The following is a 288,358-nucleotide window of genomic DNA, read 5'->3' as shown; positions in this document are numbered from 1 at the left end:
GGCGCGGCTGGAAACGGGGCTCCGGGCCGACGCTCGGGGTGGGCCTCCTGGGAAGAGGGAGCAGGCCTCTCCTGGGCCCGACCTCTGACCCTAGGAGGGAAGGAAACGTGTCTGCCCGCGATAGGAAGCCTAGGCCTCCGGAGGGGTGGAGGCTGGAGGAGCCTGCGGGGTGGAGGGAAGCGGGTGGGAGAGGAGGGGGCTCCTACCTCTCCTCTCTCAAGGCCGACTCCAAATTCGAGGTCGTCCCGCTTGGGTGCGCACACACGTCCACAAGTAAACAAGACCTGGAGCTACCAGGATGGCGGCCGCTTTGATTCACCCTATCGGTGGCGGCCAGTTTAGTGCTTCGGCCTCCAAATCCGGATTATGACTGAGCCCCGGGCGCCTGGCGGCCGGCGGGGTTAGAGCCGCCTTCGAAGAGTGGCGGCCCAGCGAGCCCGCAGCTCCCCACAGCACCTTCGTGCCACCTGAGCACTCCGGAGCAACACGCGGCCTGGGCACCCACCTCCGCGCCGTGGGAAGGCCGGCCATCTGGCAGCGGGCAGGTGTCTGGGATCTCCGCAGCAATGAGCTCGAAAAGGCTAGGCTTGGAATTCCTGGTTTTCAAGCGTCTTTGCTTACAGGGCTAGGGTTGATGCAGAAAAATATCTAACGCTTGGTTAGCATTTACTATGTGCCAGACACCATGCCAAGCATTTTTACACTCCATAACAGTCCTAGGAACTATTACCCCATTTTACAGAAAAGGAAACAGGAGACAGCAAAGGCTCACAGCCAATGTCAGAGCCCTGACTCAAACCATGCAGTCGCGCTTCAAAACTAGCGCGATGCTTCTTAAAGTTCTGAGGTTCCTGCACCCGTTCAGAACCGTGATGTGAGCTATGAACCCTCTCCCCCAGAAGGATGGAACCGTTTGTCAGTTATTCCATGGGTTTCCCAGACCCCTCTAGGCCCGTCAATGGACCCCTGATTAATAACTTTGGCTTTACAGGTTATACAAGTATTTGGTTTATTTTAACATTTATTTATTTATTTATTTGACTATACCAGGTCTTAGATGTGGCATGCGGGTTCCCGACCAGGGATCGAACCTGGCCTCCCAGCATTGGGAACTCAGAGCCAGAGCCACTGGACCACCAAGGAAGTCCCTTAATTTGTTAATTTTGAACATCAATTAGTAAGGTAACTTTTTCTGTTGTTTTATAAATGAAGATTCCTGAAGCTCAGAGAGGTAAAGTCCCTCGTTCGGGATCACCCAGCTAGTAAATGTGGAATTGGGGTCTCAGATCTTTGATCTCTAGAATCTTCGTGGACACTTCTCCAGTCTCCCCAGAACCTGAGGTTCTCCTTTTCTTTTCCTCTTGCCTCTCCCTTTCTCTACTCTGGGGGGAGGACATGGGGCCAGCCCTTTGGACGGTTTGGTTATTTCTTGGGGCCCCTGAGAGGTGCTGGGCTGGCGGAGGCGCGGCGTCGGGACCTGGTTGCCCTGTGCTTTGGGGGCAGCGCTGCCAGGACGCACGCTCCGGTAAACGGTTTATCTAAAGACAACTTCTGTTTCTCGTTCGCTGTCGGGAGTGCCCTGCAACCAGCAATGAAAAATGCTCCTTTTCCCGAGACTCTGGCGCTGGTGATTTATGTGGGAACCGAAATCACCCTGGGGCCTGGGCTGCTCAGCTGGGCTTAGCAGGGTGGAGGGCTGGGGCGGGCCTGGAAGAAAACCTGGTGCCCTGGCCCCTCCAGCGCCCGCTTTTACGGCGCCTCCTCACCACCCCTACCTCCAGGACATTTTACAGCCGCTCCCCCAGGAAGCTGAGCGCTTTATCGCGGTTAAGTAAACACCATTATCCCAGGTCCATTAACAAGGGGATTTTGGCGTTGTAAATAGAACGCAGGAGGGAGAAGAGCAGCTCCAGAGAACTCGCTTGTAAAACGGTAAAGGGTCTTTAAGATTTATGGCCGCTGATTGGCCCCCCAACCTCCTAAGAAATCCCAGTCTTGACCAAAGCCAGAGGTGGGGCATTCCCCGCTGCCCTAGAAATCCCGCCCTGGGTTGTTAGGACTTTGAGAGTCGGGAGTCCCCAGGACGCGTCTAGCCTGGTCATTAATTTTCTTAAAGTTACAAACCCAAGAATGCCGATCTCTTTCCGGCTGTGGATGCAGAGATAAACTCTGCAGCTCTCCAGGAGCTCTGAGCAGAGAGCATCCAGTGGAGATGGTGCCAGGGGCCAGAATACTTGTTTTCCAGGCTACTGCCTCATTTTTAAACTGGATAGGGCTTTCAGCAGCTACTTAGAAGTCTAGAAAGCACAGGAGACTTGTAATTGGGGAGCATGTCCCAACTTCCTGTGTCCTGAGGTCTCTTTTGGCCAGCTCATATAACCTTGTTTTACTTCTCTTTCCAAAAGGAAATGCCCACCTTGTTTCCTTTTGGGCCAGACTATGTATGTAATCAAGTGAGGATGCTGGTACTGGCACACAGCCCAGCAGACACTCCTGGCTCTCCACCTCTTTGAGTTTCTATTTCTGATGAGTATCTAGTGACCTGTTCCAGGAAGTTTTTACTCATCTAGAGTGTGGTTCTCTTATCCCCTCAAGTCAATATTTATATTGACGAAACAGTAGATTTTGAACTAGGAAATGTGTCTCAGTTTGATGGAGAAAACAAAGGGACAAGTTCTCCAGGCCAAGGGAAGCTTCAGGAGAACCCCACCCCTCCTAACCTTTGCCAAGGTCACTTTCTGGAAGAAGTCCCTGCAGAGAGGCTGCTCCTTCTTCAGCCCTGAGAATTCAGTGGTTCTTGTGAGAGCTTCCACCTGGTGGAAAGGTTGGCTTTGCGGCAGGGGCAATAGAGAAAAAACAGGAAGCAAAAGGATGCTAGAAGTTAGTTTGGCCCTTTGGCATAATTAGCTCCATTTAGAGCAGAGACTTTTAACTTTGTTTTTCTTGGCCAAGGACCCCTTTATAATTTTGAGAGTCTGAGGAAGACTATAGACCCCCTGTCAAAATAATATTTTAAATGCATAAAGTTAAATACATATAATAATATTGAAGTATATTTGTCAAAATCTTTTTTTAAAAAATAGGTGTATAATAAAAACAGAAAAAGAGACAGATGTACAGAACAGAGTTTAGACTCTGTGGGAGAAGGTGATGGTGGGATGTTCTGAGAGAATAGCATTGAAGCAAGTATACTATCAAGGATGAAACAGATCACCAGCCCAGGTTGGATGCATGAGACAAGTGTTCAGGGCTGGTGCACTGGGAAGACCCAGAGGGATGGGGTGGAGAGGAAGGCGGGAGGGGGGATCGGGAAGGGGAACACATAAAAATCTATGGCTGATTCATGTCAATGTATGGCAAAAACCACTACAATATTGTAAAGTAATTAGCCTCCAACTAATAAAAAATAAATGGGGAAATAAATAAATAAATAAATTTTAAAATAGGCATATAATAATATAGGTGCTACTTTATTAATTGATTAAATAAAGATGTATTTTCCTCTTTAAGTTTATGGGCCCCCTGAATTCTATCCTCAGCTTGGGGGAGTGGGGGAATTCATAAACTGCCAGGTTATGAACCATTGATCTAGGGTCAAAGTCTAGACCACTTCATCTCAAAAAGTGTTCTCTGTATCACCTGCATCAGAACCTCCTAGGGGTTTGTTAGAAAATTACATCTTCTGGGATGTAATCTGTAGGTGAACCTAGAAAACTTCCTTTAAAAGTATTTTTATTTATTTGGCTGCATTGGGTCTGAGTTGCAGTATGCAGGGTCTTTAGTTGTCACAGTAGGGTCTGGGCTTCCCAGGTGGGTCAGAGGGAAAGAATTCGCCTGCCAAGTAGAAGACGGGGATTGATCTCAGGGTCAGGAAGATCCCCTGGAGAAGGAAATGGCAACCCACTCCAGTATTCTTGCCTTGCAGGACAGAGGGGCCTGGTGGACCGTAGTCCATGGGGTCTCAAAGAGTCAGACATGACTTAGCAACTAAACAACAACAACAACATGTAGGATCTAGTTCCCCAACCAGGGATTGAACCCAGACTCTCTGTGCTGGGAGCAGAGTCTTAGCCACTGGACCACAAGGGAAATCCCAGAAACCTGTATTTTAAACTGAATTCTCTGAGTGCTGTTTTCACACAAAGTGTGAGAATCACTGCATCTGGACTTTCCTGAGTAGCATCAGCACTGTGGTTGGTTGCTTGGATAATGATAGGAAGATCCTTGGAGAGCTGAGGGGTGGAATGGGAAAGCAGTATTACTGCTTCCTTGGAGACTAGCTGGAGGTGGTGCACATGGACTTGGTGGGCACAGTGAGCTGGGCCATGGGAGAACACCAGGAAATTAGTGGCAGGATTGGAATATTTTGAAAAAGGATACCAATATGCTAGCAGAGGATCTGGGAAAACCAGAAATAAACTGGTGCAGTTACTTTGTAGGTTTTAGCAAGCTGCAACCTTACGACTGTATATAAACTTCTCCATCAGCTCTTGCACAGGCTTCCTTTCTGCTTCCAGTGCTCTGAGTTCTGAGCTCCTTTACAGAGTCTCCCCATGTTGGCATCATTGGAGCTTTCACTGGAGCATTCACTCACTCATTCATTCAATGAATTCCATGAACCAGGTCTTGTCCTAGATGCTATGAAAGCTACAGAAATGAGTAAAGAGGTGATCACTACCCTTAAGGTATTTTCTCGCTCTCTCTTGTCACTACTAAATCTTAAACATATTTGATAAGCATTTGACCCAGCCATGATCTGATGTTTGTGTAATCACCAAGGCCATAGAAATCTTACTGGGAGAGAGGAAGAGTTTATAGCATATTGGTTAGTTGGAGACTTGTCTTTTCTATTGATGAGCACAGTTTTAATGTTAAATTGTTGAAAAAAGTGGGGCTTGTTCCAGGTGTAACAAATGTGTAAGAAAAGCCCAACATGACATTTGAGAATAGTTATGAAATTACTGGCCCTGGATCAAGCAAGTTATTACAAATGACAGCATAGAATATACACAACTCTAACTAATACATTGTCGCCTGGCATGAGCTTGAGCTCTAGCAGTACTGTTTGCCTTATTTTGCATTCCCACGCATGTTTCTACCAGGGTCACAGAGCCTATTGTCATAGAGAGCTGGTGGATCAGTGTGCAGAATTCAGAGGATAATAAAAACAAGAAAGTGGAAAGGAAGTAGGGTCTAGATTCGCAAGATTTGGGTTCCAGTTCTGTTTCTGTCACTTCAGAACTCTGTGACTTGGACAAATAAGTTGAGTTTGAATTTTCTCTTTGGCAAAATGGTTATAGCAATGCATATTTCATAAACTTATTGAGGGAGTAAGTTAGATAATGTGTCATAAAAGTGCTTTGTAAACTACAAGTCGCTAGACAGTATAAGTAGTAATTATATGCTTTTGGAGTCAGGCAGACATGGATTCTAGGTGGGTAGATGTCACTTACTTGCCATTTATATAAGTTAACTTTCTGGGCTTAGTTTTCTTACCCTAAAATGAGACTAATAATATCTTTCTCTGAATCATTGTTCTAAGATTTAAATGAAGTCCTGGTATGTAAAAACTGTCCACCACATACGACAAGCTATTCCTAGGTTGTCAGTGTTGGGATGGCAGTGACTGTGTCCTATTTATCTTTATGTCATTAGAACAGGGCTGAGAGTGCTGCACATAGCAGACTCTTAATGTTGGTTGAATGATTGAGGAAGCTTCCTTAATCATGTCACCAAGTGCAGCTTAAACTATGCTTAACAGAGTCCGCATTGGCTAAGCAGAGCTACTTCTGGGTCAATTTCAACACTAATTTTATCCCAGTGGGTCCCCTGCATTCACCTCTCTCCCTTTAGGAATGATGAGGCTCAGGTTCAGTAGCAGCAAATGGCTCCAGCACATGGCTTGGGGAAAATACAGGTTTTTTAATTTAATCAAGAAAACAACCATCAACAAATATTTATTGAGGTAGTACTATGTACCAAGCACTGTTCTAAGTGTTGGAAATTAAGCAATAAACAAGACAGACAAGATTTCTGTCTTCAGTCTCTTCAGCCAAAGAATGAAGCCTGGAGTTTCTGTTTCTTTTCCTGTTTTGTTTTTGAGATGAGTAGATTTCAGAATCTGGAGACTGACGTCCAGGGAACTTGTTGCAGTGACTGAGCTTGAGAAGGTGGTCTCTGAGGAATTCAGTGGCGTTGCAAAGAGTCAGACATGAGTGAGTGACTGAGCACACACACAAAGACATACAAAGGACAGGAGAAAGAAGCAGAAGCCCAAGAATACTGGAGTGGGTAGCCTATCCCTTCTCCAGCAGATCTTCCCGAACCAGGAATCGAACTGGGGTCTCCTGCATTGCAGGTGGATTCTTTATCAACTGAGCTATCAGGGAAGCCCATAATCACACACACTAGTCAATAAAGACACAATTGCAGAAGGAGAAAAAAGAAGAGAGAGAGGGTAGGGGAAAATAGAATCAGTTTTCTATTGCTGTTGCAACAAATTACCGGAAACCGAGCAATATAAAACAACACAAATTTATTGCCTTACTGTTCTCTAAGTTAGAAATCTGACACGGATCTCACTGGGCCAGAATCAAAGTGGTAGCTTTTCTGGAGATTCTGGGGGGAATCCACTTCCTTGCCTTTTCCAGCTTCTAGAGACTGCCCACATTCCTTGGCTAATAGCCCCCTCCCTCTGTCTTCAAAACCAGCAATAACAGACTAAGTCCTTCTTAGTTGCCATCTCACTGATTCCCTCTGACCACACTTGGGAAAAACTTCTGTGTTATTAAGGATTCATGTGATTAGGTTGGGTTCACCTGGTTTATCCAGGAAAATCTCCCCATATCAAGGTTTATACCCATAATCAGTGTGCAACTTTGTCATGTAAGGTAACATATTCATAGGTTCCAGGAGTTACGGCATGGGCATCTTTAGAGACCATTATTCTGTCTATCAGAAAGAGAGAGATAAGAGAGGAGAAAGGAAAGAGAAAGGGATGTGGTGGGCGGGGGCAAGAGTGGAGTGGGGAGAGAAGGAGAAAGGGCTGGAAGGCGGGAAGAAATACTTGCCTGGTGTCCTTCCTGGAAGAATGGACTTCCAGTAGCTGAACAACTAAGAATTAAGAATGCAGCTAAATCCAACATTATCTACTCTTTGCTGCACATTCAGCAGCTGCAGACACAACATTTGACACTTGAAGCCTTATGCCCTCTGTCCTCATCCAGGAATCCCCTGCTACTTGCAGGCTGTGTTTGGGTGTGCAGGAAATCAACTCCCTGTTAACTATGCTTTATCTTTGTCCTATTTCCAGGCTTCCATCTGATGCTAGATGAGTCCCAGGCAAAACTGCAAGAAAGCTGACGTTTGTCTTTGATGCCACACTTGTCTTTACCACTAAACAGACTCCTCTGCTTAAAAGCACATGCAAAAATGTCTGAAAGATTTTTTTTTTCTTTGTAAGATACACACATAGGAAAAGCCTGGAAGAGAGTCTCCAAAATGATAGCATTTATCAGGTGGTAAAATTATGGATTTTTTATTTCCCTCTTAAATACTACCTGTTCTTTTGTATTTATCAATAAAAATGTTAATTCACAAATGCTACCCATTTGGTGGAGAATTCACTTTGCCATATAGAACTGAGAGGTAGACATCAAGATTTATATTTTATATTTTTATTTCTGGGGAGGCAGCTTTGCCCAGAAGTGAGGCATGTGAGACACAGGTAGATCTGGGTTGGAGTCCTAATTCCTCCACATATAAGCTGGTTGACCCTGGGCAATAGACTCAGTGTCTTCAGATGTAAAACAAGGAAACTAAATAACTTTTAACTCATAGTGTTTCTGGAGAATTACATCACAGGGGCACACAAACTACTTTGGCTGGTATCTGGCACACAATGGGCCCTCAGTAAACACAGTTGTTATTTTTAGAGCTCAAACATTCCTTAATTCAACCTTCAAAGCAAATATCAAATCTACTATCAGGGACAGCAGGAGTGGTCATGGACCGGATTTCTGAATATGAACGTGTTTCCATTTGCAAACCTCCAATTTGAGTGAAAACTCATTAGTGACAATTATATAGACAAACAGTATTGGTAATACAGGATGTTAAAGCAAAGAGTAAGAAAAGCAGCCTTTCAAATTTATTTTACATATTACTTAAGGGGCACCTAGTATTTTCCAGGTCCTCTAGAGATGGGTCTCTGTCCCTAAGAATTTATAGTGTACCTGGAAGAAATGAATCTGAGTAGCTATAAAAAAGAGATAGAATAGATAAATACCCTGGAAGGCTAAAGAAGGTGGCTTCTATGGAGGACAGTTAGGGTAACTTTCATGGAGGAGGTGGGATTTGAGCTGGCCCTTGAAGGAGGGTGGGATTTTGACAGGGTGATGTCGGGTGGGAATACTCTCGATCACCCCAAAAGCATTTTTGAAGTCAAGCTTCCACCAGCATTATTACAATGGTTCTTAAAATGATAAATATACAAAGAGTATAGTAATGCAAGATGCTTATTTGTTAAACAGTCTATCAAAATTTAAGCACGGTATCATCTCAATTATGGAAAATGTACAGGAAAAAGATGACAAGAAATACTTAAAAATGTTAACATTTGTTCACGTAGTTATTGAGATTATGGATTTTTCCCCTCTGTACAGTAGTGTGTCTACGTGTACTAAAATATCAAGAAGGCATTATGCAAATACAGTTTTAATAGCAACTGCCATGACGTAAACACTTATGAACTCACTACCCAGTTAAGAAATAAAACATGGCTTTCAGAAGCATTTTGTGCACATATAAGCAAGTAAGCACATACCCTTTTCTCTTCCTTGTTGCTTTTTGCACAGATAGTAGCATTTCGCACCTATCTCCTCACCAAATAGCACTTTCTTGTTGCTCTTGTTTAATATAGCTCTGCGTAGTACTCCATTGCATGGATGAACAAAAATATAATCAACCAATACACTAGTGATGAACCCTTATGTTATTTCATCTCTTTTCTTTCTCTTTTATTTGTTATTGAAGCAAATATTGATTTACTGTCTCTTTTTCTTTTGAAGGATTTATTTCCTAATCTTTTCCCTCACTCTTTAAGATTTTTAGTTTTTATTAAACATTTAGAATTTTAGTAGGTATTTGCCAAGTTGCACACTCAAAAGGTTATAGCAATTTATACTTATATCCATAATTTATAATTTATATCCATCAAGTATATAAAAGTGCCTGTTTTGCATTATTCAGAAGAGTCAAAATATGGAAATTAATATCCATGAGTGGATGAGTGGATACAGAAAATGTGGTATACATGTAACCAATATAGGTTATTCTCAATCTCTGAAATACTCTTCTATCTAGTGGGCTTTGTAGGTTTAGTTTTAAATAACATTTTTGATTATCTAATTATACAAAAGGTAAATGATTGCTAGATAAAATGTATGAAATACAGAAAAGCAAAATAAAACTATTTTAAAAACAACCATAACCCCAACCAGCAATAACCAAGTTACAATTTGGGGGGCATTTATTGGTACTACTATAATCTACATTTCTCTTCTTCTCTTTTTTGATACAAATATGTTAGCATACTAGTATATTGTTTCTTAATTCACTTTTTAAAAAAGTTAATAACATATGATGAACATTTTCTATATTATTACTTCTATAATGTCTTAAACTTATTAAAATTTTTATTATAAAAATTTGAAATGTAAAAGTGGATAGAATATTAGAATATCATAATGAACATCTGTATATATACCACCTAGATTTAAAAATCATTAACATTTTCTCATTTCAGTTCATTTATTTTGTTTTCTCTGCTGAGTATTTTAACATACTTTCTGGCATTCATGACATTTTACCTGACATACATTTTTCTAGATTTTAGTAAAACCACTCTTCCTCAGTTCTCTCCTTAATCTAGTGTTGTTACAAGTGATTTTATATATCTGTATATATATGCACACACATATATAATTATGAGATGTTATGTTTATTTTGTATGTATATTTCATATGTTTATAAAACTACATGATAGAGTTACAACACTTCTCTGAGGCAAATAGTGATATTCGGCAAACTCCTTGTCCTGAGGGACCCAGCACCCTTGTCCTATCTCTAGGGACCTAACAAAACCACTCAAAGTTGCTGGGAACTTGAAAAGAAAACCATATTGAAGAGTATATACATCTTTAATATTTTGCCTTTACATCAACCTTAGCTGTGAGGTAGCTAGGGAAGATATTAATATCCTTACTTTACAGAGCAGAAAGGACTTCCCAGGTAACTTTGTGGTAAAGAGCCCATTTGCCAGTGCAGGAGATGCAGGAGACATATGTTCGATCCCTGCATTGGAAAGATCCCCTGGAGGAGGAAATGGCAACCCACTCCAGTATTCTTGCCTGGAAAATCCCATGGACAGAGAAATCTGGCAAGCTATAGTCCATGGGGTTGCAAAGAGTCAGACACGACAGCACTAGCATGCATTGAGCAGAAAACCAAGATTCCATGAAGTTAAAGATTTGCTTTAGGCCATGCACTGATGAACAGAGATGGGATTCTAATTCATCTTCTTACTTTAAAACCAAATATTCTTCCTCTAGGGAGTTTTGCATCTTAAAAGAGAGCTGTAGGAGAGGGGGATGCTTTATACACAATGATGAATAGGTGGTGTGGGATTCCTGGCTTGGGATCTGGGGAAAGAACTCCCTTTCCCAAGACCAGTCTCTGCTTGTTTTGCCCAGAGTTGGAGGTGCGCATGTGAGGGTCTGCCTTGCGGGAGGAAGCAGTTAAGGGAGATTTTGTAAAGGAAGAACAAAAAGGATTTTGGAATTTTCTGGACACTGGGAAGGAGACATTCCCGTTGGTGAGAATTCCAGGTGCACCGTTAGTGCCAAAGGAATGTTGATTTGGGAGTGGTTGTGTCGACCCTTCAAATCCCACCCTTAGTCATGTCCATCTTGCTTACAAGGAACTTTCCATGACATCTCCCCAGTCTCTCGTAGCCTATCCCTGGGCACTGCACTTTCAGCTGAGGGAGTGGAGACGCCAAGCCTAGCTCTGGTGGTGACCTTATCAAGACTTTTCCATCATACTCTCTGGGTCATCGGAAAAGCTTGCTCATTGTGCAAACCAGCCGGCTTCCAGGGAACTCATCAGCAGGCTGGAACTGGGGTGTGTGTGACCCTCGGCTGCTCCCAGGGCTTTCCCCTTCCTTCGGCCTACCCTTGGTTCACCTCTGGAAACAGACCAGTTCTCCACAATGGCAGCCAGGGTGACAGCAAGGTGTGATGGATGGACAAGGAGCTGCGGAGTGGCAGGGAGCTTGGTCAGGAACCCAAGGCTGTGTTTATGAGAAGGAAGAGGCTGTTTCCTGGAGCAAGCATAATGCAGCTCTAAAAAAGGCAGGGGAAATACATCATGCGAGGGAGCATAACCCTGGGAGGGCCGCTGGGAATCTGAGTACCAGAGAAGCCCAGGCAGGTCAAGGTGCCTCTGACAAGGCCTTTTTTATAGGCCATTTGCGTGAGGGTTTGCTGCTGTTCCCTGCAGAGCTGACAGTCACTCAAGGTCTCTGTGGGGAGCTTGCAGGCTAATCTTAGCTGTTGCTTTCCAGACCTTCTCCACTGGCCCTGCTAATGCATTTAGGAAAGAAATAACAGACTCTATTGTTTTAAAAAACTGAAAAAAAGTGACAATTGTGGCTGTTGATTCTCTCATTGCTGCAAATAGGTTGGGAGTATTAGCTCATAGCCTCCTTCTAAACCCAGAGCGAAAGAAAGTTTCACTGGATTCCTCTGATGGTCAATAGAAGTCTGAAAATGTTTTTTCTCCTGAGAGTATTATAATCTCTGTGTAGCCGTAAGAGTTCTTTTTCCTCGAACTTCCCTGAAGATCCTGCTGGGCCCTGGAGGAGACTTGGGATAGAATGAGCTCTCTCTATTAGTTTCCCATGGCTGCTGTAACAAGCTATAAACCTTGTGGCTTCAAGCAACAGAAATTTATTCCCTTACATTTCTGGAGACCAGAAGTGGAAACTGAGTCCTACAGAGCTAATGCCAAGCTTCTGGTAGGGCTGATTCCTTCTGGAGGCTCCAGAGGAGAATCCATTTCTTGCCTCTTCCAGTTCTGGTAATTGTCAGCATTTCTTGGCTTTTAGCCACTTCCTTCCCTGGTGGCTCAGCTACTAAAGAATCTGCCTGTAATGCCAGAGACCTGAGTTCTATCCCTGGGTTGGGAAGATCCCCTGGAGAATGGAGAGGCTACCCACTCCAGTATTCTGGCTTGAAGAATTCCATGGACTATATAGTCCACAGGGTCACGAAGAGTCAGACACGACAGAGTGACTTTCACTTTTACCTTCAAAGCCAGAATCACAGCATCTTTTCTCTCTGCATCTACTTACTTCTTTCTGCCTCTGTAGTGCAATCTCCCTCTACCTCTCTCTTTTATTTTTTCAATTATTTTTATTGCAGTAAAATGCACTAATATAGTTTATCATCTTAACCATTTTTAAGTGTACAGTTCAGTGGTATTAAATACAATCATAATGTTGTGCAGTCATCACTGCTATCCACCTCCATAGCTCTTTCGTCTATAAAACTTAAATTCTACACTTATTAAACAATAGCCCATTCTTTTCTTCCCCCCAGCCCCTGGAAATCATTGTAACACTTTTTGTCTCTATGGTTTTGTTCACTCCACGTATCTCATATAAGTGGAATCACATAATATTTAGCTTTATGTGACTAGCTTTCTTGGCTGATGTCACTGGCATAATGTCCTCAAAGATCACCCATGTCATAGCATATGTCAGAATTTCCTTCCTTTTTATGGCTGAAGGTATTTAATTGTATGTTTATACCCCATTTTGCTTATCCATTCATCTGTTAATGGACACTTGGGTTCCACATTTTAGCTACTGTGAATAATGCTGTGAACAGATGTGTATAAATATCTCTGCGAGAACTTACTTTCAATTCATTTGCATCTATACCCAGAAGTGGAGTTGCTGGATCATATGGTTAGTTCTATTTATAATTTTTTGAGGAACTGCCACACTTTTCCGCAGCATCTGTACTATTTTACATGCCTTTCCCCAGTTTTCCACATCCTTGTCAACACTTATTCAGTTCAGTTCAGTCGCTCAGTCATATCCGACCCTTTGTAACCCCATGGACTGCAGCACACCAGGCCTCCCTGTCCATCATCAACTCCCAGAGTCCACCCAAACCCATGTCCATTGAGTCAGTGATACCATCCAACCATCTCATCTTCTGTCGTCCCCTTCTCCTCCTGCCCCCAATCCCTCCCAGCAGCAGGGTCTTTTCAAATGAGTCAGCTCTTCGCATCAGGTGGTCAAAGTATTGGAGTTTCAGCTTCAACATCAGTCCTTCCAATGAACACCCAGGACTGATCTCCTTCAGGATGGACTGGTTGGATCTCCTTGCAGTCCAAGGGACTCCCAAGAGTCTTCTCCAACACCACAGTTCAAAAGCATCAATTCTTCAGCACTCAGCTTTCTTTATAGTCCAACTCTCACATCCATACATGACTACTGGAAAAAAAACCATAGCCCTGATTAGATGGACCTTTGTTAACAAAGTAATGTCTCTGCTTTTTAATATGCTGTCTAGGTTGGTCATAACTTTTCTTCCAAGGAGTAAGCGTATACTAACAATCTCTTCAGGAAAATTAGAGATACCAAGGGAACATTTCATGCAAAGATGGGCACAATAAAGGACAGAAATGGTAGGGACCTAACAGAAGCAGAAGATATTAAGAAGAGGTGGCAAGAATACACAGAAGAACTATACAAAAAAGATCTTCATGACTCAGATAATCATGATGGTGTGATCACTCACCTAGAGCCAGGCATCCTGGAATGTGAAGTCAAGTGGGCCTTAGGAAGCATCACTATGAACAAAGCCAGTGGAGGTGATGGAATTCCAGTTGAGCTATTTCAAATCCTGAAAGATGACACTGTGAAAGTGCTGCACTCAATATGCCAGCAAATTTGGAAAACTCAGCAGTGGCCACAGGACTGGAAAAGGTCAGTTTTCATTCCAATCCCAAGGAAAGGCAATACCAAAGAATGCTCAAACTACCACACAATTGTACTCATCTCACACACTAGTGAAGTGATGCTTAAAATTCTCCAAGCCAGGCTTCAGCAATGTGTGAACCATGAACTTCCAGATGTTCAAGCTGGTTTTAGAAAAGGTAGAAGAACCAGAGATCAAATTGCCAACATCTGCTGGATCATCAAAAAAGCAAGAGAGTTCCAGAAAAACATCTATTTCTGCTTTATTGACTATGCCAAAGCCTTTGACTGTGTGGATCACAATAAACTGTGGAAAATTCTTAAAGAGATGGGAATACCAGACCACCTGACCTGCTTCTTGAGAAACCTGCATGCAGGTCAGGAAGCAACAGTTCGAACTGGACATGGAACAACAGACTGGTTCCAAATAGAAAACAGAGTACGTCAAGGCTGTATATTGTCACCCTGCTTATTTAACTTCTATGCAGAGTACATCATGAGAAATGCTGGGCTGGAGGAAGCACAAACTGAAATCAAGATAGCTGGGAGAAATATCAATAACTTCAGATATGCAGATGACACCACCCTTATGGCAGAAAGTGAAGAACTAAAGAGCCTCTTGATGAAAGTGAAAGAGGAGAGTGAAAAAGTTGGCTTAAAGCTCACCAGTCAGAAAACTAAGATCATGGCATCTGGTCCCATCACTTCATAGCAAATAGATGGGGAAACAGTGTCAGACTTTATTTTTGGGGGCTCCAAAATCACTGCAGATGGCGATTGCAGCCATGAAATTAAAAGACGCTTCCTCCTTGGAAGGAAAGTTAGGACCGACCTAGACAGCATATTAAAAAGCAGAGACATAACTTTGTCAACAAAGTTCCGTCTAGTCAAGGCTATGGTTTTTCCAGTGGTCATGTATGGATGTGAGAGTTGGACTATAAAGAAAGCTGAGTGCTGAAGAATTGATGCTTTTGAACTGTGGTGTTGGAGAAGACTCTTGGGAGTCCCTTGGACTGCAAGGAGATCCAACCAGTCCATCCTGAAGGAGATCAGTCCTGGGTGTTCATTGAAAGGACTGATGTTGAAGCTGAAACTCCAATACATTGGTCACCTGATGCAAAGAGCTGACTCATTTGAAAAGACCCTGCTGCTGGGAGGGATTGGGGGCAGGAGGAGAAGGGGATGACAGAGGACGAGATGGTTGGATGGCATCACTGACTCAATGGAGATGGGTTTGGGTGGACTCTGGGAGTTGGTGATGGACAGGGAAGCCTGGTGTGCTGCAGTCCATGGGGTCACAAAGAGTCGGACATGACTGAGCGACGGAACTGAACTGAACTGAACACATATATATGGAATTTAGATAGATGGTAACAATGACCCCATATGCGAGACAGCAAAAAGAGACACAGATGTAAAGAACAGACTTTTGGGCTCTGTGGGAGAAGGTGAGGGTGGGATGATTTGAGAGAATAGCACTGAAACGTGTATATTATCATATATGAAACAGATCGCCAGTCCAGGTTCAATGCATGATACAGGGTGCTCAGGGCTGGTACACTGGGATGGCCCTGAGGAATGGGATGGGGAGGGAGGTGGGAGGGAGGTTCAGGATGGAGAACACATGTACACCCATGTCTGATTCATGTCAGTGTATGGTAAAGTAATTAGTCTCCAATTAAAATAAATAAAATAAAATAAAATAAACTTTTAGGTAAATAAACCCCAACAATTACCTTTTAAAAAAATAAATAAAGGAGTAAGCATCTTTTAATTTCATGGCTACAATCACCATCTGCAGTGATTTTGGGGCTCTCAAAAATAAAGTTTGCCACTGTTTCCCCATCTATTTGCCATGAAGTGATGGGACCAGATGCCATGATCTTAGTTTTTTGAATGTTGAGCTTTAAGCCAACTTTTTCACTCTCCTCTTTCACTTTCATCAAGAAGCTCTTTAGTTCTTCTTCACTTTCTGCCATAAGGGTGGTGTCATCTGCATATCTGAGGTTATTGATACTTCTCCCGGCAATTCTCCCGGCAATCTTGATTCCATTTGTGCTTCCTCCAGCCCAGTGTTTCTCATGATGTACTCTGCAATAAGATAAATAAGCAACACTTGTTACTTTCTGTAATTTTGATAGTAGCCATCTCAATGGGTATGAGTGAGGTGGTGTCTCATAGCTTTGATTAGTGTTTCCCAAATGGTCACTGCAGTTGAGCACCTTTTCATGTATTTGTTGGCCATTTGTATATCTTCTTCACAAAAATGTTTATTCAAGTCCTTTTGAACTGAGTTGGTTTTTTTGTTTTTGTTGAGTTTCTGCTTTCCTCTTACAGAACACTCGTGATTACATTTACGACCCCTTGCATAATCCAGAGTAGTCTCCCCTTTTCAAGATCCTGCAAAATCTCTTTTCTCTTACAGGGTAACATTCACATGTTTCAGAGATTAGGACCTGGATATTTTGGAGGGCTGCAATCCTATAGCTATAAAAACCGATCACACCCTTTAATAATACAGGAATTTATCCAGTATTTAGTGTGTGCTAAGTACTATGCTATGTGCTTTGATTCAGGCATCTTTCTAATTCTTTCACCCTGTGAAGTAGAGACTGCCCTCAACTTGCAGACAATAATGGCTAACACACACTGAATTCTTAGTATGTGCCAAGCTCTCTTCTTGGATTTTAAATGTATTAACTCTTTTCACTCTTACAGCAACCTATGAGGTAGATACTACTATTATCTTTATATTAGTGATGGGGCAACTGAGGCATAGACAGGGTAAGTAATTTGCCTCAGATCTTCCAGTAAAAAGCAAAACTGGAATGTGAACCTAAGCAAATAGTTACTAAACTTTCTGTCAACCCAGCTTTGTTCTTCATAGCAGAAAGTTTACTTGGCTTTGTATTCTCTTTATTCCGCTGAAATAAAGTGGAATAAAGAACTGTGGCCTGAGGGTCACCTAGAAGGTCAATTGGAAAAATGTTAGTTTTTTTTTTTCATTGTCTGGGTATATTCCTTTGCATTCAGTATTGTGTTATATCCACTTTGAAATTAAACATTCTTAGAGGAGTAACATATTGTAATTAATACTTCTGTGTGAATAGGTTTACTGGGTAGTTTTTATAATAGAAAAGCGTGAACTTGGAGGGTTAAGAAAGGGGAAGCTGGGTGGGAGTCTAGGGTGAAAAATCATGAAGGGGACAGAGGAATAATAGGGAATAAAATGACCCAGCTTTTGTCCTGAGAGGAGGAGTTCATGATGAGGACAGAAGGATGGACAGAGGTGGGGAGACAGATAACAAATGAACTGGAGTATTTTGAGCCCATTGAAGTCAAGGTTGCTCCAACTGACCAAAATCAAAGTGTGGAAATGAGTAAATAGTCAGGCATCAGAGCAGGTACTTTACTGGGAAGTAAGGTAGAGAGAACAGATGATAAAAGGGATTCATTTCATCAGATTTTTTTAGCCCAATAAAATCCAGTCCATCACTACAATCTAGTAACTCAAAAGTATTCATTAAGTTCTTACTGTGGGAACTTCCCTGGTGGTCCAGTGGCCAAGAATCCACCTTCCAATTCAGAGGATGCAGGTTTGATCTTTGGTGGGGAAACTAAGATCCCATATGCCACGGGGCAACCAAGCCCACGCAGCAATTACTTAGCTAGAGCGCCATGGAGCCCTTGTGTTGCAACATAAGATCCCGAGTGCCCCAGCTAAGACTAGATGCAGCCAAATAAATAAATATTTTTTTAAAAAAGTTCTTACTGTGTGCTCAGGGCTTTTCAAAGAGCAGCCACTGGAGAGGCTCCCGCCATCATGAATACAAATGTGAGGGAATGCCTGGATTGCAAACTGACCACCTCAGGGCCTAACTCTGGAAGTAATATTTTTGCCAGCAAACCATTTAAAAAGTGAATTAGGATTTAAAGCTTTTTTTTTTCCCCAAAAATTTAACCATGCCCCATCCAGCTCACCAGTTCACATCCTATATTGGCAACTTCTCAACTTACTTCGTTCATTACTAATCCAGACCCTGCAGGCGTGAGTTTGCAACCTTTGGGATAAGGCCTTTTGCCTGCCAAACTTTCAGAATGAAAGCTATTATGCCAAGGAAAACCTTGCTTACAACCACCTAAGTAACTCTAAAAGGGCACATATCTGATGTGTGCTTCATTTGTCCACTAAGTATGGCTTCCCATGTGTCTCTAGTGGTAAAGAACCCACCGGCTAATGCAGGAGACATAAGAGAAGCAAGTTCAGTCCTTGGATTGGGAGAAGGGAATGGCAACCCAGTCCAGTATTCTTGCCTGGGAAATCCCATGGACAGAGGAGCCTGGCAGGCTACAGTCCACGAGGTCGCAAAGAGTTGGACATGACTTAGCAACTAAACAACAAGAACAAGATTAACCTTAGCCTCCATGGGCTGTGTGGCAAAGAAGTTATTTTGGGCCAACACTCATTAGGGGCTGGCAGGGGCTGAAGAATGAATATTATGCTAGATGATTCTGCCAAAAGGGATAGGATGTCAGAGCTAGAAGACAGCTTACTCATTCATTCAACAGTATTGAGTGCTAGCATTCTGTTAGGTGCTGGGGTCACAGCAGTGCAAGACAAAGTCTCTGCCCTCATAAAACTTATGTCTAATCTTGTAGCTACTTGGAAACTGTGTCTGCAGCCCAATGCTTTTATTATGTAGACCAGGAAACCAGGATCAGAGTAGGAAAATAGATTGCGTAGGGTTAGATGGCTTGTTAGTGACAAAACCATGACTGAAAACAAGGTTTGACACTCATTCCCAGAACTTTTCTACTTCCTACCTTCTTCTTAAAGATTTTCTCTGCCTTCATTTTCCACAATGATCCATTCTTCTGCTGAGGAGGATCTTACTGAGGTTACTTCAACTTGACTATCAGTTGAGTTTCCTATCTTAAAGGGTTGAGCAATTTGTTCCTTATTTATAGAGCAACTTCCCTCCTTTATTTCCATATTATGTTCCTTCTTCCCTCTAAGTTACATTCAAAGACTTCACTATCTACTGCAATCATGCTATTCTAAAAATGGGTTAAACTCTTGTTAAAATGGGTCATTTTCACAGAATAGTACATACCATATGATGCCATTTATATGAAATTCTAAAACAAGAAATTCTATTTATATGAAATTCTAGAAGACTATTTGCAACCCTATGGACTGTAGCCAACCAGGCTCCTCTGTCTAGAAGACTGGAGAAAAAAGAAGCATATAGTTACCTTGTGTCAGTGGTGAGAATTTACTGCGAAGAGGCATGACAGAATTTTAAGGGGTGATGGAGATGTTCTCTCTTTAATGTGATCATGGTTGGGACTTCCCTGTGGTTATGACTCCATGCTTCAAATGCAGGCGGTGCCGGTTCAATCCCTGATCAAGGAACTAGGATCCCACATTCTGTGTTGTGCAGTCAAATAAATAAGTAAATATCAGAAAAACAATCAATTAAAAAATATGGTCATCGTCACACAGGTGTGTGCATTTGTCAAACTGTAACGCTTACTCCTTGGAAGGAAAGTTATGATCAACCTAGATAGCATATTAAAAAGCAGAGACATTACTTTGCCAACAAAAGGTCCATCTGGTTAAGGCTATGGTTTTTCCAATGGTTATGTATGGATGTGAGAGTTGAAAGAAAGATGTGAAGAAAGCTGAGTGCCGAAAAATTGATGCTTTTGAACTGTGGTGTTGGAGAAGACTCTTGAGAGTCCCTTGGACTGCAAGGAGATCCAACCAGTTCATCCTGAAGGAGATCAGTCCTGGGTGTTCATCGGAAGGACTGATGCTGAAGCTGAAACTCTAATACTTTGGCCACCTCATGCGAAGAGTTGACTCCTTGGAAAAGACCCTGCTGCTGGGAGGGATTGGGGGCAGGAGGAGAAGGGGGCGACAGAGGATGAGATGGCTGGATCACATCACTGACTCGATGGGCATGAGTTTGAGTAAACTCCGGGAGTTGGTGATGGACAGGGAAGACTTGTGTGCTGTGATTCATGGGGTCACAAAGAGTCGAACAAGACTGAGCGACTGAACTGAACTGAACTGAACCTTAGGATAGATGTGTTTTATTGTCTGTAGATTATGCATCAGTAAAGACAAATTTTGGAAAAGGGAACTTTTTGAAATAAGCTTGTCTCTCTGCAGAGAGGCAGATAGGATCTGCCAGAATAGAGATTTAGGACTTAAAAATGCAGTGACTTAACTAGTATAGGTGATTCTACCCTGGGAGAAAGTGAGACTGGAAAGGTGACTCTGCTCTTTGCTCACTTGGTCTCATTTGCCATATGTGTCCGTCATGGTGTATTCATTTTGCTGCAGCGGGTGTGATCCTGGTATTTCCAGATACTTTAACCGGCTAGGCTGACTTCCAAAAATGTCTATAGAGAGGCGTGTAAGTATGGGCACATCTATTCTATTTTACAGCTGATTTAAGGACTTTCCAAAGCTGAAATTTTATTACACACATGTGATTTTCGCCAAGTCAGGTGAGTTGAAACCTTAACTGTTTTTTAAAAATTATTATTATTTTTGGCCAGAAGTACTATCTTCTAGCAATTTGCCAAATGACCAACACAAAGGGAAAGGGGAGAAGCACCCATTATACATCCTCAGGGCCTTTTAGGAAACATGGAGTTGCTTCTTTGGCTACATACATGTGGATTTATCAAATACAAGAGAGGTGATATTGTTGATGTCAAGGGAATGCGCACTATTCAGAAAGAAATGCCCCACAAGTATTCCCATGGCAAAGTTGGAGTAGTTTACAGTGTGAACCATCATGCTGTTGGCATTGCTGTAAATAAATAAGAACAAGATTCTTACCAAGAGAATTAATGTATGTATTGAACATATTAAGCACTCTAAGTGGAGAAGGCAATGGCAACCCACTCCAGTACTCTTGCCTGTAAAATTCCATGGACGGAGGAGCCTGGTAGGCTGCAGTTCATGGGGTCGCTAAGAGTCGGACATGACTGAGCGACTTCACTTTCACTTTTTACTCTCGAAGGAAATGGCAACCCACTCCAGTGTTCTTGCCTGGAGAATCCCAGGGACAGAGGAGCCTGGTGGGCTGCCGTCTATGCGGTTGCACAGTCGGACACGACTGAAGTGACTTAGCAGCAGCAGCAGCAGCAGTAGCAGCAGCAGCAGCAGCAAGCACTCTAAGAGGCAAGACAGCTTCCAAAAACGTGTGAAGGAAAGTGATCAGAAAAAGAAGGGAGCCAAAGAGAGAGATACCTGGGTTCAACTAGAGCTTCACCCGGAAAAGGACACTTGTAAGAACCAATGAGCTCACATGTGAGCTGCTGGAAACTATTCTCTATGAATTCATTGCATAGTTGGCATTAAAAAAAAAAAAAGAAGATCTTTGTACTGTAAAACAAAACTAAACTAAAAACCTATTTCATGAAAAAAAAAAATCAACTCCACTATTTGTTCTTATCTCTCTTGTGGGTAGAAGGCAGAAACTGAATTTTAGGTTCATCACAGTTTAATCTCCCTCCACTTCGGGTATTGGACTAGAGATTTTCCTGGGATTTTGAACCAGTGTATCAACCTGCCATAAGCCCAGCCTATTCCCTATCTCCAAATATGATGTCTATGAGCATGTGTGAGTGTATGCTTATGGTTGGTGGCCTTGTCTCTTCTATCAACTTGGAATCACCTCCAAACTCCTGAAAGTGAGAAGTTATATTCATTTTTACAATAATACGAGTATATACAATGGTCTCTGTGATTACCTGATAACTTGTGAATGTTTCGTTTTCTCTGCTCAAATTGTAATTGTAATTTAATTTTTAAAGGGCTCAGTGAAAAACACCCAATGGCAAATCTCCCCACAGAAGGACCACAGAGCCAGTGAAAGCATTCCAGTGTAACATTTAGTTCACTGAAGTTACCCAGTCCTTCTCCAGCCTTACACTGTCCTCTGTGTGGTAAACATACTATTTGGGGGAGTGATACATATAGGGCTTAATCCTAACAAAGCATTTGATTTGCTACCACTTGATACAACCCATGATACTTTCACATGCATTATCCTTATTATCAGCCTGGGACATTATTGGACTGATATTATTATCCCCGTTTCATTGATGAAAAGCCAGGGCTCAGAGAGGATATGAGATTTGCCCAAGGTTATACGTGAGTCAGCAGCAGAATTGAAACAGGACCAAGAGCCATGGACAACCAACAAGAATAGAAAACCTGTAGCCTTGTCATAAAAGGATTCATTGGACAAATATAGGAGGAATGCAGTCACAATTTATTAAGTACCTACTATGTGCCAGGCAGTGTGAGAGGTGCTTTATGCGTATCACCTCATTCAAGGTCAAAGAAAATGTGTGGAGTTGTAATTTTGTGTGTGTGTGGGAATGACTATTGTCTCATTTTACAGAAAAGGAAATTACAAGAATATCCCAGAATATTTAAATGACTAAGCCCTAGTTATTCTTAACCTCAACTTCAGTCTCTACTTCTTCTCCTCAGCCTCTAACTTCTCTACCAATCACCATTTTCACTTCATCTTCAACTTCATTCTCAATTTCAACCTCATTCTTAATTTCATCTTCCCTTCCGCATGATCAGGGAGAATCAGTCTCAATAAATGGTTGTTGGTGATAAGGAATTTCATGTTTCCTGAGTAACTCCACCTAGTCTCCAACTTGCCAGCACAATTTCTGACACACTATCTTTCTCACGCCAGTCTGTAAATAATTGTTTTCAGATATTTCTGTGGAATAAGCTTGCGTATTATTTCCTCTGTTAATTTGTAAGCTCCCTCAGGACAGGAATTATGGTTATATTTTGCTCTCTAGACTAAGAAGCTAATGTAGTTATTTTCGGATTGTGGGAAGTTAATATATGTTTTTTCCCAGTGAGGACAATTTCACTCACATTGGGTTCACAGGTTTTCTTCACTGATCATTTTTATTTGCTTTCTGTGTTGGGTCCAAAGATTTATCATTTTTTCTTGTTTTCACACTATATTATTTACTACTATCATTAGATTGTACTCACTGTATTTATTTATTCATTCAACAAATATTATGCTAGATAACAGGAATACAAAAAGAGTTAAGATACAATCACAACTTCAAGTCTTGAAGGATCAACTAAGCTTTTTTCATTTTGAGTACATTTCATTTGTGTTGGCTTTGTGGTTTTGCAATTAGTAACCTGAATAAAAAGAATAGCCATAATTTTATTAAAAAAATTGTTGGATTATTCTTGCAAGGAGAAGAGAGCAGATTTTGAGGTTTTAATATGATTCTTTTCAAATGGTCTTTAGCCATAATATGGCTGAATTTTCTCTTCCATTTGTAATACCTTGCATTTCTCTAGTGTTGAACCAGCTTCTTTGAGTTATTTCCTTTTTACGAGAAAGGACCTTACATTAATTTATTTTATTTTATTTTTTAGGATCTTACATTAATTTAAAGGGGCCTCCAAGAAGTAGTAAGAGGCCAAAGAAACATTAGGAACCACTTTACAAAAAATGAGATACTTTCATGATTCAGAGTCTTTACCCTATAAGGAGATTTATTTATTGTCTTTGGAATACTCTATCCAAAAATAATTGCAAGATGTCCATGGTCAGAGAATAACACAGACTGGAGTCACAAGGATTCTAGCTGGATGGAAGCTAGGTGAAATACAGTGTAGGGACACAGCCTGCCCTTTCTTCTCAGCGTGCTAATTTAGGTTTTGGGGATAGGTCAGTGTGTGAAAGAAAGAAAGATATGAGATTATTTTCCTAGAAACATCTGATTAGGAAGACACTTTGATACATCTTTTAGAAGACATCCAACTAGATAAGCATCATTTTGTTTCTGAGAGCATAAAAAAACAAATTTCAAAGAGCATCCTCCCTACATATTGCAACCATCAATGTAGTTATCTGCTCATATTCTGACTGTCATAGTTTCCATTGTCCAACGTGGTTCACTATGGTGGTTTTGCAGTATAGACAAGAGCAATAAATAGAAGAATGGGGCCTTGGATATATTCTACAGTACAGCGCAGGTAAGAAGTTGGTGAGTGTTTTTCACCCATCACTTTTCTCCTTTCCTACATCTTTATTTTTTTAGGAACTTCATAACCTGAGGATCTTTTATCTCCTTAAACTTACTTTCCATATGGTTTCTCAATCAAAACCCCCTTTCACAGGTTAGGTCAAGTTTCCTTACTTTCATCCCTCCCCCACAGGATATAATCCCTTCCTCAGTTCCTCTTGGGAGGAATGCCTTTTCTGCCTTTCCCAATCCTTTCCTTCCTCCAAGGTCCACTTCAGACCAATGTCCTCCATCAAGTCCTCCCTGACAGCTCCTGCCCGGTTCCCTCTTCCTTCTCTGACCTCCAACGACACAATGGTATGTGATAATAATAGCCTTCATTGGTCCACTGGTTGACAAAGCCCTGCATTCACTTGAGATTTTCACAAGCCTCTGAAGTTGTTAAGAAGAGTTTTCTTGTCCCCTCAGAGAGAGAATGGAAAACTATTCCAAGGCCATATTGCAAATGGCCAAACTGCGATGTCAGCCCAAGTCCTTAAAGTCCAGAGCTTTTCCACTACAGTCTTTTGTTTCTCACTCTTCTGTTAGCCAATAGTGCCTAGTTCAGAGGTGAGAAAAATTAGACTCTGAGAGGGTTATGGTCTCCTTGAGAGCTAGAGAAGGGGGGAATGTCTCTAAAGTACTGCAGAATGAGGACATGAATTCACTTGTTTGTTATGAGAAATTTTTTGAACCAAAGAAAAGAGGTATTTAAAAAAAAACACTAGCAGAGAAAATCTCCCTTCTTTGGCTGGATGACAGTTCGTGCCTGTTCATATCATTATGTCAGACTTAGAATAATGAACAGCAAACGAAGTCTCTTTCCTCACTAGACAAAAGGAAGAACTGGGTGTTTCCCCAGTAGGAGACCCAAATGTGATGACTGAAACATTAGGATTGAGGCTGAGTCACTGGCATTGGGGGAGGTCAGAGCCTTCCCCCACCGAGCTTTCAAAGCTGGTAAAATGTACTTAGGGCTGTGGTTACACACACCTGTTGGCTGCAGCCAGTGCTGGCATTGTTAGTCACTGGAACATGTTTCAGGGGAAATCTCCAGCTGTCTTTAGTTCTTTCAAAATAGATCTCCAGATCAAGGCACTAGTATTTTATGTTTTAATAATTAAAAAAAATAATTTAGGATTCAAAGTAGTTGCAAAATACTACAGAGATTTCCTATATACACTTCACCCAGTTTCCCCGATGATAATATCTTACCTAAACACAGTTGTTTGATTTTAATGTAGTATCTAAGAGCAAACACTTTATTATCTATGATGGATCTGGCTCCCCTGGTGGCTCTGTTGGTAAAGAATCTGCCTATAATGCAGGAGACCTGGGTTTGATCCTTGGGTCGGGAAGATCCCCTGGAGAAGGCAATTCTTGCCAGGAGAATTCCATGGATAGAGGAGTCTGGCGGGTTATAGTCCATGGGGTTGCAGAGTTGGACACGACTGAGCAACTAACACACATACTATGATGTTTCTGATGAGCCAAGTTGGGTGGTTCTCACCAGAAGTCCTTCGTTCGGTGACTATCAGATGACAGCTGAGTCTAGAGTCATCTGAAGGTTTCTTCGCTCATGTGAAGTTGGGCTGGTAAAGCATCTCTCTCCATGTGGCCTTTCCTAGTTCCAGTTTCCTAACATAAGGTCTCAGGGTAATCAGATTTCTGGTGGAAGTAGCTTACTCCAGAGCAATTGTTCCAAGAGGTCTGGGTGGAAGCTTCTTGTAATGTAGTCTTGAAAGTCCCAGAACTTCCCTCCATCACATTCTATCAGTCAAGCAAGTTATTCAGGACAGCCAGATTCAAGGAAAGAGGAATCAGACTCCACATCACAATAGGATAAGTAGCAAAAAATTGACAGCTATCTTTAATCACTGACAACTGCCCTGCAGTTTGGTTATTCCCAAGTGAGTGGACAAGTGCACTAAGGAAGAGCTCATTAGAAGCATTGTTTATGTCATTAGCAGGATAAGTCCTTATGTCTGATTGGCCCTATGAGAATTTTCATCCAGTTATAGGGTCACAACACCAATAGGCAGCATATGCTCAATAAATGTCTGAGAGAACAACTGAATCACCTTCTCCACCCAGACATAGTTAGTGGAAATAAATAGGGAAGCAGTGACTATCTCTGTGGACTTTAGGGTAAACCCTGGAATTAGCCTTCTACTGCTGCAGCTTCCATTCTCCAAATAGGCTAGAATCCATTGTATTTTTTTTCTTGCTGTTTTTGTGTCTGTTACAGAGTAATCCCCCTGGACTAGATAAGGCACTGTGCTAGGTACTACATGGTTTACCAAAATGATTTATGAATGGGTTCTGCTCTCAGGAACATAACAATCCCTCACTACCTTTCTGCTGTCTATTTTCCCACCTCCACGTTAAGCAGGACTGGTGGGGAGGGGAACTGTTTGGGGTGGGGGGCAATTGCCAGGATGGTTGTGATGGTTAAAACAGGTTCAAGTGGTTACTCCATCAGCAGCTTGTCTGTTTGCTTGTTTTAATATTTATTTATTTGACTGCTCCAGGTGTTAGTTGCAGCATGTGGGATCTTCGTTGCGGCATGGTGATTCTTAGTTGTGACCTGTGGGATCTAGTTCCCTGACCAGGGATCATATCCCCCGACCTCCTGCACTGGGAGGGCAGCATCTTAGCCGCTGGACCACCAGAGTAGTCCCAGCAGCTTGCTTCTTGACAGCAGCCTCCAAGGGAAGGAAACATCCTTCTGGTTCTCAGGCTAAGAGCAGGGGATGGGGACTGGCATGCTGGATCTCGCATTTTTTTTCCTCCCCTTTTACTTCTATTACCATATGCAAAATAGATAGCCAACAGGAATTTGCTGTATGGCTCAGGAAACTCAAACAGGGGATCTGTATCAACCTAGAGGGGTGGGATGGGGAGGGAGATAGGAAGGAGGTTCAAAAGGGAGGGGATATATGTATACCTATGGCTGATTCATGTTGAAGTTTGACGGAAAACAACAAAATTCTGTAAAGCAATTACCCTTCAATAAATAAATAAAAATAAATAAATAAAAATTTACCCACGTTCCGTGTCCAGATGTCAAATCATCTGGGGAACAATTCTCTGAGCACGCCTTGTCTGGGCGAAAAGAAAAGCCTTCACCAAGAATGAGGACCATCCAACTTGGGGTGGGTGGACTTAGGTAGGAGCACAACGGGCCAGAAAGGAAGCTGAAGACAGGAGGGAGCTAAGAATGAACCCTGCGCGGCTTGAACTAAGGGAGAGGCGCAAACTGAACAACTCAACCAGTTTGTATATTGAAAATGCTTCCTGTGGTCCTCTTTCTCAGATTAAAGTTCCAGCCCTGGGGTTTGTGGGGAGGAAATTCGGAGGAGAGGAAGTTAGGTGGGAAAATGGGTGTGCCTGACAAAAGCAGAACTGGGTGAAAGGGCGCCACCTGGAGGCCTTTTCTGGTGGCGGGAACAGAAAAGTGGAAACGGGGTGCCCCTGGGAGCGGGGTCTCAGAATCAGAAGAGAGGAAGAAAAAGGTTTTCATCTGAAACTCTCTTATAACTGGAGACAGGATAGTGGCGTCATGGATTGATAGAGCGAGCTGGAAGAGAACTGTGTAGGTCTAAACCCTGAGGAGTGTTATTAAGTGGAAGGGGAGAGGCCGCCTTAAGAAGGAAGATGGAGGAAGGGCGAAGCCGTCAGACAAACCTTAAGGGTTGGGCTTTTGAGAAGCCCCCTTGGCTGCGGTACTGCCAGTTCTCTGGTTGTGCCATGCCTTTTCATACCTCGGGACCTTTGTTCATGCTGTCTTTTCTGCAGGGAGTACCCTCCTCATTCTTGCGTGCGTGCTCAGTTGCTTCTGTTGTGTCTGACTCTTTGCGAGCCTATGGACCGTAGCCCACAGGTTCCCCTGTCCATTGGGTTCTCCAGGCAAGAATATGGAGTGGGTTGCTTAGGCCCTCATCCAGGGGATCTTCCTGACCCGCTAATTGAACTTGCATCTCTTAAGACTTCTGCATTGGCAGGCGGGTTCTTTACCACAGGCACCACTTGGGAGGTCCCTCCCTTCTTCTTGGGCCTGGATAGTATGAGGTTTTCAGATACAGTGGAAGCTTCAGAACCGTAGGGAGTCCTTTCCTGATGGTTCTCAGTTTGAATTAAGGGGCTCCTCTTCTGTGTCCCTGTGACTTGGTGTTCCCTTCGGATGTAAGCTCTATTGAGGGAGACATTGTGTCTGTCTTGCTCGCTGTAACATTCCTAATGCCTAAAACTTGTAAATTCTTAATATATATATCTACTGAATGAAGCACTTCTGTTGCAGCAGTCATCATAGGAATGAAAACTGTATAGACTTCTCTGTCTCTCCCAGCACACTTTTCACTTCCTGAAGGCCATCTTGGTATCCCCAGCACAGTAACTCAGAACCTGGGAAATACAGAATGGTTTATCAGTATTTGCTGAGTGAATATAAGAGGGGGCAGTCTTGGGGTGCATGTATGCTAGCAGCTAGTTAGTGATTCTAAACTCTGGCTCAGGTCTTCCCAGGTGGCACAGTGGTAAAGAACCCACTGGCCAATGCTGGAGACACAGGAGACATGAGTTCGATCCCTGGATCAGGAAGATACGCTGAAGTAGTAAACAGCAACCCACTCAAGTATGCTTGCCTGGGAAATCCCATGGACAGAGGAGCCTAGTGGGCTACAGTCCATGGGGTCGCAAAGAGTCAGACACGACTGAGCAACTGAGCTTACGCACACACAAGCTTTGGTTCACAGGAAGACCATCAGGGGAGCATTAAAAATGCTGCTGCCTAGGCTACACACCAAACCAATCAAAACAGAGTCTCTGGGGGCCAGGTATCCATATTCTTAAAAAGTTACATAGGCAAGTTAATGTTGGGAACCTCTAGGCAAGGCTCTAAGGGAATGTCAGAACCTAAGACATTGGAGAGAACATTCCAGAACAGAATTCCATTCTGCTGGAAGGGAAAGTACTTTAGTTCTCTTCCAAAGCTGTGTAGGTACTGGAGCAAAAGAGAATAAAGAAGGCTAGTGTGTGTGTCGGAGAAGGCAATGGCAACCCACTCCAGTACTCTTGCCTGGAAAATTCCATGGACGGAGGAGCCTGGTAGGCTGCAGTTCATGGGGTCGCTAAGAGTCGGACATGACTGAGCGACTTCCCTTTCACTTTTCACTTTCATACATTGGAGAAGGAAATGGCAACCCACTCCAGTGTTCTTGCCTGGAGAATCCCAGGGATGCCGGAGCCTGGTGGGCTTCTGTCTATGGGGTCGCACAGAGTCGGACAAGACTGATGCAACTTAGCAGCAGCAGCAGCAGCAGCAGTGTGTGTGTTACTCATGTCTGACTCTTTGTGACCCCATGGACTGTAGCCTGCCAGGCTCCTCTGTCCATGAAATTCTCCAGGCAAGAATACTGGAGTGTGCTGCCATTCCTTTCTCCAGGGGATCTTCCTGATCCAGGGATCGAACCTAGGTCTCCTTCAATGCAGGCAGATTCTTTACTGCCTGAGCCATCAGCAAAGTCCAAGGAAAACTAGATTCTATCCTCACACTCAATGGGTTCTCTATACGAGAAGAACTGAGGTAGTCAAATGAGCTTTGCTTTTTTAAGAAATTGGAGCATTTTCAATAATCTTCACCAGAATTCCCAGGGCAAGCAGAATCAGTATTATCTGGGAGCTTATTAGAAATGCAGCCTCTCTAGACCCCACCCTCCCAGACCTACTGAATTAGAATTGGTATTTGCCCAAGATCTCCAGGTGATTCATATGCACACTGAAGTTTGAGAAGGATTGTTCTGAAGTAGTCTTCCCAAAGTGTGGTTGGGGTACCAGCGTCATCTGAGGTAAGGATAGGGTGGGGTTGGGAGAATGTGGTTATCACACGTTAGTTTGCATCAGAATTACCTAAAGAGTTTGATAATCTCATATTGCTGAACAATTCCCATTCCACATGGAAAATGGTAAATCACCTCACCCAGTAGTTCTGGGGTGGAGTATGAGAATATGCACTTCTAACAAGTTCCCAGGTGATGTTGATAGTGCTGGTCCAGGGACCACCTCTTTGGTTTTTACAAATAAGCGTTCTTATGACCATTCATGTACAAGTCTTTGTAAGGACATATGCTTTCATTTCCTTGGAGTAAATAAACATCTAGGAGCAAAATTGTTGGATCATGTGAGAGTTAGGTTTTATTTTTTAAGAAATTACCAAACCATCTTCTAAAGTGGTTGGACCATTTTACATTCCCCTCAACAGTGGACAACAGTTCTAATTTCTCCACATTTTCACCAACCCTTAGTATAACTATTCTAGTAGATATATGGTAGTATTTTAGTGTGGCTTTAATTTGTATTTCCTTAACGTCTAATGAGATTAAGCATCTTTTCCTATGCTTGTTTGTCATCTTTATGTTCTTGTGGTGAAGTGTCACAATTTTTTGCCATTTTCTTATTGTATGGGTTAATTTGTATTATTGGTTTTTTTCTTATTATTAAGTTTTGAGAGTTTTTTATTCTGAATATAAGATTTTTTTTTATCATATATGTGATTTGCAAATATTTCCTTTCAATCACCATTATCTTTTCATTCTCTTGGCAACATCTTTTGAAGAACAGAAGTTTTAAATTTTGATAAAGTCCAATTTATCAATTTGGTTTCATACAGAATGTACTTTTGGGATTGTGTCTAATAAATCTTTACCTAACCCAGAGTCACAAAGGTCTTCTCCTATGTTTTCTTCTATAAATTTTTTTTAGTTAGGTTTTACATTTTTTATAGTTAGGTTTTACATTTAAATCTATGGTCCATTTTTTGTATTAATATTTAGAGATCCATTCTTTTCACTATCATTTATTGAAGACACAATCTACATTTTTCATGTCTGTCAACACTGCTTTGTAGTTTGCAGAATATAGTTATTTTGTATCTGTTGTCACATTTATAGCTAAACATTTTATATCTTTTGACACCCTTATAAATAGTGTTTTTTATTTAATTTTAATTTCTAATTGCAGTATGTAGAAATACCATTAATTTTTGCATGTTGATCTGGTATCTTGCAACCTTGATAAACTTATTAGTTCTAGTAGTCCAGACCATATTGTTGTTGTTCAGTTGCCAAGTTGTGTCCGACTCTTTGCGACCCCATGGACTGCAGCATAGCAGGCTCCTCAGTCCTTCACTATCTCCTGGAGTTTGCTCATATTCGTGTCCATTGAATCAGTGATGCTATCGAACCAGACCACACTGTTGTCCTTCCCATATGCCTGTAAATATCCTGGAATTCTGTTCTAGGATTTTATTAAATCACTTGGGAACAGTTTAACGCTTTTGGGTCTTGTTTTTAAGATTTGTTAGGTAGGATGGGGGCAGTGTTCAGTCCAGGACTAATTAGTTTTTACTACAGAGGCAGTATCCTTCTATGTACTCATACCCCTACCCCCACCCCTGCCCATGCATCTTGAAGTTTTCAAGTCTTGCTGGTGAGAGCAGATACTCTTCTCAGCCCTGTGTGCTAGTCAGTTACCTCTACCCTTTTAACATGATTCTCTGGCCTCAGTTTCCTTTTATCTAAGTGCTGATCAGTCCTCAGCTGAATACTCAAGTGCGAACCTTCTGCAAACCTCCAAGACTTCCTCTTTCTTTGCAGTTCTCTCCTCAGAATTCCAGCTGAGAACTGAGAAGGTGATCTTCTCAGGCTCTCAGCTTTGTATTCTCAGCTCACCAGGTTTACCTGGCTCTGCCTGGGTGCCCTCTCTCTGTGCTATGGCCTGGAAACTCTCTCCAGGCAATAAGCTGGGACAATTATAGTGCTTCCTTCATTTGTTTCAATCTTTCAGGAATCATTATCCTTCTTTGCCTGATATCTTGTGCCTTTCAAACCACTGTTTCAGGCATTTTGTCAATTTGGGGGTGGTTTTCAGGTGGGAGAGGAAATCAGTCCTTAATCTAGGCCAGTAGTTTGCATTTAAAATTTAAAGCGTGCTTTTATCCTAAAAAGTTTTTTTAAAATATATTTTGTGGAATTAAAAATAATTAGCTTATGTATTTCTCAGATAGAACTATGGTTTTCTTCACCTGAAAACTGTTCCTTACCAAGTGAATCGCCCTGTTCTTTAAAAGCAAACTCACTACTCTCTGCAATGTTAGAGCAGAGCCGCATCTGAATATAAACCAAGCTGTGTTAAATCACTCTGTGTGTATTTCACAATGACCGGCAAAACACAACTGTAGTCCTAGGTACAGCCACTTGAACTAGAGCAGCAGCATTAAATCTTCACCTCACTCAAGTATGGCCATTCTGTGGTTTGCTTTTCAGCTGACATGTCAAAGACATTATGAGGAAGAAGATGAAACTCAAAGGTAAGATTTATAAACATACGCTCCCTGCTCTTAGATTAAGTGTCCCTGAAGACTTCAACCTAAAGTGGACCTCTGTAAGTCAGAATCCTGGTCGTGTACACGCTGATGTCTTCTATTTGGATACCAGTGGGAATTGTTAAGTGACTGTGTAAATCTGACGCTAGTGAAGCGCAAGCATTTATTTGAGAATGTTGAACATGGGGAGGTGCAAAACATGGAGCAGTAACAAATGAAAACTGCCTCTAGACAGACGAATGACAGGGATATATTTAGGCATATATTGAAGTATTAAAATTTAAGCACACTATAGAAATACTATAGATTCTGAGGCCTGGATTCAAATCCTATTGGTGACGATTACAGCTGTGTAACTTCGGGAAAGTCACTTTGTGCTGTGCTTAATCCCTTCAGTCATGTCCGACTCTTTGTGACCCTATGGATCGTAGCTGGCCAGACTCCTCTGTCCATGGGATTCTCCAGGCAAGAATCCTGGAGTGGGTTGCCATGCCCTCTTCCAGGGCATCTTCCCAACCTAGGGACTGAACCGGGGGAAGTCATTTTACCCTTCCTTAGTTCCCACAGTACTACCTTATAGGGTTGTTGCAAGACTTAAATGAAATAATATGTGCAAAGCTCTTATAATAGTGCCTGGATACAATGAGCTCAATATAAATATTAGTCATTGGTACCACCATCATCATTTTCTTTTCATGGTGCACAATAGAGAGGTTTATGTTATGACAGAGAGGTTATGTAACAACACTCATGTTAATACATTTTTTAAATCACCGAAGGTAACATTAACACTTCAAGTCTCGGTGATAGAATAATGGGAGATGTATCATTATAGAAATAGGGAGACCAAGGAATGGAAGGCCTTTGGGGGCAAGATGTTGAGTCTGGAACTGAGCATGTGTTGCAGCTGCAGCATCATTCCTGGAGTAGGTAGGCAAAAGAAAGTTGGATAAATAGATGGGAAGCTAAATGGATTTGGGTATCATCCTCAAAGAAATGATAGTTGAAGATGTGGGAATGAATGAGAAGAGAAATATAGACAAAATATTTTTTTTGAGAGTTAAGGACAGAAGATGAGATGAGGAGTTAAGGACAGAACTTCAGAAAATACCTACATTTCAGGATAAGTGCTGAGAAGAAGGTTTAAGAAAAGAGAGAGTGGTCCTAGTGTCCAAGCCTCACCCAGATAAATTCCGTCAGAAGCTCTAGAGGTGAAATTCGTGCGTTAACATTGTCAACACCCTCCCCCGCAAGTCCATGTGCATCCAAGGTTGAAAACCATCATTCTAGAGGCTTATGTGATGCTTAATTGTCTTTAGGGTTGTGAAGGAAAGCAGTTGTTAAGCAATAAAGTCCTAGTTTATTGGATTTAAAAAACAGAAACTCTCACATTCTCATTTTGCTAAGGAACCCGGGGCCCAAAGCAATTAATTAATTGTGTGACCTTAAACAAGAAATTTAATAAATTTCCAATCTTGTGCTTACCCTCATAGCCTTAGACACAAACCCCTCTCATTTGCCGTCTCTCACCCCCTACTCCCCATCCCAGCCCAGGTGCTCTACTACCCTTGCCCTGAGACTCCCCAGGCTGCACAGTCCTTCCAGGGTCTGTGCATTCAGATTTCAGAACGCGTTTCTGACAGCTTAAAGGTTCACCTGATGTCTCTTCAGCACCAGCAGACCAGACCACCCTGTCAGAGGAAAGCCCGTTAAGGGGTTCTCTCAGAACTTTGTGACCCTGGGAAGAAGGTTAATCTCCAGGAGAAAATGGGGTGAGGGGATCCTGTATTTTGAGGTTCTGGAGGTAGAGAAGCTCTGACTTCTAGCACAGCCCCTTCCTTGCTTTTCATGAATTGGCATTGAAGTCTGCGGCTGTGGTGGCAAGGCTGCTAAACCGACACAGCATTTGTGGGAATTCTGTGACTCCAGGAGGCGAAAGGTCAGTTTCTTTTCATTGACAGTATTCTTGCTGCCTGAGGTTTATCTCTGCGGATCTTGACTGGTTTCCAGGGTTAGGCTTCACCTCTATTGTTATCTAAAAACACAGGAACAGCCCTGTTGTTGTGCCAGACTGGGTCAGACATTGGACCCCACTCCCCACGGCACTGTAATTACACCCTCTTGTCACAAATGAAGACCTATGGTCTTTTAAACCAGCTGGAAGAGGATTTTTAAAGATACACAAACCTGCTCATGTTTCTCTCATACATGCATTCATTCATTCAGGCTTGATTTGTACTTCCCCTATCTTTCATTTTTTTTCCTCTGGGCTTCACAAAATTAGCCATGAATATGACCCAGCATTGGAATGCACTCTGGAGCTTGAGGACACGCCTGAAATCCCCTTCAAACACTTGTCTTTCATGCATCCTCATATGCTGAAAAGATGTGCACATGCAACCCCTGAACTCACACATGACTCCACCAGCCCGCAGTCACACTAAAAATGGGTTTGAGTTACACATATACTTGCTTATACCTCAGCTCACCCACTCCCACCTGGATGTTTGTGTACACAGGGCCTGTTCATTCCTAGCAAAGCCAACATCTGTGTTCACGCCCACATAAAAAACACACCTCCAGAAACAAATGGCAACAGAGAAGGGAAACAGGAAAGCTGAAAGAACTGCCCTGCTCCTCCCCTTCTGTCCTGAAGCAAAGCAACCAAGATCTTTCGGGCTCACTTGGTGTGCTGGGCCCCAGTGTAGACTTTTACAACAGGCCCTGATCTGACTCCAAGGCTGAGCGTAGCAATCTCCTCCCCAGCCATGTCAGCTGCATTCCTCCAGCTGTCTCCAGCGTAGTTCTCCCTAAATTCAAACTATTAGCATTTCCTGTTAAAACATTTCTAATAAATAAATGAATATATCATCTTCTTAACCCAAAGCAGGTCTGAAAGCAGCCTAGGAGCTACTCTGAGCTAAGGACGGACATGGACCACCCAGCACCAGCCCTCTGGCTTAAGGCCAGTGCTGCTTTTGTTTGAATTCCTGTATGAGTAACTGCTCCAGTTGACGCCAACCAAGCTCAGTGAAATATTATTTTTAATATTAAATAAATAGATGGTGGGGTGTGTTGATCTTTCCCCCCCTCCCCCCAGTAAACTGTAGCATCACAACATAGAAGCTGGCTCTGATATCCAGATTTACCCAGATAGGAGAAGGAAGGCTGACATTCTCTTTGACCTTCCTCATGGAGCACTTACCCCCCAGGAGACAGAAAAGTCCCAGTTGGTTTTGACAGGACCCTATTTGGAGTCAGCTGGGAATTCAAATACTAACAAAACTTGTATGGGATCACCAGCCACTTTTGTTAATTTTTCTAACTTATCAATTCCTTTCGCTATACAAAAGGCACATGCGCTTTACATAAAAGTCGGAAGGCACAGATAAACAAGAAGCTGCCAAAATACCTACTAAGAGACAATTACTGCTAAATTTTGGTGACTGTTTTTTCTTGCTTTTACATATTTACATGTATGTATAACACTTGGTGAATGTCAGTTTTACAAAAATATACATGGTAATACATATGTTTTTTTAACACAGAATTGATCTTGGGCATCTACTGTGTGTCAGTTAATACTCTCCTAAAACTCTACTTGTAAGGACTACATAAAACCCTATCACATGAATTTGTCACAGTATACTCTACTGGGATCTTGCTGGTGGCTTAGATGTTAAAGAATCTGCTTGCAATGCAGGAGACGCAAGTCCGACCCCAGGGTCTGGAAGATCCCTTGGAGAAGGGAATGGCAACCCACCCCAGTATTTTTGCTTGGAGAATTCTGTAGACAGAAGACCTTGGAGGGCTACAGTCCATGGGGTCACAAAGAGTCAGACACAACTGAGTGACTATAATGATAATGATAGTGTTAATCACTCAATCATTTCCAACTCTTTGGGACCCCATGGACTGTAGCCTGCCAAGCTCCTCTGTCCATGGAATTCTTCAGCAAGAATACTGGAGTGGGTTGCCATTCCTTCTCCAAGGGATCTTCCCAACCCAGGGATCAAACTTGGGTCTCCTTTGCAGGCAGATTCTTTACCATCCGAACCATCTATGCTCAACCAGTCTCCCACTGTTGGATATTAAGGTTGTTTCCAAGTTTTTTTTTCTATTATAAACAACACTCCAGTAAAAATATAAATAAAGTAAAATTCTTGTAGCTAAATCTTTGCTTATATCCTTAGTTATTTTCTTAGGATAAAGTCCCAAAAGTATAATTCTAAGACCTTGGCCACATATTGTCAAATTGTCCTCTAGAAGATTATACCAGCTTACATTGCCACTGGCAAGGAACCAAAATGGTCTCCTGCTTGAACCTCTGCCGTTCTGTATATTATTCTTCAAAAACATTATTTATTTATTCATTTTTGGCTATGCTAGGTCTTTGTAGCTGCGCGGGTTTTTCTGTAGTTGTGAATGGGGGCTTCTCTTGTTGCGGAGCATGGGCTGTAGGGTGCAAAGGCTTCAGTAGTTGCAGCTCATGGGCTCTAGAGCATGGGCTCGGGAGTTGCGGCGCGCAGGCTTAGTTGCTCTGCGGCATGTGGGATCATCCCGGATCAAGGATCGAACCCATGTCTCCTGCATTCGCAGGTAGATTCGTTACCGCTGAACCATCAGGGAAACCCCCAAAACAATGTTTGACAACTTGTTAGACAAATAAAGAAAGAAAAAAAGAAAAGAAAAAAGAACCAGCAGCGAGTTGGTGATGGACAGGGAGGCCTGGCATGCTGCGGTTCATGGGGTCTCAAGGAGTCGGACACAACTGAGTGACTGAACTGAACCTCAAACATTTAACAGGAGAGGTGAGCAATATAGAAGTTTTGCATTTATGAGTCTTTTTTGCAGCATATCTTTTTTTGCCATGCTGGGCAGCAAAGAGTACAGAGAGAAGAGGAGCCCCTGTCAGTGATGACCTTCAGAAAAGTTCAGACAAGTGAGAAGGTGCCTTAACATCAGGTATGAGTGAAGGAAGTCGATGTTCTAAAGCCCAAGGTGAGCCAAGAAGAGAAGTTCTACCACGGGGTTCCCCAAATGTATTCTCAGAGAGATTCATTTATTTGAAGGGAAAAGACACTGAGGTGGAGGAAATTTGGGGAACAGTGGGGTAAACCAGGTTAGACCAGTTTCTTCACAGCAGGATTTCTCAGAACGTATTAAATGCTAATGGGGGTGCTGAAGCTTTAGGGGGAGACATGTTTGCAATTGAACTACAGATCCAGCTTTGCCCTCCACCCCATCTTTCCATCTTTTTAAACTTTCCATAGAATATCTCATGGACCTGGTGTTTGGTGGAACACTCTTTAGGAAATCCAGTCTGATGCCATAGTGAAGAATGGTCTTCACAGGAAAAGCAGAGGATGGCAGCTAGGACAAAAGTGGAGGGATGGGGCAGAGAGAAAGGAGGAGACAAGAAAAAGCAGGAGAATAGAAGGGTAATTGGGGAAAAAAAAAGGATAGGTGAGAAACACAAAGGTGAAGGGAAAGGAGAGAGGAAGGAAAAACTTAAGAGAATGAGGAAAAGGAAGCGGGGAGCAGGAAAGTACTAGAGAGACCCCTAGAGACCCCTAAAACCACCTCTCCATCGCTTTGAGTAGAGACCCAGGGGCCTGTGTCTTCTCTGTGCTCATCTCCCCCACAGCCACCCAACACCAGCATGTTACTCTCCACTGCGGGTTTTCACTGAACTGTGACCCATCTCACAATCCCTTCCTCAATGGCTAATTACTTAAAATGCAAGAACTCATTTGCAAAGGAAGCTCATAACATGGAAATAAACAGTGGGCCCCAAAGAAACTCAGAAAAATAAAACAAGAAATTCCAAAAAATATTTGATTACTGCATCTCTTATTGTTGTTGTGTTGTCTTATAGCATAAAACAAGACCAAAACTAACCAAACATACTCTACTCAGCCAGAAAGTCTGGTCGTCTAAAGAGCAGATGAAGGCAAACTGACAGCTTTTAAGCCCCAACAGGGCTTTTAACGCAAAGGGGCCTGCTTTCAAGCAGACTGAAAGCACCAAAGTAGTAAAATAAATTCCTGAAAGCTTAAATGCTGTGCATGTACACAGTGCTAACCCCCTTAGAATTCTACAACAAAAAGATACTTAACTACTTAATGGGAGCTGTTTGTTATTTTTTTTAAAGTCTCAAGTAACACATACTAAAATAGAAATAAGTATTTTGAAATAAACTCATGGAGTGCTCATCCAAATCTGAAGCCCCTAGAGTTCTCAGAAATATGGGATAAGATTTGAAGTAGTTTGGGCTTCCCCAGTAGCTTCCTGGTGGCTCAGCGGTAAAGAATCTGCCTGCAACACAGGAGACTCGGGTTTGATCCCTGGGTCAAGAAGATCTCCTGGAGTAGGAAATGGCAACCCACTCCAGTATTCTTGCCTGGGAAATCCCATGGACAGAGGAGCCTGGTGGGCTACAGTCCATGGGGTCACAAAACAGTCAGATACAGCTGAGCAACTGAGCAAATTTGAAGCAGTTACATTAAGACTGATAGCAGATTTCATTTGAACAGTGATTCTCACCACTTAATTACCGTGGTTCTTCTGTGTGTGTCTTATTGTTGTTGTTCTCTACAGTTAGTCTCTTATCTTGGTTTTCAGTCCGTTTTTATGTTCACAATTGCTCATGGGCCCAGTGCTGGACTTTCAGGTTGACCAATGACATCCCCAAACTTTCTATGATCTCAATGAATGTAGTGACTAGCATAATGCATGCTGGGTTAGAGAGTGGAGTTGATACTAGTCTATCAAAAAGGAAGGAAACTTGACATGTAGTTAACCTATTTAATTCTTCCACAGATAAGGAGTTAGCCTTTCTTATTATTAAAAATAAGAGACATAAACCAATATTACTGACTTTGTAAGTGCGCCAGAGGATGAAAGTCCTCACATTTGAGATTTTTCTGAAAGCCTTCCAGCTTTCAACATTTGCTGCATATTTTGAGTTGACTCATCTTGAGCCTCTAACCCATGGTGGTCAGTGATTGTACACATGTTCTCACTTTCTGTGCCTATGGCACACATCTCTAATCTATCTCTACCTTCTTTCCCACTGAGTGGTCTCTTAATACAGTGTTCCAAGCAACCAGTGGGTCAGAGCTGGTGCTGAAAATGAAACCAACTTGTCTTTCTTGCTCTACTCTGAATCTGAGGTGATTTGTTCATAAGGCAAGTGGAATACAGGCTCAGGACTCCTCTGAATAGGGAAGCTTGAGATCTCATGTTAAAGATGGAAGATACAAAAATGAGGGGAACCAAGAGACATACAGTCACATGAAAATAAGATCTGACTTTTCTCCCATTCTCTTGAAAGCTGTTTATAAATAACTCCTCCTCATTCTTTTTGTATCCTGTACTCCTCAGCACAACTGCAAGGATTGAACCAAAAGGTATCAGAAAGTTTTGTCCAAGAATGGATTAGTCTGGGCTGGGGAAACTTCCAAAATGGTCTTAGAATAATACTGATAGGGCTACGGGTCAGAATTTCCTGGTCTCCCAAGTCTTTCTCACATTAACCCCTTGGAGCTTGACATCTCTGTGAGAAAGGTGAAAGAGATGTCATCTTTTCTTTTATTCATGAGGAAAGAGAAGCTTAAAGTAGGTGGGGGATTTTGCAAGGTCACGTGGCTGTGAAGGGATGGAATCGGAAAAAGAACCCAGATTTTACAACTGAATCCAACGCTCTTTCTGCAGAAAGTTGTGCTACTCACATTTGGGTGGAAGCAAGCCAAGATAGGTCGGGCAGGGCCAAGAAATCATTTCAAAGACTTGGTTTAGGGAATTCCTTGGCAGTCCAGTGGTTAGGACTCCGCACTTCCACTCCAGGAGGTATGGTTTCAATCCCTGGTCGGGAAAATAAGATCTGGCAAGCCTTGCAGTGTGGAAATAAAAAAGGTATAAAATGTCACTTTTAGGGAAATATTTTGATATAAGCAGAGTAAAGGCACCTTATGAAGTAGAACACAGAATTTGCATGACTTTTTACAATAAAATGTAAGTTTTCAAAAATACTGGCATCCTTTTTCTGGTCATGCCACCAGGCCTTCTGATGGTATGCTTTCATTGTTCGCTGCTGTTCTGGTGGAAATGAATGAGAAGTATTGCTCTTCAACATGCTTTTCTTCACCCTTTCTTTTCTCCTCCTCCTTGTTCTTCTTTGTCATCTTCATTTAACTAGGTCCTGTTGCCACCCTAAGAGCCCCCCAGAGGCAGCTTGTTTGTGAATCGTTTCAGAGGCATGGAGCTGCCATGGCTAGGTTCTGGTGAGGCTCTCTTCCTGGCTTATAGACAGCAGCCTTCTCATCACACACATCCTCACATGTCAGTGAGAGCAGGAGAGTCCTTCTGCTATCTCTTCTTATGAGGGCACTAACCCCACCACAGGTGCTCCAACTTCATGGCCTCTCTGGATGGGTTGATCCAGAGCCTGAACCCTATTATCAAGGACTCTCGTGTCCATAGCATTGTCTTCATACTGAGACTGATGTAGGATGTCTGAGACTCTGTGCTTCCTAATTCACCTACAGTGAACTTGTATTTATAGTTGGAATTAGGCATGGGCCCATTTCCAAGCCAATCACCATGGCCAGTGTGAGGGGCTTTACTGATTCACTTAACTGAATCAAAAGTTCATTTCAGGAGCTGAAGTGTCAGCTCATCCAAATTGTACAGCTATTTCATAATCTGGGAAAGAGAGGAGTAGAGATGATGGGATATGACTATGTTGCCACCTACAATATCCTCTTTAAAGCTATCTACTTTGAACTGTTGACTGTGTTTGCTACAAGGTAAGTTGTAAGTACAATGAACAGTCTGACAGTCCATCTGCCTGTTTATTATGAGCTATCGTGAACATCCTGGGAGAGGGTAATAATGGGATAGACCCTACAGAAAACACAAAGGGAAATGCTGTCAGGCCAATGAACTCTTATGTTGTGGCAACACAAAGGAATTCAGGAAAGGGACAGAAGCCCCTGACCCTGAAACTGCATTTGGGGCTTCACTGGGTCCACATTCTTACCTGCATTCACTCCTTCCTCCAGGTCTGGGAAGAGTCCTCTTCATTCTTCCTCCATCTGAAAATTTCAGTCACTTTCCAAATAGCTTTGGAATATATATAGTTTAAAAGTTGAGAGTCCATTATGCTAAGCAAAATAAGCCAGGCATAAGAGGACAAATATGGTGTAATTATACTTATATGGGGTACCTAAAGTAGTCAAATTCATAGAGACAGAGAGTAGAACAGTGGTTGCCAGGGGCTGGAGGTGAGGCAAACAGGGAGTATTGTTTAATTGGTATAGAGTTTCAGTTTTGCACGATGAAGAGTTCTAGAGATGGATGGTGATGATGGTTGCATAACAATGTCAATGTACTTAATAGGACTGAATTGTATACTTTAAAGTGATTACAATGATCCATGGCTGATTCATGTCAATGTATGGCAAAACCCACTACAATATTGTAAAGTAATTAGCCTCCAACTAATAAAAATAATTGGGAAAAAAAAATAAAGTGATTACAATGGTTTATGTGTATTTTGCCACAACTAAAAAAATGTTGAGAGTCATTTGTGGAATTTCTTTTTTTTAACCTTACTTTCACCAGAACATTTTTTTTTAAACTTCTGTTTGTATTATAAACATCTTACATGAATAGTCAGCAATTTTTTCCCACCTCAAACACTTTTTTTTTAACAGGTAAATTTAGACCTTCTAGTGAGCTACTCTAGATTTTTTTTTTTTTTTAGATTCACAATGTATTTTTTATTTTTTTGTCTAAAATTTTCTTTTTCATTTTTACCCTCCTGATACTGAAGTTTTCTGCAGCTCTTTTTTCCTCTCCCAAATGGAGTATCTTTAGTTAGTTTTAGTGGTTATTAGAGTTACCATTATTTAACATTTTCTTTGGAGGATGAGCAACTGTGTTTCGGGTAGGATTCAGATAAAACCAAATCCTGTCACTAACTAGGGCTGCAGACTGAGTGTCCCATCTTTCACTGGTTCTCAACAGTCACCTCCTCTGCCAGGTCCTTTACAAACAAGATTTCATTGGGTTGTCCCAGCTTCCCTGAGAGGTCTGTATTTTGTCACCATTATACACAGGGACACCCAGAGATGTTCAGTTCAGTCCAGTTCAGTTCAGTCACTCAGTCATGTCCGACTCTTTGCAACCCCATGAACCGCAGCACGCCAGGCCTCCCTGTCCATCACCAACTCCCGGAGTTCACTCAAACCCATGTCCATCAAATCGGTGATGGCATCCAACCATCTCATCCTCTGTCATCCCCTTCTCTTCCTGCCTTCAATCTTTCCCAGCATCAGGGTCTTTTCCAATGAGTCAGCTCTTCACATCAGGTGGCCAAAGTGTTGGAGTTTCAGCTTCAGCATCAGTCCTTCCAAAGAACACCCAGGACTGATCTCCCCTAGGATGGACTGCTTGGATCTCCTTGCAGTTCAAGGGATGCTCTAGAGTCTTCTCCAACACCACAGTTCAAAAGCATCAATTCTTCGGCATTCACCTTTCTTTATAGTCCAATTCTCACATCAGTACATGACCACTGGAAAAACCATAGCCTTAACTAGATGGACTTTTGTTGGCAAAGTAATGTCTCCGCTTTTTAATATGCTATCTAGGTTGGTCATGACTTTCCTTCCAAGGAGTAAGTGTCTTTTAATTTCATGACTGCAATCACCATCTGCAGTGATTTTGGAGCCCAGAAAAATAAAAGTCAACCACTGGTTCCACTGCTTCCCAGTCTATTTGCCATGAAGTGATGGGACCAGATGCCATGATCTTAGTTTTCCGAATGTTGAGCTTTAAGTCAACTTTTTCACTCTACTCTTTCACTTTCATCAAGAGGCTCTTTAGTTCTTCTTCACTTTCTGCCATAAGGGTGGTGTCATCTGCATATCTGAGGTTATTGATATTTCTCCCAGCAATCTTGATTCCAGCCTGTGCTTCTTCCAGCCCAGCATTTCTCATGATGTACTCTGCATAGAAGTTAAATAAGCAGGGTGACAATATACAGTCTTGATGTACTCCTTTTCCTATATGGAACCAGTCTGTTCCATGTCCAGTTCTAACTGTTGCTTCTTGACCTGCATACAGATTTCTCAAGAGGCAGGTCAGGTGGTCTGGTATTCCCATCTCCTTCAGAATTTTCCACAGTTTATTGTGATCCACACAGTCAAAGACTTTGGCATAGTCAATAAAGTAGAAATATATGTTTTTCTGGAACTCTTGCTTTTTCTATGATCCATCGGATGTTTGCAATTTGATCTCTGGTTCCTCTGCCTCTTCCAAAACCAGCTTGAACATCTGGAAGTTCACGGCTCACGTATTGCTGAAGCCTGGCTTGGAGAATTTTAAGCATTACTTTACTAGCATGTGAGACGAGTGCAATTGTGCGGTAGTTTGAGCATTCTTTGGCATTGCCTTTCTTTGGGATTGGAATGAAAACTGACCTTTTCCAGTCCTGTGGCCCCTGCTGAGTTTTCCAAATTTGCTGTTAAGCAACTTAAATGTTCAAAGCTCACAGTTAGCATCCTTGGCTCTAAGCTTTGTAACTTTATTCTTTCCATACTAGAATGCCTCCATCCAGTCTTTTCTTTTATCCCAGGCATTAGAGCATTTTCATACCTGAAATGGGGATTGAAAAAGTTGACTGGAAAGAACTGGTGGTGGAATCTCTGCAGTACAAGAGAAGTCATCACAACTTTCTGACTTGCCTCCCACCATCTCGCTCTCCATCTGCCCAGTTTCTCCTGGTTCCCCTAGTTCTCCAGCTGCCATCACCACACCTAAAGGACACATTGATCCTCACCTTGAGGTAACCTCAGTCAGTCAGTCCAGTCACTCTGTCCTATTTGACTCTTTGCGACCTCATGGACTGCAGCACACCAGGCTTCCCTGTCCATCACCAACTCCCAGAGCTTGCTCAAACTCATGTCCATCGAGTTGGTGATGCCTTCCAATCATCTCATCCTCTGTTGTCCCCTTCTCCTCCTGCCTTCAGTCTCTCCCAGCATCAGGGTCTTTCTCAGTGAGTCAGTTCTTTGCATTAGGTAGCCAAAGTATTGGAGCTTCAGTTTCAGCATCAGTCCTTCCAATGGATATTCAGGACTGATTTCCTTTAGGATTGACTAGTTTGATTTCCTGGCTGTCCAAGGGACTTTCAAGAGTCTTCTCCAACACCACAGTTCAAAAACATCAATTCTTCAGCGCTCAGTTTTCTCTACGGTCCATCTCTCACATCCATACATGACTACTGGGAAAACCATAACTTGACTATATGGCGCTTTGTCGGCCAAGTAACGTCTCTGCTTTTCAATACACTGTCTAGGTTTGTCATAGCTTTTTTTCCCAAGGAGCAAGCATCTTTTAATTTCATGGCTGCAGTCACCATCTGCAGTGATTTTGGAGCCCCAGAAAATAAAGTCTCTCACTGTTTCCATTGCTTCCCCATCTATTTGCCATGAAGTGATGGGACTGGATGCTATGGTCTTAGTTTTTTGAATGTTGAGTTTTAAGTCAGTTTTTTCACTCTCCTCTGTCACTTTCATCTTTCATCAAGAGGCTCTTTAGTTCCTCTTCTTCTTCTGCCATAAGGGTGTTATCATCTGCCTATCTGAGGTTATTGATATTTTTCCCTGCAATCTTGATTCCAGCCTGTGCTTCATCCAGCTCAGCATTTATCATGATGTACTCTGCATATAAGTCAAATAAGTGGGGTGACAATATACAGCCTTGATGTACTCCTTTCCCAATTTGGAATCAGTCCATTGTTCCATGTCTAGATCTAACTGTTGCTTCTTGACCTGCATACAGGTTTCTCAGGAGGCAGATAAGGTAGTCTAGTATTCCCATCTCTTGAAGAATTTTCTAGTTTCTTGTGATCCTCACAGTCAAAGATTTTAGTGTAGTCAATGAAGCGGAAGTAGATGTTTTTCTGTAATTCTCTTGCTTTTTTTGTGATCCAACAGATCTTGGCAATTTGATCTATTGCTGCTCTGCCTTTTCTAAATCCAACTTGAACATCTGGAAGTTCTCGCTTCACGTACTGTTAAAGCCTAGCTTGGAGAATTTTGAGCATTACTTTGCTAGTGAGAATTTTGAGCCAACCTGAGTGGAGGCATATCCCCAGCTTACCTTTTTAAAGCAGAAACAAGGATAGCACTTTTCAGAAATAAAGGAACATTTATGAAGATAAATTGTTATTCATTCGTTATTCATTCGATATAATAAAATGACATGCCTACAGGTGCACTGACAATTCCAAGGCTGACCATAAAAGGCCAAAAAGTGGGCAGTGATCCAATTCCTGGAAATCCCCACCCCTTCTCTAAAGCAGTTGGAATAATCCTTTCACTCATTAACCTTTGAAATTACCCAGTGCATAGGGAAACTGAAAGTGTGTTAGTCACTCAGTCATGTCCGACTCTGCAACCCTGTGGACTATAGCCCACCAGGTTCCTCTGTCCATGAAATTCTCCAGACAAGAATACTGGAGTGGGTATCCATTCCCTTCTCTAGGGAATTCCCTTCCCAACCGAGGGATTGAACCTGGGTCTCCTGCATCGCAGGCAGATTCTTTACCATCTGAGAAACCCCATGTTTTGGGGCCTCTCTCAAGCCTTTTGAGACAGACCACATTCTGTCTATGGAGTGTGTGGTGTATTTCTTTCAGTAAATCTACCTATCACTCTGCCTCTTACTAGGAGGCAATCAGAAAGCTGAGATATAAAATACCTGACCTGCAGTAAGTCCTGAGGCCAGGTGTGCTATTTCAATGAAAAGTAAATGGGTTCAGGTCTTAGCTCATGGGTTCAAGTCCCAATCTGAATTTTGGCTGGGTTTGAATATCATGTGAACTGTGTGGTTTCAAAGTTAAGAGTGTGTTCACACTCTAGCAATGCCCATCACCAACTGGCTATGAGACCTCAGGCTGGCCAAATCAATCCACCCCTCCAAGTCTCATTTCCCTCCTATATAGGGTTTCAGGGAAGATTGAAGAGGTACATACACACAGCATTCAATAACCTCTCCCATAATGTTCTGCTATCAATGAGCCTATGAGTTGGATGTCAATACTCCAGTTTCACAGATGAGGCAGCCTTTGAACCGAGATCTGCTGTGGTCAAGGCCCATGTTCTTTCCATCTCCCCACTGCTGTGACCCTCATGTGAGCAATTGTTCACTGTCTTGCACTGTTACCAAACTGTATCTGAGGAGGCCAAAACAGCCCTAAGTAAACAACTGTTAGAACTGCATGCATGAATGCCTATGTTAGTAAAAGGAGAGGAAATGATTTGAATTTGAGAGACAGAAAAAGCTCTTGTACCAGAGGCTAATAGATTAATTCATTTAGACAGTCAGTTAGTTAATATTTACTGAGTATTCATAAGATACCTGGCCCTATTCATATAGATTGTACAATTTTGGATGCCTGGAGGTAGTGGGTAAGACAAGTTGGGGGGATTGGAAGAATGGGGAAGTTGGCCTAAGAAAATTCTGAATTGTAAATTTTAATATTTCTTATTATTTTCAGATAATTGGAAACCTCAAACTGGGTTAAAAACTATTATTAGAGATAGTAAAGACTGATATTATAGTATGATTTATAATAAATATATTATTAATGTAATAAATACATTAATAGTAACTGTTATGTGAAAACATTTCCGTCCTCTTTCTAGTTCCAAATTTGGTTGCTTGCAAACTTTGCATAATCTCTCAAAACTAGCCATTTTAAATTTCGAATTAGCCAAGTCCAAGTGAAGGATTTTATTGGACTGTTGTTATGGGCAGAAAATACTTGAAAAGAAGACTTCACTTCTTGGATAAGTGGTGCACAGAGTCTTCCAGAAAGCAGGACGTCTTGTCTGGAAGGAGGTTTATGTCATTCATTTAGTTTATGAAAGGGATAAGCAGCACAGGTAGGAACCCCAGAGGTCCCAGGTATGTGTAGTTATTTGAGGGGTAACACCAGCATTGCTGGTGGTTAAGTCAGGATGTGGTTAAGTCTGGATGAATTGATAGAAAGTGGTGAGGAGAAGGAAGAACCCAAGGCCAAGGATCCCTCCATGTGAGCATCTGCAGGTTCAGGCAGGTAGGAGAATGACAGGTTAAAGCAGGTTGGATCACAAGTGACACAGTGAGGAAGGGCTCATGGGAGTGACTCCCAAGCATGAATCCTCAAAATGAGTGTTGAAATGGGAATGGGATGACTCTAGGGACTGCACTCCTCTTGCTGTCATTCTTGACTCATTAAATGGATTCTGACTGGTGCAGAAAGGGGATGAAGGAAGGCAGTCTAATCAGGTGCCCCCAAGAAAATTTGAATCCCAGTCTGTCATAGGCTGAGCTATCTTGGTAAATCATTTAATCTTCAGGCTTCCATTTCCTCATCTGTAAAGTGGGGATGACAACAACAGTACCTTCCTCCCAAGATGCTATGAGGATTAAATAACTTGATGACTGTCACATGTTCAGCATTGTACCCAGCACCTAAGCACCTCGGTGCTCAGTACCAGGCAATGATGATGAATGTTGAACTGGCAGGATCTAGGGCTCCCACTTTTGGTTTGCTAGCTCCTCCAGGGCAGGATCTAAGGTTTTATCTTCAGTGCTCATTAAACTATCTAGTTCACCATCATGATTGTTAATAAAATAACATTCAGCTATTGTGTAACGTGGCTTCTGCTTCCAATGATGACTAATACCTGATACCAAGCAACCTCTCTGTGGACTTGGAACCAAGTCCTCCAGGTTTTTTCTACCAGAAGAAGAGACAGCTGAGCTAAAGCAACACAGTTGTGTTGTCATGTGAGTCATCCCTGCTCCCACTGCTTATCCTTCCATTAGTCCCTGAACCTCAGATCCTAATAAAAGAGCCAGCATAGAAAGAAAAAAGAAAGGAATATGACAGCAGAAGTAGAGAATGGTCCACCTGGAGGGTTGGAAGGCATTTCTGAAGGTTTTCCAGATCAACCACCCCATAGCCGATTAAGTAACAGCGAAGTCCAGAAGGGGACTGAGAGAAGTGACAGGAGGAAGGAAGGGGACCCTCCAAGGAAAGGCAGGTTACAGATGTTAAGGGGGTTCAACAGAAGCTTTGCTTCTAATTCTGATGTTAACAACTGATCTATGCTATGTTGGAACACCAGACCACCTTACCTACCTCCTGAGAAACCTGTATGCAGGTCAAGAAGCAACAGTTAGAACTGGACATGGAACAACAGACTGATTCCAAATTGGGAAAGGAGTACATCAAGGCTGTATATTGTCACCCCGCTTATTTGACTTATATGCAGAGTACATCATGATAAATGCTGAGCTGGATGAAGCACAGGCTGGAATCAAGATTGCAGGGAAAAATATCAATAACTTCAGATAGGTAGATGATACCACCCTTATGGCAGAAGAAGAAGAGGAACTAAAGAGCCTCTTGATGAAAGATGAAAGTGACAGAGGAGAGTGAAAAAACTGACTTAAAACTCAACATTCAAAAAACTAAGACCATAGCATCCAGTCCCATCACTCCATGGCAAATAGATGGGGAAGCAATGGAAACAGTGAGAGACTTTATTTTCTGGGGCTCCAAAATCACTGCAGATGGTAACTGCAGCCATGAAATTAAAAGATGCTTGCTCCTTGGGGAAAAAAAGCTATGACAAACCTAGACAATGTATTGAAAAGCAGAGACGTTACTTGGCCAACAAAGCGCCATATAGTCAAGTTATGGTTTTCCCAGTAGTTGTGTATGGATGTGAGAGTTGGACCGTAGAGAAAACTGAGCGCTGAAGAATTGATGTTTTTGAACTGTGGTGTTGGAGAAGACTCTTGAAAGTCCCTTGGACAGCCAGGAAATCAAACTAGTCAATCCTAAAGGAAATCAGTCCTGAATATCCATTGGAAGGACTGATGCTGAAACTGAAGCTCCAATACTTTGGCCACCTAATGCAAAGAACTGACTCACTGGGAAAGACCCTGATGCTGGGAGAGACTGAAGGCAGGAGGAGAAGGGGACAACAGAGGATGAGATGATTGGAAGGCATCACCAACTCGATGGACATGAGTTTGAGCAAGCTCTGGGAGTTGGTGATGGACAGGGAAGCCTGGTGTGCTGCAGTCCATGAGGTCACAAAGAGTTGCACACAATTGAGGGACTGAACTGAACTGAAGCTATGTTGTAGAGGCAGAGATTCCTGGGGAGTAGACAGGAGGTTTCTTCCCCAGGTTCTGGTTCTCTGCCTGAGGATCTCTTTGCAAAGAGGCATCTAACATCTTCCGTAGATATTCTCATCAGATAACTAGCTTAAATTATATTAGACTTTTTTTCTCAACCCTAATTACTCTTTTCCACTTTTCTTTTGTAGTACTCAATGTATGTTGCTACCTTTCTTTCCTTGCCATCCCTTTCCTTTTTAAAATGTTGCTTCTCTACTTCTTTTTCATTCAAAATATAAACTTTTTTTTAAAAAAGTCCCTTCATTTCCTTCTTTTCTCTCCCACTGCCTCTTCAACGCTCTATCTCCTGCCCTTTGCCCTTCTGTTCTTTCTGATTATTTGTTTCCTTTTCTGTTTTACTTGCCATTTATCTTGCTCTAATGCTGCATATGAGCCTCTATTCATATTCACATCTACATCCTCAGTCCAAGATAATTCCATCTCTTCACAGGGAGGAGAAAACTAGAAAAAAACCCAGAGCTCTGGGTTCTGGCTCTTCTCTTATTGTGTAGCTCTGTTATTCCCTCGTGCTTGATTCTTAGTCTCAGCACTGAAAAGAGAGAATGATGCGAGAATACTGCTCAGCAATGTGCTCCACTAATAATCTTTCAACCAAAGCCTTAGAAGGCACAGCTTCGCTATATAAGGTGCAAGATATTCCAGGCTGATATTGTGCCTTTCAGGACTAGGTAATCTGCTAAAGTCCAGCCTCTGCCACTCTACTGCCCACATTGGGACACTATGTGATTCTGGGATTCACTTTGGAATTACAGAGATTTTGACAGAAAGCTTCTTCAAAGCCAACAGAGTCAATCTAGCCACTTGCCATCTATGTCCCTGAAAAGGGAAACTCACTACTTCTCGAGGCAGCTTAATTCATTCCATAACCAAATAAGAAAACTAGGTTTTTCAAAAAAAGCACATTTATATATTTTGTCTTCATGGCTGTTTGCTTAGCAAACTCTCCTTCCATGAACTATAGTTATTTGTAGTCTTCAGTAACCATAGGTCATTCCCCTCCTATCAAAGTCTTTGCAGGAGAAGGCTTTAGAGTTATCAGAATACTGGATTATTTGTCTTTTTCAATTTTATATATGTGGTGGTAAAAATGTGTTTGTAGTGCATGGATCCATCCTCATCAGCCTCATTGTCATGTATGATAATAATAGCTAATATTTCTATAGAATTACTATGTACCAAGCATTCTGCTTAGCATTTTACATATATTAAATCAAGTAAATGTGATTTCTCTAAACAACTTCTCCTATTTGCTTCCCTATTGGGGAATTTGATGGCCCATCAAGAAAAGAAGGAATCTAGATGTCACCTAGTCCAATCCTCAACTTGTCCCATAAACCCCAGAGAGGATGTAGAGTGTGGCAGTGGTAGGATCTTAAGTACCATCTTAGGTGGTAGTGTGGGACCTCAAGCATCTTACTAAGAACTTCATTGCACATAGCCAAAATCAAGAAAGGTATTGTAGGAACCTGAGATTCTCTTTCATAAGAATTTGCCTTACTTTGCTCTACATGTGGCTAATACTCTGTCACAGGGTGCCCAAATCACCAACCTTACATTGTTATCTTTTAAAGTAAGTCCTTCTTTGAATTTCTTTTAAGGCCATTATATTATCTCTCTCTCCAGAATTTCCTTCCAAGCCACTGAGATTTCTGAATTAGGAACGAAACCATTTCAACTGCTCTTCCATTAACTCCCCTATCAGAACAATTAACAGACACAGTTCAGTTGACCTATTCGAGATCTACCAGGTCTTTCTGCCTGGCTTGTGGAAGGATGTAAGAAGCAGTGGGAGAACAGATATCAGGAGAGGGGAACCCTGGGTAGAACTCGGAGATGGATGGCGTCTTAGCGGGCTTCGTGTGGAACAGAGCACATCTCTGGCAGGAAAGAAGGGAGCTGGATCCCTGGTTATTTGCTTCCATGGAAGTTCACCTGAGTTCTTCTCTGGGATGGAATTGGAAACTCCTGCCCAATATTGATTGTGTACATTTCTTCTCAAGACTCTCTCTATGACCCATCTACCTTTGGAACCATGTTTGGCAGCATCAGTAGAGAAGAAAGATTTAAACTAGAAAGATGGAATTTGTATGGATTTCAGGGTTACACATGGGCTTCCCTGGAGGCTCAGACAGTAAAGAATCTGCCTGCAATGGGGGAGACCTGGCTTTGATCCCTGGGTTGGGGAAGGTTCCCTGGAGGAGGGCATGGCAACCTGCTCCAGTATTCTTGCCTGGAGAATCTCCATGGACAGAGGAGCCTGGTGGGCTACAGTCCATGGGGTCACAAAGAGCTGGGCACAGCTGAGTGACAGCACAGCACACGATCACACACACATCCGTGTGTTTGTTCATTGTACCGCTTAAAACTGTGGGAGCTTGTGTAAGTGACTTAACTCCCTGTCTCCAATTCTTTCCTTGTGACTGATAGCACTGATCTCAAACGCCAATGTGGGTTTCAAACAAGGTAACATGGAATAAGTTTGCATAATGTTAGGTATAGACACTCAGTAAATGTTAGTTTTCTTATCTCTCACTGTGTGTGTGTGTGTGTTTGGAGAGAAGAGGAGGAAGATTTGATGAATATGGATCGGAGAACTGGTCCAGGAATAAAGGATCTATAAGTAGTCAAACACGAAAAGTCAAACACAAAACAGAAAAGAACAGAGGTGAGAAATGGAAAAAATAGTTTAGAAAAATGCTATCAACAGCAAATATTAACTAAACACCTCCTATTTATATGTTTAGGTTCTCTACCAGTTAACCAGTGTATAGGACTAAATGATTTTTTTTTTGGCTGTTAGTTCCCACCCAACTCCCCTACATCTGGAAGCCTCAAGTCCTAACCACTGGACCACCAGGGAAGTCCCAGGGTATTCTTGTCCTCAAAAAGCCTCAGTACTTTTGAGAAGACAAGATTTATTCATTTATAAAAGAGATAATTAAAATACAAAGGACCTGCTACTCTAGGAGTTGAGAGGCAAGATCAGTCTGTGTTTCTAGTTTCTGGAGACTGGACAGCAGTTCATTGGTGCTGTGGGTGGGAGGCAAAGGAAGATGAGAAAATCTTAAAATGATTTCAGTCTGATGACAAAGGCTTGGAACTGTCTTTACACGGGGAGACTGCTGATTTTGTTAAAACTACAGTGGTGCAAATGATCTTGGTATTTTTGTGACAACAGAAAATCCCCAAACAAACCTAAATGGGGCCTGCTGAGGGGGAGGGGTGGGGGTGGGCAGGCTGAAGACGTCCAGTGCATTCTCCTGGTTTCTTTATTCAGTCTGAGAGATGCTGATGCCCCTTGTGGAGTTACTTATCTAGATTCTCTCTAAGCTCCGTTTCTTTCTTTCCCCAGCAGATCCCTGGAGAGATGCCCTTTCAACCTTCCAACTCTGCTAAATGCCTTTTGGGTCCCAGCAGTGCAGCCCATCGGGTGGTTGGATTGACTTACAGCAGACTATTACTGAGGGCTGTTAGGCTTGGTGGAAAGATTTCTAGCCAAATCCTCCAGGTTAGAAGAGAAATGACAGCTCCTCCTCAAAGTATTCCTGTGACAAAGAACAGCAACCACCCTACAAAGGGTTAATACTCCCCCCTCTTTGCCCCCCCACCCAACTTGCTGCCAGAGATCAGCTAATCTGATAATTATGGCAACAAACACAGTTTAGACAAACAAGACCTGACCCTGAGGGTTTGGAATGAAAACATTTACTCTCTCCCTCCCCAGAGAGGCTGTGCCTGGAGCATACACACAGAGAGACACTGGGAAAATACCCTTGTGCAGACGGACAGGGTGAAAACATCTGTGTTCCTGAGCTGCTTAAGAAGATAAAGTTAATGGGGAGAAGGAAGGGGGTGGGGGCGGTGCGGGGAGTGGGGAATGGTCCAGTCGGAGGGTGTGCATGTTTGGAAACATGCACCCAGAAAATATACCCAGAACTGGAGATGTAAGCCAACTGTAACTGATTTTACAACAGAGGCAGAGTGTGAGGAGAGGTACAGAGGAATCTGAGTGATGCAGAATTCCAGTGAAAAACCTGGATTGTGGCTGGAGGGGGAGAAACATCTTAAACTCCCAAAGTAGGACTTCTCCCTGAGAGCTGGAAGGGAAGATTATTCCAAATAGTCCACGATGCTAAGTGAATGTATTAGTAATATCTGCTTGCCAGGAGTGAAGCTCACAATGACTTGGTTGGTCATCCTTTTCTCACCCCGAGTTTTGCTTCTGAGCTGAACACTCCCTTTCCCCCTCGCTGTCTGCCTCAAAACTTGTCGAACTAATAATACTTTCCCCACTTTAGGAATCTAAAATGATGCTTCCTAGAAGAAAATTTTCTGCTTAAACTGGAGATTCTGACCTTGGCTTGCTTTAACCTGGAATTCCAACAGCTTTTCCTTTCTCAACTACCCTCAAGTTTTGCCCCACGTCCCTATGAGCCTAATGTCATCCTAGAGCCAGATGTCATTTCTTTTTTATACGTGTCTAGTGGTGTATCAGCTGGTAAACACGCCTTGTCCCTTAGAGCTCTCCAAAGGATCTCTAGGTATCTGAATCCTTGGAGATTTGCGGATCGTATATATAGATGACACTGAGCTAAAAGGAGCAACTACTGTGATTGATGAAAGGATCAAGGTTTAAAAGGAATTCTGTAAGGTGAAAGATGGCCTAAAATCAATAAGAGAGATGATGCGCCAGGAATGTGAAGCACTGCATTTAGGTTCACTAATCAATTTACAAGTATAGGATGGAAAGACCTGCAAAAGAACAGTTTATGTAAAAAACAAAACACAACAAACAAAACATTTTTTGGTCATTGACTAGTTCAATATGAGATAACAGTGAACCTATCTGAGTGCATGGTAGGTGTTAATAAATTACCATAATCATATTCACATTTTACTGTATTCTAATCTAGGGAAGGGTAGAGCTGAACAAACTTTTTTCTTCCTTTTTTTCCTAAAGTATAACTGTTGGCTGACCAAGTAGAGTCTAAGAGGTTATGCTGATCAATTTTCCTTTGTTTGTGTTTTAATTTAATTTCAGATTCAAGGGCCCAGTGGCAATCTACATAGGATCCACCTTGGAAATCATCATACCTTGTTCAGCTGGTTCCAATTGCCCCTGGATTTTGAATCCCACTTGGGTCCACTTACCTCCTCCTCTATCAATCTGTTGGAGAGTCAGAGAGTCCTCTACTCCTAAAGGAAAGACATGCCTGTGTGTCTGCTCAGTCGTGTCTGACTCTGTGACCCCATGGACTGTGTCCCGCCAGGGTCCTCTGTCCATGGGATTCACCAGGCAAGAATACTGGAGTGGGTTGCCATTTCCTCCTCTAGGGGATCTTTCCAACCTAAGAAAAGATACTTCTTTCCAAATAGTCCAGTCTTCTCACCTCTCCTTACAGACTCCATGGTTGTTTGTCCACTTGTTCATTTATAAATCCATTGACATCACTATGTGCCAGGCACTGTACCAGGAACCAGGATTCACTAGTGTTAAGACCCAGTCCTTGCCTTCATCAGGCTTATGTTCTCAGGGGGGTAAGCAGACCCTAAATAAAAACTAAGAAAATTTCAGATAATAAAAAGATATGAAAATTTGGGACTGCTCTGGCAGTTCAGTGGTTAAGACTCAGTGCTTCCACTGCTGGAGGTATGGGTGAGACCCCAGTTCCTTGCAATGTGGCCAAAAAAAAAGGTCTGAAAATTTACGCTGTACTTGAAAATCCTTGCATCTTCTGCCTAGAATTCTCAGAATGTTACCTTCTGCTTCCTAATCCAGCTCAAGTTCCACCTTCCCTTTGAAGGTAGAGAGTTCTGCCAGCTCTCTCCTCCGATTTTCTGGTGTCCAGGGACTTGTAATACACAATTAACAGTTGCTCTCTAATTGTTTCCCTTACACTAATTTTGCCTTCCAATAGACTGTAGGAGCCAGTAAACTTTGAAGTTAAAGGATATGCCTTCAATTTAAACATATTCAGTCAATCTTTAATAATACACTGTTAAAAAGGAAATGAGAAGCACAGCTCAAACATAACCTGAGGTTTTAAAGCTGATTCCCAGATAACCAGAGAACTTCTTTCAGTGTCTCCGAAATCCTCTAGAATAAGAGAGTAAAATCAAGATGGTAGTTTGTTTATTTGCTGAACTTAACTCTTCCAAAGAGCCCAAGAGTCTGTAAGGAAAGGAGATCTTTAAAACAACAAACATACTTTGAACAGAGTATTAGTAAGATTAGAGAGAACAGCAGGAGAGAAACAGCCAGCAAGCTCAAAAAGGGAAAAAGTTAGGGCAAATTCAGAAAAATGCTCAGTCCAAAATGAAGCCCAGATAACATTCTTTTAGGCACTTCACACTCTCTAAAAGAAAAACAGCCCCAAAACAAAACAGAAATAGTACAAATGACCATCAATAGAGGACTGATTAAAACAATAATGGCACCTTCAGAAGGTGTACAGGTATGTGGAAAGAATAAAGTAGGTAAGACTATATACATGGATGTGAAGAGATGCCACTGTGTAGTTTAAGAAGCAATTCTCAGAATGATACAGATAATATGATTCTTTTCATTAAAAAATTTGTACACATGGAGAATATGCATTTAAGGATATATATACTAAATTCTGGAGAGGGTGTGGAGAAAAGGGAACCTTCTTACACTGTTGGTGGGAATGCAGACTAGTACAGCCACTGTGGAGAACAGTGTGGAGATTCCTTAAAAAACTGGAAATAGAACTGCCATATGACTCAGCAATCCCACTCCTGGGCATACACACCAAGGAAACCAGATCTGAAAGAGACACGTGTACCCCAATGTTCATCGCAGCACTGTTTATAATAGCCAGAACATGGAAGCAATCTAGATGCCCATCAGCAGACGAATGGATAAGAAAGCTGTGGTACATATACACAATGGAATATTACTCAGCCATTAAAAAGAATACATTTGAATCAGTTCTAATGAGATGGATGAAACTGGAGCCCATTATACAGAGTGAAGTAAGCCAGAAAGATAAACATCAATACAGTATACTAACGCATATATATGGAATTTAGAAAGATGGTAACGATGACCCTATATACAAGACAGAAGAAGAGGCACAGATGTATAGAACAGACTTTTGGACTCTATGGGAGAAGGTGAGGGTGGGATCATCTGAGAGAACAGTATTGAAACATATATATTATCAAGTGTGAAACAGATTGCCAGTCCAGGTTGGATGCATGAGACAAGTGCTCAGGGCTGGTGCACTGGGATGACCAGAGGGATGGGACGGGGAGGAAGGTGGGAGGGGGGATCGGGATGGGGAACACATGTAAATCCATGGCTGATTCATGTCAATGTATGGCAAAAACCACTACAATATTGTATAGTAATTAACCTTCAACTAATAGAAATAAATGGGAAAAAAAAGGATATATATATTAAATTGTTAACAATGGTATTTCTGGGAATGGATTATAGACAATGGGTTTGGGGAGACAGGAGGGGATTTTAATAATTTTATAACTTTTATAATTTTCATAACTTTATAACTTCTGAACTGTTGTATGTTCTGCACTTAATTATGAATACCCAGAGTGGTTCCTGGATTTATATATGCCCCTTGTGCCATATGGAAGGACCTCCGAAGAGAATTCCTGAGCATCTGCCAATGGACTGTGCACGGTGATGCTGTAGGGGCATTCTTAGGTAGCACTGGAGTGTGTCCCACCAGAGATGTGGCAGGGCACACAGGAGAGCCACGAGGAGGTGACAAGAGGCATGTTTTGTGTTTGCTTCCTTAATGCAACTCAAGGATGCACTGAACAATTTCCTCGACAAATTTTGTTGTTGTTGTTATATAAATGGACTTGGGAAAAACATGTATAAATAGAATTTTTGCATCACCAGGCAGTAAGGGAAACTACTATTTAAGAAATGTTGAGGTCAAGAATGTGGCTTTGGAGGGACTTCCTTGGTGGTCCAGTTGTTAAGACTCCACTGCAGGGGCCTTGAGTTCCAATCCCTGGTTGAGGAGTAAAGATCCTACATGCTGCATGGTGTAGCCAAGCAGAAGAAATTAAAAAAAAATTTTTTTAAGAATGTGGCTTTGGAATGATGAAGACATTTTGAATTCTAAGTTTGCCACTTACTAGCTTTGTGATCTTGGACAAATTAAATCACCTCTCATTTTCCTTCTCCTTCTTCTGAATCTTTTTGCTGGGTCTCCTCCTTTTCTTTTCAGCCCTGAAATGCTAGTGTTCCCAAGGCTGCTGTCCAAGGCCCTCTTCTCCCTTCCTTGGGTGATATTATCTTCTGATGTCTTCAGTTAATACTACTGTATGCCTATTAACATAAAAGGCAATGAATAAGACCAAATCTCTCTTCTCAGCTTCATGATCTGCCTAATACCTTCTAATGGATCTCCATTTCCCTCATGCTAAAACCCTTTAACATGCATAATATAGTCAGTCTTTCAATATCTTGGGCCAGGTTAGTTTTCCAATCTCATCACTGACACATTCCCTCTTCTCTCTCTGCTCCATTCAGACCAAACCATTTTTAATTTCTTCCACTAACCATGTTATGTGCTCCTTGAACTTTGGACTTTTACAACTATTTGGTCCGCCTGCTGGGCAATGCCAAAGAATGCTCAAACTACCACACAATTTCATTCATCTCACACACTAGTAAAGTAATGCTCAAAATTCTCCAAGCCAGGCTTCAGCAATACGTGAACCGTGAACTTCCAGATGTTCAAACTGGTTTTAGAAAAGGCAGAGGAACTAGAGATCAAATTGCAAACATCCGATGGATCATAGAAAAAGCAAGAGAGTTCCAGAAAAACATCTATTTCTGCTTTATTGACTGTGCCAAAGCCTTCGACTGTGTGGATCACAATAAACTGTGGAAAATTCTGAAAGAGATGGGAATACCAGACCTCCTGACCTACCCCTTGAGAAACCTGTATGCAGGTCAGGAAGCAACAGTTCAAACTGGACATGGAACAACAGACTGGTTCCAAATAAGAAAAGGAGTACGTCAAGGCTGTATATTGTCACCCTGCTTATTTGACTTCTATGCAGAGTACATCATGAGAAATGCTGGGCTGGATGAAGCACAGGCTGGAATCAAGATTGCCAGGAGAAATATCAATAACCTCAGATATGCAGATGACACCACCCTTATGGCAGAAAGTGAAGAAGAACTAAAGAGCCTCTTGATGAAAGTGAAAGAGGAGAGTGAAAAAGTTGGCTTAAAGCTCAACATTTGGAAAACTAAGATCATGGCATCTGGTCCCATCACTTCATGGGAAATAGATGGGGAAACAGTGGAAACAGTGTCAGACTTTATTTTTGGGGGCTCCAAAATCACTGCAGATGGTGATTGCAGCCATGAAATTAAAAGACACTTACTCCTTGGAAGGAAAGTTATGACCAACCTAGATAGCATATTAAAAAGCAGAGACAGTACTTTGCCAACAAAGGTCCCTCTAGTCAAGGCTATGGTTTTTCCAGTGGTCATGTATGGATGTGAGAGTTGGACTGCGAAGAAAGCTGAGTGCCAAAAAATTAATGCTTTTGAACTGTGGTGTTGGAGAAGACTCTTGAGCATCCCTTGAACTGCAAGGAGATCCAAGCAGTCCATGCTAAAGGAGATTAGTCCTGGGTGTTCATTGGAAGGACTGATGCTGAAGCTGAAACTCCAATACTTTGGCCACCTCATGCGAAGAGTTGACTCACTGGAAAAGACCCTGATGCTGGGAGGGATTGGAGGCAGGAGGAGAAGGGGATGACAGAGGATGAGATGACTGGATGGCATCACTGACTCGATGGACATGAGTTTGAGTAAACTCCGGGAGTTGGTGGTGGACAGAGAGGCCTGGCGTGCTGCAGTTCATGGGTTCACAAAGAGTTGGACATGACTGAGCAACTGAACTGAACTGAACTGAACTGAAGTGCTATAGCCTACTGGCCTTGCACCTACCCTGGTGGTTTCCCAGTGCTACACTCTTCACACTGCCTTGAATGACCTGTTGACACATCTGGTTCATCCATCAGATCATGAGCCCAGAAAGCTGGGACCATTTTTGTCTTGTTTGTCACTGTATACTTAGAATGTTATGCCACCAATACTGACACTTGGTAGTCTAATTATAGATATTTGTTAAATAAAACCATATTGTTATTAACATGAGCAAGGTAATATAATGGGTAAGAATTGTGAACAAGGTGATATAATGGGTAAGAATCAAGGTCTGGGTTCAAATTTTAGTTCTACTGCTTCACAGCTGTGCAACTTTTGGTGAGTAATTAACTTGAGTGTGCCTCAGTTTCCTGTTACCTTCTGTGACCCCATCTAAAATGCTTAGAGGAAATGGACTAAATGAAATAATTGTTTTCATTACCAAGCAAGTGCTTAGTAAATATCAGATAATTTAACACTTAGAAAATTCTTAGGACAGTTTCTGTCACATAGTAATAACATAATAAATATTATTTATTATTATTACTATAATTTTGTAATGATAAAAATAATTTCTAGTTTTAAAACTTTAGATTTCTGTGTATAGATTTCACTTAAACCACAGCATATTTGTATTTAGTAAGTTAGGTAGTCTGATATCTTTTCCCCTCTAGGAAGGTATTCGAATGCTCGAGTGGAAAGTTATTGGGAACTGTAAGACAGAAAGGGAGGAGATTCAACTGTGTTTAGTGTTAATAGTGTAGATTTCAGTTTTTCAATACAGTGGTTGGACTTTAATGTTTCTATGGTTGTTGCTTTTGTTCTGATGTCTGTTCTCAAACTTTGGTATGCACTGGCATCACCCAGTAGCTTGTTGAATTATCCATCAACTCTCTCCATTGCTGGTTCTGGTACAGGGCCTGGGTCCATGGACTTTAACAAAGAGCCCCTGGTTCTGATGCAAAATGAGATTTAAGACCCTGTGAGCTAATAAACAGCAATTGGTTAAAATCAACAACTACTATGTTTGGGTGGCAGCTTCAGGCTCAGCAGGACTTTGCTGAAGTTGCCTTCTGGAAAGGACCCTGAGAGATTGATGTCCCAGAGATGCCTCTGCTGCAGGGCTCCATCATTTCCTCCAGGAGACTCCTAAGATGGCTGGCTTCATCTCTAATAGGAACAGCTGCCAAGGAACCGCCCTAGGCTTGTTAGGGAAGGGGAAGAGGAGGTCGCCCAGGAGGTGTGCTCAAGTGCCATTGGAAGCCCTTGTGGAGGCGCTGTCCTATAGCAGCAAGTAACAGCAGTGCTTCTCAAAGCCAGACTCCAGGATCACCTGCATCCAGAATCACCTAGAGAGTTTGTTAAAATACAAGTTCTTTGGTCCTACTCCATACCTACTGACTCAGGATCTGCAATTTAAACAAGCTTCATAGATTTGTCTGAGACAAGTTGTTCAGTCACTCAATCATGTCCAACTCACTGAAACCCTATGGACTGCAGCACGCCAGGTTTCCCTGTCCTTCCCTAACTCCCAGAGCTTGCTCAAACCCATGTCCACTGAGTCAGTGACGCCATCCAACCATCTCATCCTCTGTCGTCCCCTTCTCCTCCTGCCTACAATCTTTCCCAGCATCAGGGTCTTTTCGAATGAGTTGGCTCTTCACATCAGGCGGGCAAAGTAGAGTCAGAGAACTTGAGTTGATCCCAATGCATCCCAGCCTCTGCCATCTGAAGTGGAGAGGTGTTTTTGTTTTGTTTTGTTTCGTCACACTCTCCTTCCCAGCAGACTGCACAGAACCTAAACTGACTTCTCGGATTGTATTTTAAAATTTTATTTACTTATTTATTTTTCATCTGTGCTGAGTCTTCATTGCTGTGCGAGGGCTTTCTCTAGTTGCAATGAATGAGGGCTACTCTTTGTTGTGGTGCACAGACTTTGCATTGCAGTGGCTTCTCTTGTGGGGGGGCAGAGTTTTAAGGCCAGGCTTCAGCAGTTGCAACACATGGCTTCAGAAGTTGCAGCATATGGGCTTCAGAAGTTGCAGCATGTAGGCTCAGCAGCTGTGGCTCGTGGGCTTAGTTCCTCTGTAGCATGTGGGATCTTCTTGAATCAGGGATCAAACTTGTGTCCCCCACACTAAGGCAGATTCTTATCCACTTTGCCACCTTGGAAACCCCAGACTTCTCAGATCTTACATGATCACCAGCCCTCAAAGACCAGGTGGAGGGTGTAACCTCGAAAAGACTTTTGTAAATCAAAGCATAACTTTCTTTGAATTTTTAGATGTTATGGCCTTTTCTGAGGGCAACTCGAGTGGGCATTTGGTTTTCAGGGAGTGTCCGGTTAAAAGGATTTTCTGTAGAGAAATCTCAATTGTGGACCGTGTCTGGATTCCTCCTGTGGGTCCTGCGAGGGCGGCAGGGCCATCCGGGTGCACTTGGCTCTGCTGAGTGAAGCGTTTTGTAGGTGACATCTATTCTCCTTATCTGTCAAAGAGAGATGAACCGGGACTGGGTTGCCGCGGGGGATGTTACCGCCTTGGTTTTCCCATCAAACTCTGTCAGGCTTTGTAACTTGAAGGAATGAAAGCAGGGAGCGGGAGAGGGACAGTTTCTAACGAGCTGTCAGCAGGGCCCCACCAGCTTGCCTCTGCCCTGACTTTGTTCCAATGCTATTAGGGTAAAAATCTTTGAGTTTCTCTCAGAGAAAGAGAAATGGCCCGGGGCTGAGAGGCACCGATTCATAAGTAATTTCCCTCATTATACACTTCCAGTGCTTAATCACCATTTCAAAGAGGAAGAGCCATCACAGTGGACTTTGAAAACATTGCCCAAGTCAGGATGCACTGCCCTTGTGCTGTAGCTTCATCAGTGTGGCCTTCTCAGCTGCCTAAACTGGGGGAGACCTGGCTCTCAGCAAGGCTGAGCTATAGGAGGACTTCTCTCCCTAGTGATTTTTAGGGCTGAGACAAGCCTAAAAATGCTTGTCCCACTCTTACAAAGTGCTTGTGCAGAAATCGCTCCAGAAGTGGGATCTGCTTGCACGGATGAGTTTTCCAAGGAATCAGAGAGGTGGTCTGAGTCAATGCCAAGTGTAACCTTGGATGGGAGGGTATCTGGAAAGTCAGAGCAACCCAATTCCAGTAATCCCAGAGTTGAAAAGCGACAGGTTTAACAGCAAAAACCTCGGTACACTAGCCGTTTTTGTTTGGTGTAGGAATTATAGATTGATTTATTTTTGTCAGTCACTCTACTATTTATTATAAAATTACACACTCAAGATTATAATGTTAAAAAATCATAATTATCTTAAATAATCTGTAATCCAGGATTACAGATGGTATGACAACCAATAGCCCTGGAATGCACTTGGAATATTTACACAAGTAGTGCATGGATACATTCTTGTAAAATATTTAGAAGTTTACACAGCAAAAAGTCCCTTTCCCTCCCATTCCTCTTCCCAGAGGTAACCGCTGTCAACAGTTTGGTAAGTATCCTTCAGTCATCTTTCTAAACATTTATATACATATGTGTGTATATATGCACACTCATCTTTTCGCATAAATGAGATAATATATCACGTATTGTTATGTAACTTAAAAAACCCCGAATAGTGTATATATCTTGGGGATATTTTCATGGCAGTACATATGAGTCTTCCTCATTCATTTTCACATCAGCACAGTATTGTATTTATAATAGGGATGAACCCGTCTTAGGGAATCACTCACTAACTGGTGGGCATCAACATTTTTTCCAGTGTGTTTGCTATTTTAAACTTTTAAAAACAATGTATGCCCAAGCTACACCCAGACCCACTGATTCAGAATCTTTGAGAGTAGGGTGTACATTTTGGATTTTTTTCAGAAAAAAAAAAAAAAAAAAAAAAAAAAAAAAAAAAAACCCTGGAAAATTCTAATGTGAAGCAAGGATTGAGAATCATGATCTATACATTAAATAAAATAGAACTCTAGAGCATTTTATGATAGTACAATTACTATGGAAGCAATCAGAGACTATCAAATAGTCACTGATTATATTTGAATAATTTACTTTGAAAACAGCTTGAGTGAATCAAGTTATCCAGGTGAAAATAAGTTTGATGTTTAATAGATGCATAACATTTTTTATCTTTGGAAATGCTTTCCTTTTTTATCTCAGCATCTTGGATTTGAAGCTGTGAGCAAGGCAGGCCAGGAATGAAACAGTCCAGGAAGCTGATGGGGGTAAAAATGATGCTTCTAAAATTTAATGTGCTTAGTAAAAATCTGGGAATCTTCTAAAAATTCATATTTTGACTTAGTTGGTCAGGGGTGGGGCCTGAGATTGTGTATTTCCAACAAGCACGTGAGTGACACTGATGTTGCTGATCTGAGGACTGTACTCATTATTAGTAAGAACTGGGGTAAAAGGTAGTAACCTACATACAATGGAGAACTCAATTCAACAGAAGAAATTGAGTGTCCTCAAATGAAGGACACTTGGCCTGACGAAGAAAGGGCTGAAAGGAGAAGGGAATACAGGGTGGGGAAGGATGACGGACAAAGAAGTGCTTCCTCTACATTAGCTAAGCAAGGACACCTTTCATCTTGGAATCCCATGCCCTAGACAGGGGCACATCCTGAGTGTGGCACTAAAAGCATTCCAAGACTGTTGGCTGTCGTACCAGCTGTAATCCTGGAGCTTGCCCAATACTAGTTCTTGTCTCTGTAACTTTCCCTTCTGGGGAATCCTGATGGTAGCCCATGGGTCCTGAAGTGCTCATGACACAGCCTTTCACCTCATTTACAACCCGCTCCCTCCCCTGGGAACCAGAGGCCCTAACTCTGAACTTGACTTGTCTCTGCCCATCATTTACTCTCTTGGTCCGTGGTCTTCCAGAGGAGACTTTGTGGCCCAGCACTGGCTGTTATACCCATCAGACATGAAGTAGACACCACAAGTCTCTTGACAATACCCACTCGCTATCTAGGATAATTCTGTCCTCTTTGGGCAATGCCTGTCATCAGTTTTCCTCTCACCCTTTAGAGATTCTTGTTCTGTGTAGAATAAAAACAATAAGCATGTAAGTATGTGTTTCTGATCCTTCCTTTTTCTTGATGTTTGTTTTTTTCTTTAATAAAGATCTGATTCACAATACACTTTTTTACTTGCTTCACACTTCTTAACTGAGTCACAAAGATAATATACTTGTATCTTACTAATAGAAATTAGATTTTTTAAATACTATTTTTGTGTTTTTATTATTTGGAAGAAAAGAGCTAGGAGCACAATGATAAAGATATTATTTTAATGGGCCATTTTCTCTTGAAAATATTGGCCACCAAAACACATTCCAGAAATTCAAGATTAATGTGTGCAAGCTGTAAGGTCTGAGAGGTGCTACTGGGGTGGGAATTAGCAGGGGAGTGCCATCCATACTGGAGGGAACATTCTGAGGGGGAATAAACTGGCCTCAACTAGATGAATTCCTTATTATATGCTTTCAGTTCCTTTTCCATGAAAAGACAAACAGCACTCTGTAATTTTAGTAATTTTATTTGTACATTGCTTTTATTGTCTGTCTTCTCCATTAGATTAGTGAATTCATGAGGATAGGGACTTTGTCTTTTTTTTCACTATGTAATCTCTTTTTGGCCCCGCTAAATGGCTGGTGGTATCTTACTGTTTCCTGACCAGGACTGAACCCAGGCCATGGCAGTGGAAGCACCAAGTCCTGATTACTGGGCTGCCAGGAAATTCCCTCACCATGTTGTCTTTAGAACCTAGTGAAATGCCTGGGACATAGTATTAACAGAAAGTCAATAAGTATTGATACAATGAATAAGTGAATGGAAAAAATAATGAAGAAAAGAAATAGTGGTATTATGAGATGAAGTTAAACTAGGTTAAAACTAAAATTAAAACTAAAAAAAGCTCTCGAATTTACAAAGCTAATAAATGTATTATTGCCTGCCATATTAATAAACAAAGGACTACACTATCATCAGTGACTGGGGCCACAGCATGGGGTGAACTGGTAAACCCTGAGGAAACTCAGGAAAGGACAGAATACCAGTCATCTACCAGCCACTAGACTGCAGCTACTCTCTATGGTGAGCACTGAGAAAACTCAGGATGTGAAAACACAGTATATTGGCCCCAGATAGCTCAGTAGCTATCAAAGGAATGATTTCAATGAGACCAGACTCTTGCATCTTCCTATATAGAAAAGCACTAGATTTCTTAACTTGCAATTTCTATTAGTAGTTTTCTTTAATTAAGAGTAATCTTTTGTTCCTACTACCTGCCCTTTTTTGTGAAACTCCTATATATCCTAGCTCCCTGCTCACCTCTTTGGAGCAGTTCTCTCAGGGTTACTAGAGATGCTGCCTGCCTGGCTTGAAGTCATAAACATTCCCACCGAATGAAATGTAACACTTGACTTTTAGGTTGTGAATGTTTTTTTAGTTGACAAAGCTTAGCTTCGGAAGAAAGATTCCTGATTGGAAAAGTTGGAGACCCATTCCTTCAGTCATGTGGAAGACTGAAACATAGTGTACCCCTTTCAAATAATTTTGATGTTGTTATGCAAATCTTTGTAAGACCTATGCCTCTTCCATTACTAGAGCACAATGTTTCTCTGTTCAGAACTTGGAACTCTTGTATGGAAATTAATATGATGTCAGAAAGCAAATACAGGGACTTCATTACAGAATAAGAACTTCCTGTGGTCTTTTTAAACACAAATAATGTACCAGTAATACATTTAAAATGTTTTTTAAAAATACAATTTAACTTAAGGAGAAATTATCAGATTAATATTAATATTAATATATTAATATATATAATTATAGAACATATAAATAATATATTAATATTATATTATATTATATAATTAATATATAATATAATAATATAATATAATATAATTAATACAATTAGTATCAGATTAATATTTGGTATGCATTAACATAAAATATTCTTTGCTCCCTGGAATAAAAGCACAATATGATATCTAAAATCAGAATATCTCATTCACCCTTTCATTCAATAAAATTTTTTGACACCAGAGGGCACATGGCAGAGTGGAGCAGGGACCCTGAAGATAGACTACCTACATTCCTATACCCACCATCGTATCAGCTCAGTTCAATTCAGTCACTCAGTCATGTCTGACTCTCTGCAACTCCATGGACTCCAGTACACCAGGCCTCCCTGTCCATCACCAACTCCTGGAGCCTACTCAAACTCATGTCCATTGAGTCAGTGATGCCATCCAACCATCTCCTCCTCTGTCATCCTCTTCTCCTCCTGCCTTCAATCTTTTCCAGCATCAGGGTCTTTTCCAATGAGTCAGTTCTTTGTATCAGGTGCCAAAGTACTGGAGTTTCAGCTTCAGAAACTGTCCTTCCAATGAATATTCAGGATTGATTTCCTTTAGGTTTGACTGGTTTGATCTCCTTGTAGTCCCATGGACTCTCAAGAGTCTTCTCCAACACCACAGTTCAAAAGCATCAGTTCTTCGGTGCTCAGCTTTTTTTATAGTCCAATTCTCACATCCATACGTGACTACTGGAAAAACCATAGCTTTGACTAGATGAACCTTTGCTGGCAAAGTAATGTCTCTGCTTTTTAACATGCTGTCTAGGTTTGTCATAACTTTTCTTCCAAGGAGCAAGTGTCTTTTAATTTCATGGCAGTAGTTACCATCTGCAGTGATTTTGGAGCCCCCCAAAATTAAGTCTCTCACTGTTTCCCTTGTTTCCCCACCTATTTGCCATGAAGTGATGGGACCAGATGCCATGATCTTAGTTTTCCGAATGTTGAGTTTTAAGCCAACTTTTTCACTCTCCTTGTTCACTTTCATCAAGAGGCTCTTTAGTTCTTCTTCGCTTTCTGCCATAAGGGTGGTGTCATCTGCATATCTGAGGTTATTGATATTTCTCCCGGCAATCTTGATTCCAGCCTGTGCTTCATCCAGCCCAGCATTTCTCAAGATGCATATAAGTTAAATAAGCAGGGTGACAATATACAGCCTTGACGTACTCCTTTCCCAATTTGGAATCAGTCCATTGTTCCATGTCCAGTTCTAACTGTTGCTTCCTGACCTGCATACAGATTACTCAAGAGGCAGGTCAGGTGGTCTGGTATTCCCATCTCTTTAAGAATTTTCCACAGTTTATTGTGATCCACACAGTCAAAGGCTTTGGCATAGTCAATAAAGCAGAAGTAGATGTTTTTCTGGAACTCTCTTGCTTTTTCAATGATCCAGCAGATGTTGGCAATTTGATCTCTGGTTCCTCTGCCTTTTCTAAAACCAGTTTGAACATCTGGAAGTTCACGGTTCACATATTGCTGAAGCCTGGCTTGGAGAATTTTAAGGATCACTTTACTAGCATGTGAGATGAGTGCAATTGTGTGTGGTAGTTTGAGCATTCTTTGGCATTGCCTTTCTTTGGGATTGGAATGAAAACTGACCTTTTCCAGTCCTGTGGCCACTGCTGAGTTTTCCAAATTTGCTGGCATATTGAGTGCAGCACTTTCACAGCATCATCTTTTAGGATTTGAAATAGCTCAACTGGAATTCCATCACCCTCACTAGCTTTGTTTCAAGTGATGCTTCCTAAGGCCCACTTGACTTCGCTTTCCAGGATGTCTGACTCTAGGTGAGTGATCCCACCATCATAATTATTTGGGTCATGAAGATCTTTTTTGTACAGTTCTTCTGTGTATTCTCACCACATCTTCTTAATATCTTCTGCTCTTTTAGGTCCATAGCATTTCTGTCCTTTATTGTGCCCAGCTTTGCATGAAATGTTCCCTTGGTATCTCTAATTTTATTGAAGAGATTTCTAGTTTTCCCCATTCTATTGTTTCCCTCTATTTCTTTGCATTGATCACTGAGGAAGACTTTCTTATCTCACTGTTGTATGGATGTGCCCTTTTTGGCAAATTGTTCTAGTGCTTTTTGCCTCAATTTGTTAACCCATTAGATGGAATAATAAGACCACCTACTTCAACTGTTTTTGTAATTTAAATGAACTAGTTTTTATTGAGCTCTTAGGACAGTACCTGGAGTATAATAAGCACTATGTGCATGTGTGCTCAATTGCTCAGCAGTGTCTGACTCTTTGCAACCTCATGGACTGTAGCTCACCAACTCCTCTGTCCGTGGGATTCTCCAGGCAAAAATACTGGAGTAGGTTGCCATTTCCTTTCCCAGGGAAATTTTCCTGACTCAGGGATCAAACCTGTGTCTCCTGCATTGCCAGTGGATTCTTTACCCATTGAGAGACCTGGGAAGCCTGTAAGCACTATGCACATGGTTTTAAATAAACAAACTCCTGTAATGTGCCAAGCAGGTATCAAGCACCAACAGGCTCCCAGGAAAGTTGTGAACTAGTATCTACTGAACTCTTGCGATATATCAAGCACTAATCTGTACCAGTTTTGTGTCAATTTTTATGACAATTCTGATGGCGACATCGTCCTCCCTCATTCCTTCAGCCAGTACTTATTGAGTGTCCACTAGATATCAGGAGCTGTTTTCGGTCCTGAGGCACAGCATCTTGGGATTTATGTTTTTAAAAATTATTATTTTACTAACAAATGATTTTCAATAGCACCCTCAATTTCCAGATCAGCTCTAAATTGTAGTGTGTCTCACTAATCTCTATTAAAACATTCTTATAACTTCTTAAGTTTTAAATTACTACATTCCTAGAGCTTTGTAGAACTGTTTTTTCACATGTCTGTTCTACTTAATTATCATTGTTAGAGACTATCTTAATTTTGTACTCTTGTGGAATCACTTTCAAATCTGTCATTTTTCAACAAAAACTTGATTTTTTTAGGTTATAAAACAACATATTTGTTGGAAAGTATGTTATTTTTCTATTGAAGCAATGCTGTAATGCATAGTTGTATATCTCTATGCCTATCTATCTTTGTAAACTTATGTAGAAGTCTTTAGGATAGACTCCTAAGAGGAGAAATTGCTCGGTGAAATGGTATATACATTTTAATTTTGACTGATATTGCCAAAATGCATTCTAAGAAGAGGTTTTTATCTATTGACACTCTCACCAATAGTGCACGAAAATGCCTACACCCCTACACTCTCAACAACATGATTTAACAATATTTATAAATATTTTTATCAGTCTCATAAGCAAAAATGGATAAATTGGTGTGGTTTCAGTTTTATAATGAGGATGATTTTTGGTCCATTTATTGGCTATTTGTACTGATTGCTGATTGATTTCTCTACATCCTCAATTCATTTTTACATTGATACAATGAAGCTCTGAGTATCTAACAGATGTGACTGATAAGCAGGCTGCAAGTATTTTTTCCAAGTCATATTTTAAGTTATGGTATCTATCATCAATTTTTTTCTTTAGGGCCTCTGAGATTATGTCATGATTGGGAGAGTCTATTCCATCCCAGTACTGTTTCAAAAATCTCCACTATCTTCATTATTTTGTTCGTAGTTTAAAATATTTAAATCTCAAAAAATTGCTGCTGTGATAGCAATTATGATTAACAGTAGTACTTAATTTTCAGTCATTAGCAGAAGTCACACATTTTGAAAATCAAATAATAATAAAGTGAGTTTGTTTTAATGTGGTAAGTTTCCTTCATAGAAATGTTTAATTATATGCTAGACATAAATGACTTGTGAAAGCATTTTATAGAGGCGCCTCTCGTTTCTTGCATATATTCCCATGTTTATAGAAAATGACTGAGAAAATGGTTAGGGAGAGACCACGGCAGAACCTCTCTGAGGGGAATGAGTATTTAAAACAGAGTAGAAGTCTTTAGATTACCTTGTTCTTCACATCCCTATCCACAGAGTGAAAATCCTATATTTTCTTCCTGTTTTTGCCCAGTCAACAAAGACGTGCTTTGGAAAGCAGGTGATGTGGAAGCTGGTTATTAAGAATTAATTCTGGGTGAAAAAGTTATAGAGATCTGTCGCACACAATGTGCATGTAGCTAAATCGACTGTATTATACATTTTAAAATGGTTAAGATGGTCAGTTGTACGTTATTTTTTTTTTTACCATAATTAAAGAGTTAATTCTGCATTATAGTGTATGTTTTTAATCAATCAACTAGTATTTGAGTACCTATTACGTATCAAATATCTTGTTGTAGTGGAGGATACTGGGAAATATAATTGGTGATTTCAGTCCTCAAGGAACTAACAAGCTATCAAGTTGGAGAAAACAGTTGAGTAAGAATGAAAATGTACAGTCTCAGGCAGTGTAATGATACCAAAGGAGAGAGACACAAATTCTCATAGGAGTTTTTAAAAAGCAGAAATCTGACTACAGTGATAGAAATGTTAGGTACTTAAATGACTTTCAACGCACTTTAACATATATTTTCCAAATTGACCCTTTTACCAGATCTAGGAGGCATTATCTCCATTTAGCAGATAAGGAAACAATGGCTCAGAGGTTGTAATTTTTCTGAGTTCACATGGCAGAGCTGGGAACTAGATCCAGCATTTTCCAATTCTTACTCCTAGTGGGCTTTTTTTAAGCTGGCACTGAAGATTTACTGCCTGAAAGTTTTGAGGGTTAGAGCAGAATACAAATGTGCTAGGGACACTGTGGTTATGTATTTGTTAGAATTAGGATTATTCTCTCCTCACTGTCATCATGCCAAAGAATATAAAGTAATTTTTATTTATTTACTGGTTATGTTGCATGGCATACAGGGTCTTAATTCTGCTACCAGGGATCAAACCTGGGTCCCCTGCATTGGAAGCTCGGAGTCAACCACCGGACCACCAGGGAAGTCCCTCAAGTAACTTTTAATATAAAGTAAGGAATCTTTTTTTCTTACTATTTACTGCAGAGAGAAACTCAAATCAAACTGCAATTAAATGAGGACTAATGTGCAAATCTGCAGTTTCACCGCTGTGTATACACAGCCGTTTGGCCAACTGCAGTCCATGACAGACATTCCTTACCCATCATGTCTGATATCATTCTTTAAAGTCATAATACATGTGGTACAGTTAAAATCATTCTGATCTGACCCAGGTGTGACAAAAAGGAAAACTAACACATGTAGCAGAATAAAGTTAGTGAATTCGAATTTAAAAGCAGTTCTCAGGGCTAAGACCACATGAGTTACATACATTTTCTTAAACCACATCCTGCTGGTTCAGTGAACTGACTTCTACCCAGAAAGTGCAGAACCTTAGGTCTTTTCATACAATAACCCTATCTGATTGCCCAGGGTCAAGCTACTGTTTATCTTTGCCAGACACAACCCATATCCTGAACAGAACCCATATCCTAAAACCTGTGTTTTTCACCAATTACTTCAGGGCAATACAGGCTCTGACATTCTTTCTACATAATCACCTAAGCAAGAGAAATAGTCTAATCTTTTGTTTTTTAAGTATTAGGTAAAAGTAGCTCAGTGGTAAAGAACCTGCCTGCTAAGGCAGGAGCTGCAGGGGCCGCAGGTTCGATCCCTGGGTCCAGAAGATCCCCTGGAGAAGGGAATGGCTACCCACTCCAGTATTCTTGCTTGGAGAATCCCATGGACAGAAGAGCCTGGCGGGCTACAGTCCATGGGGTTGCAAACAGGCAAACACGACTGAGTGACTGAGCACCACTACAAACGCACACACAGTGGTCAAGAGCTTTGCTTTTTTCATTTTCTTTCTCACGAGTGCTCAACATTTTGCAAAAGAAGGGCCGTGCTGCCCTCTACTGCAGGATGTTGAGATGTTCACAATACACTTCGATATCCGCCTGCCACCCCCACCACAACCCAGCTTTGTGGGATAGAGGAAGACAATCTATTACAATGTTTTACACTATCCCTTTAGGAGGTGTTTAAAAGAAATGTGAAAAACAACAACAACAAACAAAAAAGAAATGTGTTCTTGGAAAATAGATTGAATTTGTTTCCTTCATTATTTCTTTATCTCCCTTCATCTTATACTAAAGCGTAGGACTTTAAGGACATGATCTAACAACAAAAAAAGGACATTACAACTTGGGGGGAGGAAAGCTTAAGACATTGCTCTAGAGGTAAGAGGCTGTGTTTTGGTGCATTTAGGGAGAAACAGAGCAAAGGGAGGAAATTTTATTCTGACTTTAAGGTCTGTGATCTTTTGGTCTCCTTTCATTTGGAGTGTTGTCATTAGCTTTCTGCTAAGGTGATCTTACTAAGGGTCCAGTACAATTCTAAGCATTTTAGAGTCAATTGTTTAATAATATTAAATCATTTAATCTTCACAGCAATCCCATGTGGTAGAATTATTATTATCTCTGTGTTACAGGTAAGGGAACTGAGGTATACAGGGGAGATCTAGTCCCAGAGGCCATGCTTTTAACCATTATACTACACTGCTCCTTTAAGTACAAAAATTATATAACATAACAATTTTTAAATGGTGCTCTAGAACTTAGTTACATTAACAAGTAGATAAAGCACAGCCATACTTTTCAGTTTTATTGATATCTCTGTTATACAAAGGCCGCAGCAGTTTTTAAAACGTTCTGCCCATGTAGGTGCATAGTTTAGGAACTAATATTAGACCTTGTCCACCCCAGGCCTCACTAGACACGCCCTTCTATGAAACAGGAAACAGCAAGAGACCTTCACTTGGTCTAATCCATATGTGCAGGTGGGAAGAGAAGTCATACATAGGGAGGGAGGGATTTCTCTGGTGGTCCAGTGGCTAGGACTCCAAGCCAATGCAGGGGGCTTAGTGTCATCCCTGGTCAGGGAACTAGACCCCATGTGCTGCGATGCAGAGTTCGAATGCCACTGAAGATCCCGTGTGCTGCAGCTACAACCTGGCACAACCAAATAAATACTTTAAAAAGTATGTGAGAGAGAGGAGAGAAGTGAGGGAAGAGATGCAAGGAGATGGTTCCACCAAGACACACCCAGGAAACAAACGAGTTAATTTGAAGAGAGTGGTTGATAAGCGATCACTTTCCTTAGCAAGAGGAATCTCAATACAGTAGGAGGACAGCATCAACCTAGGGCTTCTACACTTATCTTCTCGGCCACAATTTAGACACATGGTGACTACTGAACAAATCTCCTCTTACAGCTTTGATTTTTATTGTTTAGCGCACAACTCAGATTCTAAATATCCTACCCTTTATGACAGCATATGCCCAAACACAACCATTCCAAAGCACTTTTGTGCTTGAGTGCAAAGTGTGATAAACTCCTCTGTCCCCTGACTTGTTGCTAAGTGTAGATCTGGGTATCAGGGGCAAGATTAACTGCAATAAGCAGGTGTAGATTTACTTAGAGGTCCATGCAGGGCCCACTGCTGCCCTGGCCTGCCTCTTACACTATGGGGCAGTGCTGCCTAGCCCTGAAGGCTTCAGATTTCCAAGCGAGTATATTGTTAAAGGGATTCATTCCTGATCAAGTTGTTCCTGTATGGTTCCCACCTCTTCCCTTTCAATTCTTTTAAAGAAAAAAGAAAAAAAGAAAAAGGCAGAAGGGGGATGGTAGGTACAGACGGTCCCTTGAACAGATAATCCTAATGAAGTCAGTAGGCAGGGGGAATACTGCTAGTCTTCCTTCTGACTCTCATTGCCCTTTCCCTGGACTCTTTTCCCTGCCTGCCTATTTGACTGGGCAATGTTTGCCTCTCAAGAATCCTTTAAATTATCCGTTGGCGGGGAGGCAGTCTTAATCCATTCTAAGTGTTAAAATTAGCGATGGCCTGGAAAGCATTTTGTTTACTTCAATACACAGAGTTTGCTTAGAGGGGCAGCCTGCAGGACTCAAGAGAGGAGTACTGAAGTTAATCTCCGAGAAACATATTCACGATGAGACTTGGATTCCACATAATATATAATCTCCTCCCCTAACACCCAGTAATTGTCCCTTTCTAAAACTCAGAACAGATATTATGAAGACATGAAGAAAAACGACTTAAGGTACTTTTTTTACCCCTATCAGCACTGATTTGGTTATGGGGTTGTTTAGGTTGCCAATCAATATTTATTTGGACTTAGCTAAGTTGATAATGTTGAGGTAACCTAGGGTTGTTTTTCCCCCTAGTGAATGACGTAAGGGGTGACCATGATATTGTTGGCCAGTGCTGTGAAGACTGTAATCAAACTTTGGGAAGGCTGGGCTATAAAACATCCCACTCAGCAGTTGCCCTTTGCCTCTGCTTAGGGAAGCACGGGAAGTTCACTGTCATTTCACCTTCGGTGTTGAGCTTGCAATCTTAAAGGAAAGTGTTGTCAATGAAACACTGTGGACAGTTACCTTTAAAATTAGAGGCTAAATTTCTGAAAAGAAGCAAGTGATATAAAGGTTGGCAGCTGTTGCGCAAAGGTCTTCTGGCTTTGTTACTTTGAATGAAAGATTCATTTTGAGATTTGTTACATTATCCAATGAAGGGAGGCTGAAGTATTGCTTTTTTTCTGAAAAACCACAAGTACAGGCTCTTCCACCATTTATTGAATACTTACTAAGGGAGACTAATACAGACTAAGATCTCTAGCCAAGGGTGTGCAGATGTGCAATGATGACAACAGCCAACATTTAGCGAGTGCTTACTATGTGCAACTAAACACTTGATATTTATTAACTCATATAATCCCCACAACAACTCTTAAGGAAAGTACTATTGTCTCCATTTACTGAGCAGGACCCGAGAGGTTAAAATAACTTGCCTAGAGTTGCCCGAGTTGGTAAGTGGTAAGGCTAGATTCTAAACCTAAGTAGTCTGCCTCCAGAGCTGGGTGCTTAACTGGGCGTTTTCTAAAATATTGCCAACAAGATACAGAAGCATAGGAAAGAGAGATGGATTTTAACCAGAGTGAGGGTTAAGGCAAAGCTTTATGGAGGAGGCATTTGCTCTGGATCTTGAAGGTCAACAGGTGAAGAAAGGGGTTGGGGAGGAAGGAACAGCCTGACTAAAAGAAGACACAGTTTGAGTATGGGCCAGCTGACGACAGCAAGATGTGGTTGAGTGCCCGCGTGGGAGAAAAGCTGGAGGAGGAGGCCGCTCCCGGATCCGGAAGGTCCCTGAGGACCAAGCTCTCTCAGTAAGGCAAGGGGAGCAAAAATCTCAAACTATAAGGGTGGCAGAAAGGAATTCCTGGACACTTCTTCTTTTAGTAGGATGGTCCCCTGTCTGAAACCAAGGCAGGCGGCCCACTAATATTTCTCTCCGGGGAAACAGCCGATCAAGACGGTCAAGGTCGTCCACGAGGGCTCCGGGGCTGCACGTCCCGGCCGAGGACTCACGTCCCGCGCGCAGAGGCCGGATTTAGCTGCCAGCCCGAGCCGGCCCAGGCTGGGTCAGGAATGTGCGTACTCCCCGGCCTGGCAGCGAGAACACCAGCTTCGCAGGTACGGGAAGGCCAGTACTTAAGAATTCCCGTCAGCTATCTCTCTGGCCTCTTGGCCCTTGAAGGTCGAGGAGGCCGCCTCCTCTCTACGCATCTTGGCTCCTCCCCTCAGCCCCGGGAGGGCCGAGGAAAAACGGCCTCAGTGATAGGAGCATGCTCTGCCAATCAACCATAGCCCCGCCCCTTCCCAGCCAGCATACGTTGCATTGGTTGCATCATTACCGGCCCTCCGATAAGAGTTTTTCTTTGATTGGCTAATAGCATCCCCGCCTCCTGTCCTTTTTGCGTCAGAAGCTCGCGATTGGTTAACCGCGTTGCCAAGCTCCGGACGCGGCTCGACCATTGGAGGCCGCGGGGCGCCGTCCCCGCCGGCTAGGTGAAGGTGAGAGTCTCCTCCAGTCGCCGCGGTAGGACCGGACCGAGAGGCTCCAGGCGCTAGGTGGAAGCTTTCAGTCAATTCCTGCTTTCTAGCTATGGCGCCTCCATCAATCTTTGCCGAGGTTCCTCAGGCCCAGCCGGTCCTTGTCTTTAAGCTAACTGCTGACTTCCGGGAGGATCCGGACCCCCGCAAGGTCAACCTAGGAGTGGGAGGTAAGGATGCAGTGCCTAAGAGTGTGAGCAACGTGGGAGTGGAGCGGCCTGTGGGCACCGTAGGAGATGCCGAGGTCTATAAAAATAAGCTTGGAGGCGAGGCAAGATCTCTGAGGCTTAGTTCAACCTGCCCCTTGTATATGGAGTCCCTGGAAAAGGGGAATGTATCTGTGTACACACAGAATAGGTGTAGCAGTCAAGACACAAACTCAGGTTTTCTGATTCTACATTGTGTATTCATTGTGTATTACACTGCATTCTTTCTCCTCTTAAGAAATGGGGCAGTCAGGGATTGAAAGGAGAAGGAGAAAAATAAAAAGCCTGATAGGCTTGGAGTCCTGGCTACTGGGGAATGGATAAAGGAGACCTCTTAGCCCTACAGAGCTCTTGTCTGGGTCGGTGAATATTTGAGTGACTACACGGTATCAGTCAGGTACTCTACCAAGCCTTGTTCAGGAAAGACTGAAGCTTGGAGATTAAAATCAGTAGGTGTTAAGTGAAATAATAAAGATCTAAAATGCTTCTGAGACAGGATAATGCTCCCTTGGGATCTGGGAAGAATGTTTGGGCTGTGGGGGGAATGGGTAGAGATGGTGGAAAAGAGAGGAAAGAATGTGGACAGTAGAAGCTTACTTTCCACACATTCTTGTCATCATTTGTTGTGTGTAATTCTTGGACCTTGGACAGCTGAGAGCATTGGGTTCTTTTTTTATTACTACCAAGAAAAAGATTTGGAGTGGAGTGCCTCTGAAGTTCCTTTAACTCTTAATCTTCTCTGATTTTGTTATTTCTGTCAACGTCGTTGGGATGCTTGCAGCCACAGGACACTTACCCAAGGACATGCAAAGCAAGCCAAGGAAAAGAGCACGAGTAGGATCATGTTCTGTGCTAGGGAACAGACAAAGTAGAAGGACTAGAAAATTCAGAAAGAGAAAAGTTGAAGTGTTTTGTAGAAAAGAAGCAGTGGCAAGAAGGAGGTTCAGAATCAGGTGTCCCACAGTGCTGTCTGTTCATAGGATCTGTTAAAGTTTTCACCAGGGAGTATGGGGGAGGGGTGAGGAAAAGGCAGGTAATGGGTACATGGTACATGAAGCAGCAGGTAATGAAGCTGGGTATTGGATACATGGGCATCCATTATATTATTCTCACAACGTTTGTATATGTTTGACATTTTCCATAATAAAGCATAAAAAACCAGTTGTACATAGTTTCACTCACAGAGGGAAAGTGATGCTTTTAGCAGGCAGCAAAGTGGGGGTGATATTGAAAGACCTTGAATTGAATTGGAATGAGCACTATTCAAGCTCTTAATTTAAAACCAATCCAGAACCTCCAAGTATTTCTTCAGAGCTGGGTATAACATGATGAACTAGTATTGATGTTAATCTAAATACATCCTTTTAAAACTTTAGATTTTATTTGCTCGGTTACCTTTGAACTATCCTACAGGCTTTAGGTGAGGATTAAATGCATTTAAAATGCTTAGAACAGTGTCTGGCACCTAAGTAGGAGTTATGTAAGTACTAGCTATTACTGTGGTTTGGCATTTCTTTAGGTGGGTCACATAAAAGATGTTGAGTAAAAATTTTCAGCTCAAGAACTGCAAAATGAAATAACCCTGGTTCAGAAATAAATTGCCCATGCAGAAAATAAGCACCCTGCCAGCTATGGCCAGAAGTGATTGACTCAGAAGCACATTCTGCGGCCCAGATGGGGGTCACTTTGACTGTGAAAGTGCCTTTGTCATGTGAGAACTGAGGAATTCTTTCTCTTTATTACAAGCAAATGATTTATGCAGTTAATCACATTGAGTGCTCAGGATGACTCTGGAGGGTTGTTTATTACCATTACTGTTTTAGAGGTAAGAAAGCTGAAGCTCAGATTGATGAAACATTTTGGCCTAGGTCATAGGCTTTTAAGTGGGGGAGCTGGGATTACAGGCCATGTCAGGTACCTGGGTCTCTGTCCCCTTCTCTATTTTGGGCAGCTTCAGGTGGTCCAGATGGAGCCAGTGCACTGTGGTGAGAAGACTTGGGTACAGGCCTGGGTCTGTAGTCCAGTGATGTGACCTTGGGAGTGTTATTTAACATCCCAGGCGGGACTCCGTCGATTAAGTGAGGAGCCAGAAAGGAATGACCTTCCTCTAAAATACTACTCTGAAGATTCACAAGCATGTTACATGACTGTAGTATAGGATAATAATGTTACTAGTCTAAATAATTACGTGTGAAATGTGACATATAAATGAAAAGTGCTATATAAATGTTATTTTTATTGAACACTGTGACCCATTGTTTTCTTGTGGATGGTAAGTGTTCAGATAAGGGTCTCATTAAAGTATAGTATTGTGAGAAGTCTCTTTATGGCATTCTTATGTCCAAGCTCTGTTTATACACATCCCAAAGTATATCCTTTGTGAAGGAAATGTAATCAATCTCGCTGACTTTGCGGAAGATGCTTTTTTTTTTCTTTCTAAGTTAAGATAAAACCTAATGGAAGTTATCCAGCTCAAGTTCTAGTGATGCTGGGCATTTAAAATAAGCTGCAACTATAATCTCATTAGCTCTTTCCACTTGCAGATAGTTTCCCCAGGAATTTTCTTCTTGCTGTTACTATTTGCATAATTTCCATGTAGTAACAAAGCAGAGCATCATATTTTCCAGTGTTGAATATGAAGCTAAGTTTCAGACAGTAACTTTAAGGGCAGGGGAAATATGCATCTAGCCTGATGCAGCCTGAAGCAAGACATTTCTTCACAGACTCCAGTCCGTTTATCATGTAAACTTTCTTTTGTTCCAGATAAACTGTGCTTGCTTTTATATTTGTTGTTTTTAATGTGGTTTCCTAGCATTTTCAAATAAAATTGTGGGTGAGATGTTCTGTATCAAGGGTTTCTGAGTATCCCCTACCCTTTCCCAGGGACCCTAGTTGGAGAAGGGCCTTAAAGAGGCATATGTTCATGGGCTCTTGGGTGGGAATGGATGAGGGAAGGGGGGGTGATGGTTTGATCACTTAATTTTCCATGTTCTTCTGGAAATTGAGACCTCTGTACTCACCTGCAACCCGTGTGACTCTTTAAGAGCTGGTCGTTGGGGAGAAGGGCAGTGGTGCATGGAGTTGGGGGGTGTGCTGGTAGAAAGACCTCTTGCACAGTCAGTCCCCTGGGGCCTGCTGGCTTCAGGCTTTCCGTGAACATCTCTTGCTCATCAGAAAAAGCACAGGGATCCATGCACTTAATAGTATGGCAGCCTATCCCTTACCGTCCTGTGATCTTGGGGAAACTTCTGGCCTCAGTTTCCAGATCCCTAAAATAGAGATCATGATATTGTTTTGTGAGTTGTTATAAGAATTAAATGACAGTTTTTAAAAAAAGATGAAGTGTTTAGCACAGTGCCCTGTATGTACTAAGTATTCAGTAAGTTCTTGTTATGACTATGGCTTCAGCCACCATCCATGTCTATAATTATAAAATCTTTTTTTCCATCCTGTACTACTTCCCTGAATGCTGGACCCATACTTGCTGCAGTTTGCTGGACGTGTTGTACAGCCACCTCAAATTCAGTGTGTTCAGAACAACACGTGAATTCTACCCTCCCCCCATCTTTTCTTTTCCTCTTCTGCTTACTTGGTTGCCCCCTCTCCCACCTCACTCCCACCAGTCTTTATTCAGACTAGAGAGACTTTGGAGGTTGTTGGTGACACTTTCATCAATTCTACATCTATTTATTTGGTCATTAGGTTCTGTCTTTTCTTTTCCTCATAAGTTTATCGTGAATGTCTTCTCTTTTGTTTATCCCTGCGGCTGCTGCCTTAATTTAGGACATCATTATTTCCTTTGTGGATTATTGCAGAAACCTCCTTACTTAACCATCTATTTCTGTCCTCCTTCCAGTTTGTTTTCCAGTTTGTTGTCACTCAAATGATTCTGTTTAAATGTACGGCTGTCCATGTCACTCACTTAAATGCTTTCAGTGGCTTCCCCAGTGAGACAGTGTTCCTTAGAAGAGGCTCCAAGACTCCTTGAGCCATTCCTTGCTGTTCTTCCATGGATCTTATTTCTGAGCCACAAAAATGCAGATCCTCAAAAACCTCATCTCTCCAAGTCCCTGGGACCGTGCACAAGTGTTCCTCCTGTCTGGAATGCCCCCTTTCCTTGTCTGTCTTTTAAACTCTTATCATCTTTCATACTCTGTCTTTTGTAAAATCTTCCCTGATCACTTACAGGAGAATTAAGGACTCTATGCTGTGTTTCCTGGCGGGAGACCAGACAGTATCTTGTTTTATCTTAGTCACCTCTGTATAGCTGCTTCTAGTCAGTGCCTGGTTCATGGTGGATTCAATGAGTACCTGTCAAACAAATGAGAGAATGAAAGAATGAATGAGAAGCTCATAGGTCCAACAAACAGGAATAAAATCCCTATGGCAGAGCAAGAATAGTGGTTGTTGATAATGCCTCTTCCTCACTGCTCTGATCAACTGAGAGTGACTGCAGGACAGTCAGGACATTCAGTAGGATTATTAGACAAGGCATTGAGAATAAATCTAGAACTGAATCTGGGGGAAACTGGGCAGTGAAGGAAGCAGAGGTGTGAATTGGCCAATTTCTCTTTTGTCACAATATGGACCCAGTGCCTTCCTGCCTCCAGTCATATTACAGGATTTTTTAAAGTTGCACGGAGTATGTTTGTTACTGGTAAGAGCATTCATACGAGGACTTTTTGTTTATTTTTCACATTTTATTTATTTATAATACATGGTTTACAAATGACATAAATATATATAGCATAATTATGTATTAATAGAAATCTTCTAAATATAGATGGGAAACATAATAGAATTAGTTTTTCTATGAACACCCATATTCTTGTACATCTAAATAGTATCCCCTCAGTGCTGTAGTCTGTATATACTGCCACTGCCCAGAGTTTTCTGGAAACCTTCTTTTCCAGAGCATGTTAGACCCACAGAGGAGAACATCTTTTTATAGCTATTCTCCATTCATATTCAGTCCATTCACCCGCCTACTCTGCTGGGCATAATGCAAGTACTGTTTTCAAAGATTAAACTTATGTTCAAAGGATGAAAATATGGGACTATTGAGGATATGCAAAATAATGAGATGTTGCCTCTATAAACAATTCCAAGAGAAGAATTCCAGGAATATTTAGAACAGTGGTAGCATTGTGATCATAGATGGGGTGATCTCTTTCAGGGACAGTGATTACTTGAGAGTAAGTTATTTTGGTATCTCTTTGAAAAACCAGACCAAACCTTGCCTGATAAAGCAGGATTTTTGAACTCGTTGAGAGGGAGTTAGTTTGGTAGGCCAGTGAGTCTCATGTGACTAATATGACTGTATTGTGCATCAGATTCACCTACCCAGAAACTGGTTGTTGATTTGTGGCTGTGTCAGTCTGGAACTCTGTTCACATTTTTATTACTGGCTTGATATGCTTATCAGATTTGCAGATGACACATTCCTGGAGGATAGGGTTAGTGGATGGAATAGAAGACAGACGCAAAATCAAAATATCTTATTAAGTCTTATTTGTTGTCTGACTTTTGATCTAGTAATTTTACATCTAGAAAGTTTTTCTAAGGAAGCCCTCATGAATATGTATAAAGATATAAAAGCATTCATTACCTTGTTTATATTAGCAAATAACCAAAAGTAACACAAATCGTTACTAAATTATATGTAGAAAGGAATATTGTCTAGCCACTAAAATTGTGTTGTATATGGCTCATGTGTATGAAAAATGCCCAATTACTTCTATGCTAAGAGAAATGCAAATTTAAACTACCCTGAGATAGCATTTGCACTCTTAAATTGGCAAATATTCACTCAGTGGCTGAGGATGTGGGGAAGCAGATATTCTTATACACTGATGGTAGAAATGTAAACTGATAAAATCCCTAACCTATGGTAGGAATGTGTGACTCAGACAGTATAAGAATCTGCCTGCAGTGCAGGAGACCCGAGTTTGATTCCTGGGTCAGGAAGATCCCCTGGAGAAGGGGATGACTACCCAGTCCTGTATTCTTGCCTGGAGAATGCCATGGACAGAGGAGCCTGGTGGGCTACAGTTTATGGAGTCGGAAAGACTCAGACACAACTGAGCAACTAACACACTTGGTAGGAAAGTAAACTGCTAAAATCCCCATAAAAAAGCCAAGGTGGCCATATCTATCAAAGCTGCAGATAACACAAAGTATGCTTAAAGGTAACATATTTGCATTTAAAAGGACCATATTCTTTAAACTTTTCATCAGTCGCTGCCAGTTTCTTCCAGTCAGTTGTTTTAACCATATTTGTCATACAACCATGTGTTGTAAATGAAAATCAGTTGAAAGTAGTAAACTAATGTATACCCTCAAAAACAACAACGAAGCTACAAATACACATACTTCTCAACCTACTCTTCCATTTTCAACCCTGCCCCTTAACAACTATATTTACATACATGTAAGATGATGGATGTACAAGGCTCACTGAAGAATTGTTTTCTAATAGCCAAGGATTAGAAACAATTCCAGTGTCCATCAGCAGGAGACTGACTAAACAAATTATGGTGCACTTATCAGTTATGCAGCTCTAAAAAGAATATAGACACAGTACAGAGATTTAGGTAGTTAATGATGATGAAAGAGATTCATAATATACATTTAACAAGTGGAAAAAAGCATGCTGAAAATTCTATATAAAAATGATAATTTATAAAAGAGTATACTCATGTAAAGTTTGGAAGGTTATACATCAAAATTTTTACATTCCTCATCTCTGAGTGCTGGAATTACGTGTTAATTATAATGTTTATTATTTTGTTTCTAGGCTTTTCTAAATTTTCTGCAATCAACATGTGTTGTTCAAAAAACATCAACTACCGTAAAAAGTGATTAGAAAAAAAAAGTCAGGGATTAAGGCTGAGCAGAAATTAAGATAAGAATTATTTTAAAAATGTCAGTTTCACCATCCCTTGCCAAAGTATAGGCTTATTAGAGACCTAAACATTCCAGCAGAAGCAAATTCCTGTCAGGAATCCTGCTCAGAGAGGTCACTGGCTTGGATACAGGCCAAAGCAGCTGTCTTCTCAAGCTGTAATCTCAGAATGATCATAAGGTACTATAGGGAGAAAAAAATCAGTGATAGGGTAACCCAAGGTAGACTGAAAATAATTGTAGCATAGAAGAAATGCTGAGAAATGTGCTTTAATCACTATTAAACGTTATGAAATACATCAGTGCAAATGTGAAGCTAAGGAAGTGAGTGGTAAGAACAGTCAATGTGGTAAACACTGGCTGTTATCAAAAATCAGCAAGAGGACAAAGATGTGTTTAAATTGGATGTTGGATGATTGTGTAACCAGTTTTTGGAATCTTCAGTCACAGAGTGTCTCCTTGCCGTTTGTCCCATTTCTGATCTTTTAGGACCTCCGTCTACTGCCCTGTTTCTCCGTGTTTGTGTTTGCAGGTGAGGCGTTCATCTAAAGTAGCACCGAACCCTTCTCTTGGGGAGATGCAGAAAGAAGGCGGTTGCAGGGCCGGTGGCCCTGGAGACCTGAGTGCCCTAGTAATATTGACATAGCTAGCATTTGTACGGTATTTTTAATTTGCTAAGTGCTTTTGCGTGTACTCTGTCACTCAATCAGGCTCTGTCATATCCCAGTTTTATTTCAGCTTTCTACTTGTTGGAGGTAAGAGCTGTAATTTCCAGAAGGATAGGAATCACATCTGTCCTTCTGCTCATCCAGCACCTAGTCTGGTGCCTGCCGAAAGCAGGCAGTCAGTGAGTGAAAAAACTTTAATTCCCCTCCCAGTTCTGTTTTGATTGGAAGGTGGTAGAACTCCCCCTGTTCACAGTTCCAGACTCTTCCTTGGATGAAGCCTAAGGCTCCTCCGTTGTATGTCTCTTTCTTGTGTCCTAGCTTATCGCACCGATGATAGCCAGCCCTGGGTTTTGCCAGTCGTGAGGAAGGTGGAGCAGAGGATTGCTAACGACAGCAGCATAAACCATGAGTATCTGCCCATCCTGGGCCTGGCAGAGTTCCGAACCTGTGCTTCCCGCCTGGCCCTTGGGGATGACAGCCCAGCTCTGCAAGAGAAGCGGGTGAGTTTTGGGTGAGGATCTGTTTTCTCTTTAGAAGCTGTGAGGGTAAAAAGAGGTTAAAAATTAGGTGTCATGTCTATTGAACTGTCAGTAAGGGTTTAAAGAGTGTGACCTCAGGAACCTGATTGTGCAAGTAGTGTGCTTTTGTATAAAGCATAGTTTCTTTAGTTGTTCACTTTTGCCCAAGAAATGGTCAGATTTCAGCTGTTGGATCTGAAGCAGTCAGTGGGAATACCAAGCCAAGGGAGCTTAATGGAATGATCAAGACATCAGGGTCTGGATCCAGCTCTGCCACTACTTTTGACCAAAGGCAGCCCCTCCAGCCCCTACGACTCATCTATGAGTTAGAGAAAGACTAGTTTATGGTTCATGGTCCCATAAGGAGTATTTGCATAGGGAATCATTTAAGGGACGACTGAACGCCCAAAATTCTGAATTTCAGAATTCTGTATGTATGTGTATTCCATACCTTTTATCAGATTTTCTGAAGGAGCCTGTGGCCCTCCAAAGTCTAAGAGCCACTAGTCTAGATGCTCTCTGAAGATCCTGCCAGTTCTAATATTTGATTCTTCTAGTCTTGATCTCAGCATCTCTCATTTAAGTCCTTCCTGGTACGTAGTCTATGTGTAACTAGAGATACATGGAAGAACACATTTGGCCAGAGGCTGTGTGTGACAGAAAGTAGTGTGATAGATATTATCAGTATTATAGGAATTCAGAGAGAGAGACTGGTAGAGTCTGGAGGTGGGGCTTGAGCTGAACCTTGGGGAATGAGGCCAGGGCTCATTCTGGTTCTGTACTCTGACTCTATTACCTGGGTGGTTTTAAAAGCATGCTGGTGGCAGGGTCCCATACCAAGCCTGTTCGATCCGAATCTTGGACAGTACCACCCTCCTCTGCCCTTTTATTTCCTTTCCCTCCAATTCCCGTCCCCTCAAGGGTATTTTTTAAAAGCTCCTCAATGTGAATCCAAAGGACAGCCAAAGTTGAGAACCACAAAGCACAGAGGAAGAAAAAGGAATATTTGTCTAGAACACTGGGAGTCCAGGGACAAAGGTTGGAGGTAAGCAGGTCTGCTGCTGCTGTTGCTAAGTCACTTCAGTCGTGTCCAACTCTCTGTGACCCCATAGACGGCAGCCCACCAGGCTCCCCCGTCCCTGGGATTCTCCAGGCAAGAACACTGGAGTGGGTTGCCATTTCCTTCTCCAGTGCATGAAAGTGAAAAGTGAAAGTGAAGACTCCTCTGTCCATGGGATTTTCCAGGCAAGAGTGCTGAAGTGGGGTGCCATTGCCTTCTCCGAAGCAGGTCTCGGTTGTAAGAAGACCTACCTGAGTAGAGCTGGGAACATGTTGGCTACATCAGGCAGGCTGATTTGGCAGCCAGGGCAGGGGAAGCCCCTTGAGGGTTTGTGCAGAGGAGTTACCCAATTAAGGGTATTTGAAGAAGATAGACCTGGCTGGAGTGCAGGAGGGGGACGAGCTCAGGTTTTTGCAATAGTCCAGTTAGGTATTGTGCAATTTAAACCAACTGCCCTATTGCTCTGCTGGGCCATTGTCAGCCCATTGGAGCAGCCTTCATGTCTGAAAGGGACCATGTCTTGGGAGTCATTGATTTATTCTCATGCTGTTACCCCCACACCCTGATAAGCACATGGCAGGGTAAAATGAACATTGCACACTCTTAGATATGTCAGGAGACAGGGAGGCTCTGGATGAAGATCTTGGAACTCAGATTAATGATTAGGTAAGTATCAATTAACTTGATGAGGGTTTTATCTGGATTGGTATGAGAGACTGTGAAGGAATACTGATAGAAATAGGATAGAAATGGTAGAGATAATGGTTAGCATTGGGAAGTTGTCCTGAAAATCCAGGGTTTCCACAGGGGAAGAGAGAGAGTCCTGATGAAGTTTGAAAATGGGAACTTTGGTAACTGGGGATGATCTTTTGAGACATTGTTGATAAATTAGTTTTAACTCCCTTGTTAACAAATGAAAAACAGATTCTGTGTTGGCAAGCTTCTTCCTCTAAGACTGTACATTTCTTACATGCTTGTTAACTCTGCTGGCAGATAGACACTTGTTCCCCTGCCCATTGTTCCCTGTTTTCCTCACTTAATACTCAGGGCTGTTGCTGGTGGAACAGAGCCCTTCCTCTTAGTCTAGTTGATCCTGTGTTGTGTTTTTGATCATAGAACAAATTTAAATGGCAGTCTGTAAATATTTGAAGACTTTTACTCTCTTTTTTTTGGTAATGGTTTAGGGTACCCTCTTGGCATCTCCAAAACTCTAGGTACCTATTGATACTGAGTTCTGAGTTCTTCCTCTTGCCCTGCACCTCCCCCAGGTGACTATCTTGTTCAGCCCATTGTCATCCGATTGGATTCTCATAATAGCCTCTGGCCTCTAGTCTCTTCCCCATTCTAGTGTATACACAGTGCAGCTAGAATGATCTTCCTCAGCAAAAAAATAAGCTAATCCTGTCACCTGCTTCCCCTGTCACACACACAGTGTCTCCTCCATTATCTACAGGGTAAAATGCAGAGTCTGCCCTGGGCATGCTGCGTGTTTTGTAGCCAGGCTTCATCCTGTTCTTCCAGTTAGTTACTCTTGCTCCCAGGTCCTGCCTTCCAAAGAACCTGCTGTTTTCTAGACCCACTGGGCCCTGCCATGACTTGGCACTTTTGCCTCAGCTGTTTCCTCTGCTGGTAATGCCTCCTTCACTTCTCAGAATCTCCACTCCCACCTCCAAGTCATTCAAGGCCTGATCAAGGGTCATTTCCATGTTGAATCAGCGCTCTCAGACGGAGCTGGCTGTTCGAGTGCTCTGAGTCATCATAGGATTGCACTGCTGGGAAAATAGCAGTGCTTTCTGGATTTAATGTACGGTTCTGTAAGCCTCTCCCTCCCACAGAGCCTACCTTCTTCCAGGGTAGGAGTGATGGCTTATTTGTCGACCTCACAGATCTTCAGCACTTAGCTTCTAGCCTGGCGCCTCAGAGACCTCAGGTATTTGAGTTCCCTCATTCACTCAGATAACAGATGAGTGCTTACCACTAGGCACTGTTCTAGATGCTGGAGCACAGTGGTGACCAAAACACCCCAAGGTTCTCCACCTGACTTACGGTTTTGTGGGGAGAAACCCAAGACTAAACATAATAAATAGAAGCACAGTATAGTGTATTGAGGATGATAAATGCTGAAAAAAAAAACAGGGCAGGGGAAGGTATATTAGAGGAGTGCTGAGGGTTGGAGTGGAAGTTTAACTAGGGCGGTTGTGGTAGAAATAGAAATAACATTGGAGTCGAAACTTGTAGGAGTTGAGGCGTGAATGAAAGAATGAACCAGAAAACAAGCAGTAGTCATGTCTCTTCTTAGACTGTTTTTCTCAAGATTTCACATTACCATGTCCGTTAACCATTTTGAGGAGCCCTGTTTTCTAGACTCGTCACCGCCTCCTACCGTTTTTCCATCTTCAGATCTTGGAATCCAGACTAAATGTCCAACTTTCATCTCCTACTTGATAAACATTTCAGCTTCTGAAATTACTGGACCCCTGCGGGTAGGAGGTCTTGTGAACCATGAGATGGCATCACGATTTCCTGGCTTGGACCATTGCCTTTTAGAGGTTTGGGGTTTTCTTTGTGGCTCTCACCTTGTTTTTGTTGTTTTTCAGTCACCCAGTCACGTTCCACTTTTTGCGACCCCATGGACTGCAGTGTGCTAGGCCTCCTGGTCCCTCACCATCTCCCAAAGTTTGCCCAAGTTCATGTCCATTGCTTCAGTGATGCCATCCAGCCATCTCATCCTCTGACGCCCTCTTCTTCTGTCCTCAATCTTTCCCAGCATCAGGGACTCTTTCTTCATCTAGTTCAGTCCATGTTTATTTAGTGCCACTTGCCAGATACTGCCCAACTAACTGGGGGCACCCAGATCAACACGTCGTAGCGTTGACTACAAGTGGCTCCTAAACGGCTCTCCTGTTCCTCACAGGGAAGTCATTACATCAGCAAATCGTGACCTTGGACCGGCATTCTAGAGCCAAGCGGGGATTCCTTCCAGCAGCATGGCTAAGTTGGAAGTACAGATTATCTACTGGCATAGTTTTCTGCCAAGTCTTAACTGCATTTCTCTTGTTCTGGATACCCCTGTTTAGCCACTGAGGCCCCGTTGCCTGCTCCCTTTGAAGTTTGCATTTATTTTCTTTGCTATTATGGTTTTTTCCTTCATCCCAAATAGAAGACTTTCTTGGGCTTTAGAGCAATTTGCCAAAAATCAGTTCACAGAATGATCAAATAGACTTATTATTGATTCACCCAAAGTTTATTCCTGCTAGTTGTCAATACAGTTTAGAGCAACTCATGTTTCACTGAATTCATCTACTGTATAATATATTTTTAGAGAGAATGATAATTTCTTGAGGATTTGATATGTCACTGTCATATACCTCATGAATGTCAAGGATTGGTTAATGTTAGTGAAGAGGGTTCATCTCTTGCAAACATTTTTAACCTAGTGCACTAACTTTCTAGGGAAGCCCAGGTGGCTCGTGGTAAAGAACCCACCTGCCAGGCAGGAGACATGGGTTTGATCCCTGGGTCAGGAAGATCCCCTGGAGAAGGAAAATGGCAACCCACTCCAGTATTCTTGCTTGGGAAATCCCATGGACCAGAGGAGCCTGGCAGGCTACAGTCCATGGGGTTGTAAAGAGTCTCACACAGCTTAGCGACTAAACAGCAACAATTGACTTTCTGACTTCTTTCAGTTAGCGAATTTGCTTTCTGGAGTGAGAAAGGAGTTGGAAGCTGAGCACAGAAAATAAAACCTACTCCTGAGAATGTCTTCATTGATATCCATATGCACCTGTCACATATCCTTGGTAACTTAAAACCCTATTCAAGGGAAACCTTGCTCATTTGTATAGGAAATGACATACAAAGTGCTGAGGTGTTTGAAATGTGAAATAAGGAATAAAGTTGACGTTCAACTTAGTTGATGAGAAATCCATGAAAAAAAAATGTACATTTGGGTTACATGACCTTGGTGGCCATTTGCACAAGGAATCCAGGTAGACCACACTGTGAAGGCGAAACCTTTAAAGCACTGGGAAGGTACTGGTGCTCGGGGGCGGGGGTGGAGGCGACTGCTGTGAGGAACCACATCGGATGTGCACTGACCTTTTCCACTCCAGTCCATGGCCTTTGCTTCTTGCAGTGGACGCCGTGCTCCGTTCTTTGTTTCCCTGAATGTCAGTCTCGTTTCTGTTTCATGTTTCAGTGTTCTCTCTCAGATGCTCAAATCTCTGAATAAAAATAGAGCAGTGGGGAGTAAGAGTGACAGTTGGTATCATTGCATGGTTCCAAGCTTAAAGGGGATTTCTGCTCATGATTCAGTATTCATCATGAAGCTGACATGTGGCTGAGTCAAAATTTTTTCAAGTTGTTTTTAGGATGTCTCCATTGGTTCTTATTTTACTGAGCATTTATATCAGAAATAGCTCTGTTTTTCTTTCCTGTTATGATGGTCATTTGGTGATCATTTTCTTTACCTAGCAGTATAACAAACTTTATATTTCTTTTCTCTTTTTTTTGAACATGAGAAAATCAAAGTTTAGTAACACATATACATGGGAGAGGCCTAAGAAAACTGACTCACTCCTATAGTTGTTAATAATCACACATTCAAGGGATAACTCACTTGACCAAGAGGTATTTTTAAATGTATTGTTGGATTCATAGTGTTTATTAATATTTATTTGGGACATTAATATCCATATTCATGAAAGAGAGCTCTCTTTTTTGCTTTGTCATCTTTTAGCATTGGTGTTATGCTAGTTTTTTAAAAAAAGATTTTGGAGGCTTTTTTTCTTTATAAAGATTTGTTTTTTTTCTTTTTTTGTGGAAAATCTCAAACATGTATAAAAGTAGATAAAACATGGTAATGAACAAACCCCCATGGGTCCATCAGCTAGCTTCAACAGTGCTTTATATTTGGTCACCAAAGTGGAATTATTTTACAGCCAATTGCAGACATCTAAATATATTTTTTAATTATTAAAAAATTTCCAACTAACACATGAATAGATTCTCCCGAATACGTGTAACTCTATGGCTGATTCATATCAATGTATGACAAAACCCACTGGAAAAAAAAAATAAGTTACTAAGTTTTTGGTAAAAAAAAAAAAAAAAGAAAAAAGAAAAAACAAACAAACAAACAAACAAAAGACATAGATTAGGCCAAAGTCCCTTTGACCACTATTCCCACATCCTAGCTCCCTCTCCAGAGGTTGTCGCTGTTATTACATTGGTATGTGTACTTCCTTTTCGATAATTTCTTTATGTCATCTTTTTCTCTCTTTTCTTCTTTAGACATTTAAACAACATGTTATTTATGACATTTCTCTAGTTAGAATTGTGAAAGGGCAGGATTAAAGATGTTCAGACAGAACAACAGAAGTAGGGCCTCGTGACTAGATGTAGAGAGAGGCGATCTGGAAATATGCCCAGCTCTGCCACTCACCAGCTATAAATCCTCTGGCAAACCACTTCTCTGAATCAGTTTCCTCATGTATAAATTGGGAGTCTAGAACTTATTTTATAGGGCTATGAGAAGGTCAAATAAGTATGTGTGTGAAGTGAAAGTCGCTCAGTTGTGTCTGACTCTTTGTGACCCCATGAACTATACAGTCCATGGAATTCTCTAGGCCAGAACACTGGGGTGGGTAGCCTTTTCCTTCTCCAGGGGATCTGCTCAACCCAGGGATCGAACCCAGGTCTCCCGAGTTGCAGGTGGATTCTTTACCCACTGAGCCATCAGGGAAGCCCAAGAATACTGGAGTGGGTAGCCTATCCCTTCTCCAGCAGATCTTCTCGACCCAGGAATTGAACTGTGGTCTCCTGCATTGCAGGCTGATTCTTTACCAACTGAGCTATCAGGGAAGCCGATGTGTGTGAAGGCTTTTTGTAAAAGGCAAAATATAAGACTTTAATAATTGCTCAAGTGAGGCCATTCTAAGATGAGGAAGCCTGAGGAGAGAAAGGTCGTGTTTGCATAGCACCTTTGTTCTGTGAGGACATTTCTAAGGATTAGTAAGCCTTCATTATAGCGATGAGAAGGTGCATTGCAGATTGATGTTGATGGCAAGTGCAGAACATATTTTACAGGCTACTGTTGGAGGGCAGTTTTGATCTTGGGATGGGTACAAAGGAATGAGTTTGCCTTGAAGGGCACACTTAATGTGGCTTAGGTATGTCCTCTACCTCTGTGTTCAGAGGGATGCTCCCTTGGGAGTCAGACTTCCAGACTTCCTGGGTGAAGACCTGACCTTTCTGCTCAATAGCTGGTAACTGAGGAAAGCACTTCACTTCTTAGCCTTTGTTGTTGTTCAGTAGATCTGTCATGTCCAACTCTTTCCAACCCCATGGATTGCAGCACACCAGGCTTCCCAGTCCTTCACTATCTCCCAGAGTTTGCCCAAAGTCATGTCCATTGAACCGGTAGTGCCATCCAACCATCTCATCCTCTGTTGTCCCTTTCTCCTCCTGCCCTCAATCTTTCCCAGCATTAGGTTCTTTTCTAATGTGTTGGCTTTTCCCTTCAGGTGGCCAAAGTAGCTTAGCCTTAGTTTTCTTATTTGTAAACATGGGCAAATAATACTTCTGCATGTCTTCATGATATTTTATAGAGATAGCGCATTTAAGGAAGTGCTCTTCATTACGTATTTTCCCTAATGTTATCTGACCTTACCCTTAAATGACCAGCAACCCTGCTGTTTCTCTTTCAGGTAGGAGGTGTGCAGTGCTTGGGGGGAACAGGTGCACTTCGAATCGGAGCTGAGTTCTTAGCGCGCTGGTACAATGGAACAAACAACAAGGACACGCCCGTCTATGTATCCTCACCAACCTGGGGTGAGTCCTGTAGCTATAGTGAGAGGAGAAACAGAGGAACCAGGGGAATTATCCTCATGAGTCTCACTGCTTACACTGAAAATGTAACCTAGCCCTGGATCAACTAACAGTGAGTGGCTTGAGCAGTGGATTATGGTAGTACATGGGTAACCTGATACTTAAGTTCAGATTGGCAATACTTTTTCCCAAGACTCTTGGCAAACTTGTGTTTTAGTGAATGTTGAACCTTCCTGGAGGAGGGAAGTCCGTCTGTGGTAGGATGTAAATCAGTATGACGACAACTGGTTGAACTTGTTCTTGGTTACAGTCATTCCTCTCAATCTTAACCTCTCACCTCTATGTCCCCCAGTGGACGTGGAGCCTGTGAGGGCCCTGGAAGCTGCCTTGTGTCCTTTCCATTTATGCCTCCTGGTGTTTGTAAAACATTTAATGTTTTACCCCTTTGTTTGCAGAGAATCATAACGGTGTCTTTATTGCCGCTGGATTTAAAGACATTCGGTCCTATCACTATTGGGATGCAGCGAAGAGAGGACTAGACCTCCAGGGTTTCCTGAATGATTTGGAGGTGGGTGATTAGAAGAGAAAAAGTGGACAGAATGCCAAGGTTTCATGCAGAGTGGGGGACAGTCTTTGGATCAGTTGATAAGTGAGAGAGTCTGAGACATCCTCCCCAAGCCAGATGCATTTTTTCTGAAATGGCTCGTAAGGAGGGAGTGCCTGTCCTCTGTGCCCCTGACTCTGCCCCACCATGTCCCTGCTGGTCTCAGAGCTGACGTGGCTTCCTTCTCCCCAGAAAGCTCCCGAGTTCTCCATCTTTGTCCTCCATGCCTGTGCGCACAACCCAACTGGGACTGACCCGACTCCGGAGCAGTGGAAGCAGATCGCCTCCGTCATGAAGGTAACTGCCTTTTCAGGGCCACTCTTATATTGGTGTGTATTAGCAGTTGATGTATTTAAAAGAAGCACCTATGTACTGAAGAATTTGGAAAATAGAAAAAAGCCCAAAGAAGAAAGTAAGTATTAACTATAAATTCTATTACCCAAAGAAAGCCACTGATAGCATTCTGGTATGCAGAATGTCAGGCTCTTTTCTTTTTTAATTTTTTTAGTGTAGTTATACATGCTTAAGTATGTCACATCACACATTGATTAAATCAGTTGATGGTTGTTTAGAGCCCAGGTTTCTTATTCTTGTGAACAATATATGTAATAAACCGTTTTATGATTTCTTTGGGGTAACTTTCTACATTGGAATTTCTAGCCCAGGGTATGTGTGTGTGTGTGTGTGTATTCATTAACGTGTTTAAAGAATGCTTCTTGATAAACTACTATGTACCAGGTGCCATGGGGGTACAATAGTGAACAAAGCAGAGGTGGTCCTACCTGCAGAGAGTGTGGCCTCTCTGAGCAGATAGCTGTGCTGATGGGGTGCCTTGGAGGCACATATCCCAGACTTTGGGGAGTGCGTGTGTTTTGGGAGGGCTGATGGTAGCAGAAGAAGACTTCCTGGAAGAAATGGTTTCCCTGTTTAGCCCTGAAGGATGAGGACAGGTTGGGGCTGACAGGGAAGGAAAGTTTCCTACAGAGGGAAGAACACTGTTAAAAGCCCAAGACAGAGGTCTTGGTCTGTTTAAGGAAGATAAAGTAATTCTTGGTATGGGCTAGAGTTCCAGGGGAGGGGGTGAGTGACAGGCCAGGTCCTGTGCTGAAGCCTCAAACTTGATTCTGAGGGTGATGGGGAGCCCCTGGAAACCTTTGATATCCTGGAGTGACGTGATCAGTTGTGCCCTGTTGGCAAAGCAGCATCATGACACTCTCGGACTGTATACTTAAAGAAATGAGCTTTACTGATGTCATTAGATTTGTTGCTTGGTATTTAGGTGAGCAGAGAAACAGACGTAAAGTGGAGTTGGATACAGAAAGGAAAGATGTAGGAGAAACGGACAGAATGAGACGTTCCTTCCAGGCACCAGTTGGGGAAGGAAGGCCGATGTCTGAGGTCGGTCCCAGGAGCATTTCCTGCCCTGACTCGCTTTCCTTCCTCGCAGCGCCGGTTTCTGTTCCCCTTCTTTGACTCGGCCTATCAGGGCTTCGCATCTGGCAACCTGGAGAAAGACGCCTGGGCCATTCGCTATTTTGTGTCTGAAGGGTTCGAGCTCTTCTGTGCCCAGTCCTTCTCCAAGAACTTCGGGCTCTACAGTGAGTGCTCTCCTGCGTTACAGCCCGGCTTCCCTGGCCCCACCCCCACCGGACCCCCAAGACTGATTCCTGACCTTCTTTTCAGATGAGCGCGTGGGGAATCTGACGGTGGTTGCCAAAGAACCAGATAGCATCCTGCGGGTCCTTTCCCAGATGGAGAAGATTGTGCGAATCACATGGTCCAATCCCCCGGCTCAGGGAGCACGGATTGTGGCACGTACCCTGTCTGATCCTGAGCTCTTTAATGAATGGTAAGGGGCTCACGCCCGATGGGTGAGGGGTGGGGATGCAGAACAGAGATTGTCCCATTACATCTTACTGTCTCTTCCTTTTACTTTGGCAGAGGCAGGACAAAATTGCTTGAGCCTCTTTGAGTGTCAGTCATTTCTCTAAAAAAGGGCTGGCTCCTACATGTGTGTGTAACACAGAACGGGGAGTGTAGGAAGGAGGCCTTGGGTGAATGGGAGTTTCCTCTCCTCTCCCGCCTTCCAGGCTTCTTCCTCTTAAAGTCAGGAAATACAGGGAGGGATTTCTGTTAGAATAGAATTAAGTTAGTGCAACAGTTTGGGGGCTCTTCATTCTTATCTAATTTATATGTATTTTATCCTATTTTGAAACAGAGTAATTTTTGTGTAGTAGCTGAATCTGCAATCTCTACTTAATATTAGGCCTGATAAAATATATTATTCTGTCTCAAGCAGCACTATGCTGAAGTGTGAGTTAAAACATAAGTGGTATTACAGCCAGTCTACCCGAGACTAGACTAAACTCCATCAGTGAATATAGTCCTTTCCTTCTGTCTAGTAAGTCTGTCTCTCTGGTCTGCTTATCCACTCATCTAGGCATCAACATACCATAATAGATAGGTTGTGATTCTGTTTTTAGCTTATAGATTAGGTTACATTTCAAAAATTTTTACGTTTTTGTGTGCCATCTCTGCTGTCTTGGGTTGGTATTCATATTGCTGTTCACTCAGGACAGGTAATGTGAAGACAATGGCAGACCGCATTCTGACCATGAGATCTGAGCTCAGGGCGAGATTAGAAGCCCTCAAGACCCCGGGAACCTGGAACCACATCACAGAGCAGATTGGAATGTTCAGCTTCACCGGGTTGAACCGTAAGTGGCCCCACCACCTGGAATGCTCACCGCTGGACACAGCACTCCTCACAGTCTTTCAGGGCTTGGCTCCCTGAGCTGTCGCCCATGTGGTCAGCCATGACTTTGGACTGGAACAAGTTTGATTTTCTCAGTGTGACCCCATCCATCTCCTGGACCCCTGGGGTTTCAGAAGAGCATTGTTGTGGCCCACTGTCCTGACCATAACTCAGATATCTTCATTTTGGTGGGCTCGGGAAGTGGCTCAGGGCTGACTGGGAAGTAATAGGATTTGTACCTTGGAAACTTCATTTATGAAACATCTTTTATAAAGGCTCAAGCACCTTTTGGCTTGTCCTTAATCTTAAGTATAAATATTATGTATGATTTTCCAGGGACTTAATTTCTTAACAGGTCTTTCCTAGTCTCCAAGCATTGCCTAGGCTATAACGTTCTCTCTTTATAAAAAAAGAACTTAGATTTGTAGTTGGAATTAAAAGCCGATTGAAAGTCTAGTTAAAGGCAGCCTTGCATGATCTTGGTCAGCCATCAGTGGAGCACATCAGTGATGGGCCGTCCCGTCTGATGAGAGCAGACGTGTTCATGTAGTAAATTATTCCCAATCACCTCTAGTCAAGCCGCTGTTCATGTGGTGCAGATGTGACCTCGGTGTGGCACTTGTGTCTGAGTGGCTCTAGAGACAGATACGTGCTTTTGGGTAGTACGTGGACTGTCAAAGGTGCTGGGAGGTCCTATAAACAGGACCGTCAGCGCACCTGTGTGAAATGGGCTCAGAAAAAAGCAAAGGTGGTAGAGATTATATATTGTAGACCCACAGAGATACTTTGGGTAAAATGAGGCTACGTAAGAAAGTAAACAGATAGCTTAGTTAACCTTGGGTGTCCTCACCATCCTGGTGTGGGGAACTAGTGCATTGGACTAAGGAAAATCATCCTTATACAATTTTTAAGATATTAAGTGTAATGGAATTGGTAGTAGTAGTAAAATGGAAATGGCTTAGTAGTAAGATTCTGAAAGCTCACAAGGTGGAGATGTCTTCCTATAAAATATCCATATTGTCCTGCTGTCCAGAGTAGGGACTTAGTTTTATTATGGATTGGAAAATGGTGAGAATAAACGTGGGCTTATAACATAAAGCTACATATTTAGAACTTGGCATCATTTACCACCCCCTCCTTTAAAAAGAAAAAGGAGGGGTTGTTTTTGTTCCCAACATTTTATTAGGAAAAATTTTAAACATACAGAAAAGTTGGAGGAATTGTACAGTGAACTCCATGTGCATACTACCTAGTTTTTACAGTTCTCACGTTGCAGAGCTTCCTTTACTACATTTTATCTATCAGAACAGGGGCTTTCATCCTGAAATGATATTTTTAAAATTGTGTTTGTGTATGTTACCCTTTTTTTTAGGGAAGGAGTCCCTAACTTTTACTTGCTTCTCAAGTGTGGTACTCCCCTACCCCACAAAAGTAGAGGAGTTTTGTTTCTGTTTAAAAAAAGAAGGTGGAAGTCCTGTATCCACATCTACCTCTGGGGCATGGGCTTAACAAGTGTGCTCTTTTGGGAGTTACAGTGCCTGCCTTAAAATTCCAGATCCAGAGACTAGCTTTGTAGCCTTGGGAAGGTCATGTAACTTCTATCTGTAAAAGGGGGGTGATAACTGAGCTAATATAAAGTGCTTGGAACACTGCCTGGCACAAAGTGTTTGCTCCTCTGATGATTATGATTTTATTATAATGTTAGTCTGCTTGGGCTGCTGTAGCAAAATGCCATAGACTAGGTGGTTTAAACAACAGAGGTTTATCTCTCACAGTTCTGGAGACTGGGAAATCTGAGCTCAGAGTGCCAGCACCATCAGGTTCTGGTGAGGGTTCTCTTCCCAGCTTGTAAATGGCTGTCTTCTTGCTGTGTCCTCACGTTGGGTGGAGGAGGGAGGGATAGAAGGGGAGAGAGAGAGAGAGCTCATCCGTGAGTAGGCTGTCTGGTCTCCTCTTAGAAGGTCACTGCTCCCATCACACGTGCTTACCCTCATGACCTCATCTAAACCTGCCACTTCCTAATACCATCACATTGGGGGTTAGGGCTTCAACATATGAATAGTCCATAACTATTAATATTATCCTGTTCTCTCAAACTGATGGTGTCTTAAGGGTGCTAATTACTTCAGGGGAAAAAAATCACCTAAAATCCCACTAAATGGCTTTACAATAAATCAAAAAAAGCTCTAGATATTATGAAAGAAAGGAAGTACACAGTCCCTTCCCATTTTGTCCACAAGCATTTCTGCAGACTCAGGGGAAAGCCCTCCTGCATGTGTGTGATTGACAGTTGAGATGCACCAGGCCTGAGAGGTCTCGCAGTTTTCAGCCTGTGAGTTCAGGTACACAACATTTATCCAGTAGCTCTCATCTCAGGGCCTTGTCCAGTGTACTGTGAAAATGAAGTGTCAAAGTGAAGTTGCTCTAGGTGCTCGGAGTTAAGCAAATACAGTTGAAGAAACATAAATGAAGCAATTCTTAACAGTTTTTCATATCAGTGGGTTGGTCTTGTGTCTGTGGGTTTGGTTGGGTTGATGGGCTGTCCCGGTGAATGTAACCTCCAAGGTTTGATGGACAGGTAGTTCCAGATTAAAATTCCCATCAGGAAAAATCATGTTAAGCTTTCTGGGGATTAGAAAGTTAGCTCATGAGAGTAGTTTCCAGAATCTGTTGAGCGTTGCTTCTTGCTCTGTCAAACTAACAAAATAACTCCTATTGTTTTGCTTATCTGTGAAGGGGGAAAGAAGGAAATTGTCACTATGATGGACTCTTTGGACCTTCATTGCTTAAAGGATTCCTTCTGCTCTGATTATATGTCTTTTTTGGTTTTCAACAGCCAAGCAGGTTGAGTATCTGATCAATGAAAAGCACATCTATCTGCTGCCAAGTGGTCGGATCAACATGTGTGGCTTAACCACCAAAAATCTAGAGTACGTGGCCACCTCCATCCATGAAGCAGTCACCAAAATCCAGTGAAGAAACTGCACTCAAACCAGCACCACCAAAGCGGTCCTCTGTTTCATGTGTTCCCCGCCTGCACAGACCTGGTTGTAAACATCACAACTAGATTAGAGACTACTGAGAGACAGAAAAGGCTACTCTGGTGAAGTGGCTTCTGTTTAAACTGGCCCCGCGGGAAGGAACATCTCTTGAAAAGAAATAGGGGCCTGGGATTAGAGCCATTTTGGAGGTCAGAGCAAATTAAGGTTTTTATTTGAGAAGAATAAAAAGGTACTTTGATAATGAAACATAAATGTCTTGCCCCCTCGCTGGAAGCAGGAGTATTGCCCATGTCACTCACGTGCTCCCCATGTGTTGGTTTACTTTGTATCAAGTCAAGTCCCAAAGATGAAGTTGTCTGAAGAGCCAAGTGTGATCGTGGGTGTTGGCTGTGTCATTAAAACTCATCATCTCGACCCAGAGCGTCTGTCTCCCTGCTTTTTCTGCATGGTTGTGTCCCTAGCCCTATGCTTGAATTCTTTAGGGTGATCAAGGTAAGAAATATATTTATATCTCACCCACACATTTCACTGAGATAAAAGTTTCACAGAATAGTATTTACCGTTGCTATGTGTAGTAGATTCTGTTTTCTCTTCTATCATGTTCTATTTCACTAAAGTAATAAAAGTGCTGATTGAGACCCATGGACTTGATTTTGTCATCCTCTGATGGGTTGTAACCCACAATTTAAAATGAATGCTATGGTGGGACTTACCATTTGCCAAGGAAAATACTAAAATGTATTTTTGTGGTCTGCCTCCCTTTGTGAACTCACCATCCCACCACCACCACAGCCTTTTGTCAGTGTCCTTCAGAGGCCAGCCATCGTCTTATATTACATAAGAAACTGAACTTCATGGATTCATAGAAGGGTTGACATCACTCAGGGTGATTCTAAAACACAATCCCTCTTAGTCTTTTGAAATGATTAGAGCCACTTAGACATAGATCATATTTTTCCAGGGAGTCCAAGGGCCTCTCCAGATGATGGTTTAGTAGAATTTCAGCCTTACCTCAAACAAGAGGGCTACTACTTGGCATTTTAAAATATTGAAAAATAACTCTTGTTATGTTAACAGGATCTGCTATGTTATCCGGCTATAAGATCTGTTAACAGGCATCCTTTTTAGGATGCCTTGGGGTTGTTCTAAAATCCTATAGATTTTTAGAATATATTTGCCATGCATATCACTGACAAAGGATTACTATTCTGAATTACAAAGGATTACAATCCAGGATTTTTTATTTTAATTTTTAAAATCCTACATATTAAACATTAAAAGAAAAATACAAATACTGTAGGAAAAAATGAACAAAGGACATGAATGGGTAATTCAGAGGGTACCGGAACTGTGTGCATTAATGAGGGTAAAGCTCACGGATAATTCTGAGTGGATGAAAGGTGAAATGAGATGCCATTTATGAGACCATTTCTTAAAATGTGCCGCATACTGTAGTTGCTTATGAGCATATATGTATGTAGTAAGTTTTAAAATATAGGTAGGAAAGGTATACTTCAATCTCAGGAAAGTGGTTACCAGTGAGGAGAAAGGGAGTAAGACAGTGAGATGCTTCACCTGTAACTAATATTTTCTTTAAAAATTACATATGTAAGGGAAATCTGAGGGGCTTCCCCGGTGGTCCAGTGGCTAAGACTCCACGCTCCCAATGCAGGAGACCTGGGTTCGATCCCTGGTCAGGGAACTGTACCCCATATGCTGTAACTAAGAGTTTGCACGCTGCAAGTAAAAGATCTTGCATGCCACAGCTAAGGTCAAGGGCTCCCTGTGCTACAACTAAGACCTGGTGCAGCCAGATAAATAAAACAATATTTTAAAAACAAAGGTCTGAGGAAAGACTTTTTTGAATATGATTTATTGTCAGGCCCTATTCCAAGCCCTTTATATATATCTATATAGGTTCACTTAATCCTCAATGATAAATCAGTGCAGTGGGCATTAATGTTATCTTCACCATCCACCGAGGAGAAAACAGGCACAGTGAATCAAGTGACTTGCCTGAGACCAGTGTCAGTCACATGACTCACAGGTAATAGGGATCTGAAGCCAGGAAGTCTGGCTCGAGTCCACAAGTTAACCTGTTAACCCTGCTGCCAGGCCTTCCTCTCTGAATCTCCTCCCGCAGGAGGGGTGAGTGCCGAGCAGCTCTCAGGGTCTCCCAGCGTGGCCTGTGACTCGCTCAGTGTCAAGGGCAGAGTAGACTACAGGGCTTTCTCTGTCAGAGTTCAGTCTTTCTGAAGCCTCATCTGAAACTCTTCGCTTAGTGACTCAAAAAGGTACAAGGTGACCACGTTTATCCAGGGCCGCCTCCTTCACTTGCCTCCCTTCCTGAAAATACCTGTCCAGTTTTTCACTCTTCCCTCACAGGAAGAGGGAAGACACTCCTCACCAATTCCTATGTCTCACCAGTTCCTTCAGCATCTACCTGGAATAGGACACCATGTATCTCCTCCTGGTTCTTGATTTGGCAAAGGACACAGCAACCCCTTTGCCTTTGAAGGGCAGAACCACACATCTCTACCCAAGAATCCAGTTATACTAGAAGCAAACTTTCCCTCAGTGCAAGGCAAGAACTCCTCTCCATTCCTCATACCTGACCAGCAGTGGCTGGAAGTCTCATTCAGACAAATCTCATGTCACAATGGAGGATTCTGGAATGAATGGAAGACAGTGGGAAGTCACTGGAATCTGGGACTCTAACATTTACTTAGCACTCAGGCATTATCTTAGTCCTCAGTTCAGTTCAGTCACTCAGTTGTATCTTGACTCTGCAACCCCATGAACTGCAGCACGCCAGGCTTCCCTGTCCATCACCAACTCCCAGAGCTTGCTCAGATTCATGTCCATCGAGTTGGTGATTCCACCCAGCTATCTCATCCTCTGTCATCCCCTTTTCTTCCTGCCTTCAATCTTTCCCAGCATCAGGGTCTTTTCCAATGAGACAGTTCTTCACATCAGGTGGCCAAAGGATTGGAGTTTCAGCTTCAGCATTAGTCCGTCCAATGAATATTCAGAACTGATTTCCTTTAGGATTGACAGGTTGGATCTCCTTATTGTCCAAGGGACTCTCAAGAATCTTCTCCAACACCACAGTTCAAGAGCATCAATTCTTCAGTGCTCAGCTTTTTGGTCCAACTCTCACATCCATACATGACCACTGGAAAAACCATAGCTTTGACTATATATAGACCTTTGTGGGTAATGTCTCTGCTTTTTAATATGCTGTCTAGGTTTGTCATAGCTTTTCTTCCAAGGAGCAAGTGTCTTTTAAATTCAAGTTTGCAGTCACCATCTACAGTGATTTTGGAGCCCAAGAAAATAAAGTCTCTCACTGTTTCTATTGTTTCCTCATCTATTTGCCATGAAGTGATGGGGCCAGATGCCATGATCTTGGTCTGAGCCACCAGGGAAGCATCTTAGTCCTCATGACTACCACAGATAATCCAGAGGTACTTCACACCCACTCCTTATATGAGGCTGAGGCTCAAAGGACTACTGCCAGAGTCATGGGGCTGTCTTAGAATGGGAAGGTTCTGGGCCGGGCGTGGGGTACCCAATGCCTCAGCCTGGGGCTCATTCTGAGGCTTAGCAACCTGCAGGAGCCCCTGGAGCATAGGTACATGGTTGCTGCTGCTAAGTCACTTCAGTCATGTCCGACTCTGTGCGACCCCATAGATGGCAGCCCACCAGGCTCCGCCATCCTTGGGATTCTCCAGGCAAGAACACTATCCTATAAATCTTGTTAAGTCAGCAAGTCAGGAACACTCAATGTTGGGCTGCATCCCACAGGCCTGCAAGCCATGTACTTACCCAGCCTTAAGACAAAAACAATAAAATTTTACAGTCCTTTTTTAATTAAAAAAAAAAAAAAAAACTGGCTGCATTGTGCTGCATGTGGAATCTTAGTTTCTCAACCAGGGATCAAATCTGCACCCCTTGCAGAGGAAGCGTGGATTCTTAATCACTGGACTGCAAGGAAAGTCCCTAAAATGCTACAGTCTTGAGGACTGATCAAGATCTTAGAAGTCATCAGCTGCAGCCTCTCTCTCCCAATGCAAGGGTCTCTTCTGTGTTGTCCCTGGCTCATCACTTTCAACTGGGTTGGGTGGGGGGTTGTGTTCTTTCAATACTTGGGGGAAACATCCCATTTTACTGATGGAGCATTTTCATTAAAGAGGTCTTTTACTTTGATCCAGAATTTGATTGCCATCTACCCTATCCCCTGGCTCCCCTCCTCCCTTCCTTTAAACGACACACACTAAATCTCTGGGTACTTCTGATTGATGACCCTTCAAATATTTGAGAGTAGTCATTGGTATTCCTTGCTTTTGCTTCTCCATGTGAAACTCCACCCTCCATGATGCTTCAGTGTTTCTGCGCAGATTATGGCTTCTATATCCTTCACCACCCGGCTCGTTCCTTGGAGTCCTTCAGTGAACTTGTGTTGGTGCGTGACTGGTCTGGAGGATGCAAATGGATATGACCTCACACTCATCTCTTCATTACCTTTCATTTTATTTTTCTTTCTATCAATGTTTGTTCTCCTTCCTATTTAAAGATGCTTGCCCTTCATAAGGGAATGAGAAAAACTGGAGTCCAGTGATTTCTACCTTCTGTCAATCTATCATTCTTACCAAACATAGCTTTAAACTGACTTCTAGACAGGGGTGATAGGACCTCTAAGATGGCAAAGATTGGTTCATGAGAGCAAAAGAAGGTCTAAAATATTAAAGTGGTTTTGTGGTCTTCCAAAGTAAAACATGTATGACAAAATCTTATTTCTGGGTATCTTAATTTATCAAAATCTTAATTTCTCTTGTTGGGCAGAATTTGAATTGAGTATTTCTCTCTGGGGGGATTGCTAATGAAAAACCAGTTGGAAACACTTCTTTAAGCCAAAGTATACTTACCAAAGTGCTCAAATGTTTTTAGCATATAAAGAAGTCCCAATCTCATGAGAATCTGGCCTTCTTAATTCTCTTGTTACATGTCTATTCCCTGCAGTGTGTTCCTTTTTCCCACTAGTGATCACACGAATGGCCTTGGATAAGTCTGGGAAAAGCTGACCTTAGCCAGCTGCACAAGGTTCTTTACTGCAGGGCTTCTCCGTGCGCCTCTACATGTGGGCACACTCATTTTTTCTCAAAACCACCCTGGGAGGTAGCATGGTCTTTGGCCTGTGTCACAGTTTGTGAAATAGGTTATGAATTGCTCAAGGTTCCATGGCCACGAAGTGGTGAAGACTAGGAGCATGAGTGCTGGGCCAATCCTACCTGTGAAGTTCACATAGAACCCTCAACAAAATAGTTATTAGTATCATTTATTTAAGGCTTCCCTTATGGCTCAGAAAATAAAGAATCTGCCTGCAATGCAAGAGGCCCGGGTTTGATCCCTGGGTTGGGAAGATCCCTTGGAGAAGGGAAAGTCTACCCACTCCAGTATTCTGGCCTGGAGAATTCCATGGACAGAGGAGCCTGGCGGGCTATAGTCCATGGGATCGCAGAGTCGGACATGACTGAGCAATTAACATAACAATTTATTTACTGTTAATGAAATTTAGGAACTTCCCAGCTGGTGTGAGTGGTAAAGAACCTACCTGCCAATTCAGGGGACATAAGAGATGCAGGCTTGATCCCTGGGTTGGGAAGATCCCCTGGAGTAGGAAATGGCAACCCATTCCAGTTTTCTTGCCTAGAGAACACCATGGACAGAAGAGCCTGGTGGGCGACAGTCCAGGGGGTTTCAAAGAATCGAACACTACAGAGCATGCGCGCACAGTGAATTTTACAGCCTGTAGGCAGCTCCTGGGAAGAATCTCAAGCAGTCCTGGTGCAGGTCACTTACTAATTGTCCTGTGTGCTGGTTGGAGACAGTAGGTGAGAGATTCCAACCTTCCACAAAGTCCATAAATACTTCAATGACTGCCCACCTGTTGGTTGTCCCCTTGTTCCTGTCTTGGTTTATAACTACTCAATAAGCCCTCCCTGCTCCCTTGTTCCTTTTCCCAGCCTCTGGTTGGAAATGACTGGAATTGGGCTACTTTGGCTCCTTTCCAAAGGTCCTGCAGAAGTGAGCCAGCTAGCACATTGCTTCAAACGCTAGACTGGATCTGGCCCCTAAGACCTTGAACTTGGAAGGCACCCTGTCCAGTGCCTCGCAAACACAGGACTCCAAAAAATGCCAGCCCTTCTCATTTTCATCCTCATGCTCCTTTCTTGTCTAAAGTCACACTCTGGCTTCTCATCTGGGTTTTACTTTCCATTTCTGAAATTTGTTCTTGCAAGATCTTACCCATCTGACATCCCAAAGCAGAGCACAGGGCTTTCCTGTAACCTTTCCTGCACCCTCACACCTGGCCTTGAGAGGAGTGCCTCTTCAGGCAGGTGGCCCTCAGGAAAGGTAATTATGTGTGTGCCCCACCCCACCCTACACCTCAAAGGAAAACCACTCTGGAACTCTGAGATGCAGGGCCAAGGAAAACAGCCATTGTCCAGGAAAAGGATTTTTATTTTATTTAAAAATTATTAACAATGTATTGAACCTTCATAAATACTTTATTTCAAAATCCTCTTTTTTTTTTTTTAACTTTTTGTGTAACCTGAAGAAAATCTTGGGATGGGGTGGGGTAAAGGGGGAGGAGTGGTGACAGGCTCCTTAGGGATTTTGCAAAGAGGTGGGTGTAAAGCAACAGCAGTGACCTAAGGGGTAATGAAAGGAAGACTAGCCAGGCGGAACCCTTGGGCCAGTGGCCAGCTGGGCAAGAAGACTGCGTGACTGCACGCCTTGTTTGAAACAGCATTCACTGGTTTGGGTCAGAGGCACCCAGCACCGAGGGCCGACACTTTGGCTGTTTCTGCCAGGCAAGGGTAGGTGTTGGGGTGGGTGGTAGCTGTGAGTTATTTACGAGAAGTCATGCACTGCTGAGCCTCAGGCAGGGCCAGGCAAGGATGTGAAGTCAGTAATACACGGCTGAAAAAGGCAAAGTCCACTTCCACATGCTGTGCCCCTCCTGTCTGCAGATACCTGCTGGGGTTTGGTGGGGACCAAGTTACGTGGGTGTACGCTATAAATACCATAGGGTATGCCAAGGACTTCTGACAGCTTCCACTTGGTGGGTGCCAGCTTTCACCATCGATTTGATGGACACTTGGGAAGACCATTTACAACTAAAAATCTGTCTCAAACTACCCAGTATTCACTTCATTCTGCATTGCAGAAACTCTGGGCTGAAAGTTCCACTAGTTAAACAGTGGATTTTAATACTTTGCGGGTCTGAGAACTTTGAGAATCATATGAAAGCTTTAGCCCTCTGGAAAATACACATAAGAAGGCAGACACTAAATTCTGACAGAGTTAGGGGTTTCATAGACCCTTTGAAGTCCAACAATGGACCCCGTGGAGTGACGGACCCCAAGTTAAGAACCCCTGAGGTACAGGTTCCCGTGGGTAAGCATTTTCTTTTGAGATGCAAATAACCCAGAGGAATTATCAGTCTCTCTACCCTCTATGTGATTATTGATTGAATGGGTTTGGGGAAGTGGGAGTAATGGTTTTGGAGGAAGATGAGGGAAGCCTGAGAATTACATCCCCAAAGAAAAGTTAGGGAATGGTTTTGAGATGAGCACTGGATTACTGGATTCCTGATCTAGGGAACCCAATGGGTGGGATATACATTAGAAAGGGATACAGGTGTCCCCAAAACAACCTTCACTTACTTCCACATCTTCAGTAAGGCTGGCTCTGTGGTTTCTCATCAGTTTACTCTTCAAGCAGGTCTGTGCAGTCATCCTGCCATCTGGTGGTGACGCTTGGAATTGCACCTGTCCCAAGTGAAGTGAAGTGAGGTTAAAGCTGCTCAGGCGCATAGGAAGGATTCTTTGCGACCCCATGGACTACACAGTCCACGAAATTCTCCAGGCCAGAATACTGGAGTGGGTATCCTTTCCCTTCTCTAGGGGATCTCCAACCCAGGAATCGAACCCAGGTCTTCCGCATTGCAGGCGGATCTTCACCAGCTGAGCCACAACGGAAGCCCAACATCAGGTGAAAATGGTGTTGAATGTACCAGCTCTCTCTGGTACTTTATTCAGAGATCTGGTACGTTCTAGGAATAAAGTACACTCAGTGGACTTGATGGAGTGGAGGAAAGGGTGGGGGTGGAGGAATGGACGAAAAAAGAAGAGCGATTCTTCAATGTTCCAGTGTAATACACACTGAAGCTGCATGAGAGCTTGCATCCTTCTTGGCTGACCTGGGCACTCTTTGGCTTTTCATGGCTAAAACTTTTCCACATATATATATATATATTTGGAATTTAAAACCTGAAGTTCCATCTCTGGCTCCCAAATGGGTTTCTCTTCTCCTTACTCCTCCTCTTCCAGAGAAGATTTACTGATGGACTGATGACTACTAATCAGGAGCCAAAACAGATGTGTCCCTGGGAAATACAGTGACTCGAGGTTCCATCTTACATTCTTTTCATTCCAGCTGAGACACACCTCCCAGGCTGCTGGAACCCTCTTCTAACAGGAAACTGGTCACCAACAGTTTTCTGTCCTGTAACGTCACATGGCAGCATGACTGAGTCCCGCTGCTCTAATGTTCTGGAGAAATTCTTGGTACGTCTCCCGAAATAACTCTCCTACCTGCTGCCCCAGCCTCCTTTGTTCTCACCTGCCAGTGGCACCTTTTGACCTAAAGGAAGCATGAAATATGGTGCCAAGGGACACCAAGGAACAGGAAGTGCATCAGGGGTCCTAGACTGGCATTGTCAGCCTGGGGTCATTTCTTCTGCAGTCCCAGACTGTGCTGTGGACGAGATCATTTTTAGCATGTTCGACTGAGGCACCTCCTTCCGTCACAGCCACCACAAGGCTCTGAGTCAAACTGGAGGTGATGAGAGAAAATCTGCCACACTGACGGCTAGGGGTGAAGAGGTGGTAAAGAAAGCAGTACGCTCTGTCACCAGTGGGAGGCCTTGGGGAGAAGCAGACGACGGGAGGATGGGTTCTCCCCAGAGCTCTGGAATCTCACGCCCCCAGTGGACGCCGATAGCCCTGTCATGTGATGAGAGGCGTTAAGTTGGAGTTCTCCTCAGAGGTTCTCTCTGCATCTGGTGACCTCTTCCTTTTTCGACCACCTGAAAAACATAGTTTCTAAGGGTCAATCTGTAAGGCTGGGAGAACATGAGTACTCTCTTGGGGGCCCAAGCACTCTTCAAAATAGAAGCAGGAACGGAGACAAAGCCCTCGATAGTTTGGCGGTAGTCTGCATTGTCTCCAGGTGCTAACATCAGCATATGCACATCTTGAAGGATTAGAATGCACCTTTCACCTGAGATGACATCTCCAAAAAGCTACACGTCCAGATTAGTGCCAAATGGATCGAAGATTTCCTGGATGGGATTGAGCGAAGCCCACACAGTGTCCCAGGAGCATGCCTCCTCATCCCCAGCTCAAATGGGTGCCAGACACCCTCAGAAAGAAGATTGGTCTCACGGACTTTGATGTCCCTGAGCCAGAGGTGGTGGTTATAGCTGGGAGCCATCCCCAGGGACCTACACTCTCTAGATCAGAGGCAATCTCTCTTCTGCATTGGGGTATGTGGGCGTGGAAGGGTACTCTGTTCCCAGCTCCATTGTTTTTAGAAAGGAGTATTGTTCACCTTGTTCTCCCTGCCATGGACTTCCTTCCATAGAGGATATTGCTCTCCTTTTTATTGAGTTTCCTGAACACAAATTTTCTTTAAAAGACCAGATTGTAAGTATTTTAGGTTTTGCAGGGCATTTGGTCCCTGTTGCAACTACTCAACTCTGCCATTGTGGCCATCAATGACTAGTGGGTTCTATGATCCAATAAAGTGAAAGTGAAAGTGTTAGTTGCTCAGTTGTGTCTGACTCTTTGCGACCCTATGGACGGTGGCCCGCCAGGCTCCTCTGTCCATGGAATTCTCTAGGCAAGAATACTGGAGTGGGTTGCCATTCCCTTCTCCAGGGGATATTCCCAACCCAGGGATCGTACCCAGGTCTCCCACATTGCAGGCAGATTCTTTACTGTCTGAGCCACAGGGAAGCCTCCTTACTTTTTATAGGAATGGGCAGGCGAGGAGGTCAGGCTTTGATCTGTGGCCATGGTTTACAGACTCCTGCCCGAGACAACTACCCATTGAATGGGACAGATGCCCAAACTATCAAGGGTGCAGTACCTGCCCAAACCCCATTACAGGTTTCCACAATTGTACCTCACTTGGGTTCCCTAAAGGAGTCAATGGTTTCTCCTTCAGGAGTAAGATCCTAGCATGTTTTTCGTACTAACCAGCTGGTGGGTGGTTTTCATCCTGGTAAAGAAGTACTCACTCAAGGTTCTCAGCAACTTCTTGCCCATGGTTTCCTCCAAGTCGCTGCTGCAGGGGCTGGTCTCTGTGTCCAGGTTAATATGACAACATTCACTATCTGATGCTGAGAAAAAGAAAAGAAGAAAGAACACAAGCCTTTCCACAAGAACACCCAGGGATCCAGGTAGGGTGTTTTTTGCCAATGCTCCTTGGCAGGTGAAAGCTCAAAACCAGAGCCAAGGCAGTGGTGGCTGTAACATAGAAGGGATGTCCAGGAAGACAAAGGCTCTAATTACTTAGCAAGAGGCTTTTTAGGGCCACAAAAGGAACTAAGAAACAAGGGAAGAGGAACAAGAATCCAACTCTCCAAGCACTGTTAGTTCAGACAGAGACGAGAACATGAGCATTTCTACTCAGTATCTGCCAGATAAGAAGCACCCTGGAGGACAGGTCGGGTGTCACCTTCACCTTCCTCTCCTTGCATGGACCCTGGAAAATCACAGGACTCAATAACAGCTAAGCTCATGTGCTCTCTTCTTCCACCAAACCGAGGGGGGATTCAGAGAACTGCCAGATCTGAGAGCTGGAAAGGGACCCAGGCCCTGACCACCAATGCCTCTGAATCTCACTGTTGAGGCACATGGTGTGGTGGATTGGGCAAGTCATTTCCCTTCTCCAGGCGTAGGCCCTCATGTGTCATACGAGGAGGATGGACTGGAATAATCTCCAAAGACTGGCCCATCTCCTCTATTCTCATTCCTTTGATATCATTTCTTGCTACAGGTGTTAGCCATTAAAATCCATCATTCTAAAACCATCATTCTAAATTCAGGTCCTGGAATTGTGATTACGCATATCCTAGATTTTCTGAGTTAGCCACAAGTTCAAACATGTTGTCTCAACGACTTCAAAAGTCTATGAGCACTTGTCAGGTCACTGCTCTGGACCTGAGGGATCTCAGTCTTGTGGACTGGGGCGGGTCTGGAGGCGGGATGGGTGCCGGTCTTGGGGTCGTTGTTGGTGTGTGTGGGGGGGTGCAGAATACATGGAGATGATTAGCTTGATGATTAGCAGGCAAGCATAGAAGGATCTCAGGACTGGTTGGACGCTGGGAGCTTGGAGCAGCACTGCAGTCAAGACAGGAGTATTCAGCGTCTCCATGGGAGTTGCTATGATCTCAGAGATGAGGACAGATCCTACAGATTACTGCTAGTCTCGGGGGCTCAAAGAAGGGGAAGAGCCCTGCCGGTAAGAGCAAAGGCTGACCTCAGTTTCCTAATCTATGTGCTCAATTGCTCATTCGTGTCCGACTCTTTGAAACCCCAAGGATTGTAACCTGCCAGGCTCCTCGGTACATGGGGATTCTCCAGGTAAGAATACTGAAGTGGGTCGTCAAGCCCTTCTTCAGGTGATCTTCCCAACCCAGGGATTTAACCCGGGACTCCTGCATTGTAGGTGGATTCTATACTGTCTGAGCCACCAGGGAAACCCTTCCTAATCTATAAATTAGGCCTAATAATAACTTCCTAATATTTAGGGAGCACGGTACCAGTACTGTGATGTACCCTCCTATAAATGTTATTTCATTTCTGCTCAAAGCTACCCACCATGAAGTAGCCACCATGATTTTTATCTATTAACAAAAGGAAGAATGGGTTTCCTTGGATGTTCAGTGGTAAAGTACCCGTCTGCTAATGCAGGGGATGTGAGCTTGATTCTGGGTCGGGAAGTTCCCCTGGAAAAGGAAATGGCAACCCGCTCCAGTATTCTTGCCTAGGAAACACCATCGTCAGAGGAGCCTGGTTGGCTACAGTCCACGGGGACGCAAAAACGTCAGACATGACCGAGCGACTGGAAAACAACAAACATAAGGAAAGATACCTATTAAGCTAAGGAAATCGAGTCTTAGGTTAGAGTAACTTGCCTAAAGTTGCTGAACTCCTAAATGGGGAAGCCAGGGTCTGAATCCAGGTGGAAATCTAGCTAACAATGTTCTGAGAATAAACTACCGTGGATCTGATGCCTGGGAGGTGCACAGTAAGCCTTAGTGTTCCTTCCCTGGTAGCATAAGGAGGTGGGGAGTTTTACGTGGGGGCTATGGTCCCAGACTTCCCGCACCTGGCTCACCTGGGGCCATACCAGGACCCAATGGCCTTGACCCATTCCCCCTTTACTTCCACGGGACTCAGTTTCCCTCCCATACCTGCTCTAGCGGGCACAGCGGCAGGAGACAGCGAGAGCTGTTGCGTGTTCTGCTCCTCAAAGTCGGTCATTTCCTCCCGGGTGTAGGCCATCTCCTCCATCCGCAGATACACGACCTCGCCGGGGCTTCTCAGCCCATCTGAGCGGCTGCCTGGGGAGGACAGTAAGCGTGTCACCTCCCTGCTCTGGAGGAGACCTGGGGCCCCCTGAGAAGAGACTGCAGCTCTGGGCGGGGCCGAGGAGGGAGGCGGGGCCGAGGAGGGAGGCGGGGCCGAGGAGGGAGGCGGGGCCGAGGAGGGAGAAGGGCCTTCCCCACCCCACAGAGGCCTAGTTCATCACCTCCCAACCCGCTTACACGGCAGGCTGCTCCGGTGGCTCAGGAGGGTGGCAGCAGGGTCATCTTTGGGAGTCTGGGGTGTGCCCCGGGTCGTGGAGGCCTCCATGTCGGGGGACTGGGGTGAGCTCTCCATGTGGCAGGCGGTGAGTGCGTTCTGGTACTGCTGCCGTGTGATCTGGAAGATGGAGGCACAGAGCTGGGTCGAGGTTCAGGAGAAGTTGGGCAGAGCCCTCCCTGGACCTGGCTCACCTTCCTGAGCTAGAAGCACCCCCGCTAAGGTGCTTTGGAACCTCTGGCCTTGGTGGCCTGGGATCCATGTTCTGGGGCCCAGCAGTTAAGGGGCAAAGAGGGAACCCCTTTGCCACCAGCGTTCTGTTCATTTTTATTGGCTCTGGTCTCTTATCCCTGGAGGAACCTTCTCCTGAGACCCAGGAGAGGATGGAAGGCCCTTCAGTTAGCAGGCGGTTGCCCATGGAGAGGTTTAAAACACAGGCTTATGTTGTTGCCAAGTGCCCTCTTCCTAAAGGGCAGTCAATGAGGACTCAGCAAGAACAAGATCCCCAACTTGTGTAGAGGCTGAAATAAAAAACCTCCATATGAAGAACATAAACTTTGGCAAAACCATAGATGAAGTCAATTTATTACTGCTGTTTTTTCTAATGCGTTCCATAATCATATAGGAATCCATTTGATAAATCCTTCAAGAAAGTAGTGCCAGGAAGAAGCTCCTTTCTGTAGATGCATTATATACTTCCTTATATTGAATGAGGACTCAAATATCCACTAGGTTTCCTTTTTTTCCTTTTATGACAGGAAGCTCACAAACCTATTTATTTGCAGTAACAAACTCATTCCTGATAGTATTTGCACGAAATTTGGCTTGTAATCTCAACTTTTTATTTAAAACATCATTGGGTTATTTATTTTTGGAAATCCTATATATTATTGGAAGTGCTACAAATATACTAAAGAAATGGAACTGATGATTCGATTTTCAGACATTGGTGAAGGCTCTAGTGCTAATGTTATGCAGAAGAGTTTGCTTTGGCAGACAGACATTGGAATATGAAAATAAAATCTTCCATCCATTCAGTGCATTATGACTCACAGAGCACTCAGGAATGCATTATCTCCTTTGGGCACCATGGCTGCAAAGGGGTAAGCATGAGAGGTCCTGTGATGCCCATTTTACAAAAAAGTAAATGAAGTTCAGAAAGGTTGGGGATTTGCCTAAGGTTTGACAGTTAGCAAGCCTTCAGAGTTCCAGCCCTGAGATGTACATTCTACTTGGGAAAGTGCTATTCATTTTCAGGGGCCAGGAGATGGAAGGCGAGGTGGGATTGTAGAACTCTAAGTTATCTGAGGAGAAACTCCAGGGTCTGATAATGGGCAGGATCTGCCCTTGCAATCTGGGCATTTCAGTTTAAAGGGCCTTTACTTTTGCTGTCCAGGGGGAAGCATCTGAGCTCACCTCTGTACATTGTAAACGCACCTGGCTGCATTAGGCTGCCTTTCACAAAACTTTAGGGGAGGTCCCTCCAAAACTGCTATGTTGTTTTGGGGGTCCATAGGCATCAGATGGGAGAAGGCAATGGCAACCCACTCCAGTACTCTTGCCTGGAAAATCCCATGGATGGAGGAGCCTGGTAGGCTGCAGTCCATGGGGTTGCTAAGAGTCGGACACGACTGAGCGACTTCACTTTTGCTTTTCCCTTTCATGCATTGGAGAAGGAAATGGCAACCCACTCTAGTGTTCTTGCCTGGAGAATCCCAGGGACGGGGGAGCCTGGTGGGCTGCCATCTATGGGGTCGCACAGAGTCGGATACGACTGAAGCGACAGCAGCAGCAGCAGGCATCAGATGACTGAAGAGACGTAGGACACATGGTCTGAGCCAAAGTTATTATCAAAACTCAGTCTTCTAATGTTACCATGGGTTTCTAAAAATGAAGCTTTCTTGGGAGTCTTGAAGGTTCTCCTGGCTTAAATGACAGGAAAATGTCCTAAATGACTCTTGGTAAGCCCAACAAAGCACTTGATATTATTCTATTTGGGTTCTTTTAACAGTTAGTTTAGATTTGGCTTCCAGTTTAGTTCCCTGGTGACTCAGATGGTAAAGAATCTGCCTGCAATGCAGGAGACCTGGATCAATCTCTGGGTCAGGAAGATCTGGAGAAGGGAATGGCTGCCAACTCTAGTATTCTTGCCTGGAGAATTCCATGGGCAGAGGAGCCTGGCGGGCTACATATAGTCCATGGGGTCCCAAAGAGTTGGACATGACTGAATGACTAACACTTTCACTTTTTCACTTTTAGTTAAAGACCAAATGATTCTTCGCCTAAAAAATATGGTGTGAAACACACTACCTATTCAAGACAAAGGCATTGGGCAATGCCTTGGTTACCTGCTCTAGGGAACTCACAGCCTTGCTTTCACAATGCTTCCTCTTTTAAGTTAGAGAAGTCACAAACAAATATGATGTCAATGAAAACGAAAGTTGCTCAGACGTGTCTGACTCTTTGCGACTCCATGGACTGTTGCCTGCCAGGCTCTTCTGTCTATGGAATTCTCCAGGCCAGAATACTGGACTGGGTAGCTGTTCCCTTCTTCAGGGGATCTCCCAACCCAGGGATCGAACCCAGGTCTCCCGAATCGCAGGTGGCTTTTTTACCATCTGCATCAAAGTGTCACTTTAAAAGAAATTTCAGAAGGCACTAGTCAAATGTATTCAGGAAATCTCCCCAGCTGCATTTCTAGATTCAAGCATCACTTTTTGTCAGTTCCCTCCTCCTGTTCACCTGTGAAGCCTCTTCTACCTAGCACAGTACTATCCAAGAAAAATATAATGTGAGATCACATAGGTAAAATTTTTTTTTGGCCAAGCAGCATGTGGGATCTAAGTTGCCTTACCAATAATTGAAATTATGCCCCCTGCATTGGAAGCACAGAATCTTAACCACTGGACCACTAGGGAACTCCCCACATAGGTAATTTAAAATTCTCTAGTTGTCAAGTTTTTAAAAAAGTAAAAGCAAACAGGTGAAATTAATTTTATATATTTCATTTAACTTAACATATCCAAAATAGCTTCACTTCAATGTGTCACCAATATAAAATAATTAATGAGGAATCCTTACATTCTTCTTTGTATCAAGTCTTTGGAATCCAATATGTATTTTACATTCTAGCAAACCTCAGTTTGGATGAACCACATTTCATATGCTCAACAGCCACATATGGCCACTGAATTCTGTATCAGACACTGACGGTCCAGCAGATCAACTAAATAGCTCTGCCCAGTTTTGACAATCCAGCCTTGCATGGCCACAGTGTCCCCCTGCTTGCCAGCACAGAATCACTGGTCCGGCTCAGTCCCTCTTTTACATTCCTTGAGTGCACCATATTCACTCGCCTTCCATACCCCTTCCTTCCTTCTCCCTTTTGGCCTTGCCTTCACTTGCCTTTTAGTCTTTCCTAATTCTTAAAGGTCCAGTGCATTCTCCAGCCAATACAGTGCTTAAAATAAAGTGTCATATGATTTCATAATCAATTAGAAACTACCCTGCATTGGTCACTGTCATTTGACTTATGGTTCTTTTCCCCAATTATATTTGTTGAGTACAGCTCATGAAGCCTAGAACCATTGTTAACTGCTTACCAAATACTGACTGGCACCAAGTGAATGAAACCACTGTTCGAAGGACACCATGTTCTTATTCTTTCTTCACTACTGTAGCTACCATTTCTTAGCAATAGCTTGAGTTCAAGTTGTCTTTTACTCTAGCCAGTTAAGAACTCAAGTGTCCTCTAAATCACAAAAGAAATGGAGATCAGTTGATCTTGAAACTAACAGGAGTTAAGGGTATACTTTGGGACCTTTTGACTTAGCAGTCAATGTATCCAGAAGTTCACCTTTCAGCCAGAGTGATGTTTCCAATTCTCTTATGATGTTCTGCTTACATTTTCAACCCTCGGGTGGTTTACTCATCCCTCAAGGGCTTCCCTGGTAGCTCCTTGGTAAGGTATCCACCTGCCAGTGCTCGAGATGAGGGTTTAATCCTGGGTCAGGAAGATCCCCTGGAGATGCAAATGGCAACCCACTCCAGTATTCTTGCTTGGGAAATCCCATAGACAGTAGAGCCTGGCAGGCTCTAGTCTGTGGAGTCGCAGAAGAGTTGGACACAACTTAGCGACTAAACAGCAACAGAAATTCATCCCTCAAAACACAATTTTGCAATTTAGAGATTCTGCCTCCAGATGGTGATGGGGCATCTTGGCCATGGTTACACAATTCAGGCTATACAACATCTGTCAAATATTCTTAATTTAAAGATGATATTAATATTTGTTGAATACATTAAAGAATTCCTAAAGATTCTTTGGTACCTTTGTAACTTATTAACTCCTATTAATCATGGCTTTGGGGCTTCCCCGGTGGCTCAGTGGTAAAAAATCTGCTTGCACTGCAGGAGACTTAGGAGACGAGGGTTCGATCCCTGGGTTGGGTCGATCTCCTGGAGGATGGCATGGCAACCCACTCCAATATTCTTGCTTGGATAATCCCATGGTCAGAGAAGCCTGGTGGGCTACAGTCCATAGGGTCACAAAGAGTCGGACATGACTGAAGCGACTGAGCACGCACACACACACACACACAAACAAAAACAAACACAGACACAATCATGGCTTTAATACCTTTCCCAGATACTCACTGGATATTGGATATACCTTTCTTTCTAATTTTATATTGAACTCAAATTACTCCTGAACTTAATGAACAGTTCTAGAACTTAGTCTGTTGGACAGGAAAAGCCTCTGCAGCCAGTCATAGGGGCTTAGGACAGTGAAATCACCCCTGAGCTTTCTCAAAAACTCTTCATATCAAAAAAAAAAAAAGGTGGGTTTGAGGAGGTGAGTAAAAGAGCAACCTGAACATGGCCCTAAAAGTCCATTCAGTTAGGAGAAAAATGTCATCTTATATTAAAAAACAAAACAGAAAAATCAAACCCTTAGGTTAAACATGAGCTTGAACTTACAATGTTCCCTTCTGTAGAACAACCCGTTGGAACTGAAGTTTTTAAGTGACTTGAATCAAAGTTGAAAGAGATTTCTGAATAATACTTTACTAGGTTTCTAGCCTTCCCTAAACTTCTACTTCTGACACGTAGCTTTCTCAATTTCAAAATATCTAGGGAGACAAAAGGACCATGTGCAGTGATGCCCCACTGCCCCAGTCACAGCAAGGCCCTCTGGCCTGAGATAAAGGATGACTGACACCTGTACCTGAGAATTGACCTCGGATTTGGAGTTCTCAGCACGCCACTGGCTCACTGTCAGGAAAGGGACTTTCCTTTTATGTTCCTTGTTATTTATAGAATGTTCCATTTGTTTTTAGGAGTGGATACATGAGATATGTGAGATCAATTGTAAATTTTAGGAAAATCCATACAAACTTAGTGTTGGGTATTCATCCTAACACATTCCACTTTGAGGAATAGCCAAATCCATCTCCTAAAAGTGCTCTCCAAGCTGTGCACTGCCAGAGATGTTTCAGAAAACTCTGGGCTTATCACAGTTGCTCATTAAACATGACGCCTCAAAATCTCCTTCACTTTTCTCTCCAAAGTCTCATATGGATTTTCTCGACTTACGATATAAATGGTGTTATGGACTGGATGTTTGTGTTCCTCCAAAACTCATATGCTGAAATTCTAACTTCCAAGGTGATGGCATTAGGAGTTAGAGCCATGGAGGTAGTTAGGTCATGAGCAGGGAGCCCTCATGAATGCGATTGGTGCCCTTATAAGAAGGAAGCCTGCTTCCTCTGTCTCCCCATCTCCCTGCTCCTTCCCACCACATGAGGATACACAGAGAAGACAGCCATTTTCAAACCATGAACTGGACTCTCACCAGATGCCACCTGGATTGACCAGCACCTTGAACTTGGAGATCCAGCTTCCAAGAACTGTGAGAAATAAATGCGGTCTGAGTTGCCCAGTCTATGGTAATTGTTATAACAGCTAAAATAGACTAAGGCAAGTGGAAAGCCCTGAGAAACGAACTTAACAAAAATTCCCAATGCACTTAAAACAGAATCCAGACCCTGTGCTCTGGCCTAAAGATGCCAGGTAACACTGCTACCCACACTCTATTCCCAACTCACGTCAGCCTCTGTCTGCACATAATGCGCCAGGCCAAATATCCTCAGACCACAAAACTCTTTCCTGCCTCTATCATTTCTATTTTGAACATTCTCTCCACAGTCCCTTCCAGGTCCCAAGAGAAAATTTCCTTTTCTCAGCCTGCTCTAATAACCATTTCTAAAGCAGCCTCCTTGCCAACTCTGCCGAGGCACTGTTTATCGCATGATCTATTTCCTTCAGAGCCTTCATCACTCTCCTAAATAACCTAGGTTACTGATGTGGTTATTTATTTATCACCTTTCTCCTCCTATGAGCCTGGAAGCTCTAGAAAAGCAGGAACTTGCAGTCTTGTTGACCACAGTATCTCGTTGATGCCTAGATAGTGCTGAGCACGAGCAAGTAGTCAGTAGATACCTGTTGAGCCACTGACTCATATCATGACCTTCAATTTCTTTTCCCACAAACCACGTGCCCAGTACTATCAACCACTCAGTTAGCACACCAGAATTTCTCTCCTCCCACTTTTTCCTACCCCACTTCTGAAGACGGTCTACAATGACAGGGCTTCAGGGCTGGAGGCAAGAGGGAGGAGAATAGTGGGCTGTTGTTTTCTGAGGTTCAACCTCATTATCACGATAGACTAGTTAAAGTGTCCACAATCATACATACCGTGCATATTGTTGGATTTGTTACTAAAGCACTTTCCCTTGGCTCTATCAGCTCTGATTTCCCTGAACTCTCTCAAAGCCCAGTGACTTGAGGGGTTGGACTCTGGAGACAGAGAGACTTAATCTTGCAGCATGCAGCTTGGTTCTGCCACTTCCCAGCTATGAGAACTTATACTCCTCAAACTCCCACGTGTATGTATGCTGAGTCACTTCAGTTGTCTCTGACTCTTTGTGACCCCATGGACTGTAGCCTGCGTGGCTCCTCTATCTGCAGAATTTCCCAGGCAAGAATACTGGAGTGAGTTGCCATTTCCATCTCCAGGGGATCGTCCTGACCCAGGGATCCAACCAGCATCTCTTATGTCTCCTGCATTGGTAGGTGAGTTCTTTACCACTAAAACCACCTGGGAAGCCCCCTCAAGCTCCCATTTCTTCTATAAAATGGGGATGACAGAGTACCTACCTCTTAAGGTGGTTGTGGGACTAAGTGGATAATTCAGATCAAGGACTTATCAAGTGCATAGCACAGAGCACGCTACCAACAGTCATTACCCCAGCCCACTCCAGAGGTACGGCCCCTCCTCTGGTAACTCTCCACGGTTGCTTTTATCAATGATGTGTATTCTAGTTCAGGGTGTCTACAGAGTCATGGAACACAGAAAGCCAGTCAGCACACACTGCCCTCAAATTATCAGGGTGAGTGTTCTGAACAGAAGGAAAGGACCTTCTCCCACCTTTGTGATTCAGCACACCATCATCCGGCCTGCAACCAGAACGACAGTCACCAAGTAAGCATGTTGGGTGTTTAGTTGGACTCAGGTAAATGGGTTCCCCTCTGATCTCAGGCCAAGTGAGCAATGATTTGCGGAATGCTAGCAAACAAAACCAACAAAATAAAACCTATCCAGATCTGAAAGAGACACGTGCACCCCAATGTTCATCGCAGCACTGTTTATAATAGCCAGGACATGGAAGCAACCTAGATGCCCATCAGCAGATGAATGGATAAGGAAGCTGTGGTACATATACACCATGGAATATTACTCAGCCGTTAAAAAGAATTCATTTGAATCAGTTCTAATGAGATGGATGAAACTGGAGCCCATTATACAGAGTGAAGTAAGTCAGAAAGATAAAGAACATTACAGTATACTAACACATATATACGGAATTTAGATAGATGGTGGCGATAACCCTATATGCAAAACAGAAAAAGAGACACAGAAATACAGAACAGACTTTTGAACTCTGGGGGAGAACGTGAGGGTGGGATGTTTTGAAAGAACAGCATGTATATTATCTATGGTGAAACGGACCACCAGCCCAGGTGGGATACATGAGTCAGGTGCTCGGGCCTGGTGCACTGGGAGGACCCTGAGGAGTCGGGTGGGGAGGGAGGTGGGAGGGGGGATCGGGATGGGGAATACATGTAACTATATGGCTGATTCATGTCAATGTATGACAAAACCCACTGAAATGTTGTAAAGTGATTGGCCTCCAACTAATAAAATAATATTAAAAAAAAAAAAAAAAATAAAAAAAAATAAAACCTATCAAAGCAAGAGAAAGGAGGAAATCTTAGTATATGTTTGCCTAATATTAAACTCAGTGAGGGGTATGAAGAAACAACTTTCCTTAATTACAAGGTGATAAGCATTGCTGCCTCTCTCATACTTGCAAAGTGATTCTCTTCAAATAGCTCAGTGACAGGGCAAGGTGGTATGATAATTACTACAAAGATTTTCAGCTAACATAACAGGCTGCATTGTGTTTTAGATTTCTAGATAATAATATGTGAAACCTTATACATATGTAAGATCATAGCTGGGATTCCCAGGTGGCTCAGTGGTAAAGAATCTGCCTGCCAATGCAGAAGACCCAGGAGATGCGGGTTCAATCCCTGGGTCAGGAAGACCCCCTGGAGGAGGAAATGGCAACCCACCCCAGTATTCTTGCCTGGGAATCCCCACAGAAAGAAGAGTCTGGTGGACTAGAGTCTGTGGGGTCACAAAGAATCGAACACCACTGAGCATGCATGGAGGCACCTAGAAATCACTATACACTATATACTACTATATTGTTGTTGTTGTTTAGTTCCTAAGTCGTGTCCAACTCTTTTGTGACCCTATGGACTATAGCCTGCCAGGCTCCTCTGTCCATGGGATTTCATAGACAGGAATACTGGAGTGGGTTGCCATTTCCTTCTCCAGGGATACTCTACTATATGCTTGGTTTATTAATCACCTGCAAATTTATCTTGAATAAACCAAATCAACCTTGTGTCAATGATGGGGCAATTAAAGGAAACAGTCCTGCTGGCAACTTCTCTCAGGCAAGCTAATTCCCTATCCCTTCTTGCCTCAGTTTCTCCACATGAAAAATGGGGAGACAGTCATGAACAACCAGGGTTCAAATGAACAAAGGAACGATAATAGTGACAAATAATGAACAGAATAAAACTGACTGGAAAAAAAAAAACACAACTGACTGAAACCAGGGCCTTTGGAAAGCCGAGGTATGGTGTTCATGTCGTATTCTCTTGGAACAGGGATCAGAAGGCTGCAGGGTGGGGTGAGGGGAAAGCCCTCTGCAGAGTTACCTTCACGAACTGCACGTCGCTGAGGATGTGGACCGAGTAGTCGGGCGTGTAGAGGTTGTTGCTGCTGCTGCATAGCTGGGTGTTGCTTCCCCCAAAGTCGCTGCGCTCACGGTTCGGAGACTCCGAGCGGTTCAACCCACTGCAGCGGGAAGGGGACCGGTTTACTGCAGATGATGAGAGAGGAGATTGGGGGGGGGGGGCGGGTGAAAGGCAAGGAGGGTGGGGTGGAGAGGCAGTAGGGGGAATAAAAAGAGGGAGAGAGAGGAAGGGGTGTTGTTTACTGAGGTCCCACAGGACATTTAGGTTATGGCAACTCGGGGCCCTCACCTCTCCCCTCAGAGCCCAGGAAATGCCCTGCTGCTCCATTTATGAGTAACAAATTCAGACCTCTGGGCTCCACTTAGCTCAGGCTCCTTCCCTCCCCATGACCTCTACCAGTGGGGAGCTGGGTGGTCCACTGCCTTTCTTGGTTCAGGGGTAAGGAAGGGCAAGAGATGAGGACCCTGCTGGGAATGTGGGTGGCTACCCCAGACCATGAGACCCTTTATTAACCAAAGTGAGTTGTTTTATATAAACTCCATTCACAAACCTTCTTTCAGAAAGGCTGAAGCCTTAGGTTTGCCCTAAAAACCACCTGGCAAGCACAGATAACCAGCCCTCACTGTGGTGAGGCATTTCAGAGGGAATGTCAGGCCTGCTCCATAACTGGCAGGCAGGGACCAGCAGAGGCCCACAAACCATATGGACAGATATTTAAATCACATCAATAAACTGTTAAAATATGCTCTATACTTCTCCTTGACAAATATACCGTCTTAACAACCTAGTAGGCCAGGTCAGGCTCCTTAGATTTTTGTGCCAGAAAATAGGCTGTAGGGGAGACCCTGCCCTGCCCTAGGGCTTCCCGGCCTGGTCTCCTAGAGCCGTCTGGGTGGAAAATTCAGGATTCCTGTATCTGAAATATGGTCTAGAAGGAAAAGCACAGCTCTGGGTGGTATACATCCCTTTGGCTCTGTGAACTACTCACCCCACAGAGAGGAGGTGGAGCTGGGGAAGGCCAAAGTGGGGACCCCTCCGGGGGGATCTCAGGCAGGGCTGTCTCTAGGCTCACAGGCTGGAGGCTGGAATAATGCTCCAGACCTTCCGTCAAAGGCCTCCTGAATATTCCGAGTCAGTCTCTTTTTCCATTTTCAAGAACAACTTCTTGGGAAAGTACAATTATGACCGTATCACTTGATTTCAAAATGGACTGGGAACTGCCCTCCCAGGATCAACAGAAGAGAGGTTCCTAAGGTGACCCTAGCATTATCTCCACCACAGAATAACCCTGAGTGAGACTGCAAAGCCCTTTCCACTGCTCTGCATCCCTCTGACACCACTCTGCATTTCTTCCCAAGAAAGAGAAGTGGGAAGCTGCAGCCTCTCCTAATACAGTCAGTTCAGGGGCGCCAATGAAGAGCCTGATTGTTTAGAGATTAGGCTCCTCTTCCTTCAGGGAAGAACCTTAGGAATTTAATTCTGTTTCTTAAGATAATGCTGCCATCAATCAAAATGATTAGCATCTCTTTGGAGTGACTTCCAGAGGTCTGACGGTCTGTTTAGCTGTCAAGCTGTTACTGTTGTCTTGCAAACCATGTAGAGGAAAGATTAAAATGACAATATGTTAAATCATTTTCTCATTAGAGCCAGAATAATCATTGCCTTGATCAGATTATAGAATTAAGGGTTCTACCTCCAGTCTTTCTCTTCTTAGTTAAGTGTTATCCATATATACACTGTTACTTGAACCAGAAACCTGGGAGTCTCCTGCGACTCCTGCCAATCCATCAGCCCCACATCAGGTCTCTGTCTCCACTCAAGTCCCAGTTACCATCACTCTTGCCTAGACCACAGTCTGGTCTCCCCACTTATAATCTCATAATCTGTTCTCACCTCAGCTGTCAAAAGCACATTTTAAAAACACAAATCAGGGGACTTCCCTGAAGTCCAGTGGTTAAGAATCTGCCTTGCAATGTAAAGGACACAGGTCAATTCCTGGTGGGGGAATTAGCAACTAAGACCACATGCCAGAGCTGGAGAGTCTGTGCGCTGCAACAAAAGATCCTGAGTGCTACAACTAAGACCTAGTGTAGCCAAATAAATAAATATTAAAAACAAACAAAAACACACAAATAAATCAGCTTCCAGTTGAATCTAAGCCCCCCATGACTTGACCCCTGCTTTCCCATCTGATCTGCTCCTGGGGCTCTTCCCCACCTTGCTTGTTCTGCTCTAGCCTACTGGCCCCCTTGTGGATCCTCAATCATGTAAGCCTCCCCCACCTCAGTAGATGCCATTACCCCTGCTCCCCTCGCCCTCATTTTACCTTCATGCCCCCCTTTCTCTCCTCCAATCCCTGCACTCACTTTTCAGTCATTAGGTCTCAGCTGAACTATCACCTTCTCTGAAGACCTGGTCTGGCTACCCTAAGAATATTCCCCATATTTTCCTCAATCACTGTCCCCTGTTCATCCCTTTAAAACAGTTTTCACAAGTTTTAATTAATTACAGGTTTGTATTTATTTGTAACATCTGCTCAGTTCAATGCTAAATTCCATGAGGGCAGAGACCTTGTCTTTTCTGGTCATTGTTGTACATTCGGTATCTACCACAGTGCCTGGCCCAGAGTAAGCGCTCATTAAAGAAGGGTGGAATGAACAAGTCAGCACCTAACAGTCCCTGAAGGAGTTTTAATTTAGAATCTAAATTTTGTTAAAAAGGTTTCAGAGCTTTTAGTCACTCTGGAATCAGAAAGCTTTTTCCAGCAACCTAAGTCATTCCCGGTAGACTGATTTCTTGAAGTGAGGGGTGGGCAGAAGAACACTCCAGAAATGCACTGCCAAGGCCCCATAACTTGAGGAAGAGGCCTCAGGAAACATCAGAACTTTCTGTTTGTCTCTTTATTTAATAAGAGTGTGTGAAACCAGGAGTCCTGGAGTCCTGCTTACCAGCTGCGTGACACCAGAGTGACCAGGGGACGAGAGGAACAGTGATGGTGATGTGGAGAACAGAATAAAGCACCAATGTGACTACAGAGCAGCAGCATTGGGCAGAAAATGACCCATTTCACATTTGGCCTTGGTCCCTTGAAATAAATGGACAAGGTCTGGCTTGACCCACTATGGCTGTTCTGAGGTGGTGGCTGACTGAGTCAGTTGGTAGTGCTTCCTCAGGTCTGGCTGTCATGGAAAAGGGGGCAGGCAGTCCTGCAGGAGTGTGGCTTCCTTGGTTCGAGAAGAGTCTGGAAAACCACACCTTGATCTGGTAGGTTTTTGTCTTCAACTCAGTTTGGAACAAAGAGAGTGGGTGTGAGCAGGGGTTTGTGGCTTCAGTTGCCCTGAGAAATAACCACTGCTCATTGATAATCCTTCACTTTGCCTGGTGGGACCTGTGCCCCACAACCCCACACCTCTGTTCTATATTCTCATCCCTTATGTCATCATTCAAGACAGCTTCAGCAAGGCTGATAGGGAAATATATTGTGCTTACTAATCAACTTCCGCTTACTTACAAGCTATGACAAACCTAGACAGCGAACTAAAGAGCAGAGACATTACTTTGCTGACAAAGGTTCGTCTAGTCAAAGCTATGGTGTTTCCAGTAGTCATGTATGGATGTGAGAGTTGGACCATAAAGAAGGCTAAGCAGTGAAAAACTGATGCTTTTGAACTGTGGTGTTGGAGAAGACTTTTGAGAGTCCCGTGGACTGCAAGATCAAACCAGTCAATCCTAAAGGAAATCAGTCCTGAATATTCATTGGCAGAACTGATGCTGAAGCTGAAACGTCAATACTTTGGCCACCTGATGCCAACAACTGACTCACTGGAAAAGATCCTGATGCTGAGAAAGATTGAAGGCAGGAGGAGAAAGGGACAACAGAGGATGAGATGGTTGGAGGGCATCACTGACTTGATGGACATGAGTTTGAGCAAGCTCCAGGAGTTGGTGATGGACAGGGAAGCCTGGAGTGCTGCAGTCCAAGGGGTTGCAAAGAGTTGGACATGACTGAGCGACTGAAATGAACAGAATTAACTTCTGCCACTTGCTGTTGAAAACAGAGGAAACAGTTTCACCCCTGTTCTTCCCAAAGCTCTCATCTTCACCGGCACCCAGAGCAGGCACGTCACCCTGCTGTCACTCATAGGGCCCACACGTCAAACACAAGCAACATCACTGTTGTGCTGGGAGGAAAAACATGTTTCTTTCTTTTTTTTTTTTAAGTAAAGACAATGCTATTGAAGATTTATTCATAATATCCCAAAGGATTCCCAACACCAAAAGATACAACTGTCTTCAAAGGTTGGGTCTATAAAAGCCATCTTTAAAATGAAAAAGGAATCTTCATTTCATGACAAAGAAAGTCCCAGCCCATCTGACTGTTGTGCAAGATCAATGATTTTGTGTCCCAGAGCCTGACATTCCTCAATAGGTAGGATGCTGATGACTCGGCATTTTGGTAATTGTGCACATACACTCAGAAGTTTTTGAGCAAGGGAAATGGAAATGCTTTTAATAAAAAAAAAAGAGAAGAAATCAGTAACAGACGAGTGTCCCAGCAGCATGGCAAACTAGTTCAAGTTGTATAATTCCCCTTGGCATTTTCTAAGAGCATAGAGGCACAGCTTGGGGGAGTGAAGAGAGAAGAAAAATTCTAAGCACAGAGCAAAGAGGTCTAAGAGGCGACGGACTGGGCAGTGATGCATGAAACTGACCACAGGATCCCTCAGCAGGGCGCAGGCCAAGCTGTTGACATCTCCCATGCCCATCTTGCTCTTACATCATGCTCTCAATTTGGGTGGAGAAGTGTGGCAAGCTCATTCCTGCAGACTTCGTGTGGTTAGCCTGTAAGGTGCATCTGTCCTGGATGGCAAGTTGGAGTTCCTGAGGTTGGGTGGAGAAGACATTGGGGTAAAATCGGGTTGGGGTGAGAGAAGGGGTGGAAGAGGTTTTTAAAGTGCAGTCAGGGCTGGATGGAATCACCCCTCATTCTGCACGGATAGGCAGGGGCCCTGAAAACCTAGACACACCTCTGGGACTCTTGCTTTACTTGTGACACCTGTGCTCAGAGCTTTCGCAACTCTATCCCAGGAACAGGAGCCACGCACAGAAGAACACCTCATTCTCCTTTTCAGTCTGGGGATGTGAGAAGAGGTAGGGTTCAGCAGCTGCCTGCTTACATCTTTCCGAGTCTCACTGAGGGACAGCCCAATTTGGTCATAGTCACTATGCCACAGGCCATCTGTGTTTTCTAGACTGGATGGGGGAATTTAATTACACAGGCTTATAAGAGTACAAACTAGGATTATTAAAATTCATCATCCTGGGGTACTATTCAACATCAGACAACCAAATGCCAAAAGCTCTCTGTCAAAGCTACAATGTGAACTCTGCAAATCAGCCCAAGTTAGGAGCCCAGATGAACTCGCTCACGTTACATGGAGCTTTAATGGTTCCCAAATGTTTACCACGCAAGAGCCGACCCAAAGGAATATTTCCACTTACCACATTTCACAAAGTAAAAAGGTTATTTTTAGGTACTTCCTTTATATTCTGGGGAAAAAACTATCCTCACTGATCTCAAAGTACATTACAAATGCAACTGGGCATTGAAAAAGGACCCTTGCTTGCGGCCTCTCTCTTGCTTTTGTTCTTTCATGGATTCAGAAGGACTGTCATGGGGAACTTGAAATCATCTCTACCATCAGGAGAAGAAAAAAGGAATGAATCCAGGGAGAGAGAATGATAACTGTAGTGGGGCTGTGTACTCTCAGTGGTTTTATTTTTAAATGAAAACACCTGCAAATCTGGCAAATCACAGCACACTCTGGAGGTAAACCACACACACACTGCTCTCCTTATTTCACACTAAGTCTCAACTAGAAGGAAACTGCCTTTGCATAATAGTGGCAATATTTGGAGTAGGGACCGCCGGCCTCAATCCAAGGTGAGTACCATAGTTCATTAGCACAGCTGCTTTCAAAATGCAAACAAGTCACAGCCCTCTAGAGGGCACAACAGGCCTGCATTCAGAAATGCAGTGAGGTCCCAGGCAATAGAACAGGGCTTAAGGGAGTTGGATTCTTGTACTCAGCCCTCTACATCCTAATTACACCTCTGACACTGACCCAACGGCTTAATTTCTTAAAGCTGTTTCCTTACCTATTGTTCCCAAATAATTTCTGCCCATCTCCTAAGGTGGTTGTGGGGATTTAAAAAATAACCAGGCTTTTTTTTTTTAAAAACTTAAAAGCCCTCTTAATTTCCAGGGACTCCCCTGGAAGTCCAAAGGTTAGGACTCTGTGCTTCCACTGCAGGGGGCATGAGTTCAATCCCTAGTGGGGGAACTAAGATCCTGCCTGCCATGCGGTGTGACCAAAAAAAAAAAAAAAAAAAGGGAGTAAGACATAACAAGTGTAAATTAATGTATCTGGGTAATAAATCAAGTATGGGGCCAGAATGTACCCAGAACTGCTTTCTGTAAATCCAATGACTGAGGTTTCTTCTTCTGCTGATACGGAACAGAAGCAAGAATGACTGGAAATACTAAATTATAGGATTATACTGATGAACTAGAACTAACCTTCTGTTAAGTAGGAAGTTATCATTAACTAGGTTGTCTGATGAGCTGAGGGTTAATTTTTAAAAAGTATGTCCCTGCTCTCATGCTTTCATTCTTCTTTTTTAACGCTTTGATCTTTTTAGTTGAAAATCTTTTAAAAATGTGCATCTTCCCTTTCTGCTGAAACTAAAGAGCACATTATTCATTCACCAAGACTCCCCACGTGGGAAGGATCTTGAAAGTCCATGATGTGGTTGTTTCTAATTTTGCTGGCATGTGGGAGTGGCCACTCAGCTGGTAAGGGCACCAGATTGGCATCTCCGATGGGCCACTCTCCTGTAGTCATCATAAAGGCATGAGCTCCCACAAAGTGAGGAGAAAAAATTTATTTCTTGGTGGAAAATCACCATGAAGTAAGAGAGAAAACTGATGAAATTGGAGAAGGTGGTTAATTTGTCTTATACAGATAAACATGGGAACCAGATGGTTTTTGATGGAAAACTCTGACTTGTGAGAAAGTAGAAGTCAACATAAATAGTTCTGAAGTTGCAAATGTGGGAGTTTGAGGTCTCAGCCTATTTGAATGTTGAGAATCTACTATATACACAGTGAAATACAACTGATTTCTTGATGATGAGGCTACGGTGGGGCCTCAGAATCACTACCATAGCAATGGAATAAGGAAGACAGATGTAGAGGGTGTGGGAAATTGGATTGTGCTTTAACTTCAGGGTAACTTAAATAAATCCTTAGTTTGGTCATTATTTGCTCCATGAAACTAAGAAATCAACTTCTAGGGATGAAAAAAAGAAAAAACAAGCTCTTAGCTGATTGTTCATTCTACTCCATCTTTGAGTTATAGTATAGAGCTGCTTTACCTGATTAAAAAGAAATTGGTAACTTTTCATTAACAGAAGAGGTTAAACCTAATGAAAAGTTGTTCTGAAGTTTTTAATATAGCATCCTTTGTGTGAGCACAGCCAGTGAGATTATGGTCAATACACTGTAACATTTCTAGGAAGATGAGGTAGGGTTAGTGGTTAACTGAGGTCAGAGACTACATAGAAGAAAAGACAGAGGAAAAATGGAAATAAAGCATAGCCTTTCATTGTTTTCTCCCATTTTTCACCTGCTGCACCTCTTATCCCTCCTTTCTGCAGTCAGACAAACAATAAGAAAAAACTCAAACCATTCCCCCCCAGCCCTCCCCATTTCTCACATGGATGCACAGACATATCCCTGGGGGCTCAGTTCATAAGTGACACCACCGTACCAGCAATGCTTGGGCAGTGAGTACCAGTGAGTATTAGCCGTGCATCGTGCTATGCCTTCGTCCTGGGTGTGTCTGTTGGGAGAGGCTAGTTTTCACGTGGGACAGTGACAGAGACCAAAGGCCTCTTGTAAACCCCATGAATCTATGGAGACCCCGTGGATCTATGGAGACCGAGACCCCATGCATGTTTACCTGGGGAGCCTGCCAGAGAGTCCCCTCTGCTGAAGGCGAAGGTACGAGACACAGAGACGGGCACTAAAGAGTCAAGGATTTGTGAGTTGCGAAGGGGAAGATAAACACAAAAGGAGAGAGACAAAGAGCAAAGTGGGTGAGACAGTCTGCTCCTGGATCTTCACAATATCCCATTTCTCTGCCAAAGGGAGTCTTGCCCCTGGAAACATGGAAATCACATCTTCTCACAAAGTCACTCTCCGGAAAGAAGAAAATAAATAGATTTTGCTGAAGGTCTTCCAAAAAGATGCACAGTAATCTCAGAGGGGATGAGACCCACCAGTGGCAAGAACAGGCAGTGCCCCAGCAGCGAGTAGGCGTGGGCAGTGCTCCGTCTGAGGCGCCTTTTTGAGCCAGCACATGTGTTGGGAGCCCAGCACTGCATTCCCCCAGGCCCTTCCGACTGCCTTAGGGCTTCTCACCTGCAGCAGGGCTGAAAGCAAAGTGCAAGCTCCTGCTAGGGGCATCCTTGAGGAAGAGGAGGCCATCTTCTGCCTGGGACTCCTAGGAGTTCCCTCAGTGGGCACAGTGCTGGGGACAGCTAGAGCCTCGGGACACAGGAGGGGCAGTTTCTAGCAATCTTAATGTGAATCAACTTGGTAAACTAAATCATAGTCACTTAGCAAGTACAAGTGCTCCAAGCACCTCTCTTCCTATCCCCTTTTCCTTCTCTTTCTTTCCCCACAGTCTGAAATGGTGCTGGCTATCACTTGGGGCCTGGGTGAAGTGGAGTGTGTAGTAATATTCCAGTCCTTCCCCAACCTTGACCCTGATTGAGCAGTATTTCCGGGAGGGACCTGTCTTTATCCCTCTTTTCTGATCATTCCCAGAGTCCCTTCCAAGAAGCTAAATGAAGTCAGTCTGCAGGGGACAGCACACTGAAACAGGTGGTTTTGGCAGTCTTAGTTGCTGCACCCGATGACTTGCCTGAAATTACCCAACAGTGTAAAGGGGAGAGGGGAGAGCCTTATCCTACCTGATAATCATTTACTTTGTCAAATAATCATATTCTTTGTCAAAGAATATTTAAATGGGCCCCTAGTGTTGCAAGACACACTGGAATAAGAAACCCCATTGTCTTGAGAAGAATCCTAGTGCTTCCAGGCCACAAATTAAATATATGTCAGTCAAGCAAATAGGAGACTTGTTCTCTCCCACTTCCACACCCCTGTGGGCATCTGTTCTGGTCACGCTGAGCTCAGGCCCCATTCCTCCAGATTACCAGGCTCACTGTGGTCCTCTTGGGTTCCCTGGCAATCAGAACCAAGACAAAAAAGACAGTGCTGACTGTGTTTCCTTCACCTAGTACAGGATAAGCAGAGGACAGACTTATAACCTCAGTCTCAACTTTGAGACATCGGTCACAAGGCCAGTGTTCTGGCAAACTCAACATCTCATTTATCACCCTCAAGGCTGACAACGCTCTAGATTGACATCAAGGACAGGGCTAGTTAGGTAGACTGAGATCCTACAAGGATCTACCACCTTGTGGTTCAGCCTTAAGCTCTTCCTTAACCTACAAGTAAGGTTCTTGGACAGTGAAAGATGCTGGGTGGCTGGACCTGGGCTGAGAGGTGGACCTGGAATAAGCAGGGGCAGGGGGTAGTGGTGGTGGTCTTTGCAGTTATCCACACCTCACTCTATTAGGTGTGGAGGGCTCATGGGGGAGAATGGAAAATATCTCTATATCACTACAAGCTAATTTGATTTCTTTTTCCTCCTGAAGATGGATAAATAAAGATGCTCAGAAGTGCGGAGGGAAAGAGAGGTTAATATTTCTTTTTAGTTAACCAGTTTTGAAGGAGAGATTACTATTGCAGGTTTATTCTGTCTCAATGATAAAATGGATTTTGATTGAAAGAACTAGAGTCAGGAAGCAAGGAGGAAACCAGACAACATTTTCCTAATACTTAAAAAAATTTTTTTTAAAGAAGAACGTCATGTAAATTAGATTGCTTGGGACCTTTACACAGCAATTTACCCCTAGAGTCCCCACTTCTTTTGGTCTTATGTAAAGGCCAACACATCTAGATAACACTCTGAATCTCAGTAGTCACTCTACCTTGTGCAAGTACCAATGTGATGGCTGGTGGAGACCTCCTTTAGAGAACCAAGGTCTACTTTGTCCTATAGACCATCCCTCTCCCATATCTTGACTTCTTGTTCTGCCAACTGATGCTTCTTTCACCAACCTTAATTGAGGTTTGCCGGTTTATAACATAACAGGGTTTTTTATGTTACAGCCCTCCTTCCACATATGTGGGACCACTCCTTGGGTGTGGGCAGCTATTTCAATTTCATTTAAGCCCTCTGTTGGGCCAGGATGGGAAATTACACTGTAAATTGTCCCAATATTCCCACATAGAAATGATATCCTGGAACACGTTGGATCTAAGATCTGTATTTCATTGTGCTGTTTGAATGAGTTGGGCCCCTGGAATGCATTGAGCTAAATAATTGCATTGAGGTGATTTGGAGCAAGTAGTTTCTTTAGTTTCTCTATTAAAACAGTATCTGCTTTTCAGGTGCCATAGATTGTAAGTTCAAGTTTTGGGACCCTCTGATAAATCCCAATATAAAGCACTATGGAAGATTTTTTTTTTTTATGATGAGAAAAAACACCCCTTTGGCATTAAAATGGCCACCATAAATACTAAGAGCTGAAAGCAATGCAAAGGCAGACTGGTGAATCAAAGACAAATCTAGAGAAATAATGCTTTCTGGATCACACTTCTATCACAACAAATGCCATGCCCTCTAAACACAAATACGATAACTGATGCAGGAAGCAGAGAGAAGGCAGAGCACAGAAGGGGCAGAGAACACCCACCAGCAGCCTGTGCCAACCCCTGCCATCAGCATGCACGGCCAGCCGCAGACCCCTCTCCACCTGCTGAGATGTGGTCAATGAGCAAAGAGAAGCAGATGAGCAACATACGTGCCAGCCTGGGGTTTACATCCTAAGATCTTGCTGTTGCTGCTTACTAAATGCCACAGACATAATAATAGCATATTAAGGTTTGCAAGTAGAGGACAGAGGGTGAATTATCACAGTACAGAAGGAACGGTTCAACCTCCAGCAGAGCACACAAAACCGCCTGCTTGCATTCCCTGGCAGGTGACAGCAAATGGTGCCTCCCCTCACAACCTCCCTCGCTGGTCATTCATCATTCTGCACATGAGCAGAGAAACAGCAGAAAACATTCTAGACTCTCAGAAACTAAGCCCCCCGTGGCCTGTGGGTACCTGGCAGAAAGCAGTGTTCCTGGCAGAGCATACAGAGAGGCTGCCAGCATTTTTGCTAGTCCCAGCCCAGGCTGAGAGTGGTCGGTCCGGGTCCCCAGACTGGGCTGAGGCAGGACCTCGGCAGGGAGGATGAGGGAGGGGTTTGAGAGATACATACGAAAGACAGAGGATCCAGCCAGACTTCCAACCTTCCGCACATCGTTATCTAAGGACAGAAGGATGCAGTGTGTTTCAGAGGCAATTCAGAAAACACACCTTCTTAAAGGAATTCTCCCTCTTCCACCCCACCCACAGCACCAATCAACCCTGCAAAAATAGGGTAATCAGGTGGAAGTATAAAGAGTAAAATAAACGTGTCTTTTCATATTGAAAATTACCACTATCCATCCCTAACACTGGATAATGTTACAGTCTACCATGTACTTCCACTTCTAAAGTCTGGGAAAGTAAAGGGCTTGTCTGGGGTCCATAACAGGAGTCATGACTTGGAACCCAGATGCATTTTCTCCACTATCCCACTGCTTCCCCAATAAGGTATGGCTTGGAAACTGGAATACCTGAGCAAGCAGTGGTCATGATGGCTGGGACACCATAGTAGGTGAAGGCTCCGTTCTCGAAGCGAAGGCCTTCCTTACCAACCTCCACCTCCACTTTACCCTGGAGAAAGAAGGAAGTGTGCTAAGGGTGTGGACGAGCACTTCCAGCTCTTTTAGTGAAGACGACCCTAAGCACTTCTGTTTGGATAATAAATGGACCTAAAACCTTATCACAGGAGAATGTGAATTCCATCTAGATATGTTTTGGAAACAGCAGCTTTAACTTCAGGAGCCCTTGGCAGTAAAGTCCTTGCTTAGTTCATAAAGAAGTAACCAGTCATGAACATGCAAGCTTTCCTTGAAGACTCCTTCATGAGGCAGGTCCAGCTAGCTCAGGACCCCATAAATCCCATAAACTGCTCCAGTGGTATAGTCTGAGACAAGACCATCTCTATTATCTCTAGCTGAGATAAAGCCAGATTCTGTGAGAAGCTTGCGCATATGGTATGCTGTTAGGGGTCTGAAACCGTGTATGTGCACTGCAAGGATCCATCCCAGACCCTACAAGGTCTGTACTATTTTTACCCCCAGTTTTAAAGATGAATCAATTTTGAGGCTCATAAAGATTACATAACTGAGTCAAGGTTAGTTAACTAGTACCAATATTGGAATTTCAAAACTAGGTCTTTCCAATTTCTGAACCTACCCTCTTGCCCCTATATTTTACCCCCGCCAAGATTTATTTGAAAATGGTTACATTTATATTAGGCATAAGACTCTACTTGCATTCCTTGTGTTATATAAACAATGTAAACACCCTTCTCAATTTCCAACAGTAAAGAATGCGACTCCATTTCTGGAGAAGGCAGCATTTTAACGAGGCTATCTGGAAGGATGGGTTTGAGGCATATACCGTGTCCGAGCAGACGGGTTGCCAGGGGGACTGTAACAGAGAGGCCCTTTCTAAGTCAGTGTGAATTTAATTAAGATTTTAAGACAATCATTGTATTTAGGGTTCACCAGATTCTATTGGGAAGAGATGGTTAATAGGGACAGGACTAATGGTGGAGCCAGGCCAGGAGGCGGGCTGGAACCATGCCTGACACTTATTTATAGGCCTCTCCACTGAGCGACTGCACTGAATTGAACTGAACCACTTATTTACAGCCTCCTCAGGGCAGGGGGTGGTGACTGTACTCATGTGCGTACCAGGAAGATGCTGCATCTCTCTCATTTGCTTGTTTATTCCCTTATAGTTCCCTTAAGGAGAAGATTAAGGGACTGCAACAGTTGAAGTGTGGCAGAGAGAGTGGATGTGTTCCATGTGCCTCCAGAGAGCACAGCAAGGACCAGTGGGTGGAAATCAGAGGTGGTGAGATTTTAGCGAGACAGAGAGAAGAGCTTAAAACAAGGAGTGCCTGAAATTTGGGAGGCAGTGCACAGTTGCATTCCTGGGCATGGCCAAGCAGAGACAAGAGGTGATAGGGATATTGTAGGACACCAGTTTAGGAAGTTCAGCAGCAGAACCCCCTTGGTTGGGAGTTACCCACTGCACCCCCAACTACAAACATTGCTGACATCAGACTAAATGCCATCTAGATCCCATCACTCTAGGATGACAGCCAGTCACACTGGTCTCCTTCTGTGAGTCATGGACAAACGCCCGCCCCTGCTGGCCTTGCTCCCAAGGCAGCCTTGGAACTTGGCTTGGAGGAGGCATGGGCATTCCTCTTCAGCCTGTAGAAGTCCCATCTTGCCCTTGGAGGGTCCAGGGCTTTCCCACTCACCTGCAGAAGCAGCACAAAGTAGTCCACAGGGCGGTTGCGCTGGTAGAGGTAGTGTTCTGGGGCCTTCTTGTTCTTCTCATCAAACTTCAGCTCCTGAATCACGTTGGGATGTTTCAAGAGCCGGAGCAGGATCTTCTCAGAGAGGTACAGAGACTTAAATGGCTCCACTTCTAGGGGAGAGTGAAGGTAAGAGGAATCGGCAGCAGGGAGGAGTCAGGGTGGACACACCAGAGCCATTCCGGCTCCACGCTCCATCCTGCAATTCCCTTGGGTGGGTGGGTGGGTGGGGGGTGTCTTAAGCCCAGTGTGCATCTTCGGGCCCTCTGGGGATATGGGTCCCTGCACTGGCATCTCAGGCTGCTGTTTTGACAGTGTCCATTTTGTTATTAATTTTCTCCTTCATTTTCTTTAAAGCTGCACATAGACTTAAAAAAGAAGAAAATCCTGCCATTTGTGACAGCACAGATGAACCTGGAGGATGTTATGCTAGGTGACATAAGCCAGGCACAGAGGGACAAATACTCCATGATACCATTTATATGATGAATCTAAAATAGTCAAATTCATAGAAACAGAGAGTAGAATGGACTGGGAGAAGGAGGTAATGGGGATATTAGTCAGAGGGTATAGAGTTCCAGTTATGCCAGATGAATAAATCCTAGAGATCTACTGCACAGCATATAGAGCCCAAGAACAATACTATACTGAAGACTCTATAGAGAGTCCCTTGGACAGCAAGGAGATCCAACTAGTCCAACCTAAAGGAAATCAGAACTGAATATTCATTGGAAGGGAATATTCATATTCATTGGAAGGACTGATGCTGAAGCTGAAACTCCAATACTTCTGGCCACCTGATGCCAAGAACTGACTCCTTGGAAAAGACCCTGATGCTGGGAAAGATTGAAGGTGGGAGGAGAAGGGGATGACAGAGGGTGACATGGTTGGATGGCATCACCTACTCCATGCACATGAGTTTGAGTAAACTCTGGGAGTTGGTGATGGACAGGGAGGCCTGGCGTGCTTCAGTCCATGGAGTCGCAAAGAGTCGGACATGACTGAGCGACTGAACTGATACTTAAAATTTTGCTAAAATCTTATGTTAACACACACACACACACACAGATAGTAATAACACATATAGAAGGTGGGAGGAAACTTTTGGAAGTGATGGATATGTTTATGGAACAGGTTATGATGATGGTTTTATGAACGTATGTGTATTTCCAAGCTCATCAAGTTGTTTACATTAAATATGTACCATTTTTTGCATGTCAACTATACTGCAATAAAGTGGTTTAAAAAGCAACTGGAGTTGAACATGGATAAGTAAGCCATGTGAACATGGCTAAAAGGCTTTAATGCTATGATCAAATGAAATATGGAGAATTTAATCTGACTTATTTGTATGATGTATATCTGTTGAGTGAAATGAAATTTCAAGTTAACAGGAACACTTAATTATTTAAGTGGAAAGTTCTCAATAAGAAGCATCATTGAATCATATTTACATATTAATATTATTTATTAATATTATTTATATTATATTATTATTTATATTATGTTATACTATAGTATTATATTAGCCGCTTCCCTGGTGGCTCAGATGGTAAAGTGTCTGCCTGCAATGCAGGAGACCCGGGTTCAATCCCTGGGTTGGGAAGATCCCCTGGGGAAGGAAATGGCAACCCACTCCAATACTCTTGCCTGGAAAATCCCATGGAGAGAGGAGCCTGGTAGGCTGCAGTCCATGGGGTCGCAAAGAGTTGGACACGACTGAGCAACTTCACATAGTATTGTATTATGCATATCATTATATTTACAGATACATCTGCTTTGTTCTAGGAAATCAGATACCCAGTTGACATCTGTAGTCAACATTGAGAGATTATATTAGAACTATAAAGTCAGAACTATATTACATGTTGATAACCCTAAAGAAGCTCCAATTTAAAATTTTCTACCTTTTAGCATCTGGAACAGTACTAGCATTCATTATACACTCAAAAAATACATGCTGGATTAATTAAATAGTGAACTTACTAATGTGTGTGATTGTTGTAGGTCAGCACATTAATTAGGCATGAGTGAGAAGATTAGACAATTCAAAGACAATTTTACCTTCTTTACAAGAAGGAGAAGTTTATCTTTGGATCCTCTCTTTTTTTCCTCTAAATATTCTGGGATTCACAATTTACGTCTGTATTTGAAGAACTCATAGCTCACAGGCCTACATGGCTCCTGGAGGGTCCGGGCCCCAGGGCCTTTGTGGCTACATAGGACATCGCCTGTCCCTCCCAGATGAACCCTCTGGACCACCAAACTCCACCATGAAGCAGGCAGAGGAAGGGAAAGTGCAGCAGTGGATTCCTCAGATTTTTTCTCAAGTAGAAGAGAGAAAAGCAGAACTGCATCATACTCACTTACCCTGAGAAGACCTGAGGCTGAAAATGAGCAAATGCAGGGTCCTGTTGCCCAAGCAAATGTAGGGTGCCCTGCCCAAGGATAACCTCCTCTTGCAGAACAGCGGTTCTCAGTCCCTGCACTGGACTCACGTTAGAAGGTATTAAGGATGACTGGTGCCTGGGTTCCACCCTCCAGAGCTGCCTTGCCTGCCTGGGGTGGAGATGCAGGAGGGCAGGGTCATCATACCTGTGGCCATGAAGCGGTGCGTGGCCAGCAGAAGCTGCGGTGAGATCTTCACCCTCATCTCCGAGTCGGAAAGCTTAAACAAGGAGAAGTCGTGCCGCTTCCTCTCCCTGTGTGGGACCCTCTGCTTTTTCCGATTGTCTGCTGTGGGAACAGGGGACAGATGGCAATGTTCTCAGAGTCACTGTTGACTTTTGGCAGTTTCACCTGAGAGAGGTCCTTTGGGACCATGGGGATTTCTGGAAAGTGTCAACAAGTCTCAGTATTAATTGCACTGAAGTGGTGAACAGTGGAAAAGTGGAAGGTCGGCCTGGGGCTCCCACGTTCAGGCTTCTAGGGCTGGCTCCCCTCTTTATGAGCTGAGAAGCATCTCTAAGCATCACAGCACTTGTGTGCTTTAATTTATACAATAAAGTTAGTGATAAGTCATAACTCTTCTGCTCATAAGTTTAGTGCCTGCATGCTTAGCCACTCCATCGTGTCCGACTGTATTCAACCCCAGGGACTGTAGCCCGCCAGGTTCTTTTGTCCGTGGGATTCTCCAGGCAAGAATACTGGAGTGGGTAGCCATTCCCTTCTTCAGGGGTCTTCGCAACTCAGGGATAGAACTCAGGTCTCCTGCATTGTAGGCAGATTCTTTACCGTCTGAGCCACCAGGGAAGCCCCATAAGGTTAATGATTAATCGTAATTTTTCTGCTCATCTCAGGTAGTTATTATGAGACTTCCATCAGAATCTATCTGTGAAATGCTTACAAATAACTGTATGCTTACAAAAAGGCCTTCACACACGAGGGACTTGTGTTGTTAGCATCAAGGACTATGGCAGGGTCTGGGGGGTTTCTGCCTTGGCCATACTCCTTTCCTCAGAGCTGGACTCATCTGGTCTCTTCCCATTGATTTAAATCATGCTCTGAGCGGTACTGAGGGATGCCACCCAAAGGAGGAGGGGGGTGGTCACTCCCTCTTTCCACTCATAATTCTCTTGCTTCAACTCTGGCCCCTCCACTGGGAGAGAATTGGGGGAAATAAAGGAAAGAACGAGAAAAAATGTGACTAGCTCTATAATCCATAAAGGTGAATTCTTCGGGTGGGGGCCTCAGGCAGGACTACTGTGATTATTGATTGAAAAACTTCTCTGCTTTTTCCAATTTAATTTTTCTCCATGCTTTTTAAAATCTTGTCTAATATATATATATATATATATTTTAAATCTTGTCTAAAATATATATATATATTTTAGATCTTGTCTAAAATATATATATTTTCAGGGGGTGACTTCCCTGGTGGTCCAGTGGCTAAGACTTCACGCTCCCAAGGCAGGGGCCTGGGTTTGACCCCTGGTCAGGGATCTAAGATACCACATGCCACAATGAAGTGTTTGCATGTTGCAACTAAAAAGATCCTGAGTGCTACAACTAAGACCTGACACAGCCAAATAAATCAATAAAAATCTGTTTGGGGGTAAAGAGTAGGTTTTCTTTGGTCATATGTCTCTTGCTTTCCCTTAGTACTGAGTAAAATATTGAAACTTTAGCCTATCTCTCCTGGAGAAGGAAATGGCAACCCACTCCAGTATTCTTGCCTGGAAAATCCCATGGAAGGAAGAAGCTGGTAGGCTACAGTCCATGGGGTCACAAAGAATCGGACACGACTTCACTTTCACTTTCACTTTCAACCTGTGTTAGGGGAGCAGAGAAGCAAATTAGGACTTTTCTAAAGTTGGCCTGGAGCAAAACAGGGGTGCAGGGAACTCTCAGTACAGGCTGAACAGACACAGTGGAAATGAAAGGGAGAGAACTCCAGGGGACGGGCTCCCAGGGACTCTCCCCCTCCTTCTGATTTTGCTCTGCCCCATGACTGAGTTCCCTTCTAGAAGGAAGAAAGTGCCCTCCTCCACACTGCTCTCTTGTGGGCCTGCCTTGGACTCCCAGCCCCGGCTTTAAGGCTCCTTGTGTCTGGTTGCCACAAATGGTGAGATCCCACAGTGAGATCCAGGCCCAGCTGTCCTGAGTCAGGTTCTGGGGAGAAGCAACCAGTAGTCCTGGCTCCTCAGTTTTCTCACCTTTCTTAAGGATTCACGCTTATTTATGAGTGGGAAAATCGTAACCCTCTCTTTTAGAGAGAGGATGGTTTAGCAAGAGAGCAGCAAAGATATCTATCAGACCATTCTTTTCCAATTATTAGTAAGTAACCTTCTGATTTACATGACGTGTTCATCTAAATATTCCCTCTCTCCCCTCCATCAGAATGCTAACGAATAGTTCATCACTGGAGAATCAGTTTCCTCTGATCTCCCTCTTCATTCCTTCTATTTTATCTTATTTATTTTTAAAATACTTTTTTTGATGTGAACCATTTTTACAGTCTTTATTGAATTTGTTATAATATTGCTTCAGTTTTATGTTTTGGTTTTTCTGGCCATGAGGCATTTGGGGTCTTAGCTCTCCAAGCAAGGATTGAACCCATACCACCTGTGTTGGAAGATGAAGTCTTAACCACTGCACTGCCAGGGAAGTCTCCATTCCTTCTACTTTAATAGTGAGTACTGGAATATCAGGTTGTTGAAACAAATGCCCTAGGAAGAGCTTACTCACTTAGACTGTTGTCACTACTATTAACATCAGCCACTAACACTTCAGTGTGAATGTTTTCACCAATATATCTATTGAGACACTTGGGATTTCTAAATCTAGAGCAGAGTGATAGTCAGAGGTGGAGAAGGGGAAAAGGATTGGGGGATGGAGAGATCAACCCCTATTTTAAGGAGAGGAGCCAGGCCAGGGTTCCACTGCAGCAGCAGACACTGTGATGCTCCTACTATGTTTCATCAAGGCTTGGCCCACCTTGGTCTGATCTCTTCTCACCCCAAAGGGAAGCACTCTTTCTGCACCACTCACTGCCTTAGAGTCTTGAAGTTTTTTCTGCTAGGAGCTTGTCTCTGAACAGTTGCCTCCAGCAAACTAAGGACACAGATCTGGAATGGGTTCTCTGAGGGGAGAATGGGGACTGCTGTCCCAGTTGATGAAATTGGGAGGAGGGGACACTTACTGGCCTAGGGACTCCCATGGATTTGATAACACTCCCATTGTTGAGGAAAGCAGGCCTTTGTAATGTTTGTGAGCAAAGCTTTGATAAGTCTCAGTAGCAAAAGCAGTCACTATCGCAGGGAGGAACCTGTGTTGTTGAGGGGGAGTGGGGAGGAGGGTAAGAAGACTAGAAAGTGGGGAGCAAGGACCAGAGCCAGGGGTGGAAAGGGAGGAGGTGGGGAAACCAGGCAGCAGGGTTGAAAACACACATAGGACAAGCGCAACGTCTAAAAGGACGACTTAGGTTTGGCTTAGGTTGTGCTGGGTGATGGAGAAGGCAATGGCAACCCACTCCAGTACTCTTGCCTGGAAAATCCCATGGACGGAGGAGCCTGGTAGGCTGCAGACCATGGGGTCGCTAAAGGTTGGACACGACTAAGCGACTTCACTTTCACTTTTCACTTTCATGCATTGGAGAAAGCTATGGCAACCCACTCCAGTGTTCTTGCCTGGAGAATCCCAGGGATGGGGGAGCCTGGTGGGCTGCCGTCTATGGGGTTGCACAGAGTCGGACACGACTGAAGTGACTTAGCAGCAGCAGCAGCAGTGCTGGGTGATGTCCTGAGTCTCCACAGTACGCTGATGTTGTTGTGAGTGAATCATGAGTGGAACCCCTAGGGATGCCGGGGTCTGTGTTCAGGTGGACAAAGAGACAAACCAGGAACAACACAGGGGACAGAGACAAGGGCAGAGAGGTCATCCGAGGTGCACTTCCTTTCCTGCATCCAAAGGCCAGGAGGTCTCCTCATAGTCTTGGCTCTGTTCCTGAAGGTTCTCTCTTGATAAACATTTAGCTAGCACACTCTCAGTGACTCAGCCGTGGTTCAAGCTGGAGCATCTTGCCAGCCCCTGGCAGGAGGGGGCTGACACACAGCAACACTTGGGGCTTGTCCTGACGCCCTTTCACACTCTCCATTAAATTAAGCCAGCTCTGAGAACCTCAGAGGAAAATATGATGACTTTGGACAAGAGCCACTTACTGTAGAGGTCAGTTTCATCCAGGATCTCCGACTTGATGATCTCCTCTATGATGTCCTCCAGTGTGACGATGCCCATCACCTCATAGAAGGGATCTCCTTCTCCCTCGTTATTCACCCGCTGGACAATGGCCAGGTGAGACTTTCCTAGAGACAAAGGAAGTCACAGTTAAGCATCTGGGATATTTTCAGAGAACTTTCCTTGTGAGAAAATGATCCTAAATTGCTCTCTGACCAATCTTGGGACTGAACCACTGAACTCATTCCAGGATCTCTTTAAAATATGAAGTGTGTGTACAACCTCTTATAAATGCAAACTTTATACTTTATATCACTATTTCTTTTCAAGCAAGTTACCTGGACTTCCCTGGTAGTCCAGTGATTAAGAATTTGCGTGCCAATACAGGGCACATGAGTTTGACCCATGGTCTGGGAAGATTCCACATGCCTCAGAACAGCTAAGCCCGTGTACTACAACTACTGAGCCTGTGCTCTAGAGCCCACGTGCTGCATCTAGAGAAAGCCCATGTGTGGGAACAAAGATCCAGTACAACCACAAATAAATAAATAAATAAAAAGAAAGTTACCTGATATACACAATGCCATTTAAATGTTTTTTGTTTTTTTTGTTTTTTTTTTTTTTTACTATAACTTTCCTGTATTAAAAAGTATATCTTAGCTGGAGGAGGATGAAGGATGAATAATCTAATTGAGAGAATTAGAATTTGGAGTTAGAAGAACTAGGTTAGAAGCCTGCAAACCTCCCCACCGCCATCCCTAACTATCTTAGTGACTCTCTGTGCAACTCATCCTGGACAAACCAGTACATTAAACCTGTACTGAATCTCAAGCTTCTCATCCAGCATTAGAGGATAATATTCAAATGGCGATTTTCAATGTGGCTCCCAGAGGCTTTGATATGCCTCCCATTGAGAAGTGTGGTCTAATCTCCTCCCTTGAGTCTGGGCAGGCTTATGACTGCTTCAATCAATGGAGAACAGGGAAAGTGAGTGTTAGTTGCTCAGTTGTGTCTGACTCTTTGTGACCCCATGGACTGTAACCCATCAGGCTCCTCTGTCCATGAAATTCTCCAAGCCCAGGGGATCTTCCTGACCCAGGGATCAAGCCCGGGTTTCCTGCCTTGCAAACGGATTCTTTACCACCTGAGCCACCAGGGAAGCTCAGAGAACAGAGAAGTGTCTGCAATGAGGCTTCTGAGAATGCATCATAAAAGGCATGTAGCTTTTGCTGCAGAAACACTCTAAGAAGTCTGACAACTACCTTGAGGCCACCGTGGTGAAGGGGACCCATGGTAGTGCTTAGGTGACAGTCCCAGCTAAGCCTGGCCTTTCAGCCTTCTCACCAAAGTGCCAGACAGGTTAGAGAAGGAGCCTTCTATGGCAGTGGATCCTGCCCCACCTGCTGGCATCCTCCCCAGCCATCTAAGACGTTTCTAGCCACCAGCACAATCACTGTGAAGCAGAGATAAGCAACTCCCACTAAATTCCTGACTCAGGAATCTGCAAGCATGATAAAATGGTTGTTGTTTATTGCTTCCAAGTTTTGAGGTGCCTTGTTAATAGCAGCAGTTAACTAGGACAATCAATTTCCATCAAGTGATTGTGGAGTTCAGATGACCTAGTGGATGTGTCCAGGATCAGCTGCACAAAGAGTCACTAGGGTGGTTAGGGAGTAGGGGCAGGGAGGTTTCCATGGTGTAGAGGCACCGTATAAACTGTGTCACAGGCATTTCATTAACTTACTGCCCAACAACTGACTAGCAATAGTTAACATTTATTGAGCTAACTACATGTCAGGTACCATTTGGAGCACTTTACATGTATCAGTTCGTTCCATCCCCATAACAACCCCTGAGACAATTACCATTATTATTCCTCTTTTACAAGTGAAACAACTGAGGCACAGATTGGTTAACTAATAAGCCTAAAGTTACAGTCTGTGTAAGTGGCAAAGCTAGACTTTGTGAACCCAGGTAAACTAGTTTTTGGTCCTAACCTAGAGACTGTCTTACCTAAGAGTCCTGCTTCACCTTGGTTTATTTTCATCCACTGATAGATGCATTTTCTGGATCTGTTTCTAAAAGGACAATCTGGGTGGTTCTTTTCCTTGGCTAAGAGAACATCTCCTTAAATTAGGAGAATATCTAGGGTACTGATTCAGATGCTATTCTTGCCCCCCACCCCCCAAAAAAAGGAAGTTCATGCCTTATCACTGCTATCCTGTATAAGCTTTTGCTCACCCACTGCTAGAAATAGCAGAGTAGTAAGCTTGCCAGTGCATAATTAACCATTAAAATTTAAACAACATGAATTTCTGTATCAAATACCTCAAATCGGAAGATATATTTATTGGGATTTTTAACAGGACAGATGGCATCTATATCACTCAAAAATAGTCTCTAATTTCCTCCCCACCTTCAACTCATCCTGCGACTTACTCCCAAACTGACTTGATCAGGCCACTCCCCCGCTTAAACAGCCTCCCTAGTGTGCACAAAGTCAAATCTAGGCTCATTAGTTTGGTATTCTCAAGACTGTAAAATGTAGCACCTCCCTGTCTTTCTAACTGCATGCCCCGCCACATCCTCCAAATATCCTGTACTCCAGAGGAACCATGTTACCTCCAGCTCCTAAATTCCTCCACATCCATTTTCCAGGTTCTTACTCACACTGTTTCCTTTTCCCATTCTGTCTCCATCGGACCTTCAAGTTTCAGCTCAGGGCCAGCTCTTCAAGAAAGCTCTCCTGGATCTGCCCCATTCTGAATCTGAACCAAACTTTCCTTGCCTGTGTTTCTAAGCCCTTGATAACTCCATTAAAGCATTTATCACAATTTGCTGCTTCTCCTAACTTATAATGTGTGTATCCTCTACAGCAGCAGTCCCCAAACGTTTTGGCACCAGCGACTGGTTTCGTGGAAGACAATGTTTCCATGGATGGGGACAGGAATGGTTTTGAGATGATTCAAGTGCATTACACTTACTGTGAATTTTATTTCTAATCTGATGCAGCCACCGATCTGACAGGAGGTACCAGTCCGTGGCCTGGAGGTTGGGGACCCCTGCTCTACTGGGCCTATGTTTCTTTCTCAGATTGTAAGATTCTTCCGGACAAAGGCTCATACACTTAGTCAGGGCTCTCTCTACACAACAGGCAGCCAATAAGTGCCTGATGAACTGAACTAAGACTGAATAAAAATCCGCAGTTTATGTAATATATGATATTAAAACCAGACAAACCCCTTTTTAAAAACTAAAATACAGTGTGTTTAAATTAACATTTAAACTGAATCAGTGGTTCTAAAATTATACTTTGAAACAACGACATCCTGCCCGATTGGACTGAAGTGTTTTGTAGCTTAAATTAGATTATGTTAATTGTTAGGATGTGCTCAATTTAAAATTGTTTTTTTTTTTTAACACATGTTCTTAAACTTCTGGCACCTGCTCTCACTTTTCTGCTAACATGTGCTAGCAGATGACAAAACAAATGACTAGCATAATGGAAAAAGTTGGAAAAGTGATTTCTTAAAATTATTTTCTATAATTGGATAATTTTTTGTTATGCGGAGCCCAGAATATATATAATACAGCCATACTTCCTGCCACTTAGAGGCTAGTTCATATAATGGGATTAAGTAAATCAACATCTTGTGTTGTTTCACAAGAACTGTCCTAACTTTCATGTGAAAATCCACCATTGGTCTATACCTTTCAAGGTCAATATGAGGACAAACTATATGATCATCAGGGACTAATGATTTCAAGTCCTAATTATATGATATTCAAGACAATGTACTTGTGTAATCTATTTAGAAATACTTTATAATTCACAATCAGCCTTTATGATTCCGTCAAGTGCCTATAGAGATCTACAAACAAATGAAGGAAGTCATTGCTTCTTGGGGACAGACTGGAATAGGAATCAATAGTCACATAACCCTGTTCTGAGCTGACAATGGGACAAGAACACCAGCTGTTCCCATGACCCAGGTCCTTCCCTCAAAGCAGTTGGCCTTGGAGACGTAACTCCTGGCACTCCTCTCTTCCTGGGCCCCAGAAGTGCTGGGGAGCTGTGGGCCTGGGATGGAGTAGGTTCATGTCTCTATTAGAGAGCTTATCAACCCTGAGGGATGACCTATGAGTATTCAAAACTGCGGCCGTGGGGCTCAAATTTTGCAAGTGTTTTCATCTTTTGCTGGGCAAAAACTGGTTTCTAATATGCTTTATTTCTCCTCCCATGGATGAATGCTCTGTTTACTTCCAAATGGCACACGTGAGGGAGTGGCTTCAATCTTGGTTGATCCCCTCTGCTGTCCTACGTGGTTCTGTAAATGCTGTCCCTCTAGAGACTAGCAGAATTTCTCAAGTTCCTTCTCATAACCACTAGCCTATTGATTTCAATTTCCTTCCAACTTACTAAAAATTTGGGTATCTGTGAAAGAAATTTAAAATATCAATAACCTCAGGTATGCAGATGACACCACCCTTATGGCAGAAAGTGAAGAAGAACTAAAGAGTCTCTTGATGAAAGTGGAAGAGGAGAGTGAAAAACATTAAAAAAACTAAGATCATGGCATCTGGTCCCATCACTTCATGGAAAATGGATGGGGAACAATGGAAACAGTGAGAGACTTTATTTTCGTGGGCTCCAAAATCACTGCAGATGGTGACTGCAGCCATGGAATTAAAAGATGCTTGCTCCTTGGAAGAAAAGCTATGACAAACCTAGACAACTTATTAAATAGTAGAGACATTACTTTGCCAACAAAGGTCCATCTAGTCAAAGCTATGGTTTTTCCAGTAGTCATGTATGGATGTGAGAATTGGACTATAAAGAAAGCTGAGTGACAAAGAATTGATGCTTTTGAACGGCGGTGTTGGAGAAGACTCTTGAGAGTTCCTTGGATTGCAAGGAGATCAAACCAGTCAATCCTAAAGGAAATCAGTCCTGAATATTCATTGGAAGGACTGACGCTGAAGCTGAAACTCCAATACTTTGGCCACCTGATCCCAAGAACTGACTCCTTGGAAAAGACCCTGATGCCGGGAAAGATTGAAGGCAGGAGGAGAAGGGGATGACAGAGGATGAGATGGTTGGATGGCATCACCGACTTGATGGACATGAATTTGAGCAAGCTCTGGGAGTTGGTGATGGACAGGGAAGCCTGGCATGCTGCAGTCCACGGAGTTGCAAAGGGTCAGACACGACTGAGTGACTAAACTGAACTGTGAAATAATTTAGGTTAATGATGATGAACATTAACATTTATACAGAACTAACAATTTGTTAAGATGTTTCATACAGGGTATAGGAGAGTCATGGGCATTGTGAGAAGATTTCCTGAGAACTGTGAGAAGCCCTCATTTTTTGAATTAGAGATGTTTGGCCCCGCTTTCTCCAGAATCTATTGAGAGGCAATAGGAAATGCGTCTTATACAAGTGTCTTATGCGTATTTTGAAGAAAGGTAGCTTCTTTCTCAACTTCTGCTAAAGGATTCTCTCTCATTGGGTGCCCACTTCACTTGAAGAATTAAAAAAGACTATTTCTTTAGCATCGTCACTATAATAAATAAGATGGCTCGTGGAGAACAGCAACGCTGTGTTGAACTGCTCAGGGTGCTTTGCTCAGTACTTTGCTCTGCACACTCCCAGCCTATAGGTAAGTCCAAAGCAACTGGGTCCCTGGAAAAATCACCCTTCCTTTTGCTAAAAATAGTCAAAGTGAAAAAATTTAAGTTTGCTAATTCCAAGGCCCTATTTGATCTGATTAAGATATAAAGACTCAGGGCTTACCTGGTGATCCAGTGGTTAAGAATCCATCTGCCAGTACAGGGGGACATGAGTTCAATCCCTGGTCCAGGAAGAACCCACATGCTATAGAGCATTTAAGCCTCTCCACTGCAACTACTGAGCCCATGTGCCTAGAGCCCACCCTCTGCAATAAGAGAAGCCACCATAATGAGAAGCCTGCTCACTGCAAATAGAGAAAGCCTGCGTGCACTTAAAAAAAAGATACAATCAGGCAAAAGGCAATTCTTTAAATAGAAAACTCATGAACGCTACCACTTGATAAGGTATTTTAACATGTCCCTTGACCATACTACCGTGGCACTGAACATCAATAGATGAAAATCTCTGGATTGAATTGAAAGATAAGGAAACTGGATTTTACGTCAATGCACTTTCTAGAAATTAAGGCAACATCTGTCTCTGTTGTAAGAATACATTTCATTCTGGGTTCAGTAGTGTTCTACTTCTGAACTGGTAGTTACTGGCTTGAACTGGTAGCTACCATGTTCCTGGTATCCAGCCTTAGCAGAAGCCCCAGTCCTGTCCTGCTGATCTGGCCTGTTGACACACCTTTCCTGGCTTCCAGCAGCTGTAGACTCCTTAAGCCTTGATTTGCTGCCCTCTAGGCTATTTCCTCTCAGACTCTGATTTGCAATCTTCAGCTCCAATGCTGTCTACAGCTTGATGAAACACAAAGTAGAGAATACGCACCTATGGCTTAAGACTTGTTTGGACCACAGTGTTAGGATGATTTTGGTGGAACTGGAGAAGTAATCCTCAAAGAAGCATAAGGGGTAAGAATATAGGATTAAGTCATACTAAATGACTTCATTAAGTCATTAAGCAGGGCCACCTGGGGTAGAGGTACCACAATATTTGGAATACATTCCACCTAGTTCAGTGTTTCTCAATGCTGGCTCTATACAAGAATCATCTGAGAAACTAATAAATACACTCTGAAGACTGGATCTCATGCCTAGACATTTTGATTTCATTTGTTTGGGAAGGGACCAAGACACCAATAGTTAAAAACATTACTCAGGTAATACCAATGTTCAGCCAAGTCTGAGAATTATTACTTGCTTTACAGTCACGGTTCTTAAAATGTGGTCCCTGGACTATCAGCATCACTTGAAATGCAAATTCTCAGGCCCCACTCCAGACCTAGTAAATCAGAATCTCAGGAGGTACAGTCCAGTGATCAGTGCTTTAGTAAGCTTTTAGCTGGTTATGATGCAGGCTAAAGTTTGAAAACCACTGGTTTATAGGTAGGCTCTCTGGCACTCTGGTTGTCTGATGACCTCTACTGAAAAAGAGAAACAAGCACTGAGATTTCTAATACAATCCTCATCCTTTCCACATACATGGTTTAAGTCACAAGATGTTAAGTATTCATGAGAGGAGAGAAAATAACCTCCTGGACAAATGATAGTTGTGTGGCAAGCTGATGAATGCTTTCTCTCATATGATGTGGTGGTTATGGTATTTTGCTACAGGGCACAGAGTGGCAGCTGACCCTTTCATGCTGAGCCTGGAAAGAGGTTTCTTACAGCTTTGTACCAAAGAGACAAGTTTGAAGTACTGCACTATCTATTAGGCTCTTGGTATAACTGAGGTCAATAAAATTTCCCACTTTTGAGAGTCAAATTAGTCTTTTCTGTTGCCCCAAGAATCCAAAGGGTGGTCCTAGTACTGGTTACTGGTAGTTCTCTGTCTTCACTATCTGTCATCAACATGCCCAAGCTATAAGTCAGACTTCTTAGAAGGGTGACCAGGTTTTCAAACATTGCTTTTGAAGCAGTAATTCTCACCTGGGGCTGATTTTTGCCTCCCAGGGAACATTTGGCAGTCTGGAGACAATCTGGCTTGTCACAACTTGGGGCAGGAGATGTTACTGGCATCTAGTGGGAAGAGGTCAGGGATGATGTTGCTCTACAACAGCCTCAACATAAGGAGTGTCAAGGTTGGAAACCTTGCCCTAAAGAAAGTTATAAGTGTCAGCAATGTTACAACTGTACTTTGGTATTTGAAGAAGTTGGAATATCCTCCAAAGGTCCTTAATAAGTGTAGCTTCTAGATGGTTTAGGCATATCCACAGAGAAGAGCTCCCAAGTACCCTATCAGCATACCTTCCATGCCTTGAAAAGAAAATCAAATAATTGATTTGCTTTCTCTCTCTTTCAAAAATAGTTACAGCAGTTTGGTAAGGTAATTGTTCCCAAGATAAAATACAGAAGCTGGGGGGAAGCTTACTGCTTGAAAATAGAGAACCAAGGAAAGCAGAAATCATTTTATGGTTTTATGGTTTCTGCCTCACTTATGACCTTCACCTTGTAAAATCTAGCGGCTTTGCTACATTCTTATTCTTTCTGATATCCTACAATATCCTTTATTCATTTGGTAGGCAGTATTGAGTGCCTCTTCTTTCCTTCCTTTAAAAAAAAAATTATTTATTTATTTGGCTGTGCCAGGTCTCAGTTGCAGCATGAGGGATCCAGTTCCCTGACCAGAGATTGAAACTGGGTCCCCTGCATTGGGAGCACTGGACCACCAGGGAAGTCCCAAGTGCCTCTTCTTTCTTATTATGGTCTTGGTGACTCTCTATCACTTGAAGTGTGGGACCAGCAGCATTGCACATCACCTCATTCAAAATGCAGGCTGTTGCATTTGAGTCAGTTCTAATGAAATGGATGAACCTAGAGCCTATAATACAGAGTGAAATAAATCAGAAAGAGAAAAACGAATATCATATATTAACACATATACAGGAAATCTAGAAAGATGGTTCTGATGAACCCATTTGTAGAGACGCAATGGAGATGCAGACACAGAGAACAGACTTGTGGACATGAGGGAGCAGTGAAAGAGAGGGTGGGATGAACGGAGAGAGTAGCATGGAAATGTATACACTACCATATGTGAAACAGATAGCCAGTGGGAATTTGCTGAATGACTCAGGGAGCTCAAACCAGCGCTCCGTGACAACCTAAAGGGGTGGGAGGGAGGTCCCAGAGGGAGAGGACATATGTATGCCTATGGCTAATTCATGCTGATGTATGCAGAAACCAAAACAATATTGTAAAGCAATTATTCTTAAATTAAAATAAATGAATTTAAAAAATGATGCAGGTTCTTGGGTTCTATTTCGCACTTATAGACTCTGGATCTTGGTGGGTGGGGTCCAGACAGCTGCTTTAATGACATCCCAGGTGATTCTTATGTACATTAGAGTTTGAGAAGCACTGCTCTTGACACTTGCTATTCAGTGTGGCCCTTGAACCAGGCATCATAGGATCACCTGGGAGCTTGGCAGTTTGAGTCACAATCTGCAGATCCTCAAGATCTCGGGTGATTCTTATGACTCTTATGGAGTTGAGTATGAGAAGAGCTGGCCAAGACTACCCTGTATTTCTTTCTACCCTTATGACTAATACTTTTCTGCTCCCATTGTGAATTCCTTTACTTTATCCTCACCTGAAGATAAATATTAGAGAAGGAAATGGCAACCCACTCCAGTATTCTTGCCTGGAAAATCCCACGGACAGAAGAGCCTGGCGGGCTACAGTCCATGGGGTCACAAAAGAGTCGGACACAAATTAGCAACTAAACAGCAACAACAAAGATAAATATATCTTAAAGACTTTAGCCCAGAGATTCTCGACACTGGCTGCCTGTGGGAATTAGCTGGGGAGTTTAAAACCTATTGATACTGTGTCCCACCCAGGCAAGTTCTGACCTAATTAGTCTGGCATGTGGTCCAGGCACTGGGATGTTCAAAATATCTTCAGGTGACTCTAAAGTGGACAGTTGCAATTAAGAACCTCCACTCCAATCCCTGATCCTCTGCTCTTCTCTCTCCTCTGGGTTAAATATCCCTGGGACTTCCCTGTAGTCCAGTGGTTAAGAATTCACCTTACACTGGAGGAAATGTGGGTTTGATCCCTGGTTGGGGAACTAAGATCCAACATGCTGTAAACAACTAAGCTGGTGAGCCTCAACTAGAGACTGAAGATCCTGCATGCAGCAACTAAGACCTGATGCAGCCAAATAATCAATTAAAAAAAAAAAATCCCAGCACAGCCTTTCAATGTCACCATCACCTCTTTCCTGAACTAAATTTATATCTTAACATCAGAGTCTATTTTGAACTGATATCTTGTTTTAGACATTGTGCCTGAGTTGCTCCTTGTCTTGTCAAAATCACTTATCCAGATAGGAACACACGATCTCCAAGACCCACTATCCCCACTCTGCCTCCCTCTCCACCATAACAAATGGGACCTTCAACTCTAACCCAGGAGTTGTAACTCAGGAGTCAGTTTTTACCTTCCTTTCCTTTGTTCCTATTTAGAAAAAAAAAAAAATCCCAATAAACTTCCAATTCTTTTTCCTCTTCATTCTTCCAACTGGTATTTATTAAATACTACTATGTGCCACAGAGAAGGCATTGGCAACCCACTCCAGTACTCTTGTCTGGAGAATCCCAGGGATGGGGGAGCCTGCTGGGCTGCCGTCTATGGGGTCGCACAGAATCGGACATGACTGGAGTGACTTAGCAGCAGCAGCAGCACATATACTGCTGCCAAGCACTCATCTAGGCACTGGGCATGCAGCAGTGAACACGATGGACAAAATCACTTTCCTCCTGTAGCTTACATTCTAGTACGTGGAGTGATAGATAATAAGGCAGATAAATATATGAACTCTATTGCTCTGGCTATGGGAAAAGCACAGCAGGGAAGACTGGTGAGGGACTGTGTGGACGGAGTGACCATGTAGCACAGTTCTAGGCAAGGGATGCCAGATGAAGTCCCTGAGAAGCTGGTGTATGAATACAGATCTAAAGGCGGTGAGGTAGGGAGGCCTGTGGATACCTCGGGGATATCAGCAGCATAAGATGTAAAGGCCTTGAGTTTTGGAAGTGTAACCGATGTGCTTGAGGAAAGGTTGCAGAGTGAAAGAGGACAGTAGCAGGCCAAGGTCAAGGAGGAAAGGGGTGGGGTATTTGCCACTTTGATAGATAGAGCCTGAAAGGTATTTGTGAGGAGTTTGGCTCCTACTTTGGGTGAGATAAAGTCATTGTAGAGTTTTGTGTTTGTGTGTATGTTTGGTTTTGGCAAAAAAGTGATATGATCGGACTTACGTTCTTTTAAAGAATCTCTCCAGCTGCTGTTTGAAGAGTGGACACAAAGTGGGCAGAGGTGGAAGCAGAGAGACCTCACAGCTCTGGTGTTCATCCAAATGAGAGATGGCTGACAGCATGGACCAGAGTGTATTGGAGGTAGTGAGATGTAGACAGATTCTCTATATATGTTGAAAGCAGAACCCATGATGGACTGGGCGTGTGGCAAGAGAAACAGAGAAGTTTGGGCCTGAAAAACTAGAAGAATGGAACTGCAATTTAGGGAGTTGGGGCATATTGTGCAAGGTGTAGATTTAGCAAAGAGAGCAGAAGTTCAATTCTGGATAGTTTGAAGTTTGAGATGCCTTTTAAGCCTCCAAGTGGAGATGTCAAATGTCAATTAGAAATTTAAGTCTGATTTAGGTTGGTGATCTTTGGGAGAATGAATGAAATAAACAAAGGGAGTAAGAGAAGACAAAGAGATTTATTTCTCAGCCCTGGGAACTCCCAACTTTCAGAGGTTATAGAAATGCAACATTCAAGCAACAGATATTTGAGTGTCTGATAGGGGTAGGTCCTGTCCTAAGTGCTGACAATGTATTAGTGAATATGATGTAGGAGGAACAGAAAAAGAGACTGAGAAGGAGTGTCCAGAAGGCAATGAAGCCTCATATTTCCCTCTTTCCAATTGCAAGTATATAGTTGTTAATTTCCATACTCTCATTGTATCCTGGAGAATTGCACCAATATCCTACCAAGTCCTCCTGTTGATTTTTTCTGCTGTAATCAATCCAATCCAGTAAAAACAGATTGACTTCCCCCAAACACTACATTCATGGGGTTATTCCCCATCTCAGTAACATGGATGGATAACCAGGGAAGGTCATTTCTGAACTCTTCTTCCTGCCTTGAACTCTTCTTCCTGCCATTAGAGGCCTCCATGGCTTGGGGTATATACATTGCCTTCTTTCCCACTAACTCTGTCAAAATATGTTGTGCCAAAGAATTGAGGCTTTTGAACTGTGGTGTTGGAGAAGACTCTCAAGAGTCTCTGGGACTGCAAGGAGATCCAACCAGTCAATCCTAAAGAAAATCAGTTCTGAATATTCATTGGAAGGACTGACGCTGAAGCTGAAACTCCAATACTTTGGCCACATAATGCGAAGAACTGACTCATTTGAAAAGACCCTGATGCTGGGAAAGATTGAAGGCGGGAGGAGAAGGGGATGACAGAGGATGAGATGGTTGGATGGCATCACCGACTCGATGGACATGAGTTTGAGTAAGCTTCGGGAGTTGGTGATGGACAAGGAAGCCTGGTGTGCTGCGGTTCATGGGTTTGCAAAGAGTCGGACACGACTGAGCGACTGAACTGAACTGAACTGCAGCTTTAAGAGCTTTCATTGATCTGGTATGATATTTGTTTGTAGATTATGTTTTTTTATTTGTCTGGGATGTCTGAGGAAGGGCACAGTGATACAGAAGGAAACCTAACTGATGACAGGATAAAAGAAATGTAAGGAAATTTCCACAATCAATTTGGTCTCTGGGCCCTATCCAAGGTAAACAACTGTCGTTCTTATTTTCTTATTATATACAATGACTTCCATATGGGCTGAATCAGGGAAAGCACTTGTTACACAAAATAACTAACTAGATAGAATTCATTTAACTAGATCAGTGAGGTGAAAGGCAAACGGGGAGTGTCTTAAGTACTATATAAGCATTATCTTTAGCCTTCATGTTAATCTTACAAAGTAGGGTCAATATTGCCATTTTAAAAATATTGTCATTTTAAGAAGGAAGGTAAGCCTCATTTGGAGTGGTGGAGTGACCTGCCCTAGTCACACAGCTAGTAAACAGAACAGTCCAGGTTCCTGTGACTATGTCTGGCTGTGCTTCCGTGGTCTGAGACAGCAAATCACAGATGTGGCTTCTGGTTCTGCCTCAGTCACTAACACTGAACAGGACACTTGTCTCTCCAGATCCCATGTGCCTCTTCAACAAAATGGGGATAAATTCTACTGACTTCACATGCATGGTGAGCACAAAATGAATTACTGTTTGGAAAGATCTTTGCAAATGTAAATGCTTTGCAACTATAACGGATTATCATTGCTATTTTTATAATTTGTCTTTTCTGGGCCTCAGCTTTCTCTGCCTTAAAATTAAAGGACGGGGGGATTTACTTGGTGGTACAGTTGATAAGCGGAGAAGGCAATGGCAACCCACTCCAGTACTCTTGTCTGGAAAATCCCATGGCTGGAAGAGCCTGGTAGGCTGCAGTCCGTGGGGTCGCAAAGAGTCAGACATGACTGAGCAACTTCACTTTCACTTTTCACTGTCATGCACTGGAGAAGGAAATGGCAACCCACTCCAGTATTCTTGCCTGGAGAATCCCAGGGATGGGGGAGCCTGGTGGGCTGCCATCTATGGGGTCGCACAGAGTTGGACACGACTGAAATGGTTTAGCAGCAGCAGCAGTTGATAAGATCCTCCTGCTAATGCAGGGTACACAGGCTCAAGCCCTGGTCTGGGAAGATTCCACATGCCTTGCAACAACTAAGCCCTTACGCCACAACTGCTGAGCCCCCATTCTAGAGCCTGTGCGCTACAGCTACTGAAGCACACATGCCTAGAGCCAGTGTTCCCCAAGAAGAGAAGCCACCGAAATGAGAAGCATGGCAACAGAGAGTCAGCACAGCCAAAATAAATAAACAAATAAAAATTACAAAAAAATTAAAGGATGGGATCAGGTGATCTCCAAGGTCATTTTTCATGCTCTAAAATGCTATACTAAACAGTTCTGGGCCACAAAACCAGTTTGGCTTAACAGGGTGCTTTGTGATGAGATGTGCTTTGCTTAATCACTCAGTCATGTCAGACTCTTTGCAACCCCACAGACTGTAGCTTGTCAGGCTCCTCTATCCATGGGGATTCTCCAGGCAAGAATACTGGAGTGGGTTGTCATGTCCTCCTCTGGTGTGATGATATATGACATACCGAAATTTTAACAGTGCCAATAATTATAGCCTCTTAAGTTTACAAAGGAGCTTGAACTCCTAAGTTTTGTATTTTAATATTAAAGAATAAGATAAGAAATATTACCTTGACACAAGCTAGACTTTAAAAAAAATTTATACAGCCAAATCAAATCCCTTTTTATCAAATCAGTAAGAGCAACATAAAAAATATCCTACCAGTCCTGCAGCAATCACCTTAATCTGGAAAAGCAAAGCAGTCCCTTTTTCTAGTTTTTTTTTTTAAAAGTCTGTACTTTGTAGTAATCCTGCCCTACTTCATCAGAAATAATTAATGCATTTATCACAGAAAAATTTCTCAAGCCACTAAAATGCAATTATAAAAAAAGCCAGCCATGTCACCCAGAACACCATGGTAACCAGCATCACCAGGGCATGAAGAAAATAGTTGTTAGTCACTAGACTCTAAGCTGGTTGGCAGTCTGGTTTGCTAAGCAACACTACAAAAATAGCAGTGTAACCACCCATTATCTGGAGGTGACTTCGCACGGTTTTGAGTCTGGTCTCAGGAGGAACTATTCCAGGTCTGAACACCAACCCCATACCTGAGGCTCCCAGTCCAAGCCTAATTAATCATTTATTCAACAAATATTTATTGAAGCCTATTGTACATCAGGCATGTGATTCCCAACCTGTGTATTTACCTGGTTTCTCAGTTAAATAGAATGATTTTGTGATGAGCGAGGTGGGGACAGGGATTAGCTTGAGACTTACTCAAAAAGAACTAGCAGCTGACAGTAGAGGATAGAGAAAAATGAAAGAGCAGAGAACTGATTTATAATGCAGCATAAAATAACTACACTCTCATGACCATGATCATGCGTCATCAAGAAAAGGTTGTTATATTTAGGATCCTTTATTAAGGCAGGCAGGAATGGGCATAAAACATTTTTAGAAATATCACCACCAAAAATGGTTAAAACATACAGTTTTGGCACTTGGAGAGAAGATAAATTATGTTTGACAAACGTCTCAATCTGCCTAGTTTCCCATTTTGCTGGAAGAAAAGCAACAGTATAATCACGGCTTTAACAGCTTTTGAAGGTCCTCTCGGCTCCCTTTCCTTTTCTCGCTCCAGCTCCTGCCTCAGCTAGAATGTTCTTTCCCTTCATAACTGCGTATCAGAGTCCCTCTTCATTCACTTCCTCAGAGAAGTTTTCCCAGATCTTTCCAGGGAATCAGTTCTCCCTAGCAGCCAATCCCCCTCGGCCACCCCATTACCCATAGATGTTGTCTGGATGCCCTTGTCTGTACCCCAGGCTGCTCTGTATCACTTCCATCAGGGCCCTTCCTCTTCTCATGCTCTTGGATATTTATATTCATATCCATCTCCCAGAGCCCTGGTAGCCCAGCATTCTGATAACATCGATAGAAAGAAGACCGGTCGGCAGAGGTGGTGCTTTCCCCACTGGGTGTCAAATGGCCCAGGAACCCTGCAGGACACCCACTTGGCCCTCTTGCCGCCGAGCCTTTGCATGTCTGTTCCCTTCTCCTGGAAAGCTCTGGTGAACTCCTCTCCACCCTTTAGGATTCAGCACAAATATCACTTGGGCAGGGGGTAGTTTATCCTAACCTGTAAGACCAGGTCAGGACCCCCTGTTATATACTCTCAGAGCTCCCTATACTTTTCCTTCAAATCACTTGTCTTCCTTTGTAATTATTTATTATTAGTGTGTATCTCCTTACTTGACTACAAGTGCCAGGAAGACTGGAGGCCTCATAGAGAATAATTTCATATGGAAAGGAAGGAAGGGAGGAAGGGAAGAATGGAAGGAAGAATTGAGAAGAATCTAGTTTGGAAAGGAATAGACAGCAGGAAATAGAGGACTGAAATTGTTATTAAAGGTCCAGGAATCTCTAAATATGGGCCTAGAGGTAAACCAGTTTATGAGAGTACTAGAAAAATCTATTCACCACTAAAAAACTAAGATCATGGCATCTGGTTCCATCACTTCATGGCAAATAGAAGGGGAAAAAGTGGAAACAGTGACAGATTTTATTTTTCTTGGGCTTCACAATCACTGAGGACAGTGACTGCAGCCATGAAATTAAAAGATGCTTGTTCCTTGGAAGGAAAGCTGTGACAGACCTGAAAAAGTGAAAGTGAAAAAAATAGTGAAAAAAAAGTAAAAGCTCAGTCGTGTCCAACTCTTTGCGACCCCATGGACTATACAGTCCATGGAATTCTTCAGGGCAGAATACTGGAGTGGGTAGCCTTTCCTTTCTCCATGGGATATTCCCAACCCAGGGGTTGAACCCAGGTCTCCTGCATCGCAGGCAGATTCTTTACCAACTGAGACAGACCTAGACAGTTGTATTAAAAAGCAGAGATATCACTTTGCCAACAAAGGTCTGCATAGTCAAAGCTTTGGTCTTTCCAGTAGTCACATATGGATGTGAAAGTCAGACCATAAAGAAGGCTGAGCAAAGAGGAACTGATGCTTTTGAATTGTGGTGCTGGAGAAGACTCTTGAGAGTACCCCGGACTGCAAATAGATCAAACCAGTCAATCTTAAAGGAAATCAGTCCTGAATATTCATTGAAAGGACCGATGCTGAAGCTGAAACTCCAATCCTTTGGCCACATGATGTGAAGAACCGACTCTTTGGAAAAGACCCTGATACTAGGAAAGATTGAACCCAAAAGGATAAGGGGACAACAGAGGTTGAAATGGTGCGATAGCATCACCGACTCGATGGACACGAGTTTGAATGAACTCCAGAAGATAGTGAAGGACAGGGCAGCCTGGTATGCTGCAGCTCATGGCGTTGCAAAGAGTTGGACATGATTTAGTGGCCGAACAACAATAGAAAAATCTACAGACCCCCTGCCCTGAGACACCAAATGCTTTAAGGGAGCCAGAAACATGACCAAGTGTAACTGGTTGTTAAAAAATAGAATCGAGGTAAGCTACTATGTCCTTCAAGTAAAAGATGACCCACAAAACATGATAAAAAGAGGAAACAGAACTTGACTGCAGTCTGTGGGGTTTAGATTAGATATAAACAGAGACTCATAACAAAGGCTGTTAATGTCCTAGAAAGGATAAGTAAATCTAAAAAAAAAAAGTGTGAATTAGACTCTCTCTCAGGTCTTTCAGTGCTCCTTTCAGTTCAGATTCTCTTGTTAGCTGGTATATCTACTGCTAGGCTAAGAGAAAAAGAAGACTACTGCATAGCAATATTAAAACAATCATAATGAAAAGTTGCAAAGAAAGAAATATAAATCAGCAATTTTAGCACCTTGTAGAATTAATTGTTTTCACTTTTCCTTGTTTTCTTTTGTTCTTCCTCCCTGGATATGATAGACTATGCTTTGTTTACTGTTTTTCTAATTATTGTTTAGAAGGTAAACATCTTATTCTAAGTTTTACTAATTATTATTTAGCAAATGTTTAACACATTTTATTTTATTTTTATTTTATTTTTTTGTTTAACACATTTTAAAGTATTTTACCTCTAATTATATCAGTGAAATATAACTTTGAGTGAAATAACTTTTTATTTTCTCTTATAGAAGACAAAGAAAGGAGCATTCATGTTTTGGTAGCTTTTTATAGAATTAAACAGTGGGATGACTATTCTTTCTGCTAAAATAGCTCACAATAGAATTTGGAGTGATGAAGCAAAACACTGACTTTTCAGATTATTCCCCAGTGAAAATATTACACTGTGTGTCTGTGCCAGAAGCACTTACTGGCTGGTTGGATGTTCTTTAGGGAACAAATCATATGCAGTAGACCAAAAATTGAAGTGGACCTCTTTCAGCCCCATAATTGCTGCTCAATGTCTTTCTAATTCACGTCTATATTCCCAAGTCCCACCCAGGTGCCTGGCTCAAAGCAGGAATTCAATAAATATTAATTGAATGAATGAATGAATCAATCAATGAACAAAGGCCGAGTCTGAAAATAGCAATAGGTCATTTACATAATTTTAGATGGCTATGCTTGCCTACAGATCGAGTACCCCAACATTACATGGATTTTGCTGTCTTTTGTTTAGGAAGACAGAGCTATATTGTTTAACCAAGTTAGATACTGGAGCTATAGTACCCAGAGGCCTTCAACTTTGGAACAAAGCTTTTTTCCTTCCCTGTGTTATCTATACAAGACTAGTTATCTCCTAAAAACAATGCAATAAATAGAAGAGTAAACTTTAGAAATTAAGTTCAATAAATTTCTAAGGCTGTGTTTTATGAATTAGTTTTCCCAAATTATAGAACTCAACTCAAGGAGACTAACTGTGAAAATAATACCACCTCATCAAAAAACCACTCTTCGGATTAGAATGGGATATTTGATCTCTGGAAGAAGGAAAGACCAGAGGGTTTTTCTTTTTTTCCTGTTTAAGAATTTGATTAATGCTGTTATTGTATGCAACATATTTTTAACATGACAAAATATTAAAAGTTATTATTTCAGGACAGTAGAATGATTATCTTCTGGTGATTTTCATGCTTTGTTCTACAGTTTTCAATTTTCTAGAGTGAATAAGTATAGAAACTTAAAACTTTAGTAAAAATTTTGTAAAAGCAAAATAACTCTATCATAATCACTCTCTTCTCCATAGTCTCATTGCATATTAGTATTTCTGTTATTTCATTTTTGCTTTCTCTGGTGGCTCAGCTGGTAAAGAAGCCACCTGCAATGTGGGAGACCTGGGTTCAATCCCTGGGTTGGGAAGATCCCCTGGGGAAGAGAATGGCTACCCACTTCAGAATTCTGGCTTGGAGAATTCCATTGACTGTATAGTCTATGGGGTTGCAAAGAGTCGAACATGACTGAGCGACTTTCACTTTCACATTTGCTTTAATGATTTATGTATAGGTCTGTCTTATCCACATAATTTACATGCTAAGCTATGACTCGTGAAATGTAACATTGTAGGAAGTTGGGGGGAAAGACCAGTCCAGGCTGCCTTCTAGCTTTTCAAAGGGAAAGCTATTTTCTCACTAGGCTGAAGGCTTCTTGAGAGGAGGGATTGTGTCTCATATACCCAACTCTTAGCACAGTGTTTGAAAAGGGCTAAATAATTTTACCTAAAAAAGTAAAGAAACATAATGCTGCTGCTGCTTAGTTGCTTCAGTCGTGTCTGACTGTGCAACTCTATGAACTGTAGCCTGCCAGGCTCCTCTGGTCCATGGATTTCTCCAGGCAAGAGTACTGGAATGGGTTGCCACACCCTCCATCACGGTGAGAGGGTAACAGGCAGGAAGGCCAGGGGTCTCCAAACGGAGGAAATAGGCTGCAAGTGTCAGACATTTTTATCTCTCTTAAGTGGCAGAAGGAAACAAACTGGCGATATTTTTTTTTTCCTTCTCTATACAAATTTAAAAGGAGGTTTCTCTTAAAATACTGTGTTGCCATGACACCTGGTATCACCTGAAGCTAACTATTCTCAAAACCTTGAGTTAACCAATACATTTTTCTTATGGAAATGTTTGTCTTAAGCTATGTTAATGTGCTATGCACCTACCCCAGACTCTGTAAGTTCCACCAAATGGCTCGGAAACTACTTGACAGACCAGTATGTTATACTCAGATATTGTTCCCCTAATCTGTGTAAACGAAACTATTTGTTTGGTAATCTGCCCTTCTACAAGATTCAAGTCAATCGTTTTATGGCCTGGGATGAATTATCTGGTGCCAAAATTATCACAAAATGCAACTTATGGATGAGGGGCCTGGTGCCATTCTGAGTTTTAAGACATTCCTTTCTTTTCATTAACAGACTGCTAGTGACTATATAACATGCAGCTGAAGACTAGCAGGGGGTACTCTTTCTGCCCCCTTCTGATGCCTGTGTCAGAAGCTTTCTCTATCTCCTTTATACTTTAATAAAACCTTATTACACAAAAGCTCTGAGCGATCCAGCCTCGTCTCTGGCCCCGGATTGAATTCGTCTCCTCTGGAGGCCAAGAATCCCGGCGTCTTATGGTTCAGCAACAACCTTTCAATGGGATCTTCCCAACCCAGGGACTGAACCTGGCTCCTGCATTGCAGGTAGATTCTTTTACCACTGAGCCACCAGGGAAGCTCAAAGAAACAAATACATAACACTTTCCCCCTAACTTTTAAACTTTGACTTTGTCCTTCTGCATGGTCCAAAGTGACTGGACTGAAGATAATGAATGATTCATTTACTAGAGCTCTGCAGATCCCTTCTAGTCATTAACTCCTTCCAGTCATTCATTCAGTCATTCAATAAAGACTTATTGAAAACTTACTGTGTCATATCCATTGTTAGGTGCTACAGCTACAAAGGTAGATATGACAGCCTCTGTCCTCCAGATGCTCTTTATATGGATGGGTGACACTTTTCAACAGATACTATAATACCCCATTAATTCAATAATGGAGATACTGAAGAATTAATTAAGTTGGCCAAAGCTGAGGTTTACAGGACAAGTTTCTCAGGGGAGGTGGCCCCTGTGCTATGTGTTAAAGGAGGGGCTAGAGTAGGAATTGGGCTTCCCTGGTGGCTTACATGGCGAAGAATCTGCCTGCAATGCAGGAGACCAGGGTTTGATCCCTGGGTCAGGAAGATCTCCAGGAGTAGGAAATGGCAACCCACTCCAGTATGTTTGCCTGGAGTAGGGATTAGTCGGGTGATGTATGTTTCTGTCAAAGAGGACAGCATGAGTAAAGGGACAAAGGCAAGAAATAGCACAGTGTGGCCATGAAGTTTGGCCTTGCTGGAGCATAAAGCTGTGGGAGTGATGAGTCTGCAGGGGAGGGCTGGGAGCAGGTCCTAAGGGCACAGCTTAGACTTCATCCTGCAGGCAGTGGGGAGGACTGCAGAAGTGTTTGAAGCAGAGGATGATGACACCAGGGCTTATTTATTGGCTCCAGAGAGGATGGATTTGAAGGTAAAAAAAAAAAATTGGAGGATGTAGAACTTCTCAGGAGGCATTTGCACAAATGAGTATGTAATAGATTTGTGTTTATATTTAGTAACAGAGCTAACATTTATTTAGCACTTATTATATGACAGTTACTAAATGAGCTGTATTATGCAATATTGTCTTGCTGCAGCTGCAATATTGTCTTAATATTATCTTTATATATCAAATAATCCTGACTCAAACAGAGGCTCTGTATCAACCTATAGGGGTGGGATGGGGAGGGAGATGGGAGGGAGGTTCAAAAGGGAGGGGATATATGCATACCTATGGCTGATTCATGTTGAGGTTTGACAGAAAACAAAATTCTGTAAAGCAATTACCCTTCAATAAAAAAAGTAAAAAATAATCCTATTATTACCCTAATGAAACAAAGAGTTATATAAATTGCCCAAGGCTAGGATGCAACCCAGAGCGGTCTGGTACCAAAGCTTATGCTCTTAATTCCTATCTCATTTGTTTAATTTCTGTCTCCTGTATTAGTATGAAAGCTCCATTCAGACAGGGGTCCTATTGGTAGTAATCTCCACTGTGCCTACACAATATTATTTATTGAATAAAATTAAAGAATAACCTAAGCAGAATAAATAGTGGACTAAGGTTTGCATAGGTATTCAATAAAAGAAATATGCAACATTGGCAAAATTTTGCAGACTTTGTTCAAATATGGGGCTGACTTAGGAGATTATTATGGACTGAATGCTTGTGTCCTTTCCCCTCTCCAAATTGACATGTTGAAGCCCCAACCCCCAGTGGGCCTCTAAGGTTCAATGAGATCAGAAGGGTGGGGTCCTAATCCAAAAGAATTGATAATTTCATGAGAAGAAGAGAGACCGGAGCTGTTTCTCTGTCTCCCTGTGCATGTGCACTAAGGAAAGGCCACGTGAGGACACAGTGAGAAGGTAGCTGTCGGCAAGCCAGGAAGACAGCTCTTATCAGAGACCAAATCAGCTGGAACCTCGATCTTGAACTTCTCGCCTCCAGAAAAGTGAGAAAATAAATTTCTGTTGTTTAAGCCAATCAATTTGACATCTGTTGTGGCAGCCTGAAATCACTGTGGCAGACAGTGATTAATAGGATGAGGGTGGGGGGAAGGAGAGAATTTCTAGCCTGGTAGCCTGTGGGCACAGTGGTGCCGCTAACTGGGGTAGAGAACCCGGGAAGAGGAAAGATTGGTCATGGTCAATGGAACAACACTAATTATTCTGTACTTAAAGTTCACCTCTCTCAAACACAGAAATAAAATTGAAATCAGCCATTTAAGATAATTTATTCAATAAATATTTATTCAATGATATTTGAATAATGTCTTGTCATGATGGCCAGGGCTTTCCTGGTGGATCAGCAGTAAAGAATTTGCCTGCCAATGCAGGAGATGTGGGTTTGATCTCTGGGTTGGGAAGATCCCATGAAGAAGGATATGGCAATCCACTCCACTATTCTTGCCTGGAGAATTCCATGGGCAGAGGAGCCTGGCTGGCTATAGTCCATGGGGTCACACAGAATCAGATATGACTTAGTGACTAAACAACAACAAGAAGAAGTAGTCACGAGGGCCACTGTGTTTGTTCTGAGCACATAAAGTAAGTAAGATTCATTCTCTGCCCTCAAGCAATTTACAGTCTAGTGGGGAGAAATATTGTTCCATTTTGTAAAGCTAGCATGCTTGCTTTCCTTTCCCCCACTTCTAAAGACTTGGAACTCCTAAGAAATGTATAGAGAAAATCTTAAATGGATATGAACTTTGGAGTCACAAGACCCACACTTGAATCTAGGTCTTGGAATATACCAACCAGGTGAGTGATGATCTTAGGCAGAGCAAGTAACTCTTCTGATTCTTATGGTCCTCACCTACACCTGCAGAGCTGTTTTACGGATAAAAGAGGTAGAAATTTTTTGTAAAATGCATATTAGCAATTAATGTAATTATAAAAAGCTACATTTCCAACCTGCAGAAACAAGAGGTGAATCATGGGCAGCAAGTCTGAAGTGAAAGAACAGCTTTGAACTCTTTGGATGGCAGGAGTTTGGGGATGGGAAGTAGAATAAGACGTGTGGTGGGGAAAAAATAGGCTTTCGGGTCCTTCAATCTGGTTCAATCATGATTCAGGCAATTATTAGCTCTGGAAAGTTGAGCAAGTCATGTAATCAGTCTGAGCTCTAGTTTCTTCATCTGTAAAATGGAGTTAATAATTCTTACCCAGGAGGGTTGTTCTGTGTATATAAAGAGCTTGGCATGGTGCCTAGTAGAGCTGTCGCTCAATTAATGGTAACTGTTGTTCCTATTAAAATGACCATTTTCCTCTCCTACCTCCTACGGGGTTTCTTTAGGCGGTTAAATTACCTGAAGTACAAGGGAGTGAGGTAAATGGAAGGGCTGTTATGACTTGACTAAAATGTTATTTTTAAAAGTAAAGAAAGATAGTTCAATTCAGTTTTCCTCTCCTAACCTATGATGGAAACAGAATTGTTATAAAAAATGACCACTGTATTATATGGCTTGGAGTCAGAGAACACCTACCTTAATAATTATACCTTATATTTATTCTATTCTAAGTTAATCTACCAATCATTGTTTTTTTTCTCCATTTATTTTTATTAGTTGGAGGCTACCAATCATTGTTTTTTTTTTTTTTTTAATATTTATTCACTTATTTGGCTGCACCAGGTCTTGGTTGCAGCATGTGGGATCTAGTTCCCTAACCAGGGATCGAACCTGGGCCCCCTGCATTGGAAGCTCAGAGTCTTAACCACTGGGCCAGCAGGGAAGTCCCCCAATCATTGTTAATAAGAATCTCATAAGGCAATGCTTCTCAAAATTTAATGTACACGTGAGTCTCTTGGGGACTTGCTAAAACACAGATTTTTATTCAGTGGATTTGGAGTGAGGCGTGAAAATCTGCATTTCTATAAAGGTCCCAAGTGAGTCCCATGCTTCTGGTTCATGGACCACACTTTGAGGAAGGAGGGAGGTTCTAAGGGGGCGTGGAAATATCTTCCTTGGTGTAACTACCTGCTTCTCTTTGGAGATCTACCTAATTGCAAACTAACCACTTGCTGATAGAACACTACCAGGCCTTTTTAAGACCAGATTTAGAAATTCTGCAACAAGACTCATATCTGATCAAAACTGACTTTTTCAAGCAGCCTAATATGTGCGAGGCACAGTGCAAGGTGCCAGAGATACAGTGGTTAGAAAGGCACAATTTCTGCTTCAGGAGACTGCCTTTATTCTAACACTGTCCTCCCTTGGAGACTGTTATCTTTCTTAGGGCAATCTTATTGTCTCCCCTGTTCCCTAGCTCTAAATAGATGCCCAGTAAATAATTAATGAATAAATGAGTTCCCAGGAATTTCGTTAAAAATGTTGTCTGGCAGAGAAAGGCAAATGCTGTATGATATCACTTATATGTGGAATCTAAAAAATAAAACAAACTAGTGAATATAACAAAAAGAAACAAGACTTATAGATATGGAGAATAAACTGGGGGTTACCAGTGGGGAGAAAAAAGAGAGAGGGGGCCCCATAGGGGTAGGGGACTAACAGGTACAAACTATTATGCATAAAATAAATAAGCTACAAGGATATATAGTGCAAAACAAGGACTACAGCCAATATTTTACAATTACTATAAATGGAATGTAATCTTTAAGAATTGTGAATCACTATGTTATATGCCTGAAACTTATATAATATTGTATAACAACTATACCTCAATAAAAACAAATCTTGTCTAGCAGTGCATGACAATGAACACTATCTTGACTATCACATGTAGAAAATGAAAGTTGCTCAGTCATGTCTGATTCTTTGAGAGCCCATGAATCCACCAGGTTCCTCTATTCATGGAATTCTCTAGGCAAGAATACTAGAGTGGGCTGCCATTCCCTTCTTCAGGGGATCTTCCCGACCCTGGGATTGAACCCACGTCTCCTGCACCGGCAGGTGGATTCTTTACCATCTGAGTCACTGGGGAAGCCCAATCACATGTAAGAGGTGGTTAAATTAAAAAGGGGCTGATAGGGTGAGCCTTAGGGCTTCCCAGGTGGCTCAGTGGTAAAGAATCTACTTGCCAACGCAAGAGCCGAGAGTTCAATTCCTGGGCTGGGAAGATTCCCCTGGAGCAAGAAATAGCAACCCACTCCAGTATTCTTGCCTGGAAAATCCTTTGCAAGAGCCTGGTGGACTCCAGTAGATGGGGTTGCAAAAGAATTGGACACGACTTAGCGATCAAACAACAACAACAAGGGTGAGCCTTAATCCAGTCTGACTGGTGTCCTTATAAGAAGAGATTCACACACACACACAGAGACTCCAGAGCACACACACCAAGCAGCCACTATGTAAGGGCACAGCAAGAAGGCCGCCATCTGCAAGCCAAAGACAGTGGCTCCAGAAGAAATCAAGCCTGAAGACACCTTAATCTTGGACTTTCAGCCTCCAGAACTATGAGATAATAAATTTCTGTTGTTCAAGCCACTCAGTCTATGGTATTTTGTTATGACAACCCTAGTAAACTAACACAAATTCTCATAACTTTTATGCCCAGAACCAAGACTCCATTCTGGAGGGTACACAAAATGTCAGAAAAATACTGAGACTGGATGGATGAACCTCCAAGTGCAGTGGGATTGAGTCATGGAAGGATTGGGGGGAGATCGAAGAGGGTGAGATAGTAGCCCAGATTGGGTTAAAACAGCTGCAATATATGTACATTTCCTTTCCCTTCTCATGATACCAACACAAAATGTAGGATTGTTCTCTCTCCAAATCTGAGATTGAAAGTAGCTTTTTTGATTTTTTCCTCCTTCTCAGGTTATGTTTTGATATTCAATACAATTTTACTTGTTTAAAAATATTGTGGCAGGAGGAAGACCACAGATTTCTCTCTGAATGCAAATTCTTCATATACAAAGAGTACCTGTGCTGATAAAATAGGTAATGAGATTGAATTTTTGACAAACAAAAATATATCAGAAACACGCAGTAAAGTGAGATTTCTGCTAGCCACACGGAGCTACATTTGCAAGCAGATTCTAAAGTCAAGGGATTATTTTTTTGCTTTGTTTTGTTTTCAATAAACATGCCAACTCATATGTATAGATGAATGCCTCTTTCAAAATTCTGGGAGGTTCTACACTTATTCTAACTGTGTCACTGTTTTCAAATCATTTCTTCGATTGCTTTAAGGGTCTGTGAGATGGTCTTCTGAAAGCTCTCAATGGTGACTCGTGAAGGTAGATGTGACTTTCAAAAACAACCCAGGGTCCTTCTGGGTCAACTGGTTAACTAGGGGGACCAGTCAAACTGTAATGTCAAGAGGATCAGCCCTAAAGTTTCCAGGCTGATTTTTCTGGAGTGAATCATTCTCAACCTCAGAAGATAGTTTCCAAAGGCAAACCCCAGACATGTAGTAAACATGTTACAGGCATGACAACAAGGGCAGGGGATGTGATCGCTCTGAAGGAAACCCCATTCATTTGGATATGCAAGTTTTTTAGTGGTTTCCTTTACCAGAATATTTCCTCAGCTCTAGATCTACTTTATTTCATGAGACCACAGTTTCCAGAAGTCCAAGGATGTCACTGCCTTAGTTAACTTTTAATCTCCAACCTGGGTACTTGGTCTGTGTCCAAGGCATAGCTGATGGAAAGATCAATATGGGGGAAGAATAGCTAAGATGCCTGGGGCTTGCTCTGTGTGATTCAAAGGGCAAAACTAGGACCCAGAAAAAAGCTCTGGAGAACATAAATTTCTGCTCCTAGTAAGAAATACATTGTCAGCAGCTGGAGCTGTCCAGCAATGGAGTTTGCTTTGGAATACGAAATTGTGAACTTCCACCCAGAGCGCAGAGTTCAAGGCAAAGACACTTGTTACAGGAACTTTTAGAGGTTTCTCCTGCAATGGGGCGCTATGTGTCCACCAAGGACTAGCCCCTGAGTCCTACCTGCACAATAACTGACAATTGGTGGGCCCTGAAAAAATACTGGAATGGAATGAATGAGGCATGCAGTGAATCTTGTGAACCACATAAAGGGGAAGAGGCAGGAACTCAATGAGCCTCAAGGAAGGTAGAGAGAAGTGCAATGAAAAGACCCAGGAAGCCATGCGGTAGGACCTTCCTCGAGTTTTTGGTTCCATAGGAGAGAAGCTGCTCTGGGTACCTGAAGCCTCACGTGTTTAAGAAAGTCCATGCGGGGGTCGCACCAAGTCGGGCACGACTGAGCACGCAAGCACTCCAATATTTTAAAGGGGGGAGGAGTGGAGGGAGGAGATAGACCACATGCTCACCCTTCTTAAATTCCTCCAGCACCGTGTCCAGCCGGGTATCGTTGAAGACGCAGTGTAGGGGCCGGTTGTAGAAGCGGGTGACAGTGAGGAGCGGCGTGCAGTCGTCGGGGTCCACGAAGGCCAAGTCCTTGACAAACAGAATGTCCACAATGTTGTGCCGCTGGTCGCCCTCGTATACGGGGATGCGCGTGTAACCGCTGCGCAGGATCTCGGAGACGGTCGCGAAATCCAGCACCGCGTCGGAGCGCAGCATGAAGCAGTCCCCGAGGGGGGTCAGCACCTCCTCCACCACCTTGGTGCGCAGCTCCAGGGCGCCCTGGATGATGTTGAGCTCCTCTTTGACCAGGTCGCTGTAAGGGTCCGCGGCTCGCAGCGTCTCCAGCAGCTTCTCCCGCGTGTAGAAGGTGCTGATCTCCTGGCGCAGCGCCCAGTCGAGCAGGCGGCCCAGTGGGTAGCACACGGGGAAGGCGGCCGCCATCAGAAGCCGGGTCAGGCACACGCTGTGCGAGGCGATGGCCAGCCCGTGCCGCGAACACACGGAGTAGGGGCAGATCTCGGCGCCCAGGAACACCGCGCCGGTGCACACGAGCGCCGGCAGCCACGGGAAGTGAATTCCCGCGTCGCCGTAATCCTCCCCGGTGCCGCCGACGCCCGGCGGCAGCGAGGCGTACAGCCAGCCCGCCAGGGCCGCGTTGGCTCCGGCTTGGCCCAGGAGCAGGGTGCAGAGCAGATGGGTCCCCCTGCCGCGCACGGCCTGCACTCGGCGCGCCTGCTCCTGCTCGGCGGCCGAGCCGCTGTTCCGCAGCACCCGTAACTCCACCGGGTCCAGCGAGAGCAGGCTCAGGCGTAGGCCGCTGAACAGGGCAGACAGGGCGAGCAGCAGGAGTGCTCCGAGCGCCCGCAACCAGGCGGGGGGCAGCAGGTCCCCGCCGGGGCCGTACAACCGCGGGCGGACGCGCAGCAGGAAGCCGCCGGCGGCGCCGTGGTGGTGCCAGGCGCGCCCGTCCCAGGCGCACAGGGAGAAGAGCTTCCCGCCACCGCCCGCGCCGCCTCGCTCCGCCTCGCCCTTGCGGAGTTCCCGCACCCGCACCTGGACTAGGGCTGAGCCCGCCACGCCTCCGGGGCGCAGGGGCCCCAGGACCTCCACGTCCGATGCCCAGTCGCTCTGCTCGCGGCAGCGCTGCGGCCCTGGGGGGCGCGTGGGCACAGCGCTGGGCGCCGCGCCGCTCCCTCCCGGAGGCTCCTCGATAAACACGAGTCGTGGAGCCCAGTCGCCGGTGCTGTTCTCCCCCGGGGAAAAGGTGGGTGCAGGTACCGGCGCCGCGGGCGCCGCGGGCCCGGGCTGGAAATAGACTCGCAGGAGGAAGCTGGTGCCTTCCGCGGCGCGCAGGGTGCCCCCCTCTAGGGACACGCGGCCTCCGGCGGTGTCCTCGGGCCGCAGGCCCAGTAGCCAGGCGGCGGCGGCCGGGGGCCGAGGGGATAGGGAAAAGAAGAGCAGGAGCACAGCGCCCCGGCTGCAGCAGTCTCGGAGCCTGACACCCACCGCTGCAGCGGCCGCCGCCATCCTGCACCCGGCGCGGCTGCACGTGATACTGCAGAAAGCCGAAAGAGAGCTGGAGGGAGGAGGAGCCGAAGCCGGGAACCCGGCCCCGGGCAGGTCACCACGTGTACGCCCCCCCGCGCGCGTGAGCCGGAGGCCGTGTGGGTTCAGACCCAGCCCGGGCCGTGGGTCCCCACGGGAAGCTGGAGATGGTCATGCATCTTTGCACTGTGACCCCGACCCGCTTGGGTACCCAGAGTCGCAGCCTAGGGAAAGCTGGTCTTGGAGCATGGCCTCCTACTAGAGCATTAGGGCGCCCCTGGGCGAACTCCTACCCGGCAGTAATTTCCTGCTGGTCCTTCCACTTTACGATTGGCCAGGGAAATTTCCCAGCATTTCGCCTCTCCTCCTGCCTCTTGCGTTCCCCCTCCTGGTCAAAAGATATTCTGGAGACAAGTCTTGAATCTGTGTTTGTCTCAATTTCAGCTGACCTTTCATGTTTTAAAAATTTACAGATTACTTAGGTTAAATCCTTTTTAAGATCTCAGTGTCCATTGATTGGAAATTGTAGAATTAAGCTATGATTCCACTGTGTGATGGAATACTATGCAGCAGGAAAAATAATGATGTGGCTCCACGTGTTTGTGATATAGAAATACCTCCAAAGTAATAGTTGAAAATATCAAGGTGCAGAACAGAGTGTGTCATATGCTACTGTTTGTATTAAAAATATGTACGTATAAATGTTTATGTACACATATACATATATAAAGTAATAGAGTTAATATGCAGAGGATACACAAGAAATTTGTAAACAGTGTTCAACTCAGGGGAGCAAGCCTATAATACAATGCCAAAAGCAGGAAATTGGCACTGAAGAGTTTTGTCTCATTTTACTGAATGTATAGATTTATATAATCATTGCTGAATCAAAATGCAGAACTATTCTATCACCATGAAGAGCTGGGAGGGAGACTTTTTACTGAATTCCTTGTATTGTTTGAACTTACCATGGACTTGTTACCTTATTTTACTTTTATGCATTTTGAAAAAAATTATATAGTAAAATTCATCTCCTGGTGTACTATTCTGTGAGTTTTGACATATGTTCATTTAATGACCACAGTAAATACTAGTGCCATGGGGACTTCCTGGCAGTCCAGTGGCTAAGAATCTGCCTTGTAATGCAGAGGACGTGGGTTCTAAGATCCCACATGCTGCGGAGCAACTAAGCCAGCATAATTTAGCTACTGACCCCATGCACTCTGGGGTTCACTGGGTGCAACACAATATCCCACATGAAACAAGTGGCAACTAAGACCGGAGGCAGCCAAATAAATAAATATTTAAGAAAAAAATACTGCCATCATCCTCCAACTTTCACTCTTTTTCTTTGTGGTTAACTCTGCCCCCTCCCCGCCCCCCCCAACCACCTCTATTTATTATCTAGCAGCTACTGATCTGATTTGTTGTCTCCTATAGTTTTATTTTCCAGAATGTCATATTAATGAAATAATACAGAATATGGCCTTCTGGCTTTAGCTTCCTTTACTTACTTATGCAGTTGAGAGTCACCCATGTTGCTCTGTTTATCAATAGTTCATTCCTTTTTATAGCTAGGTAGTATTTTATTACATTGGAGAAGGAAATGGCAAACCACTCCAGTATTCTTGCCTGGAGAATCCCATGAACAGAGGAGCCTGGTGGGCTACTGTTCATGGGGTCGCAAAGAGTCAGAAAGGACTGAGTGACTAACCACATTCTATTACATAGATGTATCACAGTTTATCCATTTACCAGTTAAAAAACATTGAATTAGTTCCAGCTTTTGGCAGTTGTGAATAAAGCTGCTACAAATGTTTGTATGCAAATTTTTGTGTGAACATATGTTATCATTTCTCTTGGGTAAATTTACCACAAGTCTGTATTACCTTTTAAAATATAAAAGTAACAATACTTTGGCATACTACCTTTGGCACCTCTGACTAATTTAAAAAAATCATATGTGAAACATTATATTTCATCGAATTTCAAAGATATTGATTGAGAAAGACTTGCAAAAGATGAAGCTCAATATGGTCCAAACTCAAAGTTACCTTCTTTTCATAACAAACTCTTATCATCCAGAGTGGAAACAGCCCCCTCCTTGTCTGTGACTACCTAGGCCTTAGTGGGCTGCTGCTCACAGTCTGGTCTCATCGGCTGCGTTTCTCACTCTGCAGGGAGGGAGTGTGAAGCAAAACTCCCATTGCCTTAAAATACATAGATCCTATGTGCTACAAGCTGCCTCTTGCATGGGCTGCTTAGGAGATTGAAGAAACATTTAATCTAGAGAAGGAACATTGAAGCATTTATCGGAAATGTCAGGGAAAGAGTGGAAGTGTCAGGCATGTGATTGTTTCTCTTAAGTTGGCAAAAAAACCACATTCTCACTTTTGTCCTCACACTTAGATCTCCCTCCTCTCTCAGCACACAGGTACGTGTTATTGTAAGGGTTCTCCCACCTCTTTTAGGTCACAGGACTTTATCATCATTATAATACCACCTGACACCTTTAGCAAGCTTTAGAGTTACAAAGGGATTCCATATCTATTATTTCACACACAAACACATACATGCACACAGCCTTGTGAAGTAGATGTAATTGTACCCATTTTACAGATAGGGTGAAATGACTGGTAAAACTTATTTGAATTCTAGGCTGATGCTCCCTCACTCCATAGGGCTGACATGTGCCAAAATAGAAGCTATCTAAAATATTCAATTAGCATTCTCTTTGAAAATAAAGTTTTAATACAGAAAAGCTTACATAAAAATAAACTATAACCCCATCAAGCAGAGATAAATAGTTAATATTTTGACACATTTCCTTTTTTATTTTCCACATAGATAACTGAGAAGAACACATACATCTATAATTGAATACATATTATGCATACAATTTTAGCCTGCTTCTATTACTTAACATACCAAGAACATTTTCCCTAATGTAATAAAAATTCTTTGAAAAGCATATTTTTTAATATTAACAAGTGTTAGGCTTCGGAAAGTCAACTCACAATTCTGGACCCATTTCCTTATCTGTGAAATGAAAGACAGTTTTAAGGTCCTTATCCTTTCATGAATCAGTGAGTACGGACTAATGTACACCAGGTGAAGATAATCTAAAGAGACTGAGTACTTTTCCTTTTCTGAACAAGAGGTTCTGGAAAAGTATTGGGTTTCCAAAGCTTTACTGTAGCTGAAATGATTCCTGGGGACAGATTCAGGCAGTGTGATTCTAGTACGTAAGAGCTGCCAAAAACGGTTCTCCAGAATCTGGATGTTGACCATCTTTTTCGCTTACAAAGTGGGCAACTCCTCAGTTCCCAGAGAGATGGAGGAAATGATACTTGTCTTTAATCTCATGATTAAGATATTTCAGAATATATGTATTAAAATACTTTTATTTACTTCATTACTTGTTCATTCATTCAATAAATACTTGTTAATATTCAGTAATCCTTGCCATCACTGAATTTAGATTCCCCTGAGAGTGACAGATGTGAACCAGAAATTGCTTACATATCTAATTAATTAGTTATTCCTATGAAAGACATGTTCAAAGTGCATGCAAGTATATAACCTAGGACAAAGAGGAAAGCCTGGGCAGATTATACCCAAAATGAAATGAAATGAAAGTGGAAGAATTTAAATATTAGGAAGAACATGAAACATATATTTTGTATCTTCTTTTTTCTAATTCTTTTAAAACTATGACAATAATATCCCTAAGAATGTAATCTGTTGACATTTATCAAGTGCTTACCATGTGCCAAGTACATTATCCCTTTTAATTCTCACAACAGATGAGACAATTTAGGCTCTGATTGGGTAACTTTGCAAAATTCCTGTTGCTGGTGGGTAGTGGTGCTCAGTTGGATACACAGTTTGAGTTCAGAGAGTACAGCTTAAAAAGTTAAGAAAACAATACCAGTTAGCCCTTACTATGTATTGGGCATAAAGTAACTCATTTAATTCTCAGAAGAACCTTTGGAAGTAGGTGTTATTATTATTTCCACTTTATATGAGGAAGCTAAACTACAGAGAGATTGAGTACCTTGGTAGCCAAGAATCCATATATACAACCAAGGGCAGATGCACTGCCACTGTACCACACAATTTTACACAATACTCTACTACAGCTACCTGTCATATTTTTGCCCATTTACGTACACCATCTTACATAGTCACACATATATTTCTACAACTATAGTATTCTGTTTCTTTTCATTCATCATTATAGCATGTTTTCCCTTATTAAAACTAACTGTAAACATGTTTTTCCTTTTTCCTCCCCACCTCCAAGTCCATGTGTGCTCAGTCATGTCTGACTCTTTGCAACCCCATGAACTCCTCAGTCTGTGGGATTTCCCAGACAAGAATACTGGAGTGGGTTGCCATTTCCTCCTCCATCCCATCTCTGTATTCTGTTGTTATTGTTGATTATTTGTTAGTTTTACCACAGGCACAGAGGATTGAGTTAATCATCTTTCTCAGTTCATGGGCTTTGTATAGTCCTCCTCTACTCCATCCTGAAGGTTCGCGGGTGGCTCAGTGGTAAAGAATCTGCCTGCCAATGCAGGAGAACTGAGTTCAATCCATGTGTGGGGAAGATGACCTGGAGAAGGAAATGAAAATGCACTCCAGTATTCTTGCCTGGGAAATCCCATGGACTGAGGAGCCGAGGTGGCTATAGTCCATGGGGCTGGCAAAGAGCTGGACACAATTTAGCAACTTAACAACAACAACAACACTATATCCTAATCCCAACCCCATCTCCTCCTGCTTCAGGCAGCCATTCCAATTTATTTGATATGTCCTTAAAACAACTATAAAATATTGTTTGGAGCTTCCTTGGTGATCCAGTGATTGAGAATCCATCTGCCAATGCAGGAGACATAGGTTCAATCCCTGCTCCAGGAAGACCCCACATGCCATGAACAGAGCAACTAAAACTGTGTGCCACAATGACTAAGCCAGCACTCTAGAGCCCGTGCTTCACAAAAAGAGATGCCACTGTGGTAAGAAGCCCGTGTACCACAACTAGAGAGTAACTCCTGCTCTTTGCAACTAGAGAAAGCCCTTGAGCAGCAACGAAGACCCAGTATCAGTTTGTTCAGTTCGGTCGTTCATGTCCAACTCTTTGCAACCCCATGAATCGCAGCATGCCCAGCCTTCCTGTTCATCACCAACAGCCGGAGTTCACTCAAACTCATGCCCATCGAGTCGGTGATGCCATCCAGCCATCTCATCCTTTGTCGTCCCCTTCTTTTCCTGCCCACAATCCCTCCCAGCATCAGGGTCTTTTCCAACGAGTCAGCTCTTTGTATGAGGTGGCCAAAGTATTGGAGTTTCAGCTTCAGCATCAGTCCTTTCAGTGAACACCCAGGACTTATCTCCTTCAGGATGGACTGGTTGGATCTCCTTGCAGTCTAGGGGACTCTCAAGAGTCTTCTCCAACACCACAGTTCAAAAGCATCAATTTTTTGGCACTCAGCTTTCTTCACAGTCCAACTCTCACATCCATACATGACCACTGGAAAAACCATAGACTTGACTAGACGGACCTTGGTTGGCAAAGTAATGTCTCTGCTTTTTAATATGCTATCTAGGTTGGACATAACTTTCCTTCCAAGGAGTAAGTGTCTTTTAATTTCATGGCTGCAGTCACCATCTGCAGTGACTTTGGAGCCCCCCAAAATAAAGTCTGACACTGTGTCCACTGTCTCCCCATCTATTTCCCATGAGGTGATGGGACCAGATGCCATGATCTTAGTTTTCTGAATGTTGAGCTTTAAGCCAACTTTTTCACTCTCCTTTTTCACTTTCATGAGGAGGCTCTTTAGTTTCTCTTCACTTTCTGCCATAAGGGTGGTGTCATCTGCATATCTGAGGTTATTGATATTTCTCCTGGCAATCTTGATTCCAAGTTGTGCTTCTTCCAGCTCAGCGTTTCTCATGATATACTCTGCATATAAGTTAAATAAGCAGGGTGACAATATACAGCCTTGACGTACTCCTTTTCCTATTTGGAACCAGTCTGTTGTTCCATGTCCAGTTTGAACTGTTGCTTCCTGACCTGCATACAGGTTTCTCAAGAGGCAGGTCAGGTGGTCTGGTATTCCAATCTCCTTCAGAATTTTCCACAGTTTATTGTGATCCACACAGTCAAAAGCTTTGGCGTAGTTAATAAAGCAGAAATAGATGTTTTTCTGGAACTCTCTTGCTTTTTCCATGATCCAGCGGATATTGGCAATTTGATCTCTGGTTCCTCTGCCTTTTCTAAAACCAGCTTGAAAATCTGGAAGTTCTCGGTTCACAAATTGCTGAAGCCTGACTTGGAGAATTTTGAGCATTACCTTACTAGTGTGTGAGATGAGTGCAATTGTGCGGTAGTTTGAGCATTCTTTGGGATTGCCTTTCTTAGGGATTGGAATGAAACCTGACCTTTTCCAGTCCTGTGGCCCCTGCTGAGTTTTCCAAATTTGCTGGCATATTGAGTGCAGCACTTTCACAGCGTCATCTTTCAGGATTTGAAATAGCTCAACTGGAATTCCATCACATCCACTAGCTTTGTTCATAGTGATGCTTTCTAAGGCCCACTTGACTTCACATTCCAGGATGTCTGGCTCTAGGTGAGTGATCACACCATTGTGATTATCTGGGTCGTAAAGATCTTTTTTGTACAGTTCTTCTGTGTATTCTTGCCACCTCTTCTTAATATCTTCTGCTTCTGTTAGGTCCCTACCATTTCTGTCCTTTATTGAGCCCATTTTTGCATAAATTGTTCCCTCGGTATCTCTAATTTTCTTGAAGAGATCTCTAGTCTTTCCCATTCTGTTGTTTCCCTCTATTTCTTTGCACTGATCCCTGAGAAAGACTTTCTTATCTCTCCTGGCTATTCTTTGGAACTCTGCATTCAAATGGGAATATCTTTCCTTTTCTCCTTTGCTTTTCACTTCTCTTTGTTTCACAGCTATTTGTAAGGCTTCCACAGACAACCATTTTGCCTTTTTGCATTTCTTTTCCATGGGGATGGTCTTGATCCCTGTCTCCTGTACAACGTCACGATCCTCCATCCATAGTTCATCAGGCTCTCTGTCTATCAGATCTAATCCCTTAAATCTATTTCTCACTTCCACTGTATAGTCATAAGGGATATGATTTTAGTTCATACCTGAATGGTCTAGTGGTTATCCCTACTTTCTTCAGTTTAAGTCTGAATTTGCCAATAAGGAGTTCATGATCTGAGCCACAGTCAGCTCCCGGTCTTGTTTTTGCTGACTGTATAAAGCTTCTCCATCTTTAGTGACATCCTTACCATTGCCTTCTGGATCAGCGGGGGTTTCCTCTGATATGTACCCACTGTGGAACTGTTGGGTCACAGTGTATACATATACTCAGTTTTACTCAGTACAACCAGATTGCCCTTAACCAGTAGTGTCTGAAGTTTTCTGTTTTCCTACATCTTAGCCTACACTTAGTATCATTCACTTTCCAAATCTGGCCAAGCTAATGGGCATGAAGTGCTTTTCCATAAAACAACAACAACAACAACAACAACAAAAACTTGCCTGTCTCTTATTTGTAACACTTTAAGCATCTCTTTATAAATTTGTTAGCCTTTCAGTGTGAAATTGAATGGACTGGGGCTGAAGTTTGAGGCTGGCATTTGAAGTACATCTGCTCTTTTCTAGGACATATATTCAACAGTGCTTCATATCTGAAAACACTAACTCACACTTTACTTGGCTTGAAGCCCTGCACCAACCCAGACAGAGGCATGGAGAGGAAGCTTCCTGATAAAGCAGGGGTAAAAGAGCCTGGATTTGTTAATATCTACAATAAACAGTTAATTGTGTGCACAGCATTTCTCAGATAGAGGCATTTCTAAGAGTTAATAAGAGAAGTCCCTTCCCACAGTAGAGAGAGTTTTATCCCCCTAAAAAGATCAAGAGCTTTTGAGGGGAATGATTACTCTCCAGCATCTGGGCAGTCAGAAGCTTAACTGATTAGTCAGTTAATCAGTTCATTCAACACCTGAATGAAGTAATACAGTGGTGGGGTACCAGCCTGGGTCACAAAGAGTTGGAGCCAGGGGCAATAACCTCCAGTCAAACAGAAAAAATATTCATAACATTGAAGGTGTTTTCTTTACTGAGTGGGAATGGGGATTGAAAGTTACTTATATGTGATTGGCTTGATGTTGCTTTCCAGGATAACCCGGTTCTCAGATGGGCAGGAGAGAAAGTAAGTCTTATTAAGATAGTCTTTAATGCACTCAAACATTAATTTTTTCATAGCTCAATGATTCTCAAATTTTTTATGCATAAAAATCTCTTGGGAGTTTTTTTTTTTTTTTTGACAGGTTCCAGAAGAAGAGATAGGAAACTGTTAACAGTGGTTGCCTCTCTGAAGAGAAACTGATAGCTGGGAAACAGGGATAGGAGAGACTTTTCCCTTTTGATCTTTTAAATTTCATACAATTAATATACATTTTCTATTCAAAAATAATTTACATTTTATTTTAAAAATGCACATTCCTATTTTGATTCTGTGCGTCTGGAATAGGACCCAAGAATCTGCATTTTAACAAGCATCTCCTGTGGTTCTGATACAGCTGACTGTTGGTTCACTTTTTGACAAAAGATGATATAAAAGAGTGGCTTTTAATCTTGTTTGGATTTACACACTCCTGTGAATTTCTAATGAAAGCTATGGGCCTTTTCCCTAGAGAACTGCACATGTACTCAAGGACATAATCATGTGAATATGTTGTGAATACAACTGTAGGCATTCGTGCCATTCCAGTGGCATTATGCCATCCATGTTTCTTATGTTAGGGACCCTGATGTAGAGGTTTTGTTCTATATCGTGGCAAGGAGTTTTTATTTTAAGAGAGGGAAATTCATAGAACTGAGAAGAATTTCAAGTAGGGGCATTCATGTGTGCATGGGTGTGTGTGTAAGAAAAGAGCAGAGGCAATTTCTACTTTTGATGATGGGGCTCCTTCTGTATTTCTAGAACCAGTTCCTAATTAATAAGGGACAGAAGATGGATCCCTCAACAATTCCCTTCCAGCTACATCCTGTCCACAAACATGCTAATGAAATCTGCAGATGACCCCAAAAGAGGATATGCTTCAAACACCAGGAAAGCAAAAGAAATTATATAAAACATTAGCAATATGGCAAATAGAATGACTCTCAACTTGGAAAAATTTCAAGTTAAAGGACCTAGGGAAAAGTAATCAGAAAGAAAATTTTTCATGGGGAGGGCAACACCTGGAAAATAGTAATGTCTATAGAAGGCCCAAGGGTGATGCTAAATGGCAAATTAGATACATGTCTGTTGTATAATGTTGTGAGAAAAATAAGACACTGACCTCTTGTCACAAAGCAGGGAGATAATGGCTCTTTCTGTTTGGCCCTAGTGAGATAGCACCTGGGATGCTGTTTTTAGTTTTGGACACTTCATTAGTGGAAAATTGTTGATTAGCATTTGGGAATTTGGAGGCAAGAAACAATTAAAAGCATACATTTGAAATGACTCAACTATTCACAGTCAACAGCAAAGAGAGAAAAAGGAATAAGGAAGCTGCACTTAGATTATGCTGCTGAGAAATCAAAAGTCTCTTCATTTCAAGTTCAGCAAAGAACCACTGATTGTTGGAGCTGGGAGGGACTTTGGAGATGACTTTTGCTGACCTTTAATTAAGTTCCTGGACAGTGCCAAGATTTTTAGCTAGGCAGGTTGCTCTTGAGCTATGGATCCCACAGCTATGTAGAAAGTTTCCTCTTAAAATATAGATCTGGTATTATTTTCCTAATTAAAACCCTCCAATGGATTCCACAGCATTTAGCATAAATTCAGCTTTTTGTCAGGGCCCACACTGTTCTACTGAATCTGGCCTTTACCTAAATCTTGACTTTTACCACTATCCACGGAGCTCACCAATGTTCAGCCAGTGTGCCTTCCCCCTCCACCTCCTGCTGTCTCTAGAACTCTCCAAGCTCTTTTCAACCTCAACGCCTTTGCATTTCCTGTTTATTTCTCCAGTTCCTTGTATTATTGATTCTTTCTCATCTTTCTTCCTTCCATAACCATGTTATCGAAAGTCTCCATCCCCACTCCATCATCCTGCTTATAGTGTTATCACAATTTGTAATTATTTGCATTTAGTTACTTGTTTATTATCTTTTTCTTCTATAAGGACGTAGAATGCAGGAGAGCAAGGACCTTTTCTATCTCACCCATTCTTATATTTCCAGTGCCTTGAACGAAGTAGTAGCTAACATATATTGAGTTCTTATTTTATTTCTGAAACTGTTCAGTGTCTGACATGTATCAGCTCATTTAATCCTCACAACAACCCTATGAAATTAAACTGTGATCATCTCCACATTACAAATGGGGAAAATGAAGTGCAAAGAAGTTAAGTTAAATTGCCCAAGGTTAAACAGTAAGTGCTAGGGACAGGATTTGAATCTTGGCAGTGTGACTTGCCCAAGGCCTGAGAAGTTAATGGAATAGTCAAAGATAGCATCTAATACTTTTGACTGCCTTCTGCTCATTCTGCCTGGAAAACTGGCAATGGATTAATTACTTGGATAGTTACACACTATAACCTTTTCCCCTATGAGAAATTCTAGTAAATGAGAATTTGCTTCCATACTTGAGAATGTGTGATCTTGAGTCATTCCTTTTGGGGCTAATGAGGAAAAGAGGCAATTTAGGAAGAGGGACAGGAACAAAAACAGAAAGTTAAATATATGGTGGAATGAGATTTGAACTTTCTCTGATACAGTCTTGTGAGAGGCAAAGGAAGCTAAGAGGAAGTAAAGCAAGGACATATTTTTCTGGACCATTAGGAAGCAGGGAAGTGGGGTGGTATAAGAAGAATTAAGGGCATGTGCTTTGGCATGAACTTATTATGGGCCAAAACAAGACCTATATAACTCCATACTTTAGAGAGATGATTGAGAAATACCTGTTTAGCTAGACCAAACAGACTAAACAAAATATGTCAAAGGACTTTTTGGATTGAGCATCCAAGTGATGCAGTCTCTGTGAAACTGTGAGATCAAGAATGTGGGAGTCAGTGACAACCTGGTGTTACAAAATGAGAAAGGCTTATTTGGATAGAGGAGCCATCAGGGATATTTTCTTAAATTTCAGATTATCTGTTACCAAATAAACCAAATTCCAAACCAACCAAAAACAAACTGGAGAGTTTTTAGCATGCATGGTAATTTTAGCATGCAGTATGATTTCAATTACACTGAAATTATTTGGACATATCACTATTATTTATACAGCTTATGAGGTTCTCACGGCAAGTATACAGGGGTGGTTTGCCATTCCCTCCTACAAGTGGATCACATTTTGTCAGAACTCTCTACTACAACCTGTCCATCTTGGGTGGCCTTACATGGCATGGCTCATAGCTTGAGTGACATAAGCTTCTTCACCACGAAAAGGCAGTGATCTGTGAAGGGGATAACTGTCCAGTGTTTTGGTCATCTGATGCAAACAGTTGACTCATTGGAAAAGTCCCTGATGTTGGGAAAGTTTGAGGACAGAAGGAGAGAGGGGCACCAGAGAATGAGAAGGCTGGATGGCATCTCCGATGCAATGGACATGAACTTGGGCAAATTTTGGGAGATGGTGAGCAACAGGGAGGCCTGGCATGCTGCAGTTCATGGGGTTACAAAGAGTTGGAAACAACTGGGTGACTGAACAACAATGAACAGCAACACCACTATTATTCACAGACGTGAGGTGAATGTCAAGAGAATTCCAGGAAAAAAAAAAAGAGAGAGAGTTCCAGAAAACATCTATTTCTGCTTTATTGACTGTGCCAAAGCCTTTGACTGTGTGGATCACAATAAATTGTGGAAAATTCTTAAAGAGATGGGAATACCAGACCACCTGACCTGCCTCTTGAGAAACCTGTATGCAGGTCAGGAAGCAACAGCTAGAACTGGACATGGAACAACAGCCTGGTTCCAGATAGGAAAAAGGAGTACGTCAAGGCTGTATATTGTTACCCTGCTTATTTAACTTACATGCAGAGTACATCATGAGAAACGCTGGGCTGGATGAAGCACAAGCTGGAATCAAGATTGCCAGGAGAAATATCAATAACCTCAGATATGCAGATGATACCACCCTTATGGCAGAAAGTGAAGAGGAACTAAACAGCCTCTTGATGAAAGTGAAGGAGAAGAGTGAAAAAGTTGGCTTAAAGCTTAACATTCAGAAAACTAAGATCATGGCATCTGGTCCCATCACCTCATGGGAAATAGATGGGGAAACAGTGGAAACAGTGAGAGGCTTTATTTTTTTGGAATCCAAAGTCACTGCAGATGGTGACTGCAGCCATGAAATTAAAAGACACTTACTCCTTGGAAGGAAAGTTATGTCCAACCTAGATAGCATATTAAAAAACAGACTGTGCCAACAAAAGTCCATCTAGTCAAGGCTATGGTTTTTCCAGTAGTCATGTATGGATGTGAGAGTTGGACTATAAAGAAAGCTGAGTGCCGAAGAATTGATGCTTTTGAACTGTGGTGTTGGAGAAGACCTTTAAGAGTCTCTTGGACAGCAAGGAGATCAAACCAGTTCATCCTAAAAGAGATCAGTACTGGGTGTTCATTGGAAGGACTGATGTTGAAGCTGGAACTCCAATATTTTGGCTACCTGATGCAAAGAGCTGACTCATTGGAAAAGATCCTGATGCTGGGAAAGATTGAAGGTAGGAGGAGAAGGGGACAACAAAGGATGAGATGGTTGGATGGTATCACTGACTCAGTGAACATGAGTTTGGGTAGGCTCCGGGAGCTGGTGTTGGACAGGTAGGCCTGGTGTGCTGCGGTTCACGGGGTCGCAAAGAGTAGGACATGACTGAGTGACTGAACTGAACTGAACTGAGGTGAATGTTAACGTTAACAGCCTTAACAGTTTTATTAGCAGGAATAAAAACATACCTACAAGAACTTTGATTGGTTCACTCTTGATGACCTTGGATTTTTCAACTCCCTTTTCCCTGACTCAAATCTTCACAAAGCAGAGATTGATATTTTAAAAAATCTCTTTAAAAAATTATTATATTGAATTATAGTTGATTTACAATGTTGTGTTAATTTCTACTGTACAGCAAAGTAATTCAGTTATACATGCATACTTTCTTTTTCATATTTTCCCCATTATTATTTATCATAGGATATCAAATAGCATTCCCTATAGTTATTTTACAGTTCAAAGTGATTTATACCATTATTACAGTATTAGAGTATAATAAATTTGACTATATGCTTTCTTTTACCTATTAACTTTAAGCTTTCATGTTTTCTGATTAGTGTCCTTTCATTTCAGCTTAAAGAAATTCCTTTAGCAACTCTTGTAAGGAAGGTGTAGTGGTGATGAATTCCCTTAGTTTTTGTTTGTCTGGGAAGAGATAGGTATTCATAAAACAAATCTGATTACATCAACCCTCTGCTTCCAAAGGCTCTCTGTTTTTTATATGTGGCTTATCAAAGTCCTTCATGAACTGCCTTCTCTCTACTTTGTCACCCTGCTTCTCCATGATGATAAGTGGCAGAGCTGGGGTTTGAACTCAGATAATTGACTTCCAGAGCCAATATTCTTAATGGCTTGCTTGCATTGCCCCAGCAGTCAGGCATACTGAATGTCCTTTATTGTCTCCAGGGATCTATGATTTTTCTTGTCTATAGGCTTTATGACATGCAGTTGCTTATGCTTGAAACTTACTCTGCCCACTCTCTTGGCTTGGAAAACCCCTCTATATTATCTTTCATATTTTATCTTTGAAGTTTCTCTAAGCTTTATGAGATTCCCCAAGTCTGGGTTAGAAGCCCTTGTCGTATAGTCCTATAAATCCTTTCTCTTCCTCTGACATGTAACTTATTTGTTGTATTATAATTTCCAGTTTATTTACCTCTTTAATGAGATTTTTAATTCTGTGATTTTCAGAGGCTGGGATATTTTATACATCATTACATTCCCAGTGCATATAGGAGGCACTGGTAAGATATCTTGTTGTATAAATGAACAAAACGATCCTATTCTTCAAGTTTTAGAAACTTAATACTGGGGGTTGAGAAAGGAGTACTGTTGTCATTTTCCTATTTGGATCTCCTGCTAGGGACGTTCAAAGCACAACCTAAAAAGAACTCAAAAAGATGCTCAGAAGAGAGAGAGGTCTGGGATGAGTGGAATTTGGTACTGCTTTGCTCCTAGGGTTTTCTCTCCGTGGCCTTTCTTTGTGGGTGGACCAGGTTTTTTGACTGGGCGGAGCCAGAAGTCCCCTCACAGCCCAGAATATCTCGCGGTGACTCCTCATCAGCGAGAGCAGCGCAGAGTCTCCTCACAGCCCACAACGGTCGTGCGTCGTGTCACTGAAAGTGCGGGAACTTTCCAGAGGTGGTCGAACATGCGGTGACTTTCCAACACGTGTTCTGCCTCCGCTTGACTTTCTGGGGTGCCCAGAACATGGAACTGAAACCGAGGAAGCCTGCGCAAGAACGATGGTCCTCTAATTGGAGCCCCCTGAGGGGAAGAAACCCGGCGAGTGAGGAAGAGCCCACCGAGCCCTGCAGGCGTTGCCGCGAGCTGCCACCCCACGCCTGACTCGGACCCCACCCTGTGCCCTCTGACGGGCTAAGGACAAAAGGGAAAGCCCGCGTAGGGTAGAGAAAAAGAGGAACCCGCGAGGGGGTTATTTTTTCCTGTCAGCAGTGGTGAAGAGTCCCAGGGTCGGTGGACAGAGAATGGCACCGAGCCGACACCCGACCGTGGGCTGAGGGACCCTGGGCTGAGGGGACCCTGGGCTGAGGTCGGAGAGCAGCAAGTGGCGACTCAGAAGACAGGTGAGCAGCACCCTCTTTTGAGGACTCCGGGAGGGACTAACGGAAGAGGGGGTATACCGAGAAAATATGGACTCCCTGCTAATGAAGGGGATGGGGACCGAGGGCACAAGATTTGGGGTGTGGCCCTGAGGGGATCAAATTTATACTCACCATCCTGGAAGATCATGGAAAATACTGGTTGTATTTAGACTTAGATGTGATGCAATCGGTTGACCCTTTATGGGACTAAGTGGATAGAACTGAGCTGAAGAAAATGCTTGTTGTAAAACATTAGTATAAAATCACCGTAGAAGTATTTCCAAGTGTATTTGCTTATCCCGAGTCCAGAGATGTAGCTGTATTTATTTTTTGCTCCTCTTCATTCTGTTTTGTCCTCCATCCTGTCTTCCTGTCCTCGATTTTCACCCCTCTCCTTCCTTCATCTCCTCCTCCTCACTACCTCCTTCCTTCCATAAAACCAGGAGTTCTTAACCCTAGAATTCTGGTGGTCCTGTGAACTATTGTGGAAAGAAAATCACATTTGTTTAACATATAAATAAAATATTTCATCTTTATCAATTATGAAAGTGATTGTAACCACTTGAATATTAGCAGTACCCAGAATGTCATCAATAGAAATCAAATGATATTAACAGTGCCTGTACCTTTATCACAAATCACAGATATCATTCATTTTGTGGTATGTAGAAATATTTTTGCTCACTACTATAAAATTGAGTTATTTGACTTGCCACCTTACCTTTTATTCAATACATTGACACTGAAACATATTTAATGTTTTATCATTAATTTAAAAAATATTTTGATAACTATGTGTGCATGTTCAGTCACTTCTGTCGTGTCTGACTCTTTGCGACCCTATGGACTGTAGTACAATATAATTCGTTGCCTTTGCATACTTTTAATCCATTCCTGATCTTGCTATGGTGCTTAGACGGTAACTTGATGATCTTGAGAAAGTGAATGACCCAAATCACTTGACCACAAATCTTTTTCTAATTTAGTTGGTTTGCAGTTCTTTCTTTCAACAAAGTAGGAGGACCTAATTTAGCTGTTAATTGATAGATAATTAGAAGTAATTTTTAGTAATAGGTCACTACAGGATTTTTGGCAAATAAGTCTGGAGATCAAAGAATTACATGCTGTTGCCATAGCAAAATGATATTCCTAATTACTTATGTAAACAAGCTTTTTCAGAATTTATATTTAAAAATAAATAAATATAGGAAAGGGATTGATTTTGTAGAGCAACTATTACCGACTTTGCTACTAGGGAAGCCCAGAGCAACTGTTACTGTGGGTAAAAGCGTGAATTCATAAAATAAAAGCTACATTCATCTCACTAAGAAATATGATGCAAATACAATTTTTCTTATGCTTCATATTTACATAAATTTTATTATGTTTATACTGTTTTGTTCAATTGTATGCTGATACTAATTGTAATGACAATGTAATTCAGAAGAAAGTTTTAATACTCTGAGCTTTCAGAGCTATGAGAGGATAAGTTTATTTTGTTTTAAGCCAACAAAGCTATGATCATTTGTTACAGCAGCCACAGGAAATTATTCATTGTTGTTGTTTAGTTGCTAAGTTGGGTTTGATACTGCGACCCCACGGACTGTAGGGGTTTGTAGTGTATATATTTGTTCAGTTTTAGTAGATAAACCAAATAGTTTTCAGAGTGGTTGTACCAATTTACACTCCCAGGAGCAATGTATGAGAGTTCTGGTTGCTCTACGTCAAGGGTTGGGGGTTATATATTGAAGAACTGGATAGTAAATATTTTAGGCTTTATAGGCCATGTGAGCCTATGGCAGACACTCAGGTCTGCTATTGTAGCATGAAAGAAGCCATAGAAAGAAATGAAGAAAGTGAAGTTGCTTAGTCGTGTCTGACTCTTTGCAACCCCATGGACTGTAGCCTACCAGGCTCCTCTGTCCATGGAATTTTCCAGGCAAGAGCACTGGAGTGGGTTGCCATTTCCTTCTCCAGGGGATCTTCCCGACACAGGGAACGAACTTGTGTCTCCTGCGTTGCAGGCAGACGCTTTACTGCCGAGGTCTAGCCTCGGCAGGATCCAGGGGGTACCCTCGGGATGAACGGCGTCAGTGAGAGAAGACACGTGAGACCAGACTTGATAGGGCCAAGTCTGTGACGGAGGGAGGGAGAGAGAGAGAGAGAGAGAGAGAGAGAGAGAGAATGTGACCAGATGGGGGGTCAGCAGAGTCTGGCAGGGTCTGGCAATGCTTTATTTTTTACTGTAGCTTTTATATCCTAAGTTAGTACATTTCTAAGGGGAAGATAGTTTGACATTACATCAGCTTGTTCTTTGCGAAACCAGGGTGTTTTCTGCATACTTTTTTGTTTATGAGGGTCTTGTACATTATCTTCTGGCCTTGGGGCCTATTAACATTTTATGCAAGTCAGGTGAATGTAAACCTATTTTCTGTTTCTATGGTGACCTTAACTGAAAGGTAGCAGTCTCATAGGGCAACAGTACAGAGTAGAAGTATAACCTTGTTAACACAAAAATTAATTCTTCTGCAGAAGTTGTCAGTTGAATTTATCTGAGAGGTTTACCCCACGCAGACTCTGCGACTTCAGTGAGGCAACCTCTGCCTAGCACTCCTGGCTGACAATTAACAACCATCTCATTATTACTACACTAGGGCTAAGCTCTTGTTTTTCTAGATCTTTAACTATATTAACAATGGTTTCCATAACACAACCTTAGCACATTAAGAGTAAAAACACAGCAAGCAAATGTTAACCCAATAACCATCTTTAGAATAATTTTTCTTATGTTTTCTAAAAGGACTCCTTCACCCCCCAAAAAGGCTCTATGTCTATTAGGGCCTTTATATGATCAGGTTCTTTATGCTGTTTTATGATTAGGGTATTATGAGCAGTCATGCATATTAGTACCAAGGGCATAAATGCATTTGCCAAACAAACTAAAATACGAGCAAAGGAGTTTAAATTAAAACACTCCTTTCACCCTGGATAATCTCATAAAATACCACCACCTGGGAAACTTATTGATTAAAGTTCTAAATTGATTCTTATTTAGAAAGAGATCTGGGAAGGCCTTCTGCCTGTGTCACAGAAATTAGGGAGTAGTCTATTGAAGTAGGCATCAGAAAGACAGATATCATCTTTAAGGTGAGCGCCGGGGGCAGCTTTTCGGAATCCCTGAAAACCTGATCTGCCTTGCCTGTCAGGTTTTCTCCTCATGACCTTGTCATGGGTAGGATCTCATGTGCTGGCTCCCGGCAATTTACCATCTGAGCCACCAGGGAAGCCCCTCTGAGCCATCAAAGAAGCCATGGACAGTATATAAATGAATGAGTATGGTTGCATTCCTATAAAACTTTATTTATGAATAAGGCAGTGATGAGTCTTACTTTGTTGACCCTCACTCCGTGTCTTCACTAACACTTGGTATTTTCTGTGCTATTCATTTTAGCCATTCTGGTAGTGTGTAGTGGTATCTCATTATGGTTTATTAAAAAAAATCACACATCTCTGATGACTAATGAAGTTGAGCATCTTTTCAGGTGTTGAACACTTACATATACACTTTTGTGAAGGGCCTGTTCGAGTGTTTTGCTAATTTTTAAAATACTGGTGTGAGATATAATTCACATACTATCAGATTCATCCTTTAAAAAAGTATACAATACAGTGGTTATAAATGTATTCACAGAGTTGTGTTACCATCAACATTACCTAATTTCACAGTATATTTAAACCCCCCAAAAGAAAGTGCCATAACCATTAATAATTGCTGTCCATTCCTTCTACTCCTAGCTCCTGGAAACCACTAATCTCTTTCTGTCTCTGAATTTCCTTATCCTGGACATTTCATGTAAGTGGAGTCATAGAATATGTGATCTTTTGTGTCTGACTTCTTTCACTTAGCAGAGTATTTTCAGAGTTCATTCATGTATCTGTAGTGGGCAGAATAATGGCCTCAAAGATGTCCATGTCCTAATCCCTGGTACCTTGAATGTATTACCTTACATGGCAAAGGGGCTTTACAGATATAATTAAAGACTTAATTGATATGGAGAGATTATTCTGCATTATCTGACTGGTCCAGTCTAGTAACAGGAATTTTTAAAAGTAGGAGTGCTTTCCTGGCTGTAATTGGAGGGAGATTTAATTATAGAACAACCGTCAAAGAGGTGCAATGTTGCTGACTTTGAAGATAGAGAAAGGACCCTTGAACTAAGGAATCTGGGCAGCTTCCAGAAACTGCAAAGACAAACAAATGGATACTTCTCAAGAGCCCTACTGACAACTTGATTTTAGCCTAGTAAGAGCTGAGTTGGGCTTCTAACTTGCAGAATGGTAAGATAATAAATTTGTGTTGTTTTAAGCCACCAAGTATGTGATAATTTGTTATGCATGTGTGCTAAGTCGCTTCAGTCATGTCCAACTCTTTGCAGTCTTTGTAGCCTGCCAGGCTCCTCTGTCCATGGACTTCCCAGGCAAGAATACTAGAGTGGATTGCCATTTCTTCCTCCAGGGGATCTTCCCAATCCAGGGATTGAATCTGAGTCTCCTGCATTGGCAGGAATGTTCTTTAACATTAGTGACACCTGGGAAGCCCAATTTGTTATGAGAGTAATATAATAGAAAACTAATAAACCTTTACACTGAAGTAGCTTCAATTATATTGAAATTTGAATAGATTTTAGAACTTTAATTATAGGGAGCTCAAAGTGAGCCAACTTGTGATCATAAATGAACATGAGTAAAATTTGTTGGTGAGAAAAAAGACCTAAAAGATGTTGGGCTTGTCTAACATTATGAGTGCTCAGAGGATCATTAGCTATTTCTTCACAGTGTCAGGGATGGAAACATACCTCTTTGCTCTTTGTCCTCTATTTTATTTTTGGGTAACTCCCCTATGATTATGGGGCTTCCTTGGTGACTTAGACGGTAAAGAATCTGCCCACAATGTGAGAGACCCAGGTTTGATCCCTGAGTCAGGAAGATCCCTTGGAGTAGGAAATGGCAACCCACTCCAGTATGCTTACCTGGAGAATTCTGTGGACAGAGGAGCCTGGTGGGCTATAGTCCATGGAGTCACAAAGAGTCGGACACGACTGAGCGACTAACATATTCATTGATTTTTCTATGATTTAGGGGGTATCTTTTTAAAATTTTGTGGGGTTTCCAGGTATAACTAAAATTTGATCCCCAGTATCAGTTAAGACCACGGAGATTTGTTAGTTTGTCTATTTCAGTAGGTGTTGATGTTAATTCATAATCTGTGTTGTAGAGGCACAAAAGCCAATTGGCGTTCTTTTTATCTTTTTGTTGTATAAATTCTTTTAATAAATTTTGGATTTTGCATTGGCTTAAATTGTGAACCTCTGTCCCAGATTTTTGTTTCTTCCCACTGTTACAGTGTATGAGTGTGTTTAGTAGATATATTTCGGGGGGAGTGTGACTGGCTGTTCTTTTCATATTTATAACTTCCTTCTTCCAGAGATTCTCAAATCTGTATCATCAAAGATTGGGGCCTATTCCATGACAGTGGTGTGTGTGTACTAGTTTCTTAGTCGTGTCTGACTCTTTGTGACCACATGGACTATAGCCCACCAGGCTCCTTTGTTCATGGAATTCTCCAGGCAAGAAACTGGAGTGGGTTGCCATTTCCTTCTCCAGGGGATCTTCCTGACTCAGGGATTGAACCTGGGTCTCCTGCACTGCAGGCATTCTTTACCATCTGAACCACCAGGGAAGTACCATGACAACGGTAGTTTCATTAGATTTAAGGATCTTGGGCTTAACTCAAGTTTGAATTAACTCCTTGGCTGTGCCACAGGGACACCATAGATGGTTTTCTCTGTAAACCCAAGAATTAGGGTTGTTTTGGAAACTAAGGCCTGGATGGCAGCAACAGCAGTAGAGATATTTCAGGCATAGGATGCTAGTGAGCCATATTCTCTTAGGAGGGTGGACCTTAGTATTCTGGCTGGTGATTAGTCTTCCTTCACACAAATGGTGACTTGGGTTGTGTATTGCAGTGTATTGGTCTTTTCCCTGAGTATTATATATAACAGGGATCAATACCTGTTTGAGACACACAACCATTAGTTATAGGGTAAGAATAATTTCCCTGAGTCTAATGTTAGTCACAGCTATGCTGGAGTTGAGACACAATTCAGTAGGAGACACACAGGTCCTGGTCAAGACACATTATCCAGGGCCACTTTAAGAAGGGATCTATTCCTATAGTCCTGTCTCTAAATGTCAGTTATTGAAACTACTGATTTAGGTAAGTTAAATCTCTAACAAAAGCTTAGTGTGTGTGTGCTAAGCCTCTTCAGTTGTGTCCAGCTCTCTGCAACCCCAGTGGACTGTAGCCCACCAGGATCCTCTGTCTATGGGATTCTCCAGGCAAAAATACTGGAGTGGGTTGCCATTTCCTCCTCCAGGGGATCTTGGATTGAACCCTCTTCACCTGCAGCTCCGCACTGCAGGCAGATTCTTTATCACAGCCACCAGGGAAGCCCAACAAAAGCTTAGTAGGAATTAGCGAGTGCAACACAAAGTAGCACAGCTCCAAGTCTAAACTCTCGAGCAGGCAGCAGCACAGCTCAGAGAGCTTGCTAGCCAGCAGACAACAACTGTACAGTAAAGTGCACACAGGCCAGCAGTCAGCAGAACTAGTTAGCGGCTAACAGAAGGAAGGAAAGACCCTCAGTAGCTGTGGTCATCATCTGAACATTCTCTTCACAGCACCAGTTATATTATGGTGCTCTATGAGGGCCAGGATCAACCCCTCACCAAAAATTTCATTAGGATGTTGAGATTGATTTTACCACAGAGATGAATCAAGAGGATAAAAAAGGCTTTATTATTCATGAAATGAAGCTTTCTGGAGGTGAGCAGGGCAGGCTCCCAAGCAGGTCCAAAAATAGCTTGAGAGAGTGAGGAGGAGAGACTAGCTTTAGCTTTCATTGTGGAAATAGGGTGTGGATGGGGTGATAGTAGTTACCCATGGGCCAAGGCTACTGTGTTTTGAAACTTACCAGTGCCAAAGTGGGTAGCAGGCAGGCTCTTTTGCTGGCTTGCCCATTTGTGGGGCACAAAGGTAAACAGGAGTGGTAAGGCTTGAAAGCTGCCACAAACTTTTTATTCCAGTGGATCTTTGATCAGTTGTAGGAAATTCTCCATCATTATCTCTTCAGATGCTGCTTCTGCCCTATTCTCTCTCTCTTGTTCTTCTGGAGCTATAACTACATGTATGTTAGATCTTTTGACTGTGTCCCACATGTTTCCATGTTCGGTTTATTTTCTTTCTCTTCATATTCTCTTTCTCTTCTCCACTACTTCTAACAGTCTTTTTTCTTTTTGTTCTTCAGTTTGGATATTTTCTGTTGATATCTCTTTGAGCTTACTTCCTGTCTTTGGTTAGGTCAGTTTATTTTTGGATACATCCCTTGGGTTCTTAATCTTATATTTTATTTTCAGTTTTAGAATGTCCTTTTGATTCTTTATATAAATTTCACTTGCCTGTTGAAATTTTGTATCTTTTTATCTCTATCTTTTCCTTTCTTTTGTTTAATATATGAATCATTTAAAGTCCTTGTCTGCTAATTCCAATATCTAGATCACCTATTGCTCTGCTTTTATTGGTTACCAGTCAAGTGGTTATGTTTTTATATACCTAGTAATTTTTGTTTGAATGTCAGATGCTTTATATTAAACACACACACTCACACCCCAATAACAACTTTAGAAGGTTCAGATAATGGAATTTTTTACCAAAGAAGTAAGATTCTAAGAAGGTTGAATAGGGGCCACCTTAATCCTGTTGCAAACTTATTTAGGTCAAGACTGGTTTTCAGTTTTGGTCAGTTTTGGTCAGACCATCTTTGTTTTACTTATTCCAAGGACATGGTCCTTTATGGTTTTTCACTGACAGCATGAGGAGAAGGGGGAAATCCTGTGTTTAGAACGAACATTAAGTTTTCACTCTACTTTCCAGAGGTATTTGAATTATCCTTTCACCTTTTGAAATTTCAAAATATCACATCTTTTGGGGAAAAGACTGGCTGTAGGCTTGAGATCACAGTTGCCAAGACTACTGGTTTCTTTATTTTCTAAGAGCAGCTTTCTGAAGCCTAAATTCTTAGTCTCTGGCTGTGTCCATACTGGAAAATACAATGAGGAAAAAAGTGATAATAGATGGTAGCATTAATCTGTCATTCTCTCCAGTGCTTTCACCTCCCACTGGCTAAATTCAAGATCCTTTATCTTCTAAGTATCCATAGACTCTAGAAAATTCTACTCTGCTTTCTGGAAGTTTTGGCTTACCTTCAGAATTTAGCAAATACTCTGAGGAAGAAACTGGTCTTGTGTTTGAGGCTTTTCAAATCTTCAGTTTTGTCACTCCATCCCAAGCAGTTATCAAAGATTTGGCTCATTTCTCTGCCCGATAGTAGCATTCCAGTCCTTGCCCTGACTTCAAATCTCAGCCACTGGCTTGTGCCCAAATATGACAAATGACTCCCAAGCACTGTGAATTCTAAGATTACTTCTGAATGGTTCTCTGCTCTCTGGAATTTTGTCTCTGATATTTCTTATTGCCTTTGCTGCTCTTTTTTTTTTTTTTGCCTCACTGCATGGCATGAGGGATCTTAGTTCCTGACCAGGGATTGAATCATGGCACTGTGCCCCCTGCAGTGGAAGGTCCAGCACCTACCACTGGACTGCCAGGGAAGTTCCACATTTGTAGCTCTTTGATGGTTTTAAATATGTGATTTTATAATTTATTCAAATTTTAGTTGTTTTTCAGTGGTAATGTTTATCTGCTTCAGACTACTTCATCCTACATGGAAACATAAGTATTCATGTCCATATTAAAAAAAAATCTTTTGGAAGGTTGTGGAGCAATGTTTTGAAGACCACTAAACTAGAAATTGATTAAATAGATAATTCTGGTAAGTATTTGGCATGTTTAAGGAAAGAAGTGCTATGAAAGTCAAGGTTAAAGAAACTAGTTTTGGGAGTACACTTTCTGAAGGCACTGTTGTCTAAGATGATTATCTAAATGTTAAGCAGGAATTAGTCGGGCATTGTTGAGGGTGGATTTTTTGAAAATTTTTGGAATCTCTTAGCTAGCAGACTGCATCTGGCCAATTCCTCATACTTTCCAGATAGTCAGTACTGAGCATTTGGAAACTGTGTACTGTGCTTTCTGTTATTCTGAGGTCTGAATGTGCCCATATCATACTTCTTATCTGCCCTTCATGTTAACCCACCTTTCCTAAAATCCTTATTATTTCACATAAATTTAGATGCTAGATTCTTGGAACCAGTCCTTTTTAAATTGGATCTGCCAATTGGATTCAACTTTGGGTTCTAATTGCACAAACCTAGGGTAGCATTGTTTTAAAGAAACTTTACTTTCCAGTGGAGTAGTTCACTTTTCTAGGACACTGGAATAAGGAAAGGAAAGGTTCGTTAAGGTCCCTTGCCTGTACTGTGTCAGAGAGGAGTGCAGCTTCTTTCAGGAGTCTGAGAGAGTGGAAAGTGTTTTCACAAGTCTTTGAGGCTGTGAAAGATTACTTTAGTTAATTCTGCAGGACTACAACAATTTATGAAGTAATGTTATTACCATTGTTTTACGCATGTATAACTGGCAGGCTAGGTAACTTTCCCAAGATCATCGGAGTGGGGATTCAAATCCTGCAGATGTGATGCCCATATCTGTATTCTTTACCACTACCCTATTTTGAGTATTGAAAATTGTAGGCTGAGGTATACTAAAAAACATATGTCACTGATCAGACAGTATTGTCGCTTTCATCTGATAGAAATATCCCTAGGATATATCCTTAGGGGTATTTTTGCTGTAAAAAATTTAGCCAGGAGGTGAAGACTAAGGGAAAACCTATAACTTCATTTGGAGTTTACTGCATTAGCCTTGCCAATCAGCAGTGGACCTGGACAAGTATTTGTCCAGTCATAATGGCAAGTGTTTTGGCTGGTGGACTTGGAAAATCACAGGGATAGCCAGGGTTTGGACTGAGAAAGACATTTTTACCACTCTCTGATCATATTTCCCTCTCCTTTCTGTTTCCTATAATTGGCTATAATCTGGGGCTGAGGTTTAAAAAGTTGTAATTGTTGTATTATTAATTGAAATCTAGATTTCTGTTTTCTTGATCAGTTTTTCAGTTATTCTGTGTTTATATATGGTTTTATATTGTTTGAAGATTAAAAAATATTTTTCCAGTATCTGTGTTTTCTTTTAAAATTGAAAGCTGTAAAAAAAACTTGTTTTTCCCTTGAGTATTACCCTTAATTGACTCCTCCCACGCTCATCCCTGTTTCTATAGGAAGAGCAAAATGTTCCTATCCCCTTCCCCAAAACCTATTTTAGGACTGAGTACACAGTCTCCACAGAATTTTTTTAAATGCATTTTAATTCATGACTTGCTCAAGTTTTCAAATTCCTATTTTTGTATGACAAAGGTGAAGTGTTTTAAGTTTTATTTCAATGTGCATTATTGATCTTTCAAGACACAGTTCAAGCCCCATGCTCTTCATAAAGCCTTTCCTAACTGCTCTGGCCAATCCCAATATTTCTCAATCCAGCTCAGCATTTGCTATATAATCATGCTTTTTGAGATAGTTCACATAGTTTGCTTTTTAAAAAAAATTTGGTTGTTATTTATTTCCTATGGTAGTTTTATTTTATATTATTTTATAATAATATATTATTATATTTTATATTGTTTTATATTTGTGGCCCTTTAGATTCAATGGTGGCTCTCAGATAGGTATCGTATGTGTGTGGTGGTAATGGTGGGGGATGGTAGCTACTATCAGACTTTACAGGTGAAGAGGATCATATCTTGGAAAAGCGTAGAACTTCTGACCTCTTGCTTTAGCCAGTAAAGTTGTTGTTCAGTTGCTAAGTTGTGTCTGAGTCTTTGTGACCCCATGAACTGCAGCACTCCAGGCTCCTCTGTCCTCCACTATCTCTTGGAGTTTGCTCAAATTCATATCCATTGAGTCGGTGGTGCTATCTTACCATCTTACCCTCTGCCTCCCCCTTCTCCATTTGTCTTCAATCTTTCCCAGCATCAGGATATTTATCAGTGAGTTGACTCTTCACATCAGGTGACCAAAGTATTGGAGCTTCGGCTTCAGCATCAGTCCTTCCAATGAACATTCAAGGTTGATTTTCTTCAGGATTGACTGGTCTGATCTCCTTTGTGTCCAATTGATTCTCAAGAGTCTTCTCTAACGCCACATTTCGAAAGCATCAATTCTTCTTCGCTCAGCCTTCTTTATGCTCCAGCTCTCACATCCATACATGACTACTGGAAAAATCATAGCTTTGACTCTACACAGACCTTTGTCAGGAAAAGTAATATTTCTGCTTTTTAATATGCTGTCTAGGTTTGTCATAGCTGTTCTTCCAGGGAGGAAACATCTTTTAATTTTGTGCTGCAGTCACTGTCAGCAGTAATTTTGGAGCCCAAGGAAATAAAATCTGTCACTGCTTCCACTTTTCCCCTTCTATTTCCCGTGAAGTGATGGGAAATTCCCATGGAATTTCCATGGAATTCTCCAGGCAAGAATACTGGAGTGGGTTGTCATGCCCTTCTCCAGGGGTTCTTCCTGACCCAGGGATTGAACCCGTGTCTGTTATGTCTCCTGAATTGGTGGGCAGGTTCTTTACCACTAGCGCCCCCTGGGAAGCCCCCATGTAGGCTTGAAAAGAAAGTGAAGTCACTCAGTCGTTTCCAACTCTTTGTGACCCCAGGGACTGCAGCCTACCAGGCTCCTCCGTACATGAGATTTTCCAGGCAAGAGTACTGGAGTGGGTTGCTGTTGCCTTCTCCGTTTAAGTTCAATAAGTGAAGTCGCTCAGTCGTGTCCCACTCTTTGCGACCCCATGGACTGTAGCCTACTAGGATCCTCAGTCCATGGGATTTTCCAGGCAAGAATACTGGAGTGGGTTGCCATTTCCTTCTCCAGGGGATCTTCCCGACCCATGGATCAAACCCGGGTCTCCCACATTGTAGGCAGACGCTTTGCCATCTGAGTTACCAGGGAAGCCCCCATATAGGCTTTGTAGAATGTTATACACATAGTAGGGATTCAGAAAATATTTGTTATTATATGAATAAATCAAATGATGCTTTCTGATGGAAACTTCCCAAATGTTCACATCCTCTGTTATTAGCTAGTTCCTAGTGGGTTTTCAGAAATTTCCAGTGTGATATGTCTGTCTACTTGCTCCTTTCCTTTCTTCTCCTTTTCCCTATCTTCTCTGTTCCCCTCTCCCTGTCCCTGTAAACTTTTTTGGGGGACATCTTCAAACTAAAGCAATTTAGTCAGACCCTTCTTGTTTCTAGGTTTTGTTCCTCCTTGCAAATTTCAGTTAAAGTTCACTGGAGCTTGCCAAGAGCTGAGAGAAAGACCCAGCTTTCTTCTCTTTCTGCCCAGACACCTGCACAGGCCTTTCTTAGTGGGGTTCACTATAGTGTGATTTACTTGGCAAGCTTGGAACCCTCTGCAGGCCACTATCTTTTTATAACTAAATAACCTAAATGGGACTGAGAACAAGAGAAGAAAAGAGAGAATATGAACCAAGCAAGAAAAAGTGCACAAAAAATGCAGATAGTCTGAAGATGTGGGTGGTGGTGTCAGCTCAAGTTTTTATTAGGTGTGTAATTTGGGGGAAATCTCTTCTTGGAATCTCAGATCTTCATTAGAAAAAATTCAGGACAGAGGGTGATTTCTGTGTTCCCTTCTGGCACTAAAACTCAGTGATTCTCTAACCACTAAGCAGAGAGGGCAGAAAGAAACAAATGAAGATCAGACCATTGTGAATTCAGGATGGGAACTCTTATTGGTTGGCACATCTTTTGTGACCTTGTTGCTATATTATTCTAAATTCAGTGTTGTAAGGTCTCTTAATCTTTAATCCTACTTGTTATTCTTTCCTCCATAGTATTACTTCTGGAAACAGAATACCTATAAGAAGAGGGCTCCTCCAGGGTTCACTTTAGGTCTAATTCCTTATGGTTGTTCAACAACTGCTTTTTCTCTTTTTAAAAAGCTATGTTTAAGTACACATAATATCGCCCCCCCCCCATTAACCGTTTTAAAATGTATAGCTCAGTGATACTAAATACAATCACATGGTTGTGCAGCTATGACCACCCTTTTCATCTTGTAAATCTGAAACTCTATACTTGAAGTGAAGTAAGAGTTGCTCATTCATGTCTGACTCTTTGAGACCCGGTGGACATACAGTCCATGGAATTCTCCAGGCCAGAATACTGGAGTGGATAGCCTTTCCCTTCTCTAGGGGATCTTCCTAACCCAGGATTGAACCCAAGTCTCCTGCATTGCAGGTGGATTTTTTTACCAACTGAGCTATGATGAAAGTGAAACTCTATACTTATTAAATATTAACTTCCCATTTTACCTTCCTCCAGTCTCTGGAAACCCCAATTATATATACTTTCCATCATGATGATTTTGATTATTTTAAGTTCTTCATATAAATAGACTCACACAGTATTTTTCTTTTTGTGATTGTCTTGATTCACTTAGTATAATGTCCTCAAGATTCATTCATGTTGAAGCATATTGCAGAATTTGCTTTCTTTTTAAGGCCTAATAATTTTCATTTTGCTTATCCATTCATTTGTTGGTGGACTCTTGGATTGTTTCCATGTTTTAGCTGTTGTGAACTGCCATGAACATGGGCATGGATGTGCAGCTATCTCTTTGAGACTTTGCTTTCAATTCTTTTAGGTATATACCCTGAAGTGAAATTAGGGGTTGTGTGGTAATTTTATTTTTAATTTTTTGAAGAACCCCCACCATTTTTTCCACAGTGGTTGTACTGTGTTACATTCCCACATACAGTAAGCAAGGGTTCCAGTTTTTCACACCCTCAGCAACACTTGTTTTCTTTATTTTCTTATATTACAATGGGTGTGAGGTGGTATCTCATTGCAGTTTTGATTTATATTTCCCTAATGATTAGTAATGTTGAGCACTTTTTAATGTGATTATTGGCCTTTTGTATGTCTTCTTTAGAGAAATGTCTATTCAAGTTCTTTGCTCATTTTTAAATCAAATTGTTTGTTTAATCAGATTGTTTCATTGCTGCATTTTAGGAGTTCTCTAAATATTCTGAAATACATAATTTGCAAATATTCTCTCCCATTCTATGGGTTGCCTTTTTACTCTGTGGGTAGTATCTCTTAGAGCTTCCCAGGTAGTGCTAGTGGTAAAGAACACACCTGTCAGTGCAGGTTAGATGTAAGAGACAGAGAGGTTTGATTCCTGGGTCAGGAAGATCCTCTGGAAGAGGGCACAGCAACCCACTTCAGTATTCTTGCCTGGAGAATCCCATGGACAGAGGAGCCTGGCAGGCTGCAGTCCTTTGGGTTGCATGGAGTCAGACATGACTGAAGAGACTTCACATGCACACACACAGTATCTCTTATGGTACAAAATTTAAAATTTTTCATGAAGTGCAGTTTGTGTTTTCATTTGTTGACTGTACTTTTTGCTGTCATATCCAAGAATCATTGCTAAATCCTGTGTTTTCATCTAAGAATTTCATTGTTTTAGGTCTTACATTTAGGTCTGTGATCCATTTTGAGTTAATTTTTATGTATGATGTTAGGTAAGGATCTAATTTCATTCTTTTGGATGTGGATGTTCAGTTTTCCCAGTACCATTTGTTGATAAGACCATCCTTTTCCCATTGATTGAATTTGGCACCTTTATAAAAAATTATCTGACCATATGTATGTGAGGCCTTATCTCTGGGCTCTCTGTTCTGTTGCACAGGTCTATATGGTCTTTATTGCCAGTACCACACTTTTTTGATTGAAAGTGAAGTGAAAGTTGCTAAATTGCGTCCGACTCTTTGCAACCCCATGGACTATACAGTTCATGGAATTCTCCAGGTCAGAACACTGGAGTGGGTAGCCTTTCCCTTCTCCAGGGGATCTTCTCAACCCAGGGATCAAACCCAGGTCTTCTGCATTGTAGGCAGTTTCTTTACCAGCTGAGCCACAAGGAAAGTCCAAGAGTACTCGAGTGGGTAGCCTATCCCTTCTGCAACGGATCTTCCTGACCCAAGAATTGAACTGGGGTCTTTTGCCTTGCAGGCGGTTTCTTTACCAACTGAGCTATCAGCTTTTTTTGATTACTGTGGTATTATAGTAGATTTTGAAATCAGGAAGTGTGAGTCCTATAGGTTTATTCTTTTTCAATATTGTTGTGACTATTTATGGTCCCTTGAAGTTCTATATGAATTTCTGCAAAAAAATTCTACAGAAATGTCATTGGAATTTTGATAGGGATTGCATTGAATCTGTAGATAGATGGCTTTGGGTAGTATTTACATTTTAGCAGTATTCATTCTTCCAGTCCATGAACTTGGGATGTGTTTCCATTTATTTACATTTTCTTTAATTTCTTTCAGGAATGTTTCAACTATAAACCATTGTAGTCGAAACATTGTACTAATCTTTCAGCTCCTTGATTAAGTTAGTTTGTCGGCATTTTGGATTGCACGAATTTAACTCAGATGACCATTATATCTACTACTGCGGACAAGAATCCTTTAGAAGAAATGAAGTAGCCCTTATACTCAACAAAAGAATCCACAATGCAGTTCTTGGGTGTAGTCTCAAAAATGAAAGAATGGTCTCTGTTTCTAAGGTAAACCACTCAATATCACAGTAATCCAAGTCTATGCCCTGACCAGTAATGCTGAAGAAGCTGAAGTTGAATGGTCCTATGAAGACCTACAAGACCTTCTAGAACTAACACCCAAAATGATGTCCTTTTCATTATAGGGGACTGGAATGCAAAAATAGTAAGTCAAGAAATACCTGGAGTAATAGGCAAATTTGGCCTTGGAGTACAAAAGGAAGCAGGGCAAAGGCTAACAGAGTTTTGCCAAGAGAATGCACTGGTCATAGCAAACACTGTCTTCCAACAACGCAAGAGAAGCCTCTACACATGGACATCACCAGATGGTCAATACTGAAATCACATTGATTATATTCTTTGCAGCTGAAGATGGAGAAGCTCTATAGAGTCAGCAAAAACAAGACTGGGACCTGACTGTGGATCAGATCATGAACTCCTTGTTTCCAAGTTCAGACTTAAATTGAAGAAAGTAGAGAAAACAACTAGACCATACAGGTATGACCTAAATCAAATCCCTTACAATTATGCAGTGGAAGTGACAAATAGATTCCAGGGATTAGATCTGATAGAGTGCCTGAAGAATGATGGGTGGAGGTTCGTGACATTGTACAGGAGGCAGTGATCAAGATCATCCCCAAGAAAAAGAAATGTAAAAAGGCAAAATGGTTGTCTGAGGAGGCCTTACAAATAGCTGAGAAAAGAACAGAAGCTAAAGGCAAAAGAGAAAAGGAAAGATATACTCTTTTGAATGCATAGTTCCAAAGAATAGCAAGGAGAGATAAGAAAGCTTTCCTCAGTAATCAATGCAAAGAAATAGAGGAAAACAATAGAATGGTAAAGACTAAAGATCTCTTCAAGAAAATTAGAGATACCAAGGGAACATTTCACGCAAAGATGGGCACAATAAAGGACACAAATGGTAGGGACCTAAGAGAAGCAGAAGATATTAAGAAGAGGTGGTAAGAATACACAGAAGAACTATACAAAAAAGATCTTCATGACCCAGATAACTACGATGGTGTGATCACACACCTACATCTTGGAGTCAGACATCTTGCAGTGTGAAGTCAAGTGGGCCTTAGGAAGCATCCCTATGAACAAAGCTAGTGGAGGTGATGGAATTTCAGCTGAGCTATTTCAAATCCTGAAAGATGATTCTGTTAAAGTGCTGTACTGAATATGCCAGTAAATTTGGAAAATTCAGCAGTGGCCACAGGAATGGAAAAGGTCAGTTTTCATTTCAATCCCAAAGAAAGGCAATGACAAAGAATGTTCAAACTACTGCACAACTGCACTTATCTTGCATGCTAGCAAATTAATGCTCAAAATTCTTCAAGCCAGGCTTCAACAGTACGTGAACCATGAACTTCCAGATGTTCGTTGGATTTAAAAAGGGTGGAGGAACCAGAGATCAAACTGCCAACATCAATTTGATCATCAAAAAAGCAAGAGAGTTCCAGAAAAGCATCTACTTCTGCTTTATTGACTGTGCCAAAGCCTTGGACTGTGTAGATTACAACAGACTGTGGAATTCTTAAAGAGATGGGAGTACCAGACCACCTAACCTGCCCCCTGGGAAACCTGTATGCAGGTCAAGAAGCAACAGTTAGAACTTGACATGCAACAATGGATTGATTCCAAATTGGGAAAGGAGTATGTCAAGGGTGTATGTTGTTACCCTGCTTATTTAACTTATATGCAAGTACATCATGCGAAATGCTGGTCTGGATGAAGGACATGCTGGAATCAAGATTGCCGGGAGAAATATCAATAACCTCAGATATGCAGATGACACCACCCTTATGGCAGAAAGCAAAGAAGAGCCTCTTGATGAAAGTGAAAGAGGAGAGTGAAAAAGTTGGCTTAAAGCTCAACATTCAGAAAACTAAGATCATGGCATCTGGTCCCATCACTTCATGGCAAATAGATGGGGAAACAAGGGAAACATTGAGAGAATTTTTGGGGGCCCCAAAATCACCACAGATGGTGATTGCAGCCATGAAATTAAAAGACGCTTGCTCCTTGGAAGAAAAGCTATGACAAACCTAGACAGCATGTTAAAAAGCAGAGACATTACTTTGCCAGCAAAGGTCCATCTAGTCAAAGCTATGGTTTTTCCAGTAGTCATGTGTGAATGTGAGAGTTGGACTATAAAGAAAGCTGAGTGCCCAAGAATTGATGCTTTTGAATTGTGGTATTGGAGAAGACCCTTGAAAGTCCCTTGGATTGCAAGAAGATTCAACCAGTCAATCCTAAAGGAAATCAGTCCTGAATATTCATTGAAAGGACTGATGCTGAAGCTGAAACTCCAATCCTTTGGTCACTTGATGTGAAGGACTGACTCTTTGGAAAAGACCCTGATGCTGGGAAAGATTGAAGGCAGGAGAAGGGGACGACAGAGATGAGATGGTTGGATGGCATCACTGACTCAATGGACGTGAGTTTAAGCAAGCTCCAGAAGTTGTTGAAGAACTGGAAGGCTGGCGTGGTGCAGTCCATGGGGTCGCAAAGAGTCGGACATGACTGAGCGACTGAACTGAACTGACCTTCGGCGCTTTATTCTTTCTGGTGCTATTATAAGTGGAATTGTTTTTGTAATTTCCTTTTCAGATTGTTCATTGTGTATGGAGATGCCACTGATTTTTGTTTGTTACTTTGCATCCTGCTGCTTTGTTGAATTCTTCTATTCTAACAGCTTTATTGTGGAGTCTTTAGGATTTTCTGTATATAAGATCATATTGGGACTTACCTGGCCTTCCAGTGGTTAAGACTTTACCTTCCTATGAACGCGGTGCAAGTTGGATCCCTGGTTCAGGAGCTACCATACCACATGCCTTGAGGCCAAAAAACCAGGATGAAAGCACAGAACTAATATTGTAACAAATTCAATAGTGACTTTAAAATCCACATAAAAATAATCTTAAAAATAATATATATAAAGATTATAATATCTGTAGAGATAATTTTACTTCTTTTATTCCTATTTGGATGCTTTCACCCTTATTTTTCTTGCTTAATTGCTTTGACCAGAGCTTCCAGCACTATATTAACTAAAAGTGGTGAAAGTGGGCATTTTTCCTTTGTTCCTGATCTTAGAGGAAAAGTTTTCAGTCTTTCACCATTGGTTGTTTGCTGGGTGCTTTTCTTATATGGCTTTTATTGTACGGAGATGGTTTCCTATTTCTATTTTATGTAGGTTTTTATCATGAAAGATGCTGAATTTTGTCACATGCATTTTCTGAATCAAGATGATCATGTGTTTTTTCCTCACTCAGTCTTGTCTAACTCTTTGCAACTCCATGGATGTCCTTGGAATTCTCCAGGCCAGAATACTGGAGTGGGTAGCCTTTCCCTTCTCCAGGGGATCATCCTAACCCAGGGATCAAACCCAGGTTTCCCACATTGCAGGCAGATTAAGATTTATTTGTGGCCTAGTCTATGGTTTATCCTGGAAAACATCTCATGAGAAGATGTGTATGTTGAGAAGAATGTGTATGTTGCTGTTTTGGGGTAGAGTATTCTGTATGTCTGTTAGATCTGGTTGGTTTATTGTGTTATTTAAGTTCTCTATTTCCTTATTTATTTTTTGTTGTTTAATTCATTATTGTGAGTAGGAGGTGGGAGGGGGGATCAGGATGGGGAATACGTGTAACTCTATGGCTGATTCATATCAATGTATGACAAAGCCCACTGAAATGTTGTGAAGTAATTAGCCTCCAACTAATAAAAAAAAATTAAAAAATTAAAAAAAAAAAAAAGTTGAACGAAGTTGGGTTACGAAGTTTTGCCTCATATTCACCTGATCTCTCGCCAGAGTACCTTTTCTTCAAGTATCTTGACAACTTTTGCAGGGAAAATGCTTCCACAACCAGCAGGAGGCAGAAAATGCTTTCCAAGAGTTCATTGAATCCTGAAGCATGGATTTTTATGCTATAGGAATAAACAAACATTTCTTGTTGGGAAAAATGTGTTGATTTGTAGTGGTTCCTATTTTGATTAATAAAGATGTGTTTGAGCCTAGTTATAATGATTTAAAATTCACAGTCTGAAACTGTAATTACTTTTTCATCAACCTAATAATTACAAAAGTAACCACAGTGATAAGTAACTTAGGCTATGTGCTGGGCACTTCTTTATTAACTCTTAGTTCTTCCAACAGCTCATGAGGTAGGTATTTTTTTTTTGATGTGTTAAAAATTTTTTAAATCATTTTACAGAAAATAAATTGAGGTACAGAAAGGTTAACTGTATAGTTTTTGTAATATGTTCAGTTCAGTTGCTCAGTTGTGTCCGACTCTGTGACTCCATGGACTGCAGCATGCCAGGCTTCCTTGTGTTGTAATATGCTAGAGCCTTTTTCTTGTAGCTCTATGATTAAGAGAGAACACTTTTCTTTACTGTCTTTTTGAGACTTCCTTCTCAAGCAGTTTTGAGGAACTGTAATTTCAAAGCTAAACACTGGAATTCCACTAGAACTGAGAGAAAAGAATCAGAGAACTGAGACCTGAAAATCATAAAACTGTTAGTACAGAAAAGGGCAGAATAGAATTGTAGCAAATAGTTATTGAATGAGGGAATGAAATCTCATTTAACAGATAACTTGAGGCTCAGGGAATTTAAGTGCCCTGTTCAAGTTCTCAGAGCTATTAAGTGTGGGAGTTTGGATTTGAATCCAGAGCTGGAATTTTAACAACTGCATTGCTTTTAACATAAGACTGTATACTTATTGTTATTTTTAACACAGGGTAGCAGAAAGAGATGGCTGTGTTATTGTACATATGCAGGGTAGGTAGTGATGATAGGGACTAGTTCCTAATTTGGTCAGAGTTTCTTTGTTGCTATGCTTCAAATTGTGGCTGTTTCATTATTCCCCAGAGCTTGGGAAAGATTAAAGGGAAATTTATCTCGTCTTTTGACTGCTGATGAGAAGTGTGAAAGAGCAGTTGAAGTAATTATTAGATAGTTAAGATTTGGGGAATGAATCTCAAATATCCATTTTGTTTCTTTTCTATATAACAGGGAACATTTGAGTCTCTACTGCAGATGTTAAATAAATGGTGGCATTCATACTCTTGGTGATTTTGCCAAACTTCCCTTTTTGTCCATTTCTTCCATTATTAACCTTACTGAATCCTTCTTCAGAGAATCTGGTTCATTCACTACACCTCTAATAGACCGTTCACTGTCCTTTCCCCAAGCTCTTGCCTAATGGAGGCTATAATCTCTCTTGTGATAAATCTGGAATATTCATAAATTCACCATCTTGGAAGGGACTGTAAAGAACTTCTGATCCAGAAAGTTGAAGAGACTTGTCCTGCCAGGGTCATACTACAACAGCTAATGGCAAGGTTAGTCTCTGAACCGAGTCCTCCTGAACTTGCAGTTATAGGCTCTGTGTATAGCTCACTTTTGGATTGCTAAGAGCGGTCTCTAAAGAATATGCTGAGAGGGCCTCTGGGTCTCTTCTGACATCAACTTCAAAATATGTGCCAGTGTGATTTTCATATACAGAGTATGGGATTTTTCAAGAAAGTCACGTCTGTTTTATTTACTCAGTGTAGTCCCTGACAGCAATATGCAAATATAGAATTTATTTAGTCTGCCTCCTCTGGTGACTTGCCAGTCTCTGAGTGGGGAGGAACACATTTCATGTTTCCCATGGGTTTTGTTTGTCATAGCTTGATTTCCCATAATGAAAAAGAGTCCTGGGTAGCCCCATATGGGATGAAGCTGGAGATTATTAAATGCTTCTGTCTTATGTACATTGGGCATTCATATTTACTTATGAAGTTCCTCAATATATTGAGTTTAGAACTTGCCAAAATCTATCACTTAAAAATTGGTTTCTTGGGTATTCCGATGAACCATAGTATTTGACAAAGGAAAGTTACCTATTTAGTTACAGTGTAAGAAATTGTAACCTGAGTTTTATTTGCAGTTTAGAAGTCTTTCTTGGCAAAGTGTACTCTTTTAGGTAAAGAATAAAAGCCTTGATTCTTATTTAGAATTATGAATTCTTTTACCTCTGTTTTTTTCCCATTACCAGCATATTCTTTTATCAGAATGGATGTTCTTGGTCCAAAATCCAGCATCATTCTACCTTTCTGTAATTTTTTGGTAGCATTTCTCTGAGAGAGCTCATTTATGTGCTATCACTTTCTGTGGTATTAGTAAAGTAAATTAGAAGTCATTTCTTCTTCCTTTCTAATTGGTTCTGTCATTTACCAAAAAGAACAACAATTACAACTATGTTGTTCTGAAGTGAGATTTTTTTCTGATGATAAATGAAGATCCAAGGAATTTATATGAGCTCAATGATCAGGAGAAAAATAATGATTTTTTATAAATTGTAGTTTTGATGAATTAGTTATCTTTGGTATTTTGACATCTAGAATCTAAAGAGGCAATTTTTTTTTAAAAGGAAATATGTGCCTAGAACATAGTCTCTTTTAAACATTACACTGTTACTCTTTTGCCCTTTTTCATAATACCCCCTTGTTACTTCAGTAAAGAAATGATCTGAACCTTTTATATATTGAACACCTACTGTGTGACTGCTACTTTTACGTAGTTTAACTTATTTAGTCTCTTCAGCAACTTTATGAAGTGGTTATTTTTATGCTAATTTTTACTGATGAAGAAATAAATGGTGAGAAGGCCCAAGTAATTTGCCTGAATTCACATAACGTGATAGAGCTGGGGTTTAAACTCAGATTTGTTGATTTCTGTGGCAGTGAATGCCAGTTGCCTACTTGGTATTCATCCTCTCATCTTTCTTATAAACAGAACCCCAGTTTTATTTGAGGTGGCCAAAGACTGTATTTTTCAGCCTCCTTTTCAGCTAGGAGTGGCCATAAGATGTAAGTGGAAGTTATTGGATGAGGCTTCAAGAAATGACTCAGCTGGGAATTGTCTTTTGCTTTTCTCATCTTTCCTGTCTAGAAATTAGATGTGATGGCTGAAATTCCAGCATGGGCATGAGGAAACCTTGTAAATGGAAGCTACTTGCCAGTGCTAAGAAGTAGAAAAACAGAAATCTGAGACCCTGATGATAATGTGGTGCTACCATAATAGTTCTGAATTGCCTGCCTACCTTAAGACTATGTTAATGAGAGAGAGAGAGAGGGAAAAACCCATTTGTCAGATCTGTATAACAAGCAGCTGAATGTGGTTTTCTAATTAAGACAGACTTCAAGAACCATTCTACCTTTGTTGTATTGGAGCAGTGGCTGGTTTGCTTGCCATTTTTTGAATAGTCAAGTGACTAACTTTTTAAGTTTATATAGTCCAGTGTCACTATTCAAAGTACAGTGGGTAGACCCAGAGCATCAGCATCACTTGGGAGTTTGTACAGCATTTCAGGCACTACCATAGACCTGTTGAATCAGCGTATATAATTTAACAAGATCCCTGTGTGACTTGTATGCCTATTAAAGTTTGAGAAACACTGATTGTCTTATAAGTCACAAAAAGTTCTTAACTGAAAATGAATTTGTAAGTATATTTATAGGTATGCCTTGATTTATGCAACAGATGTATTTATAATAAACAGTAGGGCAGTTGATGCTTTGTAAATTAAATCATATTAAACACACCAGGACAGAGGGGCAATTAAAAAATTTTTTGGCTGACATACTACTATATGCCAGTTACTTGTATTAATTCTTAAAAAAATCCAATGAATATAGGTATCATCATCATCAATACCATTGCCATTTATGAATGAAGAAACTAGAGATTTGAAAGTTTAAGTAACTTGCACACTCTCAAACAGCTAGTTTACAGCAAAACTGGGGCTTGAATTAAAATCTGCCAGATTCCAGAACCTGTGTTCTTAAGCATTTAAAGTGATCTCATGATGTAGTCTTTGGTAAGATCTTTCTCTTTTTAAATGAAATGCCCTCTGATCTTTTTTCCTTACAGATTTTGATTTGCTGAAACAAGTTATGTAATAAATATAAGAATATGGTAATGCTGTTATATATTAAATATTAGTTATTATTGGCACTAACAGCACTATTTCTGCTAGAACTCTTTAATTGAACATATATAAAGTCATAATGATAACACTCAGAATAAAATCTGCATTTTGAAAGTTCCTAAGTATCCTTCTTTGATTTTATAGTTTAAATTTTATTTCTTATGCTGTTGTTTTTTCTGATAATGTGTTTACTATAGAGTGTTTTGGAAGTACAGAAAATAAAAAAGAATAACATAAAATCCTTTGTAAACCCAGAAATAGCTACATCTGCCTTTCAGACCTTTTTTTTCTTATATATGTATTACTTTACACATACTCATTGTCAAAGTATTATAGAGTCCTGTTTGAAGTTTTATGTATCAGTTTTTCTTAAGTGAGATGCACACACATTAAATAGTATTAAATGATTGACATCTTGAAGATTCATCCTCTTTTTAGGAATTTGAGAATCTATATTTCATTATACTATGCATATGGCATTCACACTATAAAGAGTTAACTAATTGTTCCAAAAACTACTAGAATGCACAAGTGGTATTTCTATTATTAAATGTCTTCTAACATGGAGAAGTGAGGTCATTATCTAAAGTGCCTTCAGAATTGGAAGGGCTTGTAGGGATCTCACCTAGTGGGAAACCAATCCCCTTCCATTATCCTATCTTTTCATGGCTTCATCCAGTTAAACTGAGATCACTACTTGAGAAGGCATCCATTTCATTTTTGTCGCACAACTTTATTTGGTAGATTTTCTTCAAACTGGGCCCAAACCTTATTTTCCTTTGTTTCATACCTGTTCCAAAGGAGGGATAAGAAGACCTTCCTAAGTGATCAATGCAAATAGAGGAAAACAATAGAATGGGAAAGACTAGAGCATGCATGCTTGCATTGGAGAAGGAAATGGCAACCCACTCCAGTATTCTTGCTTGGAGAATCCCAGGGATGGAGGAGCCTGATGGGCTGCCATCTATGGGGTCATACAGAGTCGGATACGACTGAAGTGATGCAGCAGCAGCAGCAGCAGAGATCTCGTCAAGAAAATTAGAGATATCAATGGAACATTCATGCACAGATAAGCACAATAAAGGACAGAAATGGTATGGACCTAACAGAAGCAGAAGATATTGAGAAGACGTGGCAACAATACACAGAACTATACAGAAAAGATCTTAATTACCCAGATAACCACGATGGTCTGATCACCCACCTAGAGCCAGACATTCTGGAGTGTGAAGTGAAGTGGACCTTAGGAAGCATCACTACGAACAAAGCTAGTGGAGGTGATGCAATTTCAGCTAAGCTATTTCAAATCCTGAAAGATGATGCTGTTAAAATGCTGCACTTAATATGCCAGCAAATTTGGAAAACTCAGCAGTGGCCACAGGACTGGAAAAGGTCAGTTTTCATTCCAATCCCAAAGAAAGACAATGCCAAAGAATGTTCAAACTACCACACAATTGCACTCATCTCACACGCTAACAAAGTAATGGTCGAAATTCTCCAAGATAGACCTCAACAGTATGTGAACTGAGGACCTGCAAAATAGAAGTGCTTCAGCTTCTTCTCCGATTTTTCTCAGCATTCAGTGTAAGCATCTCAGGAGAATGAGATGATCTCATTCAAATTTTTTTGATTTATATTTTTGTGTACTTTTAATATACATTTTTTGGTATAGGAATAAATGTTTATAATTCATAAATTAGTAATGTATATTGATCTGTTAAAATATGGTCACAAAGTTTGGAGTCCACTTTTCTATCCTTCCAATGTCCTTTCAAATTCAGAAGTCTCTCTTTTATAGTCATTTCTCTGGGTAATAGTGTCCTGGGAATCTTTCTTCAACTTACCTTCCTTAGATGCTGATTTTAAATTTCTACCACCTGGTTTCTTTCCGCAGAGAGTCTCTGGCTTATCCCTACAGATGTGGCCTACTTTGGTAGAATAACATTTTGTGAGGATAGACTCTAGCAATATATTGTACCATGAATTATTTAATTATAGTTTTATTTAATTTTTTTGTTTAAAAATACTTATTTTTAAGTCAGGCCTTAGTTGTGGCATGTGGGATCTTCCTTGTGGCATGTGGGTTCTTCCTTGTGGCCTGTGGGCTTCTCTTTAGTTCTGGTAGGTGGCCACGGGCTCTGTAGTTTTGGTGTGCAGGCTAAGTTGACCCGCGGCATGTGGAATACTAGTTCTCCCTCCAGGGATTGAACCCATATCCCCTGCATTGGAAGGCAGATTCTTAACCACTTGACCACCAAGGAAGTCTCTTATGTATTTTTTTATTGTTAGATTCCCATGTATGGAAGAGCCTGGCTGGCTGCAGTCCATAGGGTCACAAAGAGTTGGACATGACTGAGCAACTTCACTTTCTTTTCACTTTAAAAGTTATATCCATGTAAGAGGTATCACTGAGTCTGCTTTTGGTGAAGTATGTAACCCAGCTGAGTGTTTCATCTTTGACTTTATGCTACATGAACACACTTTCCAGTTTGCTCTGTGGAAATTGAGAAAAAAATCATTTTTCAGACAGCTGTAGTGCCATCCTTGTTAGAGAATTTCATTACCTGCATTTAGCCTCCTAAGAGGTATCTCAGACAGAATGGAAAGTTCTGAAAATATCTGACTGCTCCCAGAGATGTTATCTCTTGCCAGGGCAGTTCTGATGATGAAAGTAAAAGTCCCCTTTCTGTCTCCATGTCCATTTACTGATAGATTGTAGCTCAGGAGCTCCAAGCTGTTTCTGTTCCTATCTTCTTGAACTTCTTGCTCATACTGATAAAATACATTTAGCTATACTTTATACAAATGATATCAGAGAAATTATGTGATCACAGATTGTTAATGATCTGTTTGCTTTTATCCTTTATAAGGGTTTGCTCCACATTGGATCTTAGAAGTCATGTCTATATAGAGGATATAGTGAACATATCCTCATTGATCAGAACATCATGGCTTCCTATTGTCCCTGCCATTAAATGGTCATTCGCTCTCTCTGTAGTGTTCATTTTTAGAGGGTCAGTTACTGGATCATTTATCTATCACTCCATCCATCCATCTATCCATCCACTGCCTATCCATTCATTCATCCATTATATATGTCCCCTGCCTAAACATCTGTATCAAGTAACTCCAGGAGAGAAGGCTCATCTTCCTTGTTTCTCTTGGAAACTATCAGACCCGATTCTCCTAGATTTTAGTTCCTAGACTTGGACCCTGTTTTCTCAGATTCTGTTTTGTCTGTAACTTGTTAAGCATCTACCTTTAACCTGCTTTATGGTCATTGCATATTTTAATATTTTGATTTTTTTCTTTTTATTTAGAAAAGCTCATTTAATGGAGAATTTCCAGAAGATTCCCAGAAGAGAATTAAATAATGAATCCCAATGTTTCTATCACCTAGGTTCAATAATTACAACATTTTGAGAATGTTTTCAGCTATTTTCCCTCTCTTCTCTTCTTTCTAGAATATTCTAAAGCAAATGCCAACATTTTTGAAATTGTACTTATAAATACTTCAGGATGTATCATTAAGTCTGAAGATTCTTTCCTTTTTTAAAATATTACTATGACTTCCTGGGTTTTGTTCCATCTTTGATGTTCTAATCTTTGCTTAAAGGGAACTTTTATAATGGGAACGATTTAAAGAAAGAATAGAGAGGAAGTTGGAGTGTATATGTGGGGGCATGAGAGAGTAGCAGTGAAGATCAGAGCTTTTGTTAAAGGGAATTTAAATCTGTCTTTTAAAATTAGATACAAGTGATCAGATGATTCAAAACATAACTGGTTACCTGATATCACCATGTTGCAGTTTTTATTTATTTATTTAAATATTATTTTTATTTATTTGGCTGTGCTGGGTATTAGTTGTGGCATGTGAGATCTTCAGTTGTGGCACATGAAATTTTAGTTGAGGCATGTGGGCTCAAGTTCCCTGACCAGGAATTGAACCCAGGGCCCCTGCATTGGGAGCATGGAGTCTTAGCCACTGACCACCTGCGTGTGTGCTAAGTCGCTTTAGTCATGTCCAAATCTGTGTGACCCTATTGGACTGTAGCCTGCCAGGCTCCTCTGTCCACGGGATTCTCCAAGCAAGAATACTGGAGTCGGTTGCCATTCCTTCCTCCAGGGGATCTTCCTGACCCAGGAATTGAAGCGGTGTCTCTTAAGTCTCCTGCATTGTCAAGCAGGTTCTTTACCACTAACACCACGTGGGAAGTCCCTACAGTTATTATTTAATCTGACTTGTAAACAGATGCTTTTCTAGGGTTTCCCAACACAGGTCCAGAACTTGATGATATTCTAATACATATTTCATTATGTATCTCTAAAAGATAAGGTCTTTAAAATCATAACTTGAATTATATAGTTATATCACCTATAGAAGCATATCACTTGAAAGAATTGGCAGTAAGCCATTTACGATCAGCAAATGACCAATTTTCTTTTTTTAAAAATTATTTATTTTTAATTGAGGGATAATTTCTTTACAATATTGTGTTGGTTTCTGGCATGTATCTTTATAAATCAACCACAAGTATACACATGTCCCCTCCCTCTTGAACTTCTCTCTCACTTCCCCATCCTACCCCTCTAAGTTGTCAAGGAGCACTGGTTTGAGCTCCCTGAGTCGTACAGCGAATGCCCACTGGCTATCTGTATTGCATATGGTAGTGTATATGCTTCTATGCTACTCTCTCCATCCAGGCCACCTTCTTCTTCCCCTTCCTGTGTCCACAAGTATGTTCTCTATGTCTTCATCTCCACTGCTGCCCTGCAGATAGGTTCATCAGTACCATCTTCCTAGATTTCATTTATTTGTGTTAATACATGATATTTGTTTTTCTTACTCCACTCTGTATGATAGGCTCTTGGTTCATCCACCTCATTAGAACTGACTCAATGCATTCCTTTTTATGACTGAGCAATATTCCATTGTATATATATACCACAGCTTCTTTATCCATTCATCTGTCGATGGACATCTAGGTTGCTTCCATATCCTAGCTATTGTAAGTAGTGAGCAAATAACCAGCTTTCTAATTGCTTCATAAATACTCTGTATTTTTTCATTTTGTTTGAATTATGTTGTGATTGGTTTATTTATATATATTTATAGGCTCCCCAGGTGGCGCTAGTGTTAAAGAACCTGCCTGCTAACCTCCCTGCTAATGTGGGACACATAAGAGACTCAGGTTTGATTCCGGGGTTGGGAATATCCCCTGGAGGAGGGCATGGTGATCCACTCCAATATTCTTGCCTGGAGAATCCCTTGGACAGAGGAGCCCCACAGGCTACAGTCCATAGGGTCGCAAAAAGTCAGACATGACTGAAGCAACTTAACACACACACACACACACACACACACACACACACACAGATGTATATTTATGCATATGTGTGTATAATTGAAGTATAGTTGATTTATAGTTGTAAAACTAATGTTACATTAGTTTCAGGTGTACAGTATAGTGAGTCAATATTTTTATAGATTACATTTCATTTAAAATTATTATAAAATATTAAATTCCCTCTGCTGTACATTACATCCTTATATCTTATTTATTTTATATTTAGTAGTTTTACCTCTTAATTCCCTTCTTCTGTCTTGCTCCTTCATCTCTCACTGGTTTGTTTTCTGCTTCTATGAGTCTGTTTGGTTAAATAGTTCACTTGTTTCATGAAATTAAAATTCCATATAAATTCCAAATTCCAAATAAATAAATATTTTATTTATTTTTAAAATTCCACTTATAAATGAAAATATATAGTACTTGTCTTTATCTGACTTCACTAAATGTAATACCCTTTAGGTCCATCAGATGATGTATTTTTTGTCTCTTTTAATCTAAAATGCCTCCCCGTGTACAGTTGTGTGTGTGTGTGTGTGTGTGTGTGTGTGTGTGTGTGTGTGTGTGTGTAGAAGAAACTAGACCATTTGTCCTGTAGAAAGGAAACTGAGTCTGGATTTTCCTGTTTGCATTTCCTTGATGTTTAATGGATTTCTTTTCTTTTTGTATTTTCATGTGACCTAGTAATTGAGTTTGGAGATTCAGATTCTTTTTTTGTTTCTTCAAAATTTCTTAGATAATGTTTTGTTTTTCTACCAGGTGGCACATCATATCTGATTTTCTCTCTTCTTATAGTGGTATTTTCCTAAGGATCCACAATTCCTCTTGGTAGCGAAATCTGGGCTTTAAGGGTATTCATTGCTATATTCAATACTATAGGATTTTTTACTTAACCTCATATTTGTGTTTGTCTTTTAATATTGCATGATATTCTAATTATTTTTCCTTTTCTTTACTGAGATCTGTGGTTTTCCTGAATGCTGGATATGATAGAATAAAAGAGAATATTACATGAGAGTTGATTTACTTTATCCCACATTATACATATAACAGTGTAAGATAATAATACCAACACTACTGCCAACAATTATAACTATTATAGATGTATAAATTACTGGGCTTTAAAGTCACTTGAAGTAATTCCTCTGTATGTAGTTTTGTTGCTATATGGATACACTTTTAGGTTGCTTTGTTTCATTTTATTTTCAGATTTTAATGGCTGCTTAAATTTTTTTTTTTATAATTAGGTAAATTATTTACATAGTTCTAAGTCAAATCAGTAAAACAAGCTAGTTTAGAAAATTCAGAGTGAGCCATCAAGATGGTGGAGGAATAGGATGTGAAGCTTACTTTCTACCACAACTACATCAAAAGTACAACTTACATGTGGAACAGTTCTCACAGAACATCTGCTGAATGCTGGCAGAAAACCTCAGACTTCCGAAAGGTCAAGAAACCTCCATGTAACTGTGTAGGACAAAAGAAGGAAGAAAAAAGAAGGAGAAATGAATCTGGATGGAACCTGAACCCCTGGGAAGGCGCTATGAAAAAGGAAATGTTTCAGCCCCCTGAAGTCCCGTCACTGGTGGGGAGATCGACCAGAATGGGGAGAGATCTTCTGAGCCTTGGAGGAGTGTGTAGCAACAAGTTTGCAGGAGGCAAAATGGAGACCTACACAGACAGGTCTGTGCTCATAACCTGCCCTGCACTCATAGCCTCAGATGCTTGTCTGCTGGTACAGGCAGGGACTGGGTGCTAAAGCTCAGGCTTTGGAGATCAGACCCCAGGAGAGGACTGGGAGTTGGCTGTGTGGAGATGGCATGAAGGGGCTGGAGTGTGATGCAGCCACAATAGAGACTGAAAGAAGCCTGAGCCCATCAGAGGCAAGTTGCCATTGTTGGGGGGCACATGAGGGGAGGGGCAGGACTGCCATAAGATCTTCTTTCCCTGAACATGTGTGCTCAAGCAAGAAGACACTGCCTACCTGAGCTCTAGGGGTAAATGTGAGCTACCGCGGCCATCATGGGCCCCAGGCTGCCACCACTGCTGAGGAAACTAGGAGCAAGCACCAGTTGCTGTCCCCACTGACGCAGGCCCCTGGAGCACATGCAGGTTGGCACATCTGCACGCCCCCTTTCAGGGGGATAATAGCCAGCATGCACTGAGAAGAGGGGTGGAAACAACCAAACTAAAAGCCCTTGTGCTGCAAATGTTAAACCCATACAAGCTATGCAGGGATGTTCCTGCATATAAATAGCCCTTTAAGACTACAGTAGATAATTGTTTCTCCTAAACTCACAGAGAGAAATACAAGTAAAATGGAGAAGCAGAGGAACCACTCCTATTTAAAAAAAGAGCAAGAAAACTCCCCTGAAGGAACAAACAATGAAATAGACCTATTCAGTCTAATAGGCTGTATCATCCAATCTACTCTTGATTCCCTCTAGTGTATATTTTATTTCAATTATTGTATTCTTCAGCTCTGTGGTTCTTCTTTGTACTTCCTAACTCCTTGTTAAAATTGTCATTGTGTTTATCTGTTCTTCTCCTGAGTTCAGTAAACATTTTCATTGTGTAGATTGCTCATCTCCACTTTGTTCATTCTTTTGAGGTCTTGTCTTGTCACCTTGGGACATATTCCTCTATGTTCTCATTTCGCCTAGTTTGTGTTTATTTCTGTGTGTTAGATATCGGTTATGTTTCTCCAGTAGTAGAGAAGTGGCTTTATGTTGGAGACATCCCATGAGCTATATGCTCTAGGTGTGTCCCCTGTATGGGCTATGTGAGTCCTTCTGTTGTGGGGCCAACTACTATGGGCACCACGATTGGTGGGACTGGCCCCTGACCTGAGGCCTGCCCTGCCTCATCTGGTGACTTCTGGCTTCCTGCTAGGCAAGGTTATGTTCTGGCATGGCTGACTATGTGACCCGGGGGTCCTGAGGCTGGTGCTGGCCCACTAGTAGGCAGGCATAGGACGTAGGGTGGGTTGTTGTGCAGCCTAGGGCATCCTGGGTCTGTTTCTGGTCTGTTGGTGGGTAGGGCTGAGTCCAGCATGGCTGGCTGCATGACCTGGGGGACCAGGGCTGGTGCTGGCATGCTTGTGGGTGGGGCTAGGTCCAAGCATGGCTGGCTGTGTGACTGGGGGAGTCCTGGAGCTGGTGCTGACCCACTGGTGAGCAGATAAGCCTCCTTGCACTAATAGTCTAGAGGGAGAACCCCAAAATGATGCATCCCAGTAGCAGTGTCCTTATGGTAGAGCAGGCTCCCCAAAATGGTTGCCACCAATGTCTTTCCCTAAGGGAAGTCCAAGTTGCCTCCTGCCTCTCCTGGAAGCTCTCCAAGATCAGCAGTTGGGTGTGCCCCAGGCTCCTTTCAAAGCATGTGAAATTTTTGTGTGCACCTTTTAAGAGCAGAATCTCTTAAGTGTAGCCCTCCAGTTCTCCTGTATGCAAGCCCTATTGGCCTTCAAAGGCAGACTTTTTGGGGGCTTGTCTTTCAGTGCAGCATCCCCAGGCTAGGGAGCCTGATATGGAGCTTGGACTCCTTGCTCCTTGGGGAACTTCTGCAGTTGCGTTTTGTTTTCCATTTATAGTTCACCTACCTATGGGTATGGGTTTTGACTGTACTGTGTTTCTGACCCTCCAACCTGTCTTGTATGGTTCCTTCTTTATGTATGAAGTAGTGGAATTTTTTTTTTCTGCTAGTCTTTGAGTCTTGAAGTTAGTCTCAAAGACAGTTGCTCAGTAAATAGTTGTAATTTTGTTGTGTCCATGGGAGGAGATGAGCTCAGGGTCTCCCTACTCTGCCATCTTGACCATACTTATATTCTCTCCTCCACTTTTATCTGAGCTTTCTGTTTCCTATGCCTAAATTGTCTATGCACTGGACAATATGGATTCTTTCCCCAAATATTTCTCCTCATTATGGGGTTTTGTTTGTGGAAGGGGAGTTTTGGGTGGTTGGTTTTGTGAGTTATCATAGAACCCAGAAGCTTCAGGTCTTTTGAACTTCCTGTGGGTTCTTTTTTTTTTTTTTTCCTTTTTTAAAAGAAATTAATTAATTTATTTAAATTGGAGGCTAATTACAACATTGTGGTGGTTTTTGCCATACATTCACATGAATCAGCCATGGGTGCAGATGTGTTCCTCATCCTAACCCTGCCTCCCACCTCCCTCCCCATCCCATCCCTCAGGGTCATTCCAGTGCACCAGCCTTGAGCACCCTGTCTCATGCATCAAACCTGGACTGGCAGTCTATTACACATATGATAATACACAGGTTTCAGTGCTATTCTCTCGAATCATCCCACCCTCACCTTCTCCCACAGAGCCCAAAAGTCTGTTCTTTACATCTGTATCTCTTTTGCTGTCTCACATATAGGGTCATCATTACCATCTTTCTAAATTCCATATATATGCATTAATGTATTGGTGTTTTTCTTTGTGACTTGCTTCACTCTGTATAATAGGCTCCAGTTTCATCCACCTCATAAGAACTGATTCAAATGCATAATATTCCATTATGTATATGTACCACAGCTTTCTTATCCATTCATCTGCTGGTGGACATCTAGGTTGCTTCCATGTCCTGGCTAATGTAAGTAAACAGTGCTGTGATGAACATTGGGGTACATGTGTCTCTTTCAATTCTGGTTTCCTTGGTGTGTATGCCCAGCAGTGGGATTGCTGTGTTGTATGGCAGTTCTGTTTCCAGTTTTTTAAGGAATCTCCACACTGTTCTGCATAGTGGCTGTACTAGTTTGCATTCCCACCAACAGTGTAAGAGGGTTCCTTTTTCTCTGCATTTATTGTTTGTATACTTTTTGATATCAGCCATTCTGACTGGCGTGAGATGGTACCTCATTGTGGTTTTGATTTACATATTTCTGATAGTGAGTGATGTTGCTTATTTTTTCATGTGTTAGTCATCTATATGTCTCCTTTGGAGAAACATCTGTTTAGTTCTTTGGCCCATTTTTTGACCAAATGACCCATTTGGGTCATTTATTTTCCTGGAATTGAGCTGCAGGAGCTGCTTGTATATTTTTGAAATTAATTCTTTTGTCAGTTGCTTCGTTTGCTATTATTTTCTCCCATTCTGAAGGCTGTCTTTTCACCTTGCTTATAGTTTCCTTCGTTGTGCAAAAAATTTTAATTTTAATTAGGTCCCATTTGTTTATTTTTGCTTTTATTTCCATTACTCTGGAGGTGGGTCATAGAGGATCCTGCTGTGACTTATGTCAGGATGTGATTATGTTTTGTGCATGTTTTCCTCTAGGAGTTTTGTAGTTTCTGGTCTTACATTTAGATCTTTAATCCATTTTGAGTTTATTTTTGTGTATGGTGTTAGAAAGTGTTCTAGTTTCATTCTTTTACAAGTGGTTGACCAGTTTTCCAGCACCACTTGTTAAAGAGATTGTCTTTTCTCCATTGTATATTCTTGCCTCCTTTGTCAAAAATAAGCTGTCCATAGGTGCGTGCATTTATCTCTGGGCTTTCTATTTTTTCCCACTGATCTATGTTTCTGTCTTTGTGCCAGTACCGTACTGTCTTGATAACTGTGGCTTTGTAGTATAGTCTGAAGTCAGGCAGGTAGATTCCTCCAGTTCCATTCTTTTTTCTCAAGTTTGCTTTGGCTATTCGAGGTTTTTTGTATTTCTATACAAATTGTGAAATTATTTTTTCTACTTCTCTGAAAAATACTGTTGGTAGCTTGATAGGGATTGCATTGAATCTAGATTGCTTTGCGTAGTATACTCATTTTCACTATATTGATTCTTCTGTTCCATGAGCATGGTATATTTCTCCATCTATTTGTGTCATCTTTGATTTCTTTCATCAGTGTTTTATAGTTTTCTATATATAGGTCTTTTTTTTCTTTAGGTAGATTTATTCCTAAGATTTTATTCTTTTCATTGCAATGGTGAATGGAATTGTTTCCTTAATTTCTCTTTCTGTTTTCTCATTGTTAGTGTATAGGAATGCAAGGGATTTCTGTATGTTAATTTTATATCCCGCAACTTTACTATGTTCACTGATTAGCTCTAGTAATTTTCTGTTGGAATCTTTAGGGTTTTCTATGTAGAGGATCATGTCATCTGCAAACAGTGAGAGTTTTACTACTTCTTTTCCAATCTGGATTCCTTTTATTTCTTTTTCTTCTCTGATTGCTATGGCTAAAACTTCCAAAACTATGTTGAATAGTAGTTTGGGCACCCTTGTCTTTTTCCTGACTTTAGGGGAAATGCTTTCAATTTTTCACCATTGAGGATAATGTTTGCTGTGGGTTTATCATATATGACTTTTATTATGTTGAGGTATGTTCCTTCTATGCCTGCTTTCTGGAGGGTTTTTGTCATAAATGGATGTTGAATTTTGCCAAAGGCTTTCTCTACATCTATTGAGATAATCATATGGTTTTTATCTTTCAATTTGTCAATGTGGTGTATCACATTGATTGATTTGCAGATATTAGAGAATCCTCACATTCCCTGGGATAAAGCCCACTTGGTCATGACGTATGATCTTTTTAATATGTTGCTAGAATTTTGTTAAGGATTTTTGCATCTATGTTCATCAGTGATCATTTTGTGGCATCTTTGTCTGGTTTTGGTATTAGAGTGATGGTGGCCTCATAGAATGAGTTTGGAATTTTACCTTCCTCTGCAATTTTCTGGGAGAGTTTGAGTAGGGTAGGTGTTAGCTCTTCTCTAAATTTTTGGTAGAATTCAGCTGTGAAGCTGTCTGGTCCTGGGCTTTTGTTTGCTGGAAGATTTCTGATTACAGTTTCAACTTTCATGCTTGTGATGGGTCTGTTAAGATTTTGTTTCTTCTTGGTTCAGTTTTGGAAAGCTATACTTTTCTAAGAATTTGTCCCTTTTTTCCGAGTTGTCCATTTTATTGGCATATAGTTGCTGATAGTAGTCTCTTATGATCCTTTGTATTTCTGTGTTGTCTGTTGTGATCTCTCCATTTTCATTTCTAATTTTGTCAATTTGATTCTTCTCCCTTTTTCCCTTGATGAGTCTGGCTAATGGTTTGTCTATTTTGTTTATTTTCTCAAAGAACCAGCTTTTAGCTTTGTTGATTTTTGCTAAGGTCTCTTTTGTTTCTTTTTCATTTATTTCTGCCCTAATTTTTGTGATTTCTTTCCTTCTACTAACCCTGGGGTTCTTCATTTCTTCCTCCTCTAGTTGCTCTAGGTGTAGAGTTAGGTTATTTATTTGACTTTTCTCTTGTTTCTTGAGGTAAGCTTGTATAACATGAACCTGCCCCTTAGCACTGCTTTTACTGAGTCCCTTAGGTTTGGGGTTGTTGTGCTTTCATTTTCATTCATTTCTATGCTTATTTTGATTTCTTTTTTGATTTCTTCTGTGATTTGTTGGTTATTCAGAGCATGTTGTTTAGTCACAATATGTTGGAATTTTTAATAGTTTTTTCCCTGTAATTGACATCTAATCTTACTGCATTGTGGTCAGAAAAGATGATTGGAATGATTTCAGATTTTTTGAATTTACCAAGGCTAGATATATGGCCCAGGATGTGATCTATCCTGGAGAAGATAGAAGTGTGCTCTTAAGAAAAAGTTGAAATTCATTGTTTTGGGGTGAAATATCCTATAGATATCAGTTAGGTCCAACTGGTCCATTGTTTCATGTAAAGCTTGTATTTCCTTGTTAATTTTCTGTTTAGTTTATCTATCCATAGGTGTGAGTGGGGTATTAAAGTCTCCCACTATTATGGTGTTATTGTTAATTTCCCCTTTCATACTTGTTAGCATTTGCCTTACATATTACGGTGCTGCTATGTTGGGTGCATATATATTTATAATTGTTATATCTTCTTCCTTGATTGATCCTTTGATCATTATGTAGTGTCCTTGTCTCTTTTCACAGCCTTTACTTTAAAGTCTTATTTTATGTGATATGAGTATTGCTACTCCTGCTTTCTTTTGGTTTCTATTTACGTGGAATATCTTTTCCCAGCCCTTCACTTTCAGTCTGTATATGTCCCTTGTTTTGAGGTGGGTCTCTTGTAGACAGCATGTATAGGGGTCTTGTTTTTGTATCCATTCAGCCAGTGTTTGTCTTTTGGGACAAAAGACAATTGGGACAGTCAACCCATTTACATTTAAGGTAATTATTGATAAGTATGGTCCCATTTCTATTTACTTTGTTGTTTTGGGTTCGAGTTTATAAACCTTTTCTGTGTTTCCTGTCTAGCGAAGATCCTTTAGCATTTGTTGAAGAGCTGGTTTGGAGTGCTGAATTCTCTCAGCTTTTGCTTGTCTGTAAAGCTTTTGATTTCTCCTTCATATTTGAATGAGATCCTTGCTGGGTACAGTAATCTGGGTTGTAGGTTTTTCTCTTTTATCACGTTAAGTATGCCCTGTCATTCCCTTCTGGCCTGAAGAATTTCTATTGAAAGATCAGCTGTTATCCTTATGGGAATCCCCTTGTGTGTTATTTGTTGTTTTTCCCTTGCTGCTTTTAATATTTGTTCTTTGTGTTTGATCTTTGTTAATTTGATTAATATGTGTCTTGGGATGTTTTGCCTTGGGTTTATCCATTTGGGACTCTCTGGGTTTCTTGGACTTGGGTGGCTATTTCCTTCCCCATTTTAGGAAAGTTTTCAGCTATTATCTCCTCAAGTATTTTCTCATGGCCTTTCTTTTTGTCTTCTTCTTATGGGATTCCTATGATTCAAATGTTGGGGCATTTGACATTGTCCCAGAGGTCTCTGATGTTGTCCTCATTTCTTTTAATTCTTTTTTTCCCCCCTCTCTGCTTCATTTATTTCCACCATTCTATCTTCTACTTCACTTATCATATCTTCTGCCTCAGTTATTCTACTGTTGGTTCCCTACAGAGTGTTTTTGATCTCAGTTATTGCATTATTCATTATTGATTGACTCTTTTTTATTTCTTCTAGGTCCTTGTTAAACATTTCTTGCATCTTCTCAATCCTTGTCTCCAGACTATTTATCTGTAACTTCATTTTGTTTTCAAGATTTTGGATCATTTTTACTATCATTATTCTGAATTCTTTTTCAGGTAGACTCCCTATCTCCTCCTCTGGTTTGGTTTGGTGGGCATTTATCATGTTCCTTTACCTGCTGAATATTTCTCTGCCTTTTCATCTTGTTTAGATTGCTGTGTTTGGGATAGCCTTTCTCTATGCTGAAAGTTTGTGGTTCCTCTTTATTGTGGAAGTTCCTCCCTGTGAGTGGGGTTGGATGAGTGGCTTGTCAAGGTTTCCTGATTAGGGAAGCTTGCATTGGTGTTCTGGTGGGTGGAGCTGGATCTCTTCTCTCTGGAGTGCAATGAAGTGTCCAGTGGTGAGTTTTGAGGTGTCTATGGGTTTGGTGTGACTTTGGGCAGCTGTATATTAATGCTGAGGTCTATGTTTCTGTGTTGCTGGAGAATTAGCATGGTATGTCTTGCTCTGGAATTTGTTGGCTCTTGGGTGCAGCTTGGTTTCAGTGTAGGTATGGAGGCTTTTGGATGAGCTCTTGTCGATTAATATTCCCTGGAGTCAGGAGTTTTCTGGTGTTCTCAAGTTTTGGATTTAAGCCTCCTGCCTCTGATTTTCAGTCTTGTTCTTACAGTAGCCTCAAGACTTCTCCATCCATACTGCAGTGATGATAAAACATCTAGGTTAATGGAGAAAAGATTCTCCACAGTGAGGGACACCCAGAGAGGTTCACAGAGTTACATGGAGAAGAGAAGAGGGAGGAGGGAGATAGAGGTGACCAGGAGGAGAAGAGGGGGAGTCAAAAGAAGAGAGACGGATCCAGCCAGTAATCAGTTCCCTAAGTGTTCTCCACAGCCCTGAATACCCAAAGAGATTCACAGAGTTGGGTAGAGAAGAGAAGGGGAGGGAGGAGATAGAGGTGACCTGGGGGAGAAAAAGGAGAGTCAAAAGGGGGAGAGGGCAATCAAGCCAGTAATCACACTCCTAAGTAAAACTGGGTACTGAAGATTGGATTCTTAAAGGTACAAAATTGATAAGAAATACCAAAAAGCAAAGATTAAAAATCTAGAGTAGAGGTTAGACTCTCAAAAATGCAATATTAAAAAAAAAAATCACAAAAATTATAAAAATATATGAAATTTACTTTAAAAATAGGATTTTTTTTGCAAGGTAATAGGTTATAAAATTGAAAATTAAAGGAGTAATAAAGGACTTAAAATTTTTTTTTAATGATAAGAGTAAAGTATATTTAGGAATTTCTCTGGAGCTTTTGTGGGCAGTGTGGGGTCAGTTCAGTTTCAGATGGTTCCTTGTTCTAGCTTATACTTCTCGAGGTCTATAGGCCCCTTCCAATGTAGTTGGTTCTAACTACACGGTTTTAATCTGTTGCACCTGTCACTTCCAAAGCAGTCCCCTCTGTTTATTTTGGCTTTTTCTGTTTGCACGTCTCTTCAGTGTCTAATTTCCACCCTGACACAAGGGGGCGGAGGTGGTCACTTATCTGCTCTCTCTTGTTCAGTCGTGCTGTGGGGAGGAAGGAACACTGCAAACAGGTATCACTGGCATGTGTGGGGAGCGCTTGCAGTGTCTGGGCCACACTGGGTTTGCCCCCGCTCACAGCATGTGTGTTTTCCTGGTCTATACTGCTCAGGTGCCAGGTTGCTCTGCATGGGAACTGTCTAAAACAGGCCCTGGGTTGCATGCACTTCCCAGGTCTACGCTGCTCAGGTTCAGGTTCTTGGGTACTCCACAACAGCACAGACTCGGTTAGGCCTGCGTTTTGTGCCCTTCCCAGGTTTAAGCAGCTCAGGTGACCAGGTGCTGGTGAGTGCACTCTCCCCAGGTGGGGCAGTGCGTCTTATCACCTCCCCCCGTCCCCACCGCTCAGTTTCCTGGGTGCGCAGTGGGAGCATCGTCTCAGGTGTGCCGTGTGTCTCTTCTGGGGAGCTGATCTCTGGCTGCGACCCTCCTGGTGGATGTCAACCATCCAGGATCCCAGGAAGACTTGGTTAGCAACTGAGGGCCTGCTCACAGTTTGGTGGAGGATGCCATCTCTTGGGCCGAGATTACCCCTCACCGGCTCTGGCTGTCACCTGCCTGCCTCCTGCCTCCGGTGTGGGATGGGCCAGTCCACAGCTGGCTAGCTCTCCTCTGGTATTTGCTCAGTCCTTTGTTCTGTGAGCAGGCCGGCAGTGCCTTAGGTTAGAGCTTTTCGCGAGAAAGTTCTCTCTCTCTTTTTTTGTTTCTGGCTATCCCACTATTTGGGTTGCTATCTCACGTTAGCTCCCTCAGATTGTCCTCAGGGCACTCAGGCCCAGTCCTTACCCTAAGCAGTGCAGCCCGTGCGTCCCTGTTCAGCCCCCGCTTGCTGGTGGTGGACGTGGGCGTCTGGGCTACTTCTCTATGGGAATTGCGGTTAGGTGCGTAATCTGTGGGTTTTATTTGTTTTTTCCTCCTGGTTATGTTGCTCTCTGAGATTCCAAAACTCCCCACAGACCCACTGGTGAGAGGGTTTGCTGGTATTTGAAAACTTCTCCTTTTTCACAACTCCCTCCCCAGAATGGGTCTCCATCCCTAACTCCTTTGTCTCTTTTTTTATGTTTTATATTTTGTCCTATCTCCTTTTGAAGACAATGGGCTGCCTTTCTGGTGCCTGGTGTCCTCCGCCAGCATCCGGAAGTTGTTTTGTGGAATTTTCTCAGTATCCAAATGATCTTTTGATGAATTTGTGGGGGAGAAAGTGGTTTCCACATCCTATTCCTCCGCCATCTTCTCCCTGTCCTCTTTTATTTTTTTTTAAGAGATTTTTTTGGGGATGTGGACCATTTTTAATGTCTTTATTGAATTTTTTTTTACAATATTGTCCCTGTTTTATGTTTTGTTTGTTTGTTTGTCTGTGAGGCATGTAGGATCTTAGCTCCTTGACAGGGGATGGAATCCACAGCCCCTGCATTGAAAGACAAAGTCCTAACCACTGGACCACCAGGGTAGTGCCTTCCCATGGATTCTTGAGCCATCCACAAGTTGGATAATACAAAATCTTACCAGTTTTCTGCCCTGTGTTCAATGTCTGCCATTCTTTCCAGTGAGTATGTGTTAGAAAAAAGAGGGAGAGAAAGAGAGATAAACAAGAATGCATAGACATGAGTTGCTGCTGCTGCTGCTAAGTCACGTTAGTCGTGTCCGACTCTGTGTGACCCGATAGATGGTAGCCCACCAGGCTCCCATCCCTGGTACTCTCCAGGCAAGAATACTGGAGTGGGTTGCCATTTCTTTCTCCAGTGCATGAAAGTGAAAAGTGAAAGTGAAGTCGCTCAGTCGTACCCGATTTTTGGTGTACCCATGGACTGTAGCCTACCAGGCTCCTCCACCCATGGGATTTTCCAGGCAAGAGTACTGGAGTGGGTTGCCATTGCCTTCTCCGGATAGACATGAGTTAGGGGGTTTCTAAGACGACTGCAGGAACCAGTTTCTTAGTGCCTTACCATGACCACAGTATGCTCATTAAAAGTGAACAAAATCATGAGTATAGATGTAATTTTTGTACTATAGTAAATGTATATCAAATTTAGAATCTATAGAGAAAATAAAATTATCACTATTGCTGAGAAAAGTAAAATTTATTCTGTGTAAGATATATCCTCTGTTGTATGGAAGGGTGTGTCATTTAAATTGAGGATAGAAAACTCACGAAAGTGTTAAAAATGCAGCATTGATTTAAATGTTTATTAATTTTAAATATACGGGCTTACTTGTATGTTACACTGATTGGTTTAGAAAATCCAAGTGATTAAGGGTTTAAATTCAGGTGTACTGACAGACATAGATTTGAACTCCCAAGCTACTTTTTGCTAGTTACTGACTCCCAGCAAGTTACTTGATCTAAGCTTCAATTATTATAAAGATTAAATGAGATAATGCATTAAAATGCTTTTGTGAGTGCTTGGTACTCAATAAGTACTCCAGAAGGTTGTTTATTTGAAGTATTATAATTTGTCTGCATGAGTAGGCAGATGGATTTTGTACCTGAGATGACAAAGGAAGGGCTTAGTGACATCAACTTTATTTTCTTTTTAAAATTTTTATTGCAGTATAGTTGATTTACAATATTGTGTTAGTTTCAGGTGTACAGCAAAATGAATCAGTTAGACATACACATATACCCGCTCTTTTTTAGATTCTTTCCCATTTAAGCCATTACAGAGTATTAAGTAGAGTTTCCTGTGCTATACAGTAGGTCTTTATTAGATATCTGTTTTATATATAGTAGTGTGTATATGTCAGTCCCAATCTCCCAATTTAGTTCATTTGTACCCTTCTTTTAGACTTCACATATAAGCAATATTATATTTGTTTTTCTCTGTCTGGCTTACTTCACTCAGTATGGCAGTCTCTCGGTTCATACATGTCACTGCAAAGGGCATTGTTTTGTTCTTTTTTATGGCTGAGTAATATTCTGCTGTATATATGTACCACATCTTCTTTACTGTTCCTCTGTTGATGGACTTTTAGGTTGCTTCCATGTCCTGGCTGTTGTAAACAGTGCTGTAGTTAACATTGGGGTGCATGTATCTTTTAGAATTATAGTTTTTTTCCTGGATATATACTCAGGAGTGAGTTTGCTGGGTCATATAGCTCTGTTTTTAGTTTTTTAAAGCAACCTCCGTATTATTCTCCATAGTGGCTGTACCAATTTACATTTGCACCAAGGTGTAGGAGGAGGGTTTTCTTTTCTCCACACCTTCTCTGGCATTTATCACTTGTAGATTTTTTTTTTTTTTTTGATCATGGCCATTCTGACAAGTGTGAGGTGATACCTCATTGTAGGTTTGATTTGCATTTCTGTAATTAGTGATTTGAGCATCTTTTTATGTGTTTTCTAGCCATCTATATAGATGTCTTCTTTGGAGAAACATCTATGTAGGTCTTCTGCCTATTTTTTGGTTGAGTTTTTTGATATTATGCTGCATGAGCTGTTTGTATATTTTGGAGATTATTCCCTCATTGATTGCCTAGTTTGCAAATATTTTCTCCCATTCTAAGGACTGTCTTTTCATTTTGCTTATGGTTTCCTTTGCTGTGCAAAAGGTTTTAAGTTTAATTAGGTCCCATTTTTTATTTTTGTCTTTATTTTCATTACGAGGGGGGGTTGAAAAAAATCTTGTCGTGATTTATGTCAAAGAGTGCTCTATGTTTTCCTCTACAAGTTTTATAGTATCTGGCACTACATTTAGGTATTTAATCTATTTTGAGTCTATTTTTATGTACGGTGTTAGGGAGTGTTCTAATTTCATTCATTTACATATGGCTGTTCAGTTTTCCCAGCACCATTTATTAAAGAGACTGTCTTTTCTCTATTATATATTCTTGCCTCCTTTGTCATAGATTAGGTGGTAATAGGTACATGGTTTATCTTTCTATCCTGGTCCATTGATTTATTTTTCTGCTTTTGTGCAGTGTCATATTGTTTTTTTAAATGATTTTTAAGCTTTAGTAAGTTTAAAAATTTTATTTATTTTTGTCATGCCACATGGCATACAGGAGGGATCTTAGCTCCCTAATCAAGGATTGAACCTGTGCCCCCTGCAGTGGAAGTGTGGAATGTTAACCATTGGACCATCAAGGAAATCCCCAGTACCATACAAGTCCCCAGTACCATACTGTTTTGATTACTGTAGCTTTGTAGTATAGTCTGAAGTCAGGGAGCCTGATTCTTCCAGCTTATTTTTTCTTTCCCTCAAGATTGTTTTGGCTGTTTGTGGTCAAAATCACAAATCGAAAATTTGTTTGTTCTAATTCTGTGCAAAATGCCATTGGTCATTTTATAGGGATTGTATTGAATCTATAGATTGCTTTGGATAGCATGGTCATTTTTACAGTATTGATTCTTCCAATCCCAAAACATGGTGTATCTCTCATCTATTTGTGCCATCTTTTATTTCTTTCATCCACATCTGATAATTTTATGAATACAGGTCTTTTGCCTCCTTAGTTAGGTTTATTCCTAGGTATTTTATTCTATTTGATGCATTGGTAAGTGGGATTGTTTCCTTGATTTCTCTTATCTTTCATTGTTAGTGTATAGGAATACAAGAGATTTCTGTGTGTTAATTTTGTATCCTGCAACTTTATCAAATTCATTGATGAGCTCTAGTATTTTGGTAGCATCTTTAGGATTTTCTGTATACAGTGTCATCATGTCATCTGCTAACAGTGACAGTTTTACTTTTTTTTTTTTCCAGTTTGGATTCATTTTATTTCTTTTTCTTTTCTGACTGCCATGTCTAGGATTTCTAAAACTGTTGAATAGCAGTGGCAAGGGTTGATATCCTTGACTTGTTCCTGATCTTAGAGAAAATGCTTTCAGTTTTCAACTTTATTTTTATATTGAGTCTTCCTCTGGCAAGAGCAATTTTTGCCTCTTTGTCTGCCTTCATGGTATTGTGTGTTTACCATTCCTCTTTAACTGTAGGACTTTCTTTTGATTCCATCATGGCTCATACACAGTGTCATGCTGCCATGACACAACAGAGAGTTGTATCCAGCTCTCTGCAGCCCTATAGACTGTAGCCCACCAAGCGCCTCTGTCCATGGGATTTTCCAGACAAGAATACTGGAGTGGATTGACATTCCCTTTTCCAGGGGATCTTCCGGACCCAGGGATTGAACCGGCATCTCTTATGTCTACTCTGTATTGGCAGGCAGGTTCTTTACTACTAGCGCCACCTGGGAAGCCACAGTGGGACTAGGTAAATGGTTGATAAATTTTTTCATCTTTATAGAACATGAGTAGCACATTACTTGTTTTTTGATAATCTGGTTAAAGCTCAGATGAGCCATGCCCAATATTGTCTTCATGAAACTCATGTTTCTTTACCAACTGGACATTCAGACTTCTTAGCAAATGGGAGTCTTTCTGAAGCTGGGGCTGGCTGTTGTTAGGTTTGAAATTGCTGCTTCATCTATCATTACTCTCACAAAGAGCTGTAGACATATCTGTATGGGTTTTCATGATGTTTCTAATTGATATATTCCATATTTTACAATTGCTTATTCACCATCAATTATAAAGACCCTGTAAGTCTATATTGCTTGTATTGTTCACTGACTCAATTTCTGGGCTTTGGAACATCATTTTATTAATTAATGATAGTATCATATCCTTTCTTCCTTCTTCCCACGGGCTATTTAAGTCCTCTGTGTTATACAAAGATTAGTTTCACTAAAATTTTAAAGAAGTTTCAGTATTTAAACATTAAAACATAGATATATTTAGCCAAGAGGAACAGGGTGGAGCTAGCTTTGGCAACCTCTCCTAAAAGAATGGTGCTCAGGATCTATTTGCTGTTCTGTGAAGTAATGCTTATCAGATTTGAAATATGAATTTTAATCACTTGGGGAACCTGTTAAAATGTAGATTGTAATTTGGTAGGTCAGAGTGGAGCCGGAGATTCTACATTTCTAACTGTTCCCAGTTTATGCTAATGCAGTTAGATCTGTGAACCACATTATGAATAGCAAGGCCTTAAAGCAGAAGTATGATCTGCCCAGATATTCAGTGAGCTATTAAAACACATTTTGCCTTCCATTTACATTTTTATGGAAATTAATTGTATACAATATCTTAGAGGCAGATTATTTATATTAAAAATAAATATAAAATATAAATGAAGGGAAGATCCATTTACAGTTTTTAGCTTCATTAAGGATGGATTAAGAAGCATATTTAGATTAGTATTAGAGGTTTAGTTTAGCTGTTAAATATTTTTCTGATATTATTAAGCATTTCATTTTTACATGTGCCCTACAAATTACTACAATATCTCTATAAATTGGGTTACTGTTCTTATTTCACATATAAAGAAATTGAGATTTAGGAAAGTTAAACAGTTTTCTTAAGGCTTCTTAGTATTTAAATAGTAAAGCTGAGATGAATGTAAGTCTGACCTTGAAGCTCATTTGTTTGGCACTCTAGTAAGCTGCCTTCCTAAGATTGTTTTCCTGGGAAATGGGACTTACATAAATGTTTAAACAGGTCTTATGGACCCCTATAAAGTAGTTTATATGTTTATCTCTCTAGGAAAATTACGGTAGTCTAGCGTTGTGAGTCTTTACTAAGTTTTGTGAGTCTCACAGAAGTGATGAAAGGGGTATGTGAAAATTCACACACACACACACGTTTTCCTTAAGTGAGATGCAGTATTGTAAGGAGATATTTCCTCATCTCTACACCAAGGGCCTTAGATGATTTCCAAGATTCCTTCAAGCCCAAATATCCTATAATGTATGTGACATTTTTGTTTTTTAAAATGGATTAAGATAGATAGGGGAATATAAAACATTTTCACCAGCAGATGGCACTCAAACATTTCTACAGCAAGCAAGCCTTAGTGAAGTGAAGTCGCTCAGTCGTGTCTGACTTTTTGCGACCCCATGGACTGTAGCCCACCAGGCTCCTCCATCCATGGAATTTTCTAGGCAAGAGTACTGGAGTGGGTTGCCATTTCCTTAGCTGTTCCCAAAGTAGAAACTACACAAAACCGGGCTTCCCTTGTGACTCAGCTAGTAAGGAGTCCGCCCGCAACGTGGGAGACCTGGGTTTGATCCCTGGATTGGGAAGATCCCCTGGAGAAGGGAAAGGCTACCCACTCGTGTTCTGGCCTAGAGAATTCCATGGACTAGTTCATGGGGGTCACAAAGAGTTTGACATGACTGAGTGACTTCCACTTTCACACAAAACTAGGAACAGATAAATAAGAAAGAAGAAAACAAAAACAACCCAAGCATCCAACTCATTGAAGTATGATATATTTCAGTCATCATTTTGATGGAAAATTACATGTACATTAAGTAATAGACCCCTTGTTGTTGTTTAGTCCCTAAGTAGTGTCTGAATCTTTTGGAACCCCGTGGACTGTAGCTTCCCAGGCTCCTCTGTCCATGGAATTTTCCAGGCAAGAATACTGGAGTGGTTTGTCATTTCCTTCTCCAGGGGATCTTCCCCACCCAGGGATTGAACCTGCGTCTCCTGTGTTAGCAGGCAGGTTCTTTACCACTGAGCCACTGGGAAAGCACAATAGGCCCCTATATAAACACACAATAATATTGTCATAATCTTTACAGTACTCCACAGCACTTTCACCAAGCACTTTCACCAAAGTCTATTTACAGCGCTTACCAAATGGATTTTTGTTAACTTGTTCATTTTCCCAACTGGCCTGTGAGGTTTCCAAGGGGATAGATATTCTTTGCCTTCCAAGGTGGAGAGGCAGACAACACTATCTAGCCTGTAGTCAGCACACTCAGTAAATATTTCTGCCTTTCACTTTCCAGAAAATGGATTAAGTATTGCCTTGAATGCAGGAAAATGTTTATGAGCATTGGTCCCTTTAAAACCTTTTGTTTAATTTTCTTCTTTCAGTGATTGCCTTATAGGCATCAACTCTAATGTGTTTGATGTATGTCCTTTGATATTTTTTATCCTTATAAAATATATTGTTTCATGTGTGTGTATTTTATTTGTGCTAATGGTTATAATGCTATAGCTAAGCTTTTGTTTTTTTGTTTTTTTTTTCTCATGTGTCATTCTATTTAAAGCCTATTCATGTTGTATGTACATTTAGTTTGTTGCATCTAACTGCTGCCTTCCTCATTTTACCTGTTCATTTCCCTTGTGCCGAACATCTAGGTGCCTAATTCCTTAGTATTAAAATCAATTCTTTACTGCCTATCCTCATTCAGGTCCTTTGATGAGCCTTTTTAGAGTTATTTGGGAATTTATTCCCAGAGTAGGGTTGCTAAATTGTAGGGAATACACATATGTAATTTCACTAAATATTGCCAGATCACTCTCCAGAATGGCTCACCCAATTTACATTCCCATCAGTGTGCAAGAAGTTTCCTACCTCCCCACATCCAGAGTTAGTTATCCAGTATTCACATTTTGCCAATCAGATGGTGTAAAGTGAAAACATTTCTTGAATGAAGGAATAATCAGTTGAGAATCCACTAGAACTACTAGGATATATGATATGTACTTGCATAATTTTCCCCCTTTGAGGATGATCCCTCATTATTTGAACTTTCATTGTCTAAACGTAGGAACAGAATAAATTAAAAAATTTTTTTTGAATTATCCCTTAGTATTTGAACACTTGCTCCTCATTATCTGAAATCTAGAAATCAGATAGATTCAAATAATATATCCTTTGTCATCTAAATTTTCTTCTTGAAACTAGAAACCAAATAAAGTTGTATAGCAAGGGATCCAGAACAGGCTGAGGCCTCATTTCAAATCAGTTACCAGCATATCTGGGGGTGGGCCCAGGCACAGTTATTTTTAAAAAGATCCTCAGGTGATTTTTAAAAAATTAATTTATTTTATTTTTGGTTGCGCTGAGTCTTTTTGCTTTGTGTGGGCTTTCTCTAGTTGTGGTGGGCGGGAGTCCCTTGTTCTGGAGCTCGGGGACTCTAGGCGGGTGGGCTTATGAGTTGCGGCTCTTGGCCTCAGTAGTTGTGGCACACAGGCTCAGTTGCTCTGTCATGTGGAATCTTTCCAGACTAGGGATCAAACCTGTGTCCCCTGCATTGGCAGGCAGATTCCTATCCACTGCACCACCAGGGAAGTTCTCCTCAGGTGATTTTAATATGTGACTGAGGTTAAGAATCACTGCCCTAAACTCTCAAATTGATTTTATATATTCCCGAAAGGGAAAGACATTTTAAAAATATTTATTTTTATTTGTTTATTGATTTGGCGTGCAGGGTCTTCACTGTGGCATGCGGGATCTTTTTTTTTTTAAGTTGTGGCATGTAAACTCTTAGTTGCAGCATGTGGGATCTAGTTCACTGACGAGGGATGGGATCTGGAACCCCTGCATTGGGAGCGTGGAATCTTAGCTACTGGACCACCAGGGAAGTCCTGGAAAAAAATTTTTAATTTTTTAAACACAGTATTATGATGGCTAGGCTTCAGAAGATCAAAAAAAGTAAGTTAAACTGTCTGATGGAAATGAAACATACTTTTTAAAAGTCACATCATGTTAATATCTCTAGGTGACCAAAAGGAGTAGAAGAATTGGGAAATGTGTTGAGTGTTAAGGCAGGTACGGTTTAGCACAACTGGCACTGAACGAGGAAGAACTTGGATCTGCTTATGTGGGGGCAAAACTACAAAGAATTAGGGATCTAGTTGTTAGTTTAGGCAGAGGCAAAATACTCAGTTGAGTAAGTATGTATGGATAGAGTGTGTCAGCTGATTTTTATTATTGAGGAGTGAACTGAATCTGTGGTAGTCTTTCTATTGTCAATATTTATATAACTCCCATTATTATGAACTAAGCACATTAGGGTATTTAAAAAGGTCAAAGTGTGCCATTAGCCTAGGGAGCAAAGGAAAATATAATCACAGCTATTCATTTATGTGACACAATTTGTGTCCCAGGCAGCTGTTTTATTACAGGCCAACTTCTCATTGTTGAGGCTGAAATAGGAGGTGATTGAAATAAATATATATGATATACATATTTCACTTTCTTAGAAATTATCTTTAGCATTATTTCTTACAATTATCTCACTCAGAAAGTGGCATAGTGGAAACTATATAATATAAACAACTTATAGTTATTTGAAGGTATGTATAAACAACATAATGAAGTTATAAAACATGTGAAAGGTGATTTGAATTTTTGTCCTGGGACATTACATGTAAAAGTTCTTAGATATTTTCAATAACAAACACACTGAAAGTGTAGTCTAGTTTTCATTCAGCAGAGCTGGTTTTAGTCTCAGATCCTTCAAGAAATGGCATTTTGAATTTTTTGACTCTTGATTTCCTTACCTGAATTATGAGGAGACAGCTTGTCCTGTCTAAGCTATGAGCATAAAATGGGACAGTATATAAATAAGTTATTATGCTATTTTCAAACCTTAGATTTCAGGTCATGTCCGACTCTTTGCTACTCCATGGACCCACCAGATTCCTCTGTCTATGGGATTCTCCAGGTAAGAATACTGGAGTGGGTTGCCATTCCCTTCTCCAGGGGATCTTCCTGAACCAGGGATCAAATCCTGGTCTCCTGCGTTGCAGGCAGATTCTTCATGGTCTGAGCCTCTAGGGAAGCTCTTATTATACTACTTTGAAACCTTAGATTTCAGGTGAAGGTGTATAAATTTCTTATTTTATCCATGCAAATTACATTTATTTCCAACATGAAATCCCATCAGTGACGTTGATAGCTGAATAGTAACTGTGTGCCAGGAACTAATACCTCATTTAATTCTTACAGTGCACATGGAGGGAAGTATATTTACGCATATTTTATAGATGAGGAAATTGGGGCTCAGCAGGAATAAATGACTTATTCACCAAAGGTTCACATGAGCAGGCAGTAAACTGTGAACTGGGTTTTAGTCAAAGTCATTTGAGCTCTAGAGCCCAAACAATTTCCAGTGTCATATGTTGCTTTTCAGGACTTACCTGAATGTATAAAAGGCAGACAGGACATTTCTTCAGTGAGTGTGACTTAGGACATTAATAATTTTAATGTATTTTTCTGTTACTTTTTTTTCCCCTAACCTATAGCAGTTCCTCAAATCTCTGTCATTCGTACCTCCAAAAATGTTAAAGGATTTCAAACTGAACTCATTAATGAGTTAACTATATCTATTATGGTTATGATCTTGTCCATATAAGTTTACTGGTTGATGGTAACAATGGAAAAAAATTAATCCAGTTAGAGTTTCTTATATCATGAGGTGGATCAATCAGTTACAAATTCTTTTCCCCTTCAACTTTCCATATGGAGAAAGTGTTGCTATCCCTTGCTCCTCTAAGCAGGACAGAGAGCACAGTCTTTCTTATTCCCCAGAACTGTCCATTTTCCATTCCTGTCTTCCCCTCTCCCAGTGGAGAACTGAAGAAGGCATGTAAAACTATTTAACTTTTCTTCATTTATCAGATGCTAATCATAGGCAAAAGAGCCAGCAGGGTTAAAATATGTGGAACATACTCATTTTATTACTCCATTTATTGGCATATTAGATAGAGTTGACTTTCCCCCTCAAGTTTATCACTAAGTTATTTATATATAGCTTAATTCTTGCTCCAGTTGTCAATTAAGGGAATATATTTGTGGCAAGTGTGGGAGAAGGAATAAGAAATAAGAAACAAGTAGCACAACTATATAATATTTTAGGACTTATAAAGCACTTTCTCCATACATCATTTTATTATTTCTTATTTAAAGATATTAATTTTACAGAGTCAGCAGCTGTGACTTGTTGTTATTGTTTAGTCACTAAGTTGTATTTGACTTTTTGCGACCCCATGGACTGCAGCATTGCCAGGCTTCCCTGTCCTTCCCTGTCTCCCAGAGTTTGCTCAAATTTGTGTCCATTGAGCTGGTGATGCTATCTAACCATTTCATCCTCTGCTACCCCCTTTTCCTTTTGCCTTCAAATGCAAAAGCATTTATATTTGGACTTTGCTGGTGGCTTAGATGGTAAAGAATCCACCTGCAATGCAGGAGACCTGGATTCAATCTCTGGGTCAGGAAGATCCCCTGGAGAAGGGAATGGCTATCCACTCCACTATATTTTCCTGGAGAATTCCGTGGCCAGAGGAGCCTGGCGTGCTTGTATAGTTATGACTTAGAGCAGTTTTTAAAAAAGTACCCAAGGTAACAAAGCTAGAATATGTAGAATCTGTAAATACAGGACTTAAACTCAGGTCTTCCAACTCCTGTTCCAGGGGTTTTCCCATGAAAAGTTGGGACAAGTTGACCATTTGTTTGAGGGAATACAGTACTTTAGCCTTAGAGAGTGGTGGTTAACACAGACATACGCTTTGGAGTCAGTGTGCCCTGGGTTTCAATCCTTGTTGACATTTATTAACTGTGTTCAGTTCAGTCACTCAGCAGCACACCAGGCTTCCCTGTCCATTACCAACTCGCGGAGTTTGCTCAAACTCATGTCCATTGAGTCGGTGATGCCACCCAACCATTTCATCCTCAGATGTCCCCTTCTCCTCCTGCCTTCAATCTTTCCCAGCATCAGGGTCTTTTCTAATGAATTAGTTCTTTGCAGCAGGTGGCCAAAGTATTGGAGCTTCAGCTTCACGGTTAGTCCTTACAATGAATATTCAGGACTGCTTTTCTTTAGGATTGACTGGTTTGATCTCCTTGCAGTCCAAGGGACTCTCAAGAGTCTTTTCCAACACAACAGTTCAAAAGTGTCAATTCTTCGGCACTCAGCTTTCTTTGTGGTCCAACTCTCACATCCATACATGACTACTGGAAAAACTATAGCTTCGACTAGACGGACCTTTGTCAACTAAGTAATGTCTCTGCTTTTTAATATGCTGTCTAGGTTTGTCATAGCTTTTCTTCCAAGGAGCAAGTGTCTTTTAATTTCATGACTGCAGTCACCATCTGCAGTGATTTTGGAGCCCAAGAAAATAAAGTCTGTCACTGTTTCCATTGTTTGCCCATCTATTTGCCATGAAGTGATGGGAACATCTATTAGCTGTTTATTTGTTGCTTAACAAGTCTGAGTCTCCATTTTCTTATATATAAACTAGGTGTAATGTTGAATTGTATCTACCTCTCAGAGTTATTCAAGATCAGTGAGATTTTCCTAAGCACCATGCCTGGACCATAAGATCTCAATAAATAGTAGTCATCATGGACAAATACCCAGGCAGCAATGACACAGTGGACTGACTGCTGTAGCTTCATGCTTCCCGTTCCATTGTGGTGGAAGGAATTTTTCTTTTCTTTTTTTCCCTAGCTATTAGACATTTAGGAATAGTTCTCTCAGAAGGGGAAAGCAGACATTGAAATACCAATGATTTTCAATGTTTAATAGAAGGAAAGGGAGTCAATGAGTTTGTGACAAGCTAAAAATGAGGAAAAAGCATAGGAGACTGGAAAGAAATTATTATAGTCACAGTGACCATCATTTAAAAGTATCCTGACTGTATGTTACAAAGTAGAATTTGGCCATAAACACAGGATATGTCATTAGTTCCAGTCACCAATCATAGTACCCATGATGGTCACTGGCATATTTCCACTGCTCTGAGATGAAATGATAAAAAATTATAGTGATTTTTCATGAAGCTAAATTTATTCAGTTTATACACTTGCTGTTTATTTTGACATTTCATTTCAGTTCTTTTTTGGTTGTTAATGTCCTTTTGGGAAAAAATAGTAATAAGTAAATGATAGATTTAAGGTTCTTACTAGACAAAATAAAAATTTGGCAAATATGTTGGTTCTTCCACACTAATATTTATTTTGAAATCCTATTGTTTAGAAATCACTGGACCAGTTAATCTTCAAGATTTCTTACAGATATGGAAACTTAGACTCCCAGAAAGCAAAATAATTTATCTATAAGGACCAAGGATCATTCAGTAACACCAGGCAGAACATTTCCAAGGAGAGATTTCAATGCATCTAGTTCCCAGTAATTCATATTTTATATAGAGTCCCAATTCTTATTCCCTAGGAAATTACAATCTAAGGCAGAAGAGAGATAGATTGTTATCACCTGGCACACATAAGATAGGATAGAAACATCAATATACACATTAACAATGAGCTACTTACAGAATATTATTAGGGTTAGATGAGAGGTAAGAGAAAAATTGTGATATGGGGAGGGAGGTCCTACTTGGAAAAAGTAGCCCTGTGTAGAGTTATACCCAAACTAGACCAAAGGACTAAACAAGTCATCTCAGAGTCAGTCAGGACTATCTGGGACTCCTTAAATGTTATTGAATCACTTTATTTGTCTAGATGTCCTCAGGCTGGACATGGCTAGAGTTTCAGTGGCCAGACTAGAGAGGTGGGTTTCCTCAGGAAGTAAGAAAAGAAACACTGTTTTGTTGGGTTTGATTTTTACACTACAAACAGGTTCTGGCAAAGACACTGAATACTGGTTAAAGTAATTAATTAGGCCACCAAGAAATTACTGAATGGTTGGGTTACTAGCAAAAACTGTGGATAAAATTCATAATTAAGCAGATTCTCATTATAACCAAGTTCATTCTTAGTCACAAGAGTAGTTATTTTTGAAAGGTATATTAATTATAGACATCTAGTGGGTGAGTGATTTCTTTATTTCATTCAGGTGGTCTTCCTTTGGTCCCAATTAATGTGGCTTCTGAAAGTACATTCACTTGTAATCCAGGAGGTGTTTAAGCCCTTGGAAAATCTGACTCCTTGTTTAAAATATATAATTAGTTTTAATTTTGAGTATAAGCAATGAACTAATGGCTTCTGAATTTGGAAGATAAGTATTTCCTAAAGGAGATAACCAGAAAAATGCTAATAACTGGGAAAACAAATTACTGAAAAGAAACCTAAAAGTTTATTGTGACAAATAAAACTATGCATTTATTTTCACATTCTTCTTGTGAGCAGTCTATGATTTTAGTGTGCTGAGCATGATTTTATTTACCATTAATTTAGCTCATAGGCATTTATTGAATGCCTATTAAGTGCCTGGTTCTGGTGATACAAAGGTAAGTAAAAACCTTTGTTCACCATCTCTAGGCTGCTCCCATCTCTAGAAGTTGCTCAGTGCACATTTAAAAATTACAATAATTTCTATTGAAACTCACACCATACCACGCACCCTTACATAGAATCACACGCATATTTTCAAGGATCTAGATGTGTTAGACATTTTTAGGAACTGTGGGAAGCAGGTTTTAGGGCCAGAGATCACCTCTAATGCTTCAGTATATTAACATCTTGGTTTTAAATATCATCTTTAAATAATATGCTTTGGGTTTTTTTTTTTTTTCCCCTGCTTTTTTTTTTTCCCCTCCTAAAAGGTCTTCATGGCACTTCCCAGTCTAACCCACCTAAGCTCTATTTCCTGGTTGATTAGTTTGGTAGAAGCTCTTCAGGGAACTTCAGTTGAGGGGAAGGAGGGAGAGGTAGGTTTGCTATTTTACCGTTTTTTGGTGGCTGTGATGCTGCTCTTGGCTCATGAACCCTTGGGGAAAACCTTGACTCTGCATTTTAAGAGTTTTGCATGTTTGATATCAGTAGGCCCTGGGAGGCTCATGCAGTCCCCATACCACACAAAGTAGTTCTCCTCATCTGCCAAGTAGAAGCCCCATTTTATTCCAGAAAGAAGCCGAAAGGTGGAACCTGACAGTGTGACTGCAGCAAACCAGGTCTGGCCTCTCTCTCTCTCTCACTTTAACTGGGGATCTAGGGCTCAATCCTAGCACCCTGGGAGGTGCTGTGGGTTGGGGATCCATGAACCAGGGTGGGTGGTGCACCCCGCAGTTCTTGGCTGTTCTGGAGCATCCAGGAACTAAGTGTGGGAAGATTCTGGCTTTGGCTCCCGATTGAGTTTGGAAACCTAATTGTGTTACTGTTCTGTTCTGGCACCAGAAAGGTGTAATTCCCGGTGGGAGGGATGAGCCCAAGGTTGATATAGAGGTGGGGCTGAGGGGGTGGCTCTGCTGCTGCAGTGGAGTAGTCAACCAGTGGCTCAGATGGGCGCAACGCCTCCCAGACTAGGCAAGCACAGACAGGGTTGCTTTGACTTGGCCTAAGGCAGCATATAGTGAATCCCCCAAGACATTTTGGCCTCAGCAGCAGGCAGATGGGAAACATGGACAGCCTTTTACCCATACGGGCAGATAAGCCTTTTGATCTCGTCACTCTGTGTGTTCTTTCTGGCCGGTCTTTCTTTGCCCCATCGAGGTCAGAGGCGGCTTGTGTGTGTCTGCCCAGCGCGTCGCAGAGGTCCATATTTGCATCCATGGAATCTCCTTTTGCTCTCTGTGCTTTGGCAGGAATCACAGTCGCCACTGCAGGACCCCTCTGCAACTTAACCAGCCTTGCTCTCGCTTCTTTACCCCAAAGAGAAGGGCCTGGAGCAGTCGAAATGCCTGACGCTGTCAGGGCAAACAGGCGAGCGACTGGTGCAGCCTCGACTCCATGGCTCAGGGGCTTTAGCGTCGGGGTCGCAGCTAGAATCGCCCTCCCCAGAGCCTTACTGGGAGGGAAGTAAAAATAAGACGTCCTGCCCGTACCCCAAATGTTACAACGGTATAGTTTCGATCCCTCCCTCTGATTCCCGAGCCTAGAGGGTTAAATCAGGAGGGTACAACACCACCCCTTCCTCCTACTTCCCGCCTCCCCCCCCTTACCCCCTTACCTTTAAAAAGTTTAAAAATGTCTGCAGTCGAAATCTCTTAAAGGGGCGGTGCTGGTGAACGAGTACTCTTGGCACGAGTCTCTGAGAAGGCTGGCTAGGGGCGTGAGTTCGCTCCACCAGCACCAAAACACTGAAGAAAAAAAAAAAAAAGAAAGAAAAAAGGGAGAGAGAGCTCAAGAGAGGGGGGGAAAGGAAGGGAAAAAAAAGCGGGGTGGGGGGGGGGGAAGGCAGACAGACACACACTTTAGATAAGGACAATTAGTCACCAGCGAGACCCTGTAGGAAGGGAGGTTTAAATCAGAGGGATTTAATGAGGGTGCTCTGTGCCTTCCCTGAAGCCATGCCCTCCAGCAACTCCCGCCCCCCCGCGTGCCTAGCCCCGGTGGCTCTCTTCTTGGCTCTGTTGCTCCATCGCTCCCTTTCCTCCCAAGCTGGAGACAGGAGACCCTTGCCTGTAGACAGAGCTCCAGGTATGAAGGAAAAGACCCTGATTCTACTTGATGTGAGCACCAAGAACCCAGTCAGGACAGTCAATGAGAACTTCCTCTCTCTGCAGCTGGATCCGTCCATCATTCATGATGGCTGGCTCGATTTCTTAAGGTAAGGCAGGGGCTTCGATGGATCATTTTTTTTTAAGTAGCAACCCCCACCCCTTCCTATTCCCCCCATTCCAAAGGGGGAAGAAGAAGAAGAAAATGCACCAGGCGGATCTCTCAAAGAGAAGAAAGGTTTTCCTCCTCCAGGAATATTTGCTGTGAGGCTGTAACTGGTGATTGAGAAAAGCAATGTTTTCTATTAAGATGCACATGTTTGCAATGCAGAAGGCATTTCAGAAACTTATCAGTTATGACTGAAAAAATGTTGTGCTTACATATATCCACAATTAGCCTCCCGGACTCCTTCTGAAGAGAAACAAGAGGTTCAGGGTAGTTACAAAAGCGAAGAAAAGATCCGAGAGGAATGGGTGTGTGTGAAAGAGTGCGTGTCTGCGTGTGTCTGTGAATGTTTAAGCGGGATTCGCACGAAAGTGGAATTTTCCACGGAAAGATCGTTTCGTCAGTTCTCTCCCACTCCGAGACAGAGAATCAATCTAGGCAGAGGCTTGAGCGGTCGGCAAATTGGTTCGGATTTTTAATTTTATATCCTTTGCTATCCTCTCCAAACTTAAGAAGTTTGAAAGATACTTTTAATAGACCGAACGGTCCCCCAGTCCCTCCTCCTTAAATCTGCGGTAACTGCATAGCTTGGTTTTTCTTGAAAGGAAGAAAGAAAAGAAAGAAAGGAAAAACCCTCGCTGCGGTCATAGCGTATATAAGGAGAGCGGAAAGGGTCCTAGAAATACTCTAGGGATGTTTCGGAGGTCTGAATCTCGCACCGGTGGATTAGAAAGCCGGGAGATTTATAATCGTGGACTCTTAATTGGGGCGCACCCTCTCCCCTGTTATTACTGTTCAGCAGTTAGGCAACCACGATCCCTTCACAACAGGGAGAGAGTTGCATTGTAAAAATAAATAAATAAAAAATAAATTGTCTACAATGTCGAATACAAGTGTTGAGTTTTAAAAAATTCCCTCCAAATTGGAGCTCAGCAGTGGGCTCCCTCCAAGAGCTCCGAGCGCTCAGTCTCACTTCTCTGCCCTGAGGCCGCGTCCGCCGTGCGTCTTTCGTGAGTATCTTTTACTCTCCCCGAAATTCGAGTTTGCTTCTCGTGTGCGCCCGCCCCTCAGTTCTCCGGGTCTCCGCTGACTTCGGCCGGGCGGGCGGACGCTGCAGGTAGCGGGAAGCGCAGTTTGGGGCGTTTCTTCCACGTGGAGCGAGCGTTGCGGGAAGGCTGAGTGCTTGCTGCTGCGGCTGCCGAGGCCGTTTCGGTTCCTGCCCGCGCCTCCGCTGGGAGGGCGGGAACAGCTCTGCGCGGCCCGTATTCCTCTTCGGAAGCTCTTCCTTGCAGCAGCGCGCGTCTTTGAGCTCGTCCGGGAAGGGAGGGGGGAGCCCCGCGGGGGGGCTGGCGACTACACTCCCTACTTGCATCGCGGTTCTCCAGTTGCGTGGACTCCTTTGGAGTTCTTTTGCTTCTTAAAAACAACAACAAAACCTTTACTGTCCTCGCTAAATGCTTGTCGCAGAAAAGATTGTGGAAGGCGGCTTTTCGGGAAAGGAGCCGTGGCGGGGCGTATTTGCATTGGCTGTGCAGGCTTCCGGCTGGATGGTTGCTGGAAACGCCGGTTCCGCGGGGCGGACTCGCGCGGCGATCTCCTCTGCCAGCCGTGGGCCCACACGACGCCCGATTGCGCCCGCCAAGTAACGCAGTCCTGGTCTCCACGGCCAAGGGATCCTTCTCCCTACTGGGACTTCTCTGGGCGGCCACAGCTTTTGTCAGAAACTCTGAAACCGGAGTCTCCGTTGTTCCCCCACCCCCTTCCTATCCGCCGTCTTCAAGATACTCTTTAGTACCATTTGGATTTGGATTTTCAGAACCTGAACCAGAAAAGCGTTAAAAATAACTTAGAAACCCGAAACTCAATAGCTGATGCCCTTAGCATTAAGCGCATCCGCATTGCTAGTTCTCTGCGCCTTTCCTAATTAGCAGCGTTTGGCTTAAAAAAAACCTATTTGTGGAAATCCTGAACCTAAATAGCTGTAAATACCATTGTTCCTATGCTCTTCAGAGTCTGCTGCGACGTGCACGTTCCACATTTCGGCAAACTTCACTTTCCTCAGAGCTTCCAAATGAGCCCAAGTGGGAAGGGAAAAAGATGGAACCCAACTGGCGGGTGGAGAGAAGGTCGTTACCTTTCCTGAGATCTGGCTGAATTATCAGCCAGAGACATTGCTTTTACTGTGGAAGGCGGGTGTGGGAAGTGTTCTCAGAAAGACAAGGATTTGGGAGATGCATGCAGTTGTTACAAGGTAGTGGAAAAGGAAAATCAACTTTGGCGCTGGGAAAAAAAAAGAAACTTGATGTCAGGTGCCTGGTCTGAGAGAAAGGAGGGTTTCACCTTCTGCATAGAGGTTGCGGTTGCCCCTGGGGCAGAGGAGGCAGATTCCCTCTTTCAGCCGAGGTTTGGCAAACGTCGGAGCCCGAGGTCCCTGCGCTGCGCGACTCCTTTCGGTGCGCTTTCCCGGCAGGGGCAGAAGCCCAGCAACTGCGCCTTAGTCCCGCATTCTCAGCAGAAGCGTACCCCCACCAATGCACACACTGTTAAAAAAAACAGTCTAACTCTTTGTAAATACTGCCTTCGGTGAGCACCGTCGGGGTGCCTGAGGGAGGGGGCCGCGACCAGCTGGGCTCAGGAGGCGCAGCGCCGGGTACCTCGGCCCAAAGCTGGGCGGGGTAGGGTGCCAGGCGAAACTCCACAGAGAATGGAAAGAGGGATTTGCTGGTGCCCTGCGGCCTCTCGCTTGTCCCCCGTATCCTTTCCTTTCTCCTTCTCTACCCCTGCAGCTCCAAGCGTCTGGTGACCCTGGCCCGGGGACTTTCGCCCGCCTTTCTGCGCTTCGGGGGCAAAAGGACCGACTTCCTGCAGTTCCAGAACCTGAGGAACCCGGCAAAAAGCCGTGGGGGTCCCGGCCCGGATTACTATCTCAAAAACTATGAGGATGGTGAGAAACTTGGTTCCCACTTTTGTTGGGTGGGTAAAGTTTGGGGAGTGCGGGGGAGCAATCTGCGTGCGTGTGTGTGTGTGTGTGTGTGTGTGTGTGTGTGTGTGTGTGTGTGTGTGTGTGTGTGTGTGACACAGGAGTGTGGGAATTCTGAAGTGATTAGGTAGAGGGGGCTCCTCAGGGTCTCCTTGTCCAGGCTCCTGGCTTTTCTTGGGCGGCTGTCTCAGACAGGCCCAGTACTAGTAGCCAAAACTTCTGGCTGACTAGTCCTGTGGGGAGAAGGTTCAAGGAATTTCTTGAGAAAATTCTTTCAGGTTGGTAGGCTGTTAAAGGGTCAGGGTCACGTTTCATTTTGGAAATTATAGGAAAAGTTGCCTTTTGTTTTTCTTATTCCTTGCTTTCCTGAGATGAGGCTACCCAAGTCTTCAGCCGTTTTTAAAATCCACTGAAATTTTCTGGAATAATCCCTTTTAGATTGGTCCCTTGTTGGAAAGGTTTGAAAATCTTTGCAGTGAGTTCTCCTTTAGACTGCCTAATCTCAGAGTCACACTTTCCCACCCCCTGTTTCAAAATGGAATTATAACTGCCAGCTTTTCCTGCCAGGATCAGAGTTGAGTGTTGGAAGGCCTTTGAAAACTCTGAATCCTATTCTAATATGAGAGGCCAGTCTTTTTTTTAAATATACGAACAGTCTTATTTTTACTAGGGAAAAGTGAAAATGGTATTTAAAAAAAATTGTTTAGAGGGTTTGGTTTTAATATCAATGAACTTTCTGTGTGGGTAAAATAGGCAAGATGGCAATTGTTGGGTCTTCAGCCACTAAGGTTGTTTAGATTGCATAGAAGAAGCATTAGTGTCCATTCCTGGAGGGCTATCTCTGCCCTGCTGTCCCTTTTCATAACTGAGCTACAGTTTTATTTTTAAAGGGCTTAGGGACGTGTTCTCAGAGCTCCCTGGATTTTGTTACATCTTGTCCTTATAAATCAGCAAAACGAGGAAAAGCCTGTTGTATTTTCTGGGACTTTCACTGAACAGGAATTTTGGAGAGTTGGGATCTGTTTCAAGGTTGGCTGAGAAACATTTTTTTTTCTAAGTGTCAGATGAGAAAGAGGGCAAGGCTGAGGCTTCTTGAGTTTGAATCCTGAATCAGACTTACTCTTTTACAACATTTGCCAAGTGTGTGGATGTTTAAGGCTACATCTTTTCAAAGGTAAATGTCATTGCTATGAAAATGTGGATTGCAGGTAGACTTTGCTGTCACTCAGCATAAAATGCTGAAAGCTAAAAGATAATCCTGAGCAGCAGCTCTGATGGTAATTTGACCCGGTGCTTTTTAGCTCCCAGGGTCACTGTCAGCTTTGTGTTCAGGTATAAGAAGGGAGGATATTAATGGTTTTCCTGATGAAACTGCTCTTCTTTGAGTCCATTTGAACTACTACTTCTTTAGTTTGTGAAAAAACTTGTAAGAATCCCAGGAACCACTCTTGGGGGGGAGGGGACTATTATAAATTTAGGAATTAGCCTTTTTCTCCTAAATTTGTACCTAGGATTATATTACCTATTCACTGAGAATGGGAGATCTGCTTAAAATGAAGGTTACAATTTGTTTCCGTTTGTGAAAGGAGAAAGTGGGCATCATGGGGAGAAAGGAAATTGGTAGAAGGCCGTGCCCCATAAAACTTCATAGAGTTAGGAAAAAATCAGAAATGGAAAAGATCTAAGAGGTCATCTTTATTCCTTCCACCACTACAGGGGCCAGTACAGGATCATTCCATATGGAATCCTTTTCTTGTCTTGTCCAACATGGTATTAAATATCTCTAGGAATGTAGTTTTCACCACTCTTGTGGGAGAACGTTCTTCTGTCCCATAGGTTTTTGTCAGTAAATTTCTCCTGAATTTTCCCTTTATATTCTCCAAATATGTGAATGTTCCTTTTTGCATTGTTTTAGACATTTATCTTCAAAATAATTTCTTTGTTGTAAATGTCAGCTTCAAAAAAAGGTTTCCTCTTAGCTGTTTTTTTTATCTAGACTACCTGGATTTAATTCTTTTAAAACTTTCTTTAAAGTCAGTCCTTTCAGACACTAATCTGTTTTATTGCTCCTAGCTGAACTCCTTTTGATTTATGTCTCCCTGGTAATAAGATGCTCTGAACTATACCAGTATTTGAGGCCTTTGCGCAGCTAAAGAGAGTAGGAATGCCCTGTTTCTGTCCTTTGATGCTCATATATCCTTAAATCACCCATATTGTCTTTGTTGTTACATGTTGTATTGCAGAATTAAAGGCAAAAATGGTTTTGGTACAGGCTCAGCAATTTTGCAAATATTATGCTTCAGTCATCACTTTTCATCCAGTGATAACTATCATCATAATGAGCTTCTTAAAATAATTAGGTTTTCTCAATAAATGGCCGTATAATAGGGCCATTTGGGCATAGTACCTATTTTTTTTAAAAAAAGAGATGTATTGGCTTAAACATAGTATAGAATAATAACATACATTTTGAATAATTAGATATAGCTACTGGCACATGGTGAAACTGAGTGACATAGGGAGGAGAATATGGAACTTGGATTCAGAAAACCTGTATTTCAGGCCTGACTCTATCACTTATGAATATGTGGCCCTGGGCTTGTTGCTTCTGTATAATATATGGATGATGATAATACCTGCTGCGCATTGCTTTTGTGAGGGTTCTGAGAGGTAATGTGTATAAAATATTTTGTCAACTGCAAAGGCTAAATATGAAGACTAAATATTCCTACTTTTATTAAAAGCAGCTTCAGAACATTTATATTTAACATTTTAAAGTGAAATTAAGAAGTAAATAAAATGCAGTAGACCAAAGTTTATACAGAAGAAAGGAGATAGAATTAGGGAATTGTTTGAGAGGATTAAGAAAATGTAGGGAGAATTCTCTTTAAGAAGTAGAGGTGGAGAACATAAGAGTGCCTATTTTTTGTGTGTGTAGTAATGAGAGAAGAGACTAATATTTAGTTTTGTTATATACTAACATTTAAATGAACTGATACCCAACTTGGGTAAGGTACACTTCTCTGGTTAATGCATTCATATTGCTACCTTGATGTGATTTTTTGTTTTTGTTGTTTTTCCCTGAACTAACTGAGCAATTAGCAAGTCATGTGGCTTGTATTTTCTGAATACTTTTAAAGCATTTTAAGGCAGCTGCATTTCCTCTTTCTATCACTTTGGGAACTTCTCTAGTTAGTCCTTTAATACAGTTACCTATTCTACTTTAGCATAGGCAACTTGAATTTCATGCAAACATGATGGAAGAAATGAAAATAGGAAATAGAATTATTCTTCATACTTTGGGGTCTTACTCTTTGCCTAACTTCCTCTGGGTTCTATGTGATGTTATGCTATTCTTGCTCCTAACAAAGAAATCATAGGTTAATCTTTTGTTCTTAAATTTATTTTGCTACTGTCTGCTCCTGTTTGTTATATATTCAGTGTGCTTTGTTTGTGTGCCTGTCTCTCTACTGCCATAATCATATCTTTAATCAAGATATATACCATTTGTTGTGCACATCAAAAACCAGTTTAATATTTTTAAAATATCACCTTCATTATGTCACTCTTTTGCTGGAAATCTTTTGATTATTTTTGGATTGCTTACAGGAAATGTTCAAACTCCTCAACTTGCCATTCAAAACCTTTTTAAAATCTCAGCTTATCTTTTGTACTCTTATGTTTTCATATACCTTTTATTGCAGCCTTGCTTGATTTTCACTGTTTCCTTAAAACACCTTTATCTCAACCCGTTGTGTTCAGCCATTCTGTCTGTGCTTTAAATGCCTTTTTCTTGGCTTTGTTAAAATCTTACTACCCACTCTACCCAATTCTTCAAGCCTTTATTTCCACAAGCCTTTCCTGAACAGGTCATTTCATAGTTATCTTTTCTTCCTTTGGATGGTTTTGCAACTTTCTTTCTTTTGGCCCCTTCTGTTTTGTTTTACTTTTTAATAGAATGTAAATTATTAACAGGAAGGGACCATATCTAATTGTTGCATATCCCAAAATGTCTAGCATTCTGTCTGACACAGAGTAGAACTTCAGCAAATATTTCTGGATGCCTACTAGGTTAAAAGCATGTTAAAGGCACTGGAAAAATGGAGGTTGCCAATGAAGAAATGTGTAAACACATACATAAAGATTCTATTTATTTTTTACCTTCAATGCATTTTCCCATGAAGTCCATTCTTAATATTTATTTTAATGATATACTTCATTATTTTAACTGTGTTCTCTTTATCTTTGGTAGTCTAAGTGCTTTGGTTTAATACTGTTTGCTAAATCAACTTTACCACCTGATTTAAAGTCTTGCACTGGACTCACACTTTTTTTTTTTTTTTTTAAATCATATCTGTTTCTTTTTTGCCTTTACTTTAGCTTTGCTTGGTTGACCTTTCGTAGTTTCTACATCTAATTTTCCAACTCAGTTTAATAGTACCTTTTCACAAATTTAAATGTTTTCAATTTTCATTTCCTGAAAATTTTTGCTTCTGAGAGCTTCTGAAATCCTAAATAATGAATGTGGAGTACACTTTGTAAACTCTAAGGCACTATACAGCTAATATTATTGTTCTCCTTTCTCCAGGAGGTTTTCCTAGTTTTAGTAGAGATGAGGTAGTTAATTCTTTGTCTTTCTATTCTCAGTCCATCCATCAGGACATATGACATAACAGCACAACTGCCAAAATACGTTATTAGCCTTGAACATACACACTTAGCACTATCTCACTTTATTTTACATAAATGTTTCTTGAAATTCAATTACATTTAACAATTCTTTATTGATTACCTGATCTGTGTTTAGTTTGATGCTGGACAAAATGGCAGGTTATCAAACAAGTAAAAGATACAGTACCATATCAACATTAGAGCACAACTGTAATTATTGCTGTAGGCAAGATCCACTAATCAGTATTAAAATAAGTAGGCATAGTTTTATGGCAAAATGGGATATTTGCATAGCATCAAAACATTTCTCTCATAGTATTAATTAATTACTGTGGAGGCTTTAGCATATGACCACCAATTTGATACATTTAGGATGTGGAGCTTCTGTTCTCTGCTTGAATGTGGGCTGGATTTAACAACTCGTTTCTAAAGAAGAGAGTCTGTAAGGGGGAAAATAGTAACTTTACAGTGGAGAAGCTGTCAGATATCATTTCAATATCACATATTAGTGATCAAGATTAACATCAGCAGATGAGTCATGTTGATATCATATATTCCCTGATATCATGTGATGAGAAGGACACTTTACCTTTGTGATATTTCCTCAAATCCATAACTCTCTGTAAATATGAGAAAACACTAGTCAAATTGAAGGATACCCTACAAAATACTTGACCTTTCCCCTTCAAAAGATCTTGTGTCAGCTATCAATGATCTAATGACTTGTTAATGAGATAACATTTATAATGATAAAACTGAAGAGTAACACAAAGATAATGTAGAATATAGAAGGGCTAAGTGGAACAAAATAGTTTGCCAGAGCGTAACAGGGATAATAGAGATGAGTACTGGCTGGACTTACGTGGGATTTAGGTTGGGCCTTGTGAAGTATAGAGATGAGGAAAAAGGGTATTTCATTCAAAGGAAAGAGCATGAGGCAAAGCTGAATTATGGATCTGGGCAATAAGGAAACCACCCTGCCTAAATAGAAGGTACATGTTAGAAATTATATTAGTTCATATTGCTAGAAGCATAACATTTCTTTTTATAGAAGCCTATTTGCATACTTTTGTTAATTCAGAAATGTTTATAATTTAAATTATGAAAAGCAAATATTAGAAAATACTCTAAGAAAACCTCATTTTTCTCGAATGTCTAGTTTGGATTTAAAGAAGTTCTAGTGTAATGTATTTTTGTTAGCTTCAAAATATGTAATTAAAAAAGAAAGTACATGTGGAAGAGTAAAGTTTTGTTGGGTAAATCCAGATCAGATGATGGGAATGTTGAATTTTAAGCATAGTAAAATGGAATTGGCCCTATAGGAAAATAGAGGCTATTATAAATATTTTTACTCTATTGGAGAAGGGAAGGACATGTTTTCAACATGTCCCTGGACAGTGACCCTTGCCCTTCCCCATTCTTCTTTTCTAAATCATTGCACACATTCATATACTTTAGCTAAAGTGTATTACAACTGCACTGGATGAGGTTTGAGTTATGAAGCATGTTTGAAGGACAGATTATTTATTTATTTATTTATTTTTGAAGGACAGATAATTTAAAACTAAATTATTAATTTGGTTCTTATAGGGTATATTAAGAAAAGGTTTTAGGATTTGCTTGATAATTTTTATCACTCCTCTTTTATAGAGTAAAAACAGGCTACTATTTCATGTTTATTCACTCGTGAATTTACTCATTAAAAAGGAAGCTAGTTCTAGGCTCATTTGGTGCTGAGGCTGAGAAGATGAATGAGGCCCAGGTACAGTTGTCAAATTATATACTCCTGACCTCTTATCACTTCAAAGTATCAGCCAATAAGTTTCTAGAGATTTTCTAGGCCAAGAAAAGCCTCCATTCCAAGGTCAGCATTTAGCATTTCATGATTTGTCTGCCAGCAACTTTAGAAGGATTTGACACAATTTAATATTGTATTAAAGGGTGTCAGAAATTTTCTGAAGTTTTATGTGTATTTTATTCTGCCTTTTGGAAACAGAGTGGATGTGTTTTCTGTAATTTTTGAAATTTGCTAGCCAGGTCTGGAGTGCTAGTTGCAGCTCACTATATATACCCCTGTGAATTTGAATGTGGTATCTCACAAAGATAGTTATCATGCCATTTGGTCACAGTTTAGTAATTGTGGATCTATCTAGTGCTGGAAGTGGTAGAGAAGAGATCTGAAAGAGATCTGAAAACTCTGGTCTACTGCTTGTAGAGCTGACTTAATTTCAGTGAATCAGAAAATAGACGTTTCAATCACAACCACATTTGCATAACTTATCACTTGATAATTGGGTACAAAGTTAATCCACAGATTGTTGTGTGTTCCTGTTGTGTTGCTGTTGCCAATACCAGATATCACTATTTCTCTTGCCATATTTATTTACATCCTCTCTTCTGTTCTCCCAAGGCCTCCTAGTGGCATGGGTGCCTCATGGAAGAAAAGAAATTTCTTTCAAAATTCCATGGGCCTCTTCAGCCTGCGAGTCACATGGTCTGGGTTTGTAGAGGCAGGAGCCTCTTCTGAGACTCCTTCATCAAAGTGGATTAGATGTTAAGACGTCTTAACGTCTGTGCTTCTTAGTACCTTTAGCTGTTTCAGTTTGTGAGCAATGGACTGGAACTCTGAACAGTGTGTGTATATATATGAGACAGAAAGAGATAAAAATAGAGAAACAGAGAGTATGAATACATGAGTATGAAAGAATTTTTCGTGTTTTGTTTTTTTGCACTTGTCCACGGATAGTGATGTAGACAAGTAAATACACGTTTGCGGACTAGTAGCTGTTACTGTGGAGGTTCCCTGGTGGCTCAGACAGTAGAAAATCTGTCTGCAGTGAGGGAGACCTGGGTTTGATCCCTGGGTTGGGAAGATCCCCTAGAGAAGGAAATGGCAACCTACTCCAGTATCCTGCCTGGAGATTCCATGGACAGAGGAGGCTGGCAGGCTATAGTCCATGGGGTCCCAAAGAGCTGGACACAACTGGGTGGCTAACATAGCTAGTACTATAGAAGGTGTAGAAATCTTGTTGGACTCCTTTGTCTTTTGGTTTCATGATCAGTTTTCTTCACTTTAGTACAGTGGAAGACTGTAATTTTGCTTAATTCAATACATGTTTTTTGATTATAAATCATATACCAAGCTTAGTGTCAGACACTGTGGCTACCCAAGAGGAATAGAATATGAACCATACTCTTAAAGTGCTCTGGTCTTACATATTCAATATAATTTCTCAATGGTCTTGAGTATCATGTTTCTATTTTAATCAGACTAATCTTTGTCAAGTCTTTCCACTTTGCTCACCTTATACCCTTTACCTTGAACACTGATTTTCTGTCTTGAATTAAAATTTTTATTTGTCCTTCAAAGCTCTGCCCAAATTCCCCTTTTCATTAAGGTTTCTGCTGGGCCAGTCCTTATTAATCCTCCCTCATTCTCTAAATTTTTCTGAAATTCTTCCCTGAATACTTGATCTAATTTAGTCCAAGTGCCCCAGAATTTATGTTTGATTGACTTAAGCAGACATCATTTTTGTCTCTAGGAATTTAAAATTAAAACACACTGTGATTGATATACACATAAAAATCCACATAGAGATAACTATCATCACATTGCATGGAACAGACACATGAAGTAAAACAAAGTATTTGTATTATTTACAAATCTTAATACATGTATTTTGCTTTTTGTGTAGTGAAGAATGAAGAATGAAAAATATAAACTGCATATTTAGAAAAGATGGGGTACATATCTGTATCTGTATGTTTGAATTGAGGGATTTGGAAATTGAACCACCACCTTATTTTTTACTTGCTCTGGAAAGGTGAAAACACCTTGAAAGATGGAAGATGAGATTGGAAAGCTGGGAAAAGGTGAATTGCTCAGATTTGGGTTATTATCTTAGAAATACTATGGAAGGATGAATATTTCCCTGCAGCTTAATAAGAATAATAACATAGTAATATTATCTAACATTCTTGGGTGCTTCTTATGTGTTAAGTACTATTTTAAGGAATTTACATAGATTAATATTTAATCTTATCAGCCCTATGAAGAAAGTAGTATTTTTCCCACTTGACAAATGGGGAAACTGAGGCACAGAATAGTTAACTTACCCAAAATCACCGAGGTAAAGAGTTGCAGAGTGGGGACTCAGTGACATCACTCGTTAAATCTGAAGGCTTAAGCAGAGCCTGTGTTAATGAACTTGTTTTTCTACTAATTAAATGGGTCATTGTGTAAGTTGTTAACTTTCCTAAAGTCTTTATTATCCATAAAATGAAGAAAATGGGTCACAGTGTTTGCTTGGGGCATCTAATTCTAAGATTCTGTGAGTTAGAGATCTCCTCAGACATACAAGGTGTGTAGGAAAAAATAGCAGTAGGAACAGGATATGATATATTCAAAGGTTAAAGGATGTGGAACAAGTTGTAAGGGCTATAGGAGTTCAGAGAAGGAGGTTAAATGAGAGCTGGAGTAGTCAGGACAGGTGCCTAGGAGGAGAGATCTTGATCTGGCCTTAAGGGTAACTAATAATAATAATACTTAATAATAACATTTTGTTTTGAGTTCTGTTTTACATATATTATCTAATTTAATTCTTAAATCAATCTGTTGACAGACGTGTGTGTGCTCAAATGTGTATGTGAGTGTTTGAAGAAATGGGGACTCAGAAAAGACATGTCGCGTGCTGAAGGTCGTAAGATGAGTATTTAGTGCAACTAGGATTAGAACCCAGTCCTGTTTTCTCTACACCATGCTTAGATAAGAGAGATCCAGTCTTTGATTTATTCACTAATTCATTTATTTGTCCATTCATCTATCAGGCACTCAGAAGCCCTATACCAAGTATCATGGGACATTAAAAAGAAATGTGTATACATAGACCCTCCCATGAGGGTATTCAAAGGTCTGGTGGGTTAGGATACAAAATATGTGTTAGGAAAAACAAAAGAATAATCACAGAGAGACACACGAGCAATTGAAAAAGGTGGCTGTCACCTTTTATAATGTGTTTGTGTGCTGGGGTCTAGTTTAGTCTCAGGTTCTTTTTGTTTTTTGTTTTTTTCTCAGGTTTTTTTCGAACTATTCTTCATTGACAAACTTCTGGACAGGTTGCAGAATGTCATTTTTGTAGATTTTGCATCTGAATCTCAGAATCCCTTGAGATTGTAATCCAAACGCAGAGTGAGGTTAGAACTAGTTCAGAGAATGACACAGAGTGGAATTTCTAGAGCACTGTGTGGACGCCAGTATCACTGAGACTTCCAACAAAGAAATTAGAAGCCTTTAAGTTCAGGCATTCATTAGGAATCACAGTGTACCCAGTGAAAGGGATTCATTTACCACAGAGGAGGCCCATACTGAGTAAGCAGAGGAGCTGGAAATAGAACATGAGCTTTTGGTGATGGTCACTAAACCATGCACATTTAACAAAATGTTTGTAATCACCATTGAGATAAATCTTGATGTGTCTCTCAGTACCCTAATGGGCTTCCCGGTTGGTGCTGGTGGTGAAAAACCTGCCCGCCAATGCAGGAGATGTAAGAGATGTGGGCTCAATTCCTAGGTTGGGAAGATCCCCTGGAGGAGGGCATAGTACTCCAGTATTCTTGCCTGGAGAACCCCATGGACAAGGGAGCCTGGTGGGGTACAGTCCATAAGGTCGCAAAGAGTTGAACACGACTGAAGCTACTTAGCATGCATATGCACAGTGCCCTAATATGTATACTCTTCATCCAAAGGTTTTATTTCTTTGCTGCTGCTGCTAAGTCGCTTCAGTCGTGTCCAACTCTGTGTGACCCCGTAGACGGCAGCCCACCAGGCTCCCCTGTCCCTGCGATTCTCCAGGCAAGAACACTGGAGTGGGTTGCCATTTCCTTCTCCATGAAAGTGAAAAGTGAAAGTGAAGTCGCTCAGTTGTGTCCGACTCTTAGCGAACCCGTGGACTGCAGCCTACAAGGCTCCTCCATCCATGGGATTTGCCAGGCAAGAGTACTGTAGTGGGTTGCCATTGCCTTCTCCTATTTCTTTGCAATTGTTGGAAAAAAAAAGAGGTTGTGGACTTACTTGCCTGTCCATTATAAATCCTCTAGAAAGAGTAGACTCAGGTTAAATTCACTGAGTTGTAGATTCAAAAGAAACTACAGTTCAGGTTTAGCCAAAGTATAACCCATAGGTGAAACTAAACATGTAACCTGAAACCATTAGAAAAATAAATGCTATTGTTTCATGAAACATTTGTAGAAGCAAATGAATGGTACCCCAGTCCAAAGGTCAGGATTTTCAACAACTTGCTATAGAAAACTTACACTTATTAAATGTCTTCACTAGGGGTTTTTGTGTAGTGGATGACTGAGGTCTTTTGTTTCTTCTATTTTCCTTGTGGCAATAAAGTTGAAATTTAGAAAGCTTTCAAAATGAAATTTCTCATAGAAGTTATAACCACAGGTTTTAAGTTTTCATCACCTAAATGTGGAACAGAACGATTGACAATTTGCGGGGGAGGGAAAGAGAGATTTGAGGACACATGTGGTGTGCATCAAGAATCAGTGTAAATCAGGAAGGTATGGTGAGGGGGATTTCCTGTGTTACAGACCTGCTGAAATAATGCTCCCCCACCTGCCATCAGTACATTCCAAATTAAGGTGCTGGCCTTTGCTGATACCTTGCAGGGATGGTGTGCCCCTTAACCTGACACATTGTAGTTTCCTTGATGCTTCAATCAACAGTTGGCTGCTAGGAGAGGTCATCCTGGGGATAATGTGTTACTTTGATTGTGTCCTTTCTTTTGTCCTCATGAGTTTGGCTGGTACATACCCGTGGGGCCAGACAAATATTTTGTTGTTTTTTTTCCCTTGCTGTAGGACAGTTCATTTCCACATTTCCAGTCTGATAATAATAACTACCAATTATTGAGCACTTATACATCCCAAGTACTAGGCCAAAAGCTCTTCAAAGGTGATCAGATTTTTTGTTCCTCACAACCCCTATCTTGTTTGGTAGAAGCTTAGAGAAGTTATTCAGTAGTTCTGAGTTCTGGCTGCATTCCCCTAGTTAGGGGAGCTTTAAACATTATTGGGTCCTAGGCTAATTAATTCAATTTCTGGTGGAGCCAAGGCTTTGTGATTTTTTAAAATCTTTTTAGAATCCAGGTGGTTCTAAAGTGTGCACCAGAGTAAGAATACCTGGGTGAAGTGATTTGCATGAGGTACTCCAGCAGGTCTGCTGTGGAGTTCAAGTGTAGACAGTCTGAGTCTAGAGACCAGGCATGGTCAGCTCTGCTTCAGTGTGCATGTAAATCACCGGGGGATCTAGTTAAAAATGAGACTCTGCTTTTTCAACAAACTCCCAGGTCTTGCCCATGCTGCTGATCTGGGTACCACATTTGGAGGAACTAGGCTTTGCTACTGGTTACTAGTACTAGTACCTATGGTAGCCAGAAGGGGTAAATGTTCTCTGAAAGGCAGCAGCAAGACGGATAGCTGGGAGGGGCTTCTCAGATGGCAGAGATCATAGGCTGATTATATAGATTTCTCAGAGTTTTCCGAGGGCTAAATAACCTGTTTCGGGTTATTTTCCTGTTCCTGAGATCCTTGGAAGTTTAAGACTGGCAAAACTAGTTAAAACATCACTTGTTGAGGTGCTTTCATTTATTAGTCAGATACAGATGTGAGTTGTAATTGTTAAATTGGTCTTCTTTCAAAACCTTCTCCTCCTCTTTTTTTAGGGAGGCTGAAAGAGGAATTCAGAGATGAGAAGTTACAAGAAATCCAGGAATTTTAAATTAAATACTCATTCAATAAACATGTATTAAGCACAGTTACTATGTATCAGCATTGTAGTATGTTCTCCCAAAGGATACAAAACTGAGTGGAATAGTCCTTACTCTGATAGAACTTACACTTTAGTGGGAAAAATGTCATATGTTTACAATAGATAATGATGTGATGGAAGTATAAATAGACAAACTACAGAGGAAGAAGCAGTAAACTTTATCTGAAATAGTTGAGGACTTCATTGGTATCACTGTTATTACTTCTGATTGTCATAGATGTTATTGTTTCTGATTGTTGTAAATATTTATAGGAGTTTAGGTTATTAGAACATTGCTGAGATTTCTTAATGTTTCCTCTATATTACATAATAGTTTTATTATTTTGATATTAAGTGTGCAGATGATTCTCATCAGTAACATGCATGAAAAAAATTGAGATTAAATGTATTTTCTTCTGGAAACAATATCAGTAACATCATCAGTCTACATTTATTGAGCACTTCAGAGATGCTATAAGCGTTGTCTTGTTTAATCTTTTAAAAATAGCTTTATTGGTATATAATTTACATTCAATACAATTCACTCACCACTTACACACTTCGGTGGCTTTTAGAATATTCACAGAGTTGTGCAAGCATCACAATCACACTTTCATCACTACAGAGGGAAACCTCACATCCCTTAGTTATCTCACCCAATCTCCCCACACCCCCAAATGTAGGTAACAACTAATGCACCTTCTGTCCCCATGGATTTGCCTATTCTGAGTATTTCAGATAAATGAAATCATACAATAAGTAGTTCTCTGGGAATAATTACTTTAACTTAGCATAATGTTTTAAAGTTTCATCCTTGTTATATATCGGTACTTATTTCTTTTTATTTCTGACCAGTGTTATGCTGTATCGATATATCATATCTTGTTTATCCCTAAAAGAATGTTTCTTTTAGTTCCTGAGTGTAATGTAACCTTTTTGATGCAATGCTAAATCTCCTGCCTGCCTGTTTGATTGCCTTTGGTATATCTTACTTTTCCTTTGGTCTTACTGTCACTGTCCTTGTCTAGACCATCTACTAAAGTGGTAATCTCCTAATTGGTGTCAGTAGCCTCAATTTCTTTGAAACAAAGGCAATAAACAGTTCTTGAGCGCCGACCCTCTGAAAGGCATTTTATATTATGTCTCATTTAATCCTAACCAGGCAGATTTTCTCACCTCTTCAAGTTGGAGAAGTGCTTCCCTGTTGACTCAGCTGGTAAAGAACCCGCCTGCCAGTAGAGGAGACACAAGAGACACAAAACTCCTAAATGTTCTAATACCCTAAACTTCCTTGGGTTGGAAAGATCCCCTGGAGAAGGAAATGGCAACCCACTCTAGTATTCTTGCCTAGAAAATTTCATGGCCAGAGGAGCCTGGCAAACTATAGTCTATGGGGTCACAAAGAGTCGGACACACACACCCACACACAAGTTGAGGAAACTGAAGTTCAGGGGGTTAAGTAACTTGTCCTATCTTTACAACTAGGACTTGCTAGAATGAGAGTTTATGATTCTAAAATTTGTGTTTTTTTCAGCAATATATGGTTGCTTCCAGTCCATTTTAGAGTTTTGTAATATCTGGTTCAGTGATGAGTACATTGTGGGTGGTCAAAATGCTTGCTTACTTGTTTTGAACTCCTGTTTTAATATACCCTCACAGCATTTAAAAGCCAGAGAGGGACTAATGATCCTCTTACTATAAAATAATAATGCCTAGGGACTCATTCCACATTTCACCTCTGTTCCTTGGTATCTCTGCCCTTGAGTGTGTGGTGGTGTTTTTAAAAATCATTATATGCCCTGTGCTAAGCACAGGCCTGGCACATAGTAGGTGCTTGGTAAATGTTGAAGGAATAATGAATGAGTTAGCTTGTGGTGATCTGGAATCCATAAAAATTGAAGACGAAGATCTTTAATTTATGTACCTTGAAGGTACTTGTCGTTCCAGTGGTTGTTTCTGGATCTGTGTTTGCAATCACCATTAACCAAAAGAACCCCAGTCTACAGAGAATTCACGAATCTAATCTAATGAAATATTCACGTGCAGAAAATAGAGATCTTTAGGAGTTGCTGCTTCCATGTGAAGAAGGAGCCCTCATATCTTGAGAGTCTTGTACTAGACAAGCTTGTTTATTCAGAAGGAAAAAAAAAAAAATAGAAGGAGAGACTAAAAACAGACTAAAAGCCAAACGGACAACTCCTAGTAACTGGATATGAGGCAGGAATAGAATTCTTGGATTCTGTTCCCAGCCTGGCAGTTGATTTACTCACTGCTCCCAGTCCCTGGCTTGCCCCCCAAGTAGTTGCATTAGCTTTACTAGTACAGGAGGGGGCTGTGGTGAGGGCATGAAGTGAGCATTGTGAAATTTTGGTGACATTCGGAAGACTGATGAATTACCATCATAGATACCAGTTGCATGCTTGTCCTTTGACAGTCTTGGTTTACTGGAAGTTAGAAGAGCTCTGGAAATAACTGTGAGCATAGTTTGAGAAGTAAAATTTTCTTGAGACTGAAGAAATATAGGGTGGATTTTTTTAATGTTAACATTAACCTTGGATCCTTCTCTTGGGTTTTTAGTTGTGGTCAGGAGTATTTGGAAACAAAGGAATATTACTCTTTTTATCTTTTTTGTTTTTCTGTAACTGCTTAATATTTGGGAATTGATGAAGTACAGATAATGATTATGTGCCATTGAACCAATGCCATTTCCAATATACCAAAGCCATTTGGGAACCAGTTGAAAAAGGCATTCCTTGAAAGATGAAATTGGGATTGGGGATCAGACTGTGCAGGACAATTAATTTGAGAGAATTAACTTGAGAGTTAAGTAAAGGGGTTTGGGTTTTATTCTTTACATAACAATCAAGGAAATATTGTGATTAAGAAAATTATATGTGATATTTTAGGAATATTTATTTCATAGCTTCTCACAGAACAGAACAGTGGTAGATTCCTAGCTGCAGAGGGACCAAGGAGAGACTAGTGAGAATATCCAGGAGTGAGATGTGGGCAGATTACATTAGTAAAGCAGCAGTGGGAAAGAAAAGGAATAGTTGGGGAGTCATTACAAAGGAAAAATTGACAGGACATGGTAATTGATTTGATATGGATGGTATCCTCTGCAATTACTTTTTGCTCCAGTTCTAACATGAAAGGGAGACTCTTTTTTAAAAAGAGATTCATTGGGATCAAACAGAGCTTACAAACTGAGGGATTAATAACACTGGCATGAGCCAAACTTAATTTTTTTAAATTTAGTCAGTATAAAGCAGGTTTTTGGCTGTCAGTTCAAGTAGAAATAATCTCCCTTTGCACTTCTTTCTTTTCTGGCCTTTTCTTTCAAAAGGCAATTAAAGTCAGACAGTTGGATTGTTAAGGATGGGGTTAAAAATCTTTTCTAAGTATTAGTACATGGGAAGAAAACCCTTTTGTATTTCATATCTGTGTGACAGTTATGAATCTAACTAACAAATAGGGGGAAAATCTTTCCTGTAGCTAATATGCACTCCTAAACCTGCCTGTCATCTTATAGTTTTATATCCTTGCTTATAAATAGGGACTAGGTAAGTGAGTGGATGGCTCTGTTAATTGTCATCATCTTATCTTCATGTTGTTGTCATCATCATATAGCTATTTTTTTAATTGATGACTTATATTAAGCATTTAATGTGAATCAGACATTGTACCCACATTTTATCTACTATTTTATTTAATTCTCATAATCTATGCATATACAGACAACTGATCTTCAAGCAGGGTGCCAAGAATACACAATGGGGAAATGATAATCTCTTTAATATATGGTGTTGAGAAAACTGTATATCCTCTATTCATATGCAAAAGAACACAATTGGACCCTTATACTGTGAACAAAATAAACTCAAAATGGGTTATAAACTTCAAAGTAAGACCTGAAACTGTAAAATATCTAGAAGGAAACATAAGGGAAAAGCTTCATGAAATTGATCTTGGCAATGATTTTGTTGGTAAAAGTACAGGTAGTGAAATAAAAGACAAGTGGGACTACATTAAACTAAGAAGTTTCTGCAGAGCAAAGGAAACAACAGGGTAAAAAGACAACCTGTACCATGGGAGAAAATATTTACAAACCGTCTATCTGACAAGGGGTTAATATCCAAAAATATAAAAGAAGTCCTTACTTAATAACAAGAAAACAAATAATGCAATTGAAAACTTGGCAAGTTCAGTTCAGTCCAGTCATTCATGGTCTTTGGGACCCCATGACTACAGCATGCCAGACTTCCCTGTCCTTCACCAGCTCCCAGAACTTGCTCAAACTTATGTCTATTGGGTTGGTGATGTCATCCAACCATCTCATCCCCTGTTGTCTCCTCCTCCTCCTGCCTTCAATCTTTCCCAGCATCAAAGTCTTTTCTAAGGAGTCAGCCCTTTGCATCAGGTGGCCAAAGTATTGGAGCTTCAACTTCAGCATCAGTCCTTCCAATGAATATTCAGGATTGATTTACTTTAGGATGGACTGGTTTGATCTCCTTGCTGTCCAAGGGACTCTCAAGAGTTTTCTCCAACACCGCAAGTTCAAAAACATCAGTTCTTTGGTGCTCAACTTTACTTATGGTCCAACTCTCACATCCATACACGACTCCTGGAAAAACCATAGCTTTGACTAGATGGACCTTTGTTGGCAAAGTAATGTCTCTGCTTTTTAATATCCTGTCTAGGTTTGTTGTAGCTTTTCTTCCAAGGAGCAAGTTTCTTTTAATTTCAGGACTGCCGTCACCATCTGCAGTGATTTTGGAGCCCAAGAAAATAAAGTCTGTCACTGTTTCCATTGTTTCCCCATCTATTTGCCATGAAGTAATGGGACTGTATGCCATGATCTTAGTTTTTTAAATGTTGAGTTTTAAACCATCTTTTACACTCTTCCTCTTTCACCTTCAGCAAGAGGCTGTTTAGTTTCTCTTCACTTTCTGTCATAAGGGTGGTATCATCTGCATATCTGAGGTTATTGATATTTCTCCTGGCAATCTCGATTCTAGCAAAGGACTTGGAAAAACATTTCTCTATAGAATATATACAAATGGCCAGCAGATCTATGAAAAGATGCTTAACATTACTAATTATCAGAGAGATGCAGATCAAAACCACAGTGAGATATCATGTCACACCTGTTAGGATAGTTATTATCAAAGAAACAGAATATGACAAGTGATGATACAGAGAAATTGGAACCCTTGTGTACTGTTGGTGGGAATGTAAGACACTACAGCTGCTATAGCTGGAAAATAGTATAAAGATTCCTAAAACAAAGAACTGTCATACCTTCCAGCAATTCCAGTTCTGGGTATTTATCAAAAAGAATTGAAATCAGGATCTCAGAGGTATTTGCACTCCCATGTTCATTGTAACACAATAATCTAGATATGGAAAAAACCTAAACATCCATTGATGGACGAATGGATAAAGAAAATGTTGTATGTGGTATGTACATACAATGGAATATTACTCAGCCTTAAAAAGGAAAGAAATTCTGCCATATGCAACAGCATGTATGAATCTTGAAGATATTGTGCTTAAAATTTTAAGAGGGTTGATCTCATGCTGTCTTCTTTCTTCTTTTTTTTTTTTGTTCAGTCATTCAGTCTTGTCCAACTCTTTGCAACTCTATGGACTGTAGCATACCAGGCTTCTCTGTCCTTCACTGTCTCCCAGAGTTTGCTCAAACTCATGTCTATTGAGTCACTGATACCATCTAACCATCTCATTCTCTGGTGTCCCCTTCTCCTCCTGCCCTAAATCCCCAGCATCAGGGTCCTTACCAGTGAGTCAGCTCTTCTTATCAGGTGGCCAAAGTATTGGAGCTTCACTTTCAAGCATCACTTCTTCCAATGTGTATTCAGGGTTAATTTACTTTAGGATTGACTGATCTGATCTCCTTGCTGTCCAAGAGACTCTCAAGAGTATTCTCCAGCACTACAGTTCAAAAGCATAAATTCTTTGGTGTTCAGCCTTCTTTATGGTCGAACTCTCACATCTGTACATGACTGCTGGAAAAATCATAGCTTTGACTATATGGATCTTGGTCAGAATAGTGATGTCTTTGATTTTTAATGCACTGTCTAGGTTTGTCATAGCTTTTCTTCCAAGGAACAAGTGTCTTTTAAATTTCATGGCTGCAGTCTCCATCCTCAGTAATTTTGGAGCCCAAGAAAAATCTGCCACTATTTCCATTTTTTCCCATCTGTTTCCCATGAAGGGATGGGGCCGGATGCCATGATCTTTGTTTTTTGAATGTTGAGTTTTAAGCTAGGTTTTTCACTCTCCTCTTTCACCTTCAGCAAGAGATTCTTTAGTTCCTTTTCACTTTCTGGCATTAAGGTGGTGTCATCTGCATATCTGAGGTTATTGATATTTCTCCTGGCAATCTTGATTCCAGCTTGTTATTCATACAGCCTGGCATTTCACTTGATGTACTCTGCATATAAGTTAAATAAACAGGGTGACACTATACAACCTTGACACCCTCCTTTCCCAATTTGGAATCAGTCCATTGTTCCATGTCCGGTTCTAACTGTTGTTTCTTGACCTGCATCCAGGTTTCTCAGGAGGCAAGTAAGGTGATCTGGTACCCATCTCTTTAAGAATTTTCCACAGTTTGTTGTGATCCATACAGTCAAAAGGTTTAGCATAGTCAGTGACACAGAGGTGTATGTTTTTCTGCAATTCTCTTGCTTTTTCTATGATCCAGCGGATGTTGGCAATTTGATCTCTGGTTCCTCTGCCTTTTCTAAATCCAGCTTGAACATCTGGAAGTTCTTGGTTCAAGTACTGTTGAAGTCTAACTTGGAGAATTTTGAGCCTTACTTTGCTAGCATGTGAGATGAGTGCAATTGTGCGGTAAGTCGAACATTCTTTGGCATTGCCCTTCTCTGGGACTGGAATGAAAACTGACCTTTTCCAGTCCTGTAGCAACTGCTGAGTTTTCCGAATTTGCTGACATCTGAGGTGCAGCACTTTTACAGCATCATCTTTTAGGATTTGAAATAGCTCAGCTGAAATTCCATCACCTCCACTAGCTTTGTTTGTAGTAATGTTCTGTAAGACCCACTTGACTTTGTACTCTAAGATGTCTGACTCCAAGATGTAGGTGTGTGATTACACCATCCTAGTTATCTGGGTCATTAGATCTTTTTTGTACAGTTCTTCTGTGTATTTTTTCCACCCTTTCTTAATATCTCCTGCTTCTGTTAGGTCCATACCATTTGTGTCCTTTATTGTACCCATGTTTGCAAGAAATGTTCCCTTGGTATCTCTAATTTTCTTGAAGAGATCGCTAGTCTTTCCCATTCTATTGTCTTCCTCTTTTTCTTTGTGTTGTTCACTTAGGAAGGCTTTCTTATCTCTCCTTGCTATTCTTTGGAATTCTGCATTCAGATGTGTGTATTTTTCCTTTTCTCCTTTGCTTTTTGCTTTTCTTCTTTTTTCAGCTATTTGTAATGCCTCCTCAGATACCCATTTTGCTTTTCTTTTTCTTGGGGATGGTTTTGATCACCACCTCCTGTACTATGTTACAAACCTCCGTTCCGTAGTTCTTTAGGCACTCTATCAGATGTCATCCCTTGAATCTGTTTGTCACTTCCACTGTAAGGAATTTGATTTAGGTCATAGCTGAATGGTCTAGTGTTTTTCCCTACTTTTTCCAATTGAAGTCTGAGTTTTTCAATAAGGAGCTCGTGATCTGAGTCACACTCAGCTCCCAGTCTTGTTTCTGCTGACTGTATAGAGCTTCTCCTGCTCTGGCTGCAAAGAATATAATCAATCTGATTTTGCTATTGACCATCTGAGGATATCTCTGTGTAGAGTCGTCTCTTGTGTTGTTGGAAGAAGATGTTTGCTATGACCAGTGCGTTCTCTTGGCAAAACTCTGTTAGCCTTTGCCCTGCTTCATTATGTACTCCAAGGCCAAATTTGCCTGTTACTCCAGGTATCTCTTGACTTCTTACTTTTGCATTCCAGTCCCCTATGATGAAAAGAACATATATATATATATATATATATATATATTTTTTTTTTTTTTTTTTTTTTAATGTTAGTTCTAGAAGGTAGGTCCTCATAGAACTGTTTGACTTTAGTTTCCTTCGCATTAGTGGTTGGGGCATAGACTTGGATTACTATGATATTGAATGGTTTGCCTTTGCAACAAACAGAGATCATTCTGTCATTTTTGAGATTGAACCCAAGTGCTGCATTTCATACTCTTTTGTTGACTGTGAGGGTTACTCCATTTCTTCTAAGGAATTTTTGCCCACAGTAGTAGATATAATGGTCACCTCGGTTAAATTTGCCTGTTCTAGTCCATTTTAGTTCACTGATTCCTAAAATGTCCATGTTCACTCTTGCCATCCCCTGTTTGACCACTTCCAGTTTACTTTGTTTCATGGACCTAACATTCCAGGTTCCTGTGCAATATTGTTCTTACAGCATCGGACTTTACTTTCTCCACCAGACACATCTACAACTGGGTGTTGTTTCCACTTTGCCTCAGTCTCTTCATTCTTTCTAGAGCTATTTCTCAGCTCTTCTCCAATAGCATATTGGGCACCTAAAGCAACCAGAGGAGTTCATCTTTCAATGTCATATATTTTTGCCTTTTCTTACTGTTCATGGGGTTCTCAAGGCAATAATGCTGAAGTGGTTTGCACTTCCTTTCTTCAGTGGACCACATTTTGCCAGAAGTCTCCACCATGACCCGTCCTTCTTGGGTGGCCCTACATGGCATTGCTCACAGTTCAGTTGAGTTAGACAAGTTGTGACCCATGTGGTCAGTTTCCTGCCCAGTACATAGTAGATAAATAACAAATGGTATTTACTCTCTTCTTTTACATGAGTCATTACATGATTGCTACATAAGGTGATCTGTGGCAGAAAGGACTCTGTGTGAATTAAGTTAGAAAACATCCATTGGGAGGCAAGCAGTAGGGGAGATACATGTGGGGGAACAGTAGCATCAACGTAGGGTAGTTCACAGAGGGTTGGAGGCACCCTTTATTGCTTCCTAAGCTGGGCAGAGCATCTCTTGGGCCTCCTCTGACTAAGAACAGTGAGAACTCCCCATTATTCAGTGTGGTCAATCTATTGAAAGCAAGGTAGGACATTCCTAGGATATTTAAAGGGTTTTCCTCTATCTCAAAAAAGATATGCCTCTCCTTTTAGACCGCAGTCAGAGCTCATTTAGAAGAAGATTATTTTCTACATAAATAAAAATAAACAGGCAAACAAAACAGAAAAAATCACTCTTGATAGGAATTGGTTATATGTATCATCAATTGAGTTCTTTTAGAATACTGGTTTAGTTAGTTTAAGCTGCAAATCCACTCTTAATTTTGGTTTGGTATTGTTTTATGTATAGGCCCTACTCGGCAATCTTGACATTGCAACAGAGAGCACTTGATTAGAATTTTCACACAATAAGAAAAACCACTTTAGTAAGTTAATGCTTTTTAAACAAGGGCCTCTCTTTTCCCAAACATGTATCTTTTCTTCCTCAATTGTCTATCTTACATGTAGAAAAGGAAAGGTACGTGTCTCTGCCTTTTGCAGGAATGAAGAATCTACCATTTAAACTTGCTCTCATGTGTTTTGCTTTCTTGGCCTGTTTATATAAATATAAGAAGCCAGAAGCCAGTGAAAATAAAAATCATGAAGCTATCCATGAGACATGCAGAAGCAGACTCCTTGAATGATAAACAAGCTCAGCTGCAGGAAGATCTATGGTCTGATATTCATTATTGAAAAACTTCCATTGGATGGACAGTTTGTCCAGATGAGTTAGTTAATTTTAAGAGCTCTGTGTCCTCTTAGAAATATACCATTCCAGATTGGCTGAAAATGTGTTTACTTTGAACATTCATCAGTAATTTTGGGTCAGCCACCCCACAGCTTGGTTTGCTTTGGTGCCAGCTGCATGTGTCAGGAAAGTTAGATGTCTCTTGTTTTGTTAAAAGGAGGAAAAGTCATGTGGGGGAATAGGACTCTTGGAGAGAGAAGGGAGCATGGAGTTTTCAGTTTGCCTGAGGATTGAGAAGCTATGAGGAGAGGCTAGTCCATATTAACCTGTAAGGAATTCAGGGGCTTTTTCCAAGGATAACTTATCTTCTCTGCAAATGAAATTTCATTTCGATATTCCAAAGCTATTTAAACAAATCATTTCACTTGTGCAATAGCTCTTTTTCTATACTAGATTTACTAATCCTTACATGTTCTATTTGAATCCTGCCTTTACTCCTAAAATTTTGTTACTGCAGTGGCTTTGTTAAGCCTTCTCTTGTCTAAAGTTCTGAAGCAGTAGGAGATAAGAACCATTGCCCTTTACCAATGTATTGTACTCTGTGTTCTCTGGTGGCTCAGTGGTAAGGAGTCTGCCCTGCCAATGCAGGAGACATAGGTTTGATCCCTGGTTCAGGAAGATACCCTGGAGGAGGAAATGACAATCCACTCTAGTATACTTGCCAGGGAAATCCTATGGACAGAGGAGCCTGATGGGCTACAGTCAGTGGGGTAGCAGAAGAGTCAGACACAACTTAACAACTCAGTTCAGTTCAGTCGCTCAGTCATGTTCGACTCTTTGCGACCCCATAAACTGCAGCACGCCAGGCCTCCCTGTCCATCACCCACTCCCAGAGTTTACTCAAATTCATGTCCATTGAGTTGGTGATGCCATTCAACCATCTCATCCTCTGTTGTCCCCTTCTCCTTCCTTTAGTCTTTCCCAGCATCAGGGTCTTTTCCAATGAGTCAGTTCTTCGAATCAGGTGGCCAAAGTATTGGAGTTTCAGCTTCGGCATCAGTCCTTCCAATGAATATTCAGGATTGATTTCCTTTAGGATGGACTGGTTGGATCTCTTTGCAGTCCCACGGACCCTCAAGAGTCTTCTCCAACACCACAGTTCAAAAGCATCAGTTTTTTGGCACTCAACTTTGTTTATAGTGCAACTCTCACATCCATTCATGACTACTGGAAAAACCATAGCTTTGACTAGACAGACCTTTGTTGGCAAAGTAATGTCTTTGCTTTTTAATAAGCTGTCTAGGTTGTTCATTAATTTCTTCCAAGGAGCAGGCACTTTTTAATTTTGTGGCGGCAGTCACCACCTGCAGTGATTTTGGAGCCCCCCAAAATAAAATCTGTCACCATTTCCATTGTCTCCACATCTATTTGCCATGAAGTGATGGGACCAGATGCCATGATCTTAGTTTTCTGAATGTTGAGCTTTAAGCCAACATTTTCACTCTCCTTTTTACTGTCATCAAGAGGCTCTTTAGTTCTTCTTCATTTTCTGCCATAAGGGTGGTGTCATCTGCATATCTGAAGTTATTGATATTTCTCCCAGCAATCTTGATTCCAGCTTGTGCTTCATCCAGCCCAGTGTTTCTCATAATGTACTCCGCATGTAAGTTAAATAAGCAGGGTGACAATATATAGCCTTGACGTACTCCTTTCCCTATTTGGAACCAGTCTGTTGTTCCATGTCCAGTTCTAACTTTTGTTCCTGACCTGCATACAGATTTCTCAAGAGGCAGGTCAGGTGGTCTGGTATTCCAATCTCTTTAAGAATTTTCCACAGTTTGCTGTGATCCGTACAGTCAAAGGCTTTGGCATGGTCAATAAAGCAGAAGTAGATGTTTTTCTGGAATTCTCTTGCTTTTTCTATGATCCAGCGGATGTTGGCAATTTGGTCTCTGGTTCCTCTGCCTTTTCTAAAACCAGCTTTAACATCTGGAAGTTCACGGTTCACATACTGTTGGCTTAGAGAATTTTGAGCATTATTTTGCTAGCGTGTGAGATGAGTGCAATTGTGCAGTAGTTTGAACATTCTTTGGCATTGACTTTCTTTGGGATTGGAATGAAAACTGACGTTTTCCAGTCCTGTGGCCACTGCCGAGTTTTCCAAGTTTGCTGGCATATTGAGTGTAGCACTTTCACAGCCTCATCTTTTAGGATTTGAAATATCTCAACTGGAATTCCATCACCTCCACTAGCTTTGTTCATACTGATGTCTCCTAAGGCCCACTTGACTTTGCATTCCAGGATGTCTGACTCTAGGTGAGTGATCACACTGTCGTGATTATCTGGGTCATGAAGATCTTTTTTTGTATAATCCTTCTGTGTATTCTTGCCACCTCTTCTTAATATCCTCTGCTTCTGTTAGGTCCATACCATTTGTCTCCTTTATGGAGTCCATCTTTGCATGAAATGTTCCCTTGGTATCTCTAATTTTCTGATGCCTAAAGAACAACAAATTCTAGTGAATGTAGAGTGATAACTCATGTTTTCATTTCCCTAATGACTAATGATATTGAACATTGTCTCTATAGTTATTTGCATTATATATTTTCTTTGGTGACATTTCTGTTCCATTGTTTTGTTTTTAAATGGGTTGTTTTTCTGGTTAGTAAGTTGTGAGAGTTTTAATATATTCTGGATACAAATCCTTTGTCAGCCATTTGTTTTATAAATATTTCCCCCCTGTATAGAGTTTCTCTTTTCATTTTTTTTAAATGTACCTTTTGAAGTGTAAAAGTTTTGGTAAAGGTGGGTGGTCAAAAGAGTAAAAGAAAATAATCAGTAAAAAATAAAGTTGTACATCCTTCAATTAGATGAATTCAGGTATACATCACTAAGGTTCCACTTTTGCCTTGAGGACAAAAGGAAGCTCACAGCTAAATTCACTGCTAAGTCATTCTAAGCTATCCTTTTCTTTAGTTTCTGGGATGATCCATGTGCCTTGTGAGGGCAAAGGATGATTTTGTTTTTGTATGTGTTTTCAGCATGCATAATACTGTACCTGGTAATAGTAGTAACATTTATTGAATACTTACTACATGATAGGCAATGTGCTAAGCATTAAAAAAGTTTTTTATTTGATAAAATCCAACTTATTTAAAAGTTAATTTGTGCCTTTTGTGTTCTAGGGTTTACAAAATGCATTTAAAATGATCAGAATCTACTTTGAATTTATATTACACAGTTACATGCATGGTGTAAGTACCATATTTTCCCTCCCATCCCTCATGCCATTGATATCATAATTTCATTTTAACATATGCCATGCTTGAAATCTGTTGTTCTTATTTTTGCTTGAACCATTCAGTATCTCTTAGAGTAACTAAAATAAGAAAAACAATTTTTTTTAACCTTCACTTATTTCTTTTCGGACACTCATCACCTCTTTTTTATTTCCACTTTTCTTTTTTTTTTTCCTTCTGCCTGAATACTTTTCTTTAACATTTCTTAGAGTAGGTATACTGTCAGTGAGCTTGAGAAAATTATTTCTCCTTTACCTTTGAAGGATATTTTTGCATAGTGCAAAATTCTGGGTTTACCTTTTTTTTTTTCTTTTAACACTTTATTTATTTATTTTTTTCATTTATTTTTATTAGTTGGAGGCTAATTACTTTACAGTATTGTAGTGGTTTTTGCCATAGGTTGATATGAATCAGCCATGGATTTACATGTGTTCCCCATCCCGATCCCCCCCTCCCGCATCCCTCCCCATCCCATCCCTCTGGGTCTTCCCAGTGTACCAGCCCTGAGCACTTGTCTCATACATCCAACCTGGGCTGGTGATCTGTTTCACCCTTGATAGTATACTTGTTTCAGTGCTATTCTGTCAGAACATCCCACCCTTGCCTTCTCCCACAGAGTTCAAAAGTCTGTTCTGTACATCTGTGTCTCTTTTTCTGGTTTGCATATAGGGTTTCATTACATTTTCTTCCATGGTTTCTGTTGAGAAGTTTGCTATAATTCTTGTTCTTTCTTTTTTATTTTTGGCCATGCTGCTGGCCATGTGCAGGATCTTAGTTCCCAGATCAGGAATCAAGTCATGCCCCTTGCAGTAGAAGTGAGGAGTCTTTAACCACTGTCCAGAGAAGTCCCTGTGATTCTTATTACTCCTCTGTAAGCAGTGTATCTTTTGTTTTCCCTAAGTGCTTTTAGATTTTCTCTTTGTCTTTGGTTTTTTAGCATTTTGACCTTGATATGCATAGGTATGTGTGTGTGCATGTTTGATTATTGTTATTTATCCTGTTTTTAAATCACAAATAAGACCTTTTGTTTGTCAGTATTAAAAGTCTGCATTTTAAACAGATTCTTGAACTGCTGGCTCATATCCATCAGCTCATTCAACTTTAGTACCTGTCTCATCCCCAGTAGCTTTTCCAGAACTACTAATTTCACCATTAGCTCCATGAGTTTTCCCAATTTAAACTTGAACTTCTTTAGCATTTTTACTTTTCTAATGAAGACATCGCAGAGGACATAAAGAGATTGTCAAGCCTTTTCTTTGTCTTTTCCAATGGTGTCTGGAATCACTTTATTGACCACCTTTTCTAAGTCACTTGTCTGCACCTTTTGGGTAATGATTTCCATCATCTTCTTATGGATCTGGCGCACCTGCTGGTGCTGGGCCTAAGAAGTCTTCTGAGTCTGGTTGTTGTGATTCTCTGTGTAAAACTCACACAGAACAGATGAATCAAGTAACCATTGGTAGTCTTGACATTAATGTGAGCTTCAATCATGGTCTGCCATCTTTTAACTATGGAGCACATTATGTCACAGGTGAGATCCATGCCAGGGAAATTAGTCAGGCAGTTTTTGCCCTGAACATCCACAATAATTAACTTGAATTTTCTAAATACAATTTCATCATTTTGCAGATCAGCAAGACTCACTTCAAAAACCCAACCTTTGAGGCCATCAGATGAGATTTTGGTGCCTTGAGTTCTCATGACCAGTGTTTTCCCAATATTTCTTATATTGAACTTAGCTGGTGCTTTCAGATCATACCAGTCTTTCTTTCTTTCTTTCTTTTTTTTAAATTTATTTTTATTAGTTGGCGGCTAATTACTTCACAACATTGCAGTGGGTTTTGTCATACATTGACATGAATCAGCCATGGAGTTACATGTATTCCCCATCCCGATCCCCCCTCTCACCTCCCTCTCCACCCAATTCCTCTGGGTCTTCCCAGTGCACCAGGCCCAAGCACTTGTCTCATGCATCCCACCTGGGCTGGTGATCTGTTTCACTATAGATAATATACATGCTGTTCTCTCGAAACATCCCACCTTCCCCTTCTCCCACAGAGTCCAAAAGTTTGTTCTGTACATCTGTGTCTCTTTTTCTGTTTTGCATATAGAGTTATCATTACCATCTTTCTAAATTCCATATATATGTGTTAGTATGCTGTAATGTTCTTTATCTTTCTGGCTTACTTCATTCTGTATAATGGGCTCCAGTTTCATCCATCTCATTAGAACTGATTCAAATGAATTCTTTTTAATGGCTGAGTAATATTCCATGGTATATATGTACCACAGTTTCCTTATCCATTCGTCTGCTGATGGATGGGCATCTAGGTTGCTTCCATGTCCTGGCTATTATAAACAGTGCTGCGATGAACATTGGGGTGCATGTGTCTCTTTCAGATCTGGTTTCCTCAGTGTGTATGCCCAGAAGTGGTATTGCTGGGTCATATGGCAGTTCTATTTCCATTTTTTAAAAGAAATTTCCACACTGTTCTCCATAGTGGCTGTACTAGTTTGCATTCCCACCAACAGTGTAAGAGGGTTCCCTTTTCTCCACACCCTCTCCAGCATTTACTGCTTGTAGACTTTTGGATAGCAGCCATCCTGACTCATACCAGTCTTTCTTAAAAAATGGGTCAAACACTTTCTTCATGGCTTCCTTTTTGCCTCCTTTTGTAGGGCACTTATTCTTACTGACCACTATGGTGCTGCTCAGAGAGCCAGAAGGGCTATTTATCCTATTTAGTGCTATCTGAGTTTGTTGGATCTAGGCCTTGGTTTGTTGTTTGTTGTCTGTCGCTAATTTTGGAAAATTGTCAGCCATTATTCTTCAGCCCTCTTGTTCTTTTTTTTGCCTTCTAGGATGCCACACAATGGTATATTGTGTACAATACACCATTTCATAGCATTCCTCTGCTGTTGGCCTCTCTGTTCTTTTTTGTTGTTGTTCTTTTTTTCCCCTTCTCTTTGCATTTCATTTTGGTAATCTATGTTGACTTGTCTTTTGCTGGTTTGCATTGTTTTTGACAAAAAGTCTACTCTACCTTTGTGTCTTTTTGTTCTGTCTACTTTTAGGATTTTCCTTTAATCTCTGCTTTTCAGCAGTTTGATTGTGATACACTTTAGTGTGTTATTCTTGTTTCTTCTTTTTAGGTTTCTATGGGTTTATAGTTTTCATTTAATTTAGAAATTTGGACCATTATTTTTTCCTTCTCCCATCCTGTTTTGGCACCAATTATTCATACAGTAGGATGTTTAATATTGTCTGATGGCTCTGTAATGCTCCAATAAATTTTCTTGAGTCTTTTCCCTCCTTATATATGTCATTTTATGCCATTAATTTTTTGCAGTGTCTTAAATTCAGTATACTTTTCATTTCAGTTACTATTTTTTATTTCTAGAAATTAAGTTTGTTTCTTTTTATATCTTTTATATTTCTCTTTTCACTCCTTTGCTTTCTTTTGTCTTCTTAAATATATAGACAATATTTTAAAATAATTTTTTCATTTCTTTGGCTGCTACGTTAATCATCTGTGTCATTTCTGTCTGTTTTTATTTATTTATTTTTCTGCTGCTTATGGGTCATCTTTTTCTGTTTCTTTGTGTGCTAGTTTTAAACTGGATATCAGACATTTTAAATTTTACATTGTTGGATGCTGGATATTTGATATTCCTTTAAATATTATTTTTTTAAGAGATGAAGTTAAGGTCCTTGGGATCAGCTTGATTTTTTTCAAGTTTTAAGTTTTGTTAGAATAGTCTATGACTAATTTGGCTTCTCTATTGTAGCAATACCTTTCTGAAGCAATATTTTTCTTATTCTGTACCCTTCTTACTCGAAGCCTTGTATGTTATGAGGTCTTTTCAGTCTGATTGCCCAGAATGTGGATTATTCCTGATCCTGTGTGTCCTGTGCTGATTGTTTTACTTACTCCTTCCTGGTGGTTTTCTTCCTTACCTTGGTAGTTTTCTCACATATGCAAGGATGTCAGAAAACTCCACTGCTGGAGCTCATGTTTTTGTGTAACTCCCTCCTCTCTTGTACGCTGCAAATTTTAGTTGCCTTGGCCTCTCCTAGCTCTGAACTCTGTGTCATCAACTCAGCAAGACTGCTGAGTTCTGTTTTGGTTCCCTATTGTATACTACAAGCCTGAAAGGTCTCTCCAGGTATGAGACGGCAAATGATAGGGCTCATCTTGTTTGTTTTTCCTTCTTTAGGAATCACTGTCCTGCGCTTTATGTTTTTAGGTCAGAAAGCATTGTTTGGTGTACCTTGGTCCTTTTTAAAAGTTATTCAAGGTAAGGGGGTTAATGTGGTTTCTGTCATTCTAGCATAGCTGAATACTGAAATTTGTGATATGATTTTGAGTTTCCCAGAATGTCTCCCTGTCCCCAAATAGATTCCTGACTGCTTTTCAGGAGGTTTATAATTCCACTGTTAAATAATCATTAGTTTGGCTCCTTTGGAATTTGAATATTCTGTTAAGATGCAAACATGCCTCATAGGAAAGGAAACATGATGCACAAGTACCTCAATGAATCAGCAGATTAACACTGACATATGTACATACTATGTGTAAAATAGATAGCTAGTGGGAAGCTGCTGAATAACACTGGGAGCTCAATTCAGTGCTCTGTAATGACTGAGAGAGGTGGAATTTCGGGGGGTAGGAGGGAGGCTCAAAAGGGAGGGGAATATACATATACATACAGCTGTTTTTTTCCCTTTGTTGTGTAGCAGAAACTAATGCAACATTGTAAAGCAATTGTATTCCAATAATAAAATTAAAAAATAAATATTTATGGGGTATCTGAAAGCAGAGAAATGTTAAGGAAATAAAGCTCTGGGTACCTGGACTCACAAACTACTTGTGAACTGTGCCCAGCTTATTTAGCTTGTCTGGGCCCAGTTTTATCATTTGTAAAATATAAGGGAGGTGAATTAGGGGATTAGTTGGCCTCTGGCTGAGAGCAGAAGTAGGCCAGTGCCTTACTCTTTAAGGAACTTAAATATAGTTGGAGAGACACAACTAAATTTCCTTAAAACTCTAGCAAATCATAAAGGACAATGTAGTAGAATATTATCTGTGCCAAGTGCTATGAGAGTTCAGGTATGGTAACCTAAGAGTAATGTGTAAGGTCTGAAGGAATAAGATAAGGCTTTGTGGCGAGGCAAAGGTGGAACTCAACTCGTTCATTGAATGATGGATGTTTTTGGATAAAGCAAAGGGGACAAAAGTAAGGGGAATAAGATGTTCACTTTTGCTAGAAAATTTTCATTGTCTAATGAAAGTTTAAGTTTCTGAGACTGAATCAATTTCAAGACGTTATTTATGAAAATGGAAATGATTGTTCTTTTCCCTATGTCACTAAGAGAGAACAACAACTAACATTTTAATAGTGGTTATCACTGTTGATTGTTTTGAGATGGTTATAGTGTTTTTCAGAGTTAGGAGTTTTGCAGACACTTCCTAGGGTTTCTTAAACAAATCCTAAATTTTTTACCTCAAATAAAACTAGTTACTAATGTTCCTCATTATTACTCATCCCCTTGATTTCTTTTGTGTTCCCTATCTTGGTTAAAGGCATCATTTCCTACCTTATCTCTTAAGGAAAAATTTGAACTATTTTTTATTCTTTTCTGAGCGTAGTCTCCCATATTCATTTGGCCATCAGATATCAGAAGTCTTTAACTTAGGTCTTTAACACAGGTATGCGTGCATGCATGTGTGCTAAGTCACTTCAGTTGTTGGCCGACTCTTTGTGACTCTATGGACTGTAGCCCGCCAGGCTCCTCTGTCCTTGGGATTCTCCAGGCAAGAATACTGGAGTGAGTTGCCATGCCCTCCTCCAGTGGATCTTCTGGACCCAAGGATGGAACCTGGGTCTCCTGCATTGGCAGGTGGGTTCTTTTACCACTAGTGCCACCTGGGAAGCCCCTAACATAGGTGTAGTAGTCTTTAACTCTGAAATCCTCTTTCTTGCTGCTGTGCTGCCAGCCCTCACCTTTCCCTTGGAATACTGTGACATAGTAATTGCACCCCAGCTCTGCTAATACATTTTTTCATACTACTATCAGAATTATTTTTGTGAATAGTCTTCAATAGGTAAGTCACTTATCTGATTTACAGCCTCTGACATCTCTTCAGTGCTTGAAAGAAAAAACGAGAACCTTAAGGGTACTCAAGTCTTAGTATTCTAGTTATGATATATGGAAAAGGTAGACTAATCCAAAGAGGAAGGAGAATTAGCAAAGGCATGAAAATATATATGTCCTGGGATTCTTCATCAGATAGACTTCTGTTTTTCCTTTAGTCAAGACTTGGCTAAGAAGTCAACCCCCTTTATCACACACTCCTGAATTCATCCTTTTCCTTTATTTTGCAGATTATAAGTGCATATTACATTGATTCAGAGTTACTTCTATTCTTACCTGTGTATATAGTAGTAGGCTGTGAGTTCCCTGAGGGTAGGGACAAACATTTATTCATCTTTGAATTCCTATTGTTTAATATAGTGTGTTGAGCACTATATCCAGGCCAGAATATTGGAGTGGGCAGCTGTTTTCCTTCCTCAGGGGATCTTCCCAACCGAGGGATCAAACCCAGGTCTTCTGCATTGCAGGAAGATTCTTTACCGTCTGAGCCACCGGTGAAGCCCTGAGTACATTGCAGGAGCTGATGTGTTTGTGTGAATTGATCATCAGTATAGATAACAAACAGTCTTGAAAGTCTGGTCCGTCCCGGGACTCCAGTTCTGTAGGTCCCCTGAGGCTGCCACTAGGAGGCTCCAAAGCCATCCACATGAGGAAATTTGGTTTGTTTCCAAGTTAGACAAGGAACTGATTATGCTTGATAAATCCTTATCAAAAGTTCAGATGTCTAAACCTTTATTTTGATTTCTTTAGAATTCTGTTTTGTTTTCTGGTTGACTTTGACATTTAGCAGCTTTGGACTACTCATTTTCCTTTGGAGAACTTTAAACCTAAATGATGTAAGTCAAGGATATAAACATTCTAGTCCTAGTTAGTCTACACATACCATGGGGGATGTCAACTTTCAAAGAAGCTAAGTTAGTTTCTCCAGGCTCAAAATGAAGACAAATGCTACTGACTCTATTCCAGAACCTAAATATTTCTTCACTTCATCAAAAAGTATGCATTAAGTATAATTGTTGGTACCTGTCCTTACCTATCATTTTAATACACCAGATTCCAACAGAAATAGCCATCTAAGATTATTACTGCTCAATCAACAATTATGGCAGACTATTGGCTCTAGTTGGTGTCATCACTGCTACTTTGGTGCAGTAAATTCCAAATCATTTCTTAGCAGGTTCTCTTTAGAAACTTCTTGATATTGGGATCATCTTAGAGCTTCTGAGTGGATTTTATTGTTTGGGTATGAGGAAGAGAGGAGCTATTTGTGTAGTTATTAATAACACTGATTGCGTCACATACCTCTCCCTTCACTTTCCATATCTAACATCTGTCTTTTCTTCATGCCTGAGTTCATCTTTTATGAGAGTTTCTCCAGGATGTAACATTCTCTTTTCTCCCCCCTGAATTTAGACTAACTAAATCTTAGAGTTGGAAGAACTTTAGTTCATGTAGTCCAGTATTCTACCCAAAGTGTGACATATCAAGTGAGGATAAAAACAGCCCCAGATTTGTTGAGTAAATCAGCAAAGCCTTGGTTTTGGCCAAGGCTGATTATGTTGCTTTTCTTTTCCAAGCCCAGTCCTTTTCTGAGAACTACTACTTTGCTTCAAGCTATGTGTATCACTGCTAATAGCTATTTATTATTACATAGTCCTTCCGTGAGGCTTAGTTGCCATGAGGCAACTTATTTAGCACTTTTGTGAGGAATCAATCAGGCCAAACAAAATAACTCTATAGGTGGAATCTTAGCAATTGCAGATGAATGAAAAGTAGATGTTCTATATTCTTATTCTTTGTATAGATTAGTATTAGATCCAGTTCTTCAGGATTCTCACTTGAAAATAGACTTCAGGTTGATTGGGTGTCAGCCCTGTTGTACAGATGAAAAATCAGGGCTGTGCTCAATTCTGTGAGGCTGTCCTTAGAAATATCTAGCAGATGAATGATTTATGCTGAGTTATTGTGGGAAGTCTCTGCTTCTGGGTTCAGCCTTCAGCCCAAATGTATTGCATTTTTCATGAACATTCTTGGGATGAAACCATGGTGTCTTCATCTGGGAATGATGTAAAATTAGAGAAATACTGCACACCACAGAGTAGGAAGACAGCTGGAGCAGAGCCTTAAACATTCATGGACATCTGCCAAGTATCCATATATATTTGCATACATTTAGTAGAAGTGGGTAAAAATACTTGCTGAGGCAGATTCTTCCAGGGTGTCATTTATTCTGTTAGGTGTCCCAGTGGGAAGAGCACCAGCAGTTAGGAGGTCTGTGTTCTAATCATTGCTTGGTACAAACTGTTGTGCAGTCAGAACGTTGGGGAAATCACTTCATCCCTGACCCTATTTTCTTATCTGTGAAATTTGAGGGTATTCTACTCTCTACCCATCCCTCTAGAGCAGAGGTCAGCAAAGTACAGCCTACAGGCCGAATCTTACAACCACTTGTTTTTGTCAAGTTTTATTGGAGTGCAGCCATGCTCATTTATTTATGTATTGTCTATGGCTGCTTTTGCATTACATAAGCCAACTTGAGTAGTTGCAGCAGAGACTGTGTGGCCCACAAAACTGAAAATATTTGCTCTCTGGCTCTTTATAGAAAAAGACTGCCAACCCCGACGCTAGAGCACATTTGAAAAAATTGGTGAGGGAAGAGGGGTGGTTCAGTCATCAAGACTAGGGATGCTATTGGTATCTAGTTGATTGAGGCTAACATAACACAGGCTAAATGTTCTGTCAGGCATGACATAATGAAGAACTGTCTTATATGAAATTCTAATAGTCCCTCCTAGGGATTTCTTTCCTATTTTTAATTTCAAGGAGAACCACTTTTTAAAGCTGTGTCAACTCTTTTAGTTCACTAAGATAGCAGTTTCCCAAGTTAAATGGATAGGTTAGGAATTTTTTTTAACAACTTCTCATAACTTGAAAAACAATATCCACCAAGAATCTTAATCAATTATTATGCTTAATATTATGGTAAAATGTTAGAATCATTTTCCTTAAAATCAGGAAGAAGACAACAATGCCCGTAGGTCACCACTGTACTGGAGGTTCTAGCCAGAAGAATAATGTCAAGAACTTTGAAGGATCTGAAATTTTACCCTTCTTGTAAGCTAACAAGGTAACCTACCAGTTTCATGAATGTTGACAGAAGATATGAGACTCCTGTGTCAGACAAAAAGGAGTTTATTTTTTATAGCAATAGCAGTGGCCAGAGTATCAGCAAATTTTTGTGTTGTTTTCTGGTTCCAAATTTCCATAGAACAACAGGAAGACTGCTGGTGATACTTGAACATGCAATGGGTTATATAACAAGAGGGTAACCCTAGATTAGGCTTCCCAAGTGGAGCCGTGGTAAAGAATCCAACTGCCAGTGCAAGAGGTGCAAGAGATTCAGGTTTGATCCCTGGGTTGAGATCCCTTCGAGGAGGAAATGGCATCCTAATCCAGTTTTCTTGTCTGGAAAGTTCCATGGACAGAGGAGCCTGGTGGGTAACAGTCCATGGGGTCATAAAGAGTTAGATACAACTGAGCATGCACACACAACTGTGAGATTAGGGAGAATCATTCATAGTGAGGAGTAAACAGGCATGTTCTTTATTGTAGAGGGGAATATTATCTTTATTGCATCGGACATTTAAGCATGCCTGCCCTTTGCTCTGAAGTGAGGCACTGTCGCTTTCTTGGAAGACTGTTAAATATACAAATACCTTTGAAAAGATAACGTGGAACAAAGGCAGCCAGCGTCTCTGGTTGTAAGGTAAGCAGAAATGCAGGAGTTCTGTGTCTTTCAACAAATAAGAAAAGTAAATAAATAAAATATGCAAGAAGAATGAATAAACAACCTTGTTTTTATTAGCAGATATGTAATTGTTTACCTAGTGAATTTATAAACTTCTAGACACAAATGGCTAGAAATAATAAGAGTTCATTGAGATTGCTGAACTCAAGCTCCAAATAGCAAAACCATGTGCATTTGTATAAACAAGGGACAAAAGTTAGAATATATTATAAAATACTATTTATAAAATCAAAAGCTATAGTATCTTTGAATATATCTAAGAAATGTTTTGCGAAATTTAAATAGAGTATATTGTAAAATTTTATTGAAAAATGGAAGAGAAGATTACATGGAGATGCAAAATGTCATGGGTAGAAAGACTGAATATCTTTCTATATTTAATAGATTTAGTGCAATTTATATTTAATGCAATTTATAAATTTAATGCAATTTATAAATTTAATGCAATTTAAACTCCTACAAGCTTTGTGTGTGTGTGTTTGTGTGGGTGTGTATGGTGAGTGTGTAACTTACTTAACAGATTGATCATGTCAAAATATGTAGAGAAAGCATTTGATAAAATTTAACTTTCATTCATGATATAGGCTCTTAGTAATCTAGGATCTCCTCTAACCTGATAAAAAGCATCTAAAAAATGCTATGGTAATATTATTCTTAATAATGAAAGACTGAATATTATTCATCTGAGACTGAGAAGAAGGCAAGATGTTCACCACTCCTATTCACCTTCATACTTGCACATAGTGCATTATGGCAAGACAGTGAAAAAGCATTCAGTTTGGAAAGGAAGACATAAAGCTATCTCTATGTGCAGGTAACATGATAATTTACCTTAGAAAGTCTCAAAGAATCTATTAAAAATTTCCCAGAACTAGTAATAAGTTTACCAAGGCTGCAGGAAAAGTAGACATAAAACTGTCTCTATTTGCAGATAACATGATAATGTATGTTGGAAAAAACCCAAAGAATCTATAAAAAATTCCTAGAACTAACAGTGAGTTTACCAAGGCTGTAGGATAGCATGTTAATGTACAGAAGTGAATTATGTTTCTATAAAATGAACATTAGAATCTGAGATTTCAAGAAAGGACATATATAATAGCGCCCAAAGGTGTAAATCTAACAAAATGTATATTTATGCTGAAAACTGTAAAACAGAGGCGGAAGAAGTCAAATATATGAAGAGAGAGAGAGAGATAATGTGTTCGTGGATTAGAGGACTCAATATTTTTAAGTCATCAATTCTCTCTAATATGTAATCAATACACGTAACTCAATCCCTAACAAAATCAAATAAAGCTTTTCTATAGGTGTGTGTGAATATATATATATGTGTGTGTGTGTGTATGTGTGTGTGTGTGTGTGTATGGGTGCTTAGTCACTTCAGTAGTGTCCAACTCTTTATGACTCTATGGACTGTAGCATACCAGGCTCCTCTGTCCATGGAATTCTCCAGGCAAGAATACTGGAGTGGGTTGCCATGCCCTCCAGGGAATCTTCCCAACCCAGGGATTGAAACTCCCTCTCCTGAATCTCCTGCATTGCAGGCAGATTCTTTACCACTGAGCCACTGGGGAAGCCCGTATGTGTATATAAATATGCACATGCACAGTCAAAATAAAACTTCTTAGGTCAGCTCCTTTTTTTTTCTTCCCAAGCCTTTAGTGTGGTTGTGTCATTCATTGTAATAGATTCATTTGTAAATCTACATTCCATATATATGTATATATACACACATATATATGTAATATATATTATATTATAAACTTTATGACAAGTTTATAATACTTATTATACATGGACACACACAGGAATTAGAATAGGCAAAAAATATCTGAAAAAGAAGAACAAAGTTCTTTGAAATTCACATTTTTCAAGACATTATAAAGCTACAATTATCAAGGGAATATGGTATTGGTGAAAGGAAAAACACATAGATCAGTGGAACAGAATAGATAGCTTAAACGTAAATGCACACAAGTGTTGTGAACTTATTTTTGACAAGTGTGTAAAGGCAGTTGTTCCAGTGCCATTTGTTTTGGAAGGAACAATTGGAAGGAAGTTCTGTGAAAAGATGAACCTTAGTACATACCTCATACTTTATATAAAAATTAACTCAAAATTGATCATATACTTAAATATAAAACACAAAACCTACACAACTTCTAGAAGAAAAAGGAGAAATGTGTGTGACTTTGGAGTTAGTGAAAACTTAAAAAATAACTATGAAAAGTATGATCCATAAAATAAAAAGTTGATAAATTAGACTATAAAAATTAAAAACCTTCTCTGTGAAATACCCTGTAAAAAGAAGTGAAGTCACAGACTGGAAGCAAATATTTTTAAAAATCACAAATTTGATGAGAGATTTATATCCAGAACTCACAAAGAACTTTTAAAATTAAAGAAGGTTAGAAGCTGAATTAAAAAATGGACAAAAGATATGAGCAGATACTTCACCAGAGAAAATATTTAGATGGAAAATAAGTATATAAAATATGTTCAACATCATTATCATTAGGGAGTGGAAATTAAAACCACAATGAGATCCTGCTATAAACCTGTTAGAATGTCTTATCAAACAAAACTGGCAATGCCAAGTGCTGTTGAGGATGTGGAACAGTAAGAACTCGCCTACATTATTGGTGAGAATGCAAATTATACACCCACTCTGGAACAAAATTTGGTAGTTTCCTATAAAGCTAAACATCCATTTATCATATGACAGTCTAGTCTTGCTCTTAAAATTTGACCCAAATCAGTTGAAAACTTGTATCTACAGAAAAAGCTGTATTGTAGATGAATGGGTCAATAAACAGTGGTATATCCATTCAGTGGAATACTGTTCAGCAATATAGAATAATGAACTATTGATTCACAACAACATGGATGAATCCTAAATGCATTTAACTAAGTGAATGAAGACATATTCCAAAGACTAAATATTGTATGACTCCATTAATAGACATTCTGGAAAAGAATAAACTGTAGGGCCAAAAACCCCAAATCAAAAAACAATAAATCAGTTTGCTAAGGGGTGAAAATGGAGAAAGGGATTGATAATGAAGGAGTGGCATGAGGGAGCTTCTTAGGTAATCAGACTGGTTTATGTGGCAATGTACTAGTGAATTCTTGATTATATGTGCAACTGTCAAAACTCATAGAAATGTTACAACACAAAGAGTGAATTTTACTGTCCTCAAATTTTAAAAAATGAACTAGGATAATGGGAAACTAAAAATGGAATTCACAAATGAATCTTACCTCTATTACAATGAATGACACAACTACACAAAATGCTTGAAGAAGATAGGATTATTAATAAGAAACTTTATTTTAACTGAATTCTTCAAGGCTAATGAAAAAAAGTACTGAACAAAACCACTGAACTGTAGTTGATAAATTTGTTTCTAGAAGCAATGCATGTGTGCTAAATGTTCAGCTCTTTGCGATCCTGTGGACTGTAGCCTGCCAGGCTCCTCTGTCCATGGGATTCTCCAGACAAGAATAATGGAGTGGGTTGCAGTGCCTATCTCCAGGGGATCGAACTCTTGTCTCTTGCATTGGTAGGCAGGTTGTTTACCATTAGCATCACTTGGGAAGCCCTCTCATACGGTTGTGGAATAGCAATTCTTAAGCTGTTTTTGATTGCTTTTGAACAAATAAGCAAATATAGTAGATGACAAGGAGGTTTCTCACTATTAGAGAAAGAAATGACAAACAAATGGGAACTCTAGAATGAATCCTTTGGCATCAGATTGGATTTGGAGGCATTTGTATGAACTAATGTATTCTATTCCCCCCTCTCCCTTCTTTTAATGTTTATACAGGTAGGTAGATACAGAAATAAACATGGACATGTGGGCATATATCAGTTGTATATACATATGAATTTCCTATCTCCTTCTACTGAGAAGTGCCTAGAAGTAGTGATGCCCTAATAGTAGTGAGCACATGTTGTGCCCAGATGTTGATTTTTAAGTTGTTCAGTAGCTCAGTTGTGTCCGAATGAGTCAGCTCTTCGCATCAAGTGGCCAAAGTGTTGGAGCTTCAGCTTCAGCATCAGTCCTTCCAATGAATGTTCAGGATTGATTTCCTTTAGGCATGACTGGTTTGATCTCCTTGTTATCCAAGGGGCTTTTAAGAGTCTTCACAGGGCTTTTGGAGAAGAATATGATTCCAGAACTGGGGCAGGGAAAATACAAGGTGACCCTGGAACATTTGCAGTGTTAAAAAATAAGGAAGTGCTTTAAAAAAATGATAGGAGTATGTCAGAAAGACACAGAAGTTAACCTGAAAGAGCTCCAAATAGCCAAAGCTGGAACAACTTGCATAGCAAAATAGGTAAATATGATGATATGAAGAATAAAACACCTATGAATTCATGATTATATAAACAGTAGTTGCATAAATTAGGAGAAGGGACAGCTCTTCTCTTACAGGAGAATTCCAGTTAATAAGTGTAGATGGAATGAGAAAAGTGAGAAGCCACAATTAGAATACCAGAGGAATGATTGTTGTAGGCAAGATTCACTGATGAATGCTAAAATTATTGAGTAGAAGTTTATAGAAAAATGTAGCATTGCATAGCCTCAAATAGTTTCTCCTATAAAATTTTCATTTAGTTGTCTAGGTATGAGGTACATGGTATTAACAAAATTGAAAAGAAGAGGACAACTTTAAGACATTTTGAAGCCAAAGTGGATAAACTCAGGGACTTGAAGGGAAAGGGAGAGAGAGGAATTCTAAGATGAGTGGGGATCAGAGACTAGAATGTTAGGAAAGTGTGTGGTTGACTAGGTCAGGAAAGTTAAAGGAAAAGCCAGTGGTGGGGGCGGTGAGGGAGGTAATGAATACTTTGGCTTGGGCCTCCAGTCTCAGCACAGAGGCTCTTCTAGCATCTGTGAATCTTCTCCAAGGGAATAGATAGAATCTTTCTTTTCCTGCTGCTGTTGTAGAGGCTGGTTTGAAGCCAGGAGGGGAGGAAGTATCTCTAGTCTGTCTCATCCTTGGTGAGTTTATGTCAGAATAAGCCCTACTTTTTGTTTTTTGGTATTGTTTTCTATAAACCTCAAGCTCGTGTTCTTTTGCCTTTTTCTTTTTCTTCCAAGCTAAGTCCCCTATCTTGAGTATTCTGTTTGTGGTCTTCTATTGCCTATGTCCTGGACTGGATATGCTTGAGGGACTGAATTGTGACAAAGGTAGGCTGATGTTCTTCAGGCCTGCTCCTTATTCTTCTGGATCTGGCACTGCTAATAGCAGCACACAGGATTCTATCAAAGTTGTGATATCTAAACTCATACAATCTACAGAGAAAACTGAACATGGACTATAGAACAATAACGTTGCAGTCCCAAGGTTTTAAGGCGACTTAAGTTTTGTTTTAATTTTAAAAAAAACCCTACATTTCTATATTTTTATTACTTAAAAATTTATAATTGTGATAAAATACACATAACAAAATTTGCCAAAGTATTGGAGTGAGTGGCAAAATTTGCCACCTTAATCATGTTTAAGTGTTTGATTAAATAGTCTTAAGTACATTCACATTGTTGTGCAACAATCACCACCATTCATCTTCAGAACTCTTTAAAAATCTTGTAAAACTGAAACTCTATAGCCACTGAAAAATAGCTTCCCATTTTCCCCTCCTCCCAGTTCTTTGGCAACCACCCTATGTACCTCATACAAATAGAATCAGAGTATTTGTCTTTTTATAGCTGGATTATTTCATTTAGCATAATGTATTCAAGATTCATCCATGTTATAGCATGTGTTAGAATTTCCTTCTTTTTAAGACTGAATTCCTTTGTATATCTACCATATTTTGTTTACTTATCTGTCAGTGGACACTTGAGCTACTTTTACCTTTTGGCTATTGTGAATAATGCTGCTATTACATGCTAGGGGTGGTTTTGTTGACTTGTACAGTAGGTTTAGGGCTTCCCTGTTGGCTCAGTGGTATGGAATCTGCCTGCAATGCAGAAGTCACGGGAGATGCAAGTTCAATCCCTGGGTTGGGAAGATCCCCTGGAAGAGGGCATGGCAACTCACTCCAGTATTCTTGCCTGGAAAATCCCATGGACAGAGGGGTCTGGTGGGCTACAGTCCATAGAGTCACAAAGAGTTGGACATGACTGAAGCAGCTTAGCATGCACATTAGGTTTAAATTTGGCATTTTAAGAAATTGCTAAAGTGTTTTCTGAAGTAGCTGTACCATTTTACATTCCCACCAGCAATGTATGAAGGCTCATGTTTTTCTACATCCTTGTTAACACTTGGTATTGTCAGTCTTTCGTATCACGGGGTAGTACCTTATTGTGATTTTAGTTTACTTTTTCCTAATGACTACTAATGTACAACTTTTCATATACTTACTAGAAATTTGTATATCTTCTTTGATGAAATGTCTCTGCAGATGTTTTAACCATTTAAAATTGGATTATTAGTTTTTTATTAAGTAGTATTAATATATTTTATCGTATATATGATTTTAAAATATTTTCTTTCAGCTGTCTTTTCATAGTCTTAATTTTTTAAAAAATTGCAGTATAGTTGATTTATAGTATTATATTAATCTTGGATCTGCAAATGGTGATTCAATTTTTTTAATAGATTATACTTAATTCAAAGTTATTGTAAAATATTGGCTATATTCTCTGTTCTGTATAGTGCCTACTTGTAGCTTATTTATTATATACTTACTTTGCCTCTCCCTCTTTCCCTCTACCCACTGGTAACTACTAGTTTGTTTTCTGTATCTGCCTTTTTCTGTTTTGTTATGTTTATTTTTTGTTTCATTTTATAGATTATTCCATATATTTATATGTTTGTCTTTTCCTGACTTATTTCACTAAGAATGAAACCCTCCAGATCCATCCATGTGATTGCAGTATTAATTATTCAGTTGTATAAGCTATTTATGTATTTTGGATATTCACCCCTTATTGGTTACATCATTTACAAATATATTTTCCATTCAATAGGCTGTGTTTTCATTTTAGCAGTGGTTTTGTTTGCTGTGCAAAAGCTTTTAAGTTTAGTTAGGTTCAATTTCTTTTTGTCTTTCCATTTTCTTAAAGATTAAAATCTTTTACTTTTTGGTGAAGTTCAGTTCATTGTTTTTTTCCCATTCTGTATTGTACTTTTGGTGTTATAACTAAGAAATTCTTTACCTGACCTAAGGAAACAGACTTTTCCCTACATTTTCTAGAAAATTAATAACTTTAATTCTTATATTTAGACATATTCATTTTGAATTAACTTTTTTTTTTGTTTGTGGTATGAAGTTAAAAACTTCATACCTTCATATAAGTAGGGCATACAACCCACTCCAGTATTCTTGCCTGGAGAATACCATGGACAGAAGAGCCTGGCGAGCTATAGTTCATACTGTTGCAAAGAGCTGGACACGACTGAAGTGATGTAGCATGCACATGAAGTTAAAAAAGTCTTAAGTTTTGTTTAAACTATTTTGAAATAGTTGTAGACTCATAAAAATTCATAAAAATGCATAGTAAAGTTAACTACAGACTTTATTTGTATTTCACCAGGTTTTACATGTATTTATTTTGTGTGTGTATTTAATTTTAATGAAATTTTATTAC

General features: G+C 41.4%; 4 protein-coding genes across 7 annotated transcripts in view; 2 read left to right on the top strand and 2 right to left on the bottom strand.

Annotated features, from left to right (window-relative positions):
- Positions 1–76,445: 76,445 nt before the first annotated feature.
- Positions 76,446–99,691, top strand: GOT1 (glutamic-oxaloacetic transaminase 1). The gene is made up of 9 exons (XM_065923074.1): positions 76,446–76,679; positions 84,605–84,786; positions 92,572–92,695; positions 93,148–93,260; positions 93,489–93,593; positions 94,744–94,894; positions 94,980–95,145; positions 95,871–96,013; positions 98,888–99,691. Exons 1-9 carry the CDS (start codon positions 76,562–76,564, stop codon positions 99,025–99,027), a joined length of 1,242 nt encoding a protein of 413 aa, XP_065779146.1. The 5' UTR covers positions 76,446–76,561; the 3' UTR covers positions 99,028–99,691.
- Positions 99,692–105,567: 5,876 nt separating this feature from the next.
- Positions 105,568–171,442, bottom strand: CNNM1 (cyclin and CBS domain divalent metal cation transport mediator 1). Of its 4 annotated transcripts, none has more exons than XM_065923071.1 (11): positions 168,907–171,442; positions 141,739–141,882; positions 137,675–137,815; positions 135,023–135,192; positions 133,257–133,356; positions 132,857–132,904; positions 121,352–121,515; positions 111,961–112,117; positions 111,607–111,756; positions 109,426–109,527; positions 105,568–108,210 (listed from the first exon to the last, which is right to left on the bottom strand). In XM_065923071.1, exons 1-11 carry the CDS (start codon positions 170,468–170,470, stop codon positions 108,131–108,133), a joined length of 2,820 nt encoding a protein of 939 aa, XP_065779143.1. In that variant the 5' UTR covers positions 170,471–171,442; the 3' UTR covers positions 105,568–108,130. The 4 variants fall into 4 exon arrangements, 3 of the variants coding, with proteins under 3 accessions (XP_065779143.1, XP_065779144.1, XP_065779145.1); XM_065923072.1 differs by having other exon boundaries at positions 135,023–135,189; XR_010661549.1 differs by having other exon boundaries at positions 108,164–108,210; positions 109,426–111,254.
- A 70,466-nt stretch (positions 171,443–241,908) lies between these two features.
- The window catches only part of HPSE2 (heparanase 2 (inactive)), a 663,548-nt gene continuing 617,098 nt past the window's right edge, over positions 241,909–288,358 (top strand). Inside the window, exons 1-2 of the mRNA XM_065920070.1 lie at positions 241,909–242,198; positions 245,041–245,198. Of these exons, the coding sequence (XP_065776142.1) occupies positions 241,909–242,198; positions 245,041–245,198 (448 nt within the window). The remainder of the gene's footprint in view (positions 242,199–245,040; positions 245,199–288,358) is intronic.
- Positions 272,024–288,358, bottom strand: part of LOC136159027 (40S ribosomal protein S3a-like) — a 25,876-nt gene continuing 9,541 nt past the window's right edge. Inside the window, 3 exon segments of the mRNA XM_065920841.1 lie at positions 272,024–272,197; positions 272,200–272,565; positions 273,362–273,494. Of these exon segments, the coding sequence (XP_065776913.1) occupies positions 272,030–272,197; positions 272,200–272,565; positions 273,362–273,494 (667 nt within the window). The 3' untranslated portion in view covers positions 272,024–272,029.

The sequence above is a fragment of the Muntiacus reevesi genome, chromosome 2 (assembly GCF_963930625.1).
Source record: "Muntiacus reevesi chromosome 2, mMunRee1.1, whole genome shotgun sequence".
NCBI lineage: Eukaryota > Metazoa > Chordata > Mammalia > Artiodactyla > Cervidae > Muntiacus > Muntiacus reevesi.
The sequence above is the reverse complement of the archived record's forward strand: the minus strand, read 5'-3'. Positions and strand labels throughout refer to the sequence as shown.

Coding starts and splice junctions, on each gene's coding strand:
- GOT1 (XM_065923074.1), top strand. CDS start 76,562: ATGGCGCCTCCATCAATCTTTGCCGAGGTTCCTCAGGCCCAGCCGGTC. Junction 92,696..93,147: donor TGTATCCTCACCAACCTGGG/GTGAGTCCTGTA, acceptor CTTTGTTTGCAG/AGAATCATAACGGTGTCTTT. Junction 96,014..98,887: donor CAGCTTCACCGGGTTGAACC/GTAAGTGGCCCC, acceptor GGTTTTCAACAG/CCAAGCAGGTTGAGTATCTG.
- CNNM1 (XM_065923071.1), bottom strand. CDS start 170,470: ATGGCGGCGGCCGCTGCAGCGGTGGGTGTCAGGCTCCGAGACTGCTGC. Junction 112,118..121,351: donor GCGACGTGCAGTTCGTGAAG/GTAACTCTGCAG, acceptor TCCATCTTCCAG/ATCACACGGCAGCAGTACCA. Junction 111,757..111,960: donor CCACCGGAGCAGCCTGCCGT/GTAAGCGGGTTG, acceptor TGTCCTCCCCAG/GCAGCCGCTCAGATGGGCTG.